The 288,358-nt window shown below is 43.7% G+C and overlaps 2 protein-coding genes across 5 annotated transcripts; one reads left to right on the plus strand and one right to left on the minus strand.

The window, feature by feature from the left end:
- Nucleotides 1–33,146: 33,146 nt before the first annotated feature.
- SUSD4 (sushi domain containing 4) lies at nucleotides 33,147–192,136 on the minus strand. 4 transcript variants are annotated; one of them, XM_033196206.1, is made up of 9 exons: nucleotides 191,888–192,132; nucleotides 191,104–191,283; nucleotides 101,495–101,707; nucleotides 80,451–80,624; nucleotides 76,544–76,732; nucleotides 41,495–41,692; nucleotides 39,904–40,048; nucleotides 35,586–35,968; nucleotides 33,147–34,537 (listed from the first exon to the last, which is right to left on the minus strand). In XM_033196206.1, exons 2-9 carry the CDS (start codon nucleotides 191,246–191,248, stop codon nucleotides 34,509–34,511), a joined length of 1,476 nt encoding a protein of 491 aa, XP_033052097.1. In that variant the 5' UTR covers nucleotides 191,249–191,283; nucleotides 191,888–192,132; the 3' UTR covers nucleotides 33,147–34,508. The 4 variants fall into 4 exon arrangements, with proteins under 4 accessions (XP_033052097.1, XP_033052099.1, XP_033052098.1 ...); XM_033196208.1 differs by having other exon boundaries at nucleotides 41,495–41,686; nucleotides 191,888–192,131; XM_033196207.1 differs by having other exon boundaries at nucleotides 191,670–191,889.
- Nucleotides 192,137–216,306: 24,170 nt separating this feature from the next.
- Nucleotides 216,307–218,398, plus strand: CCDC185 (coiled-coil domain containing 185). Its single transcript, XM_033198367.1, has one exon. It carries the CDS (start codon nucleotides 216,404–216,406, stop codon nucleotides 218,273–218,275), a length of 1,872 nt encoding a protein of 623 aa, XP_033054258.1. The 5' UTR covers nucleotides 216,307–216,403; the 3' UTR covers nucleotides 218,276–218,398.
- The last annotated feature ends 69,960 nt before the right edge of the window (nucleotides 218,399–288,358 follow it).

Consider the following 288,358-nt stretch of genomic DNA (forward strand, 5'->3'; position numbering starts at 1 on the left):
GCTGGTGCAGGTGGGGGCTGGTGCAGGTGGGGGTGGTGCAGGTGGGGGTGGTGCAGGGGGGGTGGTGCAGTGGGGGTGGTGCAGGTGGGGGTTGGTACGGGGGGGCTGGTGCAGGTGGGGACTGGTGCAGGTGGGGGCTGGTGCAGGTGGGGGTGGTGCAGGTGGGGGTGGTGCAGGTGGGGGTTGGTACGGGGGGCTGGTGCAGGTGGGGACTGGTGCAGGTGGGGGCTGGTGCAGGTGGGGGTGGTGCAGGTGGGGGTGGTGCAGGTGGGGGTTGGTACGGGGGGGCTGGTGCAGGTGGGGGCTGGTGCAGGTGGGGGTGGTGCAGGTGGGGGTGGTGCAGGTGAGGGTTGGTGCGGGGGGAGGCTGGTGCAGGTGGGGGCTGTTGCAGGTGGGAGCTGGTGCAGGTGGGGGCTGGTGCAGGTGGGGGTTGATGCATGTTGGGGGGCCGGTGAGGGGTGGTGTAGGTGGATGCTGGTGCAGGTGGAGGCTGATACAGGTGGACACTGTGATGGTTAGGGGCTGGTGCAGGTGGGGGCTGGTGCAGGTGGACCTGCCAACTGGGACTAGGTGTCAGCCACAGCCAAGCGAGGGGGAAGGGCAAGAGCTGTCCTTGCCCTTGTCCTTGGCTGGGAGCTGGGATGCCAATTTGCAGGTGAGTCAGAAACCCCTAGACCAAACGTTTGATTGTGTGCATCACCTTTGTGTCACCTTTCAGTGCTGGACTTGTGTTCCCTGGAGACAGGGCCATGATCCTCTCTCTCCATGTGTCAAATCAGACAATGGACACTGAAACACTGCACTGGGGCCTGAGGAGGAGGAAGAGGAACAGGATAAGGGGACACCCACCTCTCTCTGCCCAGGACAACTCAGGTGTGCCTCCTAGCAGCTGTGAAAACACTAAAGGATTTGCAAGGTTCCCACTTATGTGGGTTTCGGACTCATTTCCACAGCTCTACCTATGAGTAAGAGAATCTATTTCGCAACATGACATCATGGGACAGCAAGAGTGACAGCTGCAGAGGTGCCAGAAGTTGTCCCATCTCTGTCTCATTGTGCTCTGGCTTTCTCTGGCCTCTCCTTTCTAACCTACCAACGCTGTCCAGCTGGGATGTAGGCCTGGTTCATAAGTCCCCTCCGCTATACTCCACCTTTGCCTCAGGTCTCTCATCCCTTTGGCTTCCGCCCGCCACCCACCCGGATTAGAAGCCTACCGTGGGGGTTGTTTCTTGGCTGCTGAGCTCTCAGCAGGGCCCCTGTGGTCAGCAAATGCGTGATGTGGGAGTGTAGATGACACACCCTGGTTGGGCTTTTCCATGACAAAGTGGCATTGGGTATTTCTAAAATGACCCTAGTTTTCTATTGTTTTAAGTTTTCTAACCACAAAAATTTTGTGAGTTTCTCACCGTGGCAGATCAAATAGAAATATGATTCATGCTTCACAATTTAGGTAGCCAATATCATAGATATTTGGTAGTTCTATTATGTATCTGACAGGTACATATATTTTTTTCCTGTAAGAGATTGTTCCGTGTAAATAGATAGAAACTACTTAAATACAATAAAGTCTGTTTATTACAGACCAAGAGCAAACAGTTTTCTACATGGAAAAATGCTGAAGTCATTTCTATTAATTCAAGAATACAATAAAGTCTGTTTATTACAGACCAAGAGCAAACAGCTTACTACATGGAAAAATGCTGAAGTCATTTCTATTAATTCAAGAATAAGACAGAGTGCCTGCTGTCATCACTATTGACTACACAGCATTGGTGGGTTTAACTAATAACAATAAGACAAAAATGAATTGATTGGAATAAGCATTGGAAATGAAGACAGAAATGTCTTTATTTGCAGATGATTGAGAGTATACCTAGGCAACCTATAGAGCTTAATAAAATATTAAAATTATTAAGGGAATTTAGTAAGGTAGATAGGCAGATAAATATATAAATATAAAGCTTTGATCTATGGTAGCAATAAACATTTGAGAAGGGAAATGAAAAAAATAGCCCATTCATAATAACAGCAGGCACTATACAATTCCTAAGGACGCATTTAACAAGAAAAGGTAAACTATTTACAGAAGTAAAATGATAAAATTGTATTGAAGGACATTTTAAAAAACCCTCAGCAAATGGATATATACAAGCCATGTTTCTGGTGGAAAGATTTAACATAAAAAAATTGCCAGTTCTTAAAAAACTAATAAATTAAATTTAAGACATTACTATATAAATTTAATGCAATTGCAGTTAGAATTTTACTTCTATGAACTGGATAAAGTAATTTTAGATTCTATGTAGATAAAATAATTGTAAAGTAAATGTAAAATAACTGTACATTTCAAATGTTCAGAGAAAAGTAGGGAAGAAAACGCAAATGCGTGGGGACCAGTTCTAGCAGACAATAAAACTCAGACTCAAGCAACCAACACCAAAACAGTATGTTGCTGGCACTGGATCTGGCCAATGCATTAAGGAAACAGATCTGAGAGCCCAGAAATAGATGAGTAGAGAAATCTAAAATATGGTGGTGGCATTTTCAGTCAGAGAAAAAGGGTGGTTCCATCAATTGTTCAGGTACAAATGTTTATCCAACTTAAGAAAAGCAAAGAGATTCTACTTTAACCATATGTAGAAACAAATTCTAGGTGAATTAAATATTTAAGTGTCAAAATAAGACATTAGGATAGAATTTAGGGGCCTATTTCTATAATCATAGAGGGAGGAGCTCTTTCTTTCTTTATTTTCTTTTCTTTCTTTTTTTTTTTTTTTTTTTTTCTTTTTCAGATAGAGTTTCACTCTTGTTGCCCAGGCTAGAGTGTAATAGCAGGATTTTGGCTCACCGCAACGTCTGCCTCCCGGGTTCAAGTGATTCTTGTTCCTCAGCCTCCCGAGTAGCTGGGATTACAGGCAACCGCCACCATGCCTGGCTAATTTTGTATTTTTAGTAGAGGCAGGGTTTCTCCATGTTGGTCAGGCTGGTCTTGAACTCCCGACCACTAGTGATCCGCCTGCCTCGGCCTCCCAAAGTGCTACGATTATAGACATGAGCCACCACTGTGCCCACCCCAGACTGGGTGACTTATAAAGAAAATAAGAGTGTTTTTTTGGCTCACAGAGGCTGGAAAACCCAAGAGCATGGCACTGGCATCTGGTGAGGGCTTTCTTGCTGCAGCATCTCATGGTGGAAGGACAAGTGAGCATGCCAGACAGAGAGAGAATGGAGGCTAAACTTAGACTTTTTATCAGGAATCCACTCCCATGATAACTAACCTGCTCCCACAATAATGGCCTGAATGCATTCATTAGAATGGTGTCCCTGTGATTTACTCACCTCTTAAAGGCTCCCTATCTTAATACTGTTACAATATCAATTAAATCTCAACAGAGCTTAGCAGAGGTCAAACATTCAAACTCTAACAGTGACATTATGTGAGGCTCATTCCTAAAAGGCAATACACCTACTGCTTGGTTCTCTTGGGACACCTGGTCTTGGAATGCAGCCACCATGCTGTGAGGAAGCCCAAGCCTCCTGGAGAGGTCATGTGTGGCTCTTCTGACTGAACTGACAACCAGATTGGTTATGGAAACTTCTGAGTTGGCTCCAGCCCCAGTTAACCTCGATTGTGTAAGAACCACCTAGCTGAACCCATTCAACCACCAGAACTGTGAGAGGTGATAATAAAAATATTGCTCATGTTTTAAGCCACCGTGTTTTGGGATGATTTGTAAACAGCAATAGATAACCGGTGCCACAATTTTGGCAGCAGAGCACTAAGACAAAAACCCTGTTATAAGCTTCTGCTCTGATAATTCAACCCCTACCACTTTCCTGGGTGATCAGTCATTTGTTCAACTTGCACTGGGTGAGCATTCACCTCTTGCCAGGCTCTGTGTCACACTGAGGGCCCAGTGAGGGGTGAACAAACAGACTTGGTGCTGGCATTCAGAGAAGTGACATCTGTTACTGGGGAGACCCTCATTCTCCTTATCACATGGGGTGAAGGGGATCTGGTCCCACCTGGCTTCTTCCCTCTCCCTTTCCCTGCAGCCAGTCTGGGCCTGGCAGTGTCCTAGCACCTGTCACTCCCGTGACTGAATTCTGGACATTATTATTGGCTTTCTGTGAGAACTGAAGAAGGGGCCCTTGAGGGATAAGATCAGATGAGCAGGCTTGAACCAAAAGGGAGACAAAGCCTCCCCAAACTGAGAGGCAGGATGGAGTACAGGGAGACGTCCAGAAAGCAGGAACCTAATCTAGAACAGGGAGATTTGAAAGACAGGAGGAGGGTCTGTGCTGGTGGTTGGCATTGTTGGGGTGCCAAGGGGGTCACTCAGGGTGGTGCCTCTCATGTGGCCTTTGGTTCCTTCTCCAGAGAAGCTCATAGGCAAGGAGGCTGGGTCATGTTTCAGGGTTGTTAAAAATACAGCAGTAACTCACTGAGGGCCACCTTCTATGGGGTTGGCCTGGGGAGCTGTAAGGTATAAAGGGAAACCTCTTCCCCAGGTGCAAGGACCTGCTCCTGGCAGTTGATGGAGGAGCTGTGGGAGTGGTGATTGGCTGCTGTGAGGAGGCCTAGGAAGTGAGCTGTCACCTCACCACCCCAGGGGACGGGGTGGGCTTGCAAGGGTGGGAGGGTCTCAGGTTCATTGCTGGGGCTTGGAGTCTATGAGGCATGGAGGGATGTAGTAGTCAGGCAGAGCTGCCATAATAAAGCACCAGAAACAGGGTGGCTTACACAACAGAAATGTATTGTCTCATAGTTCTGCAGACCAGAAGTCCAAGGTCAAGGGGTCAGCAGGGTTGTTCCTCCTGAGGGTTAGAAGGGAGAATCTGCTCCAGGCCTCTCCCCTGGTTTCTGGTGGTTGCCAGCAATCTTTGCCATTTCTTGGTTTGTAAAAGCATCACCTGATTTCTGCCTTGGTCTTCAGGTGATGTTCTCCCTGTCTGCATGTTTGTGTCTAAATTTCCCCTTTTTATAAGGACATCAGACATATTGGATTAGGGCTCACCTTTCTCCAGTATTACTGCATCTTAACTTGATTACTTCTGTGAAGATCTCTTCCCCAAGTGAAGTCACATTCTGAGGTACTGGTTAGGACTCCAGTGTATGGCTTTTGGAGGGACACAATCCACCCCATAACAGGAGATGATAATTTCAACCAGGCACCTAGTTCTACACTTGACTTCTTTATCTCAGGTAATGTGCTCAACAACTCTGTGATAAAAATACTATATATTTTTTTCTAATTATTTATTATAAAATTTTAAAAACATACAGCAAAAATGAAAGAATTTTACAGCGAGCACCCTTCCCATATGCCCACTAGCTACTTTCTGCTATTGACATTTTACCGTATTTGCTTTGTCACATAATCTATCCATCTATTCATCCTCAGTCCACCCATTAATCCACCTTATTTTCTGGTGCATTTCAGAGTAAATTGCAAACATCAATATGTTTTTCCCTAAATTCAGCAGTCAATCATTAACTAGAGTTCAATATTTTCCTTACAGATTTTTCTTTTGAGGTACAATGAAATGCTCAAATCTTAAGTATACATTTATTGACTTTTAAGAAAAGCAAACAGCTGTGTAATCCAAATGCCTAACAAGATATAGAACATGACCATCACCACGGAAATTTCCCTTGTGTCCTTTCTCGATCTCTGCCTCCACCCCGCAGAGGCACCACCACTCTGATTTTTCCACTGTAGCTTAGTTTTGCCTGTTCTAGAACTTCATAAAAAATGGAATCATATGCAATACACTTGTTCATTTAAGGCTTCTTCCACTGAGCGGTCATGTTGTCAAGCTTCATCCATGTTGAATGAATGTCGCGTCGGGTATCTGTAATTCATTCCTTCCTATTGCTGAGCAGTATCTCATTATATGGACGTGCCACACTTCTCCCGATGAGCCTCTGGGCTGTTTTCAGCTCTCAGCTACTAGGAATAATAATGTATTTACATCTCCATTCTAGGGATAAGGAAGTGATGCTCAGGAAGTTTAAGTGGCTTGTTGAAGGTCATAGGTCATGAGGGGCAGAACCAAGATTTGAACTCAGCCAGATCTGTCAGATGCCAGAGCCTAAAGCATTTTCTTTTTAATTCCTCTGTGATATGTCTGATTTCCCTGGTGTGGGGTGGCTTGGGAAGTATCGGATACCGTGGGATGTGTATTTTACCTTCAGCTGACTGATTTGCATTACAATCAGGCAGTCTGCAGAGTGGCTTTGAGTCCCTGCTTCACCATTTACCAGCCGTGTGACCCTGGGCACATGACTAAACTTGCTTCTGTCTCTGCTTCCTAATCTGTAAAACGGGTAGATAATAGCATACATAGGGTTGTTGTGAGCATTAAATAATGAATTAATATATGAAAGCCCAGTGACTGTGCCAGGTGTATGGTAAGTGCCATATGAATGTGAGATATTTGACAATTATCTCTTGAGCACTATCTCCAGGCCACATCCACGTGGTAGGTATACAAGGATGATGAAGACATTGTATTGGGCCCCCCTTGTCCACACCTCCCAACCCCTGGATAGATCCTTCTTTTCCTGTGGCCATTGGTGAGGCCATCAGATTCCAGCAGGTGTACCTGTCAGCATCTTGCCTTGTCATGCCCTCCTCTCTATGAGGAACTGCCATATCCTTCTCTACCGCGGCTGCACCACTTTACATCCTAGCAACAGTGCTCAGGGGTTCCTGTCTCCATGTGCTTGCCAACATGTCTCCCTCCCTCTCTCCCTTCCTTCCTTCTTGCCTCCCTCCCTCCCTTTCTCCCTCCCTCCCTCCTTCCCTCTTTTCTTTTTCTTTCTTTCTTTCTTTCTTTCTTTCTTTCTTTCTTCCTTCCTTCTTCCTTCCTTCCTTCTTCCTTCCTTCCTTCTTCCTTCCTTCCTTCTTCCTTCCTTCCTTCTTCCTTCCTTCCTTCCTCCTTCCTTCCTTCCTCCTTCCTTCCTTCCTTCCTTCCTTCCTTCCTTCCTTCCTTCCTTCCTTCCTTCTTTCCTTCCTTCCTTCTTCGTCTCCTCTCCTCTCCTCTCCTCTCTCTCTCCTCTCCTCTCCTCTCCATCTGCTGAACAGTATCTCATTGTATGGACGTGCCACACTTCTCCTGATGAGGCTCTGAGCTGTTTTCAGCTCTCGGCTGTCATTCTTTCTTAATATTAAATTTTTAGCTATGGAAAACAGTATGGCTATTTCTCAAAAAATTAAAAATAAAGTTGCCATATGATCCAGTAATACCTCTTCTGGGTGTATATCCAAAAGAATTGAAAGCAGGGTCTTGATATACTTGTACACCATGTTTATAGCAGCATTATTCACAATGGCCAAAAGCTGGAAGCAACCCAAGTGTCCATTGATGGATGACTAAATAAGCAAAATGTGGTCTATCCATATAAAGGAATATTATTTGACCGTAAAAGGCAAGGACATTATGACACAAACTACAACTTACGTCAAGCTGCAACTTGCTGGATGAAACTTGAGGACAGTATGCTAAGTGAAATTAGCTAGACACAAAAAGACAAGCACCATATGCTTCCATTTCTTCGAGGTATGTGGAATAGTCAAAGTCATAGGGACAGGAAGTAGAATATGGTGGTTACTAGGGACTAGGGGTAGCAGGTAATGGGGAAATATGGTTTCATGGGTATAGGGTTTCACTTTTACCAGATGAACAGTTCTGGAAATGGATGGTGGTGGTGGTTGTACAACAATGTGAGAGTACCTAATGCTGATGAAATATATACTTAAAAATGGTTAAGATGGTATTATGTTACAAAATGCATATCAAAATTTTAAAAAATTTAGAAAATTTTAAAATTGGAAAAAAATTGTCTGTGTGAATTGTTTCCTTGTCTACTATTGAAGTCAAAATAAAAAGAAGTAGACATGAACCAAAATAAAAATAGAGAGATTAATCTCTAAATACAGCATTTTATTTGGGAAGAAAGAATTGAAATTCATGGCATACACACAGACAGAGTGGTCTTCCGAAGACGGTACGCCTGAAGAACCAAGAGTAGTTTGGGGGTTTCATAAGAAAGGGAAACGTGACATGTGTTCTTGGGAGAAAGTTCACTGGTATTAGCAAAGCCCTGGGAACTGCAGGCTCTGACTGGTGCGCCATGAAGGTGGGCAAAAGCCATGAAGGTAGTCCCTGAGTTGCAGCAAGTTAGCTCAGCAGCTATGTATACAACTGGCCTCAGGTTACAACCAGCAGCTTCAGCAGCCAGACTTGTAGAGGTGTACATTCTTGGAGCAATGTTATGTGTCCTGAGTGCTTTCCCCTACTGGTTGTTTCTCCTCCTCCTCCTCCTCCTCCTCCTCCTCCTCTTCCTCCTCCTCCTCCCTCTTCCTCTTCTTCTTTTTTTTTTTTTTTTTTTTTGACAGAGTCTTGCTGTCACCCAGGCTGGAGTGCAATGGTGCGATCTTGGCTCACTGCAGCCTCTACTTCCAGATTCAAGTGATTCTCCTGCCTCAGCCTCTCAAGTAGCTGGGACTACAGGCATGTGCCGGCACACCTGGCTAATTTTTGTATTTTTAGTAGAGATAGGGTTTCACCATGTTGGCCAGGCTGGTCTTGAACTCCTGGCCTCAAGTGATTTGCCTGCCTCAGCCTCCCAAAGAGCTTGGATTACAGGTGTGAGCCACGGTGCCCAGCCTCCCCTCCACCCCGGATTTCTTGACTGTTTTAGTTGGGTATGACAAGAATGATCCACTTTCTGTGATCAGCTTTCGCACTGCTGACACCCGGTTGCTGATCTAAATGACGCTCTCACTGTGCAAAAGGTTAGGCAGCAGCCAGGAGATATTTCTGGGCAAGAGAGAACATCATATAGCCCACTTCACCTGTCGGTCTGGATGGCCCTGCAGGAGGAGGAATGTGTGTGTCTTCCCAGGCCCTTCCTGGTAGCCGGTGAGAAGAGGACCCGCCTAGACAGGAAAGTGTAGCCCTGCCTTTCCAGGATAGGCAGGAAGTTCAGGCCACCTTTCTTTACTCCTTCTTTTCACCTGCTTGCTGTGTACTCCCTGGCTCAACACTCAATAGCCCATCCTTTTCATGTCTGTCAGGGGAGAAGCAGAAAGGCTCAACTACGTGGGCCTAAGTCACGCGGGCTCCGGAGATCCTGGATGACTGGTGCAGACTCCTCACTCAAAGCAGAGTGGGAAGGTAACCCCTTTCTGGAGAGGACAGACAGATCTTGGAATTGTTTGACGTGGTTATGTGATATCTGACTCAGTCTCCAGTGAGTCCCCAGATGGAAATTGAGTCTGGGGACTCAGGAAATTGTCACCATCTATGACAATTTCCACAAGTGTCTTGTTATTTGTAATAGATCCCTGGAAGCACACAATTACTTATTCATTCAAAGAGCATAAATGGGACCCCACAAGTATAGATCTGGTGGAAACTGACCTGGTGTTGCCTTCCAGCAGCTTCCAGTCCAGAGGAGGAAACCAACATGGGACAAGCAGTGACACACAGCAGGGAGGGCTCCAGGGACAGAGGGCAGGAGAGACATTTAGTGATGCATAAATTGAGACCTGAAGATTAAACAAAGTTGGCGAGGCAAACGGGGAAGTGGGGCAAAAGGATTCCAGGCAGAGGGACAGCATGTGCAATGCCTAGGGGTCTCCAGGGCAGGGAGCATTTGAGGAGCCCAGAGAGAGATGTAGAGTTTGGGCGGAGTGTGGAGTGTGAGGGAGGAGGGGTGAGAGCTGGGCCTGGCTGGGGAGGGCCTGTTGTGTGAAGTTCGGTGTGTTCCTTGGGTGACAGGAAGGCCCTGCAGGGTCTGAGGTAAGGCTGCTATGCAACTGGCTTGGACGTTCCATCCAGTGAGGGGACGCAGCCACAGCTGGTTGGCATTTGGCAGGTTGGCAGCCTGGGTTCTCAGTATCACCTAACGGGCAGCTGTCCAGCCTTGCTGCCTCCCTGTGCTGGCTCGCTTCCCTGTCCAGCCAGTCTGGGGAGGAAGAGGCTGTTTGAATTGCTTCATCATCCAGGGGCCTCTGAGCCCAGAGCCATATGGTGACCTCAGCACCTGCTGTATGGAAGCATGTGGAATTCCAAGGGATTCTGACTTAGCTGACATCTGATTGCTTTGAGCAAGTCCACCTGGAGCAGCATCTCTGTGACCTGGTGTGGCAAAGTGTTCCCCAGGACCGTGTTCCTTTATGCTTTTGACTAAGACCCAGGGCTGATGAGAACATGAGGTCAGTGTAATTATGCTGGAGTCACTACGCAGCCCACCGTCCTCCCCGACGTATACACCCAAGGTCCGGTCCACCTCAGAAGGTGGGCATGGCTGCCATGCTCTAAGGACTAAGAGGTTCTGCTTCTGTAAACAGCAGATGGTCCTTTGATGGGACTTGCAGACATGGCTTAGAGAGGGGAGAGCTGAGGCCAGGAGAGGCAACAGAGCTCATCTGTCTACTCCAGTGGTTCCCAGATGTCACTCATTTACCATGCTCACATCTTTGAATATGCTATTTTGCTGATTTTTTTCTTTACTTGATTCACTTAAAATTGTTTGAGATGATGGATATGTTAATAACACTGATCTGATCGCTATATATTATATGGATCAAAACATCATCATGTACCCCATAAAATGTGTACAGTTGTGTGTCAATTTTAAAAATGCTAAATTAAATGTACTAATTTAAAAAAGACATTGTATTATTATATGCAATGAAAAATATTTTCACTTTTCATCAATGGAAGTAAAAAAATAAAGCCTAAATATTAAGGTTGCCCACATACCTCATAACATTATCTCATGTTCCACCAGCAGGAAGCCCACTTTGGGCTTTTGTTTGGATCCAAGAGCACTTGGGTGAAGCCCCTGACACTCCATGGGGGAACCAGAGCCACACCCACATTCCCATACACAGCAGGGCTGATGCTGCCCTGAAGCTGCAGGAGTCCATGGTTGTGGCCTGGGGTGGTGGGCCCTACAGAGGGCAGCCAACCAGCAGGTGAACTGGTCTGGGAAGACATCCAGGGAGTGGGGCTCCAGCGGCACCTAAGGACAGTGGGGTTATGCAGAGCTGAGAATATGCCTTGCTGAGGTGGGAACTGAGGGGCCTGGTGCCAGGGGGACTGGTGGGCATCTGGAGAAGCTGGCAAAAGGGCCACAAGGAACAAGGGACCTGGGAACCCTGGGGTCTGACCTTGGTCCCAGGGGATGGAAAGTCTAGGATGGGTTTGAGTTTGGTGTGTTTGCCTCTTGGAAGGATGATTCTGATGAGGGGATGGGGATCAAGGGAGATGATCACTCTAGTGCAGATCCAGCTGAGGGCCGACAGGGTGAAGATGGGGGTCACAGGACCCGCCATGAGTAAGTGGTCCAAGAGGGAGAGATGCTAGATCTCCTGGCTCCCATCCAGGCAGCAGGGCTGTGAGAGGCCACTCATGAAAGCAGAGATGAGAAGGGCAGGGTGCAGGGGAGCCCTTTATGCGGGCAGTGCCTGCAGGAAAAAGTTACACTGCAATTTCAGAAACTTCATAGAAATGACCTCTCCCATACCAGATACAATGACAAGCTGTGGCTCTTCCTCTGTGGCCTTCTGCACTACAGGATGCTCCTCTACCTATCTCTGCCTCTGCCAGGTGACCCCCTGCTTCCTTTCCACCCTCTGAGCACTCTCTCCCGGCCCGTGGATTGGATGCTCTTCCTCAGGGTTCAGCGCCGCTGTCTGCTCCTCTCAATCCCCACACCATGGCTGGGTCCTCCAGCCCTTCATCAGACCGAGATTTGCTCACCGATGACACGCTCTAAGGGCTAAGTGACTCCAGTTTTCCATGCAGCAGATGGTCTACTTATGGGCCATGGAGATGGAGAGGGTGGGAAATGGAGAGTGTGGGGGATGGAGAGAGTGGAGATGGAGAGTGTGGGAGATGGAGAGTGTGGGAGATGGAGAGGGTGGGGGATGGAAAGGGTGGGGGATGGAAAGGGTGGGGGATGGAGAGGGTGGGAGATGGAGAGGGTGGGAAATGGAAACGGTGGGAGATGGAGAGGGCGGGGGATGGAGAGGGTGGGAGATGGAGAGGGTGGGAGATGGAGAGGGTGGGGGATGGAGAGGAGTGGGAGATGGAGAGGGTGGGGAATGGAGAGGGCGGGGGATGGAGAGGGTGGAGATGAAGAGGTGGGAGATGGAGAGGGTGGGGGATGGAGAGGGTGGGAGATGGAGAGGCGGGGGATGGAGAGGGTGGGAGATGGAAAGGGCAGGGGATGGAGACAGTGGGGATGCAGAGGGCAGGGGATGGAGAGGGCGGGAGATGGAGAGGGCGGGAGATGGAGAGGGTGGGGGATGGAGAGGGTGCGGGATGGAGAGGGTGCGGGATGGAGAGAGTGGGAGATGGAGAGGGTGGGAGATGGAGAGGGTCCCATGTCCATCTCCAGCCTGTCTTGCTCTTGTGCTTCACACCCATGGCCTCTTCTTATTCTCATTGCTAAGACTTTCAGGTTCTTCAAACTCAAAATGCAAAGTGGCCACCCCAAGACTTGCTGCTCACAATCACCGTGACTGATGCCCACCACCTACTGCTCCAGCCATGCACTGGGAAAAACTCTTGGCCTGCTCCTCCGTGCCCCAAGACGTCAAGCAAAACAGCCCATCAGTGCTGCCTGAAGATTATCTTTTCAGTCCAGTCCCTTTCCCACGTGCCTTGCCCAGCCACAATGCCTCTCAGCACAGATCCCTCGAGGCTCCCCTTCCCCAGTCTTGCTTCATGCCACACTGTACATTGGGGGAACTCCCAAAACCCTCCCATGGTTCTGTGCTGCCCTAAAGATGAAGCCCATCCTCCTCAACATGGCCACAAGGCCCCCAGCAGGCAGCAGAAGGCTTGGGGACCCTGTTGGAGCCTCCCAGGGTACACCGTTTGTCCCCTATCATCATGCATGGTGTATGGCTGCATTTGCCCTGTGCTTGTCTCCTCTGCTCTCTAAGTGATCTAAGGGCTGTCCTTGTCACTCTTGTTCACTCCAAATCCCTGGATCTCTCACAATGCCTGGCACACCAAAAATATTGTCAAATAAATACATGATCAAGGAGAGCTAACACAGGAGCCCTCTGCATCACCTCCTGTGCCCTGGTGCCAGGTGGGCGTGACATGCCTTCCTGTAGGCGCCTTTGGAACCCAGCCTGAGTTCAGCTTTATAAGGAAGATAGGACAGCCCAGACCTGACAGAGATGGGTCTAGAATCAGGAAAAGTTGAATTCAAGTACAGCAGGGTGGGCTTGACCCAGTCACAGGACCTCCAGTGACATGGGATCATTGGATTTTGCAAGATAGTGAATGTCAGGGAGTCCCACAGTGGCACCATGAGGAGTCAACCCACAGTTAATTCCTCCTCTCACTTTCTCTTTCTCAGCTCTTTGCAGACATAGCATCTTGTTCACACTGTTAAAATACTGCACTTTCGGCCGGGTGAGATGGCTCATGCCCGTAATCCCAACACTGTGGGAGGCTGAGGCAGGTGGATCACTTGAGGTCAGGAGATTGAGACCAGCCTGGCCAACATGGTGAAAGCCCATCTCTACTAAAAATACAAAAATTAAATAATAAATTAAAAATAAATAAAATACTGCACTTTCAAAATGGTTTGCTTTGACCATTTTACCAATGAGGAAACTAGCTTACATGGGAGGGCTGGAGGCAAACCTTTTTTTTTTTTGCCAACATCCAAGTGGGATGCCTCCTCCCAGAGCAACCCTGGATTTTCCCTCAGGCCATGGGAGGACCCATTGTGATGGGCACTGGGCTGGTCCTACACTATGCCTGGCCACCCCAGCTCAGCGGACACGTGACTCTTTCTCCATGCTCATCCTTCATGTTTCTTCATCATCACCCAGAGCTCCCAGACCTAACAGCTTGCTGCTAGTGGCACGCAGGTGTTCAGAGGCTCAGAAATTATACTTTGAGCTACTTTGGCCATGTTATGTTCCTTGTGCTCCTATGGACCACACACTGAAGGAAGTAGAAGCAGAGAATGTCAGAGCCAGAGGGACCCTAGGAGCCATCAGTGTTCACTCCTCTTCTCTCCTGATGGAGAAACTGAGGCCCAGATATCTGAACCAGGGTGGGAGTCTTTTCCTGACTCCCCCTCCCTTGCTCTTCCTGCACCCGGGCTGCCTTCCCGGCTCCTTTATGAAGCACCAGACTGCCCTGGCCTGTGGGGTTGGGGAGAAGGAAAATCAATAGAGACAATAATGGGCCAGGCTCTTTCTGACCTCTGAGGAGTCCAGCAGGAGAGGGCTGTGTCTCTCCCTCCAGCCAAATCAGCATTCAGAGGGAACTTGGCAGGGAATCAGCCTCCCAGCCATGCCGCCTGAGTCATGAAGCATGGTGCTGCCTTGGTGATCATGCTTGAGAACAGGGATTGACCAGCATGTTGAGCAGGTGTGCAGGTGGTGAGGTGGGGGCCAGGGTACCTGTCTGTCCACTGTGAGACTGCCAGGTTGCAGGCCGCCCCTGGGGTGGTGGGGGCTCTTTCTCCTGCCAGGTTCTACCTCTTCACCATATACCACCTCCCCTTGCTTTTTCCCTCCTCCTCCAGCTTTGCCCTCTCTCCTCCCCCTCTGATCCCTCACTGTCCTTTCCTACTGCTCCCAGCCTGGGCTGTCCAGGTCATATGGAATTGCATTTAGGAGCCGCTGTCCTTTGGGGATTCCTCTGATACTCTTCATTGAGCATCTGCTCCTTTCTCCTGGGCGCAGGTTGTGCACTGGCCTTTGCCTCCTCCACTGTCTGAATGAGGAGCTCCAGGTGCGGCAGGCTGTACTCCATTCCCCAGCACCATGGGGGGTTCTCCGAGTCCCTGGGCAGAGGCAGGGATGGGGAGGGGAGGGTGATGGGGAGCCTTCAGGAGTTGAAGCTAACGGAAGGAGTAGGAGTAGGGCAATGTGGTGATTTGGGAGGGAAGTGGGCCAGATGGGACTGTGGCCAGGCCCTGGCCAGCGGGTAGGTGTAAAGAATGGAGGCCCTGGGTAATGCAGCTCCTGGGCAGAGTGGGTACTCTGTGCTTGTGCGTGGGGGGAGGAGTGGGAGGCAGACTCCCACAGGTGGTCAGAAGCCAGGGTCCTGGCTCAGGGCTCTGTCCATTTCCACCAGCTCTGGGCTCCCCAGGGCTGGCTCCATGGTGCAGATCTGCCTAACCGTCCTATAGCGCCTTATCAGCCCCTTGCCTGGGAGAGGGAGGAGAGAGCTTGGTCAGTTTGTTCATGCTGCTGTTGGCATTTCCGGAGCAAGCTTTGCAGGTGTCTGTGTCCCCTGGAGTCAGTTCACTGACTCCGCTGTCTCTGCTGAGGGAGAGTAGAGAGCCACGCGGTGCAACCTCAGCACTAACTGTGGCCCCATGCCCAGTTCAGTCTGGCTCTGGAAGCTTTCTCTCTGGGGTATGTCTCACCACACTGAGCACACAGCAGGCCTGGCAGGCAGGTGCTGCTCCCAGTGAGCTGGTGCAAGGCGCCTTCTGAGGGCAGAGTGAGCTCATGCCCTGAAACATCTGCAGAGAGGGAGTTAGGGGTCCTTACTCTAGGGGCTGTTTCAGCTGGAAGTTATCCAGTCTCATCAAACTTGCTCATCCAGTAGGCCTGGGAGAGTGAGGGAGGTGAGGCTGCGGGTCGGGGAGAGGAGTGAGAGAGGACTTAGGACCAGAGAGGGAGAAACTTGCATTTCATGACAGACCCAGGCCCGGAAACCAGGCCTCCTGGCCTCACCAGAGAATGCCCTTTGTCTAGTAAATAAACAAACTAGGTAAATACTGGCAACAGCTAACTGAGCACCTGGTGCCCTTGAGGCCATCGTGGGGGCCCAGAGGAGCCCAGGCTGAAAGGGGAGAGTGGGGACGGCACTAGCAAAGGCCAGAGGGACAGGTCAGGCCATGGAGAAAATGCAGCATGTTGATTTTATTACCCTCTCTCTTCCTTTTTTTTTAAAAAATGAATGTATTATTCAGGCCCGTGGCATATTTACAGACCTACCCCGAAGTTGTTAGGAGAGTTGAAGGAGATAATGGAATGAAAATGCTGTGAAAATGTGATAGACTCTACAAATGTTAGTCCTTATTATCACCTTATTATCAGGCTTATTATCCTCACACCTGGGTATTATTGAGGCTGATAAAATGACAGCACTGGAAGGGATCCCACAGGTCACCCAGACCATCCGCTGCCTCTCAGCCAGGGTTGGGTGGGGTGAGAACAGCATCTTGGAGGGAGGTCCTCTTTAAGAAAAAGAGCGAAAACTACAAGCAACATTAATACAGAAACGAAGATTTATTCAGAATGAGAAATCACAACAAATTATACATTTCAAAAAGCTGAAAGTTGATATATAGACATCACAAAAACCCAGAAAAGAATAAAAATATATTTTATAAACAATTATTGATCCTCTGCTGGCACTCATCTACAATATTTTTACCTTGCATGTTTTGGCTGTATGTTCTCTGATTTCTTCACAGGACAATAATTTTGTGTTATCATTTTCTATAGGGAGAAGAAAAGGTAATTCCGTCTTTCTTGTAAACATGGTTGGTCCAAGTTTGGTTTTTCATCCTCAGTAGTTTGAAAACGTGCATCTTTTGGCTTCTTTGCTTGGCGTTGGTAATGTCACACCTCAGCCATTCTCTGTCCAGCTGTGTGAGCTCCTGATCAGCCTCCCAGGCCTTTGTCCCTCAATTCCCCCTCAGCCGCAGCAGCTCAGTCACAGCCTTGCCCACATGGGCACCTGCCCCTTGCCTGCCTCTGCTGCTCCAGTCCTGGGGTAGGGGATAGAGTGACCTCTGAGTGGGACGCTGAGCAGGGTCTTATTGGCTCTTTCTTCCCGGAGTTGAAGTGTGTGGAGCTTTGGTGAGTGAGGCCCCCCAGAAACACGTGGGAGACCTGCCATTGAAAGTGGGGTGTACCTGTAGTCCAGGACCCTGCTGGGGAGTGGTGTGTCATCTTTGCTGGGGCAATATGCCCTGCTGAGGCCACTGTGGCCTCCCAGCCAGCTCTCAAGTATAATGCATTCAGGCACAGAAAGGCCAGTTTTGGGTGTAGGGCCATGAGGTGTGGGCTCTGGTGGCCTCATGGTCAGTCCCCCTCTGGTCCTGGGTTAGCATTTCCCAGAGGGGCCTGGGATGCCCTGTAAAAAGAGGCTCCCTGGTTGTCTTAGTTCAGGCTACAAAGTACCTTAGACTGGGTGGCTTATAAACAACAGTCATTGATTTCTCATAGCTTTGGCGGCTGGAAGTCTGAGCTGGAATGCCAGCACCATTGAGTTCTGGTGAGGGCCCTCTTCTGGGCTGTAGACAGCCAACTTCTTCTATCCTTGCATGGTGGAAAGAGGGCAACAGAGCTCTCCGGTCTCTCTTAAAACGTTGGTAATCCCATTCACAAGGGCTCCACCCTCATGACCTAATCACCTCCCAGAGGCCTCACCGCCTAATGCCCTCATTTTGGGGATTAAATCTCAACATATAAATTGGGTAGTGGGGGACGCGATACATTCAGTCCATAACATGTGGGAGACCCTATATTACCATTACCATGTTAAATGCTCTGAGAAGCCCTTCGGTAAAGAAACCTGATTGGGTGAATGAAACTTTCCCCCAAAGTTTCCCACAGAACCCTTCTTTCATCCAACATGTATTAATATCTCGCATTTAAGAAAACACTGTCACAAAGAGACTTCCTGAGAGAGAAGTAAGGGTAATGAAGGTCCCAGACCCCACAGGAGACCCCACAACTGGTTTCCTCCTCGGGATATAAGACGTTTTTGTGGCACATCTTTCTCAGTGATGTTACATTCAACTCGGGCTAGAAGGAGCCTGACACTCACTGGACACGGGCTTGAATTGGATTTAATTTAACATAACCAGGCCGGGCATGGTGGTTCACGCCTGTAATCTCAGCACTTTAGGAGGCCAAGGTGGGCGGATTGCTTGAGCTCAAGAGTTCAAGACCAGCCTGGGCAATACAGTGAGACCCCATGTCAATTAGAAGAAAAAAAAAAAGAAGAAGAAGAAGAAGGCCAGGCACGGTGGCTCATGCCTGTAATTCCAGCACTTTGGGAGGCTGAGGTGGGCGGATCATGAGGTCAAGAGACGGAGACCATCCTGGCCAGCATGGTGAAACTCTGTCTCTACTAAAAATATGAAAATTACTTGGGCGCGGTGGTACACGCCTGTAGTTCCAGCTACTCGGGAGGCTGAGGCAGGAGAACTGCTTGAACCCAGGAGGTGGTAGTTGTAGTGAGCCGGGATCGCGCCACTGCACTGCAGCCTGATGACAGAGCGAGACTCTGTCAAAAAAAAAAAAAAAAAAAATGAAAATAATTTAACATAACTTTTCAAGTTAGTTAAAGAAAACCTAGCTAGGCCCTACTAGGAGTGGAGGGAGCTTGGGTAAACTGGGGCAAGAGGGGCATCCAAGCATGGAGGACAGGGATACTGTTCAGAGTTTAGAAAAACTGAAGACAGAAAATCAGAACTTGGGCTGGGTGAGGTGGCTCACACTTGTAATCTCAGCACTTTGGGAGACTGAGGTGGGCATATCACTTGAGGCCAAGAGTTCAAGACCAGCCTAGCCAACATGGCAAAACCTCATCTCTACTAAAAAATACAAAATGAGCTGGGCACGGTGGTGCATACCTGTAATCCCCACTACTTGGGAGGCTGAGGTGGGAGAACTGGTTGAACCCAGGAGGCCGAGGTTGCAACGAGCCGAGATTGCACCACTGCACTCCAGTCTGGGTGATGAAGGGAGACTCTGTCTCAAAAAAAAAAAAAAAAAAAAAATTAGAAATCACTACCTAAAAATCAACTGCTTCAAGCACAGGGCAGTCCATACAGCCTCAGACTTACCACTGAGAATCCGGACAAGCCATGCTTTGAGTGGCTGAGCTCCAGTCATAAAGACTAGGCCTTCCCAGAGGAAAGATGTGCAGGTATAGGAGACACACACAAGTTAACCTGTAGCTTTGGGGGTGAAAGGCCCTCTAGGGATTTATATGTGGATAACAGGAGAGGGGAAAGGAAGGACTGGTGCAGAATTCATGAAAAGCCGCTTGACCCGGTATGAGAAATGGATGATGTGATGGACATCAAGCAGACACCACAGGTCGTTATTTTAGCTCTCTGGAATCTTGTAGAAAGCATTATTCAGCTCCTGACTTCCCTTAAGAATAACAATTACCCATGGTACATTTGCACCTTTGGAAAGATCTGAACAAAATGGGCCTAATAAATGGCAGGTGGATAAAGTTGGTACATAGGGAACAGGTTAAAAAGTTCTAAAAAGCCTCCTGCTTCCAGCAGAGATAGCCATAGTTCATATAAATGGCCATCAGAAAGGAAACACTGTAGAAGCTGTAGGGAACAGGCTTGCAGATAAAGCTGCTAAGCAAGGCTCTATGAAGGAAGAAGTTAAACTGTTTAGCCTAAACCCAGGTATCCCTAAGGTGGCATTATAACCTCAGTTTTCTAAGGAGGAGGAGGAAAAACTGGGCAAAATAGGGGCCACTCAAACTAAGGATGGGAGGTGGATGCTCCCTGATGGGAGAGAAATAATAAGCAAACCCATAAGAGAATCAATGTCTATACTGTATAAGGAAGTCACTGGGATCCCCAGACCATATGTGATGCAATACTCAAGAATTAGGGGTGTATAGGGATTTATACCCCTGCTAAACAAGTGTGTGGGGGTTGTGTAAACTGCCAGAGAATGAACAAACTGGTAGTTAAAAAACAGACTACCGGGCCGGGAGCGGTGGCTCAAGCCTGTAATCCCAGCACTTTGGGAGGCCAAGACGGGCGGATCACGAGGTCAGGAGATCGAGACCGTCCTGGCTAACACGGTGAAACCCTGTCTCTACTAAAAAAATGCAAAAAACTAGCCGGGTGAGGTGGCGGGCGCCTGTAGTCCCAGCTACTTGGGAGGCTGAGGCAGGAGACTGGCGTAAACACGGGAGGTGGAGCTTGCATTGAGCTGAGATCCGGCCACTGCACTCCAGCCTGGGTGACAGAGCGAGACTCTGTCTCAAAAAAAAAAAAAAAAAAAGCCCAAAAAAAAAAAAAAAAAACCCAGACTACGGAAGAAGACCTCCTGGGTTAAGGCCATTTCAAAGCATTCCCATATTTAGGCAGGACTACTAACCTTCCTATTGTGGAAATCAAGAACCAATTTTTAAGAAATTATGTACTGGCCATATCCTCCACCCTGTCATCCCTTAAGTTAAAAGAACTTCTAACTCAAACCCTGCCTCTTAAGTTCACAGCTCACCACTTCCAGCCTGGCATCTCGGTGCTAATTAAGACTTGGAAAGAAGACCAGCTCCACCCAAGCTGGGAAGGCTCCTGTCAAGTGCTCCTGATCACTAAGACAGCCATAGGAACAGCTGAATGGGGGTAAACACATGACACTCGGTCAAAACACTGATAAAAGAACTCCCAGATGGAAGGGGAAAGGGTAGATGGGAAGTGTATAAATCACCTAAGGAACGCTTAAAGCTAACTCTAAGGAAAACCTAGAAGGGAGCTATAAGCTGGCGCCATCATTGGGGGCGAAAATGTTTAGGATTAATCCTAACACAAGGGGTAAAAGGAGACCTAAAAATTAAATAGGGCCCAGTACTAGGGGTGAAAAATAGGGAATATCCAATCAAACTAATAGTCAACATGATTAGAACCTCCACCCCTAAGACCAGACAATAAAGTTCAATGCCTGCCAAATCTTACATTGAGGGAATTTAGGAAACCAAAGGCAGCTGTCACAAGCAAACAAATATCTATGTCTTGAAACAGGTCACTATTAGGGAAAGCCCTGTGCTAGCTGGAGTGAGGTCTGATGGACCACCCAGTGTCAAAGCTGGGTAAGTCATTCTTCTAAATACAAACTCTTAAAAAATAAAATACATTTGTATAAGGGCCCTACACCACCTAACTGTAGAAAATTAAAATGTGATCCTATATTAATTACCATAAACAATCCAGCTACTCTAGACCAGGAATTTTAGAGGTATGGATTAGGAATAAATATCTCAGGAAGGGATCCCATGGGATGACTAGCTTTTAGGCTAGTCACCAACTCCACTCCAAGCCCACTCACGATTACTATAACCCCCTATCACACTACTTCCTTTAATTCACCAAACAATAACTCTAAAAAAGTAAAAATAATTAAGGTGATTAACTTAAGGCAAACTTCAGAAATTAAGACTGGATATGGGATGTAAATGCCTGGGTCGAATGGGTCAAATTTTCGGTACTAGCTCTCAATAAAGGTGACTGTTATGCATGCTCTGCTGGGCAGCTTCAGGCACAGGTAGTTCCGTTTCCACTTGGAAGGGATACCAGTCCCAAAGGAATGCGTTGTATGTTGGCTCTATACCAGGACAGGGATGCATGGGGTAATAAGATCTACAAAAGTCTATCACTGCTCTTTCCTGCATTGTGGAGGTCAGTTCCTAAAGCAATCCCTTCGTTCTCCATAGGAAATATAAACCACTCCTCTTGTCTCTCTAGGCAGGTGCAGAGTTCAACTCGCAACTTGTACCCACATTCTAAACGTTACTGGTAAGTCAAACAAAGGCAACTACGTGGCTCTTCATATACCCCTGCTAATGTCTGGTGGTATTGTGGGAAAAGGAACCTCTGCGACCTGTTACTGTCCAACTGAAGTGAGACTTGTGCCTTAGTTTAACTGGTCATTCCATTCACCTTGGCATTCCATAAAATTCCCAAAAATCCACATGGCCACCAAAGTTGGAGAGATCTAATAAATTCCTTTAATCCCAACATTTATATTAACTCAATAAGAGCCACTAAAGGAGTACCTAATGAATTTCAGGACTAAAGGACACAAAAATAAATGTGGAAATGGGACCAGTAGAGGTAAAAAGAAAAAGAGGAGGGAATTGAAGGAAATAATGTATACAGCCGTCCATTTCCAAAACAAAGTGCCTTAAATGGGCTTAGGATAGCAAACTACAAAAGAAACTGAATATACTAGGTCCCTGCTTGAATAGCTAATGCCTGCTTGTCAGCCTCCCCTTCCCCCTACCACCCCACTTAGTTGCCGTCACCGGAACCAAAATAGTTTGGTCTAAAATAAAAGTTTACTAGTCTGCAAAATAGCTCACTTTGTCTGTTCTTATCAGTCTGCCCAGCTACTTAGGTCATAAATCAAATACTTGAAGAGCCCCTGAGCTAACTAGGATTGCAATGCATTGTGGGCTGCAACAAAATGTAGCAAGACAACCCTAAAGAAAACACCTAAAGCCCCTGCCTAACAATCGATAGGTGGCATCTGTCCGGGAAAATTGCAACCCTATAGTACTCAGCCTATGAAGAACGGCGGGGAAGGACCTGCAAGCTAGGGGATAAATTGCTTGTTAAAACTGTGCTGGGTGTGCCTGCGTGCCAAACACACAGTCTTGCAAAGCTGTCATTAAAAGTCTCACTTTGCTGTTCTCTGGGTCTCTAAGTCCATTCTTTCGGTTTGAACAGTTAAGTTTGTTTCTCATCGTTTGAATGCTTATTTTTGTACTAAATGTTGTATTAATCTTATGTTTGCTGCCTTATTTAATTCTCACAACAAACCTACAAAGCAGTGGTATTCTTTCCATTTCATGGATGAAGAAACTGAGGTTTGCAGAGGTTAAGCAACTAATGCAAGCCAAATGGGTAGTGGATGATGGAGTGGGCTGTGAATTCAGGTTTTCTTGTATCACCTGACCACAGGCTAAATGACAAGGGCTGCTCTGGGGCCAACGACAGCTCATAAGACCCAGAACCCATGCACACCTGTCAGGGCAGAGAAATTGAGTCTGTTTGGAAGCCAACTTAAGCCTTAGGAATATAGCCTTTAGAGCAAACGGTTTTAACCCAGGTCAGCAGATGGAATTCATGGGGTCTATGAACTTGGATGAGAAACACTTCCGCGTCATTTTCACTAACCTTTCACTGAATTTAGCACCTCCCTCACCTATCACATAGGCAATAAATCAGTGTTGGCCAGACCTGTAACTTTGCCATTGAAAGAAACTACAGATATCTGCATTTCACATTACAGTGTTTACCAGTATCTCAAAATACAGTTTATGCAATTTGTCATGACTTTGCATTTATAATGGTTATTAGACCTGCCGTAGACTTTGTTATTTGTTACTCATAATATACATATATATATAATTACATTATGTATTAGTTTTCAAAAGTGTTTTGATAACTGTGGTTTAACAGAATTCATTGGTTTTATTTTATGCACTTAAAAATATTCTTCTAGGAAAGCCTCCATACACCCCACCAGACTGTCAGGGGACTCCAGGTACAGAACAGTTTCGATGCCCTGACTCAGCAAGAGTGGCTGAGCCAAATCCTGACTGTATCATTTACCAGCTGGAGGACATTAAGTTCTATAGCCTCGTGGGATGTCTCTCCTAAATCAGGGTTCCTCAGCCTTGGCCCTGTTCATGTTAGGGCTGCATAGTTCTTCGCTGGGGATGGTATGGGGGTGGTTGGGGCTAGCCTGTGCACTGTGCGATGTGTGATATTCCTGGCCTTGACCCACAAGATGCAATAGCACCCCATCCCCCAGTTGTGACAACCCAAAATGTCTCCCCCAGATGTTGTCACATGCCCCTGTGGGCAAGACGGCCCAGCTGAGAACTGCTGTGCTAGATGTGCAATGTGATATTCGAGGATTCTTGGGAGTTCACTGGGATCATGCCTCCACGCCTGAGTGCTCAATGAGGTGCTCTATCCTGTTTTTGTTAGGACAGCAGATTTCAGTAAGGTCAGGGTCAAGAGGGACTGGTCTCTCAGCCTGAGAGTCCACAAGAAAGTCCCTCTGGAGTGCTGGCAGCCCGCACCATGGCGATTCCAACTGGGAGTCCAGGGGAGCCCAGTCCTGGAGAGCTGACGATGGGATGGAGAAGAACAGTGACTCATGGGTGCCTATGGGTGCCCCAGATCTGAAAGATAGAGAGCAGGGGCTAACCCCAGACAGGCAGGCGTGTGTGTAAGATGCCTTCTCCAACCTCAGGGGACTCTTGGTTCTTTCAGAGCCAGAAGAACGAGGATGGTAGGGCCGCAGGCTGCCCTAAAGGATGGTGCAGTGCTGCAGGAGATGAAGAGAAAGGGGCATGTTTAAATTCCTTTGGAGTACTGAAGGGGAAGTAACAGAATGGTGAGAGCAGCTCCTGGTTTTGAGTGGTGACACCATGCCAGATGCCATTCTAAGCAGTCTATGTCATCATGGTACTTAATTCTTACAGCTAACTAGGAGGTAGATGCTGTCAATGTCCTCATTTGGCAAGGCTCTGAGGCTTAAATGTCCACTGTCTTGCCTGACTTTGCTTCTGTAAATGACAGAACTGAAATTTAAGCCCAGGTGTGTCTAATTTCAGTGCCCATGAGTTAAACCAGTAGGTAGCACTGCCCAAGTGCCATTCCAGATACCCAGAAAACCCAAAGCTGATATTACTAAACAAAGGTTAGGGGCCCGGGAGAAACTACGGAGGTCAGAGCACTCTTAAGAGACTGGAGGGGCTCATCTGGGACAGTGACAAAAATGGAGGAGAAGGTGGGCCTTCTGTGGACCTCCTGTGACCTATGGACTTGTGAATTTCTTGTCTTGTGAATTCCGTACTGATGTTAGACAAGCATCTGGATCAATTACTAAACCTATGTCTCATCAGCCCTTAGATGCCAAATGCATGGTTGATAAGAACATTGTAATTTTTTGACTTTTTAGTAATAGCCATTCTGACTGGTGTGAGATTGTTCTGTATTTTTATTCTAAACAAATATTCTTTTTATAACAACAACAAAAGAATCACTGTAAGATCATAAGTTAACAAAGAACAAATCATGCCAGACCAACTTTGTTCTTCTTTATGGCTCTGCTCTCCTGATGGTTTGGGTGGGAGGTAGGGGTGGAGGGGAATCTGCAGATGGCTTTCCATAGAGCATCTGCTCCCAGCTCTCGTGATATCCGTGAGGATAGGTTTGGAAACATGAGCTAGACAATACCAGGGCAGGCTGCTTTCTGGTGGGTTAAAGACCTGTGCTCCAAGGGAACTGATTAGCCAATATGGGCTTAGAGGAATTCTCAGTGGCAAACCAGAGATGATTCAACAATCAGAATGAAAAATGTCACCGTGACATACTTGTGGAGAAAAGCAAACAGCACGAAGCAAGTAGATTTTCACTATATCTGAGATACCAGGGAGGGGAGCCAGTGTTACAAAATTGTCTGGATTTAATGATGATGGTAATAGCTAACACCTTTAAGTATGTACTCTGTGCCAGGTGTGGTTCTAAGCACTTTACACAAATTAGTTCCTTTAGCACCTCCCAACAACCCTACGAAGTAGGTTATATTATTTTCCACATTTTACAGTTGAGGAAACTGAAGCAGAGAATGATTTCATAGCTACCAGATGCCTGAGATTTAGAGTCCCATTTAGTTCTGAGATTGTATTGAAAGGTGGGGAAAGAGTGGCTTGGATGTGCACACAAAGAAGATAGTCACGATGTGCCAAGGGGCTCAGCTGTCCCTTTCTCTGGGAGATTTTCTCTACCTTCCAGGTGGAGTTAGCGGCCTCTCCTGTGTACTCGCAAGGCACCCCGTACATGGCGCTGTCCCTGCCCCTCCCTGAGGTCTATAATTTCCTATGTGCATGTCTGCCTCCCCTTTAGATTCATTTCATCTACATGGGACCCTCAGCTTTGAGCAGAGTGGCAATGCTGGGGTTTCCATAAGTGTTGGTAAGGGGATTGAAATGAATGTAAAGATTGTAGAGTATGAAGAAAAGATAGAAGGCCCTGGAGTCAGGGGGCATGTGTGCGTGACAAAATCTCCACCAAACGCCACAGGAGATGGGAGGATAGAAGGAAGAAGTTGTCATCCCCTGGAACATGGTATTGAGGGAACCTGTGGGATGGTCTTTCCCCAAGTCCTCGATGGCCTCGGGGGGAGAGACCATGGTATAGACCCACTGGCCTCTTATAAGTTTCTCCAGCCGCACAAGCCAAGAAGCCTATGAAGTCTACGGAGTTTCAAGTTCTGCACACTGGGTCGCTCTCCTTTCCCTTTTACAGTAAAGAGATCAAGAAGACAAGGAGGAAATGTAAACATATATTGGAAAGTATGTGGTATATTGACTAAAGTCAGTAGTTTACATTAGGTTTGGCTCTTGACTTTAGTTAATATTATATACCACATGTTGGTTAGTCAATTGTAACAGTTGTACCACACTAATGCAAGATGTTAAATTAAAAAAAGGTGTGTGTGTGTGTGAGCCAGAGAGAGAAAGTGAAAGGCAGAGACAGATGAGGTGTATGGGATCTCTATTTTTTTGAGCAATTGTTCCATAAACCTAAAATTGTTCTAAAAAGTAAAATATATTAATACAGAGATCTCTGTGATCGCACCTAGAGCATACCCAGGAAATGCTGCTGATGCACTCACAGGAATTGGAGAACTATACAGAGAAGGGCGCCCTCCTCAGTCCTTGGGGTAGACAGACGTAGAAACAGGCTCAGCCAACATCAAATGTAACGTGTTCACTTTCTTTCCACTTCCCTCCAATAAGTATGCAGTAGGTGAACATGCGCCACAGAATGGGAAATGCTACACAATTATTAAACACTTGTGGGCTAAATCAATCGAAGAGATTTATTTGGGCTTTTAGTTGCTTCAAGTCATTCTACTCAAGTGGACTCCAGGAGGGGTAGCCTTAGCACCTGCTTCTTCTGGCCAAGGACTAAATGGATTGGGGTCCTGAGCACAGTCACAGGAGGCCAGAATGGCTGTAACTGGTGTCTCTTGTCCTGATCAGAGGGTGAGGGCAGCTTCAGAGTTTCTAGAGTGTGGACCCCATCCTAAGGGGGCACTGGGATAGGGCTGCTCCTGAGCTGGGAGAAGGCAGTTGCTGAGGGGTAGAGGAGAAGGAGTGAGCAGCTGCTAAGAGAGCTGGCAGGAGTGGAGCTGGGTGATGTTTGACTCTGGATTACAAAAATTTTTTAAGCAAGCAAAGAGAATTTCCACCCTGCCAGAGCTGGGAGACCTTTGAGACCATCTCTTCCATCCTCTCACTCCATAGCTGAGAAAACGGGGCCTGGAGGGATCCCCCAGGGACCCAGTGGCAGTCCCATGCTAGGCTGGGCTGTCCCTGACTCCTAGGCTCATGCTTTGCAGACTGAATGGGCCTGCAAAACAGCTCTCAAGCCTGAGCAATTCTCCCATCTCACCCAAGTAACTCCTGCCTTGAGCCTTTTAATGGCTTCTCATTCTGAGAGGAACCACTTACCTCCCCTCCCATGGTATCTCAGGCCTTGACAGGCTGTCCTCATCTCTCCAGTCCCATCTCTCTCCCCTTCTACCTACCTCCCCACCCCCACCCAGCCTCCTCTCCATCCCCAATCCCGAGGCCCTGGAAGCACTGAACACCCCTATGTTTCCCACCCACCCAGCTGTCCTTTGTCTCTGGGACAGGATGTGTGCTCCTCCACCCCCAGTTGGTCTCCCACTCTGCCTGCTACCAGCAGGGCTGCCATTTCCAGGACAGCCTTCCCTGAAAGTCCAGGTCTAGGTCAAGTGTCCTGTAGTCCCTCGATTGTAGCTGTCGGCCTACCAGCCCTTATTTCCCACTGGGTCAGAGAACACAGATAGAGCCTGGCGCAGAGGAGGTGCTTCATAAATATTTATTGACTGAAACAGGGTCTATAAATACTTCTTATAGGCTACAAGCAGAAAGTATTAGTCTCAATTCCCTCAGTCTCCCTCTCATCGCCTTCCCCCACCTCTCTATGCATCTGCTGGGGTTAGGTTCCTTTTCCCCATGGCCCTGGAGAACCAGTGGGACAGGGCACCAGGGGCAGCCACAGTGGCTCTGAACACGTGGATGGGATGAGGCTCTAAGTACGGCAGGTTCATGGCTCCTATTCAGGTAGCTGGACTACTTCCTTGGCCATTTAAAACAAGGCATGACTGGTTTTTATCCCTGTGTGGAGATGGTACAAAGGCTGCTACAGCAGCTGAGCACGGCTGGTGGATGCACACACACTCTGCATTAAGTTTTATGCTTTCAACACCACCACGCTCAGTGTCTGCCCTCCCTGACAAGTGACTGCTGCTCTCCGGGGCTCTGCTCTGCCTGCCAGACCAGTCATCTTTACTGTGGTCTTTCCCCTTTATTGCCTTGGGAATGTATGGGCATTACTTTTTATGCTTTAAATCTAAAACAGATGATAAAATTAGGGAAGCAGGTTAGTGTTAATCTACAGGGTTGCCTGTGGAAATAATCTGAGTCCTTCAGAGTCATTGAGGGGATTTCTGAGGTTGTCCTCCCCTCCCTGAGCAAAACTTTCTGTAGCATGCAGAGAATGGTTGTGGTTGGAAGGAGGTCAAATGCCCCATGAGCCAAGGAGTGAAAAATTCCCTTTGCATGGCAAACTCAGCACATAGAAGCCAGGGATGGGCTCTAGGAAGAGGAACCCAGAGGAATGGGGGTCGCACATGTCAGTCTGTCTGCTTTGGGCAGACCCAAATAAGCTTCACCTGCAAACACATTCGAGGGGGAAGGAACCAAGGCAGGCCACAGGTGACTGGTATGCATATGGAGTTCATCACCCACATAAACGCTCCCACCCTCTCACACGGGGCAGCGGCTGTCGTTTATCAAATGCCCGCTTTGCACTGGGTGCTTGACTTACATTAGCTGTCATCTTTGCCACAGCCCAGTGAGGAAGGCAGAAGTAAACTTTCTCTAATTTCTACATGAAGACATTGAGATACACAGCCAGCTGGTAGCAGAGGTAAGTTTTGAAGCCAGGCAATGAGCCCATTCTAAAGCCCACGCTCTCTCATGATTTTGCACTGCCTCTGCAGGAACTCCTAGAGATTAGGACCATATTAGGGGAGGGGGATGGGGTCTGCCTGCCGGGCACAGAGAGAACAAAGAAGTTGGAGAGGTACCTGGAGCTGGCAGGGCTGTAGCCCACCAGCCTTTGCATTTGACAGTCCTAGGCCTGCTGTGCGGCCAGGGGCAAACACTTCTGCAGGGACAGGACAGGCAGCTTTGTCTGTGCGCCAGCTGCTGGGTAGGGTGTAATTAGGTGGGAAAGGCTCTAAATGTTCCAATGGGCAAATCACAACCTTGCAATTAAAAAAAGCTACGTGGAAGTGGAGTGTGAAGGCGCCTTGTGACTTCTGCTGTGCTTGTCATGGGGAGCAAGTCAGCCAGAAAACTGCTGCTCTGCAGTTCCCTGGATCCAACACTGAGCTGAACCTCTCAGGCTGACTTGATGGCACACCCTTGGCTTTGCCACTGCACCCACTTGAACGCACCGCTGAGGGGCAGCCTTCTTGCCCTTTCCCAAAGTAGACAGCACCGTGCTGGGCATGGTTCTCTCACAACACACTGATAAAGCACAATACACAATACAGCCCCACCTGTTCCAAACCTCCTCATTCCTGAGCGCTGTAAGAGAGGCTGGCTCTGTTCAGTAGTATCCAGGAGGCCTCTGGGGATTTTTAAAAGAAAAGAAAACTGGGATCATGACAAGCTTGAAATATCACGAGGATTTTTTCCTGCCATGTAAGTGCACTATAATGAGAAAAAACAACCACTGTAAACAATATTTGTGGGTGAGACTCTGATGTGACTCCAAAGTAGATGGATCTAGGGCAGAGGCCCAGTGACTTGATTAGACACTGTCTGATGCTGCAAGCAAGCAGGCTCTGCCTTCCTATCAGCCTCTGTTTTAGGACAATGCGGACACTAATATCTTGATGTATGTGGCACCAGTGTGCTGTAGTTTGGATGTTGGTCCTCTCTGAGTCTCATATTGAAATGTGATCCCCAATGTTGGAAATGGGGCCTAATGGGAGGTGTTTGGGTCACAGGGTGGATCCCTCATAAATGGCCTGCTGCCAGTCTTGCAATGAGTGAGTTCTTGCTCTGTTAGTTCCCATGAAAGCTGTTTTTTTTTTTTTTTTTTTTTTTTGAGAAGGAGTTTCACTCTTATTGCCCAGGCTGGAGTGCAATGGCACAATCTCAGCTCGCTGCAACTTCCACCTCCCGGGTTCATGCGATTCTCCTGCCTCAGCCTCCTGAATAGCTGGGATTACAGGCATGCATCACCACGCCCTACTAATTTTGTATTTTTAGTAGAGATGGGTTTCTCCATGTTGGTCAGGCGGGTCTCAAACTCCCGACATCAGGTGATCCGCTGGTCTCGGCCTCCCAAAGTGTTGGGATTACAGGCATGAGCCATTGTGCCTGGCCAAGAGCTCGTTGTTAAAAAGAACCTGGCACCTCCCTCCCTCTCTCTTGCCTCCCCTCACCATGTAATCTGTGCACATGCAGGCTCCCCTTCACCTTCCGCCATGAGTGGAAGCAGCCTGAGGCCCTCACCAGATGCAGATGCCAGTACCATGCTTCCTATACAGCCTACAGAAACTTGAGACAAATAAACGTCTTTTCTTTATAAATTACCCAGCCTCAGATGTTTCTTTATAGTAACACAAAAGGACAAAGATAGAAAACTGGTGCCGAGGAGTAGGGCATCGCTATAAAGATACCTGAAAATGTAGAAGCGGCTTTGGAACTTCACCCAGTTATGGGTGAAGGCTGGAAGAGTTTGGAGGGCTCAGAAGAAGAGAAAAAGACAAGAGAAAGTTTGAAATTTCTTAAGGATTGGTTAAGTTGTTGTGACCAAAATGCTATTAGAAATATAGGCAGTAAAGGCCATACTGACAAGGTTTCAGATGGAAATGAGGAACTATTGGGAACTGGAGCAAAGGCCAGCATTGTCATAAATTGGCAAATAACTTGGCTGCCTTGTGTCCATGCCCTAGGGCTTTGTGGAAGGCTGAATTTGAGTGATGAAGTGGCTGGGCACGGTGGCTCACACCTGTAATCCCAGCACTTTGGGAGGCTGAGGTGGGCAGCTCATGAGGTCAGGAGTTCCAGACCAGCCTGGTCAACATGGTGAAACTCTGTCTCTACCAAAAATACAAAAATTAGCCAGGCATGGTGGTGCACACACCTGTAATACCAGCTACTTAGGAGGCTGAGAATCACTTGAACCCAGGAGGTGGAGGTTACAGTGGTCCGAGATCACACAGTGAGCCTGGGCAATAGAGTAAGACTCTGTCTGAGGGAAAAAAAAGAGTGATGACCTAGGGTATCTGGCAGAAGAAATTTCTAAGCAGCAAAGCATTCAACAAGTGACATGGCTGCTTTTAACAGTTTATGGTCAGGTATAAGAGCAAAGGAATGACCTAAAGTTGAAATTTGTAGTTAAAAGAGAAGCAGAGCATTAAAACTTGAAAAGTTTACAGCCTGGCTATGGTAGAAAAGGAAAGAGTATTTTCAGGAAAATAATCCAAGGCTAGAGAGATTAGCAAGGAGAAAGGGAGCTGGGGGCTAACAGTCAAAACAATTGGAAAAAAGGCCCCAAATGCATTCAGAAATCTTCAAGGCTGCCCCTCCCATCACAGGCCCAGGGGCCTAGGAGGACAGAATGGTTTCAGGGGACAGGGCCCTGATGTTGCTGCCCTTCACCACCTTGGGTTGCTTCTCCCTGCATCTCTGCATTCTGGCTCTAGCCAGGGCTCAAAAGATCCCTGGTACTGCTTGGTTCTACTATAGAGATAGAAGCAGTAATCCTTGGCAGCCTCCATGTGGTGCTAAATCTGCAACTGCACAGAATGCAAGAGGGGTGGAGGCTTGGCACCTTCCTCCTAGCTTTCAGAGGGTTTTGGAAAACGTGGGTGCCCAGGAAGAAACCCTCCTCAGGGGCAGAACCCCTGCAGGGAGACTCTGCTAGAGCAGTGCCTAGTGGAGCTGTGGAATGAGGCTGCCATGGATACCTCAGAATTACAGAGCCACCAGCAGCATGCAACCTCAGGCTGGAAAAGCTGCAGGCACTAGACTCCAATCTGCAAAAATGGCCACATGGGTTGTGCCCAGCAAAGCCATGGGGTCAGTGCTACCTGAAGCCTTGAGAGCTCACCCCTCATCTAGGATGCTGGACATGGAGTCAAGGGAGATTATTTTGGACCTTTAAGATTTAGTGTCTGCCTTGCTGAGTTTTGAACTTCTGTGAGTCCTCTTACCCCTTTGTTTTGGCTGATTTCTCCCTTTTGGAACGGGGATGTTTACCCAGTGTCTGTCCCACTATTGTATCTTGGAAGTAAACAACTTGATTTTGATTTTATAGGCTCACAGCTATAAGGAAGTTCTCTTGAGTCTCAGGTGAGATTATGGACTTCTGAGTTGATGCTGGAACAAGTTAAGACTTGGGGGATGAATGATTGTATTTTGCACTGAGAAAATCACGTGAGATTTGGAAGCCTAGGGGGTAGAATTCTATAGTTTGGTTTGTTTGATCCCTCCAAATCTCATGTTGAAATTTGATCCCTAGTGTTGAAACTGAGGCCTAATGGGAGGTGTTTGGGTCATGGGAAGGATCCCTCATGAATGGTTTGGTGCCAGCCTTGCAGTAATGAGTGAATTCTTGCTCTATTAGTTCCCACAAGAGCTGGCTGTTAAAAAAAAGCCTGGCCCCCTCCCCTTTCTCTGGCCTCCTCCTGCCATGTGATCTCTGTACATGCCAACTCTCTCTTTCCTTTCTGCCATGAGTGCAAGCACCCTGAAGCCTTCATCAGAAGCAGATGCTGGTGCCATGCTTCCTATACAGCCTGCAGAGCTGTGAGCCAAATACACCTTTTTTCTTTATGCATTACCCAGCCTCAGATATTCTTTATAGCAACACAAGTGGACTAAGACACTGTAGTACCTGTCTCCCTAAGTGCTGTGTGCTGGAGAGGCATCCCTGTGCTTGGTCTGCCAGTCAGGCAGCTTGATGTTGCTGCTGTCTACTTTGTAGGGGAGACTATCAGAGATAGCCCCTCATGCCTCTTCTGAATCGCCTGGTAGAAAATGAGGCACTTGCCCAGTGGTCTCTAAGACAACCTCTATTTAGATGGTGAGCACTGTCTGTGTGTTATCTCCTTCCATCTCTTGTTCTTAATCTTACACTGAATCCCATCATCCATGATCACTGTCACCACCCTGCCCCTGCCCACCCGACTCTACTGCACTATTAAAGTCACACTTCAAACTGTCATTTTCTTTTTAATTTTTAATCAGTCTGTGTCAAGAAGAAACAGGACTTGATCAAGCTTCCAGCCCTCACCACTCTATCAGCATAGCAATTTTATGGATCAGAGTTTTGTTTACATTTGTCTAAAACCAAGAGAAGGAAAGGAATCAACTCCACAGATCAGCATGTATTTGAAGAGACACTTCAGGACACTTTGGGAAATTTTTTAATCAATCAGTTTCTTAGGAACAACACCCAGTGGGCACCATGAGACCCTCAAAGTAGGAATGCAGGAATGATAGGCAGGTGAGGCGGCTGAGCTATCTGGGCTGGGAGGCCAGCCTTCTGGAATCTTAGGACAAATAAAAGGGGGAAAATCCAACCTCACACTTCTTTTGAAGGTGAGATATTTTTACAGAAACAATTTCTGTTTTGGAAAATAAATGTATGGTTGAATTTGGGGCTGGGGGGAACAATGACAATTGTCAACTAGAGAGAGGCTCATGATTCTGAGATAAATGTTAAGTCTTTTCAAAATGCTGAAACAAAACATTACCTTGGTTACTGTCTCCATCATGAGATGTATTTAAATACATTCTGACCATGTGTAAAACCTCCCAGATTTACCCAATGCCATGGATCCATGTGCCACTCATGAATACAAACACTGATGATATGTTACCAGAAGACAGCACAGAGCTCACGAGCTCTACTTTGTGAAAAAATTTCCAGAAAGCAGAGTCTGCCCATCTTTTTTCTTTCCTTTCTCACTGGAACTGCCACATCCTGCTTTCATCGTGCTTCGAGTAGAGTTGTCTGGATGAAGGAAGATTCTCCAAATGTCACACAAGGACCTTTCCTTTGGGAGCCGGCCCCTTGCTGAGGGTGCAGGAGGCTCTGCTGTTCCTCCAGCAGCTCAACACAAACTTTATGCAGAGGCTGGCCCATCCAAATTTGGAGTCCAGAGCCAGTTGGAAGCAGGTTTTAGAAGCAAATTTACATAATGTGACATGCTTTCAAGGGGGCAGGGAGGACTTGTCAGCCAATGGGATGCGTGATGATTCGGTGGGATGTGCGTGGAATTGTCTCATGTTCCACAGCACGATACACATTTAACACCTCCATCCAAGACCGTGCAAGGGCTTCTCCGCTGCCCCTGGTTCCCCATGGGTCTTGGCGAATCCTCAAATCTCATTTAAAAGCACTGCCATTGCAGTTTGTCAGCCTCACTGTGGAGCCTGAGATGCACAATGTGAATTGCGGTCCCCACGTAGGTAAGTTAGACATTTTGCCCCCAAGCTCTATCCTTCTGTGACCTCACTCCAAGATACAAGGTCCTTTCCCCAAAGGAGCAAGAAAGTCATCTGGATCCTGCCCCATATTAGGGATCTTCTTCCATTAGAGGAATCTCTGTAAAAGAAGAGACGGTTATTCGCTTAACATAACCAGAAAACACCATGACAATCTGGAATTATATGCCTCATTAAAATATCTACAGTTTCTCAAATCAGTGAGGAGAAGAAAATGTTAAGTTTCACATACCAGTTAATAACCAAATAAATCAACCTCCTATACAACATCTTTCTGTAACAATTGTTTTTTGCCAGAAAACAATTATGATCTTATTTCCAGTTCATAAAAAATAAAATGTTAGATTTTAACCATAGGCCCTAATGGTCCTACAAGCCAGAAAGTTGCAAATTCAAGTATAGAAAGGCAGTGTGGTTTACAGAAAAGGAACACTGTGGTGGCCCAGGAGACCTCTGTTTCCATGTTGTTACTGCCATTTACTCTCAATATAAGCCAGATTAGTGCTCTCATTTGCAAAGTGGCACTGGGGCTCCCCTTCTGTAGGAAACAGAGACCTAATCAATCTGACACATTTTCCCTATTTTACCATGAATCCACCCTTCCTTATGACAGGTACACATACATCTTTTACTTCACATCTGGTAAAAATAACTTCTATGCGCACAGAACTCTGGGGCTAGAACACACTGCTGGGCCCTAGTGCGTGCCTCTGGATCCTTCTTCCTGGCATGCATGTGCCATCCTGTCCCTAAACCCCACTTCCAGAAGTCCTACCTAATTAAGGAATAAAGAAGAAAAACATTCCGGATCATAAGGACACTACAAAAACAAAGCACCGGCCACTGTTGCCTTTCTACTCTGGATGGCTCACTGCCTTTTGGTGCCTCTTGAAATTTCCATTAATGGGCTCATTACTTGCAAGATGATGATCATTACTTGCAAGATGATGATCATTCCTTACAATAATTGGCCTTGCCCAAGGCCTCTACATGTAGAGAGAGCATGAAGCAATTTAGCTGAGTGAGAGGGAAACAGATTGATTCGACTCTGTGCTGGAGGGTGGAGCGTGCGGAGCAAGGAGCTGGCTTGAAGATGCTGGTGCGGAGGTGTTTGCAGGTGTGGCTTGGGCCTTGGGGCAAGCACTTACCATCTGCAATATCGATGCCTGGACTGGTGGATGCCACCTCCTCCACCGTGCTGGCAATTGTGTCAGGGTTGTCTGAAGAAGGATGGGTGCTCTCTTGGCACCTGGGAGGTGAATACAGACTCTGGAGCAGCTCAGAAGAGCCTGAGACGCTGTCACAGGCTTCTGACTCCCCTGGGCCTGTGTCCATGTCCCCTGAGCCGGGGTATGCCGGGGGGCTCTGGTCGTCCACGGGTAAGGGGCAGCCCTGGCCTACAGAGGCCAGGTACCCGGGGCCTAAGGCACTCAAGCCACCACTCACAGCCTCGTCATAGGACGGGAGCATGACAGGCACGCCATCTACCACCACAAAGTCAGGGTCACTGCTGGAACTCCGAGGAGGCCCCCTGTGTAAAGGAAAGAAGTGCCAACATGTCAAAGCCATGCCACCCTGGGGATGAGGCCACCCACGCTCCTTCCTGCACTCGGGGTCTCAGGGCCCACGATGGGCAGCAGAGCCTGGTATGGAGGATAATACGGAAGAACCAGCCTCCTTTCAGGGGCTCCTCCGGAAGATGATGCTGCCATCCCGGCTGCCGATGCTCCGGAGAGAGGAGGTTTGCTTTTTGTCACTCTCATGTCCTCCTATCTCCTCATGGTTTTCCCTTGCTCCTCTGACCTGTGGGCTTTGGCCTTCTGGCCATAAGCTCATGGGGCAGGGGACAACATAACCCTTTCTAACAGAGCATCCCAGCGCCCCTCTGCAGTGTCCTGTAGGATGGGATTGAAAGTGGGATAGCACTGTTAAAAGTATAGAAAATAGGCCAGGTGTGATGACTCACACCTGCAATCCCAGAACTTTGGGAGGTTTTGCTTGAGCCCAGGAGTTTGAGACCAGCCTGGGCAACATAGTGAAACCCTGTTTACACAAAAAATAAAAATGTTAGCCATGTGTGGTGGCACGTGCCTGTAGCCCCAGCTATTCAGGAGGCTAAGGCAGGAGGATCCCTGGAGCCAAGGAGTTTGAGGCTGCAGTGAGCCATGATCGCACCACTGCACTCCAGCCTGGGTAACAGAACGAGACCTTATCTCTTAAAAAACAAACAAACAAACAAACAAACAAACAAACAAACAACTGTAACTGTGGACTCTGAGTGCCCAGAGGGACTAGCTGGCCCTATGGTCATCATGTTTCTTTGTTGTTTTCTGCTACAGTAAAAAAATCACTACATCTTAGTCTAGATAGAAAAAAACAAACAAACAAAAAACTCAGGAAAGAAGGAAAAAAAAGGAAAGCTGTAAGCACCATGTCACTACCCTGTTCGAGCTGCACAGGCTCACCTCCACCTCCTTCCTCCCACCACTCATCTAAGCAAGGCCTGGGCTGCTGCTGTGAGGGCTCCAGGAGCCGCGGTAAATCGAGTCTGCGTGTCTGCAGGGCTCCCTCGCGTGGGCGCGCACGCAGCTCCTGGCCTGCTCCCTTTGCTTCTCAGCACTCTGCACATTCAACACTGTCTGATTGGAGCCTGGGGCATCTGACGTCACAGCCTGGGCTCCGTGTGATCCCCACACTCTGCTCCTGGCCTCAAGAGGAACCCAGGGTGGCTAAGAAGTAGCCAATGGAACTTGGTTTCTTTCTTTTTTTTTTTTTTTTTGAGATGGAGTCTTGCTCTGTCACCCAGGCTGGAGTGCAATGGCACGATCTCGGCTCATTGAAACCTCCGCCTCCCGGGCTCATGCGATTCTCCTGCCTCAGCCTCCTGAGTAGCTGGGATTACAGGCATGCACCACCGCCCCCAGCTAATTTTTGTATTTTTAGGACAGACAAGGTTTCACCATGTTGGCTAGGCTGGTTTCGAACTCCTGACCTCAGGTGATCCATCCACCTGCCTCGGACTCCCAGAGTGCTAGGATTATAGACATGAGACACCGTGCCCAGCTGGAACTTGGTTTCTTATTGTCTCTGCTGGGAACTGGTGCTGAGGGAGGAGGCCAAAGGTAAAATATCAGGAAGAGAAGACCCAGTTGGGTGGGCAGACCCTGAATCTCTGAGTGCTGGCGGCAGGGGCTCTAAACCCAAGAAAATGAAATGTCTGGGGGTGGAGGGGAAGCAAAGGCTGTGTGTCTCTCTAATGCTCAAGTCCACTGACTTTTTGAAACATCTTGCAAAGGCTTGGAGATTATGGTGGTGGACTCCTTGTCCCAAAGCTCTTAAAAGCTGCCCAGAGAGGGCAGGAGAACACCAAGACCATGCTCTTCAGGGGGTAGAAGGCAGGAGGCGGGAGGAAAGGAGGAGCTTGCTCCGAGCCAGACTGCTCTCCCTCCAAAGCCACCACTAGTTACTGCATCCTTGACAATGATGCTCCCTTCCTCTCCGGCCACTTCGCTGTCTTGTGCTGGCCTCCTTCTCACTTGGGACTCCCTGCCTCCTCACTGTCCCTGGCACCTCCATGTTGTCTAGGCCCGGGTGAACAGACGCCTCTCTTCTCCATTCCTCACCCTAACATTCCATACCCAGGCTACAGCTCCCACAATCTGGCAGCTTCCCCTCCACATGTCCCCACCATGCAACTTAGCTCTCATACACCCCTCATCAACATCCCTGCAGGCTCTACTCTTGTGGAACCTGGAGAAAAAAAGTCCATTCTTGGTTTGCCCTTGAGATTCTGGTCACGTATTTGGATTCATGTCATGTATTTGAAGCCAACCTTCCCAAAACAACTCAAGAATAATATAAGACAAAAGACTCAAGGGCTGAAGAACATCATGTGAAAGGGTTTTCAGAACATTTAAAAAATAATCTTAATACCTAGTGGATATCCTGGAAACTTTTCTTCCAACAATATGGAGAAAAATAGCTCTGAGGGCCCTTTTAAAGTACTCGAATGCACTATCAATCACAGCCCTGTGGGTTGGCTTTCTCTTTGTAATCCTTAGGCCTTCTTGAGATACTGTAATTGCTCAATGACAGAATACGGTCCCTTGATGAATATATAACAACGTGGAAGACAGAGAGTGGATGGCAGGTTGGAGAGGAAGGAAGGTTTCAGCATCATAGCAAGAGCTTGCTGTGGCACCAGGATGGCACTAACACACCTCTGGGCCTGGGGAGGGATGCAGGTGACACCCACATCTAGCACACATTTGTGGCTAGGGAGAGCGGGATGTGCCTGTGAGGTTGTGACCATGGGGAGTACCTACTGCCAGGCAGGGAGGAACTGCTATGTGAGGAAGGCCGCCCTGTGGGGTGTGAGGTTAAGGGCGAAGGTGGGCAGGTGCTGTCTCCAGCAGCAATGCCCGCTTCCTTCACTCCTCTCACAGCTGGAAGGTGTGAGAGACACACTGCATTTTCCTGGAAGGAAGAGAGAAGTGGTTAATTCCAGGAGCCTTCTCCTCCATGAGCAATAGTCCCTTTTTCAGGTACATATGACTCTGGGGACTAGGTTGTCCCTGTGGGCAAAAAAACAAATGCCCTTTTCTGAAGCATTAGGTTCTAAAATGAGAAGACTCTGACATGGCCACAGAAGGCAAGGAAAAGACAGCTTGTATCAGTAGCCCCTGGCTAGTGTTCTGCGGTGTTTTGCTGTCCTTACCTCCTCTTCTTAATGCTCATAAACTTATCCTTTTGCTTTCCAAACTACTTCTCCCTCCAGGAACGATGACTGGCCAGCAGTAGTGCTGGGGGGCTCTTCTTTGTTCCTAAGGGTGCTGGTGCAGTTCTCGTTGGTGATGACGACTTGAGGCTGAAGATACCAACCCGAGCTGATTGGTGCAGCTGAGAAGGATGGAGAAGTGCCTTCCACATGTCCCACTTCAGGGGTTCAGATCAGACTTCATGGAAGACTCTCACTAGCCCTTTCCTGATTCTCCCTGGAATCAGGAAAGTCTTTTTTCCTTCCTGAGGCTTCTCAATGCCTAACACCTTTGTTCACACACCTCTGACCTGTGTCCCAGTCAGCTGTGTGCACATCTTACCCTCCCTATGAACTGAGCTGCGTGGTGCCTCACTCCAGGGCCACATGCAGGGTGACCATGGTGGGAATGGTGCCCCTGGGTGGAGCAGTCCACAGCCTGCAGTCCTAACTCTGTGATCCCATTGCTTGCTCCCCATGATGCCCACCTGCGAATGGTCAACTGCAAGAAGGAGGGGGAGAGGTAGGAAAGAAAGAGGAAAATGAGGTCTGTCTCCAGCTTGGTGCTCAAAACATCCCAGAACATGGTTTTTGCTCTCCCCTGTTTCCCTTAGGAGCTCCAACTTTTCACTCATCACATTCTCTCTGCTGCTAAGGATGGCTGCATTGAGTCAGACCTCGAGCCACAGCTGCCAAGACGTGAAACTGACCTGGGGGGAAAGTGGGCCTTGAACTTGGTCTGGAACATCCTGGCCAGGATGACGAGCAGCAGCACCAGCAGCACACTGGTTGCTGTGAACGCCACAATCTTCCACGTGGTCAGGAGGGTCTCGTGGGTGCTGGGCCATGTTTGCTCTGCGTGAGGGAGAAGAAAGCTGTATGTGAGGCTCCCAGACCATGAGAGGTGCCAAGGTTCCCCGTGGGCTCATTTGCTGGATTTATTTGGCACAAGAGATGTACGCAAGGTGCCTCTGATCCCCAGGGCTCCCCGGAGATACCATGTGCCCCTGCAGCTCATGGAAATTGCATCAGGATCCACCCAACACTAAAAACCTGTCTCCGGCATGGGCTCTGCCAGGTTGCAGACCTGCATGCTCACATTCTAGTCCCAGACGCAGGCCTGGCACAGGCTCAAATAATGCATCTGCCTCTTGAGAACAAAGGTGGGCATCCCTCTTGCCTGGAGAAGTTGCTCCGAAATGGACCAAGGGCTGGGGGAGTGGGAAGCTGGGCTCTTTGTGAGTGTTCTGGGATATGCTGTGGGATTGGGTAAAGCAAGAAACAGAGGGTAAAGAGGACCCTTGTTCCACAGTTCTGACGCCCTGCCAGCTGTCTGCCAGGTCAGGGGCAGCAGGAGCAGACCCTTCCAGAAGAGACTCTTATCCTTTGGGCACAGTCCACCCTGTCTCTTAGACGCTTCCCTGCCTTGTCATGCCCACCCTCTTAGACACTCTCTCTGCACTTCTCCCCTCGCTGGCTCACAGGATCATGTGTGCGCCTCCAGAGACCCGGCATTAACAAGCACTTCCTTGTGTCCAGGGGAGATGCATGCAGTCATCAGCACTGCTCAGGGCAGCATCTCCAGCCTGGAAAGGGCTGGGGAGAGTGGGAAGGAGACAGTGGGTGTATGCTGGTGCCCCAATCTCTATCCTGTGGTCACTACCCGGGTGCACTGAGGCCAGTGGGGAAGGTGGTTTGCAAGTAAGTCATTTGCTCTTAACTATGAAGCCCTGAAGCTTGCAAATGGCCTATAGTTTTATAAGTGAGATCAGGTGTCACCCACAGTATTATTTGTATTCTGATATGCGTCCTTGAATGGAAGAGAAAGGTAAAGTTATTCATCGCTTCGGTCCAGGGCAATGCATGTAATTCTGGTCACACCGATAGGCCTGTGTCCTTACCAGTGGAAAGGGATAAGGCTGGGAGAAAAAAGAGTGCAGAGGCTGGAGGTCCTTCCATGGATGCTAGGGGTCTAGGGACCCTGTTCAGAGGGTCAGCATTTTAACCTGGGAATGGCAGGTTAATACTCCTGACCCTCTGAACAGGGTCCCTAGACCCCTGGCCTCCATGGAAGGACCTCCAGCAGACAGGTTAATACTCTTGCCCCTCTGAACAGGGCCTATAAGCATCTGGCACAGAGCCCAACAGCAGACCCATCGACCCGCAATGATATGTTTCGATATCCTGTTCCTGACACTGGGCATGGGAGGAGAGATACAGCTTGGTACATAGCCACCGCCCACTATGTGCAGATGGTCCAAGGAGGGTCCATATCATCAAGGGCGAGACCTTCAGACTTACCTGATTTGATGCAGTAGACTTGATAGGAAGGAAACCACTCTCCGTACTGGCAGGTGATATACTTGTAGTCACTGGTGAGGCTGTAGCCAGGATCACAGTAAAACTCCACCACGGTTCCGTGGTTGTAGCGTTCACAAGGCCGTGGATGGCAGACGAAATCTCCGTGACTCACCATTGGAGGTAATGGACAAACTTGGGCAGTAGGGGAGAATAAGAGTTTCAGTATCACATGCTCACCTTTGTCTGAAGCCCTTAAGACAAAGAATGGCCTAGGAGAACTCAGTTAAAGATGTGCTTATGGATTAATCACGAGGCTACTGAGTTGTACTAGAGATGATCTCTTTTTTAGTATTTCATGGAAGGTGGAATGGAAGCCTGCTGTAATATTCTGAGCACGTGCTTTTGTGACAAGGCATTGTGAAGTACATCATAAAAGAGAGGTTCGTTTTACAATGCAAAGAGTATGCCTATTCAATAGAGAGTATTAAGCTACTCTATTAATAATGCATGCTATTATGTGCCAGATAACCTAGTAAATAAAATTAAGATATTTCTGGACAAAATCTTTACTGAAAGGCATAGTTATCCCAAGCCTGTTTCTGTGACGACAGTAGTAATTTGGGTCTATTAAAATCCAGGGCAGTGTCCCTAACCTGATCCCCTATAGCCCTGCTGAGGCTTGGCCAATGACGAACATGGAGCAATTCTTCTAGCTCTGCCTGCAGAGTCAGGGCACAGCCTCCATGGTAACCAGAGTTAAGTGCTTTAGGCATGAGGCTTGGTTCTGCCAGCACACCACACTGCATGACCTTAAGCAGATCCCTTAACCTCTCTGAGCCTTGATTTTTCTCCTCTGTCAAATGGAAGCTTATTCTATCCTAGGATGATGCCTTAGGGTTCTGACTCGAATATTCCATCATGTTAGGGGAAGAAAAAGTTGTTTTTAGTGTCCTATCTTGGTACTGCATTCTAGGTTGCAAGGTAAGAATGGTTCCATCTCTGTCACCAGAAAGACGGCTTCAGTGGGAGTTCGGTGCCTTTTATGCCACAAGGAGCTCTTTCTTGGATGAGGACACAGAAATAAACAGTGCTGCCACTTAAACATTCTTAAAAAAACAGTCAAACCACAGATTCTACCAATGCCAGCTTCAAACCCACACTCATGGAAACCAGTAAGAACTTTGGCCAAAAACAAACAAACAAACAAACAAACAAACGAACAAACAAAAAACCAACCAAAACCAAAAAGAGTTAACTTTTGATTCCCTTCCTTGGGGTAACCAAACACCCTGGCCAGTACAGAACAGGCACTGCCCACCATACAGGCTAGAATTGGTGCCCTCTCCACACTAGCCACTGAAACTACTTATGGCAGCACTGGGTGCCCACTGAGGCTGGATAACAAGATGGCCCTCCCTGCAGAGCAGGCCACCTTGCTGGGGGTGTCCCGAGGTGTGTGAAGCAGGGTCAGAGGCACACTACAGGCACTCTCTCTAGTCCTGCAAACAAAACACTGCAGTGTAGATCTTGTTGGTTCTTTCAGAGAGGGGGAAACAGAAACTCACAGAAGCAACTAGAGTAGTGAGTAGAAGTCCAGGCATGCTCTAGACAGACCTAGGTCTGAATTCCAGCTGAACTACTCACCAGCTGAGTGACCCTAAACCAATCCCTGCTCATTTTGAGCTTCAGGGTCCTCAGCTGTACAAGAGTCTCTGAGGGCTATTTTGAGAAATGCTGGTGAGGGCTTAGATCAGGGCTGACAAACTGTGATTATTCAGGGAAAACCAGGACTCGAGTATCTAAAGAGATGGAATTTAACGAGGTGATGGCAAAGTGGAGAAGCCAGCAGGAACACCCTGAGATTAGTAAGAGTAGGAAGACACTACTACTCCTGGGCTGGTGGGATGACGGGGTCTCGTTGCTGGGGTCCCTAGTGGAAGGTGGAACCATGGAGGTCTATCACGTGGGAACTGGAGCCCGGGGATACTCAGACCCTGTTGGAGATGCCCCCAGGGTAGGAACAGTGAGGGAGAAGTAGCCTGGTTCTCCACCTGCCCACCCTCCAGGCTCCCTCTGGACAAAGCCAGTGGGGAGCCAGGTGACAAGGGGATCTGGGAAACAGGGTCTGTGGCGGACAGCCTGTCTAGATCTGGTGCAGTGCAGGGAAGGTCCAGGGGAGATCTGAGGCTGGCAGGCCCAGGGTGTGCTCAGTAAATGGTGACTGTCAGGTGGCTGCTGTGCAGATCCCACAGGTGGAACTGGCAGAGATAGGCTTTGAACTCTAACTCTGAGGCCCAGGAGCTTTCTGCTGCCCTGCCCCAGGGTATCTCCTGGGCTGGCAAATGCAGTCACATAACCACTTGCATTTCCACAAACAGGAGCTCTTTTCAAATTTGCTACCACCAGGGTGCTCTGGGAGCATCCCCAGGAAATAAAGCAGAAGGAAGCAAAGGGAAGGACAGCTGATGAGGAAGAGGGAGAGAGAAAAAGGCACTGGCCGTGTTGTTGAACTGGTTCTGGGAGATCCAGAGATGTGGCAGTAAGGGCTCTTCTCTCCTCAGAGGCCCTCCTCCATGCTGCTTCTCCTCTACTCAATTATTGGGAGAACACAAGGAAGGTGTCTCTAGTGGCCCCAGGACTGCCTGGGGACCCCCTTCCCTGCACTGCTGAAGGGTTCCCCAGCACTGCTGTACGCTCAGGCGCGGCATCTTCTCTGGCACAGGAGCCCCTTTCTGTGGTCAAGGGTGTGGCAAGTGTCCACTGACAGATGAATGGATAAAGAAAATATGGGCAATATACACCATAGAATATTATTCAGCCTTAAAAAAGAAGGAAATCCTGCCATTTAGGACACAATGGATAAACCTGGAGGACATTCTGCTAAGTGAAATGAACCAAGCACAGAAAGACAGATACTGCACGATTTCACTTATACGTGAAATCTAAAAAAGTTGAATACATAAAAACGGGGAGCAGAATAGTGGTTACCAGGGTCGGGGAGGTGGAGGAAATCAGAAGATGTAGGTCAAAGGGTAAAAGGGTGCAGTTCCATAGGATGAAGTCCAGAGCTCTGATGTATAGTATCCAGACTCCAGTTAATAATACTGTATTATACACTGGAAATTCACTAACAGAGTAGATTTCAGGAAATGGATTATGTTAACTTACTTGACTGAATTAATCATTTCACTCTGTAGATGTATCTCAAAACATCATGTTGTACACCTTAAATATCTAACATTTTTATGAAAGAGAAAAAGGTACACAGAGCAGGAAGGCACTTCTCCTCAAAGGCTCTCTAAACAAGCCCCTGTGGGCCACTGTAGGATTAGAAAATTACCAAAACTGTTCTCAAAGCACAGAAAACGTCATGAAAGAGCCCACATAAATGTATGCAAGTTTGTTATCAGCAGCATTTTTTTCTCACTGGGCCTAAAGGATGAACGACTGTTCAAATCACTGCATTCACTCCAAGGCAAATGGTCCCATGGTGTGCTCAAGAATTTCTGTACCATACAGATCAACCATTTGATCAATCATTTAATGAGCAAAGGCAGGCAGCACAGAGTGGCATACAGGGGCGTGGGCGTGGAGTTACCCAAATTTGTGTTCAAACCTCAGCTCTACCACTGATGAGCTTCAGGGTGTTAGGCAGCTTGTTTGACTTCGTGGGGTCTTAGCTTTCCCGTCTGTCTAATGAGTGAAACAATTCCCAACTCCTCCAGTTGTTGCGAGGATTTGAAGATGTATGAAAACCGCATAACACAAATGCCAGGGACACAGTAGGCACTGAAGAAATAATAGCTATTAGTATCACTGGTCCAAACTTGCTGGGGTTCCCATGCTGCCCTTCCCATACTGAGGCACTACCAGGCTCTTTATGCAATTAGGATACCTGGGATTGCACCAGGGAGGCCCCAAACATTCAGAGAATGTGAACGCATCTCATCACCACATTTTCTCAGAGGCCAGATAAAAACCATCCATTGTAGAGACTTTAACTCTGAGACTGTCATAATCGGCTGGTAATGGAGATGCATTTCCCCTCCAAGTAGAAACATTTATTTTCACACCTTGTAATGTTTATAATGACTGCACCCGGCAGACCATTAGCTTTGTTGTAAAGGAAACTCCCGTGTGGTGTGGTGAGGGTAGAGGGTGGGAGTGTTTCTTTTAACTTGGAAGGAAACAACAACAAAAGTATTATTAATTATAAACTTTAGGGAGGTTTATTTTAAAATCCCAATATAAAAATACCCATGGCTTAGGGGACTTCCACCTCTCATCCAACGCAGCCTCTCACTATGGGGCTCAACTGAGTTCTGAGTTCTGCTACCACCTCCTCTCCACACCTTCCCTAACAGACAGACAGTTCCACACAGACAGACAGATAGATGGACGGACACACTCCCACACCCAGAGGCCTCAGACACGTGGCAAACAGCCCCGTGAACAACGGCCACGTGGCTGGCATTTCAAATAACCTGTGTGTTCCTAGAAATTCCAGTGAGTAAAAGTGGACCGGGCCATGGCACTTTTTCTGTTCTTATCTTAGAACTCCTTTAGGCTCAGCCTGTGACTCACATCCCGTCAGTTGCTAGTTCTAAGGAAAATACACCCGGGGAAAACCTGTGGGTGGCATGAAAAAAGATCCTTCTGCAACTCCATTTTTCTTAATGTTTCTTACTTTAGACATTATTAGCAACAGTTAGGGCTTTTGTGAGGCTTGGAATCTGGACATTCAGTTACAGGCAGAATCCAAGCAAGGCTCTGCAGACACTCAGCCAGAAACGGATGATTCCTGTCCCAGTGTGGTCTCTGCTCCTTGTTTCATGACAGAGGGTAACGGCTCTTTTCAGACGAGGTGGAAAACTCCTACCTACACAAATGGCAGCAGAGTCCAGTTTTTCCCATATTTAGTCTCCTACAGAACTTCCCAGAGGTGGGCTAGATGGGGGAGGCAGGACCAAAGGATGGGGTGCTGAGGCATGGGACCTGAAGTCTTCCCTGTGTTGGCCAAGAATGGCCTGAGCTAGGCTGGATGGAGCTGCTATAAGACTGCAATTTCCCCAGATAAGCCTTCCCTCCGGTCCAGCCTCCTCTCAATTTAGTGTCCTTTCCTCACCCTCCCTCTGGCTATTTCCTCCTATGCAGATTTAATTCCAACACAAACACCAGCCACTTTGGGAAGCCTTCCCTGAGCGCACAGGCAGTGATCTTGGAGTTTCCGGGCATTTTGTGCATTTTACATGCCTAATACTTGTACAGATCCATAAACTCTTTGAGAACAGGGGCCGTGTCTCTAGAGTTTTTCTAACTCCTGTAGCATCCAGCATGATTCTTGATAAACATTTGCTATTTGAGTGAATGGAAATGTCAAAGTTTTCACAATAAACCAGAGGCGGTTCCCTGTCTGCTTCTCTCCTGTTGTCAATGAGCTGCAATTTTCATGCTGTGTCTGGTCTCATTTTTCAGTGGGGAAAAAAAGGTGAGACATGATAATAGTTTTTTCATAGCCTCATAGCTTCATCCGACGGACACCACACGCAAGAATCTGTGTACATTTTAGGGATGTCTTAGTGATGTGAAATAGACCTTTGCCAGTCCCACCTCTGAGATACACACTAAAATAAAGAGGTCAACGTTTCTAACACCTTCAAAACAATGCCAGTTGGTTCTTCCCTTGATGTACTAACAGGTGTGCAGATGATGGTGAAATACGGTATACGATAAAAATGGAATGTTTAATTCAAACGTCCTTTATTGCAGGAGAACAACATTTAGAACAGAGATGTGGTGGTGCTAGTTGAGGAACAGGTAGGTGCTGGGGTGGGAGAGGACTTTAACACAGGGCAAAAATAAAGCATAGCAGCTGCCAACCTGATGTGTGGGAAATAAAGGACAGGGAAAAGATGTTCAGGTCTTCCTCCTGAAAAAAAGAAGTGTAAATATGAAAACATAAGAAGACGATTTCTCCTGATTGATTGAAAAAAAAAAAAAAACCTTACAGCCCTTTTCTTTCTAAAAAAATAAAGACTTTATTTTTAAGAGCAGTTTTAGGTTCACAGCAATATTGAGCAGAAGGTACAGAAAGTTCCCGTATACTCCCTGCTCCCACGCAAGTACAGCCTTCCTCATTATCCACATCTCCACCAGAGTTGTGCATTTGTTACTGCTGATGAACCTACATTGACACATCATTATCACTTAGAGTCCAGAGTTTACATCAGGGTTCACTCTTGGTGTCATACATTCTATGGGTTTGGATAAATGTGTAGTGACATGTATCCACCATTCAAGTATCATGCAAAGTAGTTTCACTGGCCCCCTCCCCTTCTCCGCCGCAAATCCTCTGTGCTCTGCCTGTTCGTTGCCCCACCCACCCCCAAACCCTGGCAATCACTGATCGTTTTGCTGTCATCACAGTTTTGCCTTTTCCAAAATGTCATATAGTTGAATAAGACAGTATATAGGCTTTTCAGATTGGTATCTTTCACTTAGTAATACGCATTTAAAGTTCCTTCATATCTTTTCATGGTTTGAATGTTAATTTCTTTTTAGTGCTAAATAATATTCCATTGTCTGGATGTACCATAGTTGATTTATCCATTCACCTACTGAAGGACATCTTGGTTGCTTGTAAGGTTTGGCAATTATGAATAAAGCTGCTATAATGTTTGTGTGCAGGTTTTGCTGTGGACATAAGTTTTCAGTTTCTTTGGGTAAATATCAAGGAGAAAGATTGCTGGATCATACAAGAGTATGTTTCATTTTGTAAGAAGCCACCAAACTGTCTTCCAAAGTGGTTATATCCCTTTGCATTCCTGCCAGCAACAAATGACAGTTCCTGTTGCTCCACATCCTCTTTAGCATTTGGTTTGTAAGTGTTCCAGATTTTGGTCATTTTAATAGGTAAGTAGTGATCTCTCTTGTTTAATTTGCATTTCCTGATGACATATGGACATGAAGCATCTTTTCATATGCTGTTTGTCATCTGTATATCTTCTATGGTGCTAAGGTCTTTGGAACATTTTAAAATCAGGTTGTTTGTGTTCTTGTAGACTTTTAATAGTTCTTTGTATATTTCGGATAACAGTCCTTTATCAGATGTGCCTTTTGCAAATATTTTCTACAAGTGTGTGGCTTGTCTTCTCATTCTGTTAACATTGTCTTTTGCAGAACAGAAGTTGTTAATTTTGATGAAGTCCAACTTATCAATTATTTCTTTCACACATCATGCTATTGGTGTTGTATCTAAAAAGACATCGCCATACACAAGGTCATCTGGATTTTCTTCCATGTTATACTCTAAGAGTTTTACAGTTTTGCATTTTACATTTAGGTATATGAGCTATTTTGAGTTAATTTTATGGAAGAGTGTAAGGTCTGTGTCTAGCTTTTTTTTTTTTTTTTGTATATGGATGCCCAATAGTTCCAGCATTATTTGTTGAAAAGTCTATCTTGTTCCATTATATTGCCTTTGATCCTGTGCCAAATATCAGTTGACTATATTTATGTAAGTCTACTTCTGGGCTCTCTATTCTGTTCCATTGATCTATTTGTCGATTATTTCACTGATACCACACTGTCTTGATTACTGTAGCATTATGGTATGTCTTGAGGTCAGGCAATGTCAGTCCTCCCACTTTGTTCTCCTTCAATATTGTGCTGGCTATTCTCAGTTTTTTGCTTCCCCATATAAACTTTAGAATTAGTTTGATAATACCAAAAAATAACTTGCTGGAATTTTGATTAGGAGTACATTGAATCTATAGAGCAAGTTGGGAAGAATGAACATTTGGGCAATATTGAGCATTCCTATCCATGAACATGGACTATCTCTCCATTTATTTAGTTCTTTGATTTCTTTCATAAGAGTTTTGTAGATTTCCTCATATAGATCTTGTACATATTTTGTTAGATTTGTGTCTAAGCATTTCATTTTAGGGGCAGCTAATGTAAATGGTATTGTGTTTTTAATTTCAAATTCCACTTGTTCATTGCTAGTATATAGGAATGTGATTAATCTTTGTATACTAACCTTGTATCCTGCAACCTTGCTATAATTGTTTATTAGTTATTGGAGGGTTTTTTGATTAATTATTTTGGATTTCTTACATAGATGATCATGTCACCTGTGAAAAAGATAGTTTTACTTCTTTCTTTTCAATCTGCATACCTTTAATTTCCTTTTCTTGACTTATTGCATTAACTGGAACTTCCAGTATGATATTGAAAAGGAGTGGTGAGAGAGAACATCCTTGCCTTGTCCCTGATCTTATGGGAAAGCTTCTAGTTTTTCTTCATTAAGTATGGTGTTAGCTGTAGGTTTTTTGTAGATATGCTTTATACAGTTGAGGATGTTGCCCTTTATTTCTAGTTTACTGACAGTTTTTTAAAAATCATAAATTGGTTTGGGATTTTGTCAAATGCCTTTTCTGTATCTATTGAAATGATTTTTCTTTTTTAGTCAGTTGTTGTGACGAATTGCATTAATTGATTTTTAAATGCTGAACCAGCCTTGCATATCTGGGATAAATTCCACTTGGTCATGGTGTATAATCTTTTAATACTTTATTGGATTGGATTTGCTAACATTTTGTTGAGGATTTTTGCATCTATGTTCATGAAAGATATTGATCTGCAGTTTTCTTTTCTTGTAATGCCTTTGTCTGGTTTTGGTATTAGAGTAATGCTGGCCTCACAGAATGAGTCAGGAAGTATTCCTTCTGCTTCTATCCTCCAAAAGAGATTATAGAGAATTGGTATAATGTCTTCCTTATATGTTTGGTAGAATTCACCAGCAAATACATCTAGGCCTAGTGCTTTCTGTTGGGAAAAGTTATTAATTATTGATTCAACTTTTAAAATAGATATAGGCCTATTCAGATTGTCTATTTCTTCTTGTGTGAGTTTTGGCAGATTATGTCTTTCAAGGACTTGGCCCATTTCATCTAGGTTATCAAATATGTGAGCATACAGTTGTTCACAGCATTCCTTTATTATCCTTCTAATGACCATGAGATCTGTAGTGATGTCCACTCTTTCATTTCTGATGTTAGTAATTTATGTTCTTTCTCTTTTTACTTAGTTAGCCTGGTTAGCAGTTTATTGATTTTATTAATCTTTTCAAATAACCTGCTTTTGGTTTTGTTGATTCTCTCTATTGAGTTCCTGTTTTCAACTTCATTGATTCCTGCTCTAATTCTTATTTCTTTTCTTCTGCTTACTTTGTATCTAATTTCTCTTCTTTTACTAGTTTCCTAAGGTAAAAAGTTAGATTATTCATTTTAGATCTTTCTTCTTTTCTAACATACGCATTCAATGCTAGAAATTTTCATTTAGGCACTACTTTCACTGCATCCCACAAATGTTGATAAGTTGTGTTTTCATTTCATTTAGTTGAAAACATTTTTAAAATTTCTCCTGAGATTTCTTCTTTGACTCATGTTATTCAGAAGTACACTGTTTGCATTTTGAGATTTTCCTATCATCTTTCTGGTGTTGATTCCTGTTTAATTCTACTGTGGTCTACAAGCAGACATTGTATTATTTCCATTCTTTTAAATTTGTTAAGGTATGTTTTATGCTTAGAATGTGGGCTATCTTGGTGAGTGTTCCATATGGACTTAGAAGAATGTGTTTTCTGCTGTTGTTAACTGAAGTAGTCTATGCATGTCAATTACTGTTTGATGATTGATGGTGCTGAAATCAATTATATCCTTACTGATTTTCTGCCTGCTGGATATGTCCATTTCCAATAAAGGTGTGTTAATCTCTAATAGTGGATTTATCTATTTCTCCCTGCAGTTCTATCAATTTTTGCCTCATGTAGTTGGATGCTCTGTTAAATGCATACACATTAAAGATTGTTAGGTATTCTTGGGGAATTGACCCCTTTGTTTTTATGTAATGCTCTTCTTTATCATTGATAACTTTCCTTGCTATAAAATCTGTTCTGTTTGGAATAAATATACAGTAGTTACTCTTCCTTTCTTCTAATTACTGTTAGCAGGGTACATTTTTTCCATATACTTTCTTTTATTTTATATTAATTTGTCTTCATATTTAAAATGGGTTTCTTGTAAAAAACAGACAGTTGGATCATTTTAAAAAATCGACTCTGACGATCTCTGTCTTTTAATTGGTGCATTTAGATCATTGACATTCAAAGTTGTTATTGATATAGTTGAGTTATCTACCATATTTTTTATTGTTTTTTGTTTGGTGCCTTTGTTCTTTGTTGCTATTGTTATCTTCCACTTTTTCTTCCACTTCCAGCATTTCTTTTTGGTTTTCATTGAGCATTTTATCTGATTACATTTTCTCTCCTGTCTTAGCATATCAGTTATACTTCTTTTTTAACTTTTTTTAGTGGTTACCTTAGAGTTTGCAATTAACATTTACAATGAATCCAAGTCCACTTTCAAATATCACAATGCCACTTTGCAGGTAGTATGAGTACCTTATAATTACAAAATGATCCTAATTTGTCCTCTTTTCCATCCCTTGTATCATTGCTGTCATTCATGTCACTTATATACAAGCATAAATATGTGTGTGTGTGTGTGTGTGTGTAATATACCTAAGTATATGTAATCAAGTACATTGTTACTATTGTTTTGATATTATTATTTTGAATAAACTGTTATCTACTAGATCAATCAAGAAAAAGAAAAGTTTTAATTTAACTTCACTCATTCCTTCTTCAGTATTCTTCCTTTCTTTACGTAGACTCAACTTTCTGACCTATATTACTTTCTTTATCTCTAAAGAACTTCTTTTAACATTTCTTGCAAGGCCTACTGGCAACAAACTTTCTACATTTTTGTTGGCCTAAGAAAGTCTTCCTTTCTCATTCGCTTCTGAACATTCATTTTTGCGGGGTATAGAATTCTAGGTTGGTGCGTTTTTTTCTCTCAACACTTTAAATGTTTCATTCCTCTCTTTTCTTGCTTGCATAGTTTCTGAGAAGAAGTCAGATATAATTCTTATCTTTGTTCCTCTATAAGTAAGGTGTTTTTCCTTTGGCTTCTTTAGAATTTTTTATTTTTGAGTTTTCTGTAGTTTGAAAATGATATTTCTGGTTGCAGTTTAGTTTTTTTTGTTTGTTTGTTTTGCACGTATCCTGTCTGGTTTTCAGAGCTTTCTTGATTTGTGGTTTGGTGTCTGACATCAATTTGAGGAAATCCTCAGTCATTATTGTTTCACCTATTTCTTTCTTTTCTTTCTCTCTTTCTGGCATCCCCATTACACATATTTTTCACCTTTGGTAGTTGTCCCACCGTCCTTGGATATTCTGTTCTTTTCTTTTTTTTTTTTTTTCAGTCTTTGTTCTCTTTGCTTTTCAGTTTGGGAGGATTCTACTAACATATCCTCAAGCTCAGAGATTCTTCACTCAGCCATGTCCAGTCTACTAATAAGCCCATCAAAGGCATTCTTTGTTTCCATTACAGTGTTTTTTATATCTAGCATTTCTTTTTGACTCTTTCTTAGGATTTCCATCTTTCTGTTTACATTGCCCATTTTTTCGTACATGCTGAATATTTCCTCCATTAGAGCCCTTAGCATATTAATTATAGTTGTTTTAAATCCACTGGTTGCTAACCCCAACATTCCTGTCATGTCTGCTTCTGATGCTTTCTCTGTCTCTTCAAATTGTGTTTTTTGCCTTTTAATATCTCTTGTAGTTTCTTCTTGATAACTGGACAAGGTGTAGCAGGTAAAGGGGACTGCTGTAAGGAGGCTTTTGGTAATGTGGTGGTGCCATGCAGGGGAAGGAGAAGCACTCTGTAGTCATAAGAGTGGGTCTCAGTCTTTCAGTGAGCCAGAGCCTCTGCACTGTGAGCTTCACAAGTGCTTCTCAGTTTTGTTTTGTTTCCCTTCACTGCCTTAGGTGGTACAGGATGGCTAGAGGGGGCAGGAGTTGGGTATTCCCTTCCTCCAGGTCAATTAGGCTCTGATAACACCGCAGCAGTTTTAGCTGCGGTTAGCAAGTTTCTCTGGGGGACAGACCATGTTAAGAACAGACTGCTCCAGCGTAACTCAAAATGGCTCGTTCTCCTCCCCCTGCCAGAAGCACAAGGGGATTTCTGTGTGAGAAAAATGTTTACTGTGAGAACCTGGTAGAGCTCCTGGAGGTAAAACTCACATAGTATGGGAAGCCCCCATGACTGGGTCCCCCTAGAGCTTTTACCTCTAGAGTTGGCCACACTGAGGCTGCAACAATTCATCAATCTTACACCTTCACCAATCACTGTCTAGTTTCCCTTGGTGGTTTTCACCTGTGAATCTCTGCTCAGGTAAGCCGTGACTCTCTGTACTTTTCTGTCTCTCCATACTGAGAGCAGCAGTTTGCTCTGTGACCTTACTTCTCCTATGGATCCCTGAAGAGTTCTTGATTTTTCAGTCTGTTCAGTTTTTTACTCATTGTCAGGACAGACTGGTGACTTCCAAACTCCTTAACATGCAGAACCAGAAACTGAAACTCCCCCCAAAGGCTTTTCAAGGGGTTACTGAAGTTTTTAGACCAGCGTTCGTTGTGGACAAGCAGTCCTCTCTGGACGGGGCCTGAGTCAATCTCTGACTTAGGAGCTAAGTGCTTGCCTGGCTGCTCTGTGTCTGAGCAGCGATTGAGAAGTAACTGCCATCCACTATCAAAGAAAGGAATGCCTTTCAGAGTCCTGGAAATTTGTTCCTTAGTCTTCTTGGGGAAGACAATCCTACCACCTCCCTTTTACAGGGGCCTGGGAAGCTAGTAATAATTAGAGTATGTATGTATGTATGTATGTATGAGACAGGACCTGCTCTGTCACTCAGGCTGGAACACAGTGGCATGACCACGGCTCACTGCAGCCTCAACCTCCTGGGCTCAAGTGATCCTCCCAGCTCAGCCTCCCAAGTAGCTGGGATTACAAGCATACACCATTATGCCCAGCTAATGTTTGTATTTTTTGTAGAGACAGGGTTTCACCATGATGCTCAGCCTGGTCTTAAACTCCTAGACTCAAGAGATCCACCCACCTTGGCCTCCCAAAGTACTGGGATTACAGGCATGAGCCACTGAATCCAGCCAAAATTAGACTTCTTTCTTTATTTTATTTATTTATTTATTTATTGAGACGGAGTCTTGCTCATCGCCCAGGCTGGAGTGCAGTGGCACGATCTCGGCTCACTGCAAGTTCCACCTCCCAGGTTCACACCATTCTCCTGTCTCAGCCTCCCGAGTAGCTGGGACCACAGGCGCCTGCCACCATGCCTGGCTAATTTTTTGTATTTTTAGCAGAGACGGGGTTTCACGGTGTTAGCCAGGACAGTATCAATCTCCTGACATCATGATCCACCCGCCTCGGCCTCCCAAAATGCTGGGATTACAGGCATGAGTCACCGCGTCCAGCCAACTTCTTTCTTAATATTACATAGCATCTCAATGAACCCAGAAAAAGTAAGCATAAGGGTTTTAGCCTGCAGAACTTCTCTGGTGGTGTGGTGGCATTCGGGCCAGACACTCATTTCTTGTGTGGGACTGTCCGGTGTCCAGCATGCTGTGGGGGTTTAACAACACCTCTGTCTGCCCAGGAAATAACAGCAGCATCTCCAAGCCATTGGAACAACCCCAAATCCTCTACTGCCCCACCCTTGCTACGCTCCCAATGTCCCTGGAATCACCCCTTGAAATTTCTACTTGTTCCTCACTTTCATCCCTGGCCCAGGCCCATCCCTGTCCACCTGGCAGGATGCCTGGTAGTGACTGGGAGGCAGATGAGTCAGGGTTTGAAGCCCAGCTCTGCCACTCATTGGCTGAATAATCACAGGCATGTTAGTTACCCCCTTTCATTCAGTGTCCCCATCTGTCTGATGAAGAAAATAATACCCACTCACTAGAGCTGTTGTGAGGGCTGCATGAGCTAAGGGCCTGAGCCAGTGGCTTGCTAAGGGAGGCTCACATCAGGTACCAATATTGGTTTGTTTTCTGGGAGGGGTACCCATGACCCCGACCCTGCCACATGGTGAAGCTGCTGGAAAGTGTGGGGAAAAGAAAGCATCTTCCAGTTGTCTGAGTCCCCAAATTCCTCACATCCCATTTTTAGCCTAGGCAAAAGTGTCTGACCCTGCTGCTTCTCTGTCTCAATAGAGATGCGACCGAAGGCAGATCCTCTCCTCGTCCCATGGTGTGGTCCAATTAAGTGTGTGAGCTAGAAAAGTGTCCCCCTGGCCAGATGCTCCCCATCATGGGCAGCCTGGTGACGGTGGCCACAGGGAACCCTGCAACGGGCTCCTCCCTGGAGCATAATGGCCAGCTCTGTGACCATTCCCACATGGAGACGCCACAGGATCTTCTCAGGGAGACAGAAGGTGCCTCGCTCCAAGGAGGCCTGCGAGGCACATCAGCCCCACGGGTTTAAGGAAGCAGGGCTGGGCAGCCTGCCTTGCCCTGGATGACCCTGGCTGGCTTCTTCTGGGAGGTGAACTACACCATCCTTTGGAGAGATGGGGCTTCCTGGGGACAGAGTCACCCAGCCTCCCTGTGCCCTGGCAGGGGACTCAGAGCCACTTTTTCCCACTGAAGTCACCCTTCTATCTGTCCAGCTCTGATTTTTTTCTGCAGGTGACTCCTGGCCCCTTTTGGTGAGTGCTGTTCACAACACTGAAGGTGGGTGGCTCAGAGGGCCCACAGGGCCAGGCGGCAAAGGCCACCTTGTGATTTGGGGGTGTCAGCCGCAGAAGCCCATGCTGTTGCCACTACCAGCATGTGGCTGGAGCATTGTCATTTGCTTACAGGCAAATAAATCTCAAACACTTCTCTCCTGTCTTTAGGTACATCCAGGCCTCCATCGACACTGTCTGAGCTCAGGGAAGGGCAACTAATCCTATTGCCCAAAGCACAATGAAGCTAGAAAGCAAGGCCGAAGCACTAAGAAGAAAGAAAGAAAGAATTCCTCCATCATCTCTTCCTGCTTTGCGTTATCAGCACTATGGCACCTCCTCCAGCATAGATAAGGGAGACTGTTATGCTTGGACAATTTGCATTTTGGACTTTCTGAAATAAGATCCTCTTTATTCATTTATCTAAGTATAGTAATTATGTTCTTTCACTCGTTTTAAAATTCACTTATTTAACAAATATTTTTTGGACAACCACGGATACTACCTCAGTCCCATCCTCAGATGACAAATAACTAAACACATAGATATTTACGTGGCTGGATAGGCCTTCTCCTCTATCTGCTGAGAAAAACATTAATAGCACAATCTCACACACACAGGAGTTGGGATGGAGCTCTTGGGCACCACATCTCCCACCGGGGTTTGGAAGGCACCTGGACCAAAAGGAGGTAGATGTTCTTTTATGCACAGTAAGATCCAAAGTATATGCTGCTACTAGCAGATTAGATAACCAGGAGTCAGTAGGTTTAAAACTCTAAAGTCCAGCCCACCTTGCTTCCTCTGCAGTGGAGATGGGCCAGAGAGAACAGCTGCCATGTGCACCCCATGTGGGAGTCTCCAGGCACAAGAGGAGGCCAGGAAAAGGGCCCGGGCCTCGGGAAGGTGAGAGGTGAGACTTCAAGGGGCCAGTGCAGCTGGGGAGCAATGGAAAAGAGAAAATAAACAGGAAGAAGGAGAGTCTGTGGGTGGAACAGTCTCTATCAAGAGAGGGCAGGTCACGTGGGGATGTCTCATGGTCTTGGTCCCTCAATGTAGATAATGCAGGGACCCTGCTGAGTCTCCAACCCCACCCTGATGCTACAGATTGGATTCTACCACTGAGAACTGGTGACTAAAATCTGCTTGAGTCTTGGTATAGACTTGGGTGTTGTTTTCTGATGGAGGGTGGTACGGAATTGCTCTTTCCCCACAATCATAGACAGGTGCCCAAAGTACCTTCAACAGGGAATATGGGTGGTCAGAGAGGTAGAAGCCAAGCAACAGACTGATTTCAAGATAAGAAACTGCTCACGTTACATCTAATCACAAATTCTCTGTGCCACACTGCAGACCAATAGGAGGTCCAGAAGAGAGACTAACAGCATTAGGTGTGTGTGCAAGACTCTGCTTTAGATGAGCTGTCCAGGAAAGCCCCTAAATAGATGACTTTTAAACTGAAATCTAGAACAGCCCTATTCACAGTGGGGTCCATAGACCACTGGTGCACCCTACTGGTACACCAACTGTTAGCTACAAATCCATGACAAATAAATAGAGAAATCAATTTGACTTTTTCACAACATTCATGTGTTTTCAATTTCTATTTTGATAGATATTTTCAATAACTAAATTGCATTTAAATAATGCAATTTGACTACAGTTGAATCTGATACTTAAAAATGGGACTTGTATTATGTGTTTGTCTTTTTATTTTATCTAGAATCTGTTTTTATTGTGTATTATTGGTCTGCAATGTATTGGAAAACAATAACCAAACCACTGGTCCCTTCACTACAGAGATGAGAGATCCTCATCCAATCATAAATGCATACAGGAATGCACGATGCATAAAGACTAGGAAGGACTTGGTCCAGGAAGTGCTGGAGGAGGACATGCCTGGCAGAGGGGATGGCACATGTGAAGGTGGGCTGGAGGCACTGAAGAGAGGCCTGGATGGTGGCTGAGTGTGCAGGAGACGGAGGGCTGCACAGCATGAGGGAGGGGAGGCAGGCACACACAGTGTGTGTGCAGCTGCATGGCACCACAGCAAGCAGTCGGGATTTTATCATAGTGTGAAGGGACACTGCAAAGAGTGGGGACTAGTATATTTTTTAAAAGCTAGCTGGGTGGAAAACAGGCTGTTGGAGAGCGGGGATAGACATGGCAGGACTGCCAGGATACAGCTGCCATGCCTGGAGAGATGATGGTGGCCCAGACCAGGACAGTGACAGCCAATGTGGTGGGAAGAAGAGTGACTCAAATGTCCTTCCTCTGTTTCTACAACAGGGCTTGGTGATTAGAGGGCTAGGAGAAAAAGAATCAAGGATAACTCCCCGATTTCTGACCTGGCTCAATTGTGGTACTACTGACTATGCTAGGTTTCTGTTGGGTTTATTTGTTTCATGGCAAGGGACTGGTACAGAGCTTGGTTTTGCACTGGTCGCGCTTGAGCTTCCAGTGGGAAAGTCATCCAGGTCAGTTAGGCAGCCAGAGAAAGAGTCTGGGATAAATGCAGAACTCAGAAATCATGAGCATAGAAATAATCTTTACAGCCATGGGACTGCATGCACTCACATGTGGGAGAGGGCAGACCCAGTCCAAACGCTGAGACACCCTACAGGGATGAAAGAGATGGCAGAGGAGACTGGGGTGCATCACAGAAGCCGCGAGGGAAGACTGTCTCAAGGAAGAGGGAGCGGATCCTCACAAGCTGAGAAGGATGGAAAATGAAGAGTGACCATTGGATTTGGCCATAGGGGAGTCAGTAGAGACCCTAAGAAAAGCAGCTTTGATAGAGTGGTAGAGGGGAAGCCATTCTGCAGTGAGTTGGAGAGTAAAACAGGAGGGCAACCTTAGGTGACTCTTTAGAGAAGTTTGCTGCAGGGAAGTGGTAAAGCAGAGGCCAGAGGGCCCAGGGAGAGCTCCGCCCCCACCCCAGAGCTCTTGATCTTGTTAAGATGTTGGCAGGAGTGGTTCAATACAGGGTACAAGTTGGTAATCCAGGCAGGAGAGCAGTCTTTCAGGAGGAGAAAGATGTGATCTTCCACATGAGTGGAAGGAGGGGCTGGCCTTTGACAGGCGTAGGAGGGGCTGGAGGGAAGCATGAGTGCTGGACACAGGTCCCAGCAGATCGGTGGCCAGGGTGGTGGAGACATGAATAAGCTGCCCTCTCCCCTTTTCCGAATGAAGTGTGAGGCAAGGCCACCGCTCAGAAGTGGGAGGGAGGCTGAGTTGAGAACTGTGTATCACTTATCACAGTCCTTAACCCATGTATATGTTTCACTGCATGTAAAATAATAAAATGAGGCTTAAAACCAGTCTGTGTGCTTTCTAACTATCCATACAAATAATTCCAGGGCAGGGGTCGGGGGAAGGCAGATGAATGTAGAATATTTTAACCTACTAAATGGATATTTAGAATGTACAATGAATGAATACTAATGTAGTATTGTAGAATATTTTAACCTACTAAACCCTTCTGCGCCACTGAACCCAGGTGCTTTGACTGAGTATTTTCATTCTTACTTCTTCCGAAGGTCCATACAGCCCCCTGGGTGTTCTTCATGTAGGAAAGACTTGCCCCGTTAGTCTGTGCATTCACATCTACCCCACACAGCTGGCAAAGAGGCTGCTGGCTGCTCACCATAATCCATGTTCCACGTGCACCCAGCTGGCCCATGTTGCCCACTGTCCCTTGTTTCTCTAAGTTCTAGCCAATGGAATATGAGGAGAAATGATAACTACTACTTTCAGGCTTGATCCATAAAGCCCTTCCATGCTTCCGCCTGCCTAGAATGGAGATGATCCCTCCTAGGGGACCTCAGAAGCCCACCTTGAAGCCAGCAGAGCTTCCACTGTCCCCTGAATGACTGGGTGAAGAGGCACTGGTGGATCAATATTCACTCAATGCCACTACGTGAAAATAAACTTCCATTTTGTGAGCCATCACCCCTTTTTGGTAACCTTCTTACAGTGGCAGTCTACCATATACAGTTGGTATAAGGAAGAAATAACAGATGTGAATCTGCTTTGTGAAACAGCAAAACATGCACGCTCCAGATGTTTGTTGCTATTATTACTGCCACACTCACCTCCTTCTGCCATGTTAGTGCTGCATTTGAAGAGTGTAATAATGACTTAAGCCACTGCTTCCTCAACCCTGGCTGCACAGAATCACCTGGGGAGCTTTGCCTAATTGGTCTGGAGTGGGTCCTGGGCTTGGATAGGTCTTAAAGCCCCAGGGTGATTCTGACGGGTAGACAAAGTTGAGAAGCACTGCCCCCACAGTTGCAATGGTCAGGGGACGTCCTCCATCCCCTACGTGCTGAGGATGGATGGTGGAGCCAGTTTGCAAATTAAATTGTCATGGTATCTGGTCTGGGTCTTCACCTTTCATGGGACTCTTGCTCTATGAATTGCAGTCCAGGGACTGTCCATTTTGGGATCAGCTAAGTGCTTATTAGAAATTGGTACTCTCTAGCAACACCTACTGAATCAGAAACTTTGTTTCAGCAAGATTCCCAGGTGATTCACATGCACAGTGCAGTTTGGGAAGTGCTGTTCCAGATCATGAGGAAACTCTGTAGCTGAGCTCAGTAGTAAAGCTGACTCTTCATGCTACAGTCTCAAGTCTCAAGTTGGCCTTGAAGAGCGTGGAGAAGTGGCAGGAAAGCCAGTGATCCTGTATACTGAGTGCAAAGGCATTGTCTCAAGACAGCCCAGCATGTTGTCTATGCGGCTCTGAGAGGTAACAGGAGGACAGGGACTCTGCTCCCATATTGTACAGAACCACCCAACCTCTCCCTTCAGGAGTTCTGCTGAATTCTAATCATCAAAACTGTCATTGCACCAGCCGTTTCCAGTCCGACCTGAACTTGGATAATGATTCCAGGAAGTTGCACGGAATCCTCCGTACCAAAGTCCTGGCCGTCTCCAAGGCTACGTCTGAAACTTTGCTTTTAGCTCAGGGAAAATCAATAAACATTATACAGCACATTACATTTTCCACTTTTGTTCTGTTGTACAACACAGAAGGCCAATACATGTGTCTACTGAAGGAAGCCAATGATGATGAGGCTAGGGCTTTGCTTGTTTCTGAGCAGGATGGAGCATGGTGTTTACCCGTTCAGAGATGTGCTGACAGATCAATAGTACCCAGCAGTGCTGAGGGAGGGGCTCTCACCTGCTTTCCATCTCTGAGTCACTACATTAGGATGTCCCTGAAGGAATACAAAATGCATGTGATGACAACTGTGAAACTTCAGTGAAAAAAAAAAATAGCTTCACATAAGAAATCTGAAGCGTGCCTGGTTTCGAAGCCACAAGGAAGCCACAGAGGAGCACACAGGTGAGGGAGCAGGTGTAAACCCGTGATTTCTTCTGGCAGCAGCGGGGAATGGCTGGTGCCAAAATCAAAAGCTGACACATGTTTCTGTGTTCTGACGAGGTTGCTTGCTTTCTTTGCATTAATGGGAGCCCCGATGGCTACACTAAGGTCAGTCTTCACCACCACAAGGTGAAAATAAATCACAAGACATCCGTGGCGTCAGAGTGTTTTGATGTCTGTGAACCTTTCCAATACATGATCCCCCTACAGTCAGGACTCCTAAAGGTAATTGGGGCAACTGAATTTTTTGTAAGGGAAGGAAATCAGGGGAACAAGATTAAAATGGAGTGTGTGTCCCACCATGTAACCTAGGAAGCCCACCGGTAAGGGAGCATTTAGAGTGGATCATTTCTGACCCTCTCTGCAATCAGCAAACCCTTCTATTATCAGAGATGACACTGAAGTTAAATGTACATCCACAAACTGGACCAAAGTGCCACACAGACACACATACATTCATGTATTCAATTTTCTGAGCCTCCAGTTTTCCTCCTATAGATTTTTAGGAAAATCCTTAGTGTCTTCTCATTCTTGTCTATTAGCAAGTCCTAATAGATGAGGAAATACATAATTGAGTAGTGCGTTAAGAAGAGTAGGAAGCAATTGGTCATGCTTTGTTCCTAGCTGTGCTTGAGTGTATGTGTGTATGCACTTATGGGTTCTATATTATAGTTAGTTCTATAAGTTCTATATTATCCATAGAAAATAGCCACATTTTCCACTAGCAAAGGTAATTCTAAGGTTTACATGATAGAATTTTATCAGTATTTCTTAGTGTTCTGCAAAAAACAAAAAATGCATGCTATTCTGTGAAATGCACCATGCTTTTCTGACATCTGAACAAATTTAAGAAACACTGGCTTAGAAGACATGGACAGTGAAAAGAGAGGAAGAAAGGGAAAAGTCAGCTAGGAGAACAGAATAGGAGAAAGTGTGAGGGTGAGAACGTGAGAAAGGACAGGCTAAGAAAACATAAGAAAATCAGTGGATTAATGAGAGACTCTAGAGAGGCAGCTTTGCACTGCCTCTAGTGCAAAGGTGCAAGAGTGCAAAGGTGCACCTTCCTGGGTTTAAATCCTGGCTCAAACACTTAGTGGCCATGACCTTGGGCATTTTACTTTTTCATCTTATTTTCATTTTCATTCATTTTATTTTCATGTTCTTTCTGAGCTTAGGTTTCCATCATCTGTCAACAGAAATAGTAATATCTACATTGCAGGAAATTTATAAGAATTAGAAATAATACCTGTAAATCAGCAAGCACAAAGTGCCTGGCACAAAAGTAAATGCTCAATAAAAAGAGACAGCTATTACTAGCTACATTACGGGCCAGTGAGATGAAATGCGAGCAGTAACGACATTTCACAAGAACCTACTGTGAGGCAACATATGCACACTATTTTACTCAATCCTAACAACAATTTTGCAGAGCAGGTGTTACTATTGCCTCATGTGCAAAGATAAGGGAATTGAGGCTGAGAAAGGTGAAGTTATTTGCCCAAGGTCATCTAGTAAACTAATAGCGAGCTGGGACTGGACCTTATGTGCTGCTGACTCCAAAGCTGCCATCTCTCACTGAGTCATGCCATGGGGTTTTAAGTGAGCACAGGAGAAAGGGAGCATAGTGCCTCCCAAGAGCCAAGTGGAAGAGCAATGATTTCATTATCTGCTAAGACATGTATTATGCACAATGGGATTAGAGTTCGGAAAAGCCTGAGGCCTCCAGAGGTAGAGGAAAAGAGAGCTGGAGGAACCCTGACAGATACAGGGAAGCCTCTGTTTGGCTCAGCTGGTATAAGCAAGGTGCGGCGTACTGGGCGAGAGGTAAGGTTAGCTCAGGAAAGGGCTGTGGGCAGGCCAAAGGATGCTGGCCAACTGGGGTTTGGGAAGATTCAAAGATAGTCCTTTAAACCTGGGAGCAAGAGCTAGAAGGAAGATGGAAGGGAGTTTGCTTCTTCCAAAGCTAAGGCAGGGAGAGCATTTGCAGTGGATCAAATTGGGTACCCCCCAGATTCTTATGTTGAAATCCTGGTACCTGTGAATGTAGGCTTATTTGGAAATAGGGTAACTGCAGATGTAATTAAATTAAGACGAGGTTACATTATAGTAGGGAGGGCCCTTAATCCAATATGACTGTTAGGTTATTCTGTTAATTGTGTTGCTATAATACCCAAGACTGGGTAATTTATAAAGAAAAGAAGTGTAATTGGCTCATGGTTCTGCAGGCTGTAGCAGCATGGCTCTATCATCTGTTTTTGGCACAGGCTTCAGGAAGCTTATAATCATGGCGGAAGGCAAAGACGAACAGGCGTGTCACATGGCAAGAGTGCGTTCCAGACATGGGGGGGAATGCCACATGATTTTAAACAACCAGATTTCATGTGAACTCAGAGCGAGAACTCACTCATCACCAAGGGGATGGCACTAAGCCCTTCATGAGGGATCCACCCCCATGATCCAGTCACCTCTCACCAGGCCACACCTCCAACTCCAGAATCAAATTTCAACATGAGATGTGGAGGAAACAACATCCAAAACATATCAACTTGTGTCCTTATAAGAAGAAGAGGCGAGACACACGGCCATGTGAAGACACAGATGGCAGGGGAGAACTCCATGTGATGACTGAGGCAGAGGCTGGAGTGAAGTGGTGACAAGCCACTGAATGCCAAGGAATAAGGCAGCAGCAGACACCAGACTGGGGATCCTTATGCTCCGGGGACAGTAGAGTCCCCCACAGCTAACCCCAAGGGCCACAGAGTCTTTAAAAATGTCAAGTAGAATGGTAGGCAAAGGTCCCTCTCACATGCTGTTTTAGTCATGGTTGGCTATAGAATTCTTGGCTTCCCAGCTTCCTACAAATGAACTTTTCTTCCCAATTCAAAATAATTTCCATCAGAATAATATACTTATAGTATGAAAATACAGACTGACGTAAGCACAGGTGTTTACTTGCGATAGCTTGAACTAAGGACTAGTTTTAAAATCTGAATTTCAATATAATTGGCTTTTAAAAAATTTTATTTTTTATTTTAACTCCAGTCATGCTTCCCCTTTTTAAGGCCTGGACCAGTGAAATCCCTTCCCAGGAATGGAGAAGACGGGGTTAGAAAATACATTAGGGGCCAGGTGCAGAGGTTCATGCCTGTAATTCCAGCACTTTGGGAGGCCAAGGCGGGTGGATCGCCTGAGGTCAGGAATTTGAGACCAGCCTGGCCAACATGGTAAAAAACCCCATCTGTATTAAAAATACAAAATTAGCCAGGTATGGCAGTGCAGCCTGTAGTACCAGCTACTTGGGAGGCTGAGACAGGAGAATCACTTGAACCCGGGAGGCGGAGGTTACAGTGAGCTGAGATCACACCACTGCACTCCAGCCTGGGTGAGACAAAGAGTGAGGCTCCATTTCCAAAAAAAAGAAAAAAAAAAAAGAAAAAGAAAATGCATTAGGTTCTCATCCACCAAAGAACAAACCAGCCAGAATGTAAACAAAGTCCCAGACTTTTCTTCAGAAGCCACAAAAGATGTGCCATGGATGAAGGCACTGTCCTCTCTGCACACTCTAACTTTAGAGGAATGTGGGCACAGTTTAGAGTCCGGCATTATCTTTTTATAGAACCTAAGCCAAAAACAACAAAAACTTCCTTCAGTACAAAAAAAGAAAATGATGGTGAACATAGGCATGATGGTTACCATTTCTATGAAAAAAAATGAATGACATGAGACAAAAAGATGGGAATAGAAAGGTATGACTATCTTACCCACCCATCACTCCAAATGTCTAATTAATTTGGGAGAAAAGGCAGGGAATTACGGCAATGGTTTATGAAGGAAAGTGGAGATGGGGGTGGGAGCTGGGGTGGAGAAGGAAGAAAGGGAATGACTCCAAACAACCCGCCGAATATTGCCGAGTGACTCCCAGCCTGAAAAAGGCCCCTGAAGTGACTGAAGGGATTTATTACCTTCTGTGTTCCACCTGATTGAAGAGGTTTTATTACTATGAAATACAAGTCATCTTACTTCCCAGAGAGGAAAGAAAGAAAGAAATCCTGCCTGGAGCAGGAATGGAGAAGGTACTCTAGAGTTTAAGGACAAACACTGAGAATCTCCCATTTGTACCGGTCATCTATTTTCTGAGCATAATGAGGTCATGCTCGTGGCACAAGCTAGAGGCTCATACCCCTGGTCACAGCTTTGCTGTTGCTTAGCTCTGCACTTCCTTCAGTGAACTGACATTTAAGCATCACAAAATAAAAACCTCAGCTTGCACGTCTGTGGGTGTGCAAAAATAGGAGGCGATTACAGGGCAAAGGAGGATTATATTTTGGTGAGAACTGTGAACCCAGTGAAAGAAAGGGACATGTTCCCCATCCCCTGCTCCAAACAGGGAAGCCTTCCAGGCTCATGCAGGCCCCGGAACAGGCTACCTGCCCAGGTGAGAACCAAGGGATGGGGGCTTGGGTGCAGTTGGGCTTGAGCCTGGTGAGATCCCATCTCTGAATGGTGGGGAGAGGGGATTATCTGAGTCCTCCCTTGGGTGTTCTCTTCATTTCTTGATTTTGCGGGAGAAGTAGTTCAAATGAATGAAGCTTTCAGCTTTCTTTCCCCTTTGGTGGGAGAAGAATCACCTCTCTTCTTCCTTTGACTTCAGTCTAGATCTCTGCACTTACAAGAGATTAAAAAAAAGAGAGAGAGAGAATTTAAGGAGTCCAGGAGAGACAAAGGGTTAATGGTTGTGTTTCCACCAAGGCTAAAAGGAAAGCAGGGTGCTGAGGCAGGAGACTGCCAAGGGGCTTAAGCTAGTGAACAGCAGATTCGGAGAGAGAGGATGAGGACCATCGATCATGTTGGGAATCAGAAAATGCAAGAGAAAAACAGCCTAAAAAGTAACAGCAGGAATGCCTGAGAACTTGGATCTACTTGAAGAAAAGGAATAATGTCTCTTGGTTTTCTTAAGACAAAAAGATCAGTGTTTCTGGATTTGATATATATAAAAAAAAGAATAACGAAGCTTCTTATGCCATGGCACAATCTGTCTTGAGTACAAGAGAGATGTGTGACCAAGAAGAGAAAGAAGCTACAGTGGCAATTGCTTATTGTAAAAGAAGAAGAGAAAATTAAGCACAGTGATCCTTGAGAATGCTGTATGGCATGCAAGCAGCTATTTTCCGGTAATCACTCTGCTGTAATATACGAACAGTACATAGAAACGATATTAGAATAATTTACTATTGCTGGTGAACAACAAATTAACAGGATTGCTTGCTATTTTGCATTTCCCTCTAGTAAAACACCCACCAGGGTCACAGGCAAGGTGATGGTAATACAAACAGCACCAGACACAGGGATTTTCACCACCAGGGAACAAAATGGCAAAAGGGGATGGTATGTACTAACGTATGTGCCCAGGTTGCAGAATTCATTTTCAGTTCACAAAGGGACCTCTGTTTCAGACAGGGAGAAACACATGAGGGAAAGGGCCTGAGATTTTCTCTTTCCTAGGCCCAGGGAACGCACATTTATCTTCAAAGAGAACTGAAGATTCTTTTGTTTTTGAGAATAAGATCTAAAAATCCCAGAAGACTTTGACTGATGTAAGCCGGATTCCTAATTAGGATTATAAATTAGCCATCTACTTACATCCATGAAGGCTGGGAGTCTAAAGAGATGGGCGGTGGGAGGTTTGTGTGACCCAAGCCATTGCTCTGGTCTCAAGTTCCTAAGGAGGCAGAACCTGATGTATGATTTTCATATTTCATGCCAGCAAACTCTTCCTTCAAACAAATCTTGAGTGAGAACATAATATGTAAATATATAAAACAGAGCCACTGGGGCTGGGGGAGCCTGGATCAAAGTTACCTGGGGCTTCCCAGGGAACTCCCAGGGCCTTAGAGCCTTATATTCCAGAACCCCTGGCCAAGCATTACCTAACCTTGTATTAGCTAGAGGAGGTGAGGGAAGGGCAGAGCCTAGGACAAGCAGATAAATCAGAAGCCCCCCTCTACTGTCCCATGGAAAGAAGTCCCCCTGCTATATCAAGTAAAAAAGGCATTTGCTGCCCTTTTCTTCCTTTTTTGCCAATTACACTTTATGCTGGGTCCAGCTGCTGGCAGGATCACGGATAAGTCTGCAGGGAGCTTGAGGGCCCAGGAGAGGCTAATCGAGACCACGCCTCTGGCCAGCGGGTTTATTCAGAACCGTGGGAGGCTGAGTGGGTATTCAGTGTCCAGGTGGTCACTGCTATTATCATTTACAGAGAGATGCACAAGACTTGAACCTCTAATAGCAATGGCCACTTGGCACACTGTACAACCCTGGTTGGCACCAGAGCCTTACCTGGGAAGGAGGGAGGGAGGGAAGGAAGAAAGGAAAATTCCCCCATCGCTCACCATTGTATACAGTGTAGCTTGGGGCAGATCACATGGTATTTCCCTCTCCCTCCTCCAAAACCTTTTACATGATAAAAATTCAGGTTCCTGAGAACACGAATGGAAAAGAAGTCATCAGTGGGTGGCTGTGCAGATTACTCAGGCGGCCGGGCTGGTCTCTCCCACGGAAGGCAGTGCAGCACAGGAGAAAGCACAGCCCAGGAGTCAGGTCAGGGCTGGTTTAGAACCTGGGCTCTGCAGCCTACTCCCTAAGGCCAGGGGGGTGTGACCAGGCCTGCTTCCTATCTGAAAAGAGAGGACAGTAATCCTGGAGTTGTCTAGAGGCCGACTAAAGATAGCAGGTGAAGCGCCTGCTACCAAGATGACCCTCAACACACATCTCTTCCTTTCCTGCCACTCCCCTCCTGCAGATGGCTCCAGGCTCACAGGCTGACTATATAAACGTGAGTTTCAGGGAAACTCTGTTAGCCAGCGTCGGGGGGAGAAGCTTTCCTAGAGCCTCTCCCCTTCATTTTCCCACCTGCCTTCCAGAGCCAGCCAGGGACAGGGCAGCCTCTCTGGGAACAGTGTGAGTTCTGGTTAAGAGCAGAATCAAAGAATGTGACCACCAGGAAGGAGCTTCTACGATCAACCCTTCCAACGCCTTTCCATTCTATCTGAGGAAATGGACACAGCTAGGATTAGAACCCAGATCAAAATTGCCAGCAGGTAGTCTGGGTCTTAAAAGGGCTAGAAGAGTAGTGTCAGTAGAAGGTGTAGGCTCAGGAGGCACAGGGGCCAGGTTGCTGTGGACAGAGTGACCTTGGGGAAGGAGCAGCAGAGCTGTCTGGACCTCAGTTTCCTCATGTATAGGCTAGCGCCACACTTGCTTCTCATGACTGTTGTTAGAGAAGAGATCGTCAAATAAACTACCCGCAGGGTGCTTGGCATAGAGTAGGCATCCAAAAATGTCAAATTAATCAAAAGAAGTTTTAGTTATAACAGTTGCAATTTGTAGAATATAAAGCATGTGCCAGGGCTAGGAGTGCAGGGAGGAACAAGGCGCTTTCTGCCCTGGAGTCAGCTGTTCACAGGAGGAAGAAATTTGAAATATTATTTCTCCCTGTTCAAGGATGTAGATGAGGGGCTGGGTGCAGTGGTTCATGCCTGTAGTCCCAGCACACTGGGAGGCCGAGGTGGGAGGTTTGCTTGAGGCCAGGAGTTTGAGACCAGCCTGGGCAACAAAGTGAGACCAAGTCTCTACAAAAACATTTTTACAATTAAAAAAAAAAAAAAAGAAAAACCATAGGAAAGGAAGGGAGTGAAGATCAAGTGGCATGGGCCTTCCCTACTCAAGGCAGCCTGATGGTGCCAGAGCCCAGGGTGGATGTGGGACCTTGACTGGTTCTCCCAGGCTACCACTGTGGCCAAGCCCGCCACTCTCTGGCACTTTCCATTCATCTCTACGAGGATACACTGGGGTATGGCAGGTTGGCTTAGGAGAAAGGGAAATTGGTGATGTCTAAGCTCTGTATCCTATGACCAGTAATTCAAAATCAGTGGCATGAAACCCCAATATGACTTTTCTTCTGTCATTTCCCATGTGCTATTTCAAATCCAATACAGAATAGTTTCAAGTTCATCAAAGGATGGACCCAAGCCCACACTTTCTTATTGTGGATCACCAGGCAGGGAGCTGAGAGACCCTGCATCTCCCCCACTTGCTTGGGGACAGGTGGCAGGAGGAAGATAGGAACTCCATAGGGAGAACAGAGTGTCCCTGACTCGGGTCTGGGGAAGTGACCAAGGTGACACTGGGCCTCATCACGAACAGTAATTGACAACCTTATTGGGAACGGTGTGGACTCCTCTTTATGTCTGAAGTTTCCATTAGTAAAATGGGAGCAGCCTGTCCCAGGGTGGGCCCTCATCACATCCCCTTTGAGTGTCCCCTGCAGCCTTCCTCCAGGAGCAGGGTAGGCTCTGTCATCCAAGGAGGCCCAGATTCTCTGCTGTGTCTTTCCTGTTCCCTACACAGGATTCACTTTGAAGTTCTGAGGCACTTCTGAGTGAAGGCTGGATTCCTGGAGGGAGAAATCACTTCAGGCGCTTCTTATACCAGGCGCCTCTTGTACCTGAACGTGTTTTGACTCAGGAACAAAGTACACTGCAAATGTAGCTTGAGAGCTGGGGAGCCCTCCACATCCAAGCTGGCTTTGAGTTTTGATCCCAAATTGGAACCTTTCAAGTCATTTCACATTTGACCAAACAAGGTTCTTCAGTTTCTTATTTTTCCTCCTTTTCTTACAAAAGGATACAGAGCTAAAAGGACTCCTGGGCATTTGTAGGTTCTTAGGAAATCACACTGCCGCATTCCCTGTGATTGAATTGGACGCTGTCTGACGAAAACTCCATCTCTGTCTATGTGGGCTCTGAGATGAATGGGGCTGGGGGGAATCACTTGGGGCATTCTGGATTTGGGGACTGGGCAGATTTGAAAACCCAACCTTTCAGATGTTTGGCTTCCAATGGGGTCAGGTTTACTTGCTCCTGGGAGAAATGCCAGACACGAGGCTGAAAATGTCTTTTGAAAATGTCAGCATCAGGGAAGCCACCGCCCAAGTCATTACAAATGAAACCTTAGGTACCTGCAGATCCTAGAGTGATTTATTCCCCTATTTGGGGAAAAGCAAACAAACAAGCAGACAAGACTCCCTGGGGTCTCTGGGACCATGCTCACTGCTTTCTCTGAAAACCTGGCTGCCTTCTGAAAGCAGACCAGGCATCATGTCTCAGAGCCAACCCCACACAGCAAAGAGTGACTCAGCAGCCTGACCCTCCCAGTTCTTTCGAAACCATGGAGACCTTGCTTTAGAACTCCTTCTAGGTGGCCTTCAGTGTAGGTAACAATCTTCTCTACCACGGGAGGCCCTGGATAACTTACAAATGGAATATTTAGAACTTAGCTCTGCCTGGGTGGAGAGTGCAATTTCAGGGATAGCAACACATGCTCTGTGAGCCCCAGGGGGGCAGAGACTTTGCACAACTCGTTTGCCACTGTTTTCACTGGATCTTGCAAAATACTCAGCATATAGGCATAAAAATGTTGACTGAATGAATCCACACACCTCAGAGGCACTTATGTGAAATGGTATATACCACTGATTTTGGTTTCTTTCTTTTTAAACTCTAATATCCCTAAATGTTTGATTGGTCCTTTCTAAATTTGATTCCATCTTTTTATCTAGAGAGTTGTTGAAGGGAGGACTTCTGGATAAAGGATCCAGGATCCTAAGTCCTCTAATTTAGCACTTAGAGAAACAGGAGTCTTTAAGTGGGTGGCAGCTACAATTAAGGACCCCAAATTCTAAGTTTTTGCTTCCATCATCTGTTCTTCTGACCCTTGCCATCATCTGTTCTTCTGACCCTTGCTATCATCTGTTCTTCTGACCCTTGCCATCATCTGTTCTTCTGACCCTTGCAACCTGCCTCAAAGAGGCATAGTGCTGTGGTCTCTGCTGTTGAAAGAGCTGCCCCCAGAGATTTCTATAACTGGATACCTGGCACCTCCGTGCTGTTTCCAGGCTGTTTGAAAACCTGAATGTGAAGAGAATGTTCCAGATACTAACGGGTTGTGGGTGGTCCTATCCCCTGTAGAAAAGAGCCCTTTCTTGCAACCGCTTATAACCAGCAGCCCTCACAACCCCAAGCACACAGTGTCCAGGGGATTTTGGGCAGTTAGTGACTCTTCTTCCTAGACTTCCCGTGTGTGTCTGCGTCCGTCCCTGCAACTATGTGCTACATGGTTGGTTCACTTACTTATTGTTATGCTCCTCAATATCCTTCCGTATTCCCACCCTTCAAACCACTGGGTTAGAGCCTCTCACACATGCTAGGGCAGGCTGCGTCTACACCAGTGAGCTCCGCCATGCTTCAAGATGCACAATCCTTCCCTAGGAGTGAGACGTTCAGACCTTTCTCTTTCCCCAAGGCTCAAGTGGAGACAGAAAAGACAGAAACATGCTATTATTTGGTCTCTGGGGAAAATTTAAAAAAATGCCATAAATCCCTGGGTAGAAAATTTCATTTTACAACTGTGATATCACCCCCTGAAACTGCCCTTTCCAAATGCAGAAGCCCCCGCGTGCCCCTTGGTAAAAGTAGCTGTGTGTGTACGTGGCTGCCATCTGTAACGATATTATTCTCTAGGAAACGGACTTAGTCATCTTCTTCTCCCTCTAGACTGTAAACTCTTCAAAGTAAGGAATTATGTCCTTTCCTTTCTTTGTAATTCCCCAGTGCCCAATTTGGTGTTGCTCTGAGCCTAGCAGGTGTTCAACAATCACTGGTGACAACACAAACTGAGTTCTTAGCACTTAACAATGAGAAATTCCCCACATTTATTGTCAGAGCTTTTTTGCTTTTTAAAGATTTCTTGCATTCAGTATGTGTATGTCTGTGCATGCACATGAAAGAGAAAGACGGAGGTGAGGGCCTCAGGGAGGAAGAGAACCCGAGAGTGGAAAGCACTAAGATACACACAGACGAGGCAAAGCGCACAGGCCCACAGCAAGACGGGGCCCACAGGGGCACACAGGGACACACAAAGCTCCTTCCAGCTCCAATTTTATACAGTCATTGATTTTAAAACATTATGGCCATCATTCTGGTTCAACGCTTTGAAATCTTGTGTGTTTTATCTGACAACACAGCAATAGGAACCCATATATACTCCAGAATCTTCCCACTATCCATGAGTGCAATACCGCAGGCCTTAAAACATGCAACCCACACCTTCGTACTGGGCTTCGGAACTCTTGCCACCTTTGGTGAGGCTGCCAAAGTGTTTCCTTCCAAATTATCAACTTCTTCATGAAGCCAGGTATCAACTATGAGACTGTTGACATGTGAGTGTGACAGGTGTCACTCAAACACTGACCCTCACAAAGTGCTCTCCACTCCTCTAGGGAGAGGAGGTGCCGTGTGGCAGAGAGCACACACCAACAGTTGGAGGGTCGGGACAAGTCATGGCATTCTCCAAGGGGTCATCTCCTCATCTGTAAAAGGAGGCCAACAACATTTGCCTGGCTCACTGGTTGCAGGGGGATTCCATGGCCATGTGGGAGACTAACAGGCACTGTGGGGCAGCAGCAGTAAGAGCCTGTGGCTATCCAGGGGGCAGCAGAGCCTCCCCCTGCTGCTGGGATTTCTCAGAGATGGTAACAAAACTAGAAAGACAAATTCTTTCCTATGCAATAAATATTGTAATTTTTTGCTTTAAGAAAATGCCTATAAAAGTATCAAATTGCTTTCCCCCTGTTAGATTGTAATCAGAACATGTTAAATAGACAGTGTACCTTGGTGATTAAGAACATGAGCTTTGAAGTGACAAAGATCCATGCTACAGTCCCAGCTCCCCCTCTTCCTAGCTGTGTGACTTTGGGCAAGTTACTGAACCTTTAGAAGGCTGGGTTTACTCAGCGGCTAAAGAGGGTTAGTAGTACCTGCTTCCAAATGGCATTAAGAGGATTAAAGGAGACACTGTGTTAAACACTTTGAGTAGTAGCCTGACACCTATGTAGTAAGCTCTCAAAATTAATGGTGGCCGTTTTTATTGTTCAGTATTTTCTCTTGGTATCTGAGAGTCATCTTATATAGACACAGCTAAGAATATGCAAGTAACCAAAATAGCACGTGAACAACCAAAATTGTGTGACAATGTACATGTCTAAAAGCCTGGACACCATATTCACAGAGAGTCATGCTAGATTCTCTCTTATTTATTGTGACTTTATATAAAACTCTAAGTGCATTAATAACAATGGACAAGTGATTGACCACATACTACGGGCTGGGCGCTTCATTAAATGGGTAGATTTATTATCTCACTGACTCTTCCCAGTCCCACAAGGCAAGTGGGACTCATCACCCCCATTTTACAGAGGAAGAAATGGAGGCTTAGAGAGGCTATGTGACGTGCCCCAGGTGAAGTGATTAAGTAGGATGCCAGGATGTGAAGCCAGCCCATCCGAAGTCAGCCTGCACTGGTAATTGATATGCTATGCTCCCTCCATGATGAGCCTGGTGAACCTTTCTCCTGGCTTAGAGCGGGTTAGAAAAGAAATTGGGGGTGAGGGACAGCTGCAGCGACAGGTACCCTGAGTGTGACAGGCACACTGACAGCTGATGGATTGATAGTGAAAGAGGAATGGGAATGGGACAGAAAACTCAAACAGAAAGACTTCCACAGCAGAACTGTCCACACCATTACTGCAGGGGTCAGAGAGTTCTAATATATTCAAAAGCCCCTTAGACATCATAATTCCACAGCCCAGTGCAATAATTTTCACTGTGTCATCAAGAAAAATCAAATTGTGCAAATCGTGTGCTTAGGAAGACAGAAAGATGAGGAGTTAAAAGTGTGGGTGATCTACGAAAAGGGTCAATCCCCTTGTGACAGTTCATCTATGTTCAATACCCTATGACAATATTGCATAAGTAAGGCAACGTCTTTTAAAAAGATGATACACAATTAAAGTGAGAATGAGAGAAATGCCAACCTCCAGGTACATCTGGATAACTTTCTCATGAATCCTTACCTATTAGTTTAACCCACTGCTTAATTTAACCCAGTTGCTATCAAGTCTTGAAAAAAATAATCCTTTAGTCTCCTCTGTGCCTCTCAGTTTAGAATCACCGCTTTGTACCTTTAGCCAGTGTTGCATTGAAAGCGCTCACCAACAAATGCCATCAGACAATTTAAAGGGATGTCTATTGAAAATGGAGATGTAAACCTTATTAAAAAAACAAAAACTCTAGGGAAAAAAGGCACTAAGTGGCCTTCCTGGCACAGGCAGCTGTCAGCCAGGGTTTTCCCATCTATCCATAGTGGAAGATGGCAGAGGAAAGGGGACATGTTAGACCAGAAGACTCATTTTCAAACCGAAGCCATTCTCAGCGCCCTGTTTATAACCTTAGATTTTGTTTTATGCCTATCCAATCATATTCTCTAGGCTCCATAAAGACTGCTTTTCAAACCCCAAAATAAAGCTTATCAGAACCTGACTGCTTGGAACACATTTAAACCAAATTTGAAAAGATTTGAAAACAAGCATTTCAAATTGATAAAATCATAATGACGGTACCTTTAAAGGGCCCTCTCTGTCTGGTTATCTGAGCTGGGAGAAGCCTCCAGAACTAGGGAAGAGCCCCTTCCATCAGAGGTCCACAGCCTACCAGCAGCATCCAGACAACAGGAAGGCTATTCCCACTGGAAGCAAAAGGGATGACCTTGTCCCTTGAGGCTAGGGTGACCAGATTTAGGAAACAAAATTCAAGACACTCAGTTATAAATATATTTGAATTTCAGATAAGCAAAGAATAATTTTTATACTAAGTATGTCCCATGTAATATTTGTGACATGCTCATATTAAAACATTATTTGTTTATCTGAAATTCAAATTTACCTGTGTATCCTACATTTTATCTGGCATCTCTAGGCTAGGCTCCAATTCCCTGGGGGATTTGGGATGGGTGGGAAGTGGAGTGAGGGGAGTTCTAATGACCAGTCTCAGACTATGACAAAACCAATGGGAAGGGCTGGCCTTCTCGCTCCTTTCCCTCCTTCCCCCACCCTTCTCCAAAGAGATTCCATGGCTCCAGCCAACCCCACTCCACATCCCTAGAGAGGCCGTCTCTGATCCTTCTGAGCAATAGTCATCCTCCATGACACACATCCTGCCCTGACTTCCTCCCAGACAAAGGTGCACACTTGTAGAGATGCTGTAAACTTGTAAGAACTCATTTGCTTCCATATTCCATTGTTTTGCTTTGTTTCCCAAACAAGGCTGCAAATAGGCTTTGAAGGGGCTCCTGATTTGAGGTTTCTTCACTTTTTTTCTTTCCCCATATAGACCCCTCCTACCCACTATACTCAGATGCCAAGAAACACATTGGTGTTTGTTCTCCTCAGGCATACTTTCAAGATCTGAGTTAAAGCAAGAGTTGAACCAGCATATCCAATTTGCCTAGCAGAAATGTTTATGGACTTTTCCCCTACAGACACTGCCTTGACTCTGCCAATGGAAGCCCCGTTCTCCTTACTACTTCATACTACTGATTAGTGGTCTTTAGTGAATCACAATCTATAGTCAAACAGATTTAACAAAAACAGAGAGGAAAAAAGCTCTTGCTTTCAGGCATCCAAGGGTGTGCTTGCAGCAAAACATTTACAGCTAAGCTATAAAGTGCATGGAAATATGGAAGAAACATCGACACAACAATAAAATGAGGGTGAGGTTAATGACATGATACAATCTGTTTTCATCTGGTGTAGAGGTGTAGAGAAAATTAATTTTTGAAGGCATTTCATTTCACTTTGCAATATTTTGTAATTTAACCTTTGATGCTCACAACTTTTTCTTTTATCTGCTCTCCTCTTTAAGCCTAAGGATGAGGGAAGCAAGTTTTATGTCTAATTGTAAGTATGGCTTCATGGCAGCTGATCTCTGCTCTGGACAAAGGTGAGAAAGATGTACACAGAGAAGAAAAGTTATTGCTGATCATAATTCGCAGCTCTTCCTCCTATCGATCTTCTTCCTCACTGTAATAATACAAAATACAACTTCCGAAAGAATAAGATGTGTTACCTTCCAGAGCAAGGCACCGGGGTGGGTTGGACGACCAGATGAGGTTGTGTAAGCACTCAAGATACGCAGATCCATCGAGTTTAAATCCGGGAAAGCAGCGATAGGAGATCACAGTCCCCACTGGGAAGGAGGTCTGGAACTCGGAGATGTTCACATAGCCATTAGTAGAGGCTAGAGGTCTCAGGCAGCCTGTGCAAGGTGAAAGAAAATGGGGAAGATTCCACTCTGTCATCTCTGTACATCGAAAAGTCACACCGAACGCTGGAACTTTTTAGGATTCCCCCACTGTTAAAATGGCACCACCTCTGAAGAATGAAGCACCTTGGTCTCAAATACTCAGGTTCCTTATTCTAATTATCATGTAGGTATTTGCTCTGCTATTTGCAAATGGCACCGAGAGGGTCAGAGGAGTAGCTAAGATGGATGGAGGGAAGGTGGTGAGTGTCTGACTGTGGGTTGTACACCCTCAGGCCGCGTGCTCTGGCTCTGACTGCATTTCAGCATCACCTGAGAAGCTTTTACAAAACACCAGTGCCCGGGCCCCATGCCCAGGCTCTGAGGAGAGCCTGGGGATCATTATCTTTTTTTAAAGCTCCCCACGTAACCCTGATGTGCTGGCCAGGTTGAGAACCACCGAGGTGCTATAAGAGGAAAGAGACACAGACACCACCAATAGTTTCAGTGGTGGTGAGAGCAGCTTGGGAAGCTTAGGTTCCAAACTCAATTCCACTAGAGTGGATTTGGGTACAGAAATATGCCTGAGATGGTGGCCTTAAATTTCTGAAAATCCAGTTGTGTTTTATATAAAATAGATGAGGAATCCCACAGTGTAGTAGTTCTCAAACTCAAGAATGATCCAGAGGGCTTGTTAGACACAGGCTGCTGGGCCCACCTGCAGAGCTTCTGTTTCAGCAGGTCTGGGGCAGAGGGAGCCTGACAACTGCACTGCCAACATCCAGGCACTGCTACTGCTGCTGCTGCTGCCACTGCCAGTCTCGGGGCCACACTCAGAACCACTGCTGTCCTGAGTCTGTGCATCGAGCATGGCATGCTGTGTGCAATCAGCGTGCAAGTGGGACCTGGATCCCACACTCCTTCTGTGGAACACTAAGCAGCCTGTTTGCCCTGAAGTCTGTGCAGCCCAGCAGAACACTCCTGATGGCAGAGAATTCTATTGTGTGTGGCATCCCCTGTGATCAGGGCATTTCTCATTGCTTCAGCAATTTCACTGGAGGAAATAATGACACTGTAGAGCTGGTGTTCATCCAGGAGAGAACTAATTGTGTGTGAAGTAAATAATGTATAATGAAAATACACACTTTCCCTTCCAAGTCACCAGATACAGATTGTATGTGTCCCATGCACAGCAGCAGATGACTGAACCCTTCTCCTAAGCTGACTTTGTTGGACATTGCAAGTATCTTGAAGGGATCTCTCAGCAGATTGCTTTGGTTGAAACCCCAGTATATGGCGTCTGTGCATCAGAGCAGGTGAGGGTGAGGCGGGTGCAGAATTTGAGGCACTCACTGTCGGGGTTGGGCAGTGCTAATCCTGCACTGCTGTGTCCTGGGGCCATGGGGCTCTGCAGACCAAGGAGATCATAGCTTTGAACTGGCCAACATTTGGGATGCACCATACCCTAAAAGGTATGCAGCTCAGCCATCTTTGTAGACAGTCCCATAACCTTAGATTATTATTGCTTTTTTGAGCTGAAAACTGACAATGTTCATAGTAAAAGTGAAGTGTATGTGTGTTTATGTGGTGGGGAGGAAGTTGGGGATCAGGAATAAACAGACTCAATAATTGAGGAAAAAAAGAGAAGCACATTAACGTGAACAAGTGAGCACCTTAGAACCCTCAAGTGTAGTTCAAATGAGTTGGCACAAATGATTGTGCTCGCTCTTCTTCCTAGGAAGGAATTGTAGTTCTAAACTACCCACACAGATAGCTGGTTTCTCTCAAATAAAAACTAACTCTGACTCAGAGTGGGGTTATAATTCGTGCAGTTAATCAGAGGAGAAGGAAAGATATGCTCACTCTTGGTTAGAGACAGCCTGTCCTAAATATAACAGTCGAAAACTGGCTTCAACTCAATAGTTCAATGTAATTTCCATTTGCACTTCTAGATAATAGCGAGAGGCCTCCTCAGGCTTTAGCTCCTGGATCTATAGGTGCAAATAAAAGTTAGAGAATGAAATGTCACTCTTAGGGCCAATTATATTCCCCCTGGGGGCTCAGAGGGGTGTCAGGCTGTCCAAAGCAACCTTAGTTCCTCATTTCCTATGGTGTGCCAGGCAAGCAGCCAGTGAGCAACACTGGAGCAGTGGCAGCTCCAGCAGGCAGGACCTATCTTTCTGTGCAGCAAGGCATGGGGTACACTAGAGGGTAGGGCACAGGCCAGGGCACCCACCACCATCTGTGGGACAGAGGCCTCTGAGGAGGAGGGAGAGGTGGGCAGGGCTTGCATCGTTTGAAGAAGCATACCTCTTCAGGGTAACTGACTGGGTCTGTTGTTGCAGACCTAAAAAACTATGTCTTGACTGGGATTTGAGGAAGGGGAGGTGGAGTGGGGCAACAGTGGCCAGAAAGAGCAATAGGAAAGCCTGGGTCTAAAGCCTCAAAATGACACTTTGAGAGGCACACTAACACAGGGTATTTCTTTTTTTAATCACTGGGGAAAAAATAACTCCTAAAGGAGTATCCTGTATTTAAGTGACAGAAAAGGAAACAGAAAGGATGGGAGAGCAAAAGGTTATGTGGAAAACAGGAAGGGAAGAAGTGGCTGCAGTCTGGAGTGGTTTTCCTGGCCATCACTCTGATCGTGTCGGAGGAATGAAACGGATCAGCAGGTAATAAAGTTTGTTTGAATAAGTAGCCCAACTTAACAGCCAGCTGCTTGTTTTGTAGACATCTGAAAATGTAAATAAATCATGTCTCCTTTAAAAATGCAGCAGAGAACATGCTCAGCAACACCGGCAGTTCCTGGGAGAGACCAGGGGAGTGTGATGGTCTGGGCTGCTTTCGTCCTTCTGATGCTCAAGCCTCTCTTCCTTCAAGGGGTCATGACTCTTAAGCTCTCATGTAAGGAAACTATTTATTTCCAAGAACAGGGCACCCAAAGCAATATCAGAGTCTGCCAGCTGTGATTTCCAAGCACAAAGTTAACATTCATCTCAGCTTGAGCACGCCGGTGCTTTTGGAGCAAATGAGATTGCTCTCCTTCTCCCTCAAATTATGAATTATGCATTGCCTTCTTGGTTCTTTGGTCAAAGTCACACGTCAAAAAATAAAATCAGAATTACTCTGAACTTGAGGGCTCATTTTCACAAACAGGGCCCTCTATGATGGCCCAGGCAAATTTAAAAAATGCAAAGGAATAAATATTCACCAGGTTGTTTGGATGAAATTTGAATTTGATAATTTTTCTGCTCTTCATACATTATATATATATAAAAACACTATTAAGAGAAAACAGCCTCTGTTTAAGATTGGCTTTAACTATATTTTCACGACTGTTGACATAAGTATAAATGCTCTGTTATTTCCATTAAATATATAATAGTTCCTCATTGTGTTAGCAGCCCAGTTACAAGTCTCCTGATTCTTAAACTACTTTTGATATTTTGGAGTAAAGGAGACATCCAACATTCCAAGGAACAAGGTGTTTCCTGTTTATCCTTTAAAACTGGGTGTATGGAGCTGAGCAAGCTACAAGGAGTGGTGATGGAGAGTCTAAGAACAGAGCTTTGGCAATTGTAGTAAAGATGCAACTGGATCCATGTGGGTAGATGGCTTTGTTTATTTCCCCCATCATTGCTATCACTTTATTAGATAAACATGTACACAGTCTACAATACAGTCCAAAAGAAGAACAGTCCAGCTGAGAACTGGAGCATCAGTTCTGTACCTTGACAGATGGGCAGATTATTCCACGTTCCATCATCGCGACATAATGAAAACATATTGTATAAGTCGGGGTACCGGATCTTGAATCCTTCATGACAAGTGATGATTAGCTTCTCTCCATGTCTATACGTCTTGTTATGAATCTCAGCATCTTCAATTTGAGGGATACGGCAATCTGCAATTTTGTAAAAGGTACACATTATTTTTGGAATTTTAAAACGGTTGTGGTTCACAGCTTCACGAGAAAGCTCTTATTTTCAGACTTGGTCTCAACCTACACAGCAATCTGATAAAAGGTACCTCATTTGTCACTGGGCTCAGGTGCCAATGACAAGCAGAAGAGCTGGCTTCATGGGAGTCATGAGAAGGTGGCTCAGAAAGAGGGACCCAGGGCGTGGGAATCCAACCACAAAAAGAACTTTACTTCCTGCCTGTGACACTTCAAACCGTACAGCTGATCTTATGAACAATTTTGGAAATAAGTGAAGAAAGAGAAGTGTTGAGGATTAGCCGGAACTATCTGGTTACATACTTACTGTGTTTGTGAACAGAACAGAACATAGTGTGGCCTGATGGGCTACTCTCACAGCTGCCCAGCCATGCCACCTCTGTCTATGGGTCCTGGCCCTGAGCCTGATAAGAAAATGTGCTTTGCAAAACAGCACAGGGTTTGAGCTGCAGCTGTGCTTGCCATTAGCATTTCCTGTCCACCTTATCTGTTTTAAAAGAGATAACAAATAGAGCAGCACATGCTATTGCCAATCTCACAAAGGCTCAAGAGCAAGCCACTATACTGCCTCCTAAAAATGGAGTAAGAGCTAAAGGTACGTGTACAGGAGGAGAAGGGGCAAGACTGGGGGCTGGGGGCTGGGGGAGGAGAACGCCAGTGGAGGAATGAGGAGCCCATGCCATGCAGCAGATGATAAAAAGATCAAATAAAACGAACAAGTGATCACTACCCACTTCCGACTGCAGCTACTTCCAGTTTACTGTCCAGGCCACTCCACCCCTTGCTGCCTAGTTGGGATTCCACTTCCACCCTAAACACTGCCTAAGTCATCCCATCTGGTTTAAGGCACATTGATCGTGATGTATCTCTCTCCATCTCTTATGAGCACCTCTGTTTAATGTTTCTGGTTTTATATGCATACGTGTTTGTGAGCATGACCTACAGATGGGTTATGTTCCAAATGTGTTGATTCTTAACTTTTTAAAACAAGGCAAAAACCAAGAACAGCATTTTGTGCATCACAGAAATTTCCTCCAGAAATTTCTCAATTCTTTAAAAGATTGTAGGTCTCTTATCCATTCCCCAAATCCTATGAAATCCACAATATGGCCAGAACAGTACTAACAGGAACCCTCACCTTTAAGTTGCTCTAAGCTTTGAACTGTCAGATCTGAGGCACTGGGCCCTGGGAGCCCTGATGTGAGTGGAAGAGAAGGGAAAAGCTGTGGCTAGTGGGTGAGTGGGTGGCTCTGGTGGCTGGGAACTTTGGTGGCTTGAAAAAGGGAGCTACAAGGTGGGGTTGGGGCTGGGTTTACTGGGAGAAATGGGAAGTATGACACAACAGACTTCAGAAAATAGGATGTCAATGATGGGAAAGACTCAGGCAGACAGGGGCTTCCAAGTTAGGGGAGAGCCTGGCAGCTACGGATGCAGGGGTGGTGACTGTTCACTGCCTGCATGGGTCACCTGAAGTCAAATGCTTGTAAGTCCAGGTCTGCCCTTATCTCAGCCTTTGTTACCACCATTAGCTTGAGAGCAGGGACTGTGTTGCTCACTTCCTCTGACCCTCCTGCCATGCTTCTGACCTGTGCACACGCCTGGTGAAAGAGTGCTGAAAGGAGCTGTCTGAACCTCTGCCCAAGCTCGCTGTGAGTGCACAGCCCTCTGAAGCCCGGCTAACAGGCTTGGGGCACAGCCCTGCAGCTCAGCCTTCCCTTAGGACACCTGTCATCAGGTCTTCTCTTTGTCCATGATTTCAACAAAGAGAGTCTGGGCTGAAGAACTGTGTTCTGGTTTTGGTTTTACCTTTCATATTTGTGTTTCAGGCCATGAAAAGGGGTTTTCTTTTTCTTTTTAAGATGGAGTCTCACTCTGTCACCCAGGCTGGAGTGCAGTGGCACAATCTCGGCTCACTGCAACCTCCACCTCCCAGGGTTCCAGCGATTATTCTGCCTCAGCCTCCCAAGCACCTGGGACTACAGGTGCATGCCACCACGCCCAGCTAATTTTGTATTTTTAGTAGAGACGGAGTTTCACCATATTGGCCAGGATGTTCTGGGACACCTGACCTCATGATCTGCCTGCCTTGCATCCCAAAGTGCTGGGATTACAGGCGTGAGCCACCACGCCCAGCCTGAAAAGGGGTTTTCTAACTTCATGTTTAACCAACAGTTTTCCTGCTAGTGTAGTTGAATTTCCCCTGAATCATCCCCAGTCCCAGAATAATCCTAACTGGGGTCACAAGATCACTGACAACTCTTTGCACACTACTGCTGCCTTCTTTAATAGAAAATGTGAATTATGTTTTTTCAATGGCACTGTACAAAAATTATTCACAGCAAATAAAAACACATTTATGAAGGCATCCGTCTGTAAAATCTTGGCTGTAAATAGGTACTGCGGCAGTAATTTACACATCTAAACAACTATTTTCATGATTGATTTAAAACTTGTTCAACAATTAGCTGGTACATTCAGGAGGTGGCCAGCTATAGAGAATACAGTCAACGGATAGAAGTGTTCCGTTGGGCATTATGGACACATGGACATTGGCTGGCTGGGAGCAGAAGCACCCAAGCCTTGTTTCTAAGAGTGATTTATCATAGTGTTGTTATTGTAGGATGCTTTCAGCTTCTAGTTAGAGCTAAAGTTTCCCCAAACATGGCATGGGGACTATTGCAGAATATAAGACACAGGGTTAGAGGGAATTCACATCCTCCCGAATCCCAGTGATGATGTGCCCTGCTGAAAGAAGAGTCACCATAGGGAGTGATGCCAGGCCAATTTACTATGTGGGAGGAGCCACATATCAACTAGGGAGTAAGAAGTAGGGTTCAAATCCCAGCAAGGGGAAGAGGCCAGGAGGGGCAGTGCCCTAGGAATGAGTACAAAACAAACACAGATCAGCTGTATCAAAAAACTTAACCTTGACAGAGAAAACATTATCCAGAGCCTTTTTTATTTCTTTACCCACAAAGTCTGGCATCTGATCCTTCCCCTGAAGGAGGGTGAAGTAGGAAGAAGAAGGAATCCAGAAAAAAGTATGTGTCCAGTGAATTCTCTGTGGTAGTGAAAAACCATGGACCTTCTTTCTATAGAAAAAAAGAATCTAGGATCTTTAGTATCTGACAGTAAATGTCTAATATCCGTCAATTCTGAAGTCTCAAGCAGAAATAACACAATTTTCTATAGTATAAACTAATCTAGTCAATAGAAAGAATTTTGAAGGCAAATGGCTCACGCCTGTAATCCCAACACTTTGGGAGGCCAGGGCGGGTGGATCACCTGAGGTTAGGAGTTTGAGACCAGCCTGGCCAACATGGTGAAACCCCATCTCCACTAAAAATACAAAACTTAGCCAGGTGTGGTGGTACATGCCTGTAATCCCAGCTACTTGGGAGGCTGAGGCAGGAGAATCGCTTGAACCTGGGAGGTGGAGGTTGCAGTGAGCCAAGATCACACCACTGCACTCTATAAAAATATTTATCAATATCTGGTTCTGTCCTATTGAATCTGGTCAACAATTAGAACTTATGTATATGAGGCATAAATAGGCCTTTCAGGGTGTAACTTGAGGGATATCAAAGCCTTCCATTCTGGAAATCATCTTTCACCAGCCCAATACTGTCATTATTTCTATATCCTGCTTCCCATAACAATGGGAATGGGAATTCAATATAGTGAATAAATAAAAGAAGGAGTAAAAGATCCTAAGGCAGCATTGCATATTTATACCCAAGTACAAATTAATTTATCAGATTAGTTAGCAGAGAACAGTGCCTAAGGGATGGAGCAGAAATAGTAACAGTAAAGAAATTTTAAAGAAAATGTGCCATACATAGGATTTACTACTCTTTAAAAGTTAGTTATACTTGAAAATGAATCCAATTCCTTCAACATACCAAGTTTTGACATTAATACTCCCCCAAAACTGTTCCCAGGAACATGAATACATAATACACACTCAAGAGATTCACAATCCACAGAGTAGATTAAAGGCCTGGAAGATCTTACTGTAAAGAATTCTACTTAATTTTGCTTAAACCAGCATTTGTCAAGCTTGTTTATTCATCCAGCTGTTCATTCATCCATTTTGTGAATTACAGAGTACTCACTCTAGGTTCAGGGTGTCCTGGGTGCTGGGGATAAAGAGTCAAGGGCCTTACTCTTAAGAGCACTTGCATGGAAAAAGACTGCAAATGGGCAAATTAACAGTTAAAGGTGCAAGAGAGTAGCAGGCAACACTCACTGCCACGATGAACACACAGCAAGGTGACATAATAGGGACTGACTCAGGGACTCTTTTAATTTGGGTAGACAGGAAAGGGGCCCCTGAGGAAATGACATTTATTAAGCTGAGATCTGAATGACAAGAATAATTCAATTATGTGTGGCTCTTGGAAAAGAACACGTTAGGCAGTGGGAACGCTAGTGCAAAGGCCAGGAAAGAGCTGTGTCCTTAAAAACACTAAAGAAGACCTGCATATTTGGAATATAGTGACCAAGAAGGGGAAGGACAGTCCAGATCATGCGAGACCTTGTAGACTAGGGCAGATAATTATTTTAGTGTGATAGGGGGTTACTGGGGTTTGTTAAGCATGGGCCAAGGCATGATCTGATTTATACCCTCAAAGGATTTGCCATATGTACAGTAAAGGATTAACTTACCCAAGGAGAGGTTTAGGCATGTGCCCTCAGCTCCTGAGAGGTAACCTTTAGCCCCTGGAATGTCTGGCCTGAGATGAGTGTCTTTGTTTGCCTGGAGGCCCTGGGCCACGCTAGACAGATTACGCCAACAGTATGCCGTATGGCAGGGGCCTTGGCCATGCCATGTGGTCCATGCTAACATGTGATTTAAGCTTTGGGCCATGGACCACACAGTATCAGCTCAACTTCTGGAGGAACAGGGAACTAAGATCAGCCACGCTGTGGTCAACCATGCCCACGTGACTAAGCCCTGATTAAAACTCTGGACACTAAAGCTTGGTGAGTTTCCCTGGTTGTCAACACTGCGTGTATATTGTCATACACTGTTGCTGGAAAAAAGAGGTGCTGTCCATATAGCCCCACTGGAAGAGAACAACTGAAAGCTCCTGTTTGGTGACTCCTGGACCCTGCCCTATGCACCTCTTCCCTTGGCAGATTTAATCTAAGTCCTTTCATTGTAAAAAGCCTTAGCCACAAGTAGAATTAGTTTTCCCGAGTTCTGTGAGTCTGAGTTCCTGAGTCCTAATGAATTTTTGAACCTGATGGTGGTCTTGGGGAGCCCAGACTTATAGCTGGTATCAGAAGTGTGGGTGATCTTGGAGACTCTGAACTTAGTACCATAGAATGCTTTTTTCACTTACTATCCACTAACATCCCTCAGGAGCACTGTTCAATATCAGTGCCGTTCCACACTTCTGCTGTTCTAAAGAACTGTCATTCCAGCACAGCTCAGAGAACACTGTCGCAACCACCACAGTTTACTCAGGATCAGGCTGAAGAAGCTGAATGAAACCAACTGAGACAAATGATTTGACCATCAGCAATTAACAAAAGGCAGAGAAAATGAAGGGCAAGAATGGATGCTCTTCAGAGATGACTGGAGAGAGAGAATGCTTCATAGAATAGGAGGCACTACCATGTGGGATAGTTTTGCTTTGGGAGCAGGGCTGGTCCAGGTTGTTTCTTTTATATTTAAAGCATATTGACTCTCTGAAACCTGAAGAAGCATTGGAACCAGACACTCAAGACCTTGTGGCTTGCAGCTGAAGGTAGTTAGGCCCTGGTTTAAACCCACTGAGAAAAAGCCCCATGAAAGACACTTGGTCAAAGAAAAGTTATTATAATAAGCATGCTTCTTGTACTTAATGACTTTGTCTGGTGCATAGATTGGAATATTTTATTTATTTGTGGTTGACAAAGGCAACTAGTAGATTTGTATTTTATTATTTAAAGCATTCATTTCTATATTTAACACATTGAGGGCAATTATTTGTGGGTTCTTAGCTGTTTACTTGGAGGGACTGAGACTGCTACACATTCTTCTAAGCACACGTGGAACATTTACAAAAAATGACCATACCTGGGCAATAAAGAAAGTCTCAAAAAAATTTCAAAAGAATGAAATTATAGAGCTTTTTTTTTTCTGGTCACAATGAAATTAAGATAGAAATGAATAATTAGAAAATCTCCATATGTTGGGAAACTGAGTAATACCTTTCTAAACAACCTATGAGTCCAAAAATAAATAATAAAAATGGAAAATATGTTGAACTGAGTAACAATACTACATACTGAAATATAGGCTATGCAGATAAAACTATAACTATATTTCCCTATAAGCATAAATGTACATATTAGAAAAAGATAAATATCTAAAAATCAAGAGTATATTGCAGTTGCTTAGGTCCACTTTGGAAATCACATTGTTCAAGTTTTCTAGATTCTTATCTCATTTTTTAAATTTTTCCTGCTTGTTCTATAAATTTCTAAGAGAGGAGGGGTTAAAGTTCTCACTGTGATTATGGATTTGTCCTTAAAGTTTATTAACTTTTGCTTTATATATTTTGAAGTATATTATTAGATGTGTACAAATTTAGAATTATTATTAAGTATCAAAAATCAAGAATCCTGATAGAAAGTTAGAGAAAGGACAATTAAACTCAAAGAAAACACATGGAAATAAATCACAAAAACAACAGTGAGCATTAATGAAACAGAGAAGAAACATAGATAATACAGGATCAACAAAACCAAAAGTTGGTTCTTTGAAATACAAAAAAAAATTGATAAATCACTGGTGAAACTGATCAAGAAACAAAGAGAGATAAGCACACATAACCACGTAAGAATAAAAAAAGGACACCATTACAAATCCCATATTTAAAAAAATGAGAGAATGTTACAAAAACTTTGCACCAAGAAATAAGAAAATTTAAATGGAGTTAAATTCCTAAAACAAATAAACAAACAAAAACTGTATAATTTACCAACATGGACACAAGAAGAAACAAAATAGTTACACTCCTATAAAATGTTAAATAAACCAAATTCAAAATGAAAAGCCTTCCCACAAAGAAAACTCCAGGTCTAGGAGGCTTCTGAATGAATTTTACTAAATACTTAAGGAAGAAATAGCACCAGTCTGATACAAACACTTTCAGTGTTCTCTTCTGAAGGACAACATCAATTTATTTTATGAGTGCAGCCTAACCTTGATTGTAAAGCCTGACAAGAACATTACAAAGAAAGAAAAATTTAGGCCAATCCATCTTAACATAGAAGCAAAACTTAAAATATTCACAAACAAAATCCTGCAACAAATAAAAAAGAAAATACATCACAAGTTGGATTTATTTCAAGAATGCTAAATTGGGTTAACGTTTGAGAACCAATATGACTTGCTACATTAACAGAATAAAAAAAGTATCTTAATAGATATGAAAAAGTATTTGATAAAATTTAACATTCATTCATATTTTAAAAAATCATAATGAGCTAGAAATTGAAGAAAACACCCTTAACATAACAAAGAATGTATTTTTAAAGACTGTAACAAAAATATTGAAAGCATTCCATTTGAAATTGAAAAGAAGACTACGAAGTTCATTCTTCCTGCTTGCATCCAGCATCACACTGGAGTTCTTAACCAAAGCAGAAGTGTAATGAAAGGGAACATAAGGTATCACGATCAGAAAGAAATTAAACTTGTATTATTCACACATCACATGAATGGGTATGGAGTAAAACCCAAAAGAATTTACACAGATAAACAGTAAAATAGTTTAGCATGTATGAATTTCTACATGTTAATTTAAAAACAAAATTTAAAATATTTATCAATGACATAAACAAATTTGAATTCCTAGGACATAAATCTAACAAAAGACATGTAAGACATTTGTTCAGAAAACTGGAAACATTATTGAGAAAAACTGTAAAGCCCTAAATAAATGGGGGAATATTCCATGTTCCCTGATTGAAAAACTCCATATTGTAAAGGCATTATTTCCCCTAATTCGGCCGTAAACTTGGTAAGTTATATTTAAAATTCAGATTTGTTTTGACAATTGACATGCTAATTCTAAAATTTATATGGAAATACAAAAGGCCAAGAAGAACCAAGACAGTCTGGAAGAAAACTTGCTCCACCAGAATTCAAGACTTATGATAAAGCTACAGTAATTAAAATGGTATGGAACTGATGCAAAGATAGATAAAGACCAATGGACGAGAACAGAGTCCTGAAAGAGGAAATCTGTCTTATGACTGAGAGCAGTGGGAGAAGACAGACTTTTTAATAAATGGTGCTAGATTATATTATACACACAAATCAAGTCCAGACGGACTGCAGATCTGAACGTGAAAGTCATAATAATGATGTTCTGAGAAGATTGTATAGGAGAATGCCTTCATGAGGTCAGTATTGGAAAACATTGTTTAAAGAAGACAATAAAAAGACCAACATAGAGAAAAAGATTAATAAATTCGACTACATTAAAATTAAGGTCTTCTGCCCAATCAAAGACACTGAAGATGCAAGTAAAAACATAAAATCAGAAGATCAGCACCTGTCACCAACAAAGGATCTGTATCCAGTGTAGGTAAAAACTCCTAAAAATCAATAAGGAAAAGACAGATAACAGATAAGTGGGCAAGTGAATTAAACAGGCACTTCAGAAGAAAGAGAGAGAGAGTAACAAGCTGGCCAAAAAACACAAAAAGATGCTCAACCTCATTATTCACCACGGAAATGTGCATTAAAACCAGGAGATACTACTACATACTTACCAGATGGCTAAAATATTGATAATACCAAGTGTTGGCAAGCAGTGTATTCTGCTGGTGAGGGTAAATTGGTACAACCACTTTGGAAAGAGGATAGTAGCTATTAACAAGGAACAAATGCATCTCCTACGCCTCAGCAAATCCACTCTTAGATGAATAGCCAATAGAAATGTGAGTGTGTATTCACCAAGAGGTGTGTTCAAACATGCTCATAACAGCATTATTTGTAACAAAAGCCAATTGAAAAAAAAACACAAATTTCCATTAACATCAGATTGTTCCAATTATGGTATATTCATGTAATAGAAAACAATGCAGCAATGAAAATGATAAAATCAGTTACATGCATTAACATGCATAGATTTCATAAATGTCAAGTAATCCTTCCTCTATAATTTCATGTATATAAACTCAAAAATAAGGCAAAAGCACATTAAACTTAAAATAGTATCATGTTTAGAAACACATGCTTCTGGGCTAAGTAATTATCATAGGAAGTGACTCTTGCTACTCTCTCCCTCTGAGAGGGAGAAGAGGCAGTGATCCAGTGGGGGCTTCTGGGGTACTAGCAATGTCCTATGTCTTCACCTGAATAATAGTGACAGTGGTGTTGCTTTGTGACAGTTCATTGGACTGTTCAGTGCTGTGTACACTTCTATATGTGTTTTATTTCATACATTTTTTAAAAGTTAAAACAACAATAAAATTTATCGAGAAAGAAGAACAAGGACATCACTGCCTATGTAGCTGTCTTTCCACCTCATCTGGAGCCTCTGGGCCTGGCAAGTAGAGAGTGCTGAACAGAATTTTGGGGAATGAACGACTAAACACATTGGGGGAGGTGCTGAAATTCTCAAAAGCATAAAACCTCAAATATTTGCCAGAAAATTTTCAGAAGACAATTTGACCTCTGAATGTAGGTTATGTAGGTTGTTGGAGAAACTGGGTTTGATTCAGAGTTTTGTCCTAGAAGGCAAATCTAACCTGATTTCTTGCTTTTCTCTTAATAAACCCAATTTTAATTATTTTATCTTTAAAGAAACTTTAAGGTCACTTTCCACCTTCTGGAAAGTTCAACAACAAGGAAGTGACAGAAAGCACTTGGAGGCCAGAGGTGAACTCACAAGAAAAATAAAAGAAGGTAGTCAAATGCCCTTCTCACGGGCTGATGACTTCCAGAGGTTCTACCCCACGTCTTCATGCTCTGCTCATAGAGTGCACATGGTAAGCATCTCAAGGAATCCTCTAGGCTCGACAACATGAGAATCACCTGGAAATGCCTGTAAATTCTGATTCTTTGTTGCATATAAGCATCTGAGCTTGGGGCCTGGAAATGTGCCTTTTTTTATGGCTCCCCGCCCCTCCCCTGGCAATTACCATGAAGTCAAACACTGAGAACCACCATGTGCTGGGATATGCAAAGTCAGTCTGGGTGACCGAATAGACTGAAGAATAGCAATCAAAACTCAAAGGCTGGCTCGGAATTTAACAAGCCCTGGCCCATCTCTTAGCAGCTGTCTCCGACAAATGTAATAAAGAACAGAATCTAATCCGAGCAAGCTGGGACACCAAGGCACATCGAGGCCTCACACTCTTGCAGACCCAGCATGGGGTTCCATGGAGATCTGAATCAGTAAATAGGACTCACAAGATGCTGCCTGGAAGCCTCAGTCGGCCCCCAAACTGCTCAAAGACTGGTATGAGAGAAGATGAATTTCATCTGCAGTGGGTTTGGAAGGACCCCAGTGGGGGTAGGTCTGCATTTTTCATAAGTAGCCAACATAATTCTGGATAGTTTTAGTTGCAAGCTTGTGAAAAACTGCTTTCTGGGGAAATCCCCCGTCAGTTTGGTGTTCAAGGTTGCTAACAGTCACTGCATGACCTTCCTACAGGATCTGACAAGGATCTGTGTATGTGCTGATGATGCTGTTGTTCTCCATTTGCCTGACAATTCTGGGATTCCGAGCAACTTCTTACCTCCACAGCCCTTGTACAGAAAGGGTGAGGTCTCAGCATTCATGTATGCAAGACTGCCTGAGGCAGCTGGTTCAGGAGTAACACTGCCAAGATTTGGACATTCCTTCTGTACTTATTGGGGGCTTGGTTGCACAGGCTTGAAAACCCTTGTCTGTGGCGGTCAACCTGTCATCTTGCAACCATGATAACTGGTCATTTCTGTCACTTATATTTGTGGGATCTGTCTTGACCTGACTTGATATTATTTCCTATGGATTTTTTTTCGCTTTCAAGTCTGGCCACATTTAAGTTAAATAAATCTTTTAGAAAACAAAAACTAAACTCGCATGGAAGTCACAAGGGAGTGAGTACAGGAGAGCAGTGACTTCTGTTAACAGCAGCATAAATAAGAAATGACAGTGGTCCTGGGGACAGGTAGAAGCATCCCTCTGCTCCTTCCCTTCTTAGGAGGTGGAAAATGAGGACAGAGTATCTTGGGGGAAGACATGCAAATAGTTGCCCTTGTGGGCATAGGCTGTCGTTTCTGATAATTCACATCTAAGGCAACAAGAAAGAAATTTTAGATGATAGAGAATGCACATGAGGAAAAAAAATTCTAAATAAAATATTTTTAAAGCATCTATCTGTTTTGATGAAGCCTCTGGAGCTGGAAGACAGCTCACTTAATATATGAGTAACTGCAAAACATGAGTATGACCACCCCACTTTTGAAAAAAGTCTGCACCCCACAGTTTCAATGAATAAAGGAGTTATCTGCCAATTTTACTGCCAGCTTTAGCTTATGAGTCGAGCTGAATCTTTTAACTAAAAATTTATAATGTAATAATAATACTTAAATGCATATTGCACCTTTTCCCCAGGAAGCTCAAAGAAACTTCCTAACATCAAATTATTCATCTTTTATAGCAATCCTGGTCAGGTCTATGGGAGCCAAAATATTTTAGCGAGTACTTAAAAATAATGCTTGATGAATGAATGATTTTTTTTTTCCTTTTTGCACTCTGCAAGAAACCGAGACAAAGAAGGGTTAAGCATGGAAACAGTGCAAACTGGAGCTGTGGCAGGAACAGCTCCTCCTTCCATGCTCTATGCCACCATTAGCCACAATCAGGTAACCAGGGAGCCTGGGACAAAAAGCACAGTTGGAAGGGATACCTGGTTGCACACTGAAATTACCTTGGATCCCTTGAAAAGAGATCCCTGGTTGTGCCCAGGCACCAGTTGAAATACCTATGCCTGGGCTCCCACTACCCAGAACAACTAAAATAGGGTCACTTGAAGTGGATCTCAGGCACTTTTATTTTTAAAGGTTCTGCAAGTGATCCTGACAGACAGCCCGGGTTGCAGACCACTAGGATACAGAAAGAGCACTGGACAAGGACTCAAGACACTGGTCCAGTTCCCAGCTTTCCTGCTGTGTGACTTCTATAAGTCACTAAAGCTCTTATAGGCTTCAGTGTCTCCATTTGGAAAATGACAACACTGACATTTCTGATTCTAAGAATTAATCATCTCTAAGGATCTTTGTTGAACACTAGAGAAAATTATGTTATTCTCCCTTCTTACAAAGCAGTATCAGACGATATCCCTGAATCAGTGAGTCTCAAACATTTTTATGTGTAAGAATCAGCTGGGAGAGTTTTTTTAAATGCAGATTCCTTGGCCCCACCCTTAGCATTCTAATGCAGGAGGTCTGAATATGTACTTTTCCTAAGTTCTGATGCAGATAGTCCTTTACACATACTTTAAGAACCAGTCCCTTGCATGAACAGATTCTCACCAAGTGTGTTGGTAATGAGATCCCTCCCTAATGGGGTATGGGCCTGGGGCCATTATAATGTGTCACCTGCCTTCCCTCCCTTCCCCTCACCTGGGAAAAATCATGTTTGGTCAGGTAAGATGATCATACCGGAAAGAAAACTCAAATTTGAATCCCAACTCTGTCACTACCAAGGAGACTATGGGAAATTCACCCTCTCAGAGCCTTCACTTTCTCATCTGTAAAATAAGGTTGTAGAACCTACTTTGCAGGGTTGCTGTAGTAATTACAGAAGATGATGTATATAGAGCATAAGCATGTTTATCGCAGCACTATTCACAATAGCCAAGATATGGAATCAACCTAGGTATTCAACAGTAGATGAATGGATAAAGAAAATGTGGTACATAAATGCCATGGAATACTATTCATCCATAAAAAAGGATAAAATTTTGTCATTCACGGCAACATGGATGGAACTGGGGGACATTATTTTAAGGCTTATTTTAATAAGCCAGGAATAGAAAGTTAAATACTGCATGTTCTCACTCATATGTGGAAGCTAACACAGATTGATCTCATACAAGTAAAAAATAGAAAAGAGGATATTAGAGGCTGGGAAGGATAGGGGAAAGGGTGGGAGAGATTTCTTAAAGAATATAAAGTCACAGCCAGATAGGAGGAATAAGTTCTAGAGTTCTATACCTCTGTAGAATAACTATGGTCAACAATAACGTATTACATAGTTTCAAATCACAAGGAGGAAGATATTGAATGTTCCCAACACAAGGAAATAATAAATATTCGTGATGATGGACATGTGAATTGCCCTGATCTGACCATTACATGTATATGTATTAAAACATCACTATGTATGCCATAAATATGTATAATTATATGTCAATTAAAAAAATAAAATTAAAAATAAAACATAGGTACCTAATCCGTATGATAGACATCTCCTTAAAACACTGCAGTCTCGCCGGGGAAAGGAAAACAAGGGCAACATGCAGACCAGGAAAAGGGATACATGTTGGGGTGGGCAGGAACACCAAGGGAGGCTTTGCCTTCAGTGACTGGGGATGGGGCCAGGTTCTGGACAGATGTCTACGGATGTTCCTCCCTCTCCTTCAACTGCTGCCTCTCTGAATCCCTGTCCATCTTTGTCAGCATCACCAAAATACATGACTTTGGACAGGCAACTCAATTCACAATGCCTCATAGAGAACTCAGATTCAACTGTACTGACAGTATTAATCGTGGCCAAAGCAATTATAAGGTATGCACTAAACCAATCAGAAATGTGGAAGGAAAGAGTACCCATTTGCTTTCCTTGTGTGTAAATGATTAACAATGGAACCCAAATGTCAGCAAAAGCAGTAAAAGGCCAGAAAACATGGTTCACATACACCATGAAATACTATGCAGCCATAAAAAAGAACAAGATCATGTTCTTTGCTGCAGTATGGATGGAGCTGGAGGCCATTATCCCAAGCAAACTAACACAGGAACAGAAAAACAAATACCTCATGTTCTCACTTACAAGTGAGCGCTAAACAATAACATGTGGACACAAAGTGGGGAATAACACACACCAGGAATTACTTGAGGGTGAAGAGTGGGAGAGAGGAGAGGATCAAAAACTACCTATGGGGTACTAGGCTTGTTATGTAACAAAATAATCTGTATACCAAACCTCCAAGATACACAATTTATCTACATAACAAACCTGCACAGGTATCCTTGAACCTAAAATAAAAGTTAAAAACAAAAAGTCTGAAGAAAAAAATCAGCTGAAGGAACTCAGTGTGAATATCCATGGGCAAAGGCCCACCTGGGAGAAGATGGGACTACAGGTACACACCACCATGCCCAGCTAATTTTTTCTATTTTCAGTAGAGACAGGGTTTTGCCATGTTGGCCAGGCTGGTCTAGAACTTCTGGCTTCAAGTTGATCCACCTGCCTTGGCCTCCCAAAGCGCTGGGATTATAGGCATGAGCCACTGCAGCCGGCCTGAGAAATGCAAATCTTAACCGGACCACCTGTCTAAAGGTTGTGGGGAGCATCAGGCAAAGACAGAGGCAATGGGCTCCAACACACTCATGGCCAAGTGACTAAAGAAGACAGGCAAGGAAAGTGGAGCTGCCATTGGGCCTCCCTTTCATGGATGGGAATTGCCTGCTTGGATACGCAGGTAATAAATAATAACATTGAGCAAGTGCCTGGGGCTGGCCATCAAATGTAGACTGTCTCAAGCGTGTCATTTGTGCCTACATCTCCCTTTCAGATCAAGGAACCTCTCCCTAGGGAAGCACTGCAAGGTTGGATGAGCTTGTTCTTTGCGTTGTTAGGTGAATCTCACGAAGACAAGCCATGTTTCCCTCCACTCCATGGCCACATCTTGAAGCCTTACTCTTCTGGTTGTGTAGGTTGGATCCAGGATTTCGAGCCAGAGCCTGTGGCTACATTGGTGGGTGTCTGCTCTCAGAACAAGGAAAACCATCCCAGGGATGGGCTTGACTTACGGAGGTACCTTTTTTTGTTTGTTTTTGTTTTTGAGGCAGAGTCTTGTTCTGTAGCTCAGGCTGGAGTACAGTGGCACAATATCGGTTCACTGTAACCTCTGCCTCCTGGGTTCAAGCAATTCTCATGCCTTGGCCTCTCAGAGTAGCTGGGATCATGGGCGTGAGCCACCATACCTGGTTAATTTTTGTATTTTTAGTAAAGACGAGGTTTCACCATGTTGGCCAGGCTGGTCTCGAACTCCTGGCCTCCAGTGATGCACCCGCCTCAGCCTGTCAAAGAGTTGAGATTACAGGCGTGAGCCACTGCACCCAGCCCAGAGGTAGCTTTTGAAGGTACATTAAATGTGCAGTTTCAACAATCCTTCTGCTTGACCCCTCTGCTCCTCTCCCACTCAAAGGAATTGACTGGCCAACTACAGAGGAAGAATTTCCTGAGAAAGTCTTCTGTTTAGGCAGTTCATTTTAAAAGCAACTGCTGCTCTGTGGAGGCCCCATAAGTTCTCTTATGGACCTTATGCTGGGATTAAGAGCCCTGCAGTGGTTTTAAGGTATTCTGGGAATCTATTTGTTTAAGACTCTCACTTAAACAAGCTGTCTGACAGACCTATGGGACTCCAGCTTTATGAAAATACTTTATTTGCTTAATATGGATTTATCTGAAGTTTACTTAAAACCAAGTGACCAATGCAACCAGTGACTATTCTCAAAACTGCTCAAGGAAAATGGTTAGATAAAAAGAGGAAGGGTCTTCTTCCACCTTACAGAGAAAAGCTCTATTAAAAAGTCCTTCAACATTAAAATCTCATTTCATAAAAATTTAAGTCTGCAGCAGGCTCCAGTTTAGTCTCCAAAAGCACATTCCCCCTGCAAAGAGGAAACTCAAAGAAGAAAAGAGAGTTGTCTTTCTGCACAAGGAACATGTTGTCTATACCCAAAGGTGTTCAAGGAACACCCTGAATCTACCAAGGTGCTGAAGCCCTGCTAGAGGGATTTGGCTTTAAAAACGTCATAACCGCCTGATATGGTTTGGCTCTGTGTACCCACCCAAATTTCATCTAGAATTGTAATCCCCATGTGTTGAGGGAGAGACCTGGTGGGAGGTGATGGGATCAAGGGAGCAGTTTCCCCCACGCTGTTCTCATACTAATGAGGGAGTGTTCATGAGATCTGATGGTTTTAAAAGCGGGGGTTTTCCCTGTGTGCTCTCTCTCTCCTGCCACCATGTAAGACGTGCTTTGCTTCCCCTTTGCCTTCTGCCATGAGTGTAAGTTTTCTGAGGCCTCCCCAGCCATGAAGAACTGTGAGTCAATTAAACCTCTTTTCTTGATGAATTACCCAGTCTCAGGTAGTATCTTTATAGCAGTGTGAAAATGGACTAATACACCACCCTTCCCAGGAACTGAATCCTAAGGGAAGAGGAATTTGGGTGCTGTTCAACATTATCTCATAGCCTACATAAGACTCTCACCCAAACCAAGAGCGGAGTGCAATCAGTTACTTGGTTCTCTATTTAGGAAACAAAACCAAAAACTCCTATCTAGCCAGTATAGCCAATGCCATAAGGGCTGAGATGAACTCTGTAGCCCAAAAGATGGTTAAATAAGGAAATATTTTCATCAATGATGACAGCGGATTTTGGCAAGACATAGGTTGATTCTTCTCTCCTTTCTCTCATATAGTAGTTGTTCACAATATAAATGAATCCTGAATTGATTCCATTTTAGTCTCTTTAAGATGTTTACTTTTTAAATGTGCTAATTATTTATGATGTACAAACCGAAGTTCATCACCACACAAAGTCTGACAGCTACTCCCTGCAGCAAGGGCTTCAGTGAGGATGCAGCATTTTTATTTATTTATTTATTTATTTATTTTTTTGAGACAGAGTCTCGCTCTGCCCCCAGGCTGGAGTGCAGTGGCCGGATCTCAGCTCACTGCAAGCTCCGCCTCCCGGGTTCCCGCCATTCTCCTGCCTCAGCCTCCCGAGTAGCTGGGACTACAGGCGCCTGCCACCTCGCCCAGCTAATTTTTTTGTATTTTTAGTAGAGACGGGGTTTCACCGTGTTAGCCAGGATGGTTTCGATCTCCTGACCTCGTGATTCGCCCGTCTCGGCCTCCCAAAGTGCTGGGATTACAGGCTTGAGCCACCGCGCCCGGCCGGATGCAGCATTTTTTATCTCCTGAGGATGTATGTGTTGAGTAAGTGCTTGTAAAGTGAATTCAGGAAAGGCAATCTTGCTTCACCTCTGTCTTTTCTTATGAAATGTAGGAAAGGGGTATGTTTACTCTGGAAAAGTATCCCCAAGTAGACATAATTGAGTTGGTTTTGGAAAGGAAGCGGCCCAAATGGTGGCCAGCACCCTGGCCTTTAGTCACTGTACTTACTAGGTCAGCAGCCCTGTGCCCACAGGGTGTATTTTCAGTCCTTTGCCAATTCTAGGGTCTCCTCTCCACCATATATGTCACCTCCTCTGTTCCCTGGGCCATAGACATTTTCAACCATGCTTGGGGTCATGCAGGCTCCAGTCTTGCAGAAGCAGCTTGAAGAAGCACAGACATCTCTCAGGTTGGAGACTTTGGGGGCCATAAAGTGAATTCATTCAGTTCTGTAAATTCAGACCTCTATAAATTGAGTTCACTTGGAAGAAGCAATTTGAATTGGAAGGAGGAGGCCATGTGAAAAGGGGGGTATGGCTGTACATGTAGCAAGATGAGGTGGGAATAAAAGAGAGGGATCTGTGCGCACCCAAGAGAACAGTTGCCCAATACCACCTTGCTTCTCTAGAGCACTTTACTGTCATAAAGCATTTTAATGGATATGAACTTAGTTTTTAAAAAATCTGCATCTCAGACAGGACTGACCCATGGCATGAAAGGAGTCCAGGTAACAGTGACAAGCCCAGGGGCTGCAAAAGGTCTTTCCCTAAATTGTCATTTAACTCTGGGAAGGCTCCTACCTTATTTGAGACTCAGTTTCTCTATAGGTCAAATAAAAACTAAATTGGAATGAGGGCTTGAATTATATGATTTCTCTGAGTTCCTTCAACTCCAAACCTGGATGATGTCATTTGTTGTAACAAGGTGCTCTTGTGTAACAGATTAGAGTGGGGCTGTTGTGTCATAAAGAAGCTTAGACTCAACCTTGTAGAGGAAAAACAATGCTGGTTTGGGATTAACTCTAGCCAGACTGCTTACTCATCAACTGTGTGACCTTAACAAAGTGAGTGAGCCTCTCTGAGCCTCAGTTTCCTAATCAGGAAACAATAAGACTCATTTGTAGAATTGTTGTGCATGAAACAATTGCGAATCTGAAAATTCACAAAAATGAAATAGTGAATCTGAAAGCACTTTTAAACTTTAATGACCTATAACAATGTGATAAATTATTATTGTTACTATTATTACCACCATTCCAGAAATTCACTAGCCTTCTAAGAATTACTTGGCAAGGATAACAAATGAATTCAGCAGCCCTTACTATTTGCCCAGAATAAATCCTGAGCAGGGAGCATGGCAATTTACAAAGCAGTAAAAAGACATTCTGAAAGTTTAGCTTTTTCACTGCTATGTGCCATCAGTGGTATAGACTTCTAGGTCTCCCTCCAGCCCCCCTATAAACCACATAGAATAAAGAAAGCCTAGAGTGTTAACAATCATGACTTTCTCTACCATCAGGGCAACACAAACAATCTCTTTATACAGATCTTTCAAAGACCAACAAAATTACCATTCAAATTAAAAATAAATACACCATTGTACTTAGAAAGGCAGTATCTGCTCTTCCAAACTTCCAAAAATGATTGGAGCACATCATGACTGGAATCCAAGGACCTGAATTGTCCTTTGGACACACGTGGTCTTATTTGCGGTAGCCTAATAAAAAAGCTAACTCCCTGCTGCCGTGCCTATGTAGAAGACCCTCCCTGCACATCTGGGGCTGAGTGTTAAGAACTATAAATGAATTCCATTAAATAAGTAGAGAAAAAAAGAAAAAAGAATGATACATGCAGACCAGTACAACAGAAGCCCCCTACTCTAAGGTGATTTCTCACTCCCTTTCTTAGAATGACTATATAGTACCTAGTTATGTATAGGGTTGGAAAGAAGCTTAACAGAGACCTTCATCTCTGGGCAATATTTAAGAAGCCTATTTTGGTTTTCTCTGTTCTCTGATGTTCCTAAGCTTGACTGTTTTTAAAGCACTGGGTAACGTAGGCCATAGGTGTTGGCAGGGAAGTCTATATATATATATATATATATATATGTGTGTGTGTGTGTATATATATATATATATGTGTGTGTGTGTGTGTGTGTATATATATATATGAACCAAGTAAACTTTAAATAGAATCTCAGGGAAACCACAGCTTGCACAGGCTGCATGAAAGAGGAAAAAATGAACTTATTTTTAAAAACTTGAAGTCTTTATTATATTTATTATGGCTTTTTCTTATACCTTGAAAATAAAAGCAAAGATAGCAAGTAGTTTAAGGGCAAGACACCATCTTATCCATCCTTTACAATTTCCAGAAGGAGGAGCAAAATAGGCACTTATAAAATGCTTATCATGGCTGGGTGCCATGGCTCATGCCTGTAATCCCAGCACTTTGGGAAGCGAGGCAGGTGGATTGCATGAGCTCAGGAGTTTGAGACTAACCTGGGCAACATGGTGAAACCTCATCTCTACAAAAAATACAAAAATTAGCTGGGCATGGTGGCGCATGCCTGTAGTCCCAACTACTTGGGAGACTGAGGTGGGAGGATCATTTGAGCCCGGTGGAAGTTGCAGTGAGCCGAGATCGTGCCACTGCACTCTAGCTTGGATGACAGAGGGAGACCCTATCTCAAAAAAAAAAAAAAAGTTATTAAATTATTTTAAAAGTTTCATAAAGGAAATATACACTAAATCATGACAATAGTTTCCATATTATTATAAAAACTCCATTCCAAAACAAAATCAGTGTTAAAAGAAACTGAAACTAATTTCTAATGAACTCAGTGAAATATAAGTTCTGTGCTACATGGAAATTTGGGACCAGAATTAATTCTTGATTCATGCCTATTCCAACTTTAGCCCTGCTGGTCTTCTGAGATTTTTCATCAACAATTTGACATTCTAATTAGTTAAACTCCATGCATTTTTTAAAAGTCTGAATGTATCTACATAAAGTAAAAACAAAAAAAAGTATATAAAGTTGTTTCAACCAACAGATGTGGAGTAATTGCCAGAAGTAAATGAATATCTTGTCACTACCAATTCATTTAGGGATAATTGCTAGAAATAAATGTCTACCTTGTCAATCTGTCACTGCTTGTCACAGTTCCTTCTTTTCCTAAATGAATCACATCTAACACAGAACTGATAAGTAGTAATTGATTTAATCCTCTGAGCAACGCACATCTTCTGTATGACTAAATACAGTTTTTGCACAGTATATTTACTGCACATTTTATTGAGTAACATGAAAATGAGTGCTGAGTTGGCAGCCTAATAATAAATACCCCTAATGTTATCTGAGTTGCTCTCTTGCGTTGACAAAAATGGTGATAAATTAGATTGTAATTGAGATAGAGGAAAAAAGAGTATTACTTCTAATGCAGAGATAAATTAACCCTCTATCTCAGCCCTCATTACACACTGCTGCTTTCTGGTCAGCATGCAGATGCAGCCCTGCATCAGAGAGAAGAGCCCAGGGTATTGAGCTGTCACACAGCCCGGCACCCCTGTGGCCGTGCAACTTGAGCCAGGTAAGCGGCTTCCGTGGAGAGGTAGGCACTTTACCTGCTTGCACACAGATGGACTTATCACTTGGGATCCAGCCTAGGGTTCCATTAAAATACTTCATACACAGTCTCTTTGTAGCGCCTTTCAGCTTGAATCCGTCTTGGCAGTGAAATCGCGTTACAGAGCCTTCAAAGAAAACCCCTCCACTGGGGGTCCTGAAGCCATTCTCGGGAACGCCGGGGTCAGCACACACTTGAAGGTCATCGAACCCTACATCAACAAAGAGAGGAAAAGATGCCTGTGAATATGTTCTCCCAATGCCAAGGGCCTTCCTACATAAATGGCAGACCCTGCATGATGTTATACGCCTTGGACACTCCAGTTACCCCACCAACAAAGCCAAGGCCATTTTAGTGCACATTCCACTCTGCTGAGCTCTTTGCTCAGAAAAGCACTGAGTAGAGTTTTCTGTTCAATGGCCAAGTTAGCCTTTCAAGGAAGTTACAGTAGGAGGGAGAAGGAAACAGACAAAAAGGATTTCACATGACAAGTGCCATAAAAGATGTACAAAATGCTGAAGAGAGTTGAGGAGGGAAAAGTGGGTGGGAGAGATTCAAGGAGATGGCATCTGAGCCTGGCCTTGAGGAAGGGGTGAAATTTCAAGACAGAACTCTATGCAGGGAGGCATGGGTCGTTTTCTAATGGTGGAAATGGCATGAACAACGAATGGTTGGGGACTGGAAGATGGCAGGGTGTGTTTAGGGAGCAACAAGTGGAATGTAGTTATAACCCAGGGTATATGGTAGGGGTGGCTGGGAATGCCCTTCCTCTTTCTCTTACCCCTACCGCTATCTGCCAGGGGAACACTCACTCCTCAAGACCTATTCAAGTTTCTCCTCCACCCGGCTGCCTTTATTAATTCCACTCTTCGCCTGCCTCATCCCTACTTTGTTCCACTGCTGTAGCGTGAACACAGCTCTGTGCTGAATTACCTGCAGAACAGCTGCCTCTCATCCCAGGCTGTAAGTCCTCCAAGAACAAGTCCTGTGACTCCATCCTGACATCCCCAGAATCTACCACAGTGTCCTCTCTATTCAGTGCTCCATACGAGTTTGCTGAATGAATAAATGAGGTTGGAGGACAGCAGCTTGAGGGACTGACTGAAAGAAAGAGAGCCCAGAAGCTCAGGCAGGAGAGCAAGCAAGGGTATGGGTAAGGGGTGATGGGCTGAGAGCAGTGGAGACACAAGGAGGATGCTGGTGTCTGGGACACCTGGGTTCTAGGCTCCCCTTGTCAACTGACTAGATGTTGGAGTGAGGAGGAGACTCAGGAAATTTTGTGCCCCGACAGCTGAGATGAATGCAGATAAGCAAACATGGATGTCATGAGCCATGGCTAGGGCCAAGGAAAAGGGAGGGTCTGCTGTGTGCATAATGCTCCTAATGTGTCCTCACTCTAAATGCTCCAAACTTGGGACACTTGGGTTCCAGGCCCCCCTTTTCAACTGACCAGATGTTGGGCTGAGTGAGGGATCTAAGAGATTTTGTGCCCAGATAGCTTAGATGAAGGCAGATCCCTGAAATAAACACAGATGTCATGAGCCACAGCGCGGGCCAGCGATAAAGGAGGGTCTGCTGTGTGCATAATGCTCTAACCATGTCCTCAAAGGGAGGAATGCAAACTCCAGAACAAGAAACTCCTGAGCCCTACAGAGGCATTCTACTCCATTCTCTTAGTCACAAAATCAATAGACAAATCCTTACCGAATGGGTACCAAGAACAAATATGCATAACTCTATGTAGATGGGGATTGGTGCGCCCATCCATCCCCACCCCCAGCACAGCCTGCTAGTGCCAGGTCAGGCTGGACACCATCAAGATGTAATGAGGAAGTCTCAGCCCAGACCTTGGAGACAGTAAGTATCACTGGGGCTCTTGCAAGGTTTACCTGGTTTCCAGGTGATGCCCAGATATCGAACTCATAAGATACCTGGTTTTCTCTAACATACTGCGCTTGCAAAAGTTCCTCAGCTGCAGGTGAATTCCCCCACCCCAGCTTTTATGTGCTTGTAGGATTCACTGGCTTCCCTCCCCACCTGACTTATGATGCTAGACCCTCTACCAGTGTTGCTGTGCTGAAAGCCACACAGCACAGGAGGCATGGCACTGGCAGGATGCCCAGAAGTCATTGTTACAGTGCTCACTTTGTGCAGAGGTGACAAAGAATTGGGGGGAGGGAAAAGCCATTTGAAGGCAGGCAGAAGGAGGGCACAGCATCCACATCTGACACTTGTACTTATTAAGTAGGATCAGGTCTGATATTTTACCAAACTGATGATGCTTTTACAAAGGAGACAGCACCCAGCCTTCTCAGCCCTCCTGCTGCCGCTCTGTTGGGACTGAATACCCCAGTAGCACAAGTTGTGCTGTAGCCCAGCAGAGGGGTATTTGAAAGTCATTAAATGATGGCTGCATGTTTTTAATTTGGGGGAAAGTATTCTAGATTATCAAGTGGTTCCTAAATGATGGATGTCAATCATTTCCTTCCATCTGGAAGGAAGGGCAATCTCATGCCCATTTTATTGCTGCTAGTTTTTCTACCTCAGTACCATCATGAATACTGAAACATGTATTTATGAATATCATGAATATTGAAATACATATTCATGATGGTACTGAGCCAGGGGTTTCAGGCTCCCCTTATCAACTGACTAGATGTTGGGGGGAGGGAGAGGTCTAAGACATTTTGTGCCCAGATAGCTGGGATGAAGGCAGATAAGCAAACATGGATGTCATGGGCTATAGCTAGGGCCTGCTGTGTACATATATTGAAACGTATATTCGTGATGCTATTGAGGTGGAAAAATTAGCAGCAGTGGAATTCATGGTATTATATAGTTTAGAAGGCCTAGAAGCACAGCTATCCAGAGCCCTGAAACCTGGGTAATCTGGACGTTTCTGGCTGTCCATAGGTGAAAGTCATTCTCTCTCATACTAAGTCAAATAGAACCAGTGTCAGCTCTCGTAATATTGGGGTGGGGCACATGTATCAGTCAATGGGTGGCAACAGAAGGACAAGATGAGTGTGCCATAACAGAGGATGGGAACTTCTGCAAGCATTGAGTGGGATCCTTGTGAAGAGTAGCCAGAAGGGAAGAAGGGTGCTGTGGGTACAGGTTGGAAGGTATGGAGGTGGGAAGCTGCCCAGCACCTGTCAGGAAAGAGGTGGTTCTGCCAGCTGGGGACAGGGTGCCTGCTAGGGGTAGGGCTGTGGGGATAAAGGAAGGGAAAGAGATGGAGGCAGACTGTGGAAGCTCTGTGTTAGCTCAGTGTTTGGATTCGATGTGGGAGAGAGGGGCACCGGGGTCAAGACTGAGAGTTTTGAGCAGGGAAGTGATTAGGATCAGATTCGCATTTTAGAATGATCTCTCTGGTGCCCATGTGAAGGACTGATGGCTACAGACCAGGAAAAGGGTGGGAAGATAATTTGAAATGGCTTCCAGGACACCAGCTGCACCTCAGGGTCATTGGGCAGCTTTATCAAAGGCAGTTTGATCAATTGAGCCTGGCTCTCTCTGCATGGGGTGGGGTGAGGTTACTCTTGGACAGCCAGTCTAGCACTTGTCTGAGGGCAGACATTTGAGAACTGTGGAATTTCAAGGCTCCTGCAGTACTCCAGGTGAGTCAGAAACAAGGCAGAGACAGTGGAACCGAGAGGATTACAGAGACATTAAGGACACAGAGTCACAAAACCTGGTGACCTCCTGGATAGGGGAGTGACAGTGGGAGTGAGACAGGAGAGAGGCATCCAGGATACCTTCCTGGTTTTGGCATCAATGTCAGGGTAGACAGTGGTGCCATGTGCTCAGATTAACAGAACAAGATGAAGAGTGGGCCCAGGGAGAAGGGGGAAGAGTTCAGTGTGGAGTGTGGTGAGTCTGAGTTCTTGAGGATGCCAGGTATAGATATCTAGCCATCAGCTGGAGCATGAGCCAGAAGTTCTGCATGCCCTGTGCTGTGCATCCACGTACAGGTAGCAGTCCAAGGCATGGGTGGGCATGCCCTCCTGGAACTAGCATAATGTAGAGGGAGGAGCAGCTGAGGACACACAAATAAGGGATACCCAGAAAGGACGATATAGTTTGGCTGTGTCCCCACCCAAATCTCATCTTGAACTGTAGTTCTCATAATCCCCACATGTGATGGGAGGGACCAGGTAGGAAGTAATTGAATTATGGGGTGGTTACCTCCATGCTGTTCTTGTGATAGTGAGTGAGTTCTCATGAGATCTGATGGTTTTATAAGGGACTTTCCCCTCCTTGCTCTGCATTTCTTCTTCCCGCCGCCATGTGAAGAAGGACGCATTTGCTTTCCCTTCTGCCATGGTTGTGAGTTTCCTGAGGCCACCCTGGTCCTGTGGAACTATGAATCAATGAAACCTCTTTCCTTTATAATTTATCAAGTCTCAGGTACGTCCTTATAGCAGTGTGAGAACGGACTAATATAAAGGGCATGGAAAATCCAGGACAATCAAGAAGAAAGACCTAACCAGTGTTCCCAAAGCAAGGAAAACAGTTTCAGGAAGGAAGAAATGGACAGCCACATCAATGTGACCCATTGGTCAACTAAGTAAAGATCTGAAAGCATCCACTAACTGAAGACAGAGAACACTGGGACCACTGCCCAGGCAGCTGCAGGGACAGGAAAGGACTCTCCAACATGTGGAGAGGGAATGGTGACACAGTATGTAGGAAATGCTCTTTCAGGATGCTTACTGTGAACAGAAGAACATAGGGAGGCAGCTGTTCATGGACTAGGGCCAAGGGAGAGTTTTTATTATTGTTGTATTAAAATTTTAACATGAAAGAGATCTGAATGTGTCTCTACACAGCAGGAAGTAAAACACTGTAAAATAAAAGGCTGTGGATGAAGACAAGTGAGGGGGAGGCAGGTGGGGTAAGTTGTCCCCACCTGAATGTGGGCTGGAAGGTGACCCAGGCCCTGAATAAAGGGCTTGTCTCCCACTGAAGTAGGAAGGGAAGTCATGCCAGAACCTCTACCAAGGGAAAGTTTTCCCAATAATGTACTCATCATCCAGGACACAGCTGAAATAGTGTCTCTTCCAGAGAGCCTTCCAAGCTCCCCTGCAGAGTCTGAATAGGAGGCCTCTCTTCTCATCAACGCACCCTGGGCTCACCTCTCTCAGTGTTCCTCACTCTGACCATCATCACTGCTCTACTTAGTGGTCTCCCCCACTGGGCTGTGAACTCCTGGGGGGAAAGAGTACATCTTAGTCTTCACCTCCTCAGCATCTGGCATGTTTGTATGGTATAAAGCAGACATTCTACAAGTGTTGCTAATGAAGGATAAAGCCAGGGATGGATGGATGGATGGATGGATGGATGGATGGACAGATGGATGAATGAGTGGATACATGGGTGAATGGATAGATGGATAGATGAATGGTTGGCTGGTTGGCTAGGTGAATGGATAAATGGGTAGATGAATAGATGGATAAATGGATGGATGGGTGAATGGGTGGATATACGGGTGGATAAATGGGTGGATGGATGGATGAATAGATGAATGGCTGTCTGGATGGGTGAATAGATAAATGGATAGATAGATGAATGGATGCATCACTAGATGGACGGATGGACGAGTGGATGGATGGATGTGTTGGACTGGATGGGTGGATAAACAGATAGATGAATGGATGGATGGATGGATGGATGGATGGATGGATGGGGCCTCATGCCAACTACCCTGTTGGACCCATCTGGAACCACCTCCACCCACCAAACAGTAACACCAATGGCACTGACAGTCCCAGGAGCTTATGATTTCCACAGACAAGGGAGATGTGAAATGCCCTCCTATAGCACAGACACACTCTCTCCTAACACCCTTTCACCTTTCTCTCTTCTCCCAACCTGAGTAGACTATATTCCTTAATTACTTTTTATAAACTTCTCCCAATCCACAGCTCCAAACACTTTAGGCCTCTTCCTCCCTCTCCAGTATGGGGGCCCAGAGGTGGGTCTATGTGAGGGATTTGACTGAGACATCTAAGTTCCCCAACACACACTTTTTGACCAGTCACCCTCTGCTAACAAACAAGGCATGCTGAAAGCTGCCTTGTTTGTTAACAGCTTTCAGCATGCCTTTCAGCATACAGACTCCTCAGCTGGTCGTATCCCCCACTCTTTGCCATAAAGCTGTCCTCTCTCAGAGAAGAACAGACAATTCAAGGGAGAACCGAAGATCCATCCCTGAATCCATCAGAAAAATGACTCCTACACTGATAAATAAATGATGAGAGTTTCATGGAAGTTACAACGTGACAGCTGCACAATTTCCTCATGAATTTAATTCTGTACTCTTTCTGTGCTTATTCCTTTCCCTTTAAAAGAACATTCCCATGCACTTCCTCTGTTTTCAAGTAAGCATAGTTAACCTCTGACTGTTTCTGTTCCTGACAGCACTGAGGATCAGGAGTGCTGCCGGCCAAGGGCTCCAACCGTTGGCACAGAACAGGGAATTAAGAATAAGTGGGGAAAAGAGAGCCATCAGAAGATAAGATGGTACAAGAAGAAAATATTCTTCATCTTGGTCAACTAATTCCATTGAGCAAGATAGTAATTTTCTAGGGCCTGCCAGAGCTTCAAATTCTACTTTTCAAATTATCCCCTAGCAGATCAATTCCCAGCCTGGGTCATTTTTCTGAAGAGCTGTTCTGACAGTGTCCTTCCATAATGACGATGATCAGCCCCCTCAAATAACATATCCATTAAGGAGTGGGCTGGTGTAGGTGTTAGGGAAGCAGAGTGGAAAATCATTTGTATGCAGGCCCATTCAAATCATCTTATCCTAGGAACCAGTATTCTCAAAGTCCCAACCTATTTCCTTCCTATTCTTCATATTCTGCTCACGCATGAGAACTAAGTAGTCACAGTTTGGAGAAGAGGAAAGAGTTCACAGAATGATTCCAATATGTTTGTTTTTGAGGGGAGTGGGAGGAGAAGAAAACATTCCATTTTAATCAGCCCTCAGAAGTGGCATCCTTTAGCAGTTCTTCCTAAATTTAATTCAGAGTGGAGCACTTATATATATAAGAGATAGGCTTTGTGATGGTTCATTTTATGTGTCAGTTTGACTGGGCCACAGGATGCCCAGACATTAGTCAAACATGATTCTGGATGTATGTGTGAGGGTGTTTCTAGATGAGATGAATATTTGAATTGGTAGACGGAGATAGGCAGATTATCCTCCCTAAGGTGGGTGGGCCTCATCCAATTTGTCCAACGCCTCAATAGAACAAATGGCTGAGTAAGGGAGAATTCTCTTCTCTCTGCCTGACTGTCTTCAAGGACATGGATCTTCTTCTGTCTTTGGACTGGAGCTCAGACAGGAACTTACATCATTGGCTCTCCTGGGTCTCAGGCCTTTGGACTTAAGCTGGAACTATACTACTGGCTCTCCTGGGTCTCCAAGGAGACATCTATCTGTCCTCCTACTGGTTCTGTTTCTCTGGAGAACCCAAACTCATACAGTTTCCCTAAAATACTAGAGTACTCTACAAATGTGAATGACACATATGCTGAATGTCCCTCCACCTAGAGGATGCTCTCTCTCTCTGGATCCCTGAGTACCGGTAAGCAGTCATCTAGTGGGGAAAGCACCTGGGTCCTGGGGTCAGAGCAGCCCAGGGGCAGGGTCCTGGCCTGCAGTACTCCCTGGGGCTGACATACCCTCTCCATTACTGGCATCATGTCACTGGCACCCATTTTCCTGCCCAGAATTTGTGACCTCTGGAACAAATCAGGGGCAGTATTGTAATTTGGACTCTGCTTTTCAATGAAGGCTGAAATCCCCTCTTTCTTTTCTCCTAACCAGAAACTGTGTGAATAACAGGGATTGAGAGTGCCCCTCTCTTCTCACGCAAAGAAACCCTCAGTTTCTTTATAAGATCTTGACACTTCTGGTTGGATTACTTTTGAGCCTGCTGAAACCCACCACCTTTACTGTGAGCAACATAAGAAGTCTTTAAAAATAATCATAAAAATGAAAGAGGTGTGAAAAGCAATCTTTTGGGTTATTATAACTGAAAAGTCATATTCTAGAGAGAAAGAGTGTATCAAATGTAGCCAAATCAATTTAGAACTAAGGCTGGGTTTCCATTTCTCTGTAAACTGCTATATGAGGCTTTGGAGGAAGAAACAGGATATACACACAAAAATTGATTTTGTATGCACTGACTTAGTGAGAACAGGACTAGCGAAAAAGGGCATCCCTGTGAAAGTTTAAACAGACGGGCTTGCAAATGCTCACTGGAATCAAGACCAACCCCAAAGCGTGCCCATCCCCATCCCGCAATAGCACTATCAGTCTCACACAGTTGCCATTAAAGCCACTCTAGAGGTCATCTAGTTTGACCCCCCAGAAGAGGACACTGAGGCTGTGAACAACATAAGAAGTCTTTTAAAAGAATCATAAAAATGAAAGGTGTGAAAAGCAATCTTTTGGGTTATTCTAACTGAAAAATCACTCTAACAGCTAAGCATGGGGCTGGGACTAAACTCTGAGGCTTCTGACTTGCAGTCCAATGTTCTTGCTGCTAACAATGTTGTCTCTACTTAGCCTTTTCCTATCATATCTCAGTTTGTGAATGACTCAGATCTTCATGATATTATATAAACTCTTTAGGGAAAGAACAGTTTAAAATGTTTTTGAGTCTTTGTATCTATTAAAACAGGGCTGAGCAAATAGCAATGCTGTAATATTTAATGATTCTATACAATACAATCCTCATGTTTCCCCCAAAGCCTACACCTCCTAGCACACAGTCTCAGTGTGATGGGGCCCGGGATCCTGACTTGTCACTTAAAACATCCCAGAATCTACGCAATCAGTTCTCAAACATCTGTTGACCACAGCATGGTCTGTACCATATTCCTGGGGATGAATGCTGTTCTTGGGGAGAACACAACCTAAGTCAGATATTGGTTTCATGAAATAGAGTTAGTTCTAGAGACTGGAGTACATATTGCCCCCAGCAGTAAAATAAAGAGAGAAGGACGTGATAAACTTGAAGAAGTCCCTTCTTGACCCACTTAAGGGCTTTCCCCTCCTTACTTCTAAACATTCTCATCTAGCTTCCCATAGACTAAGATCTGCCTTTTTCTCATCACCAGCAAAGCAGGTAAACCACCCAACTGGCAAAATATCTCTGTGCATCAATAACCCTTTATGCTGAGGAAGGAATCTTTCTGTCCCATGAGAGGAAAAACTTCAAAAAATCCTGCCTATTTTTAAAGACAAAGTTTAGTCATCTGGGCATGTTAGTAAAGGACACAAACTAAAATGAATCGTGTCGGCTCTGGAGGATCTATTGATGAGGGGCCTTTTAACCATCTCCTTACTGCCAACACACACCTCACCTTACACCACCTTGAGTTTCCCATCACCTCAAAATCCCTTGCTCTTAGAATGACCTGATATGGTTTGGCTCCATGTGGCCACCCAAATCTCATGTTGAACTATAATCCCCAGTGTTGGAGGTGGGGCCTGGTGGGAGGTGATTGGAACATAGGGGTGGTTTCTAATGGTTTAGCACCATCCCCCAGTGCTATCTCCTGATAGAGTTCTCACAAGTTGTTTAAAAGTGTGTGGCACCTTCCCCTTTGCTTTCTCTTCCTGCTGCTCCAGCCATGTAAGATGCACCTGCTTCCCCTTTGCCTTCCACCATGACTGTAAGTTTCCTGAGGCCTACCCAGAAGCAGAAGCCTGTACAGCCTGCAGAACTATGAGCACAATTAAACCTCTTTTCTTTATAAATTACCCAGTCTCAAGTATGTCTTTATAGCAGTGTGAGAATGGACTAATATAGACCTTAACTCATAAATGAACATGTCCAATGATAGCCTGACTTATTCAGAGTAAGACAAATGCCCAGCAACTATTTGAGCTAATATTGTATCTAGACCAAGGCATCAGCAATGACAAGAAGACGAGGAAAAGAGGCAACAACAAGGAAATCATATTAGGCAAAACCTATTAAACAAATAAACCAAGTCTCTAACACTAATGTTTCAAAACACAGTGCTCCTGGCTGTTAGTGGTCTGACAACACAGAACTGTCTGGCATGCCAGAAATTTCCAGCCAGTTTGCAGTCAACTGTACTTCAGGCTGGTCCATGCTCTTGCCACCAATGTCCATCCTGACATTGCTTCCAGGTGTGTGTCTGTACCAACAATAGATGGAAGACTCCTCCTGAGCCTGAGTCTAGAGAAGTTCTACATGTTCTGGAGATTCACCCTAACCAAGGTCAGGCTCAAACATTCTGAGGGCCCCCTGCCCCAATGATAGGTAGCTCAGGGGCTGTCAAACATTTTCCAGAAAATGTTAGAAAGACTGACTAACTCAGACCCCAGGGCTGCCTGGGAATACCTCAACTGTCAAAGAGATGGAGCAGAAGAAAACCACATCCAAACTAACCTGCCTCTGAAGGAGACGCTCGTGTGGCCCAGGAGAATAAGAGAATGTCCCAGAACCAGCAGGCACTAAAAACAGCAGGAGATACAGACACACTGTGAAAATTACAACTAACATCAATAAGGAAATGCGATTGCTTTATAAAAATTCATCGCTTTGCTTAAGTCTAGTAGTTTCAGATCAGCCTCCGCAACATAACAAGACCACATCTCTAAATAAATAAATAAATAAAATTAAAATTATCTGGGCGTGGTGGTATGCTCCCATAGTCCTAGCTACTCAGGAGGCTGAAGTGGGAAGACCACTTGAGCCCAGGAGTTCGAGGCTATCATGAGCTATGGCCTGATTTTGCCACTACACCCCAGCCTGGGCAACAGAGCAAGATCCTATCTCAAAAACATTGATAACACATATGTCCATAACAAGATCATTATTTAGTGTTCCTTGACAGCTGTTCCAGTCTAAACAATCTCTGTTTGGGAAAACTTCGGCTCTTGGTTTTTAAAAAGAAAAGGGAAGGAGACAAAAGAATTTTAAAAAATAGAGATGAAGAAAGAAAAATTATAATCTGTTTATATATTCACTCCATCAACAAACAGTGCTGGGCACTGGGGGAAGGAGCAGAGAGGCATTCATTGAACCAACAATGGGAACCTGAGGCTTCCAAAGAGTGAGCTTACATCTAGGACATTCAATAGTTTTTTATCTGCAAACTGTGACCTTATAGTAGTATTGAGGGATCTGGCCAGCAGCCCGCAATGCAATGGGGCTCTTTCCTTGTTCCCAGGTGGATCGGCAGGTCGAGAAATAACAGACACACACAAGTTAGTGAAAGCTGGGTCCAGGGGGGTCACCTCCTTCTGGTCCCACAGTACTGCCAATGCACGGGATATACCAGCATTTATTATTAAGTTTAGTGAGAGTGGGGGTAGGTTAGTGAGGGATTTAGGGTCGTTTGATTATGAGGTGAGATGGTCACATGGGGATGAAGTAATTCTTTAACATAACATCTGTATGCAGAAGTACAGTATACGGAGATAGGGATTTACAATATAGTGTGTGCATCAGTAATTTCTAACAGAGCCTTAAAACAGAAACACCGTCTTTCCATAACCTATTATTAGCAAGATATTTTAATCAGCAGTAACAGTTGCAGCAAAGGCTGGTTACAAACAATCCACAGTAATAGGACATGAAGCTAGACAACCAGTTAGACCAGAAATTCTCAGAAGGGAGTATGTCTTAACCCTAAAGAGGCCTAGAAGAGCTGTGGCAAGATGAGGGCGTTTATAGCCTTAGCTTATCCATATGAACAGGTGCCCCTCATGTATCCATTTATAGGCTCTCCACAAGGGTCACATTCCATTCCCAGAGCTATGAACATCTGCTTTTCTGGGATAGGAATCCTGATGACGTGAAACTTCCCTGACTGCAGGTCCATTCATAGGCTCTCTGCAAGGGGAAGCACATCATGATGTTCCTGGGCACCCATGGGTCTAAGCAAGAGCAAAACCCAAGCACCAAATGGGAACACCAAGGATTCTAAGATTTATGGGGGAAAGAGCTTGGAGCAAAAAAAGAGGCTGAAGACAAATTTTCTAATAAGAGACAATACAAAAAATTCAACAAAGAAATCAACGGTTCCCAAAATTGTCTTGTTTGTGAATTTAGTGCTATGTCATTCCTTAATTCAGTGTATTGTCAGTTACATATTTAAGATTTGGGAGGGGAAGTTGATTACTGTTACCATTTATTAGGCTAAATAGATTTTTCACTGCAAAAGCAGTGCCCCTTGGGAAATACAACAAAAGAAAACCAGAAAGCAAGACTGGGCTAGTTAGTATAGTGATACTTCTGCCATATAGCACGATATACTATTTATTATAGCAAATTTATACCAACAAGGCATATGCAAACCTAGTTTTCTGAAGACATGGGAATGAGTTGGGGGATGCAGAATTCATCTATGTGGGCTGAAGGCTTAGTATCCGGATTCTATTACACAGAAACCACATTGAACACTGCACTCATGATTGTAAACACAGTTGCAACTCTGAATATTTGGATGCTAATCAAATTAGGTAACTCTTGCCTAGAAATAGTGAGAATGCTTTAATGTTTCAAGAAATATTCAGAGATGAATATAAAGTCGGCTATGTCTGAACAAGTAAACGTCACAAAAATAAGTCTTAATAGCATAATTTAGACTTGATTAAAATGGATAAAGACCACAGATGTGGAAGTCATTGCAGTCCCCATTTGATGCCAGAACTGATATTTTCCCCCTCTTGATTTAATTCGCTTTGATTACCCAATTATTCCTAAATCCTTTCACTCAGTTTCAGCTCCAATAAAACTGATAACAATGCTAACTCATAATGTGATTTGCACTCCAGTCTCATGAAACTGCTCTATAAAAGCATGCCCAGCAACATCACAAAATTCTTCCAGATTGTGGTATTACATCATGGGAAAACAGAATAAACCTTCATCTATTCAAAATCAAGCAAGCACAGAAAACCACTCATCAGGAAGATCTGAGGATTCACTTCATCAACAGGAAGATGGCAGCAGGAAAGTCTTGCATTTGTAAGTTTTAAGATTATCAATTGTCAAAACATTTGAAGAAGGCATGCATAATTTTTTTTGGGATAGGGTCTCACTCTGTCACCCAGGCTGGAGTGCAGTGGCACAATCTCAGCTTACTGCAGCCTCCACCTCCTAGGCTCAAGCTATCCTCACACCTCATCCTCTTGAGTAGCTGGGACTACAGGTGTATGCCACCATGCCTGGATATTTTTTTATATTTTTGGTAGAGACAGAATTTTGTCATATTGCCCAGGCTGGTCTTGAACTCCTGAGCTCCAGCGATCCGCCCATCTTGGCCTCCCAAAGTGCTGGGATTACAGGCATAAGCCAACAGATAATTTTTTTAACTGATTAATATGGTCAAAGATGTGGCTCTTTTCTAAAGCACATCCTTATTGAGTACAATGAAAGCTGCCTGTCTAGCTAGCCCTGTGATACTAGACAAGTAACTTGATCTTTCTGGGTGTTAATATCTTATCACTAAATGAAGCATATGGATGAGTTTTTTTGGGGGTTCCATTCTACTTCTAAATTCTACAGTTTATAGTCTTTTCTTTTTAAACTTATTTTAATTATTTTTATTTTATTTTTATAGAGACAGGATCTCAACATGTTGTCCAGGCTGGCCTCTAACTCCAGAAGGTGGCTCCCTCCTTGGCCTCCCAAAGTGCTGGGATTACAGGCATGAGCCACCACATCCAGCCAGCCTCTTCTTGACAAAAATTGGTAAAAACCTCCCAAAGCACAAGCACTTAGACGGAAGCAGCCCAGAAGACAATGCATGGGGCAATCTCAACATGCCTACGGCTATTTGTTTTGTTTTGTTTTTTTTTATGAAATCAAATTTCATTTCTTTTCTGTGAGCAACAGCTTTAGTGCAATACTAAAATATGTTTTCCACATGGATACAATTTCACAGTTTACAATGGGTTTTACATACACAATCTCATTTCATCCATGCAACAACCCCATGGTATCAATGACAGTTTGATAGGATTAGTTCTCACAGTTGCTTTATGAAAATCCAACTGTTAATCCCAGCACTTTGGGAGGCCGAGACAGGCGGATCATGAGGTCAGGAGATCGAGACCATCCTGGCTAACCCGGTGAAACCCCGTCTCTACTAAAAAATACAAAAAAACTAGCCGGGCGAGGTGGCGGGCGCCTGTAGTCCCAGCTACTCGGGAGGCTGAGGCAGGAGAATGGCGTAAACCCGGGAGGTGGAGCTTGCAGTGAGCCAAGATCCGGTCACTGCACTCCAGCCTGGGCGACAGAGCGAGACTCCGTCTCAAAAAAAAAAAAAAGAAAAAAGAAAAGAAAATCCAACTGTTAATAGTAACAACTTTCAAACACTCTTTTTTTAGTGATACTGAATACTCCCTCCTCTACATAGCTCATTCGTAAACTAGAGTCCAGATTGCATGTGAGGTTTTCAATCTCTATGCAGATTCTCAAGTGCCACTGGGACTTTTGTGGGGGGACTGGAGATGGGGAGGAAGAACAAGACACTATGTGAAATGGAAGATACTATGGGAAATAGAAAGCACTGGCTGACTTCAGAGGGTGTGTGCAAGAAGACTGTTCTTTCATTACCCGGCTTATCTGCAGTGCTGGTGACAGGTGAACCTCAGTACACGCTTAGTCAAGTAACAAGATTAGGGCTCTGGGTTTTGTTGTTGTTGTCGTTACTTTGTTTGTTTTAAAGATTAGCTTGAGGAAAATCTTGCTTCTATCACCTTTATAAATTTATCATAAAAAACTTTCCCAGATGTTCTGGTAGCCACCAGTTCTGTTCTTTCCCCCCATGCTGTCCTTGGACAACAGCAGCTACTTATTGATCAGTTATTGGGATCAGATACCAATAAAGCAGATAAAGCAGATCCTTTATCTGAATATAGTGGGATAACTTACTTAAATAGTAATATATTTTAAATACAAAGTGTTTTCATCTTTTTTTCAAGGCTATTTAAATCAAATGGGATTTTTATAAGAAACTTCTGAAAACTATGTGATATGGTTTGGATCTGTATCCCCACCCAAGTCTCATGTTGAACTGTAATCTTCGGTGTTGGAGGTGGCGCCTGGTGGGAGGTGATTGGATCGTGGGGTTGGATTTCTCATGAATGGTTCAGCACATCCCCTTAGTGCTGTTCTTGTGATAGTGAGTGAGTTCTCTTGAGATCTGGTTGTTTTAAAGTGTATGGCACCTCCCCCGCCCTCTCGTTCCTGCTCCTACCCTGCGAGACACCTGCTCCCCAACTTCACCTTCCACCATGATTGTAAGTTCCCTGGGGCTTCCCCAGAAGCCCAGAAGATGCTAGCATCATGTTTCCTATACAGCCTGCAGACCTGTAAGCTAATAAAACCTCTTTCCTTATAAATTACCCAGTCTCAGGTATTTCTTTATAATAATGTGAGAATGGCCTAATACATTAAGAAATAATATATAAGCATATATAAGCTGAAAGTGTTCAGGAATAATTAAATTACAGAATGTTATTGCTGGATAAAAATCTTTTTTTTATTTTTTTTTTTTTTTTATTTTTTTTTTTTTTATTTTTTATTATACTTTAAGTTCTAGGGTACATGTGCATAACGTTTATATCATGTATAACTCCCCAATGCAATCCCTCCCTCCTCCCCCCTCCCCATGATAGGCCCCAGTGTGTGATGTTCCCCTTCCCGAGTCCAAGTGATCTCATTGTTCAGTTCCCACCTATGAGTGAGAACATGCGGTGTTTGGTTTTCTCTTCTTGTGATAGTTTGCTAAGAATGATGGTTTCCAGCTGCATCCATGTCCCTACAAAGGACGCAAACTCATCCTTTTTGATGGCTGCATAGTATTCCATGGTGTATATGTGCCACATTTTCTTAATCCAGTCTGTCACAGATGGACATTTGGGTTGATTCCAAGTCTTTGCTATTGTGAATAGTGCCGCAATAAACATACGTGTGCATGTGTCTTTGTAGTAGAGTAATTTATAATCCTTTGGGTATATACCCAGTAGTGGGATGGCTGGGTCATATGGTACATCTAGTTCTAGATCCTTGAGGAATCGCCATACTGTTTTCCATAATGGTTGAACTAGTTTACAATCCCACCAACAGTGTAAAAGTGTTCCTATTTCTCCACATCCTCTCCAACATCTATTGTTTCCTGACTTCTTAATGATTGCCATTCTAACTGGTGTGAGATGGTATCTCATTGTGGTTTTGATTTGCATTTCTCTGATGGCGAGTGATGATGAGCATTTTTTCATGTGTCTGTTGGCTGTATGGATGTCTTCTTTTGAGAAATGTCTGTTCATATCCTTTCCCCACTTTTTGATGGGGTTGTTTGTTTTTTTCTTGTATATTTGTTTGAGTTCTTTGTAGATTCTGGATATTAGCCCTTTGTCAGATGAGTAGGTTGCAAAAATTTTCTCCCATTCTGTAGGTTGCCTGTTCACTCTGATGGTAGTTTCTTTTGCTGTGCAAAAGCTCTTTAGTTTAATGAGATCCCATTTGTCAATTTTGGCTTTTGCTGCCGTTGCTTTTGGTGTTTTAGACATGAAGTCCTTGCCCATGCCTATGTCCTGAATGGTACTACCTAGATTTTCTTCTAGGGTTTTTATGGTATTAGGTCTAACATTTAAGTCTCTAATCCATCTTGAATTAATTTTCGTATAAGGGGTAAGGAAAGGATCCAGTTTCAGCTTTCTACTTGTGGCTAGCCAATTTTCCCAGCACCATTTATTAAATAGGGAATCCTTTCCCCATTTCTTGTTTTTGTCAGGTTTGTCAAAGATCAGATGGCTGTAGATGTGTGGTATTATTTCTGAGGACTCTGTTCTGTTCCACTGGTCTATTTCTCTGTTGTGGTACCAGTACCATGCTGTTTTGGTTACTGTAGCCTTGTAGTATAGTTTGAAGTCAGGTAGCGTGACGCCTCCAGCTTTGTCCTTTTGACCTAGGATTGTCTTGGCAATGCGGGCTCTTTTTTGGTTCCATATGAACTTTAAAGCAGTTTTTTCCAATTCTGTGAAGAAACTCATTGGTAGCTTGATGGGGATGGCATTGAATCTATAAATAACCTTGGGCAGTATGGCCATTTTCACGATATTGATTCTTCCTATCCATGAGCATGGTATGTTCTTCCATTTGTTTGTGTCCTCTTTGATTTCACTGAGCAGTGGTTTGTAGTTCTCCTTGAAGAGGTCCTTTACATCCCTTGTAAGCTGGATTCCTAGGTATTTTATTCTCTTTGAAGCAATTGTGAATGGAAGTTCATTCCTGACTTGGCTCTCTGCTTGTCTGTTACTGGTGTATAAGAATGCTTGTGATTTTTGCACATTAATTTTGTATCCTGAGACTTTGCTGAAGTTGCTTATCAGCTTAAGGAGATTTTGGGCTGAGACGATGGGTTTTTCTAAATATACAATCATGTCATCTGCAAACAGGGACAATTTGACTTCTTCTTTTCCTAACTGGATACCCTTGATTTCTTTCTCTTGCCTGATTGCCCTAGCCAGAACTTCCAACACTATGTTGAATAGGAGTGGTGAGAGAGGGCATCCCTGTCTTGTGCCAGTTTTCAAAGGGAATTTTTCCAGTTTTTGCCCATTCAGTATGATATTAGCTGTGGGTTTGTCGTAAATAGCTCTTATTATTTTGAGGTACGTTCCATCAATACCGAATTTATTGAGCGTTTTTAGCATAAAGGGCTGTTGAATTTTGTCAAAAGCCTTTTCTGCATCTATTGAGATAATCATGTGGTTCTTGTCTTTGGTTCTGTTTATATGCTGGATTACATTTATTGATTTGCGAATGTTGAACCAGCCTTGCATCTCAGGGATGAAGCCCACTTGATCATGGTGGATAAGCTTTTTGATGTGCTGCTGAATCCGGTTTGCCAGTATTTTATTGAGAATTTTTGCATCGATGTTCATCAGGGATATTGGTCTAAAATTCTCTTTTTTTGTTGTGTCTCTGCCAGGCTTTGGTATCAGGATGATGTTGGCCTCATAAAATGAGTTAGGGAGGATTCCCTCTTTTTCTATTGATTGGAATAGTTTCAGAAGGAATGGTACCAGCTCCTCCTTGTACCTCTGGTAGAATTCAGCTGTGAATCCATCTGGTCCTGGACTTTTTTTCGTGGGTAGGCTATTAATTGTTGCCTCAATTTCAGAGCCTGTTATTGGTCTATTCAGGGATTCAACTTCTTCCTGGTTCAGTCTTGGGAGAGTGTAAGTGTCCAGGAAATTATCCATTTCTTCTAGATTTTCTAGTCGATTTGCGTAGAGGCATTTATAGTATTCTCTGATGGTTGTTTGTATTTCTGTGGGGTTGGTGGTGATATCCCCTTTATCATTTTTTATTGCGTCTATTTGATTCCTCTCTCTTTTCTTCTTTATTAGTCTTGCTAGCGGTCTGTCAATTTTGTTGATCTTTTCAAAAAACCAACTCCTGGATTCATTGATTTTTTGGAGGGTTTTTTGTGACTCTATCTCCTTCAGTTCTGCTCTGATCTTAGTTATTTCTTGCCTTCTGCTAGCTTTTGAATGTGTTTGCTCTTGCCTCTCTAGTTCTTTTAATTGTGATGTTAAAGTGTCAATTTTAGATCTTTCCTGCTTTCTCTTGTGGGCATTTAGTGCTATAAATTTCCCTCTACACACTGCTTTAAATGTGTCCCAGAGATTCTGGTATGTTGTATCTTTGTTCTCATTGGTTTCAAAGAACATCTTTATTTCTGCTTTCATTTCGTTATGTACCCAGTAGTCATTCAGGAGCAGGTTATTCAGTTTCCATGTAGATGAGCGGTTTTGATTGAGTTTCTTAGTCCTGAGTTCTAGTTTGATTGCACTGTGGTCTGAGAGACAGTTTGTTATAATTTCTGTTCTTGTACATTTGCTGAGGAGTGCTTTACTTCCAATTATGTGGTCAATTTTGGAATAAGTGCGATGTGGTGCTGAGAAGAATGTATATTCTGTTGATTTGGGGTGGAGAGTTCTATAGATGTCTATTAGGTCCGCTTGGTGCAGAGATGAGTTCAATTCCTGGATATCCTTGTTAACTTTCTGTCTCGTTGATCTGTCTAATGTTGACAGTGGAGTGTTGAAATCTCCCATTATTATTGTATGGGATCCACGGCTCTCCCCAAAGCTGTCAGACAGAGTCGTTCGCCTCTGCACCGCCCCCGCTGCTTTCCCTATTGGACCTCAGCTGTGGGCTGTCCCCAGAGGTGGAGTCTACAGAGACAGGCAGGTTTCCTTGAGCTGCTGTGAGCTCCACCCAGTTCGAGCTTCCCAGCGGCTTTGTTTACCTACTTAAGCCTCAGCAATGGCGGGCGCCCCTCCCCCAGCCTCGCTGCTGCCTTGCGGATAGATCGCCGCAGACGGCTGTGTTAGCAGTGAGGGAGGCTCCGTGGGCGTGGGACCCTCCCGGCCAGGTGTGGGATATATTCTCCTGGTGTGCCTGTTTCCTTAAAGCGCAGTATTGGGGTGGGAGTTACGCGATTTTCCAGGTGTTATGTGTCTCAGTTCCCCTGGCTAGGAAAACGGATTTCCTTCCCCCTTGCGCTTCCAGGTGAGGCGATGCCTCGCCCTGCTTCAGCTCACGCTGGTCAGGCTGCAGCAGCTGACCAGCACCGATTGTCCGGCACTCCCTAGAGAGATGACCCCAGTACCTCAGTTGAAAATGCAGAAATCACCGGTCTTCTGTGTTACTCGCGCTGGGAGTTGGAGACTGGAGCTGTTCCTATTCGGCCATCTTGCTCCGCCCCTCTGGATAAAAATCTTAGAATTTACTTAAATAACTTCCCTCATTTTATAGTTGAGAAATTTGAGACCAAAAAATGTAAACAACTGTGCCAGCTCCCACAGCTCTGAGAAGAGGGACTAGAACCTGGGAGCCAGATCCCTAATCTGGGTTTCCTTCTATTCTGAGGGCAGCAAAACAATCCTCTGAGGTGGGCCTACAATACTTTGTCCCCTACTGGAATGGCATCTTGACCTGATGGCACATGTACTTCAGGCCACTACCAAAAGTTATCTCCCAGAAAATCACAAAGACCATGAAATATAAAGAATTCCCTCTAAACAAGGATGAAACATAAAGGATTTACTTATAAGGATGACTATATGAACTCGTCCAAAAAGACTTGTATAGAGTATGTCATTCTCTGACTATAAAAAATTGGGGAAACATTATTCTTCTGATGTAGAAAGAGAGTTGTTGTTTTTCTCCCTCTTCTAATCAACCATCTCCAAGCTTAACAGGATAAGACACAAAACAAAAACAAAAACACCTTGCTGTAACAAACCATAGGGATTCAAAGTAATATTATAGAGGTAGCATAATTAAATATAAAGAGGTAACCCAGTACACACCCCAACTATCTTGGAGATATCTGCACACCACTACACATGGATCAGCCTCCTTCTTTTGAATGGCTGAGGATAAAAGGAATGCACTTACACCTTCACTCTGCTGTCTACCTATTCATTATTGGTTATCTTTGCTAGCAGAAGAAAGCTTCTCGTGGGAGAAGCAGAATAGAGGACAGAGACCCTGGAGAGCTTCTCCAGGGATAAGAGGGGAGCAACAGGACCTCTCTAGGTTCTACTCGCAGATCATAGCACCAGGCTTGAAGTGGTGCTCAGGACTGGGGAGGGGCTATCATGAGTAGGACTGAGTGCCTAAGGGGCAACCTGAGCCCTCTCAGAACAGGAGTGTCCAAGATGCTGGCTGCATCATATTTAATTTAGAGAAATACAGGACAGTAACATTTCTTATCTCATTCTCCACACTAAGCATCAATCCTGGTGTGTAAGTTTGGTGTGAACAGGTATGAATCCTGGTGGCAGCTATTCCAGAATGCCTGAGGCCTGGATGAAAGGAATTCCTGAGGACAAGATGCATTCTACCAAAAGACTAGTCTTTTTGAATAACATCCCGACATATATTCGACTAGCAGAGACTTTTCTGATCCTATTTTACCACTCATAAATCATGGATAATTTGGTTTCTCCTGTGTGACCTCTGTGCTTAGAGAGTTCCACATCAACTCCACTGGAGTTGTGTCTCTGAATTCTAACATTTGGTTTACTCAAGAACTCCAGCACCGTGGCTGGACAGGACCAGGTTGTGCCTGGGACTGACAGGTGGGCTTCACTGATGGCCCATTGGTGATAAGTTGGACCTGGACACTTTCAGGTGCAGGCCTGAAAGGGCTGCTCATTTTATCTCTTACTGAGTCCCATGGTCCTGGAGCGCCATTTCTCTCCCTAAGCTGGACAGCCCTAGGACAGTGCCTTTAACCAGACAGAGAGGTCAGTGACCTGGATGCTGCTCTGCATGCAAGAACCAGCCTCTGAACCCAGTGCTGTGATTCTTATATAAGCACAGCTGTGATGCTATGACCTTGGGCTGCAGTAATGATGTGGGCCCCCTGCTATCCCTCCACTGGAAAGGCTTTTATAAAATCTCATAGCACCCCGATTCCCAAGCAGGGTCAGACTTTCTCAGGAGCACCTCTTCATGAGGCACCTGAGCCAAAACAATTGCTAACCATCTATTCAGAAACCACTGAAACTATATTTTTGAAGATTCGCTAATTATTAGTGTTAATGATTACGGGACAATTCCCCATATACATGTTAACAAAACAACAACAACAAAAGAAACACAATGCAAAAGTGTATATAGCATGATTCTTTTTTGAGTGAATACACAAAAACGATGTGTGCACATGGAAAAAAATGAAAAGAAATATACCTAAATATTAACCATGCTATTTAAGATTGAATGTTGATGGGTGATTTTTCTATTTTTCCTTACACATTTCTGTTTCTTCCAATTTTCTACAATGAACATTCATAATCAAGAAAAAAATACTATTTTAAAAAATGAACTCTAATGGCACGGAATGTTAAATTGAGGGTGGGTCAGAAATGGCCCACATGGCCCTCTACAGACACAGTCTCAAAGATTCAAAACAAAGCAGTGAGGTGCCTCTAGAGGCATGTGGCACAGAGGACTAGCTGTGTTTTGGTGGGTATTAAATTCCACAGAGGTGCCTGCAAATAACATAATGTCCCTTTAGTGGCCCCCCTAAATCATCTCCCTGCCTGAGGAGTGGTGCTCACTCTGAGTTGCCCAAGACTCTGAAGGTCTGCAGTGCTGACATGTAGAATGTGTGGGTGTGCTTTATAGCTCTCCTTCCCAAGAGGGTAGCCTGCATGCTGCAAATAAATGGTGCTCACACTAGGCAGGTACCATGAGACAAGGAGAGAAATAACACAGATGGATGCTGTGGAAAAAGCAGCCGTCTGTTCAGGATTGATAATGAATCGTTATATCCTATCTGAAGCTACTTAATTTCTGAAACACTGTTCTATAAATATGCTGTCAATGGAGTTAGTCGGTTTGTAAAGAAAGGAAGTGAATCAGAAATGGGTTGATGAAATACCACCAGTTCCCAAATTAAATATGTTTCTCTCTGGTTTTAGCCTAAACACTACCTGGAAGATAAAAGGAAATGCTACATATGACATTAGTGCTTTCCAGGCAGCCTGTGCTGCTGCTAAACAGCTTTGCTTCCAAAATAATGATAATAATACTAATAATGATAATCAGTCACTAAAGGACATGGAGGCACTGGCCCTTTTTATCTGCAGATTTCTACCCTAATTTATGGTTTAAGTGGCATGTTACAGTAGTGATGGAGGTAGACGGTGTTTGTGAATAGTCAAATATGGGAATCAACTCATGTAAGATGAGTGCAAGGAACAAATTGCAAACAGATTCTTGTTTATTCAGAAATAGGCTCAGATTTTTTGTTGTTTGTTTTTCTTACAAAACATTATAAATCCTCAAACCTCTACAACATAGAAGCAAATAAGTCTTCCTTTCTCTAGTGTCGAAATGCAAGCTGTACTATCATTATAGGGCAGAAAACAAAACAGAAAAATCTGCACTGAGAACTTAGGCGCAACAGGGGCTTGCATTGTATCTGTCTGTGTTCTTTCATTCCTGAGAGCAGTGTAGAACTTTACGCTCTAGGATTCAGCTGTTTGCTGATTTGCTCTAAACTCAATTCATTTTCTAATTTCATCTCTTTGATGTTATTCCAGTGAGAAGCCTGCAGGTAGTACCTCCACTAGGAAGGTATTATTAATTAGCAGCCAACAGGGTGAGCAGAAATCACGTGCTCCATTTGTACAGCTAATGGTTCGGTTCATGAATGGTTCTCAAAATATTTTACACCAGCCAATCTGAAAAAAACATATGACTCTGGTTAAATTTAAGGATTCTTGGATCCTGCAGGCCCAGATATTCATACCTTGAGCAGCCATGCAAATGAGAGCATCATCATTTCAAAGTTCAATAGGAAGAAAATGAAGCAGCTGCTATTTAATTTTTTATGGAGCCTACAATTTGTCTCATTAGTGGGCAAATAGGATAGGCTAGGAACTAAAAGCTGTCTAGGCCTCAACTCCGCAGGACAGAAAAAAGTGATCTGTATCAAATCACTCAACTGGGCTCTCTGGGGATAGGGTTAGACTGGCTGGTGCTGGGGAAAGGGGGCCTGGCTCTAAATCCTGGCTGCTAGGCAGGTTCCATCACCTCACTGATACATGACCTTTGGCAAATTAGAGAAGCTTCCAGAGCCTCATGACCACATCTAAAAACAGAGGAATTTGGAATTAGCCTGTCCATCTCTCAGAGCTGTGGAGCACCTGGGAGGGAAGAATCCCTGGTGCTTTGAAAACTCCAAAAGGCTGTTCAAATGCAATTTGAGAATGGCCTGGATACCTGGATTGTTAAACTGAGGCCCAAGGGCAGCAGATTTGACTGTAATTATGGAGGTACAGCCGTGAGGTTGGGCTCCCTCATTCCGAATTCAAGGAAAATCCCTACATTTTCCTCTCTCTCTACTGACAGTGTCACCCATCAGCCAGGGAGGCAGGTGAGGAAAGGGAGGCTGAAAGCCATTATGTTTCCCAGGCCATTTCCAGCGTAGGAACACAGTGATGTTACCTGGTAACAAGTTGTGGCAACTTGCTGAGAGAAGTCAAGACACCAAGCAGAGCAAGTCTGGGGAAACAGGCAAGGGGAAAAGAGTAAATATAGCTCCACTATGTAACAAAGAATTTGGATGGCCTTGTCCCTGCTTCCTGAGCTTTGTCCAACCCTTGGAATTTCCTTATAGAAGTATCTTATTATTCATGGTGAGCCTTGATAGTTTATGCTCACAAGGCGACTGATGGCAATCTCCAGATAGTTTATGCTACAGAGGTGACTCAGGATGGGGGCTGGCCATCCATGTGATTAGAGGGTTGGGGCTTTGAGTCATGTGATATCAGCCTGACCTCTGTCAAGGAGAGGGGGCACGCGGATTGAGTCCAATCACGTGGCTGATGACTTAATCAATCATGCCTATATAATGGAGGCTTGGTAGAAACTCTGGACACCAAAGCTTGGGTGAGTCTAGTGATATACGTGGATGTACCAGCAGGGTGATGCATTCTGAGGACACGAAAGATTTGCATGTGGGACCCTCCCAGACCTTACCCTATGTGTGCCTTCTTTGGGCTGGTTCTGATTTGTATCCTTTATATCCTATATATCCTTTATCTTCCTGAGTTCTGCCAGTTGTTCTAGTAAATTATCAAACCTGAGGGGGTAGTAGTGTCAGAGGCATTTGAACTAGGGTGACTCCATCTTGAATAGGAGCTGAGTAAATAAGGCTGAGACCTACTGGACTATTCCCAGAAGGTTACACATTCTAAGTTACCGGATAAGAAAGGAGATCAGCACAAGGTAAGGTCACAAAACCTTGCTGATAAAAGGATGCTGTAAAGAAGCTGATCAAAACCCACCAAAACCAAGATGGCCATGAAGGTGACCTCTGGTCATCCTCACTGCTCATTATTACACACTAATTATAAGACATTAATTAGCATGCTAAAAGACACTCCTGCCAGCGCCATGGCAACTTACAAATGCCATGGCAACATCAGCAAGTTACCCTATATGGTCTAAAAAGGGGAGGAACCCTCAGTTCCAGGAACTGCCCACCTCTTTCCGGGAAAACTCACAAATAATCCACCCCTTATTTAGCATATAATTGAGAAATAACCATAAAAAATAGCAAAACAGCAGCCCTCAGAACTGCTCTGCCTATGGAGTAGCCATTCTTTATTCCTTTACTTTCTTAATAAACTTGCTCTCACTTTACTGTATGGATTTGCCTCGAATTCTTTCTTGCTTAACATCCAAGAACCCTCTCTTGGGGTCCAGATCAGTAACAGCTTTACTATCATTTAGTTTTGTAACTTTACGCCTGTTACTAAACCTTTTCATCTCCCCAAACTCACTCTGGCAAAAGGGGAAAACAATACCTGACCCATGGAGTAATGAGGACTGAATGAAACACCACACCAAGTCCTGGATAAACATTCAGTGAGCAGAAATCTGACCTCAGCGGGGTGGGTGGAGCAGAGCTGAAAGTTACGTAGATCTACAACTTGCATCACATCTAAGACTCAGGGTAGGGTGCTCGTTGGTGAGCAGTGATGATGCCATGACCCACAGACCAAGGGAGACATGAGTGGGACAGAAAGATTTCAAAAATAGGAAGATGAGCTGAAAATGCTCCATGATAGGGTTTGGCTGTGTCCCCACCCAAATTTCATCTTGGATTGTAGCTCCCATAATTCCCACGTTGTGGGAGGGACCTGGTGGGAGGTCACTGAATCATGGGGGCGGGTCTTTCCCGTGCTATTCTCATGATAGTGAATAAGAGATCTCAAGAGAGATCTGATGGTTTATAAAGGGAGTTTCCCTGAACAAGCTCTCTTCTCCTGTCTGCCACCATGTGAGATGTCCCTTTCACCTTCTGCCATGATTGTGAGGCCTCCCCAGCCACGTGGCACTGTGAGTCCATTAAATGTCTTTCTTTTGTAAATTGCCCAGTCTCAGGTATGTCTTTAACAGAAGCATGAAAATGAACTAATACACTCCAGAAATCTTATCTGAGAGCGTTTGATGAGTTCTCTACCTGCCGAGAACTTTCTCTCCTAGAACAAAGGTTGTTTCTTTCAGGCTCTGCCTCAGATGGGAAGAGGAGGCTGAGGGAGTGGAACTCTGAGACCACCACTTAATTTATGTTTTCTATACTAGAGTTCTATAACCACCTTTGCAAAATGATGACAGTAGAATAAATCTGTCATGGCTGACCCCATCTTGCTTCTAGCCTTACAGACTGGCTGTCTTTGCTCATTCCCGGGTGTAAGCCAAGCTACGTTTGGAAGACATTTAGTTTATAGTTTAAATGATAGCGGGTCGTCCCCCAAAGCTCAACTGCCTTTGCAGAGCTAATGAAGGGCCATCAGGTTAGGAGGATGTTAGAAGGTTGAATTCTGCTAAGGTGTAGACATAAACCATTACCAGCAATTATTCTGGAGGTCAGAAGATACGCAACTTCTCTAATTACTCCTGCAGATAATGTCACTATTGCAGAACCTAAGATTGGCGTTTTGAGATGTTTTTTCAGGTTTTTGCATTTCTGACTACCAATGGCTCCACCTGGACCTGCAGACTCCACCAACTGGTCCTGTGGCCCCACCCACAGGTGGACTCCCTGGCCCGCCAAACTATCCTTGAAAAACCCTAGCATCTGCATTTTCAGAGAGATTGATTTGAGTAATAACTCCATCTTCCATGTAGCACAGCTGGCCTTCTGTCTATTAAACGCTTTCTTTATTGCATTACCATAGTCTGATTTTGTCTATGCAGGGGGCAGGAAGAATCCATCAGATGGCTACAATTCCAGGTAAAATTCATCTGAAAAAAAAATTTTCTGCTATTTCTCTTTTAAGTTGGTCTCAGAGAACAAATCTGATTACTACGGCAGCTGCTCCTCAGTACCTGAGGCTGAGTTTCAAGAATTAAACATTAAAGTTAAAGTGACAAGCCCTTGGGAGGAAGAGACTGCTGATTAGAAGTCTTGATTGCAAGGGAAGGGGATGCTAGACGTATACAGTCTGTCTTAAAAGCCTACACTTACAATGGCAGGTTTTCAAAAGGTCAAAGAAAAACAGTGCTGATTCTATAGTGTGACTCTAGAAGAAAAGAGGACGCACAAGTGTTGAGAAGCTCTGCCACCCAGGGAAAGTGGCTCAGATGTAAGACCTGCGTACGAAGCCTGCAAGGAAGGGCACCAAGGTGACCAAGGATGCAGAGAGGTGCAGCAGGGGCTTGCAAGGAGAATAACAGGGCAGAAGAGAGGCTGCAACCCAAAATGACTTGGAAAAATCTTAAGCACCCAAAAAATGTAGTGGGATGGGGATGGAGAGAAACTTCACTGGTGCATTTATCCAGAAATCAGTCCCCGGCACAAGGCCAGCCACTTCTGGGGAGAAGTGAGGGAGCATATCTCTCCTTTTTATAGCATTCTGATGGGGGTGCCGAAATAATACTGCCTTGCTGCATCCCATGGCTTGCAGGGTTATCGCTAGGAATGGCTCATTCAGTCTTCAAGCTCCTCCCCACTCTCCTCCACACTCCTGGCCACATGGGAACCTGGAAGAAGGAGGTTGGAGCAAAGCCAGGACAGACACCAGGCAGGACTGGACGTCTCTCCTCACCCCTGACAACTGCCCCTGGAGAAGCCCGTCAACCTGCCTCCTCCTTCTCTGAAGATGAGTCTGTGCCAGAATGCTGCCCCATTCAAAAGGACTTCTTCCAGGTGTAGGATGGAACTACTAGGTCAGAACCATGCCCAGTGGAGGGCAAAAGGCAGGCTGAGCTGGGGCTCACATTCACACACCCATTTTATAACCAAGGAGTCAGAGGCTCAGAGAAGTCGAGTAACTTGCCCAAGGTCCCTGAGTTAGTAGGTCACAGGGCAGGATCCAAATGCAGGTCTGTCTGGCCCCCTCTGCCTCCCTATACAACCATCCCTAGAGGCTGTAGGATCTGGTTGGCCAAAGAAGGCAAGCGAGGGTGTTTGAGGCAGGGAGATGCACCTAGGAGAGGAGGGGGGCCTTGGAGACGACAATGAGACGGGCAGCACGGACCTTGTAAAGGCATTATCAACCAGAGGTTAGGCTGATGGAAGTGTCAGAGGTATGTGAACCAGAGCAACTCCATCTTGAATAGGAGCTGGATAAAATGAGGCTGAAATCTACTGGGCTGCATTCCCAGATAGTTAAGGCATTGTAAGCCACAGGATGAGACAAGAGGTCAGCACAAGATATAGGTCACAAAGACCTTGCTGATAAAACAGGTGGCAGTAAAGAAGCTGGCCAAAACCCACCAAAACCAAGATGACGACGAGACTGGCCTCTGGTCGTCCTCACTGCTACACTCCGACCAGCGCCATGACAGTTTACAAATGCCATGGCAACATCAGAAAGTTATCCTATATGGTCTTAAAAGGGGAAGCATGAATAATCCACCCCTTGTTTAGCATAAAATCAAGAAATAACCATAAAAATGGGCAACCAGCCCCTCTGGGCTGCTCTGTCTATGGAGTAGCCATTCTTTTTTCCTCTTGCTTTCACTTTATGGACTACTCTCCCTGAATTCTTTCTTGCATGAGACCCAAGAACCCTCTCTTGGGGTCTGGATTGGGACCCCTTTCCTGTAACAGACGAAGGCCGTCAGGTCAAGCAGCAGAGTCTTTGGATGTTCTTGTATCTCCACCTGGTCCTGGAAGTACTTTGTTTTGAAATTGCATTTAGTCTTTCAGAAAGTCCTCAAGAAACTTGGGTAAATGGTCTTTGCCAACAGTTCATATTTCTCCTTTACTCCCAAAAGGAAATTTACTATTATATTTGTTATTATTATTAAACTCAAATCAATGTCTCTCATGAGGCCAGGAAGCCCATTTGCCCCAGATTTGCTGCCCTGAGTTGCTCTGACTTCACTGGGAGCTTGTCAATGCTTGCCCTTCTTAATGTAAGATGAACGAGCCCAGCAGGCTCTGCCCCTCTCAGCAGGCTGGGTTAATAACCTGCTCACAATACACCCCCTTAATCCACTCCTGGGTCACCTGCATCTACCCAAAGCATACACTGAAAATTCACCAACACACCAACATCAGACAACAGGAAACACAAGACAGACTGGTTTTCACAGGTAGGAGGGAATACAGCTGCTCTTTCAATAGATCAGCTTCTTTTCTAGGGGCATGTTTCTTCTTGCTGAATTTTAATCCATGGTTTCTTTATGTCTGTCAATGAAATAAAAAGTTTCACACTGTCACTTCCAACTAACAAAGAAAGTAAAGCTTAGGAGCATGCTCCCCCTCCCTTACCTTTTTCATGGCACAAGTATTGGTGGGAGGGGTGGATGGTGGAAAAGGCAAGGGCTTGAAGCCAATTACATCTGGGTTCAAATCCAGCCGTATCACTTATTAGGAAGGTGGTCTTGACTAAACAAGTTACTTTCCTCCTATGACTTCATTTTCTATTCAGCGAAGCCAGGTGAACACCCACTGCATTGTGATGAGGATTAAAAGAAGTGCTCCTAAGAGCTAGCACAATGCCTAATGCAGGGATACCTCCTAAGCCCTCCCGAAGCTTCCCTTTGTTCTTGCTCATCCAGGAGAGATTTCTTTGTTAAATGATTTCTTCTGGGAGTTACACTTTTGTCCTTTAAAAAAAAAGTAGGTGAATGTAGAAAAAGCAATTTTATCTTCTCTCTCTCTGTCCCCAACATCTCAATAAATATCGCACCTCTAAAAGAGACAGCAGTGCCTCATGCGGTATCTGCCCTGTTCTGTTTGTAATGTGACGACATCATCAGGGGAGGGAAGGTGGGAATGGAGTGGTCTTTAAGAAGCACAGTGCCTATGAGCTGAAATGCACTCAGCATGTAGAACAAGATCAGGACACCAGGCGCTCCCTCTGGGCCCGAGCTGGCTGCTCTCCTTCCACACAGGCATACCCTGGGTGGTTGTGTCCCTCTGCTTCTCAGGGTGTTGCACAGAGGCCCCTAAGGACATCTGGCTAAACACAAGTAGCAGGAATGCGGGCAATGGGTTTGTCTGCTAATATCAACATCTTCCTTGAGTGGAAGAAAGCAAGGGGGCAGGAGACACACAGAAAGGGTTCCTACAAAAGAAAATAAAGGAAGCTGTGGGATCCAGTACCCTGTAGCTCACACAGGGAGAGTGACACCTCTCTTTAGTCTGAGACTCTCAGAGCGCTACTGTTACAAAAGTATGTTTTCTTGCTCAATGCCCTGAGTTCGGGAAGAGCTGTCCCAGGACAGTGCCTCATCTCCACAAGCCCCAAGATGAGGACCTGGCTCCACTAACAACTCTGTCATTCATAAATTTGCCCCGATCCTTTTTGAAACCAGTCAAATTGCACCTGGACTTCTGTGTGAAGTGGTATTTCCTTTAATTTTTTTCTAGATTTACTTCTTCCAAGTTTCAAAGGTACTAACCTCATTCTAATAGCCTCTCATTCCACATGTGGCATGATCTTCTCAATTTTGATCCTGACCTCTCTCATGCCTCACCTGTCCAGACTAAAGAGTTCGAGTGTTTGCAGGTGTCTTTTCAGTGACAGCCCGCTTCTCATCTGATCATCTCATCTACTCCACAAGACGTGTCCACTCTCTGAAAGAAACGCTGACACTGCACAGCTAGTGAAAAGCAGAGACAGGCCTGCTCCAGGCTCAGGTACCGGCCCCGAGGGCTCCTTCCTGCTTTTCTTCAGCATTTTGGGAGGTAGGACACGGCAAAGACAGATGCAGTGACCTGCATGCAATCCTGACTCAGTCCATTTCTAGCTGTGTGACTTAGGGCAAGTCAATAAACCTCTTTAGGTCTCAGTTTTCTCATCTATAAAATGGAGATAAGAAACTACTTACTGGCCAGGGCTGTTATGAGGTTTAAAGGAGATATTCTACGTAGCTCACGGAGAACTCTGCCTGGCACATGGTAAGTAATCAGCACCTGTTATTATCTTTACCATTATCCAGTGCCCTTAATCTCTTCTGGGGAGAATTTGCTGACTTCTCTGGGCAGCATGTGTTTCTTACTTTGCCTCTTTCTAATGCCATGTTTCTACCACTAGCCTAGAACTTACCTTGTTGCTGGAATCACGTGTTTGTTGATTCAATGAAACCAGGTATTCTAAACCTTTTTGAACCATGGCTGCCTTTGGCAATCTGGTAAAGCACATGGATTCTTTCAAAATAATGTTTTTAAATGCATAAAATAAAAAGCATAGTATTATGAAGGAAACTGATTATACTGAAATATAGTTATCAAAATATTTTTTAAACAGATCTGTGATATGGCAGTATGTGTGCTTCTTTATTAAAACATCAAATAACAATGTTTACTTTGGGTCTAATATGGGTAGAATATCCCTTATCTAAAACTCCTGGGACCAGAAGTGTTTCAGACTTCAAATGTTTTCAGGTTTTGGAATATTTGCCATATAGTTACCAACTGAGCATCCCAAAACCCAAAATCCAAAATCCAAAACGCTCCAATGAGCATTTCCTTTGAGCATCAGGTCAGCACTCAAAAAGTTTTGGATTTCAGAGCATTTTGGATTTAGGATTTCCAGACTGGAGATACTTAGCCTGTAATAACACTAATTGATAATATAAATGAGATTGTGAGATATTTATAACAACTGTAGGTGATACGAAAATATCCGTGACTCCTAGAGGTGACAAAGTCACAAGTGCTGCTCAGGTTACTCTGGTCAATTTCCTATTTCCAGAAGAAAAGGAAATGTTAAACTTCGATTAGAGATTAGTAAAATTAAAAGGTAAATTGTTTTCTCATCTAAGCTCACAGACCTCTTGAATTCTGTTGAGAATCTTGATGTAGACTGTGAGTTTCTAAGCATTCATGTCCTATTTATCCAACTTCAGTGTCAAGCATAGAGCATGCTACACAGGAAAGACCTAACACATCGATTTTTTAATTAATGAATTTACGACACTGTGCCAGGTGCTACAAAACAGACAAGGCTCCTGCCCTCTAGAAGCTAAAATCTGTACACAAATAATTGTGATATAAGATAAGAGGTGGCAAATGCCATGATGTAGGAGATGAGAAGGGTAGACAGCCCCAGGATGTGTGTGCGTGTATGGTGAGTGTGTGGCATGTGCATGTGTGTCTGTTGACATGTAGGTACATGTGTGTGTGTGCATATGCATGTGAGGTGGGGAGTAGAAGACTGCACTGGAAATGGTGCAGTCACCAAATTATCGTGCAAGTATTTGTCATGAATCTATCCCCTTGACTAGGGTAAGCTTTTGGTGGACAGAAACTATATTTTATTTATGCTTAGGGTAAGCTTTTCGTGGACAGAGACTATATTTTATTTATGCTTAGGCAACAGGCATGGTATTTTGAAAATATTAAACTGATACGTTTTTCATTCCCTTACAATCATGCTCCCTGTAGCCTTTACACAATTACAGCTAAGACTTCCCCAAGGAAGAAGAGCAGAGCACCGAGGAGGGCCACAGAGGAAAGCAGGATATGATGGAGAAAGGGTGGCACCTGCCTCCACAGGCAGAGGAAGTAGACGGCCCTTCTGGTTTCGCCTTTAGGTAGAGACTGAAGGAAGAGAGAAAGGAGGAGCTGAAGAGCAGTGCTGGGGAGCGTGTTCCTGCTCCTCCTCTCCTAGGGGCTGATCTCACAATGAGGGAGGATGAAGGGAGTGAGGGAGAGTGACAAAAAGGAAGGAGGAAGGAAGAGAGGGTGGAAGGAAGGAGGAAAAGAAGGAAGGGAGAGAGGGAGGGATGGAGGGAAACAAGAAAAGAAGGAGAGAAAAAAGGAAGACGAGAGGTTAAGCGAAGAAGCTAAAATCTGTTTTCTGCATCCCTTTGAGACTATGGGTGCATGAAACCACCATGCAACTGCCTCCACATCAACATGAGATGTCCCCAGTAGACAGAAAATGGTGCTGTGTAGAGTTCTGATCAACAGGGACCCCAGAGAACACTCACAGGAATTACTTGCTTCCACGTGGCATGAAAGGATCCAATGAGAGACATGTAATGGAGCTGAGGACTGAGGGCAGGGGGTCCAGCCATGAAGCTGCCATGGAGAGAGGGATGGGGGCTTCATAGCTAAATGGCAGGGTAGACCACCCAGGCCAGGGACAGGATGCAGGATGGGGCCGAGACTCAGAGGATACAGACCAATCTGCCGGTGACTGTGCCAAGAGACCTCAAGACTGAGAGTCACAGCAGCTGTGAACTCCAGCCCTGAGTGCCAGCAGGATACATGATGACAAAAGGGCAAGGACTCAGGAGAAGCACTCAACATCAGCATGCCCTGGCCCACTGCTATGAGGACATCGAGGCTTCCTCTACTCCAGATGCCATTTAAGGAAGAAGGCAAAGGGAGAACATCTGAGAAGCAGAAACAACCCAGATAGAAAGTCTGAACCTGGAATTAACCTGCCCAAATATTTACCAAAAAGAGACCTTAACTGAAGCAGCTAATTTAGCTTACAGGAAATACATTGAAGGGGTCTTTCACCATCTGTGGATGTGAGGCTTCATTGTCACATGAAAGCCACAGGAAGTAAAGAGCACATCTATTTCTTATCTTTACTTTTTGGCACATCCAACTGAGCGCAATGCATAAGTTTCAACTTTCCTCCATCCCTCCACATCCCATTGTAATTCCAGTACATAGTATGGCATCAGGCACACAGTGGGCATGCAGTAAATGCTTATGAAGATGAGCTCAGCCTAGGTACACAGGAAGCAATGACAAGTGACAGCTAACAGAGGGTCACAAAGAGAAAGGAAAACAAAACACAGAATCCAAGACATAAGGGCTGTGACAAAGGCAGAGTTTCTTGGGGCCATTGGGTGTATGGGCAAATGGCTGCTGAGACTGCCATCCATTGGCTGACAGAATCACCTCATAGTGACTGTTCACAATCAAGACCCAAGACATCAAGATTTCCATATTTAAGAAGGTAGGAAAATACATATTTACAAAGATTCCCATCCAAAATGGTTATTTTTAAAAAGGTATCTTAAAGGCTTAAAACATAGCTGATAATAATATTAATTTCCATGGAACCTACCACTCCTCCAAAGATGCTGGATCAATAAGACACAAACGCACTTTACTTCTCCTCTCTCAAGATCAGTCCAGAAACGCAGTTATCTCGCTTTCCAGGATCTATTTCCATGTGACCCTTCATGGATACCCAGCTCTATCCAGTAGGGCAGCAAACTTTCTTTAGAGGGACCTGCAGACTTCCTTTAGATGGACGAGATACCACCTACAACAGCACTTGGGAGGGTAAAGGCTGAACCAGGTCCCTTCATGAACAAGGAAAGAGGAGGCAATGGACACTCATGGGTAGAAGCAGCAGGCAGAGCCTAACTCTAACTGCATGTGCTGTTCTCACTATCAGGGTCTTTATTTGTAAATACGTACTCACATTCCCCCCACCTCCTCCCTAATATCAATGCACTGTACTCCAGGAAGGGGTACTTTACTTGTGTTTGTCTCTGATACCCACTCCACAAAGGAGTTGAGATGGGCCTATGACTCTTCTGCCTTCATTTTGCCAAGTGGGGAAGAAACCAAGGCATTTAGAAATTCTTATGATTTGGTTATGTCATATCCAGCCAGGACTGGAATGAAAGCCAGTTCTCATTACGTAGCTTGGCATCAGTATCCCTTCTCTCCTGTCTTCCCCAGAAGAAAAGAAAATCTTTCCAATGTGCTGAGGTCTTTATTTAAACAAAGAGCAAATAAAAAATAACCCCAAGCAAATTAAAAAATAAAAAATTCCAAATAATACCATCATTTTTTTCCCATGAGCCATGAGATGAAATTCAGAAAAGACATGATTCTAACAGAAATATATCAAGAGTGATAGGGAGATTAATTTTGGAAGTTATGGTAATTCTACCAAATTCCAAGGAAAGAAAATTCATAATTCATACCAAGTTTCATCAACACACACAACGTTCTGTAAACCAGGTTTAATTCATCCTATGGTTTCACTCATTCACCACAAAGAACAAGAGAAAATGACTTTCCCTAGAGACAGCAATTAGGCAAGAGAAAGAAAGGGCATCTAAACTGGAAAAGAGAAAGTCAAACTATCCCCATTTGCAGATGATATGATCATATATCTAGAAAACCCTAAAGACTCTTCCAAAAGACTTCTAGATTTGATAAACAAATTCAGTAAAGTCGCAAGTTACAAAATCAATGTACAAAAATCAGTAGCACTGCTATACACCAACAATGACCAAGCCAAGAATCAAATCAAGAACTCAATCCTTTTTACAACAGCTGCAAACAACAACAAAACCTACAAATATACTTAACCAAGGAGGTGAAAGATCTCTCCAAGGAGAACTATAAAACACTGCTGAAAGAAATCATAGATAACGTAAACAAATAGAAACATATCCCATATTCATGGATGGGAGGAATCAATACTGTGAAAATGACTACACTGCCTAAAGCAATCAACAGATTCTATGCAATTCCCACCAAAATACCAAAATCATTTTTAACAGAATTGGAAAAAACAACCCTAAAATTCATATAGTACCAAATAAAGAGTCCATATAGCCAAAACAATCCTAGCATAAAGAACAAATCTGGAGGCATAACATTACCGGACTTCAAATAATACTACAGGGGTGTAGTTACCAAAACAGCATGGTACTGGTATAAAAATAGGCACATAGACCAATGGAACAGAATAGAGAACCTGGAAATAAAGCCAAATACGTACAGCTAACTGATCTTCAACAACAAAAACATAAACTGGGGAATGGACACCATATTTAGTAAATGATGCTGGAAAAACTGGCAAGCCACATGTGGAAAAATGAAACTGGACACTTACCTCTTACCTTATACAAAAACCAACGCAAGATGGATTAAAGATTTAAAGACCTGAAATCATAAAAATTCTAGAAAACAACACGGGAAAAACTTTTCTACACATCAGCCTACGCAAAGAATTCATGACTAAGACCCCAAAAGCAAATGCAACAAAAACAAAATTAAATAAATGAGACTTAATTAAACTAAAGAGCTTCTGTACAGCAAAAGAAATAATAACCAGGGTAAACAGACAACCCACAGAATGAAAGAAAATATTTGTAAACTATGCATCTGACAAAGGACTAGTAGCTAGAATCTACAAGAAACTCAAACAAATCCACAAGAAAAAAACAAATAATCCTATTAAAAAGTGGGTAAAGGACACGAATAGATATTTCTCAAAAGAAGATATACAATGGTCAACAAACATGAAAAAATGCTAAACATCACCAATCATCAGGGAAATGCAAATTAAAATCACAATGAGATACCACCTTACTCCAGCAAGAATGGCCATTACTAAAAAGTCAAAAAACAATTGATGTTGGTGTGGATGTGGGGAAAAGGTAATGACATACTGCTGGTGAAAATGCAAATTAGTACAATCTCTATAGAAAACAGTATGGAGGGCCGGGCGCGGTGGCTCAAGCCTGTAATCCCAGCACTTTGGGAGGCCGAGACGGGCGGATCACGAGGTCAGGAGATCGAGACCATCCTGGCTAACACGGTGAAACCCCGTCTCTACTAAAAAATACAGAAAACTAGCCGGGCGAGGTGGCGGGCGCCTGTAGTCCCAGCTACTCAGGAGGCTGAGGCAGGAGAATGGCGTAAACCGGGAGGCGGAGCTTGCAGTGAGCTGAGATCCGGCCACTGCACTCCAGCCTGGGCGACAGAGCGAAACTCCGTCTCAACAAAAAAAAAAAAAAAAAAGAAAAGAAAACAGTATGGAGATGTCTTAAAGAGCTAAAAGTAGATCTACCACTCGATCTAGCAATCCCACTACTGGGCATCTACCCAAAGAAAAAGGAGTCATTATATGAAAAAGACACTTGTACATGTATGTTTATAGTGGCACAATTCACAATTGCAAAAATATGGAACCAACCTACGTGTCCACTGATTAGATAAAGAAAATGTTGCAATATACACCATGGAATACTACTCCACCATAAAAAGGAACAAAATAATGTCTGCAGCAACTTGGATGGCGCTGGAGGCCATTATTCTAACTGAAGTAACACAGCAGTGGAAGACCAAAAACAGTATGTTCTCACTTATAAGTAGGAACTAAGCTATGAGTACTCAAAGGCATACATTGACATAATGGACTTTGGAGACTCAGAAGGGTGAGATTGGGAGTAGGGAAAAGGGATAAAAAACTACATATTAGGTACAATGTACACGACTCAGCTGATGGGTGCACTAAAATAACAGAATTCACCACTATAAAACTCATCATGCAACAAAAGACCTACTTGTAACAAAAAAGCTATTGAAATAAAAATGTTTAAAAAACAGAGAAAATGACCTTCCTATTATATGACTCAAACCTGACTGTGTGACCCTACCATGCTTGGGGCCACAAGGCTGAAGGAGCTGCTGGAGAAAGGCCCTAGATTCTGTGGACTCCATGGTTCTGATAACCCAGCAAAGGGCACATGGCCACTTCCGGCCCATAGGGAGCCTTCAAGCATTTAGAAAAAGGCAGACACAATTCCAGGTCAGGGCCTGGGAATGGCCCAGGCATAATGAGTAAAGCCTCTCCTTACCTGGCACCTTGGGGCCAGGTGCCAACTGCATAACCCTATCACAGGCAGTTGTCACCTGTCTCAGAAATTCGCTAAGAGGTTGCATTTACGTACAAAATCTCCTTGGTCAAACCCTCTAATCATCTGGAAAGCAGCAGTGCGCAGAAAATATATCTTCTTGAGGGATGATGTCTTGTTTGGCTCTGATCCCCAAGAAAGAGTACAGTAGGGAGACGAGAGTTCCCAACACCTGTCTCCAATCTCTTTAGCCACAAAGGCAACCTTTTCTTCCATACTCAAGAGTGGAGAAAGAGCACTACAGGGGTAATGTCACCTGTCATTCCTAATTAGTGTTCTCTAAAAAAAAAAAAAAGTTTAAAAAAGATTATTGGCATTTTTCAACTCTGTTACTAGGCATAATAATCACAATATCAAGATGTCCAAGTGTGACTATTAGTAACAACATCTTACATTTGTTGGACTTGTGTTTTATAAAGGGCTCTCCAGTATAGCGTCTCACTTAATCCTTCCTATTGGGTCCTTAAAGCCTCTACTTTAAAGATAAGGAAGCTGGGGCTCTGAGATGTTAAGTGGCTTGCTTAAGGTCTCACAGTAGGTGGCAGAGCCAGGACTAAGCCCCACCAGTTCCCTTCCTCCTCTCTGGCCATCCAATACTCAGGGCAGGTTTGCCTGAATTGCTCTGAAGAGAGAATACACCTATTCTGTTCCTGAGAAGTTCCCGATTCCTCTGGTGAGACTTACCAGTGACTTCTCCCTGTCAAAAGGTACCTCTGTGTTTATTTTTCCACCTGACTGCACACACCATTCAAGGACACAGTATTACCATCCAGGTGAAGAAAGACAATGCTCACTGTTGCCTCTGTTGCTCATCAAGCACCTCCGAAACCTCTCATTATTTCCCCAAGTTCTGATTTTAGGAGTGTCTGCAAAGCTCGCTAGCTTGTGTCGACCTGATTCAGCCAGTTCTACCAGACCCATGTGTCAGCCACTACAGCTCAGGGGCAGGCTCTGCTTCCTTGGCTGGTAGACCAGCAGGCACCTCAGAATCCGTCAGGGTTTCTGCCACTAAGGGTCAAATTTGGTTCCCTGGTGGAGGCAAGTCCTGGCTGTATCTGCCCCTACCATGACTCCACAAACTTTAATTTTGGCCTGGAGTTTTATGACCATTAGCACCATCCGCCATCCACAAGATTTCCAAATCTCTCTGTCACTGGACAGCTTAGGGCCAAGAAAGCAAAAATTATTCACTGTGTTCAGTCCTGCCCAATGACTTACAGTTGTGCAAAGCTGATGACCCCGTCCTAAGACTCGGATGTCCTAGTGCCTCCCTCCACCAGCATCTTCCCTTCCTCTCCAGCTCCCTGAACTCTCTGTGGGTAACTCACACTTCAATTTACAGCTTTATCAATGGGCATAGAGAAGAGGGAGAATGGGGGTTTTGAAGTCCAGTATTGTATTTATCATCATGGAGAAGGCTGAAACTCACATGCAGACAAAATATGGGATTATCAATGGCCTTAATTTTTACTCAAGTTGTCCTATTCTTGATCAATAATGAACAAGGATATATATAGCTGTAGGTTGTCTGCTCTGACTTGATACTTTATCATCTCATTTCAGAAACACTTTTGCCTGAAATTGCCCTGCCTTCCCCCATATGTGCACCTTCTAAGTGCAAGCCCAATGTCCCTTTTCCCAAAGTTCTAACTTTCCCTCCTCTAGCTTTTCCCAGCATTACACCTACATATTCCTTTTTGCTTTCTCTATTTTATAGTCATTTGTGTTCTGTGTTCATCTCTTCCTCTAAGCTCCTGAAAGGCACACACTCCTGATTTGGCTCCGCATCCCTAAAGTTCTCACTTCTGGGCCTTTCACAGGCATGGAGCTCAGTGAAAGATAATTTAGTGAATGGACAGATGGACAGAACAATGGATGGATGAACATATGGACAGATGGATGGATGAATGACAGCACTGGAGTTCAGTGAAAATGATTTAGTGAATGGACAGATGAACAGAAGGATGGATGGATGAACAGATAGATGAATAGATAAATGAATGGATGGATGGATGGATGGATGGATGGCTGAATGGCAGTATAGATGAATGGATGGATGAACAGATGGACAGATGGATGGATAAAAGGATGAATAGATGAACAAATGGAAAGACGGATGAATGGACAGACGAATGTATGGATGGACAGGTGGATGAATGGCAGTATAGATGGATTGATGACAGGTGGATAGATGGAAGGAGGGAAGAAGGGACATTCCCTCATGCATGCTACTACAACCTCCTCTCCTTTTGTATTTCTTTGGAAAAGCAACTCACATTCATTCTCATTATCACATTCATTTGATTCCTAAGCACGTTCTCAGCTGGGGAGGTTTTGCGATTTCTCTACTGCCACCACTAAATTAAAAGCACACTGGCATATTGTAGCAAGGGAAAGCTATAAAAGGTCCAAAACTTGAAGGGCTAGATTTCCAGCTAAACCACAATACACATATCACTGTTCTCACTCATATTTAGGAAATAAAAGTTTTCTGTTTGGAAAATTCCCCAGGCCTTCCTTCTCTCACCTGCTTAATATGCCTTCCAAGTTCTGCTGGAATATCTTTATTCTTCCCTAAAACTCTCATTGCCTACTTTCATCACATTTTAAGTCATAAGTAAGGAGATTCAGAAAACAACAAACGAGAAAATAAAGTCCACACGAAGAAAAATCAAATAGGTTAGTCGATGGCGAAAGGAATATCTGCCAATAACAACATCATTTGTCTTAGTTACTGCTTTTAACTTGCTCTCTCTCATGGCATTAATAGAAATAAAACTGCATGTCTCCAGCCTCATGCAGCTAATGTACAGTTAGCACCCCAGGCAACAGGAGCCACAGAGTTCAAGTACAGTGGAGACGAATTCAAGTAAACAGATTGTAGACACAATTGATTGCAGCATTTAGTGCCATGGCACTATTCACCATAGCTGGTGGGTTTCATGTAAAAACAAGGGAGTCCCATGGTGAGACAGCCCCACGTAGCCAGCTAGGGCCTCCACATCACAGAAATATTCACCCATCAGAACTAGAAGATGGAAGATGGCAGAGAGAAGGGAACAGAATGAGGAGTGCTGTCAAATGGTGATTTGGGACATCTGTCCTAATAAAAATGCCTTGTACTTACAAACTCCTTTTGCTGCACCCTCCCTGCCCCGCTCAAACTGTCGTAATCACTGGCAGAGGTACACTAGCTGTCTCATGGGTGAGGGCATTTCTCCATAGCAGGCCTACCAAGCCCTTCAGTGCATGCACTCAAAGGTCACCTACTAAACTTGTTTGTTTATATTTTAACAGCAGATTCCTACTATTTTCACTGATGGAATTAGCAATCATAACTGCTCAGGGTGGTGATGACTGCTAAGAATCAGAAAAGTAATAATCACAACTTAGATTCAATTTGGGGGCACTTTGGAGTTCACAAGGTGTTTTCACATTCCAGCATCACAGAGAGACCTGCTCCTTAGCACAGAACATTGCCCTGGGCCACTGAGGTTACAACTGCAAGCCTTTCCTTTTTTCTTTATTCTTCTCATTCCCAGCCAGCTGTGAAACCTTGTGTGCCAACAAAGCTCTATCATTTCCAGCAAAAACACAGCTGAACCTGTGTCCCCATGTGGTTGGGGTTGAGCACAACTAAAAGGGCCTCCAAAAGCCAAAGGCAAGCACAGCCTGGCAATCATAGACTTTCCACTCCACCTACTTAAAAGCCCTCGGTTGATCTCCAAGGCCTTTGATGCTATCTGCATAAATCAGAAAAGGAGGTGTTCAGGGCCTGAGACTTTTAAACAGCAACTTGCCTGACAAACTCACACATTTTTCAAGGCCTCAACTCACAGGACCTTTTGTCCCCTTCCTAACCAGAAGAGAGTGACTCCATCTGACCAAGCTGTCTGCTCCCAAAAGCAGGACTCAAGGCTGCGCCCCAGCCTGGTGGTGTCAACTCAGAGATGCTAAGGAAGACGTGTGTTCTCCTCTGCCTCCCCTAGAAATCACCCTGCAAACCCACTGAAGGCCAATGATGAAATGTCCAGGTTGCATTGGAAACAACAGCAAGAGAAAACTTTAATCCTAAAGGGATGGTTTGAAATCCCAGTTTCCCATCCTCCACACCATCCTGACCTCTCACCTGTGTTCTGCTTCATGAAATCCCAAGGTGGCATTTCTGGAGGGCTTTCTTGAACCCGTGTAGAGAAAGCTGAGTGATGGGGCACAGTGTGAGCCTGGTTACAAAGCCCCCTATCCTCCAGTTGCCGATTTCTAGTCCTCTTGGGCAAATGCCAATTGCTAAGTGAAACAGCACTCAGGGTGGTTTGTCAGGAACGCTCTGTGTAGCCATAAAATACCTAAGATGTGGTTCATAAAATATTTGGAGGGTGCTATTAGGAAGCATGGCTAGGCTACCTCAAAGCAACTTGTTTTATACATGCTCATATACACACATATCTACAGAAAATATCATAGTGTATGTATAAATGGCATATCTATATTCAGACACAGTACCTGAATTTCCAAAAAGCATCAAAAGGATTAAATTGCATTGGTGAGGTCTCTTACAAAAATTGGATATTTACCGCTGCTGGTATCTGTAACAATTTTCAGGCACTAGCATTACCTAACACCAGCTTTCCTAGTTCATTGCACAGAGATATATAAAGTTTCTTAGGATCTGTCCATTTAAACTAGAAGTCATTAGTTATTTTTAATGCTGTAATTTGGATTCAACATTTAAAAAATACATCTCAGGCACTGAAACATGGCCTGACGACACTGTAGCAAGTAATTCTGCAATTCTCAGTGACTGGGGGTAGCTGTGGGGAAACAGGCACCTCCTCGGACAAGTGTCTCCTTCAGGGCATGTGTCACAGGGAAATTGAACCAGGGGTAAAATTCCTGCTGAGGCTTGGAGGTCTAAGGCTTGCTCCTTCTCTGTCCTGCCCCTGTCCTTTATGCCTCCCTCCAGCTAAGGGGGTACTGGGGAGGATGGGGACCATCCTGGGAGTGGCTTGCAATGGCCATCTTTCCATCTTCTGCCATGTTCTTTCTGGCGGAAGAAATGGCCACCTGCTCCTGACACTCTGCGTGGACGCTGCTGTAACTGCACACCACACCCTCCTCTCCCACACAGTTGTCCTGGGGAAATCATGTCAGCACCACGTGCAAGACCCTCAGACCCTCTTGGCCAAACTCTTTCCTTAGGCTTCTCCATACACAGCCCAGCATGGCCTTTCTTCCTAAAAGAAACCCGCCCACCCCAGGCACTGACTGTAACCTCTCCTGTTACAGTGATGACATAATGGTGCACACACCCACAGGTGCACACCCTCCTTCCTGAGAGGCAGTGCCGGGAGCAGGGGGTGCAGCTTAGATCTACGTGCACTTCAATCCACACTCCACCACTCACTACTCTGCATGGGAAGTTACTCAACCTCTCTCTGGCTACATTTCCACACCTGCAAATTGGGGCTTTCAGCACCTCCTGAGAGCAACAGTGAGGATTCTATGAGATTATACACAAACCACCAAGAAGAGTGCCTAGTCCTATTACTCAATTAAAAAAATTTTCTGAAACAAATTAAAACTAGGACTTCCCGTTGAACATGGTAGATTGAACATGTGATCATTTTCCTCTTCAAAGCTCCACTGACATAAGAAGAAATAATTAAATGGTATAAACCCCCAACAACACAAAAAGTAGGAGAAGCGACAATGCAAAAGATGTCTCTGCTTCTTTAGAAAATGGGAAGTGGATAAGGGAGTGAGCAGAACAGAGAAAGGTTAACTAGGGGGCACCCTTGCCGAGCCATGGAGTCCCAGAAAGGCTGGGGAATTGGAAGCACCAGGTTCTATAGAAGTGGGAAGGGGTGCAGGGCTGAAAGCAGAGGGACTGGCTGAAATATATAAAGAGGTCATTCCATCCCAGGTCCTCTCTCCTGGCTGAGGCCTCCAGATGACCACCTCTTCCCCACTACAGCATGAGAGGAAAGGTTCACTCTGTGGAAGCCTCAGACTCAGAGAAAATGAAATGCCTTAGAGAAAAGCCCTATAGATGTGGACATTAGGGAACCACCTCCCACATTTCCCTACCTACTATCCCCAGTAAAATGGCCAAATCCCAGCCCAGTCAATTTTCAGGATTGCCCAGGAATAGACAGGACCCAACCATGAACACAGAGCTTCTCTGCTTGTCTCAGTCTTAACTGTAATGATCAAGGAAGCCGCCAATTTGAAAGGCAAACCATGAGAAGATACAAAACAATATAGAAAGAAAATACTATAATTAATATCCTCAGAGATACAAGAGAATATAATGCATCTATGAAACAAGAACAGAATGCTGTTTTAAAAAGAAACAGAGGAATAGGTCCTTATAATTAAAATATGGTAGCTGAAAACATTCAACAGAAAAAACCTGGAAGAAAAGTTAGAGAAATTCCTCAGAAAAGACAGCAGAAAAGCACAGAGAGGAGCAAGATGGCCGAATAGGAACAGCTCCAGTCTCCAACTCCCAGCGCGAGCGACACAGAACACCGGTGATTTCTGCATTTTCAACTGAGGTACTGGGGACATCTCACTGGGGAGTGTCGGACAAGTGGTGCTGGTCAGCTGCTGCAGCCCGACCAGCGAGAGCTGAAGCAGGGCAAGGCATCGCCTCACCTGGGAAGCGCAAGGGGGAAGGGAATCCCTTTTCCTAGCCAGGGGAACTGAGACACACAACACCTGGAAAATCGGGTAATTCCCGCCCAAATACTGCGCTTTAAGCAAACGGGCACACCAGGAGATTATACCCACACCTGGCCGAGAGGGTCCACGGCCACGGAGCCTCCCTCATTGCTAGCACAGCAGTCTGCGATCTAACCGTAAGGCAACAGCGAGGCTGGGGGAGGGGCGCCCACCATTGCTGAGGCTTAAGTAGGTAATCAAACCCCTGGGAAGCTCCAACTGGGTGGAGCACACAGCAGTTCAAGGAAACCTGCCTGTCTCTGTAGACTCCACCTCTGGGGACAGGGCACAGATAAAAAACAAAAGGGGAAGCAGCAGAGGCCTGTGCAGACGGGAACGACTCTCTCTGACAGCTTTGAAGAGAGCAGTGGATCTCCCAACATGGAGGTTGAGATCTGAGAACTGACAGACTGCCTGCTCAAGTGGGTCCCTGACCCCTGAGTAGCCTAACTGGGAGACATCCCCCACTAGGGGCAGTCTGACACCCCATACCTCACAGGGTGCAGTACACCCCTGAGAGGAAGCTTCCAAAGTAAGAATCAGACAGGTACACTCGCTGTTCAGCAATATTCTATCTTCTGCAACCTCTGCTGCTGATACCCAGGCAAACAGGGTCTGGAGTGGACCTCAAGCAATCTCCAACAGACCTACAGCTGAGGGTCCTGACTAGTAGAAGGAAAACTATCAAACAGGAAGAACACCTATACCAAAACCCCATCAGTAGGTCACCATCATCAAAGACCAGAGGCAGATAAAACCACAAAGATGGGGAAGAAGCAGGGCAGAAAAGCTGGAAATTCAAGAAATCAGAGCGCATCTCCCCCTGCAAAGGAGCGCAGCTCATCACCAGCAATGGATCAAAGCTGGTCAGAGAATGACTTTGATGAGATGAGAGAAGAAGGCTTCAGTCCATCAAACTTCTCAGAGCTAAAGGAGGAATTATGTACCCAGCGCAAAGAAACTAAATATGTTGAAAAAAGAGTGGAAGAATTGACAGCCAGACTAATTAATGCAGAGAAGGTCATAAATGAAATGACAGAGATGAAAACCATGACACGAGAAATACGTGACAAATGCACAAGCTTCAGTAACCGACTCGATCAACTGGAAGAAAGAGTATCAGCGATTGAGGATCAAATGAATGAAATGAAGCGAGAAGAGAAACCAAAAGAAAAAGAAGAAAAAGAAATGAACAAAGCCTGCAAGAAGTATGGGATTATGTAAAAAGACCAAATCTACGTCTGATTGGGGTGCCTGAAAGTGAGGGGGAAAATGGAACCAAGTTGGAAAACACTCTTCAGGATATCATCCAGGAGAACTTCCCCAACCTAGTAGGGCAGGCCAACATTCAATTTCAGGAAATACAGAGAATACCACAAAGATACTCCTTGAGAAGAGCAACTCCAAGACACATAATTGCCAGATTCACCAAAGTTGAAATGAAGGAAAAAATCTTAAGGGCAGCCAGAGAGAAAGGTCGGGTTACCCACAAAGGGAAGCCCATCAGATTAACAGCAGACCTCTCGGCAGAAACTCTCCAAGCCAGAAGAGAGTGGGGACCAATATTCAATGTTCTTAAAGAAAATAATTTTAAACCCAGAATTTCATATCCAGCCAAACTAACTTTCATAAGTGAAGGAGAAATAAAATCCTTTACAGATAAGCAAATGCTTAGAGATTTTGTCACCACCAGGCCTGCCTTACAAGAGACCCTGAAGGAAGCCTAAACATGGAAAGGAACAACCGGTACCAGCCATTGCAAAAACATGCCAAAATGTAAAGACCATCGAGGCTAGGAAGAAACTACATCAACTAACGAGCAAAATAACCAGTTGATATTATAATGGCAGGATCAAGTTCACACATAACAATATTAACCTTAAATGTCATGGACTAAATGCTCCAATTAAAAGACACAGACTGGCAAACTGGATAAAGAGTCAAGACCCATCAGTCTGCTGTATTCAGGAGACCCATCTCACATGCAGAGACATACATAGGCTCAAAATAAAGGGATGGAGGAAGATCTACCAAGCAAATGGAGAACAAAAAAAAGCAGGGGTTGCAATCCTAGTCTCTGATAAAATTGACTTTAAACCATCAAAGATCAAAAGAGACAAAGAAGGCCATTACATAATGGTAAAGGGATCAATTCAGCAGGAAGAGCTAACTATCCTAAATATATATGCACCCAATACAGGAGCACCCAGATTCATAAAGCAAGTCCTTAGAGACTTACAAAGAGACTTAGACTCCCATACAATAATAATGGGAGACTTCAACACTCCACTGTCAACATTAGACAGATCAACGAGACAGAAAGTTAACAAGGATATCCAGGAATTGAACTCATCTCTGCACCAAGCGGACCTAATAGACATCTATAGAACTCTCCACCCCAAATCAACAGAATATACATTCTTCTCAGCACCACATCACACTTATTCCAAAATTGACCACATAATTGGAAGTAAAGCACTCCTTAGCAAATGTAAAAGAACAGAAAGGATAACAAACTGTCTCTCAGACCACAGTGCAATCAAACTAGAACTCAGGACTAAGAAACTCAATCCAAACCGCTCAACTACATGGAAACTGAACAACCTGCTCCTGAATGACTACTGGGTATATAACGAAATGAAGGCAGAAATAAAGATGTTCTTTGAAACCAATGAGAACAAAGATACAACATACCAGAATTTATAGCACTAAATGCTCACAAGAGAAAGCAGGAAAGATCTAAAATTGACACTCTAACATCACAATTAAAAGAACTAGAGAGGCAAGAGCAAACACATCAAAAGCTAGCAGAAGGCAAGAAATAACTAAGATCAGAGCAGAACTGAAGGGGATAGAGACACAAAAAACCCTCCAAAAAATCAATGAATCCAGGAGTTGGTTTTTGAAAAGATCAACAAAATTGACAGAGCTAGCAAGACTAATAAAGAAGAAAAGAGAGAAGAATCAAATAGACGCAATAAAAAATGATAAAGGGGATATCACCACTGACACCAGAGAAATACAAACTACCATCAGAGAATACTATAAACACCTCTACGCAAATCAACTAGAAAATCTAGAAGAAATGGATAATTTCCTGGACACTTACACTCTCCCAAGACTAAACCAGGACGAAGTGAATCCCTGAATACACCAATAGCAGGCTCTGAAATTGAGGCAATAATTAATAGCCTACCCACCAACAAAACTCCAGGACCAGATGGATTCACAGCTGAATTCTACCAGAGGTACAAGGAGGAGCTGGTACCATTCCTTCTGAAACTCCAATCAATTGAAAAAGAGGGAATCCTCCCTAACTCATTTTATGAGGCCAACATCATCCTGATACCAAAGCCTGGCAGAGACACAACAAAAAAAGAGAATTTTAGACCAATATCCCTGATGAACATCGATGCAAAAATCCTCAATAAAATACTGGCAAAACGGATTCAGCAGCACATCAAAAAGCTTATCCACCATGATCAAGTGGGCTTCATCCCTGGGATGCAAGGCTGGTTCAACATTCGCAAATCAATAAACGTAATCCAGCATATAAACAGAACCAAAGACAAGAACCACATGATTATCTCAATAGATGCAGAAAAGGCTTTTGACAAAATTCAACAGCCCTTCATGCTAAAAATGCTCAATAAATTTGGTATTGATGGAACGTACCTCAAAATAATAAGGGCTATTTATGACAAACCCACAGCCAATATCATACTGAATGGGCAAAAACTGGAAAAATTCCCTTTGAAAACTGGCACAAGACAGGGATGCCCTCTCTCACCACTCCTATTCAACATAGTGTTGGAAGTTCTGGCTAGGGCAATCAGGCAAGAGAAAGAAATCAAGGGTATCCAGTTAGGAAAAGAAGAAGTCAAATTGTCCCTGTTTGCAGATGACATGATTGTATATTTAGAAAACCCCATTGTCTCAGCCCAAAATCTCCTTAAGCTGATAAGCAACTTCAGCAAAGTCTCAGGATACAAAATTAATGTGCAAAAATCACAAGCATTCTTATACACCAGTAACAGACAAACAGAGAGCCAAATCATGAATGAACTTCCATTCACAATTGCTTCAAAGAGAATCAAATACCTAGGAATCCAACTTACAGGGATGTAAAGGATCTCTTCAAGGAGAACTACAAACCACTGCTCAGTGAAATAAAAGAGGACACAAACAAATGGAAGAACATACCATGCTCATGGATAGGAAGAATCAATATCGTGAAAATGGCCATACTGCCCAAGGTTATTTATAGATTCAATGCCATCCCCATCAAGCTACAATGAGTTTCTTCACAGAATTGGAAAAAACTGCTTTAAAGTTCATAAGGACCAAAAAGGAGCCCGCATTGCCAAGACAATCCTAAGTCAAAAGGACAGAGCTGGAGGCATCACGCTACCTGACTTCAAACTATACTACAAGGCTACAGTAACCAAAACAGCATGGTACTGGTACCAAAACAGAGATACAGACCAATGGAACAGAACAGAGTCCTCAGAAATAATACCACACATCTACAGCCATCTGATCTTTGACAAACTGAGAGAAACAAGAAATGGGGAAAGGATTCCCTATTTAATAAATGGTGCTGGGAAAATTGGCTAGCCATAAGTAGAAAGCTGAAACTGGATCCTTTCCTTACTCCTTATACAAAAATTAATTCAAGATGGATTAGAGACTTAAATGTTAGACCTAATACCATAAAAACCCTAGAAGAAAACCTAGGTAGTACCATTCAGGACATAGGCATGGGCAAGGACTTCATGTCTAAAACACCAAAAGCAACGGCAGCAAAAGCCAAAATTGACAAATGGGATCTAATTAAACTAAAGAGCTTCTGCACAGCAAAAGAAACTACCATCAGAGTGAACAGGCAATACAGAATGGGAGAAAATTTTTGCAATCTACTCATCTGACAAAGGGCTAATATCCAGAATCTACAAAGAACTCAAACAAAATTACAAGAAAAAAACAAACAACCCCATCAAAAAGTGGGCAAGGATATGAACAGACATTTCTCAAAAGAAGACATTCATACAGCCAACAGACACATGAAAAAATGCTCATCATCACTGGCCATCAGAGAGATGCAAATCAAAACCACAATGAGATACCATCTCACACCAGTTAGAATGGCAATCATTAAAAAGTCAGGAAACAACAGGTGCTGGAGAGGATGTGGAGAAATAGGAACACTTTTACACTGTTGGTGGGATTGTAAACTAGTTCAACCATTATGGAAAACAGTATGGCGATTCCTCAAGGATCCAGAACTAGATGGACCATATGACCCAGCCATCCCACTACTGGGTATATACCAAAGGATTATAAATCATGCTGCTATAAAGACACATGCACACGCATGTTTATTGCGGCACTATTCACAATAGCAAAGACTTGGAATCAACCCAAATGTCCATCAGTGACAGACTGGATTAAGAAAATGTGGCACATATACACCATGGAATACTATGCAGCCATAAAAAAGGATGAGTTTGCGTCCTTTGTAGGGACATGGATGCAGCTGGAAACCATCATTCTTAGCAAACTATCACAAGAACAGAAAATCAAACACCGCATGTTGTCACTCATAGGTGGGAACTGAACAATGACATCACTTGGACTTGGGAAGGGGAACATCACACATTGGGGCCTATCATGGGGAGCGGGGAGTGGGGAGGGATTGCATTGGGAGTTATACCTGATATAAATGACGAATTGATGGGTGCTGACGAGTTGATGGGTGCAGCACACCAACATGGCGCAAGTATACATATGTAACAAACCTGCACGTTATGCACATGTACCCTAGAACTTAAAGTATAAAAAAAAAGCAGAAGGAAAAAAAAAGAAAAGCACAGAGAAAGAAAACTGGAGAGAAAAGATAAGAACATTTAAGGATCAGGAAAGGAGTTCTAGCCTCCTACTTATAGAAAATCCAGAAAGAAAAGAGAAAAATGAAGAGAAGGACATCATCAAAGAATATTTTTTAAATTCGCAGATATCAAAGGCATGAGTCTCCAAACTGACAAAGCTATAATAAATGAAGAGACCCCATACCATCTACCTTATTGGGGAATTTCAGAGAACCAAAGATAAAGAGAAAATCTGGGGAGAGACCCGGTCACATATAAAAGACTAGATTCAGGGTGATATCATACTTCTTATTAGCAAAACCAGAAGCTGGAAGGCTACAGAGTAATACCTTCAAAATTACGAGGGAAATGATCTTTTTTAAATTTTTTTATTTCCATAGGTTTTTGAAGAACAGGTAGTATTTGGTTACATGAGTAAGTTCTTTAGTGGTGATTTGTGAGATTTTGGTGCACCCATCACCCAAGCAGTATACACTGAACCCAACTTGTAGTCTTTTATCCCTTCACCCCCTTCCTACTCTTTCCCCTTGAGTCCCTAAAGTCCTACCCTTTCCCCCTGAGTCCCCAATGTCTCTTGTGTCATTCTAATGCCTTTGCATCCTCATAGCTTAGCTCCCACCTATGAGTGAGAACATACAATACTTGGTTTTCCATTCTTGAGTTACCTCACTTAGAATTATAGTCTCAATCCCATCCACGTTGCTGCAAATGCCATTAATTCACTCCTTTTTATGGCTGACTAGTACTCAATCATATATATATACCACAGTTTATTATCCACTTGTTGACTGATGGGCATTTGGATTGGTTCCACATTTTTGCAATTGTGAATGTGCTGCTATAAACATGTGTGTGCAAGTATATTTTTTGTATAATGACTTCTTTTCCTCTGGGTAGATACCCAGTAGTGGGATTGCTGGATCAAATGGTAGTTCTACTTTTAGTTCTTTAAGGAATCTCCACACTGTTTTCCATAGTGGTTGTACTAGTTTACATTCCCACCAGCAGTGTAGAAGTGTTCTGAGGGAAATGATTTTTAACCTAAAATGCTATGCTTTGCCAAGTTATCAGTTCAGTGCAAACAAAAGGCATTTTGAACAGCCAAATCTCAAAATATTTACCCCATATCTCCTTTTCAGTCAATTTTCAGCAATATCCAGGAATAGACAAGACCCATCCATGAATGCAGAGCTTCTCTTCTTGTCTCAGTCTTAACAATGATGGTCAAGGAAGCCCCCAATTTGAAAGGCAAACCATGAAGAAATATAAAACAATACAGCAAGAACAAACAATCATTAATATCCTCAGAGATACAAGAAGGCTAGTAAAAGATGTGCTCCATTGATTTAGGACATAATCCAAGCAATGAGAAGACACAGATTCAGAAAACAGGGAATCCAACACGGAGTAGTCAAGCATCAAGATAACGAGGCAGCAAACTTAGAGAAGAGTCAGTCCCAACTGAGACGGTGATTGGACGGCTCTGAGAAGAATGTCTGCAGGGAAAATGGAGATTTGCTAGATTACTGGTTGCATTTGACAAATAGAAAATGGTGTTAAGAAAAATTTTGAATTCTTTGGTCAATTTAGGGAAGAATTCATTATACTGCAGAAAGAAAATATTGCAAAGCAACAACACAGTGATTGTTAACTCCTGAAAGAACAAAAAGTTGTTTAAAAACAAAAAAAGAAAGTGTCATTATAGTAGACTTTTTGGCCCAGCAGTGAAAAGTATGTACAAAGCCAAGATGTAAATAATGAGTATCATTTTTTTTTTTTTTGAGACTGAGTTTCGCTCTTGTTGCCCAGGCTGGAGTGCAGTGGCACGATCTTGGCTCAACGCAACCTCTGCCTCCTGGGATCAAGCGATTCTCCTGCCTTAGCCTTCCTGAGTAGCTGGGATTACAGGCATGCACCACCACACCTGGCTAATTTTGTATTTTTAGTATAGACGGGGTTTCTCCATGTTGGTCAGGCTGGTCTCGAACTCCTGACCTCAGATGATCTGCCCGCCTCGGCCTCCCAAAGTGCTGGGATTACAGGCATGAGCCACTGCGCCCGACCAATAATGACTATCATTTTAAACAACAATTGGGAGACAACTACCTTGAGAGAAAGAAGAATGGGAAATGGAGAAGGAAACTGATGTCATCACCCATATTAAGAAATCAATAGGTAATAGCTAAAATTTTTAGTATCTAAATTTTATAAAGCAAGAAATATCAGTATAAGCAATTATCAAGAAATGTGAAGGTAGCCGCAAGACCAGTCAGAAGTATTGGAAGTGGCTGCCTCTGAGGCGTGACTAGCACTCAGGACTGGAAGGGCAGCATAAAGACTGCTCTTTCTCTTCTGAAATCTTTGCCCAGAGGTCATGGTGTCTCTGCTTAGTAGAATTCATGCCTGTGTCTTATTTAACAGGTTAAGAATTTTGGTAAATTCCTCTATGGACTTGTATGAACTGGTTTCATTTATGCAGTAGTATCTGGGTGACTGTAACAGAGTTTTAGTCCTTTTTTTTTTCTTTTTTTAACGGACTTAACAAAATTCACAACGCTGATGTTCCAAGTGTGCCTGGAACCAAATCAAATGCTAATTCTATCTCACTGAGTCCTATCACAGCATCTGGCACATTAGAGGTGTTCAAAGAGTATTTGGTGAAATGTGATGATTATGCTACACTCGTGACTCTAGCCCACCTTGAACAGCCCAGAAACTCTCCCTTGAAGTGCATGGAAACTGCTGAGAGCTGGCCACTAAGATGGTGGGAAAGGACACCACCACCAGCCTTCCCACAGGAAGTACTTTGTAAGTACTCTTCATGCTTTGTCATTAACTTGTTTTCTCCTACTGCACGCTGGATAAGGGTAGGAGCTGTATCTCTCATAGTCACCATAATTTGTTCAGTTCTCAAATATAGCAGAATGCATGAATGAATGACATTTTGTAGAGATCAAGTATTAGCTGAATAAATTAATGAATGCCACTTTACAGAGTTCAAATGTTAGTAGAATGCACGAAGAAACGAATGCCACCTTGCAGAGCTCAAATGTCAGTAGAATGTGTCAAGGAATGAATGACGTCTTACATTGCTCAAATGTCAGTTGAATGCATGAAGGAATGAATGTCACCTTACAGGGCTCAAATGTTAGGACAATGCATGAATGAATGAATGAATGAATGAATGGATGACACTTTATAGAGCCTATCCACAGACTGTGTTGAGTGGATGAAACTTCAGGTGTCTAAATGTAGCTTGAGGTGTGAGGGAGAAATATATCTAAGTAATGAACTCCTATAAATAGGGGTGGGGAGGTAATGGAAGTTCTTGCTGCAACTGGGTGTTAATAGCTCTACTGCAACCTAACATCATGGGAGTAAGCCATCTGTTCAAAAGGTGGCAATTAGGACACCGCAGCCTGGAAGCCCAGACTCCAGTGCCTGCTTCTGTGAGCTGTGTACCAAATCGTCAGGATACATTGTCCCCTCCCTTGCTTGTGTCCACTGCATAGTCACCGACTACATGGTCAGTTTACAGAGCCATCCCTCAGTGTGGCTTTTGTTCTCAAGAGGAAGGGCGGTTGTTTTTAGTACAAACAGAGGCAGAAACAAGGGAGACTTAGAGGGAGAAAACGAGGCCAAAGCACACCAAACTCCTTAAGAAAGACAAGAGGAGCCCCTCAGAGTCTGACGACTGGAGGCCACCCAGCCCTCTGGGCAGAGCCTCTTTCTCAAGCAAGGCTCAATCTATTCTACTCAAGGTCTCTGGACTCCTAGGGAATAATTGAGCTATTTTTTATTTCTTTAAAAAGGTAAATGGAAATAGTACATTTATCCAGGACAGATCTGCACAGGCTAATGTAAAAATTCAGGTTTCTTTGATTGGATTGGAAACACAGTGCACTGAAAAAACATCCCCCGTGTTGAACACAGTGATATTTATGTAAACGTACATGTTTCACCAAAAATAGAGACACAAATTAACCATTGCTTCATAAAGGCAGTCAGGCTGTTTTAAAACAGAAGGTCAGTGGACTGGAAATAATACAAGGGACCCCGAGGAGTGAGGCCATGAGCTGCTGTTCTCAGCCGAATTTCTGGGTCCTCTGCTTTGTCATCAGATCCACCAGGACTGCACAAGTACCCAGGGAACTTTCAGTCATTTAGAACAACTGAAAAAATCAGAGGAACAAAATGGGGGAAATGGCTGACTGAGGCAGGAGAGAGGCAGTGTGCGGGTCACAGAGGGCTTTGTGTGACATGCTTTGGAGTTTCTATCTCCCCCTGCATCAAGGGGCACTTAGCAGTAAAAGGATGCAATCAAATGTGTGTTTTGGAACAACTCTATTCACCACAAGAAGGATGAGCTGGAAGAGAGCAATGCCAGGGGCAGATAACTCACCAGGAAGCTTTTCCAGTGGGCCAGGAGTGGCTGGAAGAGAAGCTGGATAAGAGCATCGGGAGAAGGGATAATGCATTTATGGGAGGAAACTGCCAGGACAGGCTGCGCATGCAGCTGCAGGGTGGCTCCACGCCTCTGATTTGTAGGATGAGGAAGATCTTAATGCCCTTCACTGTGATGGGGAACTTGGAGGGAGAGGCAATTTGAGGGAAGAATATAACTCCGTTTTAGACAAGCTGAGGTATGTGGAGAACAACTCAAGAGATGTCCAGTAAGCACTTACATCTATGTCCTCATCAGAGCCAGGAAAAAATCTGAGCAGGAGAACTACATCCAGTTCCAGGTGGTAATTCAAATCACAAAGGGAGATGAGGTCACGTGGGAAGACTGTGTGATGAGATGGGAAGAGGCCAAGACAGAAGTCCGGGGAGAGCGTAGGAGGAAAAGCAAAGACCAGCAAGGACTGGTTAGAGGAAGAAAAAGCAGAAGGGAGTAATATCCTGACAGTCACAGGAGGAAACTGTTTCAAGAAAACAAAGTAGCCAAGTGCTACAAAGAGGCTGAGAAAGAGGAGAACTACAAGACCCATTGTGTACATGGGTTGGTGTTTGCATGTCTCTGAAGGTGACATTTACCAGGATAATCTCAGAGGAACGATGGGGGTGGAACCATATTGCTGTGGGCTGAAGAGTGAGTCGGAGATGAGGAAAGAGACTAAATGTGGACTATTATCTCTAGGAGCTCAGCTGTGGAGGGAGGAAAATGTCAGGGCAGGGGCAAGATCAAAGGAAAGTTCATTTGAGAGGGGAGAGGTTGTATACATTTGCCTGCAGAGCAGGAGTCAGCAGGGAGAGCGGGGAGGGACAGGACAGAGGGACCCATCCCTCCAACCCGCCATCTCCCTTCTCACCTGCCATGCTCCCAAAGGTCTAATCCCTCCCCCTGCCACGTCCCTGTCGGAGCTGGTGTGAGACTGAGGGAGTCACTGTAGCAGGGTTAGCAAACCTAGCGAGTCACCCATCAGAATCTCACACCTTTTAAAGGCATGATTTCTGTGATCCTCCCAGATCTACCTTCTCAGTGTCTATAGGGGCAAGGCCAAGGAATCATCTTTGCAGAAGTTCTCTGGAGATTTCTGAGGCATTTAGACACCACTAACGTAACAAGCTTCATGTGTACACACCTAAAGCCCCATAGGAAGCAGAAGGCTGGGCCCCTGCTCCCCCAGGACTGGCCGGGCCTGAGGCCTGCCCACTTTTCCCCTTACACACACAGCTGTTTCCAGCAGTCTGAAAGGCAGACACTAATTTGCCAAGTTGAAGAAAAGGGGGCTCTCATTCCACTGGCTCCGCCCTGACAGAACCACGACACGCAACTCCTTATCTCCTTAAAGCCGTCTCCTTTACCCCACAGGCCAGGAAGAATTGTGGGGAATCGAGCCCTGGAAGCAGCTGCTCCAATCGCATTCCCTGACTATGACCATACGCAGCCAAATCCTGCAGAAGCATTGTGGCTGGTGCCATGGGCTTTAGTCTAGGTCCAGCACCCTGAAAAAAGCAGACCACCACCCAGAAGTTGAACACCCCACTGGCTGAGAACTAGGGAAGCTCATGTGTGCCCATCACTTCTTTGCTCAGACAGCTCAGCTCTTGTGAAATTGGTCCCATCTCCTGGAACAGACAAGAATTCAGGCAGTGGCTTGTCCATCCTTCTGAGGGGACAGAGGGCACAGATGGGCATCTGACAGATACAAAGGGATGCACTGACCCATTGAGGCCTCTGCTGGGGGTGCGGAGCTGGGCCAGCACTCCGTGCCGCAGCTGCGATGAAAAATGCGTCACCTTTGTGTTAGAGAAGAGACAGAAAAATTGTCCTGGAGAAGGGAAGGCTTTGAGAGCAGTGTGTCGCGGTCAAAGGTAAGGAAGGAGCTGTCAACATGCAGTCCTTTCCATCCCCACTAATCCAAAGGCAGCTTCTGTCCGCAGTCATGATATTCAGCCTGCTTTGACGGCTGGGGAGCTGGGTTTAGAGGCTCTGGGCAAAAGATCCAGGTAGAGGTCAGGTGAGCTCTTCCCCACAGGAGGGGAAATGTGTCCCTTCTCAGCCCTGTGACCTAGTTAGACAGGTAGTCAGAGAGAGAGAACACATGCAAACAGGCCCTCACTGATAGAGAGTATGTCAAAGGCTGCTGAACTCCCCGGAGGAACATCTCTTAAATCTCTATTGTTTCAGAAATCTAGTAAGTGCTTAGCTGAAACTGACCTCTAGAAAAAGACACACTTGACCTCATCCACCTAATTCCCTGTGTGTTACACATATTCGTTTAATGCGGTTTGCATGTTATGTGCCAATTGTTCTAATAGAATAAAAGCAACCTTGATTGCTAAAATATACATGTTTGATATGGAAAGTCCTAAAGCTTTCTTCCTCCTCTCGAAACAGATACTGTAATAACCTGGTGTTCTTTGGGGAGGTGTTTTTCTTTTTCTTTGTGTTGCTGCTGTTGTAAATTTTTTATAAAGCCCAAAGGTAACAAGAACTGTGATGGTGCTGGGCCTGCCTGGTACTCCTGTCATTGGGCGCCCATCTGTCCCCTACTATAACATGGAAACCCGAAATGCAGAACCAGATGCCTGTCTGGGTACTTGGCAGGCCACAGGCACTGCTGCAATTAGCAAGCTGGATCATGATTCAGCATCTGACGCGCGCAGCCTCCACCAGAGCATAGCGGACAGCTTAAAAATAGCAAAGCCACGGCTGCATCTCTCTAGCCCAGGCTCCACACGAGGCAGGGCAGCTGCCGCCAGCAGAGCCTGGAAAGGGTCCCACCTCCCACCCACCCCCTCTCTGTCCTCCCGAGATCCACCTTCCAGGTGTGAAGGCTGAGTGGGAAGCAGAAGGAGCCGGCTCTCATCAAGTGCCCCTACTCAGAACACCGGATGCAGAAATGCCTCCAGATCCACTGACAGGGCACCCACGTGTTCTCGGGTTCAGGTCTTGTTTTAAATATACAAATGGAGGGACAATCAGCATGGCTCCCCTATGCCCCAGGCACCAAAACAACTGCACATGCAGCTACACCCACGAAGGGTGTTCCCAACTCTCCCTTCCCAGTTAGTGACCAGTGGTGAGGGTGAGTGAGTGTGTCACCCAGCCTCAAGAAGGGAATGGAAAGAGGCGGACTTTGTGCTCGGAGAGGCTTGGGTACAAACCCATTTCACCCGTCTGCCAACAGGGATCACCACGCCTCCTGCTCGCCTATCACCACCCCGTCTTCGCCAAGTTAAGTAACTTCTCGGGGCTTCAGAGTCTGGCATGAAACAGAGCTAATGATTGCCCATTTGCTGGTCATGTTGAGTGTAAATGAGGCAACACACAAAGCACTGAGGAGGGTGCCCAGCCTAGACAAGCCTCCAAAAATAAACATCCCTCGCCTTTCCTACTTCCTTCCTAGTCATGGCTGAGGTCTGCCCTGGTGGACCACAGCCACAGTGAAACCAGGGGTGGGAGGATGGGCGGGGCCTGGGTACCCAAGATAGAGAACCGCAAAGGGCCCTCAGTGTCTTACTGTTTGTCTAGTGTTCACTGAGGTCATGTTCTCTGGGTCAGTGATATTTTCTAGATGAAACTGCAGTGTCCTCAGGGCTGATGTTGTCTTTAAAAATGTTCTTTCTACTGAGAACCCAAAAGGAGATTTAAAATAATAGAGAGGGTTGCCATTTTTCTGAGACTACTGTTATTGAATAGATGTCCTTTCTCCCCAAATTAATCTACAAAATTAACAAAATGATTCCACAATTTATCTGGAAGAGTGATTTCATAGGACTAGCTGAGAACATTTTGAAAATGAAGAGTAATGAGTGGGGATTTGCTCTATCCGACTTTAAAAGGTACAAGTAGTAAAATAGTGTGGTTCTGGCACAGGAAGAGACATCAAATCAATGGAATATAACAGAAGGCCAAGAAACAGACCCAAATATCTATACAATGTTAGTATATTATGAGGGTGTTATTTCAAAACATTGGGAAAAGGATAGACTATTCAATAAATACTGTCGGTACAACTGGCTGACCATTTGGATAAAAATTAACAATATCCTTACATCTCCCAGGACACAAATTGACTAAATGTTTAAGTATAACAAATAAAATATGAAAAACACAGATGGCTATTTAAACAACCTTGGGTTGGCAAAAACTTTCTAAGCATAATACCAAGTGGCAGAAACCAGAGAAAAAAGTTGACTGCATTATCATCCATGCAATTAAAGGCCAGTAAAAACTGCAAGAATGATCATTGTTGATATGTGAAAGGTCAAACATTTGAAAAGAGTTTTTACAAATTAATAAGAAAAAGATTAAAAACATTAGCAGAAAAACGGACAAAGAACATGAATGGAATTCAAAACAATAAACACAAATAGCCAATTAAAAAGAGGAAGGCTCTCTACACTCCAGGCACACTGGCCTTCTTTCAGGTTCTTGAACATTCTATGCTACCTCCCAACAGAGGACCTATGTGCTGGCTGTTCCCTCCACTGAGAACACACTCTCCCTTGATCTTCACCTGGTTCAAATCTACCACCTCTCCATGCAAAGCTAACTTTCACAGGAAGCCTTCCTTGAGCACCTCACCTAGCTGGACCAAGTGAGCTTCTCCATCTTCTCCCTTATAAGCTCTTTCAACACTAAGTCGCTTTCCTTCATGGCACTTTTTACAGCTTGCACTTATTTTTGTGATTATTGGATTATCTCCCCCACTGGACAAACTGCCTCTGTTTTTGCTGACCAGTGCATGTGCAGCATGATGGTGAAATAAATTATAGGGTATGCACAAAATAGAATACAATACAGTGAGTTACAATGATGCCCTAAAAGATTTATTTTTAAAAGATTAATAAAAATATTATGATATATTGTTAAGTAATAAAAGTAGGTTACAAAACAATGTCTATATACTATTTGGGGGGAGAATGAAGATACATAGAAAAGAGACACACATCACTTTTCTAACAGAGGGTTAGTGTGACATTTACTTTGTTAATGTTGCTCATCCGTATTTCCTAAAAAATTCAACAATGAATACACATACTTCTGCATATATATAACTGCTTTTAGTAAAGGAAAAAGATTAAAACTAGCTATGGTTTCCCTCTGTAAACCGTGGAGTCCCTGTGCAACTGCTATAGGAACCACAGTGGGTTCCCTTTCCTTGTCTTCTCCCTGACCCTTCTCTACCCTTCCAGCTTTATTTCCACCACCCATAGAGTAAGAGAACATGGCCCAGATCTAAACCAACGTGTCAACCTCTGTTGAGCCACCTCCAAGTCCCAAGTTAGCCATTTTCAGGAAATAAAAACTAAATGTATGAGCACACAGCACTTTAGGAAATCCTGAGATTTCCACTAAATAGCTAGATTCCCAAAAACAGTTAAAATGGAATGTGAGTCATAATTTTTCAGGAATCTGTCTATGCTTAGCCTTCAGAACTGTCTTCTCAATAAATATATGTAGACAGCCTGACCACCTAAGAAAATGGAGCAAGGGCATTTGCAGGTTTTAATACTGCACAGCAAAGATCATTCTGACAGTATTTCAAAGAGATGGGTGATATGATGTGTTTGGCATACATGGTGTACAAGATAAGCAAGACCTAGAGAGGCAACATTGTCAGCTGCTAGGGATAGAGTGGAAATGGCAACAGGCTTCTCAGGTGAGTGTCTCACACAAAAATAAATTTCGTGAGTGTTCGATTACCCCCACCCGCCTGGTGCAGTGAACATGGTAAGGCTGTGCTGATGCTGCACTCTCCTGGGGGCCTCCTTTCCTGAGATTAACACTGGTCTGCTTATTTGTAGCTAAGGGAAGAGCCACTTTGCACTTAATGCACTGAAGGAATTGCTCAAGGATTGCTCACCCCCGAGAAAGGCTTAGCCTTGAAGGGCTGCCAAGGACAATGTTCACTTTCCTTATCAGCGTGGATTCAGTAGGTTCAGTCTGGTCAGAGTGAGACTCAAACTTCAAGCCCAGAAAAACTCTCCAACACTTCCCATGTTTTCCACACTCTGCAGCCCTCATTTAATCGGGATGGACATTTCCCACTGGGGATTGAGTGTGCTCTTCCTAAATCCAAGCAGGCCTCCCTAACACGTGTACATGTGGAGGGCAGGCAGATTGCTTTCTTGGGCCCATCTGGACAATTTTCCTGAGTTCAGAACATTTAGCACTCCTTACGTTCAAGGCTAGGAATTTGGAAACTAAAAGAAAAACAGATTCTGCAGAAATAATCAAAACTTCCTCTCTGGCCTCTCCTCACTTTCATTTATAACTTATCTACCCTTCTCTTACCCTCTCCTTCTCTATAGCTCATTGCTCTTACTTAAGAGAAAACTAAAGTTAATATGAATAATTTGTTATTAAGTCTACATATACACCATTCCTGTCACACACTGTAAAGAAAATAGGTAACTGGACATTGTGGTAACACCAGTGAGGATAACTTACACTGAAGTGGTGCTCACAAACCAACAATGAAAATGCTGTCCCCAAAGTCACTCGTGAGCTGAGAACACGAGGTGGTCTTTCATTCTCATGGATCCCCCCAACCCCTTCTGAGGTCCACACCGCTGACCCCCTCTCAGAAACCGTCACATCCCTGGCTTCGGTAATGCTGTATCTTGGCTCCCCACCAATCTCTGTGAATATTCTCTTGGTATCTTGTGAGGAAACTGAGGCAAAGAGAGGTTCAACGACATGTCCAAGATCATGTGCTTATTAAGAGATGCAGCCAGGATCCAGATCCAGCCCCTGACACTCCCTCTGATCATGTGCTTATTTAAGAGATGGAGGCAGAGTTCAGATCCAGGCTCTGCCGCTCCCTCTCCCGCATCCCTCAGGGGGATCCCTCACAGTCCCTGTGTCCCTCAGTCCTCTCCCAGGACCACTACTGAACACTGATTATAATTACCGCTGCCCATAAGACAGTTCCTACATCACATTTATAATGCCAAAGTCTGGCTTTCTATCACTTATTCTCAAATGCCTGCTGGACATTCCACCTGCATGTCAAAATTTAAATATCTTAAGACCAAATTCATCAACTTTCTAAAATAAGCTTTTCTTCCTGAAATCTCCATTGCAGTTAATGACTCCAGGCTTCTCTCCCATGCCTACACTAGAAACCTCTGGCCACAACATCTTCCTTGGTCTGCCCTCTGCCCTCCAGAATTCAGTCTTTGAAACATGCACCCTGGCTTTCTCTGCTGCCAGTACCTCCTCCGGGCCTTCAGCACCTCTCACCTGGAGCTCCTCCTCCTGGCTACCAGCTTCCATGTCTCCTCTCAGCCTCCCCTGCATACTGCAGCCGCCAGGCCAATCACCCTAGGGCAGGGTTGCTCAGCCTCAGCCCTATGGACACTTGAGGCTGATCACTCTTTGTTGTAGAGGCCGTCCTACGCATTATAAGATGTTTCACAGCATCCCTGGGCTCCACCCTCTAGATACCAGTAGCACACACCCTCTATTCCATCCGCTTACCCCAGTTATGACAACCAAAATTGTCTCCAGACATTGCCAAATGTCCCCTGGGGGACAAAAATCACCTCGTTTGAGAACCAAAACCCTAAAGTATGACTTAAACATGTTCCTCCATTCAGAAACTCTCAGTGACTCATCAATGGCCTCCTGAGGAATCGATAAGAATAAAATAGTTTTCAAAGATTAGGAAATTCATTTTCCTATTTATGATTCCCTTTCTCTTGAGGTTCTGGGCTTAACCACATTTGGGCTAGGGTTCCAGGTGTACAGGAGAAAGAAGGTCTAAGAGGAAAAGCAGATGGCATTAGCTGGCAAATCCATCCATGGTCTTACATTCCAGGCTCCCATGTCTGAGTGCCCCCAAGCCTGGAAGCAGTGAGGCAAGAAGAGGTGAATATCTGGGCAGGCCCCAGGGCCAGACGGCTTGCATTTGGGACCCAGTCCCACCACTTCTAATTCTAGGACCCTCAACCTATCCTTTAGCCTGTCTCTGCCCCAGTTTCCTCCTATGAAAATAGGAATGAAAATGGTACCTAATTCATAGAGTTGTTGTGAGGCTCAGTGACTTAATATATGTAAAAAACCTCAAAAGTGCCTGGCATGAAGCAAGTAATTGATAAATGCTACCCATTCATATTATTAATATTGCTACTACATTTCCTGCTATATTGCCAGTCTGTCTCCAAAACATGCTCTTGGTCCACGCCAAAGTCAGTCCTTCCTTGGCCATGAACCTACCTTATGCTTGCCCCAGCAAGGCCTATGTTCATGTTTTCTGCTAAAATCCTCTGCGGTTCACTTCCTCCTGTTGAAATTGCACACATATTTTTTTTTCATTCAACAAATGTTTATTAAGCTCCTACTTTTTTTGTTTTGTTTTGTTTTCTGTGTGGATGTTATTTTTCTTTGTAAAAAAATGTTTTGTAATTTTTGTGGGTACTTAGCAGGTATATATATTTATGGGGTACATGAGATGTTTTGATACATGCATGCAATAAACAATAATCACATAATGGAAAATAGGGTATCCATCCCTTCAAGCATTTATCCTTGGTGTTATAAACCATCCAATTACACTCTTTTAGTTATTTTAAAATATACAATTAAATTATTTTTGACTATAGTCACCCTGTTGTGCTATAAAATACTAGGTCTCATTCATTCTTTCCAATAATAAATTTTGTTTGTACCCATTAACCATCCCCACTTCCCTCCCACCCCACCTCCACTCCCCTCCCACCCCACCTCTACTCTCCTTCCCAGTGCACATGTCTTTCAAGGCCTAACTTAAATGTCATCTCTGTCACAAACTCTCCCCTCTTCAAACAAGTGAGAACAATCTTTCCTGTTCCTGAACCCCACAACCCTCTGATTATGTGCCCAACATCTTACGTCATGATTGTAGGTGACAGAATCACTTCCCAACTAAATAAATCCCAGCCCCTATGGTAGAAGCCCTATTTGGGGATCAGTAGATCCCCTACAGAACCTGGCACAGAATGCCTTAGATTAATTATTTCATGCATGCATTTAAGTGAGAATTACTAAGTACTTCCAAAGTACTTAGTAACTTAATGCTCAAATGCATGCATGAAATAATTAATCTAAGACGCTATTTTACAATATTGTGATTTCTTGCCTGAGACAAGCATTTTAAGGCATATGAATATTGAACTTCTGCTGGACTAAGCCACATATTCTTGCTAACCTATATATGTAACAGAAAAGTTTTCAAACTTTCCCACTTGTTAAAGGTCTGAAACATGACAAATACCATTTCTCCACTTTTTAAAAGTATATAAGTGTTGCATTAATATTCTCACATAAATCATTAACTGCTTCATCCTGCTTTTGCTTCTGAGTTGGCTTTGATGATTTCACCATAGTAAGGCATCGTAAAACCTCACAGTTTATGAACATGAATGTGAGGTTTTGAGCATGAAGGTCCCTCGTTATGTCTGTTCCTACAAGACAGTCTGGCTCAGGAAAAACAGTTCACACTATACAGTGTGCATGAAACAATGGGCTCCTGGCCACCAGGGAACCCCAGAAAACGGCCTGAGAGTTTGGGCCTCTGTCCTCTGGAGATAACAGAAACAGCTGTCAACAATGTTCTGGACAACATCAGAAAGGAACCTGTCACTCTGGCCTTGGGCCTGCCCACATGTCTGGGCAGCTGTTTGCCAGCACTCCTCAGCCAAGCCGCAGGGGAACTGTAGAGCCCCAGCTGAGGGAGACTGAGACATACAGAAAAAATGAGGTGACAGAGGACAGGGAGTGACCTTCCTAAGGAGGTAAGTCTGAAGGACTAAAGCTTACTGAAACTCCACAAAAAAGTACCAGGCGTACCTGAGTGTTCCCTATAACCAGGGGACGCCATCTGAAGCCAGAAGAAAGGCAAATGCATTTGAGGGAATTGAAAGAAGTACTTAGTGGATCATACATATATGAAATACATTCACCAAGCAGCGACATGGGGGTGGGGAGGAGGCTATTCAAGAAGGGTTTATCCAATGAGATCTCATCTTACCCCAGTCAGAATGGCTATAATGAAAAAGATTTTAAACAATCATAACAGATGTTAGCAAAGATGTGGAGAAAAGAGAACTCATACACTGTTGGTGGAATTGTAAATCAGTACAAACTCTATGGAAAACAGTATGGAGATTTCTCAAAGAACTAAAGGTAGAACTACCATTTGGATCCAGCAATCCCACTACTGGGTATCTACTCAAAGGAAAAGAAATCATTACATTAAAAAGACACGTGTACTTGTATGTTTATGGCAGTACTATTCACAATAGCAAAGATGTGGAATCAACCTAAGTGCCCATAACTGAATGACTCGACAAAGAAAATGTGGTATATATACACAGCAGAATACTACTCAGCCATAAAAAAGAAGAAAACCACGTATTTTGCAGCAGCTTGGATGAAACTGAAAGCCAGGCACAGAAAGACAAATATTACATGTTCTCATTCAGAAGTGGTTGCCAAAAAAGGTGTACACATGGACCTGGAGCGTGGAATAACAGACTCTGGAGACTCAGAAAGGTGAGGGGGTGGGAAGGGGGTGCATGAGGAGAAATTACATAATGGGGTCAACGTACATTATTTGGGCGATGGAAACCCTAAAAGCCCTGACTTGACCACTCTGCATGCATCAAAATTGTACTTGTACCCCATACATTTATACAAATAAGTAAATAAGGGTTTCCATGAATTTAGGGAGAACAAGATTCATAGGCAGTAAGAATAATACAAGCATGTTGGCTAGCATTCACTGAGCTTGTGTTCTCAGTCATACCTATTGTAAGAACTTTTCCTTGTATTATCTCATTTAATCCACATAACCCTCAAGAGGTGGATCCTGTTGTGATGATTCCCAGTTGTCTGGAGGAAAGCAAATGACGTTACAGAGAAGCCCCATCTGAGAGAACATACTGGGGTCCCCGTCCCAGCTCTGCCACTAACCAGCTGTGAAACCAGCACCTCACTCTACTTTCTGGGCCTTTGTTTCCTCATCAGTAAATAAGGCAACCTCTATGGCCCCTTCAGCTCTTACATGACAAACCCCAAGCCCAGACTGAGTGGACTACAGATCTAAACAACAGGAACATTCATTACACTTCTAATATTCAAACAGAAAAAAAAAAAAACTTTGTTCATATGCAATTAAACCATCCATTTAGAACACTAGAAGCAGTAGCATAATCACAGTTCTAAAGTCCATAATGCTTCAATATGTCATAACAACATGCTGAATTACAGAGATAACAGACAAAAGCGTCATTTTTGCCTATTTATTGGAATATTTCTCATTCTGCCCATATTTTCAGTGGGAAAAAATAAATATGATTTTTTTCCACTCATAATTTTCTATAACTCAGGCTTTTGAATCTTGCCTATCATTCATCTCTGACTCTCCTGTCCTGCCTAGCACAGTGCCTTGCATATAACAGACTCCACATATATTTGCTAATCAGTCTACCTGTTCTATATCTATTTATTCTTATGCCATGTAGACAGAAGCCACTTTGTAACAAGTTTCCAAGCCAGTTGTGGCAGGAAACTTTTCTAAATTGTAGGATCCTTTCAATTACCTTGGTGGGTGAAGGGTTAAGTTAAAGGGACAGCTCTAACGCCTACCAGTCCAAATAGAGTTGCTGGCCAGCACTGCCCACTTTTTCTCTTTAGGCCTTCCTAGTATATACTACCAACCCTAGCCTAAAGGTACGTAAGCCCAAAACCTCAATCTCTTGAAAACTGTTTCCTTCTCTTTGTGATCTGTATTAACAGTTTAGGTACAGACTTACTCTAAGCAGTTTGTTCTAAGCTTGTGATTTTTTTTAAAAGCTTGTTGGGTTAATGAACCCATCTGAGATTCTGCTGAAAGCTACAAACCCACTTCAGAGAAATGCACATACAAGTCTTCATACATGTTCAGATGTGGTGCTGGGGGACGGTTCAGAGACCTCCAGGAGCTGGTCCATGGGCAAGAAGCTAAGAAGTTCTGGGAGGTGCTAAGCAGAGAGGGGCAAGCAAAGAGACTGAGACCACAATAGACGCAGCCACCATGCTCTCTGCCAGGGAGCACGAGACTCCTTCTCTAACAAAAAGGCCTGCAGGTCTCATAACATGGGCCTGTTAGAACAGCACCAGCACCAAACCTGGACTCATGAATCATTCAGAGGTTTTAACTTTAAATATCAGAAAAAGAAAAAAGAACAAAGAAAATGTTTTGAGTAGGAGGGAAGAAAATGTCCCTTAAAAGATAAATTCAAAATGACTTAAAAAAATATATGTGATGGTCTCCAATTACGATGGATATTAACTCATCAGTTCTCTGCAGGATAGCTCCCCATAATAATTCAATATTTACCTGACCTAAACCAGGGTGGGCTCAACGGATGGCCTGGGGCGCCACTTGCAATTGATTTTTAGTGGCTAGCAGCTGTAATTGAATAATGTGAGTGTCTAGCAGTAGTTTGATTAGATTAGAGCAAATGTTATGGCCCTGTAATTTGGGAAATTCTGCAAATTTGAGTTTCCAGATCATCTCTGGACTCCATCATCAGTGCCCACATGAATAGCAGACACTTAGGAAATGTTTGATGAATGACTTAATGAAATGCATGAATAGGTAAGCTAATGGTTTGTAGCCCCTGTCACCTTCACCATATACAAACACTGGCAGTTTCATGTGGCTACACCTTTGCTCATGTTCTTTCCCCCTTCTTCACCTAATTGCCACTTCCTTCAGAACTGAGCTCCAGCATCATCTCCTCCTGGAAGCCTTTCCAGATTTCCCCTAGCTGGGATAAGAGCTCTGGGTTCCTTACAGTACCTTTTCATCAGCATTAACATTTGTCTTCCTTTGGTATCTGCTAAGAGCTGAATTGTGTCCCTCTAAATTCACACATTGAGGCCTTAACCCCCAATATGACTCTATTTGGAGACAGAGGTAATTTAAGAGGTAATTAAGGTTAAACGAAGTCATAAGGTGGGGCCCTAATCCAACACGGCCAGAGAGCACTCTCCCGTCCCCACTCCTGCACCCACACCAAGGAAAGGCCATGTGAAAACACAGCAAGAAGGCAGCTGTCTACAAGCCAGGAGGAGAGCCTTCACCAGAACCCAGGCCTGCTGGCACCTTGATCCTGAACTTCCAGCCTCCAGAACAGTGACAAAATTAATTTCCACTGTTTAAGTCATCCAACATGGTATTTTGTTAAGGTAGCCCAAGCTGACGGAGACAGTATCCCACATAGGCTCGAGCTCCTAAGGGCCGGGACTGTACTGTGTTCTTATTTCTAGTCTTAGCACCTAAGGCAGCTCTTGAACATAGTTAAGTGCTCAATAAATTATTCTTGAACAAATGTAAGAGTGGATGAAGATAAGAAGCCGGAAAGACTTCCTCCCTTTTCCACCCTTAGGACTGACTGCAAAGCCATGTTTGGACCTTCATCACTGTCAGTGAAAACCTCAATACTCCAGGTGCTGTCACTCCCAAGAGAGGGGCAATACGCAAGTCAAGGCCAGACATCAACCCTCTCACTGTCCTCCCTGCCCATCACTGCAGCTGTTGTTGCTGCATGACTCAGATGTCAGAAGCAAAGAGGAAAGGAGAGAGCGTTCAGAAATAATAAAACCCTTGGCTCATCGATGTCCTTTATTCACACAGTAGCAGGTCTTAGCTGTTCAACTTGGCTGTGGAGTCCTTCAACCCTTAATCGAGCTATGAGTACTCAACTGGGATTATGGACGTATGCTGTGGTTTGAGAGATAAACAAGAGGAAAAGTATAGTACCTGCCCTCCAGGAATCTGTAATGTGGCTGGAGAGGTCTGACATTAGGGCTTGCTCTCAGTCCTTCCCACATTTGTAAGTTGGTAGACAAAGGTTTACTGAGTATCTAGAACACGCAGGCCACAGTCAGGTGAAAAAAAGATGAATCGGCTGTGAATCCTAGCTTTAAGAACCTTTTATAACTAAAAATATAACAATAACAATGAAGATACCAATATTTATTGAAATCTTACTACATAATACGCATTCTTCTGTATGTTTCTATAGATTTAACTTTAATTCCCACAACAGTTTTGTAACATGGGCACTATTATCCCCCATCTTACAGAAGAAGAAATGAAGGCAGAGGCAATTAAGCTGCTTACCCCATATATAAAGCCACCAAAGCAGTAGAGCAGGGATTCCAATCTACCCAGGATTGCCACATGGTGATAGGGCCCTTCTTTCCCTCATCTCTAGAATGATACAGCTGCACTATGTGCAAAATGTTCATATGTTGGTGAAAGGATATGAGGGGGCACAACATCGAAAGTAGGGGCACAGTCAGGTGGGAGCAGGTGGGTCCAGGGGCAGCTTGCTCAGCCAGGTGCCCTCAGTCCCCACTCTGTCCAGGAAGACCCTGAGGGGAGCAAGAGGCTCCTTGCAAATCCCAGCCCAGACCATCTCCTGGGCTCTCTCCAGCACCCCACACCATGATTCTAGTGCTCTGGGAGTTCTGAGAACACAGAGATTTCCTGGAGCTGGGGAGGAAGCCAAGGACCATCTGAGAGTCTCAGGAGGTTCTGGCAGTGAGATGGAAGCTGACAGAGGGGTGCCCAGACGCAGGAACAGTTGTGGAAAGGCCAGCTGGAGGAGAGGGCGCAGAGGCTTAGGGTAGAGTCAATGAATGGGGTCAGCAGGGCTGACATGAAGGTTGCTCCATCCTTGCTTTCCCAAGTCCACGCATCATCCTGGGTGCATTCACTCATGTGAACATATGGCCATCTTACTCTTCAACCTTATGAAAGTGTGTGTAACTTAATCCAGTAATGGTACTGAAAGAATAGTTTCAATGTAAACTGAAGGTCCAGGAAGCAATGGGGTGGTACAGTCTTTTGCATTTCCATGGACGTTAGCTCAGACTACATCACCGAGAACATGACCCAGTTTAGCAACAACATCAACACAGCAGGCACCATGAGAAAATGCCAAGTATTAGAAGACCAAGGCACATAGGCAGCAAGATGCACACAAACCATGTAGCAAAGTGAAGGTAGAGGCCAGTAGCCAACTCTGCTTTTGATTAAAGCCCCTGTTAACCACACTGCATGGAGGAAACTGAGAAACAGCAATTTTAATAGCAGCAATGACAGAGTAACAGGAGTCTACCCCTGAGTGTGGCTGCAGTATTCCACCCAAGACGCAAAGGCAACTGCTACAGAGATAGGGTAGGTTCACTCCCAGCTTTAGATACTCTGTGTGTTTGAAGAGCTCCCAAAGAACTGCGTCTTCCTTCATCTGGAGATGACAAGGGGCAAGAGCTCTCTGTGTGCTCATTTCCATGTAAATGAAAACTTCAGCAGCAGATTTTCAGTAAAGCCACTCTCGAGGGGATAGATAAATGCCCTTCTACCTCCTTAAACCATACAAGACCCTCCCTGATTAATTCAAAGCCCATTGCACAGACTGCACTTTAAGGAGTACTTCCCCAAATCAGGCCCTGGCATTCCAGGGGCCCACGTGTGGCAAAGATCTAGGAAGGTCTGGGGCCAAGAAGAGGCTGCAGCAAGGGACTCTCAGCAGGCTACCAGGTTGCTCTCCTGAAGGGCTTTGCGGCTGGACTGCAGAGGATTTCCAGGCATTCTCGCAAAGGACTAGGAATCCCAAGATCTCCAGCCCACAGACACCCAGAAGCAGCATCCTACCTGCAAAGCTATAAAGAGAATTCCCAAGAGTTAGAGATAGCAGGCAGCTGGAGGTGAGAGGAGGCAGTCAACAACAAGGATAGGCACTTAGTGAGTCACTGGATTTAAATGCAACTGCCGGTTCACCCCACTGTCCTACCTGAGCCCATGGGGGCGAACTCACCATGCCCACACACTTCCAGCCACAGAAATAGCATGCTGGATAAGGGGGAGGCAGAGTGAGGTATGCATGGAACATCTCTCTCCCTCATGGACCTCTGGAGCATCTATAACAAATCATTTGCCTGCTTCACATGTTTAATTTCTTTTTCCTGAAGCTTCTGTGAGCACACAAAAGAAGCCGACTGGGCTTGGGCCAACAGCTATTGAGAAGTTCCTCTCAACGCCACAAGGACCTTCTCCATCTCCAGACGTCACCATTCACTGAACATGCCAGCAGCAGGCACTGAGAACAGACTGGCACATCCCATTTTGCAGCAAAACAGCTCCTCCAGCTGCCTGACATCATGTCCACACACAATGAGCTTCCACGGGGGTCAGGACCTGCACGTGGGAAGGCATTTACATGCTGTGTAGAGCATTCCTTACCCTCCCTTTGTACTCAGGGAGGCAAAAGACAACAATAGCCCTAGGTGCAGTGGAGAGATGTCTCCCTCCAGATGCGCAATAATTACTGTTTTGTATTTATCAAATGCCTCTGACACTGCCTCCTGTATACCAGCACACCCTATGTCCCTGTGAAGTCCAGAGGAACAAGCCTTATGGCCCCTGATTTACAGATAAAGAAACCAATGCGTGGCAAGGTTAAGGGACTTGCTTCAGAGACGACAGAGCTGGTCACAGGGGATGGGGTGACAGAGAGATCACTCTCTAACAATTGAATATTTTGAAGATGAGCTGACAGCCAGAGAAGACTGAATCTTTGAAAAACTCAAGGACATGGCTGCCAAAAAACTTGTGCAGGGAGAATCTATATCCGGAACGCTGAGCATATTTTTAAAAATCCCAGTGCCCCAGGACAGAGGTAGGGGCAGCAGCAGGGATGACGCCCCGTGGCCACCATCACTGCAGTATTCAGGCGACAGACCCCTCTGCTCAATATTCCCAGGAAGGGAAACACTCAAAGCCACTCATGGCCACACTGACCCTGCTGTACTCCTCCTCTTAGCTTTGTCCTCCCATTGAAAGCTAGAAAGCTACTCGGGAGGCTGAGGCAGGAAAATTGCTTGAGATGGGGAGGCAGAAGCTGCAGCGAGCCGAGATTGTGGCACTGCACTCCAGCCTGGGCAACAAGACTGAAACTCTGTCTCAAGAATAAAAAAAGGAAGAAAAAGAAAAGGTTCTGGCTCTTCTGCAGCTGAGCCTTGGACAGTTCTGTGTGGATTCTCCACGCACTCATCATAGGCTAGGGGGACAAAACAAAGCACTGCCCTCAGGAAATTTATATTCTAGTTTGGGCTACTTAGGAGACTCGCATTGACCTAGGAGGGTCAACTGACCTATGCGAAGGGTCGCATTAAGCTAGAACCCTTCTGGCTCTGTCAACTTTCTGTCCAGTTAATATGGGCATCCAGAATTCAGATTACTTAAACAGTAACCAAATAATATACAAATAAGTCGCCTGCCCCCAAATAAGAGGCGCAATCAATTGCCAGAATAAAGTGTTGTTGATTTCTTACAAATTCTTTTTTTTTTAATTTATAATAACATAGTTTTAATTGTATTTCGTGACTGATTTTTTTTTTATTATACTTTATAAGTTCTAGGGTACATGTGCATAACATGCAGGTTTGTTACATATGTATACTTGTGCCATGTTGGTGTGCTGCACCCATCAACTCGTCAGCATCCATCAATTCATTATTTATATCATGTATAACTCCCCCCTCCCCCCTCCCCATGAGAGGCCCCAGTGTGTGATGTTCCCCTTCCCGAGTCCAAGTGATCTCATTGTTCAATTCCCACCTATGAGTGAGAACATGCGGTGTTTGGTTTTCAGTTCTTGTGACAGTTTGATAAGAATGATGGTTTCCAGCTGCATCCATGTCCCTACAAAGGACGCAAACTCATCCTTTTTTATGGCTGCATAATATTCCATGGTGTATATGTGCCACATTTTCTTAATCCAGTCTGTCACTGATGGACATTTGGGTTGATTCCAAGTCTTTGCTATTGTGAATAGTGCCGCAATAAACATGCGTGTGTATGTGTCTTTGAAGTAGAATAATTTATAATCCTTTGGGTATATACCCAGTAGTGGGATGGCTGGGTCATATGGTACATCTAGTTCTAGATCCTTGAGGAATCGCCATACTGTTTTCCATAATGGTTGAACTAGTTTACAATCCCACCAACAGTGTAAAAGTGTTCCTATTTCTCCACATCCTCTCCAGCACCTGTTGTTTCCTGACTTTTTAACAACTACCGTTCTAACTGGTGTGAGATGGTATCTCATTGTGGTTTTGATTTGCATCTCTCTGATGGCCAGTGATGATGAGCATTTTTTCATGTGTCTGTTGGCTGTATGAATGTCTTCTTTTGAGAAATGTCTGTTCATATCCTTTGCCCACTTTTTGATGGGGTTGTTTGTTTTTTTCTTGTAAATTAGTTTGAGTTCTTTGTAGATTCTGGATATTAGCCCTTTGTCAGATGAGTAGATTGCAAAAATTTTCTCCCATTCTGTAGGTTGCCTGTTCACTCTGATGGTAGTTTCTTTTGCTGTGCAGAAGCTCTTTAGTTTAATTAGATCCCATTTGTCAATTTTGGCTTTTGCTGCTGTTGCTTTTGGTGTTTTAGACATGAAGTCCTTGCCCATGCCTATGTCCTGAATGGTACTACCTAGGTTTTCTTCTAGGGTTTTTATGGTATTAGGTCTAACATTTAAGTCTCTAATCCATCTTGAATTAATTTTTGTATAAGGAGTAAGGAAAGGATCCAGTTTCAGCTTTCTACTTATGGCTAGCCAATTTTCCCAGCACCATTTATTAAATAGGGAATCCTTTCCCCATTTCTTGTTTCTCTCAGGTTTGTCAAAGATCAGATGGCTGTAGATGTGTGGTATTATTTCTGAGGACTCTGTTCTGTTCCATTGGTCTATATCTCTGTTTTGGTACCAGTACCATGCTGTTTTGGTTACTGTAGCCTTGTAGTATAGTTTGAAGTCAGGTAGCGTGATGCCTCCAGCTCTGTCCTTTTGACTTAGGATTGTCTTGGCAATGCGGGCTCCTTTTTGGTTCCTTATGAACTTTAAAGCAGTTTTTTCCAATTCTGTGAAGAAACTCATTAGTAGCTTGATGGGGATGGCATTGAATCTATAAATTACCTTGGGCAGTATGGCCATTTTCATGATATTGATTCTTCCTATCCATGAGCATGGTATGTTCTTCCATTGGTTTGTGTCCTCTTTATTTCACTGAGCAGTGGTTTGTAGTTCTCCTTGAAGAGATCCTTTACATCCCTTGTAAGTTGGATTCCTAGGTATTTGATTCTCTTTGAAGCAATTGTGAATGGAAGTTCATTCATGATTTGGCTCTCTGTTTGTCTGTTACTGGTGTATAAGAATGCTTGTGATTTTTGCACATTAATTTTGTATCCTGAGACTTTGCTGAAGTTGCTTATCAGCTTAAGGAGATTTTGGGCTGAGACAATGGGGTTTTCTAAATATACAATCATGTCATCTGCAAATAGGGACAATTTGACTTCTTCTTTTCCTAACTGAATACCCTTGATTTCTTTCTCTTGCCTGATTGCCCTAGCCAGAACTTCCAACACTATGTTGAATAGGAGTGGTGAGAGAGGGCATCCCTGTCTTGTGCCAGTTTTCAAAGGGAATTTTTCCAGTTTTTGCCCATTCAGTATGATATTGGCTGTGGGTTTGTCATAAATAGCTCTTATTATTTTAAGGTACGTTCCATCAATACCGAACTTATTGAGCATTTTTAGAATGAAGGGCTGTTGAATTTTGTCAAAAGCCTTTTCTGCATCTATTGAGATAATCATGTGGTTCTTGTCTTTGGTTCTGTTTATATGCTGGATTACGTTTATTGATTTGCAAATGTTGAACCAGCCTTGCATTCCAGGGATGAAGCCCACTTAATCATGGTGGATAAGCTTTTTGATGTGCTGCTGAATCCGGTTTGCCAGTATTTTATTGAGGATTTTTGCATCGATGTTCATCAGGGATATTGGTCTAATATCCCTGTTTGTTGTGTCTCTGCCAGGCTTTGGTATCAGGATGATGTTGGCCTCATAAAATGAGGTAGGGAGGATTCCCTCTTTTTCTATTGATTGGAATAGTTTCAGAAGGAATGGTACCAGCTCCTCCTTGTACCTCTGGTAGAATTCAGCTGTGAATCCATCTGGTCCTGGAGTTTTGTTGGTGGGTAGGCTATTAATTATTGCCTCAATTTCAGAGCCTGCTATTGGTGTATTCAGGGATTCAACTTCGTCCTGGGTTAGTCTTGGGAGAGTGTAAGTGTCCAGGAAATTATCCATTTCTTCTAGATTTTCTAGTTGATTTGCGTAGAGGTGTTTATAGTATTCTCTGATGGTAGTTTGTATTTCTGTGGGGTCAGTGGTGATATCCCCTTTATCATTTTTTATTGCGTCTATTTGATTCTTCTCTCTTTTCTTCTTTATTAGTCTTGCTAGCAGTCTGTCAATTTTGTTGATCTTTTCAAAAAACCAACTCCTGGATTCATTGATTTTTTGGAGGGTTTTTTGTGTCTCTATCCCCTTCAGTTCTGCTCTGATCTTAGTTATTTCTTGCCTTCTGCTAGCTTTTGAATGTGTTTGCTCTTGCCTCTCTAGTTCTTTTAATTGTGATGTTAGAGTGTCAATTTTAGATCTTTCCTGCTTTCTCTTGTGAGCATTTAGTGCTATAAATTTCCCTCTACACACTGCTTTAAATGTATCCCAGAGATTCTGGTATGTTGTATCTTTGTTCTCATTGGTTTCAAAGAACATCTTTATTTCTGCCTTCATTTCGTTATGTACCCAGTAGTCATTCAGGAGCAGGTTGTTCAGTTTCCATGTAGTTGAGCGGTTTGGATTGAGTTTCTTAGTCCTGAGTTCTAGTTTGATTGCACTGTGGTCTGAGAGACAGTTTGTTATCCTTTCTGTTCTTTTACATTTGCTAAGGAGTGCTTTACTTCCAATTATGTGGTCAATTTTGGAATAAGTGTGATGTGGTGCTGAGAAGAATGTATATTCTGTTGATTTGGGGTGGAGAGTTCTATAGATGTCTATTAGGTCCGCTTGGTGCAGAGATGAGTTCAATTCCTGGATATCCTTGTTAACTTTCTGTCTCGTTGATCTGTCTAATGTGGACAGTGGAGTGTTGAAGTCTCCCATTATTATTGTATGGGAGTCTAAGTCTCTTTGTAAGTCTCTAAGGACTTGCTTTATGAATCTGGGTGCTCCTGTATTGGGTGCATATATATTTAGGATAGTTAGCTCTTCCTGCTGAATTGATCCCTTTACCATTATGTAATGGCCTTCTTTGTCTCTTTTGATCTCTGATGGTTTAAAGTCTGTTTTATCAGAGACTAGGATTGCAACCCCTGCTTTTTTTTGTTCTCCATTTGCTTGGTAGATCTTCCTCCATCCCTTTATTTTGAGCCTATGCATGTCTCTGCACGTGAGATGGGTCTCCTGAATACAGCAGACTGATGGGTCTTGACTCTTTATCCAGTTTGCCAGTCTGTGTCTTTTAATTGGAGCATTTAGTCCATTGACATTTAAGGTTAATATTGTTATGTGTGAACTTGATCCTGCCATTATAATATCAACTGGTTATTTTGCTCGTTAGTTGATGTAGTTTCTTCCTAGCCTCGATGGTCTTTACATTTTGGCATGTTTTTGCAATGGCTGGTACCGGTTGTTCCTTTCCATGTTTAGTGCTTCCTTCAGGGTCTCTTGTAAGGCAGGCCTGGTGGTGACAAAATCTCTAAGCATTTGCTTATCTGTAAAGGATTTTATTTCTCCTTCACTTATGAAAGTTAGTTTGGCTGGATATGAAATTCTGGGTTTAAAATTCTTTTCTTTAAGAACGTTGAATATTGATTGGCCCCCACTCTCTTCTGGCTTGTAGAGTTTCTGCCGAGAGATCTCCTGTTAGTCTGACGGGCTACCCTTTGTGGGTAACCCGACCTTTCTCTCTGGCTGCCCTTAAGATTTTTTCCTTCATTTCAACTTTGGTGAATCTGGCAATTATGTGTCTTGGAGTTGCTCTTCTCGAGGAGTATCTTTGTGGTATTCTCTGTATTTCCTGAATTTGAATGTTGGCCTGCCCTACTAGGTTGGGGAAGTTCTCCTGGATGATATCCTGAAGAGTGTTTTCCAACTTGGTTCCATTTTCCCCCTCACTTTCAGGCACCCCAGTCAGACGTAGATTTGGTCTTTTTACATAATCCCATACTTCTTGCAGGCTTTGTTCATTTCTTTTTCTTCTTTTTTCTTTTGGTTTCTCTTCTTGCTTCATTTCATTCATTTGATCCTCAATCGCTGATACTCTTTCTTCCAGTTGATCGAGTCGGTTACTGAAGCTTGTGCATTTGTCACGTATTTCTTGTGTCATGGTTTTCATCTCTGTCATTTCGTTTATGACCTTCTCTGCATTAATTAGTCTGGCTGTCAATTCTTCCATTCTTTTTTCAAGAGTTTTAGTTTCTTTTCACTGGGTACGTAATTCCTCCTTTAGCTCTGAGAAGTTTGATGGACTGAAGCCTTCTTCTCTCATCTCGTCAAAGTCATTCTCTGACCAGCTTTGATCCGTTGCTGGCGATGAGCTGTGCTCCTTTGCAGGGGGAGATGCGCTCTTATTTTTTGAATTTCCAGCTTTTCTGCCCTGCTTTTTCCCCATCTTTGTGGTTTTATCTGTCTCTGGTCTTTGATGATGGTGACGTACTGATGGGGTTTTGGTATATGTGTCCTTCCTGTTTGATAGTTTTCCTTCTGACAGTCAGGACCCTCAGCTGTAGGTCTGTTGGAGATTGCTTGAGGTCCACTCCAGACCCTGTTTGCCTGGGTATCAGCAGCAGAGGTTGCGGAAGATATAATATTGCTGAACAGCGAGTGTACCTGTCTGATTCTTACTTTGGAAGCTTCCTCTCAGGGGTGTACTCCACCCTGTGAGGTGTGGGGTGTCAGACCGCCCCTGGTGGGGGATGTCTCCCAGTTAGGCTACTCAGGGGTCAGGGACCCACTTGAGCAGGCAGTCTGTCCCTTCTCAGATCTCAACCTCTGTGTTGGGAGATCCACTGCTCTCTTCAAAGCTGTCAGACAGAGTCGTTTGCGTCTGCAGAGGTTCTGCTGCTTTGTTGTTGTTGTTTTTTATCTGTGCCCTGTCCCCAGAGGTGGAGTCTACAGAGACAGGCAGGTTTCCTTGAGCTGTTGTGAGCTCCACCCAGTTCGAGCTTCCCAGCGGCTTTGTTTACCTACTTAAGCCTCAGCAATGGTGGGCACCCCTCCCCCAGCCTCACTGCTGCCGTTTCGGTTAGATCGCAGTCTGCTGTGTTAGCAATGAGGGAGGCTCCGTGGGCATCGGACCCTCCCAGCCAGGTGTGGGATATATTCTCCTGGTGTGCCCGTTTGCTTAAAGCGCAGTATTGGGGTGGGAGTTACCCGATTTTCCAGGTGTTGTGTGTCTCAGTTCCCCTGGCTAGGAAAAGGGATTCCCTTCTCCCTTGCACTTCCCAGGTGAGGGGATGCCTCGCCCTGCTTTAGCTCTCGCTGGTCGGGCTGTAGCAGCTGACCAGCACCGATTGTCCGGCATTCCCTAGTGAGATGACCCCCGTACCTCAGTTGAAAATGCAGAAATCACCAGTCTTCTGTGTCGCTCACGCTGGGAGTTGGAGACTGGAGCTGTTCCTATCCGGCCATCTTGCTCCACCTCCCACAAATTCTTATTATGACCAATGCTGATGGTCAGCATAACTCCTCAGCCTCCTTACTGGCTTCTCTTGACACTTAAAATGTGTCCCCTGGGCTTCATCTTCAAATTCTCCTATCTGCTCATTCTACCCTCACTTCCTGTGAAACCCAGCTCCCCCTGCAGCTCTAGCGACCCTCTCAATGTAGATGACAAACAAATTTTCATTATCAGTCCCAATCCCTCTCCTGAACACCAAACTGAGTTTTCAGCTGTTTGACAGATGGTGCCCAAATGGATGTCCTGCAGGTGACACAAGCTTCCTCATCCAGAATGAACTCATTAGCTTTCCCTCCGAATGACCACTGCTGGAGCTCTGCTAGTGGCTCCTCCTGCTCCTCCATCCTCATGTCCAGCCTCAGTGAATTCTCCCTCTCTGTGTCTTTTACCTCCATTTATTGTTCTCCAGTGAAAGCTCTCATCACGTCCCTTCTAGGTCAATGTGAGAGTTTCCTAAGTAGCCCACACTGGAATATAAATCTCCTGAGGGCAGCGCTTTGTTTTGTTCCCCCAGTGTATCCTCCACCTGTTCACTAATAGATGCACAATAAACACTCAATGAGCAAAGGTCTCTCTACTTCTTTTCCACTCCCACATTGTTAAAGCATTATTTTCTAAAACAAAGATCAGATCACTCCATGCCCCTGAAGACATATCTTGTAGGCTCCCAGCTGCTATTGTATAAAGTTCAAATTCCTAACCACTGTAGTTAGCTGGGCATGTGAGGCCAACCTGCTTTTCTGGCCTCTTCTCTTCTCAATCTATTGGCCCTTTACTGAAGCTGCCTTGAGCTACTCCTTGTCTCCAGTAACATTATTTCTCATTCAAATCTCTGCTGTCCCAATCCTCTCTCCTGAAAAATATCACCTTCTGACACCTTCTGTGCCTGGAAAATTATTTTATTGTTCAAAGCTTAGCTCAAATGACATATTCCTTGGTAAGCCTTCCCCTACTCCTCCCTCTCCCCAGAGTCTCTGAAATAAACCTCCACCATAGGACCTACTATACCAAATCATGACAGTTAGTCCTATAGGACTATTAAGGCCAACAATCACTTCATCTATTCCATGGGTCTACTTTGGCCTGTGCCATTGGGTATTGGGATACATTGTTATGCTATACCCCTTCAGGACAAAGGAAGCTCTTGGTAGGGCTAACTCCAGCACAGTGAATGTAGCAAGAGTGCATTACCAGTTCGTTGGTGGTGATGTTGGTATCTCAAATAGTTATGATACTTCCCTCAATGATGCCCCTGATTCTCACAACCATGGAAGGCAGATGGTCCAAGTATTGTTGTCTTTTCACAGATAATGAAACTGAGGCAGTAATTAGGTTACTGTCACTCAGCCAGTTGGTGACAACAGCATGGAAAACTGGCCCTATGTGTTTTCTACAAGACCCTATACTTCTTCAAGTCTTTGCCTCAAAAAAACTTAAGTCATTATTAAAAGCAAATGATTATGCTTGTAATCCCAGCACTTTGGGAGGCCAAGGTGGTTGGACTACTTGTGGTCAGGAGTTCACCTGGCCAACATGGTGAAACCCTGTCTCTCCCCAAAAACTAAAAAAGTAGCCAGGTGTTATGGCACACACCTGTAATCCCAGATGCTTGGGAGGCTGAGGCAGGAGAATTGCTTGAACCCAGGAGGCAGAGGTTGCAGTGAGCCAAGATTGCACCATTGCACTCCAGCCTGGGCAACAGAGCAAGACTCTGCCTCAAAAAAAAAAAAAAAAAAAAAAAAAAGCAAATGAGCACCTCCCATCTACAAAACAATGCTGTAAACAGAAGGATGATAAAGAAAAAAAAAAAAAAAAAGCCTAGTCCACCACTTAACAGTTAAGGGGAATAATCTGGGCAAGACTTTTAAATGTCATAGAGCAATTCAGACCATATTGTTCTAAATCAGAGGAACTGTATATTTCTAAAATATTACACCCCCTTTTTGTGTAAGTATAATTTAAACACTTAGGCCGGGCGCAGTGGGTCATGCCTATAATCCCAGCACTTTGGGAGGCCAAGGCAGCCAGATCACAAGGTCAGGAGATCGAGACCATCCTGGCTAACACGGTGAAACCCCGTATCTACTAAAAATACAAAAAATTAGCCGGGAGTGGTGGTGGGCACCTGTAGTCCCAGCTACTCAGAGGCTGAGGCAGGAGAATGGCGTGAACCCGGGAGGCGGAGCTTGCAGTGAGCCGAGATCACGCCACTGCACTCCAGCCTGGGCGACAAAGCGAGACTCTGTCTCAAAAAATAAATAAATAAATAAACAAATAAATAATAATAATAATTTAAACACTGAGGTAGCCTTCATCAGCCACCGAGTATATGCTGTCATGCTATAACCAAAATGTACAGACAAGCCCCCCAACACACACACAAAACGTTAACTGAAAATGCATCCTTGGGTTGGATTCTAACATTGACACTCAGAGTTGGTTAACAGTGGTAGCTTAAAAGGACTGTTGAGAGCCTTTCACAAGATTAATTCTAAACCTATTACATTTTTACAAAACAAGCAGATCCTATTGTTTCTTGCCTGGAGAAAATCAGAATCTAGGTTTAAGTATTTAGGGAAGTCTGAAGCATTCTTCTACGTATTGAGAATCTGAATTTGAAACTAGTTAGAACGGCAACAATGCTGTGGATACAAAGATGTTAAAGAATCCACCATAAGAATGTATTTTTTGTTTTGTTTTTGAGACAAACTCTTACTCTGTCCCCTAGGCTGGAGGGCAGTGGCTTGATTTCAGCTCACTGCACTTCTGCTGGAACTACAAACATGTGCCACCACACTCAGCTATTTTGTTGTTTGGTATTTTTTTCAGATGGAGTCTTGCTCTGTCACCCAGGCTGGTGTTCAGTGTCACGATCTCGGCTCACTGTAACCCCCACCTCCTGGGTTCAAGCAATTCTTCTGTTTCAGCCTCCCGGGTAGCTGGGATTACAGGTACATGCCACCATGCCCAGTTAATTTTTGTATTTTTAGTAGAGATAGGGTTTTGCCACATTGGTCAGGCTGATCTCAAACTCCTGACCTCAAATGATCCACCCACCTCAGCCTCCCAAAGTGCTGGGATAACAGATGTGAGCCACCGCACCGTGCCCATTTTCTTTCTTTCTTAAAAAGAATCTCTCTCTTACTGATTCACCCAATTCAACCACATGTCTTTTATAAATGCAATCAGACCCCAAAAATAAGGTCTTTTTATATTGTGTTACTCTGAGAAAAAAACGAATATAATGCATGAGTGATCCTCCTTGCTCATCTCCACTTCCACGCTGGTAATTCTGGGAGACAAAAGTCACAAATTTCCAATAGAAACATGAGATAACCAGGCTACACCCTCACTTGCAAAGAACGTCACCCTTACTCATCCTCTCTTGAAAACTCAATGGATTGGGATGATAATGAAATGATCACTGATCAGGTTTACCAGGTTCTGCAATTCTTCTTACTCCTAAGAACCAAAATCTATTCCTGGAGACTGGGTGTGCACTCTTGGGTACACAGATAGGGTCATGCTTCTGTCTGCCTGCAGGCCCCGACCTGCTGTCGCCTGCACATGCCTCTGTTACACAGGGGAGGTTCATCTATAATGGCACTCCCAAACTTACTGTCCTTTCCAAATAATATCAAGAATTATTTTGACTTCTCTGATGTTCCCAGTTTACCTTAAGATTAATAAAGCAATTACAATACTCTCAATTAAGAAGCTATTTGAGCAACTCACTTAATTTTATTATTTCTATTTTTTTTTCTTGAGTGGATAGTTTTCTTCTCTCTTAGGGCAGTACAGCATCCTTCTTCTGAGAAAAGAAGAAATGTTGGGCCAAATTCTTTCCTAAAACACAGCATCTTAAGCTCATACCATCTAACATGACTTTCTGAGTAAGTGACTCTCAGATCTCACAAACTATCAAACGTTATTTTCACTTCAAATTTAACCTTTTAGGGGGAACTTTTACACACATTCACAAACCTCAGATTACTTTTTCTTTTTTTTCAGTGACAGGGTCTTGCTCTGTTGCCCAGACTGGAGTGTCCTGGCACGATCATAGCTCGCTGCAGCCTCAAATTCCTGGGCTCAAGTGATTCTCCCACTTCATCCTCCCAAAGTGCTGGGATTACAGGCATGAGCCACTGCGCCTGGCCAGATTTTGTTTTTTGTTTACCTTTTGACATATACTAACTAGATTTTCATCTACATCATACAGTTGAAAAGATAAGTTCAAAGTCTGGACCAAAATGACGAAGAGGAAACAAAGAGGAAAGTCTTGACCAATAGAAGATATCATTCCTAATCAGGCTTTGTCTGATATCCGTGGAACCCTGGGACAGCAACCTCACTGAGGACGTCTCTTGAAATTTAACAAACAACAACAAAAAAAGGCAGAAATCAAAAAAGAGAGAGAGAGAAATACTCAAAATCTCTTCCTTATCTTACTAGGTTGTTAAGAAAATTAAAGGTGGCGATGCAACTAAAAACATCTTGCAAACTGTATACTTGTCAAGTGCTTATCCAAATTACATGAAAAAGAACCACTCTTAGGAAGGCTCTCACTAAGGTAGCAACAGAGCGCAGAGAACCATCAGAAGGGAATGGTGATGGCAGTGACAGTCACTAGCAGAAGGCCCCAGAAACCAGCCACTTGTTTACTCACCTTTGGCAGAGCAGGTAAGGGTCAGGCACAACCCATTCTGACTACCTTCTTCCAACAGGCACAAAAGGACAGGCACATGGGTTTCTGTCCTCTTACTATTCACCATTCAGAGCCCAAGATTCAGGCACTCTGGCCTTCACTTTGTCTTGAGTTGTGGGATTTTCTTGTTGTTGTTGCTGTTAATGATTTGTTTACATGTTTTCTGCTTTTTGCTCACAACACAAAAGATTTCCCTTCTCTCAGGGCAGGGGGTGTTCCAAAATATTTGATAACTCAGCTTAAAGAAAAATGTTTGAGTCAAATACAATATGAAGAAAAATGCATTTATGGATTGGGATTTCCAAGCCCTGGCATGCTAAAAGAAAGATTATCATTAAAAGAAATCTGGGTCACCATGCCCCACTTGTAAGCTAGGTGATCTTGGACAAGTTGCTTAATCTTTCCATGCCTTCTTTTCTTCTTCTATATAATAAGGACAAATAACAAAATCTACTTTATACAGTTGTGAGGAATTAAATGAGTTACTATACACGAAGTGTGGAAAACTGAGTTGGTATGTAATAAGCACTCTTCAATTATTATTGAAGTATTATTAACAATTTGGAAACTTTTATCAATCACCCAAATGTTGGCCAATTTAAAATTGTGTCCCTTTTCCCAATCTCCCATGGTTAACAATAGTTGAACAGCTCATTCTTATGAGAATGGACCAATAAATCAATAAAATATATAACAATATACATCTATCCATCAGTCCTAGATACTGTGATTGGTTTTGGTGAAGGAGGACCATATTTGTATACAAATTTGAAAGCCTATCCTTTTGCCCCTTTCTTTCCCTCAATTCAGAGGCAATGATCCCAATGATCTATTTAGACATACTGTTACTATGTGTGGTTATTTCAATTGTCAAACGGCAAATAAACTTTCAAAGCAGGGCAACGATAAAGAGGAGCAGTCTGCAAAATCACTTTTCTCATCAGAATCAATAGAAAACACTAACATGAAATTTTAAATCAAATTTAAAATATGTGTGAAAAAATAATTTTATGCATGCTTTTTGCATTTAAACTTTTGAGAAAACATCAACTCTTACTTGTATGTTTTCTCAGGAGCAAGAACTGTATCCCCTTAACTGTGTATCCCCAGGATATACAATAGACACTGGAAAAAGATGGATGGGTGGGTGGGAAAAAGAGAGCCAGCTTTACCCAGATTTTAGAATCCATCAAATTCCTGTAATCGCAGAATCGAATATTAGTGATATGAAAGGAACTGAGTCAAGGGGAAGTCACACCACTTGACCAAAGCTAGGTGGCAATTTAAGGACAGATGCTGAACTTGAGTTCTATCCATCCTATAAAGAATGCACTTTGGGAGGCCGAGACGGGTGGATCGCGAGGTCAGGAGATCGAGACCATCCTGGCTAACACGGCGAAACCCCGTCTCTACTAAAAAATACAAAAAACTAGCCGGGCGAGTTGGCGGGCGCCTGTAGTCCCAGCTACTCGGGAGGCTGAGGCAGGAGAATGGCGTAAACCCGGGAGGCGGAGCTTGCAGTGAGCTGAGATCCGGCCACTGCACTCCAGCCTGGGCGACTGCGAGACTCCGTCTTAAAAAAAAAAAAAAAAAATGGATGCAGAGCTCTTGCTTATACCACAGCTTCCCATCTAAAGGTAAGCCTCCTTGGTCTTTTGCAAGCTTTGGAAATATGTCTCTGAAACCAGGAACAGAATAATTCAGGTGCTTTTCTTCACGTATCTAATCAGTACTTACTGGAGACAGGTCTCCACCTACATTCTTCATTACATTCAAAAATTAAAGAACCACTGATTCTCTGACTTGGCTCTTCAGGCCTCTGAGACAAGAGATTTGCTACTTGTTATACGAAATCCTTCTGCCTCCAAAAGCTTTCAGATTTCACCCACTGGATAAATCAAGAGTTTCCATGCTGCTTATATTAAGGTAGCCTTTTGTTGAAGAAACATACGTTAGAGTTAGAGGAGCTGGGACTTTGTGTACAGATTAAGTGCAGTTCGAAATTGTGAATTCTAGATGTAGCATTGAATGAAAAGCTTTCAGTCTACCATGTAAGAAAGTGTTTCTCAATAAAACCAAGGGACTTAACATCTACAAATCAGTAAGTCAGTCAGAAAGCATCTGTTTCTACCTGCTGGCACACAGCACAGCACTTATAGTGACATGAACCAAATGACGACTCCAGGAGCTCAATTTAGCTGCACTAGGACCATGACTTGGGTATGCAGAAAGGGCAGCTAGACTGGGGGTTTGCATGAGTCAGAGACCTAGAAACAGAGAAAGGAAGACAAGCCAAGCTCAGATGATATTTTGCTCCTGCTCTCCACCCTTCAGTGGGTTCCCCACTGCCTGCTGTGACTTTCAGAACCCCTCTTAGAGCTTCTAGGACTTTTACAATAAGGTTCTAACCTATTTTTCCTTCTACCCTACTGATTCCTTGCAGGTATACTATATTCTAGATTAAACAGACTATTTTCTGCTCCCTGAAGAGTCCAATCACATAACCACCTCCACACCTTTGCACGAGCTATCCCTCCACCTGAGATGCATCCTCCCTCCCCACCATCCTATCCTAAGTGCCACCTCTTCTCTAGAGCCTTTCCTGATTTTCCTTCCAACCTCACAGACTACCATTAATTGGATGTGGCCCCAGCTATCATGAAACTTTTGCACTTTTGTAAAAAGTAACTCACTCATGGTAATTATTTTCTTAATGGTATGGCAGTAATTTGGGAGTCTTTTTTCTTGCTCTCAATCAAAATTAGCTGAACATCTACCGTGTGTCAGATGTTGGGCTAGGTGCCTGAGACACAAAAATGAATAAAGTCGAGGTTCTTGCCCTCAGTGGGCTTGTGGTCTAGTATACAAGACAATATTATGATAGAGAGTTGCAGCTAGTGCAATGGAAACCCAGGTAGGGAAGAACTTACTGACTAAGGAAATATGAGAGAGGTTATGGCATTTAAAAGTTGGGGATAGAGAGAAATTGGAGAAAATTTGCTCACTTAGGGAAAAAATGAGTAAGAGAGAGTTCTAGGTAAAAATAACATTTATGCAATAGTGCTTGGCTCAGGACAGGGGATAGGCACTCAATGTTTATTGAATGAATAAAGCAAAGGTCTCCAAAATTATGGCATTGTCTCAGCCCCCTCCTCCCTACTATTACTTATATTTACTAAGTGCCTACATGTTTTCCATCCTTCACACCAACCCCATAAATTAGGCACCATCATCCTCATTTTATAGATGAGGAAGCTAAGGCTCCCAAGTCCTGAGACCCCAAAGCTATCAAGTGGCAGAGCCTGATTGAGTTATTTATTATATAGAAACATGCTAAAGTTATATAAGTTATTTATAATATAGAGTTATTTATAGTATAGAAATATAGCTAAAGTATTGAGTTATTTATAATATAGAAACGTGCTAAAGAATTCACCTTAAAGGAGTCACTTGTTGAACAAACTCTTGGCTCTCTTCCTTGAAGCCTGGGGGTGAGGGGTACTCTGGGCATCCTTCAAAGCCCAGCAGATCTCTGGTCAAGTGTACTGGGGCAGAAAGGAGAGAAATGGCTGAAGCCATGCTCCATGCAGATTCCACGCATGGCAGGATCCTATATGTCCCCACCAACCTAATATGAGTTCTTGCACAGCATTTGGTCTCAGTGGCCCCAAATGAGGGCCCTCTTCCTTAATGACAAAAGACAACCTGAAGAGAGTCACTCAAACATCACCTCAGGACAAGTCAGGCTTATAAAAGCTTCCCTAGGGTTCAAAGATCTGAATTGGAGCTCTGGCATTCTAAGACAAAGCATTTCATTTTTGACGGAGTTCTTGTTCCTACTTTTCTCTTTCTAATCATTTTCTCAATTTCTGCCTTTCTAGCTCAGGCTTTTTCTTCAATACTTGTACTGGGCACACGCTTTTTTTTTTTTCTCCTAGCTGAGATGATTATATCTTGCCATTGTGGTGTTCCTTTTCCATTGAAAGCAATCAAAAATGAAAATCCACATTTCAGAACAGTGTCTATTAAATATATACCATTTTGTGTATGAAAAAAAGCACTCTCTGAGGGCTGATTTTCAGCTCTGTGTATCACCTGAAGATTAGATATTGGGTGAGACTTCTGCTCCTCACAGGCCATTTGCATTTAGTAATTGAGAATGATGGCAGAAAGTCTGGAGTAGAAGCAACTTATTTTAAGGAATGCCTTGGTCTCAAGCATTGCTAATCAAAGTGTGGTCCTTGGATCAGTGGTAACTGCTTCACCTGGGAGCTTATTAGAAATGCAGAATCTCAGGCCCCACTTCGGACCAAATGAATCAGAATCTGCCTTTTAACAAGATCCCAGGTGATTTGTATGCACATTAAAGTTTTAGAAGCACAGGTCTACAGCTAAGGTGTATTTGCTTTTATTGCCTTACTGGAGCCTCCATGTGCATTTCTTTCCTAAGAAAAAAAATCTCTGTATAGTAAACTCCATAGGACATCCCCCACCACCCTTGCCTGCCCAAAAGGTTTATTCACAGAGGAACTGTGAAGTGATAAATATTCTTCCAGAAATCACACTCTCAGCCTGAAGGAGTTCAAAGTGAAACGAAGCTGATGGCTAGCTTCCTGCAGCGTATGAGTGCCTAAAAGAAAGAGCTCTGAGACTGACAGGTGACAGGAAACCCTTACTCCTATCCTCTTCTCCAAGGCTCTGGATATTTTTGCCTGGCATGATCCCCCACCCCACCCCCCGCCCCGCCGCAGGAAGGCAGGGAAAAAAGACATGCTATAGGAACCTTAGAGGTAACTGTCATAAGACCGAGGTGGCCATGACGTACACTGAGCTCTGAAATGTTGAGGAGGATGCTCTGTAAACACGACCGAGCAGAACCAAGAGCACAAAACAAATCTCGGCTGTGCTCAGACCTCACCCATCCAATAACAATAGTCAAGACAAATGTAAATGAACCTTGATTCACTAGTCTGTCATCTACAGAAGATAAATGGACCAAGAAGATGGAAAATCATCTGGACCTGGTTTGAGAGAATGAAAGCTAGAACTGGGAGGCAAAAGCAGAGAGGAGGGGAGGAAATGATCCAGATTCACCCAATACTGTTCTGCCCGTCTATTCTCACTCATCTGTAAAGCAGAGCTGGTGTCCACGGCAGATCAGAGGCTGTGACCAGAGCCCTGGCAGGCCACACAGGTGCTGGCCTGGCCTCACACTTGACCTTTTCCTCCATGAAGAGGAAGCCTACCTCAGAGAAATCTCTATGAAAACTATAAGCACCCAAAAAGTTATTCCTTCTTAAAACAAATATACAAAAATGAAAATAAAAACCAATGTCCACCCAAAGCAAGTGTTTTCTCACTAATTTTGATACATATGCATATTGCAATAAACACCTTTATACTCTGGGCATCTTTCAGATGTCTAAGTTGGAATGCCTGGGTTATTGATTACTCTATGTTAAAGCCCAACATGTTACACCTCTCCTCCACTTTTACTAATTTTTCACTCATTTTTTTTTCCATTTTCACCTTGGAATTCTCTGAAACAGCAATATTTTAAAACGCTAAAATGGTTTATTTATAGCAATCAATACTTGCTTTTCAACCGATTATAATTTATTTATATATTAACAGTATCTCAGCTCCTTTTAATGTCTATATCAACAAGCTCTAGAGAACGTTTGCAATGGACAGTAATGATGGACAGCAATGAGCAGTGGAGGCAGGGAGACTAGGCTCTGAAATTCAGACAGGAACTCCATCTGTCTTCCTCTACCACAACCAAAAGATACCCCTCCCCCAGAACCAAATATGTTATAGATTAGCCGCCCACGGAGGCTGAGGCTATCAATTTTATTTCAGCTAACTTCTACTTCCTAGAAAAGCGATTCACTTTATTCCCCGAAATCAGACCTCGAAGACCAAAGCAAACTGTCAGAGGCACACCTGAAAGAACACCTCTGCACCCTCTCCCCGCCCCCAACATACACAGACACGCTGCACATGCAGGGAAAGGGAAAGTTAACTTTCAAATAAACCTGCCCCTCAGCCAGTCTGACCACGTTTCCAGACCCTTCACATTCTCAAAGGTGGTTCTTACAACTCTTGCTTAAATCCAGAGGCTGAAATCTGACTTCTATCTGCTGAAGGCATTGACAAGGGTCAGAGGTCCACAAATACATCACTCCCCCGCCCCCACTTTCTTGGCCAAAGTGGTAATAATGGGCCAGGCTTTATTGTCTTTCCTTGGGAGAAGCCAGGCCCGGGGGCTGGTGGGAAGCTCCAGACAGAATGTGGGTGTGTAAATCTGTGCGGGCTCCACAGGGGAATTTTCAGGAACTCCAGCGGTTTCGGAGAAGGACGGCCATAGGCTGGGACGCAGGCACCCTCGCGTTGTCAGATCCTCCTGAAGTCTTGGGTGTATGGGGGAGGGGTGCAAGGCTGTCCTGGCAGCTAAGCTCTCTCTCCCCTCTGGGCCATCCCTAGGCCCTCCCAACACAGCTGGGTCACTCACCGCCCGTTAGCTGTGCAGGGCCGAAGCACAGCGCCAGCTGAAACCACAGGATCACGGCCAAGAGTCTCTGGGGGGACTGAGGTTGCTGCTGCTGCTGCTGCTCTAGAAATCCATCTCCAATGCTCGGGTTCATTCCATGATACATCTTTCATCCACAGAGGGCATCCAGCTTGCAAGGGTCTGCAACCAGAAGCGGAACACGACAATAAGCCAGTCTGTCCGGGCTTGGGGGGCACGCTCTCCCTCCTCCGCTCTGGGACCCGGCGCCTCGGCTTCCCAGGCTCCATCCTGGTTCCTCCCCCGCGCGGCCCCCGCCCCCTTTCCCACGGCGAGGTCCCCCGCCTTCCCCCGAGCCGGGTGCACTGAGTAACAGCCGCCGTGGGATGCTGCGCGTGCTGGGGGATGGAGGACAGGAGGGAGGGCAGGGGTTAGCGCACATTGGCTCCGCGCCGGTCCCCGGGATTCAGCAGCTGTGCCCACCACAGGAAAGTCTAAAGCCTCCCCGCGTCTCGGGGCCGAGAGGACACTTTTCCCTGGGCCTATACATTTCACTCTGGGAATCTAACAATGTGGCACCGTCTCCCCCAGCTACTTCTCTGGTTTTCCTCAGGATTGGGATGGATCCTACTGCCCCAGTCCCCACTGAGATTTCAATGCGCTGTCAAAAAAAAAAAAAAAAAAAAGAATTTCTCCCTTGGGGAGCAGCACCAGGCACCAACTCCCCCTCCCCGGCCTGCGAGCGCCTCTCCGGGACGGAAGCCCCTTTCGGGGCTTTCGGTCTTACCTGTGGGTCTCATGCATGCAGCTTCCTTCCCTCCTCCGCCTCCTCCCCCCGCCAGTCTAACCCGCATCTGTGCGCGACCTCTGTTGCCGCCGCTGCGCGAGCGAACGAGACGGAAGCTTCGGCGGCGGCGCCCGGCTCCAGCTCCCCCGCCCGCGCGCTCCCTCCCCAGGCGCCCCCGAGAGGGCGGGTGCGGGGGGAGGAAGGGAGCCCGGCCGCGCGCCCCCGCGGAGGCGCCCGCGCGCCCGCTACCTGAACTAGCGAGCGCGCGGCGGCGGCGGCGCGGAGAGAGGGAGGGGGCGGGGACGGGGTGAGGTAGGGGGCGGGGACGGGGCGAAGGGTGCGCGGGCGCGCGAGCACGCGCCTCTGCCAAACCAGCAGGCGCCGCGCCGGGGCCGGCGACCGGCGAGGGCGGGGACGGGTAAGGGGCCGCCGCCGCGACCAATGGGAAGCCCGCGCGCCTGCACCTGTCCGGGCGCGAGGCGCCGGCTGCCGCTCTCGCACAAGCACGCAGTTGGGTCACCCCTTCCCCGGCGCTGGACTGCGGTCCCTGCCCCGGCTGCGCGCCAGCTCAGGTGCCCGCCCCGGCCTCCGCGCTGCCTCTGGTGCCCCTAGCCCGCGGCGTGGCTTGGCGCGGGAGAGCGCTCCGCCCTAGAACCGCCGCCGCGGCGGTGGCTCCAGACCCAGGACGAGTGCGCAGCCGGCCGCTCCCATCCCCAGAACGCTCGCCACGGACTCGGTTAACTTGAGCACCGCCAGTTGCTCAAGTCTCTTAATTTCCAGCTGTAACCCCTCCCCGCTCCCACCTCCGCCGAGGCTCTGCGCGTCCCCGGGGAGACCGAAGGACGACCTGCGGCAGCTGAGAGACACTCTCCCGCTCCCCCGCACCCTTGGTATTTTCCCTCTGCCAGCCACAGAGTGAGGCTGGCAGAGTGAGGACCCCTGTCCGGTCTTGGAGATGAGCGGGCCCCTCGGAGCCTCTGCCTGGGGGGCGCTCCCCTGGGCGGGGAGGCGGGGGTGGCGGGTGATCGGTGACACGCAGGTTGGGTATCTGGAGGAGGGGAGGCTTCCGGGGTCTCAGATCGGAAGCCAAGGGGTCGGTGGTAATTGCCCTCCCAGCCCCAAGTGGAGAGAGTTGGCCTGGTCGGTCCCCTCTCTCTGCGCCGATTCTTTTGTCGGAGCTCAGCCCGCAGTGGTTGCAGCTCTCACTCCGTGCCGGCTCTGACCGCCCGCGGTCGGTTTCAAGATAGGGAAGCCCACATTCCAGCCGCAGTGATTAAGAGGTGTCAGGTAATGAGGTGGCGTCCACCCGCCGCACTTTAGAACCAGTGACACTCCATGACTCTGTAGCAATTTATGGATATGAAAACTATGTGCCTGATACAGCTACCAAATCATCCCTTGCTTCTGTCGACTTTCCCAAAATCTCACATACTGATGGTAGTTGCGAAATTACAGCTTTTACTGTGTCAACTCTCACTGGGAGTAATTTTAACACATTCTTTCAGGATAGATTAGCTTTTAGTAGATAAGTCAAGCTCCGTTATTTTGTTTTTTGTTTTTGCGTGTGTGTGAACTTGAGATGGCAGCTTTACACAAAATAAAGAAGATTTTGACTAGCACAAGTCCAGTTTTGGTACAGCTTGTACTTTGGGACCCCAAAATATTAGTAGGGGACCTTCCACCTTCCCAAGGTCCTGTGACTGTCCTCTACAGTTTGAATATTTATTCCATTTTTCTTTCTTAGTAAATTTTCTTAATCTTTTAAAATATCCACCAAATCAATGACGGTCAGAAATATTTGTTGACCATGCACATGTTCTTAACAATTGTAAGAGGTATATCCAAGAGCTGTTGAAATCTATTCTTTGGCTGGAGTACAATCTATTTTTACAGAGAATGTTGGGACTGAAAGGAACATTCAAGTTTATCTGATCCAAACATGGGATCTATGCTTGAGTCTCCTCTCTGACATTTCTAATAAGTGGTCATTCAGCCTCATTGAATACTTATCAAGTTAACCTGTTTATATTTGCCAGCAGGTCTCTTAGAAAAGTCTTTCTTATATTGAACTGAAATCTACTTCCCTGAAACCTTTACCCACTGATTTTGGCTCTCCCCTGTGGGCCCACGCAGCTAAATAGAATTCCTCTTTTTTTTTATTTTTTTATTTTTTTATTTTTATTATACTTTAAGTTCTAGGGTACACGTGCATAACGTGCAGGTTTGTTACATATGTATACTTGTGCCATGTTGGTGTGCTGCACCCATCAACTCGTCAGCACCCATCAATTCATCATTTATATCATGTATAACTCCCCAATGCAATCTCTCCCCCCTCCCCCCTCCCCATGATAGGCCCCAGTGTGTGATGTTCCCCTTCCCGAGTCCAAGTGATGTCATTGTTCAGTTCCCACCTATGAGTGAGAACATGCGGTGTTTGGTTTTCTCTTCTTGTGATAGTTTGCTAAGAATGATGGTTTCCAGCTGCATCCATGTCCCTGCAAAGGACGCAAACTCATCCTTTTTTATGGCTGCATAGTATTCCATGGTGTATATGTGCCACATTTTCTTAATCCAGTCTGTCACAGATGGACATTTGGGTTGATTCCAAGTCTTTGCTATTGTGAATAGTGCCGCAATAAACATACGTGTGCATGTGTCTTTGTAGTAGAATAATTTATAATCCTTTGGGTATATACCCAGTAGTGGGATGGCTGGGTCATATGGTACATCTAGTTCTAGATCCTTGAGGAATCGCCATACTGTTTTCCATAATGGTTGAACTAGTTTACAATCCCACCAACAGTGTAAAAGTGTTCCTATTTCTCCACATCCTCTCCAACACCTGTTGTTTCCTGACTTTGTAACAACTACCGTTCTAACTGGTGTGAGATGGTATCTCATTGTGGTTTTGATTTGCATTTCTCTGATGGTGAGTGATGATGAGCATTTTTTCATGTGTCTGTTGGCTGTATGAATGTCTTCTTTTGAGAAATGTCTGTTCATATCCTTTGCCCACTTTTTGATGGGGTTGTTTGTTTTTTTCTTGTATATTTGTTTGAGTTCTTTGTAGATTCTGGATATTAGCCCTTTGTCAGATGAGTAGATTGCAAAAATTTTCTCCCATTCTGTAGGTTGCCTGTTCACTCTGATGGTAGTTTCTTTTGCTGTGCAGAAGCTCTTTAGTTTAATTAGATCCCATTTGTCAATTTTGGCTTTTGCTGCTGTTGCTTTTGGTGTTTTAGACATGAAGTCCTTGCCCATGCCTATGTCCTGAATGGTACTACCTAGATTTTCTTCTAGGGTTTTTATGGTATTAGGTCTAACATTTAAGTCTCTAATCCATCTTGAATTAATCTTTGTATAAGGAGTAAGGAAAGGATCCAGTTTCAGCTTTCTACTTATGGCTAGCCAATTTTCCCAGCACCATTTATTAAATAGGGAATCCTTTCCCCATTTCTTGTTTTTCTCAGGTTTGTCAAAGATCAGAATTCCTCTTTCTTAAGAGAGCATCTCATGGCTTTGGAGATGGCTTCGTGTTCCCTTGAGTCTTCTCTTCTCTGGGTCACGCATAGCCATTTCGTTCAGTGCAGCAATTCCCAGACTTTTCACCAGCCTGTGGCCTTTCTCTGACCCAGTTTCTCAATGATCATCCACCCCCAACAATCAAAGTTTGTTTCCAGAAAGAGGCCCTACTTTCCTTCTGTGGGTTCTGACCAGTAGAGGCCAGTATTGTTGCTTTCTGTATTTTAAACAACTTGCTTCTATTAATTCAACTGAAGAAGACAAGCATTTGGAGGGCAACTACAGCATAACTTATTGTTATTAGTATTACATATGTTATTATTATTAATCATTTTCTACATTATCCCATGTATTATTTTTGTAGGGCTGCCAAAACAAAATACCACAGGCTGGGTGGCGTAAACAACAGACATTTATTTTCTGACAGTCCTGGAGGCTGGAGGTCCAAGATCAAGGTGCCAGCAGGGTTTGTTCCTTCTGAGGTCCCTGTACATTGCTTGCAGATTACCATCTTCTCCGTGTGTGATCACATGGTCTTTCCTCTGTTGTGTCTGTGTCCTCTTCTCCTCTTTTTATAAAGGCACCAGTCACATTCGATTAGGGAACACCCTAACGACCCCATTCTAACTTCATTGCCCTTTTAAAGACCCTGTCTCCATGTATGTTCATGCTCTGAAGTACTGGGGGTTAGGGATTCAACCTATAAATTTTGGGGGGGACACAATTGAACCTGTAACATCCCACAACAAAAATACAGTATATTTTTTAAAGTGTAAAATATAAAACAAAAACATACTCATCATGGGTGAGGATGGTGAAGACAAAGGAGGTCAATCCATTTTTTTGGAGACCATCCAGCCAATGAAAGCCTCAGATTTGAAGTTAAGACAGTTCAGGCCGGGCGCGGTGGCTCACGCCTGTAATCCCAGCACTTTGGGAGGCCGAGGCGGGCGGATCACAAGGTCAGGAGATTGAGACCATCCTGGCTAACACGGTGAAACCCCGTCTCTACTAAAAATACAAGAAAGTTAGCTGGGCATGTTAGCCTGCGCCTGTAGTCCCAGCTACTCGGGAGGCTGAGGCAGGAGAATGGCGTGAACCCGGGAGGTGGAGCTTACAGTGAGCCGAGATGGGGCCACTGCACTCCAGCCTGGGTGACAGAGCAAAGACTCCGTCTCAAAAAAAAAAGACAGTTCAACTTCTTCCTAATAGTTTTTCTGCCATTCCACAGCTATTTCTATGAATACCTTCTACCTAAGGGAGTTTACAAAATGACTCATCTTGAATTTATTTTGTTATATATTTTTCTGAAGAAGAGGAAGGAAATGAGGGTAGATGGAATGTAGAAGAGAATATGGTTTACTTCCTATTAAGTGGGAGCAGGTACGGAAACCTGACTTTATCTCTCTTCCTCTCTCAACTCCAGAACCAATACCAGTGGGGACAAAAACTAAAGCAAAACCTCAGAGTCCTCCTCCCAAAGACAGGAGAGCACCGGGGGCTTTTTTTCTTAGAGACTCTGCCCCTCCTCTGATTACATGCCTTCTCTCTACCCTCCATGCATGAAGTTCCCCACTGTTTTCACTCTTCTTTCCTCGTGGTATATATTATGATTTCACTTTTGGTGGCCAATAATAGTTCACTTTATATATATTTGTTGAGCACTTACTATGAACTGGATACTCTTCTAGATGCTGGGAGTTCAACAGTGAACAAAGACAAAAACCCCTGCCTTCAGCTTTGTGCAGTAGCAGTATCATAGCCAATGAAGTTTATCTGAGGTGATTATTGCTAATTGAAAAAAACCCTGCCTTCCAGGAACTATTCTAGTTAAGGAAGACAGATGAGAAGAAAAGAAGGAAAACATTTTCTATGCTAGATGGTGTTAAGCGCTAAGCAGAATAATAAATTTGGGAAGAGGTAGAAGAAAAATGTAGGTTACAGTATGGGCTAAGTTGTAACAAAGTGTTCCAAATATATAGTAAATTAAATGGAAGTTTATTTCTCACATATGTAAATTTCTTACCATTGGAGGTACGGGGCATGGTAAAATGTCTGGGGCATGTCTGCTCCAGAGTCATTCAGGGACCTAGGTTCCTTCTCTCATTACTCTGTTGTTCCCTGAGGTCTTCATTTGCATCATTGAAGCTGGATCATTGGCATTTCTGGGGTCTGGCCCAAAGGAAAGCCATTGGGGAGTGGTTGGAGAGAAAGAAAAGAAAAGTATAAGGTAACAATTTTCTTTCAGGCAAATGAGGAAGAAGTTACACAAATTAGTTCTCTCACATATCATTACTGAGAACCTAGTCACATGGCCATACCTAGCTGCAAGGGAAGTTGGGAAATGTAGTCTTTATTGGACAGCCTGGAGACCAGAAAGAAGAGAAGGGATTGGAGGGGACATGGGAAACTGGCAGTCTATGGCACCTTATGTATGAAGATAGAGATGGTGACTTAATTTTTCTTAGTCAATATTCAAAGGAAAATAAATCATTCGCACCAATCTCTTACTGACATTGAAAACCAAACTGGAGCCAGTTGTTCTTCTCTTCTGGCTTTCCTCAATCCTGCACACCCAGGAATACACACAATCAACCACAAACCCTTTAATGAGCCCAGAACATGCCAGAACATGAGCCTAGCATGGTACCAAATGCTGTATTTGGGTGTAAATCTAGAATTTTCAAAGCATCTGATTCACCCATTGCCTCTGCCTTGGAGAGACTACACACTCAGCAAGGAGACTACACACTCAGCTTCAGGGGCTGGAGTGTGGAACAGGATAAATAAGCTCATTCAGTCACACTCCCATCCATTCTTCCTTCCATTCGAAGTGCACTTACTGTGTACCCAGCATATTTCAGTCATTGTGCCAGGTATGGAGAATACAAAAACAAAAACACAATCCTTACCTTTAACAAGTTTATAATCTATGGGGAGAGTTGAAAGACAAACCTGCAATTATACAGTCATGGGGTAATTGCTGTAATTGGAAAGTACTTAGAGAAGGTGGTAGGAAAGGGGTCCTGGAGGTGAACTCATATGTCATATGAGGGTGTCTGTGTGTGTGTGTGTGTGTGTCAGAAATGAAGGGGAAAGGATATACAGTGGGTTTTCTAGGCAGAAGGAATAGCTTGTGCAAAGGTCAGGAGGGAGGGGTTGGGGACAGAGACCAAGGTTAGAATTTAGAATGCAAGTTGGAAAATGCCAAGAGATAAAACTTCTGAGAAGCACTTGGACCTTATCAAGAAGGGCTTAGAAAGCCATACAGAAAAGTGTAGCTTGTGTCTGCAGACCAAGGGAGAAGACCATGGAGGGGTGGGAAGAAACTGGAGAGGTGAACCAGAAAGGAACTATTGCCCATTGGCCCATAGATACGTGAAAGGTGCTCAATATCATTAATTAATTGGGGAATGCCAATTAAGACAAGAGACACAGTTTTCACCCATCAGATGGATTACAAATACTATGTTTGATAATATCAGGTGTTTGGTGATAATGCAGGGAAAAGGGAGTTCCAATATTCTGCTGTTAGGAGTATAAATTTCTGTGTATTGACTACGTCTTTTATTTTCTGTATTTTGATGCTTTGACGTTTGGGACGTTGGTGACCCTCAAGGGGCTGCCCTTCCCAGAACTAGACAATTCCTAGAGATGGTAGACTACACCCACTCCCACCCTCCTCTGTGAGCTGTCACACTCAGGACCACTATTCTCTGGCCCTTATCACCCCAGGTCCAGGTACCAGACAACTAGGCACAGCCCCTATGCCCCAGAGTCCACTGAAGCCATTCAAACTAGTCCGCTGAAGCCATTCAAACTAGCCCATCTTAAATCTGTTTACACTGCCTCACCTATTCCTTCCCATGAAAGTACAATAAAGGCTCTTGTCCATGTTCCCCACCACACTCTCACTCCTTCTGCCTCTAGACCTACCTGGTGCTTCCCCATGTGGCCCTGCATGGTGTACCATACCCCTGCCTCTAGACATCTCTGACTCTAAAAACTTTTTCCTTCCTGACAGTCATTTCTATGTCTGTGTGTCTTAACATACCTAATTAAAACAAATCCCAGGCACTTTTAGAACAGGCCACCACTAGCAAGGAGGGGAGGCTGGGCGCGGTGGCTCACGCCTGTAATCCCAGCACTTTGGGAGGCCAAGGCGGGTGGATCACAAGGTCAAGAGATCAAGACCATCCTGGCCAACATAGTGAAACCCCATCTCTACTAAAAATACAAAAATTAGCTGGGTGTGGCAGCACACGCCTGTAGTCCCAGCTACCCAGGAAGCTGAGGCAGGAGAATTGCTTGAACCCAGGAGGCAGGGGTTGCAGTGAGCCGAGATCGTACCACTGCACTCCAGCCTGGCAAAAGGGTGAGAATCCATCTCAAAAAAAAAAAAAAAGAAAGAAAAGAAAGAGGAGAAAGTGATCCTGCAATTGCACTGTTCAGCATCTACCCCTAAAGAAACCCTGATGCATTCACTTGGATACTTCGTCTACTAAACAGAGATGGTGCCAGTACTTACTTCACACAACCGTTGAGGGGAATGGCATTATTCCTGAAGAGCACTTAGCACATAGTAAGTGCTCAGGAAAGTAGATCCAAAGATATTCACTGCAGGCATTTTACTAAAAGTGGAAAATTGGAAATAAGCTGAATGATGGAATGACTAAATTGTGGTCTAGTCATACTAAGGAACACTATGTAGCCATTAGGAATAAATTAGATTTCCACCTAAGAACAGGAGAGCTCTGTGAAACATTGTTGCTGAGCAAAAGAAGCAAATTGTAGAACACAATGTACAGCAAGATACAATTTATGGAAAGGCAATACCATAGATTTTCTATGGATTTATATGAACACAAAAGAAAAAAGTGAAATGATTCACCGCAGTGGGGTTACATCCAGGTTAGCGTGAGCAGATTGAATTGTTTGGGAAGGGTGGTCAAAAATACTTTAGTTTTATTGCTATGACTTTTATTATTTCAGGAGTGGTGAGGAGATTATGTAATACTAGGGTAATTAGGAACTAATTTGAAATTCACAGGATGAGAGAAAAAAGATAAACAAAGAGGTTAGAAAGTGAGAATGAACTTGGGGCTTAATGAGATAGAGTTAACTTTGAGAATACCATGAAAAATAGAAATAATAAGATCTGTCTCATAAGGAGTTCTTTGACTGAAGGCTTTCCCTTGGACGAGGAAGGGAGGGATGTGCAATAATGTTAACTGCTAAACTCCTTTGCCATTTTGTTAAAGATCAACCTTGAGCTCCCCTCCAGAGCTTCCCCTCCTCATAGGAGGTGGGATAAGAGCCCCCTCTGTCCCTCCCTGGAAGTTTCCTCATCCCACACTGTATCCTTAGCTGCGAGTTGGCTGATTTCCTGTGATAATTAGGGTGGGTTAAACTGCTATAACAGATAAGGCAAAACATGTAATGATTCCAATGTAATAGAAGTTTCTTTGTCTCTCATAGGACAGTCCAGGGTGATGAGGGAGGGGCACAAATTGGGGAGTTGAGGATGAGTGGAGTTGGGGCATGGCAGTCCTTCAGGAACCCAGGCAGAAAGCAACTTTGTTCCAGTCAACACATGGTTTCCAAGAGTTTCTGGTCTTTGCCATTTCAGCTGTTTTATAAGATTTAAAGATGGCTGGACACACCACAGTGGCATTTGGATAGATGAAAGGTAGAATTATTTGTTACTTACAGCTCCAAACAAGAAAAGACTGCCACACAGGGCCACACAGAGACTGCGCCAGGACTGTTTGGGCCAGTTTATGTACGGCAAGTGGAATGGGGTTAGCTAGGTTTTTAGACTCCCTGTGAACTGTCTGATTTGAGTAATTTGAGTAATTTCAGGGAGCTGTGAAGCATAGTGGTTACCTCTGGTTGTCTGGTACTCAGGGCAATCAGGGCAGTGGCCCCATATGAGTGCCCAAAAAGGGAATTGGTTGAGTGATTGGGGTTGTGGACTCAATCAGCTAATCAAGAAGCAGAACTGACCAGCCTTAAGCCAGGGCCTCAAAACTTGGGTCAAGACAATATTATATTTATATAATATATAAATATATATGTGTACATATAATATATGTTATCTGTATTACAGTATACATATTTATATGTGTGTTACATATATTACACTATATATAATTATCTATTATATAATGTGTAATATATTGCATAATATATAATTATGTATATTATATAACTATTCTATAATATGCGATATAATATAATTAATTATATATAATTATAAAATTATATAATCAATTATAATTAATATAAAATATATAATTAAAATATAACATAATATATAATTTTGTATGTTATACATTATATAATTTTACATAAAATTAAAATTATATATTTTATATAATTATAATGTGATATATAATAATGTATTATATATAATATAAAATATATATTATACCTTATATAATACAATATATATTATACATAAATATTTATATAATTAGATATAATACATACCATTATATATAATGTATTATATGCATATAATTATTTTTCTTACATCAGCCCATGGGTAGAAAGGATAAGGCATATATGGGCCAGGCCCCAAAGTGGCCCACATCTATTCTGCCCTCATTCCATTGACCATAATGAGGTCACATGGCCAGCTAGTCACATGGTCTCACATAAGTGCAAAATGACCTGGGAAGTGTAGTCTCAAAGGGACAACTGTTCCTAAGGTTGAAAGGAAGTTCAGATTTCAATGGGCAACTAGCTGACTCTACCAAAGGGCTATAAATTAATCTACACTCATAATTTATTTGCTTTTTTTTTTCTTGCTTTGTTCGTATTTGTTTCAGCTGCTTACATGGTAAGCTCCTTTAGGGCAAGGACTATGATGTTCTCTTGCTTTTGATGCTTTCCCCAGCAATTAATTCTGTATCCAGTGGGGTTCTTAATGGATAAGCTTCTCATTAAACAAGCCCCAAGTAATTTCAATATGCAAAGGTAACTGCCACTTCAGAGTCGGTGTAAATGTCTGATACTTAGAATATGATTTCAGCTAGTTAAATTTATATCATTGGGGTAAAAAAACAACAACAGAAATATTCTCTCAGCCTTTCACTTTTTTATTTAATCCTGAATTAGATAAAATACTTCCAATAACTTTAAGCTTTGGACTCTGTATAGCAATATTTGGTTCTTGGATTAAATTAAACAAATATTGCTAATGAGATGTTTCAACAGCATCACCACCTATTGTCATGTTTTCCATTTCAGTTGACTACCAGGTAAAGGTAAATCAGTGCTTTCAAAAATACTTTCAGTAGTTAATTACATTTTAAAATGTTATTTTCCTGAACTTTTTCTTTCATCTCATTTTCTATCACACTGCCTTCATTTTCTACCATACTGCCCTTTTTTTTTTTTTTTTTTTTGGTTTCTTAAAGACTCTTACCTTTAAAACCACTGTCATGGACATTTTCTTCAGGAGGGTTAATACTTAATGACGCCAAGAAAAGGGGTGAGAAGAAAACAAACCTCAGCTATGAAATCACTTACTCGACTTTCATCCAGAATTTATTGAGTGCCTAAAATATGCTGAACATAATGCAAATCCATAAAAATGCAAATAGACATCATCTCAGCCTTAGAGCTCATAGTCATAACCCAGGCCTATGTTTCTTTTATATATATTTTTAAAATTCAGGCACCTATTCATTCAACAAATATGTATTGAGTTCTACTATGTGCCAGGCACTGCTTTGCATGCTAGAAATATGCAACTAAACAAAGCAAATATTCCTGTCTTCCTGGAGCTTATATACAAGTGGAGAGAGATAGGCAATAATTTATCTCCACTCCCTACATCTCCAATCCAGAAGTGATTTTTTTAACCTGTGAAGTTCTTTGATATTTTAGCATCTTTCCTTTGGCAACTGCTACTATCTAGAAGATGTATCCAAATTGAAAAAGAACAAGGACTGGATCTTAATCTTTATATCTACCACTATGGCTAGGACAGGGTTAATAAATGCTCATTGGCTCAATGAATGAATGAATTTGTCTTTTCACAAAAGCGTAACCAGTGTAGACAAAGCAAATGAAGACTCACAGGATGCTGAATGGGCTTTTTAAATTTCCATTATCTGAAGGTATACTAGTCCATTTTCATACTGCTATGAAGAAATACCCAAGACTGGGTAATTTATAAAGAAAAATCCGTCTAATGGACTTACAGTTCCACATGACTGGGGAGGCCTCACAATCATGGTGGAAGGCAAAGGAAGAGCAAGGCATGTCTTACATGGAGGCAGGCAAGAGGGCCTGTGCAGGGGAACTACCCTTTATAAAACCGCAAGGTCTCATGAGACTTATTTTCTTTTTCTTTTCATTTTTTTTTTTTTTGAGACAGAGTTTTGCTCTTGTCGCCCAGGCTGGAGTGCAATGGTGTGATCTTGGCTCACTGCAACCTCCGCCTCCCAGGTTCAAGCGATTCTCCTTTCTCCTGCCTCGGCCTCCTGAGTAGGGGGATTACAGGCGCCCACCATCACACCTGGCTAATTTTTATATTTTTAGTAGAGGCGGGATTTCACCAGATTTGCCAGGCTGGTCTCAAACTCCTGACCTCAGGTGATCCGCCCGCCTCAGCCTCCCAAAGTGCTGGGATTACAGACGTGAGCCACTGCACCTGGCCAAGACTTATTTTCTATCATGAAAACAGCATAGGAAAACCCGCCTCCATGATTCAATTATCTCTCACTGATGACACTTGGGGATTATGGGAGCAACAATTCAAGATGAGATTTGGGTGGGGACACAGAACCAAACAATATCAGAAGGCAACAAAGTAGCCAGAAGCCAGATGGGATTTGCTTCCACACCCCTACCCTGCCTTCTCCCTGCCTGGTTTTGGGGGCTGGGATGGAAGGGCACAGGAGCAGACTACATCTACCATTGTAGATTGCATTGCAAGTAAATTTTGCAATGGGCTTTATATCATGACTTTTTATTCTCAAGGGAGAATTTTAATTATATAGTTAACATAACAGTATGAGAAAAATCTGGAAAACTTCAAGGCATGCATGGGACATTGTGGACAACCCTTTGTGCCTAGGGAGCATGTGTATTTAGGGGTGGATTGCAAGGTGGTTGTTAGACATACAGATGGAACTTCTTATTGGGGTCACACCAAAAACATTGAACTTTATCAAAAGACAGTGGGAAGCCATCAAGTGATTTTTTTTAAGTTCCAGGGTACATAGGCAAGTTTGCTGCACCTATCAACCCATCACCTAGTTATTAAGCCCAGCATGCATTAGCTATTTTTCCTAATGCTCTCCCTTCCCCAGCACCCCACCCCTGACAGGCCCCAGTGTGTGTTATTCCCTTCCCTGTGTCCATGTGTTCTCATTGTTCAGCTCCCATGTATAAGTGAGAACATGTGGTGTTTGGTTTTCGTTCCTGTGTGAGTTTGCTGAGGATAATGGCTTCCAGCTCCATCCATGCCCCTGCAAAGGATATGATCTTGTTCCTCTTTATAGCCACATAGTATTCCATGATGTATATGTATCACATAGATGCTGGTGAGGCTGCAGATAAATAGGAATGCTATTAGTTCAACCAGTGTGGAAGATGGTGTGGCGATTCCTCAAAGATCTAGAACCAGAAATACCATTTGACCTAGCAATCTCATTACTGGGTGTAAACCCAAAGCAATATAAATCATTCTATTACAAAGACACATGCACGCGTATGTTCATTGCAGCACTATTCACAATAGCAACATGGAATTAACCCAAATGCCCATTAATGATAGACTGCATCAAAGGATTTTGAGTGAGGAAGTATCATGATCAGTTGAACCAGATACTAGTCTTTTAGGAAGCATGAAGTCTGGATGGGAAAAGAATAGGACAAGGAGACAATGAGGAAGCTTCCCAACCATCCAGGTAAGGGATAATGAGGTATGAACAAGAGCAATAGCAGCAGCCAAGGGAGGTTCTGAAGAGGGGCAATGGTAAGATCTCAGGGACCCCTATGTATTGAGGGTGAGGGAAAAAGATAATGCAAAGATGACATCAAGACTTAGAGTCTAAGAGACTGAGCTATAAACCTGCTAACAAAAGCAGGGAATACAAACGAAAAGGAGATTTTGTGAGGATGGTTATGAATTCAGTGTTGGAAATGTTGGGTTTGAGTTGCCAGAAAAAAGTCCATATGGAGATACCCAGTAAGCGGTTGGAAACTCAGTCTCATGAGCTTTGTAGAGGGCTCCAAGGAGGAGAAGCAGGTCCCTGAGCTGCTCCAAGGCTGTCGGCTAAAGCCACAGAATAGATGCACTTGCATAAGGAGTGCACGATGAAAAGGGAGGAGGCCCTGGAGAGAACTTTTGGGACCTGTACTATAGGAGAAAGAAGAAATGGAGTGAGGGAGGGAGGGAGAACAGTCAGTGAAAACAAAAAAAGGTCAGTGGGTCTTAGACTGTAGAGAGTAGAAAAAGTACCCAGAAATGTTAATGCCGACTGTAAGGCCATCCTGAGGCTGTCTCGGGGAAACAGATTCAGTAGGCCTGGAATGGGGTCTAGGGACATGCAACTTAAAGTACATGCCTGCTTCCTTTTCTATTGATGTAATTACCCCCAAATTCAGCATCTTAAAAAACAAGGAAACATTTTTGATCTCATGGTTTCTATAAATCAGGAATCTGGCTCCAGGCCTCTGGCGAGGTTGCAGTCAAGTAGTCGGCTGGGCTGCACTGATCTAAAGACTTAACTTGGGTAAAGGATCTGAACGAAGATGAGTGTCCTCATAACATGGCATCTGGCTCCCCAGGAGCAAATGATCCATGAAAGTAAGGCAGAGACCACAAGATCTTTTACGACAAAGCCTCATAAGTCACACTTGTCATGTCTGCAAAATCCTATTGTTTACATAGATGAGTTGAATTCAGTGTGGGAGGAGAGGTCACAAGGGTGACAGGAGACACAATCAGGAGGCCCACCTTGAAGAATAAACATGTTCTTTACACCTCTAGACTGATTTTGATACCAATGGCTCTTGGAGGGCTGGGTGCTGTGGCTCACACCTGTAATCCCAGCAGGTGATTGTGAGGCCAAGGCAGTAGGATGGCTTGAGCTCAGGAGTTTGAGGCCAACCTGGGAAACAGTGAGACCCTGTCTCTACAAACATTTTAAAAGTTAGCTGGGTGTGTTGGCATGTGCCTGTAGTCCAAGCTACTCAGGAGGCTGAGGCAGGAGGATTGCTTGAGCCTGGGAGGTCAAGGCTACAGTAAGTCATAATCCAACCACTGCACTCCAGTCTGGGCAACAAAGTGAGACTCTTTTTAAAAAAAAAGAACCCAAATGACCCTTGGAGAAACACTGGGATGGAGAGAAGAAAAAGTAAGCAAAGTAAGTCAAGGAAGGAAAGAAATTCAGTCGAATAGAAGATGGACCTCAGTGCCAAACAGGACCAAGAAATCAAGATGAGACTGAGAAGAGACCACTGGATTTGGCCTCTAGAACATAGTCTTGACCTTCTAAACTCTAAAACAACACTTCTAGAGAAACACAACTTTTTTAGAAAATGCAACCTATGGTAAGAAATACATTTTACTTCAACACCTGGTACATAGTTCACCCATAGATAGAAACAAACATTTCATGACTTCATATCTACCTCTACTACATGAGAAGCACTCATATTTCTTATTGTACTATAAAGTATGTCTTTTTAAAAAATGCTAGCCAAAGTCCACTAAATTGATGTTGTTGATTGTTAATGCATCCTGAGCTGAAGTTTGAAAAAACAATGTGAACATGTCTAAATAACAAAGATGATGATGATGATGACAAGTACAAGAAGCACATTTTGAGCGTTTATGCTAGGAGTATACACTATCTGTTAAATGTAATGGCACGAATTATCTCATTCATGACAACCCTATACTTCAGTACTACTATCACAACTTTAGATGAAAAAGTTGAAGACTTAAAGAACTTAAGTAAATTGCCCAAGGTCATATGATTCAGAGATCAAAACTATAATTTATTTTAATCTAAGCAATATGACTTCAGAGCTCACATTTTAGAACTCTGCTGTCCAATATGGAGGGCACCAGCCACACATGCCTCTTTTAATTTTAATAAGTTAGAATCAAATAAAATTAAAAGTCTGTTTCCTCAGTCATGTCAGTCACATTTCATGTGCTCAGCAACTTCCTGTGGGCTCCATATTGGATAGCACAGATGCAGAGCATTTCCCTTATCTCAGAAAGTTCTGTTGGACAGCGCTGCCTGGAGAGCTAAACTATAAGGGTCATGGGAGATGGAAGTCACCTGAGCATAGTTGTAAGGAGAGAGAGAAAAGAAGGAAGAGGAGTCAAAATAGGGGATGCAGGAGGCAGCAAGGGCCTAGGGAAGATGGAGGGACAGAATCAGAGTAGGGGGAATGGGCTTTGGCAAGAGACAGGGTCAATTTACACCCTGTGTCAGAAAGAAGGAGACAATGGATGAAGACCCAGCGGAAGGGGAAGTTGAGGAAGTTTGCTTTGATGACCTTGAACTTGTTTAAAATGTAGGGGCTGAGAACAGGAGCAAAGAGTGAGTGCGCAAAGGTGTGGTCAGGGGCTTGAGTCAGATAGAAAAGATTAGAAATCATCCCTGCACTAGGGGCACATATACAAATAGAGGCACTGATACCTACCACTGACTGGCTTAGCAGTGTTAGACACTGGTAATTTTTATTTATTTTTTCTTTATTTTTTTTTTTTTTTTGAGACAGAGTCTCATTCTGTCACTTAGGCTGGAGTGCAGTGGTGCAATCTCTGCTCACTGCAACCTCTGCCTCCCGGGTTCAAGCAACTCTCCTGCCTCAGCCTCCCGAATAGCTGGGATTACAGGTGCCTGCCACCATGCCCCTAGGTAATTTTTGTATTTTTAGTAGAGATGGGGTTTCAGCATGTTGGCCAAGCTGGTCTCGAACTTCTGACCTCAAGTGATCCTCCCACCTCGGCCTCCCAAAGTGCTAGGATTACAGGCGTGAGCCACTGCACCCAACGTTTAGACACTGAATTTTTCTTTCTTTCTTTTTTTTTTTTTTTGAGGCAGAATCTCACTCTGTCACCCAGGCTGGAGTACAGTGGTGCAATCTCGGCTCACTGCAACCTCTGCCTCCTGGGTTCAAATGATTCTCCTACCTCAGCCTCCAGAGTACCTGGGACTACAGGCATGTGCCACCACACCCGGCTAATTTTTTGTGTTTTTAGTAGAGACAGGGTTTCACCGTGTTAGCCAAGATGGTCTCAATCTCCTGACCTCGTGATCCACGTGCCTTGGCCTCCCAAAGTGCTGGGATTACAGGCATGAGCCACTGTGAATTTTTAGTGCAGTCAATCATTTATTTCATTCATTCAACAAATATTTATCAAGTTCCTGGGTGGGAGTGAAAAAAGCAGGTGAGATCCTTTCTCCCGTGGAACTTACTGGAGGATGACTTGGTTAATCAAATCTTCACAGAACTCTCAAGTGTAGGCCTACAATGAACACACCCACCAAGGCGAGAAGCTGCTACTCTAAAGGAGCTGTGAGAGTGTATAGTAGAGGATTTAATCTGTTCAGAGATGGCTTTCCCTGAACCAAGACTTCAAGAAGGAACCTCATTCCATGCAAAGGGGAGAACAGTTAATGACTCTCCCCAGAGGTATGGCCGAGCAGAGACCCAGGTAGGTGGCTGAAGGTGCTTTCAAAAGGTTCTTGTGGACAGAAGTGGTTGCTGAATGCACAGACAGGGCCACCCACAGTTGCTGAATTCTACTCCAGCCCCATGTGTGGGTGGCTTTGAGTGAAAAGAACACTATGAGTTGCCCACTGAAAATTCTTTCATAGTATAATAAACCTGGTCGATGCAGAGGTTGGAATTTAAGTGGGCTGAGGGTGCCCTGCCTTACCTAACATCAGCCAAGGATTCACAGTGCACAGCATATTACAATACATGCACAGTCAGCAGTCACGGCAAACCATCCATCACCAGACTTCTATTGCAGTGCTATATTCCCTTACTTCTAGCTTTCTGAAAAACAAATTTCATTTAAGGTTGAAAACTTCATGCTCAGTTTTAGCAAAAACAGAAAAAATTTTTTAAAGTGGAACTTTAAAAGTTTCACACTTTTTTTTAAAGTTTCAACAAAACACATTTTTTAAAAAAATGAAATTATTCAATGTAATGCCTATGTGATGCTGAGGATTAAAGAACTCCAAATTGGATACGTTATTAAGTGAGACTCTTTCCTCAAGTTTCCACTGGGTCAATGTCTTCCTATGTTTTAACACTACAAACTATTTGTAATAACATTTCAAAAATCAGCAACTTTATCACACCGTTTTGTGTTTCTGTGTCAGTGTTAAGTGATCCAGTAACTGCAGCTCAGTCCTGTTATTTCCCTGTGGAATTGAACTCACTGTCAACTCTAAGCATACTTATTTCGAGTTCTTCCCTTCTTCATAAGAATTGGTTAATTATCATCTCCTGCTTTTAATTGCATGACAGTTACAAATGTGAAAAACATTAAAATCCTAAGATGCAGCAAAACTAGAAGTACTTAAAATACTCTTCTGCTCTCCAGGCTACACGTGATTTTCTCTGGCTGTAATTATTCAGTCCTAGCACAGAAGGCCATCCGGTGTGAGGTTGAGGTGAGGGACCGGGGTCCGATCCTAACTCCACTGCTGACTAATTTTGTGATCTTGAGCAGTTCTTTCTTAGAAAGAACAGTTGGCTCAGAAAGAACAGTTCCTACTTCGCATAGTTGTGGTAGGGTTTGCACATAAAGCACTTCAAGCAGTGCTCTAACACCCGCTCAATATGTATCTGCCATCATTTTTATACATGTAACCTCTCATACACATGGAATATTTGCATTGTGGGTAAGTGATTGTTTCCATGGTAACAACTTTCCTATTTCTAGGCCCTTATCCCACTATTTTATTTTTTTAAAAAAGAAGTTTATAGGCTACAATTTTCACTCTTAGCGCTACATTAGCACGAGTTTTTCATTTCTTGCCCTGGGTGTTTGCATACTTTTTTTTGTTTTGTTTTTACAGTTTTGCGGGCCTGCTATTTTTAATGAGTCCCAATCTCATAGGCTCATGTAGAGAGTGGTCCTGTACTGTATTCTCAGATACTGTTACTTAGGGGAATGTTTTCCTGTGTAGTGAGGAAAAAGTGGAGGTGGGCATAAAATAACAGAAATCCTGTGAAATTGTACTGCAAAATTGATTTTTGAAAATTAATAATTGCTGGGTGAGGTAGCTCATGCTTGTAATCCAAGCACTTTGGGAGGCTGAAGCAGGTGGATCACTTGAGCCTGGGAGTTTGAGAGCAACCTGGACAACATGGTGAAACCCCATCTCTACAAAAAATACAACAATTAGCTGGGCATCATGCTGCATGCCTGTAGTCCTAGCTACTCAAGAGGTTGAGGTGGGAGGATCACTTGAGCCTGGGAGGTTGAAGCTGCAGTGAGCTGAGATCACACCACTGCACTCCCACCTGGTGACAGAGTGAGACTCTGTCTAAAAAAAGGAGTGGGGAGAGAGAGAGAGAAAGAAAATGGGCCAGACACGGTGGCTCATGCCTGTAATCCCAGCACTTTGGAAGGTCAAGGTGGGCAGATCACATGAGGTCAGGAGTTTGAGACCAGCCTGGCCAACATGATGAAAACCCATCTCTACTAAAAATACAAAAATTACCTGGGCATGGTGATGCACACCTATAGTCCCAGCTTCTTGGGAGGCTGAGGCAGGAGAATCACTTGAACCCGGGAGGCGGAGGTTGCAGTGGGCCAAGATTGCGCCACTGCACTCCCGCCTGGGCGACAGAGTGAGACTGTCTCAAAAACAAAACAAAAAGGAAATTAATAATTTACCCTATCATCCAGCCATTAAGGAAAACAAAAACTTTCCACATAAATATTATCCTGTTAGTAAAGGTGGTTTCAAAGCAATACATTTATACAGAATAAAAATTACCTAAATGTTAACAGCAACAAGAAATATGGAATTAATTTCAATAATACATTTAATCTAGTCTAATGCGTTCAAAATACTATCATCTCAACATGTAACCAATATAAAATAAGTATTGAGATACTTTACATTTTTTCATACTGCTTTTGAGATCCAGTGTGTATTTTATACTTACAGCACACATCAATTCAAATTATTCATGCTCAAGGGCACATCTCATGTGTGAGTATGGGCTGCCATATTAGACAGAGTAGCTACAGCTTTTTTCTCCCATTTGTCCCATCCAAGAATTAGACGCTCTGCTAAGAGATCAAATTTGAAGTCACCACGACAACTAACAATCTGTTCTGAGGAAGGGCATGGAACGCATTTCAATTCCACAGATGAATTTGAATTGTGGGGTCAGAGCACATGTTGCCATGTTTTCTAAGTCTCCAACAAATTAGGAGGCCCAGGTCTTCATTTGGCAGAAGGCTCACATTCTAAGGCATCCAGCGAAATACATTTAGGATTTTTTTTTCTGCCAAATAAAAATGATTGTTCTTAGTATCCAGGGAATGCTTGGCAGTGTAGCATTTGCAAAACATCTCTTTCATCTACCCCAGGAAGGAGCTGACTGTAGCTTCCAGCCTGGGATCCTCTGAGGGGTCTCCTTAAGATGCTACAGATTCAGGTGAGGAAGATTTTCTTGGCTCTGACAATGTACCAAGGCTTGGAGCTTCCCCACCAGGCCCCTCAAAGGAAAGGATTTCTCTTTCGAGTTTTGGTGGTTTACTCCAGACATTCTATTTGCTGTTCTGTGTGGGGTTCACTTGTTATTACAACTTCTTTTACCAAATTTCCAAGATTGTTGTCTTCAAGATCACCTAGACTGGAGATCTGCTATCACTGCCACTTGGGTTAGAAACTCTCCTTCTCAATATCAAAGCATCCCAATGACAGGAACCCTCAAACTCTGACCTGTTCCTCCAATCCATCCTTTCCTGTCCCTGGCTATTGCCCTGGTTTACATTTCCTTCTTGCCCACCCAGACTGCTGAACCAGCCTACTAATTGATGATGCACACTGCTGCCAGGATGAGCTTTCTAAAATCTAGATCCCATTGGGTTACTTTCCTGGTTTCAAGACTTTTCTTGACTCCTTGCTGTGATCTATACAGTGGATTTCAACTCTCATAAAAAAGGATTGAAACAGGAGAACCCCAAATTTTTTCAGTGAAGTGTTACAAGGAGCCCCAAGATATAAAACAGATAAAGTCTAAGCTGCCCTGGGTAAAGCAAGGACAAAGGCCTCAGAGCCTGCCCTAAAGTCCTCCAGCCCTGCCCCTCTGGGCCCAATGCAGCTCTGGGGGAATCTTGGAGCGCTTCTGGACACAGCTGGGATGCTGCAGCCCAGTGGGAGGACGTCTATGCTTCCTGGCTTGGCATAGCAGGCACTACAGAATCTGGCCCAGCCCACCTTTCTGGCTTCATCACCTGCCACTTCACTCGCACACACTGCCCATGCCTCTGCTACACAAATCACACATGACCCCAATGTGCCAGGCATTTGAGGCTCCACACTGCAGCCCAAGCAGCTTCCTCGGCCTGGTGTCTTCCTGCGCATTCCTGTCTCGACAATCCTAATTGTCCTTCCAGGTTTCACCCCAGTATCATCCTGTATGGAGCCCTCTCTTATAAACAATTCGGACAGAGCACACCCCCACTCTCCCCTGGGAACTCTGTTAAGGTGAACTATTTAACCACGTACAACATCTGCTACCTAGAACTGTTTCTCTTAGCAACATCATCTTTTTAATCCTGGCCCAGATTATCAATAAATTTGTGTGACATTACGAAGTGAAGACTCTGTCCTTTATTCCATTGTCAGCAGAGGTGAGTGAGCCATACACAATTCCCTGAGGAATCCTGAGAACCTTCAGAGGAAGCAAGAAGTCAAAGAGCCCCAAACTGGAAATCTGAGCCCTTGGGTTCTCATTCTGGCTCCATTCCAAACTAAGTCTTTAAATTCAGCTCTACGCTGCCATGGTTTTAGTGCTCTTGGCATAATGATAATGATTATTCTAATGGCTAATATTTATAAGGCAGCTACCACATGCAGACAGACACTGCTGTAAGCGTTTTTCATGGATTAACTCATTTTTGCTTTACAGAACAAAGGCTGAAGCATTTACTAGATTGAACCCTTTCTCCAGCTGCATTTGGGACTGAAAGAGACTTTACAGGGATGAGGAAACCAAGACATAGGTGAAATGACTGCTCAGGTGACTCAGCTGGTAGCAGAACTGGCTGGTGGCAGGTCTCCTGGTTTTCAGGTGGGTATACTTTCACCCACATAACACTGCTCTGTGGGAGTAGCCTGTGTATTGACCAGAGCCACACCTGTTCCTGCAAAATGTTTTACAAAGCTTCAACAGAGAGATATGACACTCAGCTATCAGTACAACTCAATACATGTAAAAATATTTCCTAACTTCAAAAGTTAAATGATTCCATTCAAATTTGGTTTACTTTTGAAATTACCATCTAGTAAGGGCTATATTCACATAAAATAATTTATTTAACAGGATATAAATGGTGCCAATAAAATCTAGGGTAGAAAACTTCTTATTCCCAGCTATAGACATGCTGGTGAGATCCTAACCAGGCAGAGTGGCTCCTTCCACTGTAGTTAAGGTTGCTACCACATGGCTTCAAGGACATGGTGTGTCCATGACCTTCTGCTGTACATCAGATCATAATTTTCCTAAAAGCATGGCTCAATTTATAGTGCATTCCCCGAGAGGCAGGCAGCACGCTATCATGGAAAGAGAAGTAAATCTGAAGTCAAAACTCCTGCCATTGACCAAGTGACTCTGGGGAAATCAGTTAATATGGCCAAGTCTTAGATTTGTCCAGTGGAAAATATTATCAAGGCTATTGGTCCTTCCTAGCTGGGGTTGCTGTGATGCTTCAAGGAGACGTGAATGAAGAGGATTGGTGTGGGTAAATATTCATTTTTCTTCTTTAAGGAATGGTCATACTTGGAGAATGCTATCCAGAACTGTTTCCTCATTGCAACCCTGCCTTAGTCTCTTCCGGATGCTATTAACAAAATACCACAGATCTGGTGACATATAAATGAATGAAATTTATTTCTCACCATTTTGAAGGCTAAGAAGCCCAAGATCAAGACATCAGATTTGGTGTCTGGTGAGGATCCTCTCCCTGGTTCAGAGATGGCCATCTTTCCACTGTGTCCTCACATGACAGAAGGGATGAGGGAGTTCTCTGGGACTCCTTTTATAAGGGCACTAATCCCACTGATGAGGGCTCCACCTGTATGACCTAATCACCTCCCAAAGGTCCCACCTCCTAAAACCATCACCTTAAGCGTTAGAATTTTAACTTATGAATTTGGGGGAAATACAAACCTTCAGACCATAGCAACCCCAGAGAAGGGAAGTGACTTAGCCAGGATCCACAGTATGGTGTGAACATGACAGAGCTTGGAGTCACCCCTTTCTAGCACTCTATCCTTTACTTAAACTATTTTAAGATTACATTAATTGCATTATTTCCTTAAGCTAGAAATCTGCAGAAATATTTGTAAATTCATATATTACTTTAAGTCTTAACACTTTGTTTTTGAGACAAAGTCTCACTCTATTGCCCAGACTGGGGTGCAGTGACATAATCATGGCTCACTGCAGCCTCAAATTCCTGGACTCAAGCAATCCTTCCACCTCAGCCTCCAGAATAGCTGGAGGCTATTATTGCACACACATGTTTAGCTAATATTTAAAATGTTTATATAGAGGCAGAGTCTCTCTATGTTGCCCAGACTGGTCTAAGTCCAGGGCTCAAGGGATCCTCCTGCCTTGCCTTCCCCACATGCTAGGATTACAGGCATGAGCCACCACCCAACCCAATTCTTAAAACTTTTAACTGACGCTTAGCATGGCACCAAAATGATATTTATTGAATGTATTCTGGTGCCAACCTCTGGATGCGTCATTTCGTCTGACCCTCACAACAGTCCTGCAACGCTGGTATGATGAGGCCCGGCTTCCCACTCCATCTTGCTGGAACTGGAGGTCGTGGAAACTTAAGGAATTTGCCCAAGAGCCCATGAGTGAAGAGTGGTAGAGGAGATTCAAATTCTTTTTCTCTACCAGATCCAGTGCTTTTCCCATTAGCCAAGGGTGCCTCAACAAGGAACAAGAATCCCACAAAATTCGAGGAAAAGGGGGAAAAACGTGATTTCAACATGGTGTTCACTGATGCTATTTCAGAAGTGTGCACGCAGCATTCATATTTTGACAAAAGCAGTAATTACCATATTAGAAAATAGAGTCGTCTTCTTCCTTTTCTAAAAATCTTTAAAAGTTAACATTAAAGCATACTTTGGGCTTGCTAATTTAAAACGGCAAATGGATGGTGTCGCGTATTAATGTGCGTCCACAGCCGCTCTATTTGACCACGTTGCGGAGGTACACACGTGCAGGACGGTGATTCTGAAGCTGAGGGTATCTCCTCCCTGAAACTTTACCTCGGCCCTTCTCCCCACCCCTTTTATTCTGAGGGTGACGCCTTCACCCGGGCTCTCTTAAAATCCTGCTGTTTGTGAGCAAATGTGAGTTCAAATTTCTCCCTGAAACACTGGTGGGGGGTCACTATGCACCCTCATCTTTAAATGTCATCCTGATTTCCTACATATTCCCTCCTCCAACCTGCAACCCCCTTCTCCCCCACCCGACCACCACCACCACCCCCATCCCCAGCCTCCTGTCCTTCCCATTCCAGGTGCTCCGGGTGCTAGCAAAGCTGGGGTGGGCGGCGCCGGGCAAGGGCTGAAGACTGCGGGGACCCAGCTGCCAGGCGCATTGTGAAGTGGCGGGAGCGTCACAGGCGATCCCGACTTCGGGACCGGGGGGCGGGGCGGGTGTCTGCAGCGTCCTCTGGAGGTCTCAGACCCCTTGCGCAGACTCTGCGCGTGCCCAGAGGGAGGGATGGCAGACTTCAGCCACTTCTCCCAGCCGCCCTACCGGGACCTCTGGGAACCCCCGCGGCCCGGCGGAGACCGAGAGTCCACGCAGCGGCTGGGCGGGCAGAGGTCCGGAGCCGACTCCCCAGCGTGCTCCCGGGCCGAGACTACGGGTGCGGAGAGCCAAGCTGGGGCGTGCTGGCTGCACCCGCACTGTTCGTTCACGCCGCGGCCTCACAGGCGCGGGTGCTCAGACTCACCGCGGGGCAGCCGAAGCCTGAGCGATGTGGCCCGCAGGCCCCTGGATCGCTCCAGGAAGCACGGGCTCCGCAGCAGGCGCCTGGAAGATGCCTGGGGAGAGACAGGAACCAAGCCCCGCCCGGCTTGGCAGCCGCAGACCCAGCTGCCACCCCAGCGGCCGCAGCCATGCCCGCATTACCCACTGGCCCAGGGAGACTCGCCCCCGCCTTACTCCGGAGGAGCTGGCACTCCCCTGAGTGGCACATTCAGGGTAGAAAAGGCACAGGGTGGAGACCAGTGGGCAGTGCCGCTCGGCAGACATCTAGGTCGCTGGTCCCCTTCATCAGTTCCCTCGGAGCGGTCTTCTGTGCCCTCGCAAAAGTTCAGGAGGCACTCAGCCTGCGTGTGCGCCCAAAAGAGAGACAGCAGCGACCAGGTTGAGTCATTAGCCAGCCGGGACTCCCAGCCCTCGGCCTCTAGCAAAGAGATGCGGCGCCCCCACACCCAGGTCCTGAAGAGCAAGCTGGAAGAGGCAGTGGTGTCCTCCCAGGACCAGCAGATTGTGGCCCTCGTGTTGACCCGTCTCAAGAAGGCCCAGAGGATGCGGGAGCTGCAGCAGCAGGCGGCTGAGGTCTGGGAGGAGCTGAAGCGCTCGGATCAGAAGGTCCAGATGACCCTGGAGCGGGAACGCCGGCTGCTGCTGCAGCAGAGCCAGGAGCAGTGGCAGGAGAAGGAGCAGCGCAAGACCCTCCAAAGCCCTGAGCAGCGCTGCCGGCGGCGGGACAGCCAGAGGAAGAACATGCCCATGGGGGAAAGCCGGTGGAAGGAGCAAACAGAGGACCAGGAAAGCCCGCGCCAGGAGAAGCTGGAGAAGGCGCGCGCCCAGGCAGAGCACCGAAAGCAGTGCCAGGTGCGGCGCCTGCGGGAGCAGGAGAAGATGCTACGGAACCTCCGAGAGCAACACACCCTGCAGCTACAGAGGAGGCTGGTGGAGGCCTGTCGCAAGAGGCATCTGCATGCCGTGGAGGGACAGAAGAAGGTCCAGGACACCAACCTGAGCTCTCTCATCAATTACCAGGCCCGGAAGGTCCTCATGGACTGCCAGGCCAAGGCTGAGGAGCTCCTTAGGCAGCTGTCCCTGGAACAAAGTTTCCAGCGGTCCCAAGAGATACACCAGGGCCGGATGAAGGAGCGGCACCGCGAGCTGAGGGAGAAGGCCCAGAAGGAGGAAGAGCAGTTGCAGCAGGCCAGGTGGCGTGCAGGGGAGTCAGAGGAGCAGAGGAAGATGCGCAAAAGGATTCTGGTGGAGCTGGCAGATGAGAAGATCCGACAGGCCAGGAATCACGTGCACAAGACCACTAGGGACAAGGTGCAGCACCTCCGGGAGCTCAGCCACCTGAGGGAGAAAAACCACCACATCCTGAAACTGAAAGCCGAGAAGGAGGAAAAGTGCCACATTGACGGCATCAAGGAGGCCATTAAGAAAAAGGAGCAGAGGGTGCGGCACATTACCCAAGGGAAAGACCCAAACTTCCAGGAGTTCCAGAAGCTCCCTCAGGCCTCCAGGAGAGAGGAGAGAGCGCCTCCCAACAGCTGCCTTGATCAGATAGTACTAGAGGCCCAGCTCCGTGCCTGTCAGCAGAACAGGGATTACTGAGAACCAAGGACGCCTGACTTACAGCGCCAGCCAGAAGGAGATGTGGCAATGTGATTCCTTTTGTAATCTGATTATAATTGAACATTGATTTTTATAAAAGCATATAAAATAGCTGCAAGTTCCTCTCATGAACTGGTTTATTGATTCACTTGGATAGTTTAGAGGGTCGGGGAGAAAATTTTGGGAATTTCTATGAAAATGACTTGGCTTTGTGAATTTCGATTTGAATACAAAATATTCATTTAGCTCTCAAGTAATCTGAGAAACACACAACAGGCACATTTTGGAGACACCAGAGAAAAACCTATAATTAGGGATACAGTTCTGTGACATGTCTTAAGTCTTTTCCTGTCCCAGAACTTATGAAAGGGTGAAGTATAAAGTATCCATCATAAGAAATCTCCAAGACAAAAAGAAATTTTAAAAAGGGTGAAGTGGGAGGATTCCTGTGAACGAGTAGATTTGGGAACCCTGCATACTATATCTTCTCTTGGGAGTTCATAATGCACTTTAAAATTTTAAAGACATGCAGTAAAGAAACTTAATGTTTAATGCCCCCCACCCCTTTTTTTTCTCAGATAATTTTATGGAATTGATGTTCTGTGAAACATTTTTGAAAATGGCAGTCTATAGTTCTTATCTGATTATGAACTTCTTTGGCCTTCCCTCCCTGTATTGATAGGAAGTATTTATAATTCCATCAGCACTATTTCTTGACTGTTCCACCACAGCCACGCCATCTGATATAGTTTGGCTGTGTCCCCACCCAAATCTCATCTTGAGCTATATAGCTCCCATAATTCCCACGTGTTGTAGGAGAGGCCTTGGGAGATAATTGAATCATGGGGGTGGGGGTTTCCCCCATACTGTTCTGATGATAGTGAATAAGTCTAAAGAGATCTGATTGTTTCAATAGGGGAAACCCTTTTCACTTGATTCTCATTCTCTCTTGTCTTTCACCTTCCACCATGATTGTAAGGCCTCCCTAGCCACATGGAATGAGTCCATTAAATCTCTTTTTCTGTATAAATTACCCACTCTTGGGTATGTGTTTATCAGCAGCGTGAAAACAGACTAATACATCTTCTAAGAGCTCATTGGAATCTATTTGGTCTGCTTCTTTTTTTGGTCAGTCCTATCCAGTCTTACAGAATAAAATTCTACTGGAATCCTTCTCTTCTCCTCTATTTCTCCTCTGTCTCTTTTGAAGGAGGTATGTGATGTCATTCTGTCTACCCACATTGTGTCTAATTAACCTAACCAGGCCCTGAGTCAATGACTAAGCATGACTCAGTAATATGACATTTTAAAAATAAGGAGCCAAAAGTTAAATAGAAATTAACCCATCATATCTCAGAGTCTTTATTGAACTCTCTAAATGTTTTCTTTAAAAAGCCCCTAGTGTCACATTAGAGACAGAGAGAGAGAGAGAGAGAAATAGAATAAGCTCCATTGGGAGATTTATATCTTATTAGTAATTCTAAAACAACATTAAAGGTAACCTGACAAAGGATTTTGTGCAAAGGTCAGTTTGAGGTCCACTTTCTTGGCTCTTATCATGGAAACCAGGCCCTCTTCCCCATTCCATTTTCTTCCCTTGCCCCAGATCACTTCTGCCTGGTATCCCCAAAGAGGCCTACGGTAGGACCCTTATTCTTCTCCTCAAAAATGTTCAGGGATAGCTGCCTTGCTCAAAATGGAAGGGCTCACATATCGTCCCTAGTTTCCAACCTTATTCTCTTACCCTTGCCCAAGTTAATCCTCTGTTCAAGCCAAATGCCATGTGCAACCCAAGTATTCAAGAGTAATGCTTAAGACATTTCAGACAGACTTTGTTATGAATCCTAGCTCTTCCTCTTGATACAGTTGTGTGAAGCTGGAGAAGTTACCTTTTTGAGCCTGTTTTCTTGTTTGTAAAATGGAAAATAATTCGCACTTCAAAGGCAGGTTGCAAAGGACGATTAAAAACTACTCCACGTAAAGTGTTCGGCGCAGTGCCCAGAACCTGATACATACCCTGTAGTTAAACACTGTGGGGTGTTTTGGTTAATAACCCTGACCTTGCACCTGTGTCAGTTCCATTCTCCCTACTTTGGTGCCTTTTCTCCAGCTACCCCCTTCCACCATATCCATGCCTGGGTTTTCTCCGCTTAGTTCACATTCTATCTCTTCCCTGGCTGTGCCATCTTGACATCACTCTTCACTGACAAACTGCATGGCCCATGGAGTACTTAGCAGTTACCGCTTGTATGGCATACCTATTTTGCAATCCACATCTTGGCTTCCTAACTAACCTACATGCTACTTGAAGCCAGGATCAGTGTCTTAGACTTCTTTATACTGTACTTAACATGGTGTTCAATACATAGTCAAAATAAAGGCCATAAAACAGGATGTTTTGACTTCACCTCTATAACCCATGCGTTTTTCCCGAATGTTCTTTGCTTTTTGCTCCAAGAAATAAATACAGACTTGTATTTTTTCCAATTCATTCTGAATATTACTGGTAGAACTAATCTATACAAAATGAATTTAACAGAAATGGAGTAGACTTACTTTTTCTTATTTTTCCCTTAAGTACAACCAAAAGCCCTCAACATCATATATAAAACAAACATGAGAACACTGAAAGGTGGAGAGATGACAGACCAGCTAGGGACCTCAGGACCCAAGGAGCCACACAGTGGTAAATTTCCTGGGCTTTTTTTTTTTTTTTTTTGCCTCATATATCCCAGACCAGGAGCCAAAGAAAGGAATAACCCCAAGATACCAAGTGCAGACAAAAAAGCCCCAACACAAATCAGCTCTTTCCAGTCAAAGGACCAACAAAGGGCAGTCTAACAAGAAAAATAATTCAGACAATAACCACTTTACTCCAACAAACTCCACCCTTACCCATGCCAGCAAAGACTGAGGGAGGAACCTAGACTTTTACCCTCACAAACTGAAACAAGGAGTTCCCTCTTCCTGCCCTAGCAATGCCAGCAGAGACCACAGGGGAGCCCAGACTTTCAACCACTGCCTCCCCAGGCATCTCTCCACACCTCCACGCTAGATGGTGTCAAAGGAAGATGAGTGGAATTAGGACTTCTATCAGCATCCAGCAGGAACAAGGTTGAATACCCCTTTTTTGGCCCCCAACCCCTGCCACCCTGTAAAGGCCACATAGGAAGAAGTAATGAGGCATTCCTACACCCCCCAGCCAGGGAGGTATCGGTAGAGGCCTGAAGGGAAGCCAAGACTCCCACCCCCACCAGCAGTAATAAAAGTACACACACACACACCTCAGGTGACAATGGAAGTTGAGTAGGGGCCTGGATTTCTGTCCCCAGCTGGTAGCAATAAGGCAGTGGTCCCCTTTCTCTTCTGGAGTGGTGTCAAAGGAAGCCAGATAAAACAGAAGGTTTAAATAAGTTCTAGTCTTATAATACTCAAGATGTCTAGGTTTCAACTGAGAATCACGCTTTATACCAAGAATCAAGGATACTTCAAACTGAATGAAAAGATAATCAATAGATGCCAACATGAGAACAAATGTTAGACTTACCTTAAAAAGAATTTAAAGCCACCATAATAAAAATGTCTCAACAAGCAATTGTGAACACATTGAAACAAACAAAAAAGAAAATTTCTGCAAATAGATAGAAAGTCTCAGCAAATAAAAAAGAAGTATAAAGAACACTGAAATGAAAATTTTAGAACTGGCAAATACAATAACAAAAATCAAAAGCTCAGTGGATGGACTCAACAACTGAATAAAGGAAAAAAGGAGAGAATCCATGAACTGGAAGACAGAACAATAAAAGTTACCCAAACAGAGAAACAAAATGTATTGGGAAAATAATGAGTAGAGTCTTATGGGCCTATGTGACTATAACAAAAGATCTAACATTCATGGTATGGGAATCCAGGAGAAAGGTACAATAAGGAGAAGGCTGGAAAAGTACTCAAGGAAACAATGGCTGAAAACTTTTCAAATGTGATAAAGTATGAAATGATAAACCCATAGAAATCCATAAGATACAACATAAACTTCTAAAACTAAAGACAAAGAAATTATTGATCAAGAGAGTGAGAAAATAAGCCATAAACTGAGAGAATATTTGCAAAAGAGTGATTATATTAAAATTAAATAAAGTGAGGGGCGGAGCAAGATGGCCGAATAGGAACAGCTCCAGTCTCCAACTCCCAGCGCGAGTAACACAGAAGACCGGTGATTTCTGCATTTTCAACTGAGGTACTGGGGTCATCTCTCTAGGGAGTGCCGGACAATCGGTGCTGGTCAGCTGCTGCAGCCTGACCAGCGTGAGCTGAAGCAGGGCGAGGCATCGCCTCACCTGGAAGCGCAAGGGGGAAGGAAATCCGTTTTCCTAGCCAGGGGAACTGAGACACATAACACCTGGAAAATCGCGTAACTCCCACCCCAATACTGCGCTTTAAGGAAACAGGCACACCAGGAGAATATATCCCACACCTGGCCGGAGGGTCCCACGCCCACGGAGCCTCCCTCACTGCTAACACAGCAGTCTGCAGCGATCTATCCGCAAGGTAGCAGCGAGGCTGGGGGAGGGGCGCCCGCCATTGCTGAGGCTTAAGTAGGTAAACAAAGCCGCTGGGAAGCTCGAACTGGGTGGAGCTCACAGCAGCTCAAGGAAACCTGCCTGTCTCTGTAGACTCCACCTCTGGGGACAGCCCACAGCTGAGGTCCAATAGGGAAAGCAGCGGGGGCGGTGCAGAGGCGAACGACTCTGTCTGACAGCTTTGGGGAGAGCCGTGGATCTCCCAATGCGGAGGTTGAGATCCGAGAACGGACAGACTGCCTGCTCAGGTGGGTCCCTGACCCCTGAGTAGCCTAGCTGGGAGACATCCCCCACTAGGGGCAGTCTGACACCCCACACCTCACAGGGTGGAGTCATCCCTGAGAGGAAACTTCCAAAGGAAGAATCAGACAGGTACACTCGCTGCTCAGCAATATTCTATCTTTGGCAACCTCTGCTGCTGATACCCAGGCAAACAGGGTCTGGAGTGGACCTCAAGCAATCTCCAACAGACCAACAGACAGTCCTTCTGACTGTCAGACGGAAAACTATCAAACAGGAAGGACACCTATACCAAAACCCCATCAGTACGTCACCATCATCAAAGACCAGAGACAGATAAAACCACAAAGATGGGGAAAAAGCAGGGCAGAAAAGCTGGAAATTCAAAAAATAAGAGCGCATCTCCCCCTGCAAAGGAGCGCAGCCCATCGCCAGCAACGGATCAAAGCTGGTCAGAGAATGACTTTGACGAGATGAGAGAAGAAGGCTTCAGTCCATCAAACTTCTCAGAGCTAAAGGAGGAATTACGTACCCAGCGCAAAGAAACTAAAAATCTTGAAAAAAAAGTGGAAGAATTGACAGCTAGACTAATTAATGCAGAGAAGATCATAAACGAAATGACAGAGATGAAAACCATGACACGAGAAATACGTGACAAATGCACAAGCTTCAGTAACCGACTCGATCAACTGGAAGAAAGAGTATCAGCGATTGAGGATCAAATGAATGAAATGAAGCGAGAAGAGAAACCAAAAGAAAAAAGAAGAAAAAGAAATGAACAAAGCCTGCAAGAAGTATGGGATTATGTAAAAAGACCAAATCTACGTCTGATTGGGGTGCCTGAAAGTGAGGGGGAAAATGGAACCAAGTTGGAAAACACTCTTCAGGATATCATCCAGGAGAACTTCCCCAACCTAGTAGGGCAGGCCAACATTCAAATTCAGGAAATACAGAGAACGCCACAAAGATACTCCTCCAGAAGAGCAACTCCAAGACACATAATTGCCAGATTCACCAAAGTTGAAATGAAGGAAAAAATCTTAAGGGCAGCCAGAGAGAAAGGTCGGGTTACCCACAAAGGGAAGCCCATCAGACTAACAGCAGATCTCTCGGCAGAAACTCTACAAGCCAGAAGAGAGTGGGGGCCAATATTCAACGTTCTTAAAGAAAAGAATTTTCAACCCAGAATTTCATATCCAGCCAAACTAAGTTTCATCAGTGAAGGAGAAATAAAATCCTTTACAGATAAGCAAATGCTTAGAGATTTTGTCACCACCAGGCCTGCCTTACAAGAGACCCTGAAGGAAGCCCTAAACATGGAAAGGAACAACCGGTACCAGCCATTGCAAAAACATGCCAAAATGTAAAGACCATCGAGGCTAGGAAGAAACTGCATCAACTAATGAGCAAAATAACCAGTTAATATCATAATGACAGGATCAAGTTCACACATAACAATATTAACCTTAAATGTAAATGGACTAAATGCTCCAATTAAAAGACACAGACTGGCAAACTGGATAAAGAGTCAAGACCCATCAGTCTGCTGTATTCAGGAGACCCATCTCACATGCAGAGACATACATAGGCTCAAAATAAAGGGATGGAGAAAGATCTACCAAGCAAATGGAGAACAAAAAAAAGCAGGGGTTGCAATCCTAGTCTCTGATAAAACAGACTTTAAACCATCAAAGATCAAAAGAGACAAAGAAGGCCATTACATAATGGTAAAGGGATCAATTCAACAGGAAGAGCTAACTCTCCTAAATATATATGCACCCAATACAGGAGCACCCAGATTCATAAAGCAAGTCCTTAGAGACCTACAAAGAGACTTAGACTCCCATACAATAATAATGGGAGATTTCAACACTCCACTGTCAACATTAGACAGATCAACGAGACAGAAAGTTAACAAGGATATCCAGGAATTGAACTCATCTCTGCACCAAGCGGACCTAATAGACATCTATAGAACTCTCCACCCCAAATCAACAGAATATACATTCTTCTCAGCACCACATCGCACTTATTCCAAAATTGACCACATAATGGAAGTAAAGCACTCCTCAGCAAATGTACAAGAACAGAAATTATAACAAACTGTCTCTCAGACCACAGTGCAATCAAACTAGAACTCAGGACTAAGAAACTCAATCAAAACCGCTCAACTACATGGAAACTGAACAACCTGCTCCTGAATGACTACTGGGTACATAACGAAATGAAAGCAGAAATAAAGATGTTCTTTGAAACCAATGAGAACAAAGATACAACATACCAGAATCTCTGGGACACATTTAAAGCAGTGTGTAGAGGGAAATTTATAGCACTAAATGCCCACAAGAGAAAGCAGGAAAGATCTAAAATTGACACTTTAACATCACAATTAAAAGAACTAGAGAGGCAAGAGCAAACACATTCAAAAGCTAGCAGAAGGCAAGAAATAACTAAGATCAGAGCAGAACTGAAGGAGATAGAGTCACAAAAAACCCTCCAAAAAATCAATGAATCCAGGAGTTGGTTTTTTGAAAAGATCAACAAAATTGACAGACCGCTAGCAAGACTAATAAAGAAGAAAAGAGAGAGGAATCAAATAGACGCAATAAAAAATGATAAAGGGGATATCACCACCGACCCCACAGAAATACAAACAACCATCAGAGAATACTATAAATGCCTCTACGCAAATCGACTAGAAAATCTAGAAGAAATGGATAATTTCCTGGACACTTACACTCTCCCAAGACTGAACCAGGAAGAAGTTGAATCCCTGAATAGACCAATAACAGGCTCTGAAATTGAGGCAACAATTAATAGCCTACCCACGAAAAAAAGTCCAGGACCAGATGGATTCACAGCTGAATTCTACCAGAGGTACAAGGAGGAGCTGGTACCATTCCTTCTGAAACTATTCCAATCAATAGAAAAAGAGGGAATCCTCCCTACCTCATTTTATGAGGCCAACATCATCCTGATACCAAAGCCTGGCAGAGACACAACAAAAAAAGAGAATTTTAGACCAATATCCCTGATGAACATCGATGCAAAAATCTCAATAAAATACTGGCAAACCGGATTCAGCAGCACATCAAAAAGCTTATCCACCATGATCAAGTGGGCTTCATCCCTGGGATGCAAGGCTGGTTCAACATTTGCAAATCAATAAACGTAATCCAGCATATAAACAGAACCAAAGACAAGAACCACATGATTATCTCAATAGATGCAGAAAAGGCTTTTGACAAAATTCAACAGCCCTTTATGCTAAAAACGCTCAATAAATTCGGTATTGATGGAACGTACCTCAAAATAATAAGAGCTATTTATGACAAACCCACAGCTAATATCATACTGAATGGGCAAAAACTGGAAAAATTCCCTTTGAAAACTGGCACAAGACAGGGATGCCCTCTCTCACCACTCCTATTCAACATAGTGTTGGAAGTTCTGGCTAGGGCAATCAGGCAAGAGAAAGAAATCAAGGGTATCCAGTTAGGAAAAGAAGAAGTCAAATTGTCCCTGTTTGCAGATGACATGATTGTATATTTAGAAAAACCCATCGTCTCAGCCCAAAATCTCCTTAAGCTGATAAGCAACTTCAGCAAAGTCTCAGGATACAAAATTAATGTGCAAAAATCACAAGCATTCTTATACACCAGTAACAGACAAGCAGAGAGCCAAATCAGGAATGAACTTCCATTCACAATTGCTTCAAAGAGAATAAAATACCTAGGAATCCAGCTTACAAGGGATGTAAGGACCTCTTCAAGGAGAACTACAACCACTGCTCAGTGAAATCAAAGAGGACACAAACAAATGGAAGAACATACCATGCTCATGGATAGGAAGAATCAATATCGTGAAAATGGCCATACTGCCCAAGGTTATTTATAGATTCAATGCCATCCCCATCAAGCTACCAATGAGTTTCTTCACAGAATTGGAAAAAACTGCTTTAAAGTTCATATGGAACCAAAAAAGAGCCCGCATTGCCAAGACAATCCTAAGTCAAAAGGACAAAGCTGGAGGCGTCACGCTACCTGACTTCAAACTATACTACAAGGCTACAGTAACCAAAACAGCATGGTACTGGTACCACAACAGAGAAATAGACCAGTGGAACAGAACAGAGTCCTCAGAAATAATACCACACATCTACAGCCATCTGATCTTTGACAAACCTGACAAAAACAAGAAATGGGGAAAGGATTCCCTATTTAATAAATGGTGCTGGGAAAATTGGCTAGCCACAAGTAGAAAGCTGAAACTGGATCCTTTCCTTACCCCTTATACGAAAATTAATTCAAGATGGATTAGAGACTTAAATGTTAGACCTAATACCATAAAAACCCTAGAAGAAAATCTAGGTAGTACCATTCAGGACATAGGCATGGGCAAGGACTTCATGTCTAAAACACCAAAAGCAACGGCAGCAAAAGCCAAAATTGACATATGGGATCTCATTAAACTAAAGAGCTTTTGCACAGCAAAAGAAACTACCATCAGAGTGAACAGGCAACCTACAGAATGGGAGAAAATTTTTGCAACCTACTCATCTGACAAAGGGCTAATATCCAGAATCTACAAAGAACTCAAACAAATATACAAGAAAAAAACAAACAACCCCATCAAAAAGTGGGGAAAGGATATGAACAGACATTTCTCAAAAGAAGACATCCATACAGCCAACAGACACATGAAAAAATGCTCGTCATCACTCGCCATCAGAGAAATGCAAATCAAAACCACAATGAGATACCATCTCACACCAGTTAGAATGGCAATCATTAAGAAGTCAGGAAACAATAGATGTTGGAGAGGATGTGGAGAAATAGGAACACTTTTACACTGTTGGTGGGATTGTAAACTAGTTCAACCATTATGGAAAACAGTATGGCGATTCCTCAAGGATCTAGAACTAGATGTACCATATGACCCAGCCATCCCACTACTGGGTATATACCCAAAGGATTATAAATTACTCTACTACAAAGACACATGCACACGTATGTTTATTGCGGCACTATTCACAATAGCAAAGACTTGGAATCAACCCAAATGTCCATCTGTGACAGACTGGATTAAGAAAATGTGGCACATATACACCATGGAATACTATGCAGCCATCAAAAGGATGAGTTTGCGTCCTTTGTAGGGACATGGATGCAGCTGGAAACCATCATTCTTAGCAAACTATCACAAGAAGAGAAACCAAACACCGCATGTTCTCACTCATAGGTGGGAACTGAACAATGAGATCACTTGGACTCGGGAAGGGGAACATCACACACTGGGGCCTATCATGGGGAGGGGGGAGGAGGGAGGGATTGCATTGGGGAGTTATACATGATATAAACGTTATGCACATGTACCCTAGAACTTAAAGTATAATAAAAAATAAAAAATAAAAAAATTAAAAAAATAAAATAAAATAAAATAAAATTAAATAAAGTATACTTCAGAGCAAAGAAAACTACCAGAAACAGACAGGAATATTGTAAATGTATAATAGGGTCAATCCACCAAGAAGACATAGCAATTCTAGACGTGTATCCAACAACAGAGCTACAAAACATGTGAAGCAAAAACTAATAGAACTGTAGCTGGGCACGCTGGCATGTGCCTGTGGTTCCAGCTACTCAGGAGGCTGACGTGGGAGGATCACTTGAGTCTGAGAGGCAGAGATCACAAAGTGAGGCAAGATCATGCCACTGCAATCCAGCCTGGGTGGCAGAGTGAGACCCCATCTCAAAAAAAATTAAATCAATAAAAGAAAAAATAACTAATAGAACTGGAAATACAAGTAGATAAATCCACAATTATAGCTGAAGATTTCAATAAGCAGAAAATCACCAAGGATGCAGAAGAATACAAAACCACTATCAACTAACAAGATCTAATCAACATTTACAGAAGACTCAAGCAACAGTAGAATATGCATTTTTTTCCAGGCCATGGAACATATACAAAGATAGAACATATCCTGGGCCATGAAACAAGCTCAACACATTTTTAAAAACTGAAATCATACAAAATGTGTTCTCCAATCACAATAGAATCAAAATTATAAATAAATAACAAAAGAAGAAAACATCTAGTGCTTGGAAATTAAACACTTCTAAATAATCCATAAATCAAACTGGAAGTCTCAAGGAAAATAAAAAATTCACATTGAACCGAATGAAAAATAAAATGTCAAATTCATGAGACACAACTAAAGCAGTGTTGTGAGGGAAATTTATAGCATTAAGTGCGTACTTTAGAAAAGAGGAAAGGTCTCAAAGCAATCAAGGTTCTTCCACTTAAGAACCTTGAGCAAAATAAACCCAAGGCAAGCAGAAGAAAGAAAATAATAAAGAGCAGAAAACAAAGCAAAAATAAAAAACAATAGAGAAAATTGGTGAAACAAAGATCCGGTTCTTTGAAAATTTCAATAAAATTGACAACCCTCTAGAAAAACTGAAGAAGAAAAAAAGGATGACACAAATTACCAATACAATGAGCAAAACAGGTATATCACTAACGACCCTGCAGACATCAAAAGGATAATAAGGAAATACCATGAACAACTTTACACACATAAATTTGACAACTTATGTGAATGGACCAAACACAAATTACCACAACTCACCCAATATGAAATAGATCATTGAATATTCCCACAACTATTAATAAAATTAAATTCACAATTTAAAAACTCCCTCCAAAAATCTCTAGCCCAAGAGCACTTTCCAATTCATTTCAGGAAGCTAGTATTACCCTAATTCCAAGCCAGGCAAAGAATGAATGAAATAAACAAAAACTACAAATTAATGTCCTTCATGAATATAAACATGAAATCCCTAATAAAACATTAGCAAATTGCATTCAACAATATACAAAAAGAATTATATGCCACAATCAAGTGGAGTTGATTCCAAGAATTCAATTTAGATTCCAAATTCAATATTCTAAAATCAATCATCATATTAATAAGCCACGATATTAACAAGCTAAAAAAGAAAAATCACATGAACATATCAATTGATGCAGAAAAAGCATATGATAAAACTCAGCACCCATTCATGGATAATACTTTCAGAAAAGTAAGAATAGAAGGAAACTTTCTCAGCTTGATAAAGAGTATCTACAAAAGAAAAAAAGAAAAGAAAAGAAAAAGAGAACAAAACAAACACCTGCAGCAAACATCATACCTAATAGTGAAAGCCTGAATGCTTTCCCCGAAAAATTATAAACAAGGCAAGGACTTTGATACTCACCACTCTTGTTCAACATAGGGCTGGAAGGCAAGAAAAGGAAATAAAACCCATACATATTAATAAGAAAGAAATAAAACTACCTCATTTGCAAATAATAGGATGGCTTATGTAGAAAATGTTAAGGCAGCTACATAAACCTTCTAGAATGAATGAGTTCAGCAAGGTAGAAAGATACAAGATCAACATTTAAAAAATCAATAGTATTTATATATATTATCAATGAACATATGTTGCCAAAATTTTGAAATACAATACCATTTGCAATCACTAAAAAAAAGAAATACCTAGATGTAAACCTAAGAATATATATATATATATATATATATGTCTTGTCTGCTGAAAATGATAAAATGCTGCTGAAAGAAATAAAAGACCTTAATAAATGGAGAAACACACTGTTCGTAGATCAGAAGACTACGTATAGAAGATCAACATAATAAACATGTCAGTTTCCCCCAAACTAACACACAGATTTATTGCAATTTCTATCAAAATCCCAGCCAGATTTTTATAAATATAGAAGATTCTTCTAAAATATATCTGAAAAAGCAAAGGAACTAGAATAGTTAAAACAATTTTGAAAAAGAAAAGTGGGAGGAATTTTATGACTTTTTCTATAGCTACCATAATCAAGACTGTGTGGTACTGGTAAAGGGACACATACATCAGAGGAACATAAAAGAGAAACCAGAAATAGACCCATGTAAATGTGTCTGATTAATTTTCAACAAAGATGCAAAAGCAATTTGATGGAGAGAGATAACCTGTTCAACAAATGATGCTGGAACAAGTGGATATCTCTGAGGTGGGGGGAAGCACAGGGGAAGTCTCATATCTTATACAAAAATGAACTCAAAATGGATCATGGACTTACATGTAAATTGTAGTACCACAAAACTTTTAGAAAAAAATACAATAACATCTTCAGGATCCAGAGTTAGGCAAAAAGTTCTTAAACTTGACACGGAAAGTTCAATCGACTTAAAAAAAACCTGATAAATCGGACGTTATGAGAATTAAAAATGTTTACTCCGTGAAAGACTCTGTTAAAAGGATAAAATGACAAGCTGCAGTGTGGGAAAATGCAAATGAAAACCACAGTGTAATATCACTATTCACCTGTCAGAATGGCTAAAATAAGAAATAGTGACAACACCAATTGCTGACAAGAATGCAGAGAAACTGGATCACTCATGCATTGCTGATGAGAATGTAAAGTGGTACAGCCACTCTGGGAAACAGTGTAGCAGTTTCTCATACAACCCAGTGATAGGACTTGTGAGCATTATCCCAGAGAAATTAAGACTTACATTCTCACAAAAACCTGTACGTAAATATATGTAACAGCTTTATTTGTAATAGCCAAAAACAGGGTTAAACTAGGTGTCCTTCAATTGCTGAAGGTTAAACAAACTGTAGTACATCCAGACCATGGAATACCACTCAGCAATAAAAAGACACCAACTTTTTTTTTTTTTTTTTTGACAGAGTTTCGCTCTTGTTGCCAAGGCTGGAGTGCAATGGTGCGGGCTCGGCTCACTGCAACCTCTGCCTCCCGGGTTCAAGCAATTCTCCTGCCTCAGCCTCCCAAGTAGCTGGGATTACAAACTCCCACCACCATGCCAGGCTAATTTTTGTATTTTTAGTAGAGATGGGGTTTTGCTGTGTTTGCCAGGCTGGTCTCGAACTCCTGACCTCAGGTGATCCGCCCACCTCGGCCTCCCAAAGTGCTGGGATTACAGGTGTGAGCCACCACACCTGGCCCCAAATACTGATTCATCCAATAGCTTAGATAAATCTCCAGAGAATTATGCTGAGGAAAAAAAAAAAAGTCAATCCCAAAAGTTACATAATGTGTGATTCTAGTTATATAGTTATATAGCATTATTGAAATAACAAAATTGCAGAGAACAGATTAGTGGGTTTCAGGGATTATAAATGAGTGGAAATGGAGGAAAGTGGGTGTGGTTATAAAATCAAAACATGAGGGATCCTTCAGGTGTTGGAAATGTTTTGCATCTTAACTTTATCAACATCAATATCTTAGATGTGACATTGTATTGTAGTTTACAAGATGCTATCATTGGGAGAAACCAGGTTAACAGGCATGTAGGATCTCTGTATTATTTCCTAAAACTGCATGTGAAACCATAATTATCTCAAAATAAAAAGTTTATGAAAACCAAATAAAACTGACATTACTAAAACTGCACATTGTATATTGCTTGGGGAAAATGGCAAAAAGAAATAACATTTTGTTGTCAACAATAACAACCTCAAAAGTTGACACCAGAAAAACTAGGTTTGGTAGAAATTTATTAGCACAAAGTAAACTCAGTGATGGCTAAAACTGCAAATAGTAACATTTGTGATACACTAAAATTGAATGATGGAACCAAAGTTTTTATAACACTTTCATATGCGGAATTCAACCTGGGAAAGTTGAACCTGGAAGAAATAATTGCCACAAAGGAAAGCCCACAATGACAGAGGCTATAATTGGTCACATTTGATATTGCCAAAAACACTAATAAAGACGTGCAATTGATCTTAACCCAAAGAAGTTTTTGTAAATTGAAAACAAAAATTAAAAAATTGGAAGCAGAGACTATACCATTAAAAAAACTGATCACAGAATTGAATTGGCTTAAAAGGATTTGTGGTTGAAAAATATTCTATCAATGCTCAATGAAAATGTAATAGCCTTGGTTTTCTGACTTAAACATTTGTATTTAAGTACATATCAGATCAAAGCTACGAGATCAAAACATCCTACCCTCTTATAGCCAAACCTTATCAAAGGTCTCCTATATGCCAGGCACTTGACACATACTAGGCTCTTTTACATTCGTTTATCTCCTTTAATTTCATAACCTCTCTGTGGCATACATATTACAGTATTTCACAGATAAGGAACTAAGGCTTAGCAGTGAGGTTGAGCAAGATTTCTGATATGCTCCTGCTAGTAAATGACAGAGCTGGAATTTGAGCCTCAGGTTTTTCTGACTCCCATTGCAGTCTTCATACATTATGTGGCCTTTCAACCATTAAAAGGAAGTAGGACACAATGGTTAAAACACAAGCTCTGAAGCCACACTGCTCACGTTAAAATCCAAGATTCATTCCTTAACTAATCAGTCACTTTGCGCAAGGTTCTTAACCCGTCCATGCATCAGTTTCTTTTTCCAACTAAAGCACAGAAAGTGCTGTATATAACTCACAGGGTTGTGATGATTAAACGAATTAATACATGTAAGGAATTTAGAACAGTGCCTAACACATGATAAGAATTCCATGTTGGTTTTTATTATGTAATTTTTTCTTGAGTCTAGTGCCGGACACAAATTTTTATTTTAAAAAATCTGAATTGCAAGTGCACTCAGAATTTGGGAGGAATGAATGGCAAATTAACCTAACTCTTGTCAAATATTAAAATATATATTTTGTTTTATGGTAGAAATTTCAAGACTGACAGTTATCTTGGCTGCATTTAAACTTACAGACCTCAGAATTTTCAAAGAAGTTACTTGAGGCAGGGCACGGTGGCTTAAGCCTGTAATCCCAGCACTTTGGGAGGCCGAGACGGGTGGATCACGAGGTCAGGAGGTGGAGACTATCCTGGCTAACACGGTGAAACACCATCTCTACTAAAAAATACAAAAAAACTAGCCGGGCGAGGTGGCGGGCGCCTGTAGTGCCGGCTACTCGGGAGGCTGAGGCAGGAGAATGGGGAGAATGGCGTAAAACCGGGAGGCGGAGCTTGCAGTGAGCTGAGATCTGGCCACTGCACTCCAGCCTGGGCGACAGAGCGAGACTCCATCTCAAAAAAAAAAAAAAAAAAAAAGAAGAAGTTACTTGAATTAGCCGAGCATGGTGGCACATGCCTGTAATCCCAGCTACTTAGGGGGCTGAGGCAGTAGAATTGCTTGAACCCGGGAGGTGGGGTTGTGGTGAGCCGAGATCGCACCACTGCACTCCAGCCTGGGTCACAGAGCAAGACTCTGTCTCAAAAAAATAAATAAATAAAATAACAAAAAATAACAAAAAGAAGTTACTTGTGACGTTAGGGGATGTAGGTACTTCTCCCCTGACTGTATAACTGAATTACTCTACATTGGAACAGCCTTTGTTAATGTTCTCCCTCCATCCTAATCCTATAAAGCAGCAGTTCTGCACTGGTTGGGGGGAAATGCTGACCCAACTGAGTGTTCTCAGGCATTAATCCTTCCTTCCTAGGTCTGGAATGTCATTAAAATTATCTGGAGCTGCATTCTTCTCCTTTTTGTATATCTTACATAATCCAAGGGTCTTTCAATAATAGGCTTTTAAAAATTATTTTTGAAACATCAAACACTTGCCAATTGATCTTGCCTTTTTCAGAAGTCAGAAAGTTCTGGGTATTTTCCAATTCTATGTCTAGTTATAACTAGACCCATTTCCCTTCTAATAGCACTTGAAACCAGAATAGTTCTGTTTCCAGCTAATTTTCCTGTGCTTCAGAAGGAGTTATTGTTTCACTTTGATGTTGCAGATGTTCTAACTCAAAGGAACAAGGAAGTCAGATTCACTGGCAAATTTATATTTTTATGGTTTAAGTAGAAGTGAGCTAATTCTCAAAAAAGAGGGAGCCACTCCAAAAGATTCTAAGTCTTATTTTCTGCATTGGCCTAATTGTCACTTGCATTGTGTGGATGATGGCACTTGCTAAAAGTCATATCTCTTTTACCGACTTGAAGGTGGCAAAGGGGCAGAAGGTTTAGGTCCCAATTGTTGCACAGTAAGGAAGCCCTCCTGTAGCCCTCCGAATGTATGTACTGTCAGTGACTAACCCTCCTTCTTTATAATCATTTTAAAAATATCTTCCTTACAGTCTCAGCTCAGAAATAGACCCACGTGTTAATCAAGGCTAAAGATGGACACTCTCCATGTGGCATGGAAGATGGCCACCAAAAACCTCAGGCTTACGTGCATCCCATTTGCAATGCAAGAAGACAGACTTCTTTGCCTCTGATATGGAGAATTCCAGAAGAAGACTTGAACGGGGCAAGCTTTGGTCACAAGCCCTTCCCTTGTACCTGTGTCCATTATAGTATTATAACTTATAGCATTATACTTGGTCTAGTGTGCAAATTGGGTCATGGGGACTGTTACCAGAATGGGGTAGAATTGGCAAGGATGTTATTGGACAGCTTTGTACACACAAGAGAGCATGAGAACAATCATAAGATGAGATGTAGGAAACTATGTGCCACAAACAATAACTAACATTTATTTGGGGTGGCTTTAATGGCAATGAAATGTTTCCATGTTTCCTTGGATTTTCATACTCCCTCTCCATTTAATGCAAAAACAGGCCCAAACCTCTACTTCCCACAGTGTGAGGGATTCGCTGTCTTGAGGGCCCTCCTGCTTTCAAACAGCTATCTGCTTCCTAAAATATAATTTATTGGCATTGCTAGGATTTTGGAAGTAAGGGAAACTTCCACAGGGACTTCACACACACACACACACACACACACACACAATCTGTACACATAAAGGCAGAATTCCTTCTCTGAGGACAAACAACAATATAGCAAAAAGGATAAGCTCACTCTGAGATTCCCAGTTTAGACTAGAGACCCTGAAAGGAGATGACGTTTGTCCAGGGTAATTGTGTCCCTGGCTCCTGACAGAAGCAAACACAAATCCACTCTTGAGGCAAGCATCCTCAATTTAAGCTCTCAAGTTTTCCACAGATTAAGATGAGTCAAATATGAGTTCACAAAGATCATTCACACAAATAAACAAATTGTAATGAGTGATAACCAACAGAAATAAAAAATTAAAACCCATGCAGACTTTAAATATTAGAATTATCGGCCGGGCGCGGTGGCTCAAGCCTGTAATCCCAGCACTTTGGGAGGCCGAGACGGGCGGATCACGAGGTCAGGAGATCGAGACCATCCTGGCTGACACGGTAAAACCTCGTCTCTACTAAAAAAATACAAAAAAAACTAGCCAGGTGAGGTGGCGGGCGCCTGTAGTCCCAGCTACTTGGGAGGCTGAGGCAGGAGAATGGCGTAAATCCGGGAGGCGGAGCTTGCAGTGAGCTGAGATCCGGCCACTGCACTCCAGCCCGGGCGACAGAGCGAGACTCCGCCTCAAAAAAAAAAAAAAAAGAATTATCAGAATCAGAAGAGAGAAAAACCACATATAAATTGTTTAAGAAAAAATATAATCATAAAAATGGGCAAGCAGAAGGGAATGGCATATATGACTATTCATATTTGAAAAAGAAATATAACTCTTGGAAACAAAAAATATAATTTTTTTTTTTTTTTTTGCTATTTCAAAAACCACAAAGGGTGGCAGTAAATAGCATACTAAACACAGCTGAAGAGAGAATTAGAGAACTTGAAGATAGGTCCATAGAAATTTCCCAGAATACAGCACAGAAAAACAATATATAAAATGTGAAAGAGATGTTAAGAGATGCAGAAGATAAAATAAGAAGTTTCAGCAGCAAATCAGGGTCCAGTAGGAAGGAATAGAGAAAAGGAGAGAGAGAACAAATTAAAAGATTTCTTTCTAGAACTGATGAAAAACGAGTACATTGACACAGTAAGCATCATGACAGTCTCTAGAAAATACAAAGACAGTAAATCCAACTGGAGGCACATTGAAAGTAGCATGCTGAACACCAAAAACAAACAGAATCTCTTAAAGGCATTTTAAAAAGAAAATGTATCACCTACAAAGGAATGATGGTTAGACTGGCAGCAGCTTTCTCAACAGCAAAAACCAAAGCCAAGAGACAGTGAAATAATACCTTCTAAGTGCCAAGAGAAAATAACATCCTAGAATTGTCCACCCAGCAAAAATATCTTCACTCATGAGAGTAAAATAAAAACATTTCAGAAAAACAGAAACAGAATTTACTACTAGCAGACCCAAACCAAAGAAACATTTATAAAATGCACTCTGGAAAGAAAAAAAAAATGATCCTGCAAAATAAATAAATAAATAAATAAATATTAGCAAACATTGTCTATAAAAATGATATCTAATTTCCACATCTAATTTATGGAACTACAAATGTTTAAAGGACAAAATCAAAATACAAACAATAGAATGAAAGTTGGAAGAAGAAATAAGGTTGAGTGGCCTCTACTCACATATAAGTGGGAGCTAAGCTATGGGTATGCAGAGGCGTTCAGAATGGTATTATGGACACAGAAGACTCAAAAGTGAGGAGGGTGGGTGAGGCATGAGAGATAAAAAATTACTCACTGAGTACAATGTACACTACTTGAGTGACAGGCACACTAAAACCCCAGACATCACTACTATACAATTCATCCATGTAACCAAAAACCTCTTGTACCCCTAAAGCAGTTGAAATAAAAAAAGAAAAAGAAATTATTAAATGGCTTGATAGGAGGGTTGAGATTCTAATGTTAGAGTTTAGTAGATTTGCATGGTAAAATTTCGAGGGAAACCACAAAATAACAGAAATAGAATATAGCATAACTTCCAGACAAGTAGAAGAAAAAATGGAATAAGAAAGCAACCAAAATTCAAAGTTTTAATAGTCAAGAAGAAGAAAATGGGCATAGTAAAAATGGAATAAATAAGATGCAAAAAGTAACAAATAGACAAAGGAATACAGATGCATCAGTCACCACAATGAATGAAAAAGACTAAATTCATCACATAATAGACCAATATTGTCACACTAGATATTTTTAAAATTCAGTTATGCTATTCACAAAGGACACATTTAAACATAAGGAAAAGGAAATGTTGGAAGTAAAATATACATGAAACAAATATGACCAAAAGAAAGCTTTCTGCTGTCAGGGAATAAAGACCCTAATAGAGAAAGCGCTATATAGACAGAGAGGACCATTGTATAATAACAAAATGATTGATCTGGAAGATGAAGCAATTCTAGAAAATCTTACATATATGTAAAGCAAAATCAATAGAACACATAGAGGAATTAAACTCATCATCAGAGTGAAAGATGTTCAAAGACACCTCTTTTATTTATTGATAAACAAAAAAGTCAAAATATAAAAAATCGGCAAGCTCGGTTTATTGGACATATGTAAAGTCCATATAACAATGAAATATTTGCCAGGTGCGGTGGCTCACGCCTATAATCTCAGCACTTTGGGAGGCTGAGGCAGGTGGATCACCTGACATCGGGAGTTCAAGACCAGCCTGACCAACATGGAGAAACCCCGTCTCTACTAAAAATACAAAATTAGCCAGGCATGGTGGCGCATGCCTGTAATCCCAGCTACTCAGGAGGCTGAGGCAGGAGAATTGCTTGAACCTGGGAGGCGGAGGTTGCGGTGAGCCAAGATTATGCCATTGCACTCCAGCCTGGGCAAAAAGAGCAAAACCCCGTCTCAAAAAAAAAAAAAAAAATGAAATATTTACAAAAATTGACCATGGGATAGGCCATAAGAGAAGTATCAAGATTTTCAAATATTCAATATCCTATAGATATAGTTATCTAATGACAATGCAGTTAAATTGGAACTCAAAAACATAAGGTTAGAATTTTAAAATCTCATTTTAAAATGCTCTGTGGATTAAAACATCATTAATAGAAATTTTAAAGTATTTAGAACAGGACAATAATAAAAATACCATATACCAAGGCGTATGGCATGCAGCAAAAAAGTTAATACAAGAGAAATGTAGAGACTCAAATGCTTATTAACATAAGAGAAGAAAAGCTAAAAATTAATGAGCTAAGCAACCGACTTAAGAAATTAGAAAAAGAACAACAGAATACATACAAGAAAGTAAAAGAAAGATAACTATAAATACAGGCATTCATAAAATAGAAAGCAAAGGTATGACAAAGTTGATTAACAAAACCAAAAATTGGTTCTTTGGAAACACAAATAAAATGACTAAACTTCTAACAGGATTGTTAGATAGCTATGGTTTTTAATCAGTGTTATCAATATTATTCTTCATGGGGCTCTCTATTAAGAATCTAGTGGCTTGTAGCTGGGCATGGTGGCTTATGCCTATAGTCTCAGCACTTTGGGAGGCTGAGACTGCTTGAGCCCAGGAGTTCAAAACGAGTTTGGGCACATGTTTACCTATGTAACAAACCTGCACATCTTGCACATGTACCCTTGAACTTAAAGTTGAAAAAAAGATTTTTTAAAAAATTAGCTGTGTGTGGTGGCTCATGGCTGTAATCTCAGCTACTCAGAAGGCTGAGGCAGGAGGATTGTTTGAGCTTGTGAGGTCGTGGCTGCAGTGAGCTATGTTTGCCCCACTGCATTCCAGCCTGGGTGACAGAGTGAGGCCTTCGGGGGGGGGGGGGGAGAGAGAGAGAGAGAGAGAAGGAAGGAAGGAAGGAGGAAGGAAAGAAGGAGGGAGGGAGGGGGGGGGAGGGAGGGAGGGAAGGAAGGAAGGAAGAGAGAAAGAAAGAAAAGAAAAGAAAAGAAAGAAAGGAAAAAAAGAAAAGAAAAGAAAGAGAGAGAAAGGAAGGAAGAAAGAAAGAGAAAAAAGGAAGGAAGGAAGGAAGGAAGGAGAAAAAAGAGATTCACAATGTTAAAAATAAAAAGAGGGATATACAGAGAGATCCAGCAGAGACTATAAAGATAATAGTGTACTATTAAAAACTATATCCCAAAAAATGCATAAAGAAGCAGAAGCTTAGAAGAAACACATATTCTTTTAAAAATAACCAACTGAAAAAAAAATCGAAGTCCAAATAACTCATAACCATTAAAACAAGTGAATTGATTGTCTAATTTTCCCACAAAGAGAATTACTGGGCACAGCTGATTTTACTGGTAAGTTCTACCAACCATTCACAGAGTATATCATCTAATCTTATGCAAACTCTTTGAGAATACAGTGGCTCACACCTGTAATCCCAGCACTTTGGGAGGCCGAGACAAGTAGATTGCTTGAGCTCAGGAACTTGAGACCAGCCTGGGCAACATAGTGAGACTGTCTCTACAAAAAATACACAAATTAGCCAGGCGTAATGGTAGGCACCTGTAATCTTAGCTACTCAGAAGGCTGAGGTGGGAAGATTGCTTGGGCCCAGGCAGCAGAGGTTGCAACGAGCCGAGATTACTCCCACTGCACTCCAGCCTGGGCGACAGAGCCAGAACCTGTCCCCCACCCGAAAAAAAAGTTAAAAAAAAGAAAAAGAACGCTCCCCAACTTTTTATATGAGTGCCCTGTACTTTGATACAAAAACTCAAAAAATCCAGCAAAGAAAAGTGATAGGAAAACTTCATTCATGAATATACAGGCAATAATCCTACACAAATATCAGCAAAATGCATCCTGTAGTTTATGAAAAAAAAATACTGTACATCAGGACTAAGCCGGGGTTATTCCAAGAATATAAAGCTTAACTTCAGGAAAACTGTAATTATCATTCACCACATTAGCATATTAAAAGAATGAAACAATATTGTTTTTCAATAGATGGAGAAAACATATCTGACAAAATTCAAAATATCTATTCATTTATTTTTAATTAACTATCTCAGATTAAAAAGAGATTTCCCTAATCTGATAAAGGGAATCTACCAAAAACCTACAGTAAACATTATTTTTAATGATAAAACAGCGAAGGCTTTTAAAATCAGGAAGGAAAAGAAAGGAGGCCAGGTGCGGTGGCTCATGCCTGTGATCCCAGCACTTTGGGAGGCCCAGGTGGGTGGATCACTTGAGACTAGGGCTTCGAGACTAGACTGGACAAAAAGGTGAAACCCCCTCTTTACTAAAAATACAAAAAAAGTACCCGTGCTTCCTGGCATGCACCTGTAGTCCCAGCTATTCAGGAGGCTGAGGCAAGAGAATCACTTGAACCTGGGATACGGAGGTTGCAGTGAGCTGTGATTCCACCACGGCACTCCAGCCTGGACGAGAGAGCAAGACTCTGTCAGAAAAAAAAAAAAAAGAGAAAGGAAGAAAGGAAGGAAGGGAGGGAGGGAGGCAGAGAGAGAGAGAGAGGGAAGGAAGGAAGGAAAGAAAGAAGGAGGGAAGGAAGGAAGGAAGGAAGGAAGGAAGGAAGGAAGGAAGGAAGGAGGAAGGAAGGAAGGAAGGAAGGAAGGAAGGAAAGAGAGAGAGACAGGGGGAGGGAGGAAATAAAAGGTATAATGTTTGGGAAGGAGAAAAAACCCTTAAAACCTCATTCACAGATGATATGATTTCTACATAGGTGATGTGATTTTATCTACAATCTTAAAAGTTTATATGTTATATTCATAAAAGCACTTTTTGTGATAGCCAAGAACTGGAAACCATGCAATGTCCATCAATGGTAGAATGGATAAATAAATTGAGACATAGTCACACACTGAAATTCTATACAGCAAAGAGCATGGTCGACAACCATATTCCATCACGTGGGTGAATCTCACAAATTTCATGTTGAGTGAAAGATGCCAGCCACAAAAGATCACCCACTGTGTGAGTTCATTTATATAAAGTACAAACAGGCATAACTAATCTCTGCATGGAAATCAGGTTAGTGGTTACCCTTGGATGAGGGACTAGCGGACAGAAGTGGCACAGGAATGTGGTGTGCAGTAAGTATGGAATTTGGAGTCAAGCAGTGTTTGGTTTAAATATTAGCTCTGCTGTTTACCAATTGACCGACCTTTCACAAGGGACGTCACCAATGGGGGACTCAGTTTTCTCAACTAGAAAATGAATGTAGCAATGCTGCTCAGCTCACCGGATTGGTGTGAAGTGAATAAGATAGCATATGTGAAACATTCGGCTCAGAAAGTTCTGAAAAATGGCAGCTATTGTTGTTATCAGTTTTATTATTCCTCATGGTCCTCTCCATTAAGAATCTAGTGACTTGTAGCCATGAACAGTGGCTCACACCTATAATCCCAGCGCTTTAGGAAGCCAAGGTGGGTGGATCACTTGAGCTCAGGAATTTGAGACCAGCTTGGCCAATACAGTAAAACCCCATCTCTACAAAAAATACAAAAATTAGCTGGGTATGGTGGTGTGTGCCTGTAGTCTTGGCTACTCAGGAGGCTGAGTTGGGAGGATCACCTGAGCCAGGGAGGTTGAGGCTGCAGTGAGATATGATCACACCATTACTTTCCAACCTGGGCAACAGAATGAAACCCTCTCTCTCAAAAAAAAAAAAAAAATCTAGTGACTTGTGAGTAGAAAACAAAGGTAACAAATAAAGAGTAACTCAGCAGATGGCTTTACATTTCAATATATTTCCTCCAAAGATGCTTTGGGAACACTCCACACCCCAGACATGGCTCGTTCAGCATGCACTGATATTGTCTTGTCATTGAAACTCCTGCCAAGGTCACAGGCACCAGTGCCAAATGGCAAGTTCAGCACGGGGAGGGGCAGAGGCTTCCAGAGACGTTAAGTCAACTGCTGACTTTACTCTGTTTCCTGCAAATCTGAGAACCAGCACAAGTGACCTTTCATTCTTATCTTTATAGTAAGAGCTGCTTGAGTCTAGGGCATTCTGGTTTGGAGCTGAAAGAGGCTGTGGAATGCCTTCTCAGTCCATTAGGGACTAGTCAGACAGCCTCCTGAGCCCACCCTCACCCCTGCCCACTGGGGACACAGGCATTTCTCATGAAAAGAATGTAGCACCTGCTTCCCCCAACCCCTGTCAGATTTCCTGTTTTTTTCTAAAAGCTTCCAAAATAGATTTTGGATTGTAGCGTTTTCCTCCAACATTTCTGCAAAGTGTTTCCTGAATAATTATTTGTGCTTAGTGTTTGAAAAATAATCTTGCTCAAAGAGAAGAAATATAATGAATCTATTTGATATAATCTACATTAATGGGAGCAGCCCCAAGCAAAGGAGATAAAGAGGCAACACGAGGAGGATCAACATTTGGGCTCTTGGAAGGGAGCCCTGAGAAACATCATCAGCCAGACTTTAGTGATCAGTGCTCACTGAGCCTTCCTCATTAGACAGGGCAACTGGAGAGCACAACCAATATACACACAGGTGCATGTGGACACACACACAAGGGACATAGGAATGAGCAATTAGTCCAAGCCTCCTACCAATGTGACTTCTGCTTCACCCCTACATGAATTTAAGTAGTGTGGAAAGTAGGAAATGCTCCTGTAGTTCAGGAAATAAAGCAAGAAAGGAGCTTCCAGCAAGGTGCACTGGGCAGGACAGCCACCCAAAGCCCAAAATAGAAATAGCGCCTCATCAACCCCGAAGAAAAGGCATCCTACTCCCTGCCCAGGCTGAAGAAGACACCATCCAGAACATTAATCCTGACACACTTTAGTACATCCAGAGTTTTGCAGCAGAAAAAGTCCTGGTAGAAGTAATTTTTGCACATTGAACAAAAAAGAATACGCTTTGAAACAGATGGGATCGAAGATAATAGATGTGAAGGTGCTCCGGAAAGTTAAAGGGGTTACACAAAGGTAAGAGATCATTGTTATTAGTGTTGTGTTTGCTTCGAAGATGCTGGAGTATTTCTTCTCAATCGATGATCTTGATATTACAAGGGCCAATTCTGTCAGGACAAGGAGAGCATTGAGCCTGGAGTCAGAAGGGTCAGAGTCCAGCGCAGCTGTACCGCTGATGAACCACCAACCACCAGCAAGCCCCTCAACTCTGTGACCTTGCGATGCCATCTCTGTAAATGGGGCCTAATCATAGGGCTGATGGAACGTCACAGAGATGAAAGCGTCCAGTACTCAGGAGGCACTTAAAGCAGCTACTGTTTACTGAGTTCTGTTTACTTTGCTCTAAACACCATGCCAGCACTGTGTCTCCATTCTCTCACTAATCTTCACAAGAAACTACCAGGTAAGAACTGCTGTTTTCCAGTTACAAGGAAGACACAGAAGTGCCAAGAGGTCAGGCAGACTGCCCTAAGTGACAGGATTTCAGAGCCCAACACAAACCCAGTGATTCCAGTCCCGGGCTCTGTTCACTCGCTACCATGTTTTCCTCAATATTGGTTGAATCCCGAGTAGGTTATCCATCCTTTGACGGCAGGTACTGTTTGTTCTTCCTGAACCCTCATCGCAGAGCATCTGCTCCCGTGCTGGCTGCCAATACAATTTACTGAAATTGAAATGTTACAGCTCTGTGAGAAGGGCCCTGCTGGCCAGGTCAGGGCTCTCTGACAGCTGTTTGGTGAGCTCCACGTGACTCCCCGATCCAGGTGGGATGACTTCTGCGTGAGGGGGCCTGGGAGGCCCTCACATATACAACTTCCAGGGGTGACAGATCAGCTCACTGTGCCCATCACTGACCTGTAAAGAGGGAACCACCTCTGGTACACTCTAGGTGGCCAGACAAGTGTCTGAGATACTGGGGCACTATCCAGCCCTGCTACAGGAGTGCAGTTTTAGCTTATCTCAAAGTGTCAAGAAAATAACTTCAGAAGTAACATTTGAGAGCATGGCTAGCCTGCTTTGTAAATCTTGGCATGTTTTCGAAAGCTTGATGTAAAGACTGTATTATATAAAACACTGTACCACTAGCAACTTCCAGGCAAAAATGGCTAAAGCATAAACAATGAAAAATGCACCCAGCATTTCAAATTAAGGCTTCTGAATGTCATATCTCTTCATTCTTTTTTATTATTATTATACTTTAAGTTCTAGGGTACATGTGCATAACATGCAGGTTTGTTACATATGTATACTTGTGCATGTTGGTGTGCTGCACCCATCAACTCGTCAGCACCCATCAATTCATCATTATATCATGTGTACTCCCAATGCAATCCCTCCCCTCTCCCCCTCCCCATGGTAGGCCCCGATGTGTGATGTTCCCCTTCCCGAGTCCAAGTGATCTCATTGTTCAGTTCCCACCTATGAGTGAGAACATGCGGTGTTTGGTTTTCTGTTCTTGTGATAGTTTGCTAGAATGATGGTTTCCAGATGCATCCATGTCCCTACAAAGGATGCAAACTCATCCTTTTTTATGGCTGCATATATTCCATGGTGTATATGTGCCACATTTTCTTAATCCAGTCTGTCACAGATGGACATTTGGGTTGATTCCAAGTCTTTGCTATTGTGAATAGTGCCACAATAAACATACGTGTGCATGTGTCTTTATAGCAGCATGATTTATAATCCTTTGGGTATATACCCAGTAGTGGGATGGCTGGGTCAATGGTACATCTAGTTCTAGATCCTTGAGGAATCGCCATACTGTTTTCCATAATGGTTGAACTAGTTTACAATCCCACCAACAGTGTAAAAGTGTTCCTATTTCTCCACATTCTCTCCAGCACCTGTTGTTTCCTGACTTTTTAATGATTGCCATTCTAACTGGTGTGAGATGGTATCTCATTGTGGTTTTGATTTGCATCTCTCTGATGGCCAGTGATGATGAGCATTTTTTCATGTGTCTGTTGCCTATATGAATGTCTTCTTTTGAGAAATGTCTGTTCATATCCTTTGCCCACTTTTTGATGGGGTTGCTTGTTTTTTTCTTGTAAATTTGTTTGAGTTCTTTGTAGATTCTGGATATTAGCCCTTTGTCAGATGAGTAGATTGCAAAAATTTTCTCCCATTCTGTAGGTTGCCTGTTCACTCTGATGGTAGTTTCTTTTGCTGTGCAGAAGCTCTTTAGTTTAATTAGATCCCATTTGTCAATTTTGGCTTTTGCTGCTGTTGCTTTTGGTGTTTTAGACATGAAGTCCTTGCCCATGCCTATGTCCTGAATGGTACTACCTAGGTTTTCTTCTAGGGTTTTTATGGTATTAGGTCTAACATTTAAGTCTCTAATCCATCTTGAATTAATTTTCGTATAAGGAGTAAGGAATGGATCCAGTTTCAGCTTTCTACTTATGGCTAGCCAATTTCCCAGCACCATTTATTAAATAGGGAATCCTTTCCCCATTTCTTGTTTCTCTCAGGTTTGTCAAAGATCAGATGGCTGTAGATGTGTGGTATTATTTCTGAGGACTCTGTTCTGTTCCATTTCTATATCTCTGTTTTGGTACCAGTACCATGCTGTTTTGGTTACTGTAGCCTTGTAGTATAGTTTGAAGTCAGGCAGCGTGATGCCTCCAGCTTTATTCTTTTGGCTTAGGATTGTCTTGGCAATGCGGGCTCTTTTTTGGTTCCATATGAACTTTAAAGCAGTTTTTTCCAATTCTGTGAAGAAACTCATTGGTAGCTTGATGGGGATGGCATTGAATCTATAAATTACCTTGGGCAGTATGGCCATTTTCACGATATTGATTCTTCCTATCCATGAGCATGGTATGTTCTTCCATTTGTTTGTGTCCTCTTTTATTTCGCTGAGCAGTGTTTGTAGTTCTCCTTGAAGAGGTCCTTTACATCCCTTGTAAGTTGGATTCCTAGGTATTTGATTCTCTTTGAAGCAATGTGAATGGAAGTTCATTCATGATTTGGCTCTCTGTTTGTCTGTTACTGGTGTATAAGAATGCTTGTGATTTTTGCACATTAATTTGTATCCTGAGACTTTGCTGAAGTTGCTTATCAGCTTAAGGAGATTTTGGGCTGAGACAATGAGTTTTTCTAAATATACAATCATGTCATCTGCAAACAGGGACAATTTGACTTCTTCTTTTCCTAACTGGATACCCTTGATTTCTTCTCTTGCCTGATTGCCCTAGCCAGAACTTCCAACACTATGTTGAATAGGAGTGGTGAGAGAGGGCATCCCTGTCTTGTGCCAGTTTTCAAAGGGAATTTTTCCAGTTTTGCCCATTCAGTATGATATTGGCTGTGGGTTTGTCATAAATAGCTCTTATTATTTTGAGGTACGTTACATCAATACCAAATTTATTGAGCGTTTTTAGCATGAAGGGCTGTTGAATTTTGTCAAAGCCTTTTCTGCATCTATTGAATAATCATGTGGTTCTTGTCTTTGGTTCTGTTTATATGCTGGATTACGTTTATTGATTTGCGAATGTTGAACCAGCCTTGCATCCCAGGATGAAGCCCACTTGATCATGGTGGATAGCTTTTTGATGTGCTGCTGAATCCGGTTTGCCAGTATTTTATTGAGGATTTTTGCATCGATGTTCATCAGGGATATTGGTCTAAAATTCTCTTTTTTTTTTTGTGTCTCTGCCAGGCTTTGTAACAGGATGATGTTGGCCTCATAAAATGAGTTAGGGAGGATTCCCTCTTTTTCTATTGATTGGAATAGTTTCAGAAGGAATGGTCAGCTCCTCCTTGTACCTCTGGTAGAATTCAGCTGTGAATCCATCTGGTCCTGGACTTTTTTTGGTGGGTAGGCTATTAATTGTTGCCTCAATTTCAGAGCCTGCTATTGGTCTATTCAGGGATTCAACTTTTTCCTGGTTAGTCTTGGAGAGTGTAAGTGTCCAGGAAATTTTCCATTTCTTCTAGATTTTCTAGTTGATTTGTGTAGAGGTGTTTATAGTATTCTCTGATGGTAGTTTGTATTTCTGTGGGGTCTGTGGCATATCCCCTTTATCATTTTTTATTGCATCTATTTGATTCTTCTCTCTTTTCTTCTTTATTAGTCTTGCTAGCGGTCTGTCAATTTTGTTGATTTTTCCAAAAACCAACCCTGGATTCATTGATTTTTGGAGGGTTTTTTGTGTCTCTATCTCCTTCAGTTCTGCTCTGATCTTAGTTTTTCTTGCCTTCTGCTAGCTTTTGAATGTGTTTGCTCTTGCTTCTCCAGTTCTTTTAATTGTGATGTTAGAGTGTCAATTTTAGATCTTTCCAGCTTTCTCTTGTGGGCATTTAGTGCTATAAATTTCCCTCTACACACTGCTTTAAATGTATCCCAGAGATTCTGGTATGTTGTATCTTTGTTCTCATTGGTTTCAAAGAACATCTTTATTTCTGCCTTCATTTCGTTGTGTACCCAGTAGTCATTCAGGAGCAGGTTGTTCAGTTTCCATGTAGTTGAGCGGTTTTGATTGAGTTTCTTAGTCCTGAGTTCTAGTTTGATTGCACGGTGGTCTGAGAGACAGTTTGTTATACTTTCTGTTCTTTTACATTTGCTAAGAAGTGCTTTACATCCAATTATGTGGTCAATTTTGGAATAAGTGTGATGTGGTGCTGAGAAGAATGTATATTCTGTTGATTTGGGGTGGAGAGTTCTATAGATGTCTATTAGGTCCGCTTGGTGCAGAGATGAGTTCAATTCCTGGATATCCTTGTTAACTTTCTGTCTCATTGATCTGTCTAATGTTGACAGTGGAGTGTTGAAGTCTCTCATTATTATTGTATGGGAGTCTAAGTCTCTTTGTAAGTCTCTAAGGACTTGTTTTATGAATTTGGGTGCTCCTGTATTGGGTGCATATATATTTAGGATAGTTAGCTCTTCCTGTTGAATGATCCCCTTACCATTATGTAATGGCCTTCTTTGTCTCTTTTGATCTTTGATGGTTTAAAGTCTGTTTTATCAGAGACTAGGATTGCAACCCCTGCTTTTTTTTGTTCTCCATTTGCTTGGTAGATCTTCCTCCATCCCTTTATTTGTATGTCTCTGCATGTGAGATGGGTCTCCTGAATACAGCAGACTGATGGGTCTTGACTCTTTATCCAGTTTACCAGTCTGTGTCTTTTAATTGGAGCATTTAGTCCATTAACATTTAAGGTTAATATTGTTATGTGTGAACTTGATCCTGCCATTATGATATTAACTGGTTATTTTGCTCCTTAGTTGATGCAGTTCTTCCTAGCCTCGATGGTCATTACATTTTGGCATGTTTTTGCAATGGCTGGTACCCGGTTGTTCCTTTCCATGTTTAGTGCTTCCTTCAGGGTCTCTTGTAAGGCAGGCCTGGTGGTGACAAAATCTCTAAGCATTTGCTTATCTGTAAAGGATTTTATTTCTCCTTCACTTATGAAACTTAGTTTGGCTGGATATGAAATTCTGGGTTGAAAATTCTTTTCTTTAAGAACGTTGAATATTGGCCCCTACTCTCTTCTGGCTTGTAGAGTTTCTGCCGAGAGGTCTGCTGTTAGTCTGATGGGCTTCCCTTTGTGGGTAACCCGACCTTTCTCTCTGGCTGCCCTTAAGATTTTTTCCTTCATTTCAACTTTGGTGAATCTGGCAATTATGTGTCTTGGAGTTGCTCTTCTGGAGGAGTATCTTTGTGGTGTTCTCTGTATTTCCTGAATTTGAATGTTGGCCTGCCCTACTAGGTTGGGGAAGTTCTCCTGGATGATATCCTGAGAGTGTTTTCAACTTGGTTCCATTTCCTCCCTCACTTTCAGGCACCCCAATCAGACGTAGATTTGGTCTTTTTTCATAATCCATACTTCTTGCAGGCTTTGTTCATTTCTTTTTCTTCTTTTTTCTTTTTTTTCTCTTCTCGCTTCATTTCATTCATTTGATCCTCAATCGCTGATACTTTCTTCCAGTTGATCGAGTTGGTTACTGAAGCTTGTGGATTTGTCACGTATTTCTCGTGTCATGGTTTTCATCTCTGTCATTTCATTTATTGCCTTCTCTGCATTAATTATTCTAGCTATCAATTCTTCCACTCTTTTTTCAAGATTTTTAGTTTCTTTGTGCTGGGTACGTAATTCCTCCTTTAGCTCTGAGAAGTTTGATGGACTGAAGCCTTCTTCTCTCATCTCGTCAAAGTCATTCTCTGACCAGCTTTGATCCGTTGCTGGAGATGGGCTGCGCTCCTTTGCAGGGGGAGATGCGCTCTGATTTCTTGAATTTCCAGCTTTTCTGCCCTGCTTCTTCCCCATCTTCATGGTTTTATCTGCCTCTGGTCTTTGATGATGGTGATGTACTGATGGGGTTTTGGTATAGGTGTTCTTCCTGTTTGATAGTTTTCCTTCTACTAGTCAGGACCCTCAGCTGTAGGTCTGTTGGAGATTGCTTGAGGTCCACTCCAGACCCTGTTTGCCTGGGTATCAGCAGCAGAGGTTGCAGAAGATAGAATATTGCTGAACAGCAAGTGTACCATTCTTACTTTGGAAGCTTCCTCTCAGGGGTGTACTCCACCCTGTGAGGTGTGGGGTGTCAGACTGCCCCTAGTGGGGGATGTCTCCCAGTTAGGCTACTCAGGGGTCAGGGACCCACTTGAGCAGGCAGTCTGTCCCTTCTCAGATCTCAACCTCTGTGTTGAGAGATCCACTGCTCTCTTCAAAGCTGTCAGACAGAGTCGTTCGCGTCTGCACAGGCCTCTGCTGCTTCCCCTTTTGTTGTTTAGCTGTGCCCTGTCCCCAGAGGTGGACTGTACAGAGACAGGCAGGTTTCCTTGAGCTGCTGTGAGCTCCACCCAGTTGGGGCTTCCCAGCGGCTTTGTTTACCTACTTAAGCCTCAGCAATGGCGGGCACCCCTCCCCCAGCCTCGCTGCTGCCGTTTCGGTTAGATCGCAGACTGCTGTGTTAGCAATGAGGGAGGCTCCGTGGGCGTGGGACCCTCCCGGCCAGGTGTGGGTATAATCTCCTGCTGTGCCCGTTTGCTTAAAGCACAGTATTGGGGTGGGAATTACCCGATTTTCCAGGTGTTGTGTGTCTCAGTTCCCCTGGCTAGGAAAAGGGATTTCCTTCCCCCTTGCACTTCCCAGGTGAGGCGATGCCTCGCCCTGCTTCAGCTCTCGCTGGTCGGGCTGCAGCAGCTGACCAGCACCAATTGTCCGGCACTCCCCAGTGAGATGACCCCAGGACCTCAGTTGAAAATGCAGAAATCACCAGTCTTCTGTGTCACTCGTGCTGGGAGTTGGAGACTGGAGCTGTTCCTATTCGGCCATCTTGCTCCGCCCCCCTCTTCATTCTTAAAGACAGGTGCACTGGGCTTGATTTGATGTGATACCGAAATACAATGGAACTGTAATTTAGGGAGCTCAAGTTATGTCTGAATCAATGATAAATTAATACTATTGTTAATTTTCTTTTGGATACCTTCTTCACATGCCAGAGATAATAATGTTCTGGTCTTCAATTAAATGAAAGATGGGATTAAATAATTCCCTGGGGAGCTAACTGGTAGATTTGGTGAAGCCGCTTTTCTCATGCAACCACATAGCCTCATGCTCTCTTCCTTGGGTATTTTCTTTGACACAAGTCTTTTTATGCATTTGTCACTCTATGCAAGAGCTTAGCTCAGAATTGCTTCCTTTGGGGTATATGTAGTACTGTAGGAGAAGGATTGTTGCTGTGCCATGCAAAATCCAAGGAAGGACCCATGAATGAGCAGGACACAACCAAATTGTGTTGACAAGCATGGGAGGCTGGCAGATGGTGCCACTTACCAACTTGGCACCATGCTCTGAATCAAACCCAAGCCCTGCCTCTATTTTGATTAGTTAAAATTTTCAAGGACTATTTGCCAGGTCAAAGCACAGTATGGATCAGAATTTATGTCCCATGGTGTCTCCAGCCTCTAGCATGAAACACCCCTCAACTTTAATTGGCTTTGGTCTCAGCCTGCTCACATGGGATCTTAGGCTCCTGCAAAGTTGCCCCTGGAAGTGCGCAGAGGAGGCCCCCATTTTCATGAACTGGATAGTGGGTGCAGCCATCATGATTGACATGTGGGCCATGTTCTGCCTCTCTCCTACTCCCATTCTCCTGAAAGTAAGAGTGGCTTTCATGGCTGGAGTGAGCCCTCAATGCCCCTGTTCCCCTGCACTACCACAGCCACTGGTTTCAGATGTTCTACAGTACAAGGTGCTGTGTTTCCAGAATAGGTATAATGAACATTGCTGTCCCCCACAGTGAGTCCTACTTTGTAATAGGGACACACATGCCTGCTGATCATATTCTTAGACTCCTAGTCTTTCATGCCAGACAGTGTCTTCAGCCTTCGCCTGCTGCCGTCTCAACCCTGCTCCTGGTCCAGAAACCCAACACAAATTTCCCTCAGCCACACTCAGGGCTCCAGTGCAATTCACATCTTGCAAAATGACTCCTCTCACCAGCCCACCAGCTCACCGGACAGGCCTGGACAAGTTTACTCTCACTGAGGGATTGAGGAAAAATGCTCACACCAGGATTAATTTTATGCTGACAGTTTTGTTTTTTAAATATGAGGGAATAAATTCATAAATAAATAAATGAATAAACAAGATAGCTTTTCCTTACAGTAGAAAGTCAACAAATAGATGTAAAAGGAATGATATATTAAAAAAAAAACAGCATTTGACAACCATCATCATTATCATACATTCAGGCCAGAACCATCAATGGATGCTAAAACTGATGAGTAAAATTTGAAGGAACATATATGTAATATCACAGTACCTTCCCACAAGATGTTTATTAATTACAAAGTAAGTTTGCAAAGTAAAATAACATTATTATTTTAGAAAGTAATATTACCGTGGAGAAACTTGGCTGATACTACCTGTCAACGAAAAGAGTCGAACTCGGTAAAATATTTGAAGAGATTTATTCTGAGCCAAATATGAGTTACCATGGCCCGTGACATGACCCTCAGGAGGTCCTGAGAACATGTGCCCAAGGTGGTCAGGGTCCAGCTTGGTTTTACATATTTTAGGGAGGCATGAGACATCAATCAAATACATTTAAGAAATACATTGGCTTGGTTCAGAAAGGCGGGACAACTCAAAGCCGGGGGCTTCCAGGCTATTGGTAAATTTAAACATTTTCTGGTTGGCAATCGGTTGAGTTTATCTGAAGACCTGGGATTAATGGAAAAGAATGTTCAGGTTAAGATAAAGGATTGTGGCAACCAAGTTTTACTGTGCAGAGGAAATCTCTCAGCAGACTCCAGAGACAGAGAGAGGAGGTTGTAAAATGTTTCTTTTCAGACCTAAAAGGGTGCCTGGCTCTTAGTTGATTATCTCCTGAATCAGGAAGGAAAGGAAGGAAAACAAAGGGTGGAGGGGATTCTCTATAGAATGTGAATTTTTCCCACAAGAGGCTTTGCAGGGCAATTTCAAGGCATGGCAAGGAGATATATTTTGGGGTTAAATATTTTCTTCCTTGTCTCATAATGTTATGCCAGAGTCAGATTGAAAAGCAAGTCACAATATACAGGGTCAAATAAAACCCATCTGATGAGAATCCATGGTTTGCAGGGCATGACTCCCTAGATCCCTTAGAGAGGAATTTGGGCAAGATAAAAAATCAGAGCTTAGTCCTCATACCTTAACCAAAGGATCAAAATTCACATTACTAGTAATGAGACAAGGGTTCAGCAGGTGCCTCCTGATAAGTCGCACCGAGAGGAACTCAACACCACTTCTACAGCACTGCATTGCCACCCAAAGCACACAACCCAAATGCAATCACAAGGAAACATTGGACAAACCCTAATTAAGGGACATTCTACAAAATAACTGGCTGGTACTATGAAGAAAAGTCAACATCATTGATATGAAGAGAGACTCAAGAACAGTTCCATATTAAAGGAGGCTAAAGAGATGTAACAATTGAATACATAGTCCAGGCTTTCTTTTGCTATAAAGGAAATTATCAGAAAAAACTGGTGAAATTTGAATAAGTCTATAGACTGGAAAATAACATTGCAGCAATCTTATCAGTTATTACATCAATAATCAATAGATATGGTGAGAGGGAAAAGGATAAGACAAATGTAGTAAAATGTTAGTATTTGAGGCATTTGAGTAAAATGTTTTCTACTATTTTTGTAACTTCTCTCTAAACTGAAAATTTATGTCAAAACTAAATTAAAAAAAATAATCTGGGCTATTCTTTGAGTTATCTAAAGACATGTATATATATTTCCAAACCAGAGTTGGGGGCTGGGAATGTTTGCTACTTTTCAAGCAATGGCCAAGTCTGGTCTTCTTGGACATGAGAACACTGCTGGCTTCTGAGACCTTTGTAAGCCACATCACCATGTGACCTGAATTTGAGCCAGTTCTAAACCTTTTCTGGTTGTTTCAAAATAGCTTAGGAAGAAATTGGTGATGATGGGGAATGGTGGCGAGGAGTGGCTGCATTTCTAAGAGAACACATGCCCTATACACCCCTGCCCAGTCACCCCATAGGATAGTCTTGGCTTCTGAGAGGGAGAAATCAGAAAGTCAAGGACCATGTGCTCCTGTCTCTAAGCCTGTTCAGTGATGGCTGAGCCAGAGACTCAAGCCTTAGGAGCTGACTTGTTATGGCCCTAAAAATAATTCAGAAGTAGCCCGAAGCTAGTGACTCATCTGACACCCTGAGGGCTCTCTTGCTGGCATTAGGAAACTCTGAGAAATCTAATTAAACTTTTATTCAACCCTCTCTCTGAGAGCACAGACTAGTGGAGAGGAAGTGACAATGGTCTGATTCAGCTTGGGTGTCTCCTGAAGGTGGGGGGACGGAGACAATCCCAGTGACAGAGCGTGGGCAGTGGGAAGACCCTGCAACGTGATCTCCCTGAGGCTGGATCCCAGGAAGAACAGGCTCCTTTTTCCACTTCATGTCAGGGGCCAAGTGTTCCATGTCCATACATTTTCTCTGAGCCTGCTTAGTTACTGGTGAATCAAATAAATAAAATCAAGACAATATTTAATATTCATTGAGTACTTATTGTGTGCCCATCACTGTGTTAACCACCCTAATAGACAATCTCATTTAATCCTATGCAGAAGGTCTTATTAGTCTCATTTTAGAGTCAAGGGTACTGAAGCTAAGAGAGGTAAAGCAATTTATCAAGCCTCCTTTGAGAGAGTGGAGGAGCAACTAAGTTTACCATTAAACAGGGAAGTCAAGTATAAATAACCACACGAAATATGAAATAGCAATGAAAGAACCATCTTAGAAAAGGCTGTCTTCATGGACTTTTCATCAATGACCTCATCCAATCTCAAGGCTCCAAACGTCTCCTCCATGAGGGGATTCTTAGATCTCTAGCTCTTGGCCCAGTCTCTCTCTTGAGCTACATAAACTCCTTATTTTTAGCTGTGGGCCTGACCTTTTCTCTAGGCAGCTCTGTCTGGATCTCACATTCAGCCTGGCCAAAACTGAGCTCCTGTCATTTTTCTTTTCTTCGCAAACGAACCCCACATTCGATGTTTCTATTTCTGGCCCAATGACACCATTCTCCTAAGGACTAAGGTTTGAAATCTTGAGTTTTTTCATTCCTGTTCCATTATATGCTGCCTAATATACTTTTTTTTTTATCCTTTTACTTCCTTCTCCATGCCTTCCCCATTCTACCACCACCCTACCCTACCCCACATGCCCGCCCGCACATCTATCTAAGGAAACTTGGGCTCTCTTAGTAGAGAAATACGATATAAATCCTTCCTTATCCATCCCTCAGGGCACATGCTACAAAACTGGCCCAGAATAATATTTTGAAAGTTGGTGAATCAGAGAACGAAAAGGTCAAATCCTGGACATTCACTTTGTGTAGATCTGATTTTTAATGGCTCATATGAATACTTTTATTTCCAAAAAAATGAGATGGAGGATACTCAGAGTTTTTAAAAATAGTATTTCCTTAGAATCTACCATGAGCTGAGCCTTGTGCTAGTATCTTTCACACACATTATCTAATTTAATTTTTATCAAAACTTTGCAAGATAGTAAAAAACTTGCTGTAGACAAGTTCAAAATCAAGGTCATTTTGAGAAGCTAAATAACATGCTGAACTCACACAGCTAGTAAGTTCACATCTCCTTAAGCAGTCTTTCCCTAAGTGATTTCCTCCAGATTTAAAACCCATCCATAAACTGCTCAGATTCAGATCTACAGCTCTGTGTTTCAGACTCCACAAAAGCACCTCCTCACATCTCCAATTAGAGGGCTGATCCACCCAGATGTCTTTACATGTCCAAAACATAAGCCTTGATTTTTCCCTCCTCACTGAAATAGGTCCTTCCTTCTCCCCATATTTCCCACCCAGTCAGTGGCATCATCATTGTTTGGGCCAAAAACCTAGAAGTCATCCTTGATTTGCCTCTTTCCTCCTTCATGAACACTTAGATAGTTTGGCAAGGCTTTTGGGCTCTATTTCCAAAGCAGGCCTTTTGTCCAAATACCTCTCTCCATCTCCACAGTCGAAACCCTAAACCAAGCCCCTGCTGTCTCTGGGCTAGTTGACTCCAGTGGTCTTCCAACCCTGCCTGCCTCCACTCCTGCTACCCACCTTCCTACTCCATAGCACATCCTCCCCACAGCAGTATGAGTGATCCGTTGACAGCAGAGATTAGGTCATCTCGCACTCCTGCTTAAAGCCCTCCCTGACGTCCCATCACCATGGCCTCCAAGGCCTGCTGAATTTCCTGCCTCATCTGCACCACTCCCTCCTCTGCCTTCCAACCCCTGGCAACTGCTGATCTTTTTGAAAGCTGATCAATCAGATCAATTTGCCTTTTCTAGAATGTCATAGAGTTGAAATCATGCAGTATGTAGCCTTTTCGGATTAGCTTATTTCACTTCAAAATATGCATTTAAGGGTCCTCCCTGTCCTTTCATGGCTTAATAGAAAGTTCCTAGGGATACATAGCTTTATTCCACCCTTTGCAGTCAGTTTGACCACAGGCAAGGTAAGTTAAGGTGGATGGTGGGGAATAAGCAGGGGTCTGAGGTCTGCTATAGTGCTCCACAGTCAGTCCCACCTTGAATGATCCAAGCTTCCATGGCAGGGTGGATATTGCGGCACGGATCCAAACCCCCGATTTCACCCTGCTGTAGATGCTACTGTCTGCCTTCTCAACAGGTATTCCCTTCTTCCTAAGATGCCAAATTTTATCCAAGGATAAAATTTATCTCCCCTCTTCAGCTTACCATGTCCTTTATGGAAGGCACATCCCCAGTCCCAAAGGTCCATACGAGTCTTAGCCAATCATAGTGGTCCCATTCCCCTTGCCTGTGTCTGGTTTAGGCATGACCAGGGCTTGCATCTCTGGCCAAGGACATATCATGGGAAATCTGTGGGGCTTCTGTGAAAGATCCCTTCACTTGCCCACAAAAAGACACAAGGAAGGACAGTTTCTCTTCTTCTGCAGAAATAGTGCGTCATTGTGTCTGGGTGTGACACATGGAACCAGGGCAGTCATCTTGACCTAAGAATAAAGCTCACCTGTGGAAGAGGGCAGAGCAGAAGAAAGAAAAGAAACTGGAACCTTGTTGGCATACTAAGACACTGAGTTAGCTAATCCCTGAAGCCCTACCTCAAGGCTTTTTTTTTTTTTTTTTAATGTGAGAAAATTCATTGTGCTTCTTGTCCAAACCACTCTGAGCTGAAGTTTCTGTTCTTACAGCCAAAAGCAGTCTCAAGGAGACATGCCCTGTTGAAGCTCCATCAATGCACTTCTTGGCTTAGCTTCAGCCTTGTATTAGTCAATCTCAAAAGGTGCTCCAAGTCAAATTGTTGCTGCCTTTAGCAACAAAGTGATCTGCATTTGGATTTCCTTGGTCTTGAACTGTTCTCACTACATGGAATCCTTCCAGATAGAGAAAGGCCATGTGCAATAAATAACAATTTTGACATATCTATTGCACTTTGCATTTTATAGAATTTTCCATCTTTCCTTCAATAAACAGTTCTTAAGCATCTACTATCCTCCAAGCACAGGTAAGAATGATGCAGTAAGTAATGAACAAAACAGACAAGGTCACTGTCTTTGTGAAGCTTATAAGGAAACAAGTACAAGATTGTGGTGAATGACAGGAAGGAAATAAATAGAACAAGGAAAGAGTAAATAAGGAACTGTGGTGTGGTGAATTCTTTAAATTAGATGGTCAGGGAAAGCCTCTCTGGGAAGGTAATTTGTATTTTTCTGCTATAATTAAACATTTTTTATTATTGCAAAGTATACATAACATAAAATGTGTCACTGTAACCATTTTTAAGCATACAGTTCAGTGCCATTAAGTACCTTCACTTTATTGAGCAACCATCGCCACCATTCATTTCCAGAACTTTTTCATCATCCCAAACCAAAAATCAGTAACTGAAAATCAATAAATATTAACTCCCCATTCCCCTTTCCTTCCTGACTCTGAAACCACAATTCTACTTTTTTTCTCTATGAATTTGACTGCTTTAGATATCTCATATAAGTGGAATTACACAGTGTTTGTCTTTTTGTCACTGGCTTCCTTCACTTAGCATAACATCCTCAGTGTTCATCCATGTTGTAGCATGCGTCAGAATTCCCTTCCTTTTTAAGGCAGAACAATATTCCATTGTATGTTTATACCACATTTTAAAACATCCAGTGTTTGTCAGTGGACACTTGGGTTTGGGGAAGTGACATGTGAAATGCGAGTTTAAAGGATGAGAAGACCCAGTCACAGGAACTGCTGAAAGGGGTGTTTCTTGGCAAATGGAACAGTGGTTTCTTGGCAGACGGAAAGATAAAGGCCTGGGCAACTCTTAAGCTTTCCTTAAGACCCAATGCCAATGCCAGCACATTACTTTTCAAAGTCTTCTCTCCCTTTCCTGAGCAGTTTGTCATTTTCTGTCTATGCTTCTAAGAAACTTTATCTATATTTATTCCATCGCATTGTTGTCTCCCCTACCAGGCTGTGGCTGTGTCTTAGCTGTTTTGTGTCGCTGTAACAGAATACCAGAGACTGGGTAATTTATAAGCAATAGAAATTAATTTGGCTTATGATTCTGGAGGCTGGGAAGTCCAAGAGCATGACACAACATTCCGTGAGGACCTTTGTGGTGCGTCATCCCGTGGCAGAAGGTGAAAGGGCAAGACAGTGTGAGAGCAAGGGAGCAGGACAGGGCTGAACTTGCTCTTATAATAAGCCCAGTCTCTTGATAACTAACCTACTCCATCAATAACAACATTCATCCATTCATGAGGGCTGTGCCCTCATGACCTAATCACCTCTTATTGAGTCCCACCTCCCAACACTGTTGCATTGAGGATTAAGTTTCCAACACATGAACTTTGGGAGATACATTCAAACCATAGCAAGTTCCATCACCCCTCCCCAACAAACCTTTTTCTAGCAGGTGCAAACAAACTACAAAACTGGTGAATTAGGGCTTCCAACAAACTGCAAAAATGATGGATTTGAGTTTTTCCTTACCCTTAGTCCCTTAAGGCAGAAGAGATCAGGAACAAGGTGAAATACCAAATGCAGGCAGCAAAGGAAAATAAGTAAAGGGTCTTCATCATCTGGTAGTTAAGCCCTGAATTTAGAACCATAGCTTCCAGGAGCTGGAAAGGATATTAAGGGATATTAGAGATCACCTAATACAATGCATTTGCTTGGTCCTGGGGTGAAATGTTTTATGCAAGCCCCCGGAATTTATATGATGGGTTGGAAGCAGAGAAGGTTCTCAACAGTCCTGAGAGGTGCTTAAAGTGAGTTTTCAAATGCCCCTTTATATCCTCCCAATGCCCCCCAATAGCTGGACCCCCTTATATTACTCCAGGATTGGATGCCAGGCTGATGGAACAAAGGGGTCCTTGCAGAGCCCCACAACTCATACCAGCAAGTGCTACAAACAGTCCCTGGGAGACATGATTTACTCTGGGCCTTTGCTGGGAGGGAGGGAGGAGAACAGTGGTAAACGCAACTGTCCCAGAGATGATGGATCCCAGAAAGTGGGGTAGAGCTGGGCTTTCTCTAAAGGACCCCTCTCTGTAAGCAGAAATGGGCTGAGAGAGGGTAGCTGGTGTTGCCGAGGCCTCTGGTGCATTCTGGTGGTAGGTGGGTGGACAGAATCCTGGAAATGACTTGTCATAGCCCACTCTTGACTCATCCAAATGGGCCTGAAATGCCAGGGCTGTGACTGTGCTTTGCATGAGCTTGCCCTCTGCAGCCCAAAATATCCTTCTCTGATTCTCTGCCATGAGTTGATTAACAGTCTCTCTTGGAATAATTCCCAGGCCCCTCAATCCTTTTCAGAATCTATTTTCTCACTTTACATGGGGCACCCTGTAAATGGGGACAGGATAATATAAAATAGTGCCAGTGCTGGATTCTCAGAAAACAGCTAGGTATTAAATCTGTACTTATTAAGCCCTCACATAGAAATAGGAAGACATTTGCCTTTAATTTATAGTTCATCCATCCAAAAATTATCCAGAACCTACAGTGTGCTCAGAACTAAGCATTTTGGAGGAAAAAGTATAGCATATATAGCCTGACATGATCCTGGCCCTTCACAGATTTATCAGCTTCCTTGAAATGACTAATATATGTGAAATAATGAGAAAAAAAACAATGCTATGGTATGTGGCCCTGACTCTTTGTGTATAACTAATGGGCTGCCATCCACCCCTGAGAGGGACTTCCTTTCTAAGGGATAGGGCTCCCCTGGAATATTTTTGCAGGTTAACTAGGCACTGTTCTTCCAAACATGGCATTCCTTCCAAATGCTCTAACATATTGTTCTATGAATACATTTCATCAACAAGTGACACTCTACAATCCTTAGTGCAAACACCAAGTATGGACACTGTATATAAACTCTGAGGACTGGGAGAACGTCTCAGTGACAGTTTATAACTTGACCCTGGAAAGCCAAGATGCCAATACCCCCACCAGATGCCAGCTTGGGCCACTTTCCCTCTTTCCTTTAAGACTTCCCAGTGTCCTGGTTCTGGGTTTCTCCAAACAATCGTGTGTTGTGGCTTCAGCAGGCATGATTGCCACTTGTTTCCTGGAGCTGGATCTTATAAACTTCACACCCTTGTCCTCTGTGTTACAGAGAATGTCCTTTGGGTTTGTCCATCTGAACTGCCATCTCTTTGCAATGGCCACATGCCATTTTCCTCTTCCTCTCTTTTTGTTCAAATCACAAGTTTTAGGGGAAAAAAAATTAGAAGCAATTCCTCTCTGAGAAATTCTACACTTGGTTAGTTCCTGCCCCATGTGATGGGATCAAGCCAAATCACCAGGTTTGTCCAAAATATTACAAGTGCAAAGGAACCCAAAAGAGGGAGAAGTCACTGTGGGATGGAATATGCTGAGAGGGAGGCATGGAGGAGGTATGAATGCTAATGGAAGGAATGAGGACCCCAGGAGGGTGAGGAACTGATGCAGACCTGCACAGGCTAGGTGGGGCCAGCTGAGGGTGACAGACTGGGCCAGAGGGGATGGGGTGACCAGAGGAGGTGAATAAAGTCCAGCAGTCCAGCAGTCCAGCAGTCCAGGAGGTGAATTAAAGTTCAGCAGCTAAGAGTGATAGAATGGTTAATTTTGTGTGTCAACTTGATTGGCCTAAGGGATGCCCAGACAGATGATAGACATTATTTCTAGGTCTTTCTGGGAGAGAACCAGTGTGCCTTGTAAAGGAGATTGCCCTCCCCAATGTGAATGGGCACCATCCCATCCATTGAGGGCCTGAATAGAGCAAATCGTGGAGGAAGGGCAAATTGTGTCTCCCTGTCCTTGAGCTGGGACATCTACCTTCTCCTGCCCCCAGACATCAAAGCTCTTGGTTCTGGGGCATTTGGACTCCAGGATTTATGCCAGCAACCCCATCCACACCCCTTCCCTTCCCTGGTTCTCAGGCCTTTGGCCTCAGACTCATTTACACCACCGGTTTTCCTGGGCCTTCAGTTTGCAAATGGCATTTGACTTCCATAATCGTGTGAACCAATTCCCATAATGTGTCTACTCTTATAGATAGCTATACATATCCTGTTGGCTGTGTTTCTCTGGAGAGCCCTGGCTAATACGAGTGAGCATCTACTATGTGCAGGCACTGAGCTGGGGCCTGAGAACACAGCGGGAGACAAGATGGACAAACCTCGCTGTCCACTATACCAAAATGTAATGGAGTATACATTCTGGTGGGCAGAGACATGTAATAAATAAAATAATAGGTAAACTGTACATTATTCAGAACCTGATAAGTGCTGTGGAGGAGAAAAAAGCAAGGAAGATGAAAGGGCAACCTTTTATCATATAAATATGATGTTTATATGTATAGAAATATTTATGGTTACATGAGAAATATAATGGTTATATTTCTCAGGCCAACTGAGAAAGTGGCATTTGAGCAAAGATTTGAAGGAGTTGACAGAGTGTGCTATCTGAAGACCCAAAGGAGGAATGATCCAGGCAGATGAACTAGCAAGGGCAAAGGCCCTGAGGTAAGAGCTAAATCTGCATATCTTCAGAAGCAAGAAGAGACTAGTTGATCAAGTTGATGAGGTAATGGGGAGACACTGTATATGGCCTGATAGGCCACTGAAAGGACTTTCTGTCTGGGTGTTGTGGCTCACCCCTATAATTCCAGGACTTTGGGAGGCTGATGGGGGCAGATCACATAAGGTCAGAAGTTTAAGACCAGTCTGGCCAATTGGTGAAACCCTGTCTCTAATAAAAATCCAAAAATTAGCCGGACGTGGTGGTGCATGCCTGTAATCCCAGCTACTTGGAAGGCTGAGGCAGGAGAATCACTTGAACCTGGGAGGCAGAGGTTGCAGTGAGCCAAGGTCACACCACTGCACTCCAGCCTGGGTGACAGCCTGGATGAGACTCCATCTCAAATAATAATAATAATAATAAAATAAAAAGAAAGGACCTTTTTTGCCTTTTACTCTGAGTGACATGAGGAGAGCTTCAGCAGTCTCTCTCTGGCTACTGGGCTGCCACTAGGGAGGCAGCAGGAAGTCAGGTCATGAGAGAATCTAAGTACCCAGGTAAATGAACATGATGGCAGGACCAGCAGGGTGGCTATGAAGTTGAGAAGTAGGGGAGGCTGAGCATGTTTTTAAGATGGTCTCAACAGGTTGACAGTTGCCTAGGATACAGCCTGGGATGTAAGAGAAAGAATGCACTCAAGGAAGACTCCAGCATTTTTGGCCTAAATAGCTGGAAGAAAGGAGGTTGCATTAAAGGAGGTGGTTGGATGGTGGGGTGGGGGGAGGACTTGGCAAGGAAAGTGGGGTTTCAAGTGTAAAGACTCTGGATTTTGCCCTGTAGGCAACAGGAAGGATTTAGACTCCTGAGCAGATGAATTCGTGTTTGTGATTGCATTAGCGTTGTAGAAAGGCAAATCTGGCCTTTATACAAGAGGGACTGTAGCAGAGAAAGATAATAGACAGAAAGACAAGCTTGGAAACTCTGTCTTAATCTAGACGTGAAGTGGTAGTCATGGGAATGGAAACTGGAAAAATCTAACTCTACTGCAAACGTGCAATGGAGTCACATTTGGGATTCAGTAAAAATACATTCAACCCTCCTATATCCCCCAGGAAGCCCTACGGCCTCCCTGGCATCTCTATGATTGCAAAGGCTTATGTGTGCACAGCCATTTCTCATGCCGTTTGTTTGAACTCATGCTCTCACTCTGTCTCACTTCTTGTTTGTTTGTTTGTTTGTTTGTGATGGAGTCTCATTCCATCACCCAGGCTGGAGTGCAGTGGCACAATCTTGGTTCACTGCAACCTCTGCCTCCTGGGTTCAAGTGATTCTCCCACCTCAGCCTCCCAAGTAGCTGAGATCACAGGTGCATACCACCACACTCAGCTAAGTTTTTTTTGTATTTTTTGGTAGAGATGGGGTTTCAGCATGTTGTTCAGGCTGTTCTCAAATTCTGACCTCAAGTGATCTTCCCACCTTGGCTTCCCAAAGTGCTGGGATTACAGGCGTGAGCCACTGCACCTGGCCTATTTCTTGGAGCTGGTTTCTTCTCTCTGACTCAAGTGGAACATATCCAGAAGTTGCCTTGGCCACTTCCACATGTCTACCACTGGCTACAACTGGGGCAAAAGTTTATCTTTAGTTGCAAAGGGGACTGGGATTTGCCATCTTTCTTCTGGGAAGTCCTGTGCCCAAATTTGGGAATTTCTTTTCTTCTTTTTTTTTTTTTCTTTAAATAGAGGAATAAGTGAAGTGGGGACTGGGGAATAAGGCCCCCTCCTTTCAGCTGTCTCACCTCTCAGGACTTTCACTCCCCAGCCTACTCCAGCCATACCCGGAGGGCCTTGTTTTCCAACCAGACACACCCTTTTAAAAAATAATAATAATAATTTTAATTAATTAATTAATTTAATTTATTTATTTTTTACTGCTTCTTGTGGAGCAGGGTTACCCTATAGGCAGTGTGCCCAGAGTATCCCAGACATACCCTTAAATTGAACTTCTAAACAATACTGTTCTCTCCCTGAGAAGGGCTCTATGCCAGCCTCTTAAAGTAATGCTTTTTCTTCCAACCCACAGAAGAATGACCATTTGAAGGAATGACTTTTTAATGACAGGACTTGGTGATGATGAAGAGAGAAAATTTTGATTTCTGTCTTTGGGAGCTGGAAAAATTGGAGCTGCACTATCAGAAATAATGTAATTAGGAAGGAAGAAAGAGTGTAAATAAAAATAGATGGCAGGGGTCGGGTGCAGTGGCTCACGCTTGTAATCCCAGCACTTTGGGGGGCTGAGATGGGAGGATCACTTGAGGCCAGGAGTTCAAGGCCAGCTTGATCAACAGAGCGAGATCCCATCTTTATTTTATATATAGAGAGATATATACATAAAATGTATATCATAAAATGTATATAAAATGAATAGATAGATAGATAGATAGATAGATAGATAGATAGATAGATAGATAGATAGTGGGGAGGTGTGACAGAGATGGGAAGAGAATATATTTTAGGAGGAAATGATTATGTGAGGTTTGGACATGATACATTAGAGGTAAGGGTGGGCATTAAGGTGAAAATGTACTCTAAGCTCTTGAAAACATAGAAAACATGTCTGGTTATAAAGTCAGGCTGAAGAATGGATATCATCTCTGTGTGCCTCAGTTTTCTCAAAGTCAGGATAGTAATAGAAGTTTCAAAAAATTAATTAATTAAAAAATTTTTTTTAGAGACAAGGTCTTGCTCTGTCACCCAAGCTGGAGTTCAGTGGTGCTATCATGGCTCACTGCAGCTTCAAACTCCTGGGCTCAAGGGATCCTCCTACCTCAGCCTCCCCAAAGGCTGGGACTACAGGTGTGGGCCACCACTTCTGACCTAATGGAACCTATTAAATGACACAAAGCACGTGTTAATGATGTAGACACACAGAATAGAAACAGCATATTAGAAACATATTAGAAATTGCAGCAGCCAAGACCACAGGGGATAAAGAAAGACATGCATGGGTACAAAGTGCAGGCAAGGGCAGAATTGGACCCTCAATGGCCACCAAAACACAGCGACTAGGTTGGAGGGAGCCACAGAGAGAGAAGGCTGGAAATCTGCTCAGGTCTGTGGGAGAGGGGAACCAACCAAGGTGGAACCCTGGGGCTCCCACCACAGCAACCTCATCTCTAAGGGTAGCAAGTCCCAAGAGAAGGTTAGATGTGCTGAGCACAGGCCCAGCTCATAAACAGGTCCTCTCTACACCTCTAACATTCTCGATTCTATGAGCAGGGTAATTTTGAGGGCTGGCCTGCTAATCTGAGAGAGACATGTGCTCTTGTGGGCGTTTCGGTGCCATTTTCATGTAAATGTGCCACAGGGAAGTACATTCAGAATTGATTGGTGCTTTCTGCCTACGTTGGTATCCCTAGCTCATTCCCTTCACAATTTTCTCATCACGTAGGGACTTAAGCAATACGGTGAAGCAACGTGGCCAAAGAGCCCTATTATTTGTTTTCCTCTCTTTGGTATTTTAGGGGTAATGACTAAGAATCTGTCATATTGTTTACAGTAAAATGCCACACATACAATCCCTTTGACATTCACATCTGGACTTAAATACCATGAAACACGCATGCCCTCCTTAAAGGATTGCTTCTCTGAAAGCATGTAATTCATCGTTATCTCTACATGACCAGGTGTAATTTGCGGGAGCGGAAGATTCATTTTCCTATTTAAAACAATGAAGGGGGTTGAGATCCTGATTTGTATCGTAGCTGCTTTAGGCTGCCAGCTCTAGATATTTTCATCTTTGATCTAGGCTGGTGTCTGTTTCAGAGCAAAAGCAGCCAGGAGCAGTCAGAAAGATAAGCACACACCAAGCGGGAACTTTTGCCAAGAGGGAAAATCTTATCTAACCCCAGTGGCACAAAGATGTGCTTGTCCCCTAGCCCAAATTGAGAAGAGTCTTGAGGTCAAGGAGGAAGGTGGAAATGGCCTGGAGGTCACACAGCCCTTGCCTCTGTCATAACAATGGGTCGTACTATCAAAGAGTTGTTTGGGATTGTGTTAGTCCAGGTCCTCTGGGAAGCAGATGGCAAGAGATTTACTGGGGCAAATGTCAGAAGTATAAAGAGGAAGAAGCAGGAGAAGGGAGGAAAGCCTTCAGACTGTGATGGCAGCCTGGGCCCTGCAGAGGAGAGAGAGAAGGAAGGATGATTGATTGGGCTGGAAGAGTTGTAGAAGTTAGTGCTGTTCTAAGAAAGATTGGACCAGGCCCATGAGGAATCTCCCAAATCAAAGTGGTTCCTCAAAGGAGGCCCCCATCCTGCAGGAATGGATCTGTTTTAGCACCTCCACCTTGCTCAGTCATTGACTGGGACCAGCCTGGGGGAAGCCTGGCCTCGGTGCCAGTACAGCGATGGGCCCAGCTGCGGCACCAGTCGGCCTCGCTCCATGCAGTGGAAGATCCAAGTGGCACATTCTCAGGCTGCCCCAAGGATGATTTGCAAGATGTCATGTCTAAAAAGCCTGATAAAGATCCTTGTGAAAATGTTCATGACTCAGTTACCAATAGCAGTGAATTCTACTCAAACTGACCACTGCTCATTTAAATGGTTCTGAAAGTCAAGGGACAAAAGTGGGGATCCTTACATGTGGGGACTGAGCAGAGAATGAATCTGGCTCTAGGTTTTGAGCTGTGTCCTGTCCTATGAACTGTTCTTATGACACCACTCCTGACACCAACTGGTTGGGATTTTACCAACTAATTCTCTGACTCTTCAGACACTAACTGGGTGTCCTACATTTCAATTCAGTTATGACACTAACCACCTGGAGTTAGTGCAGACCCCACAGGTTCTGGGGCTCAGTTCCACAAGACTGCCCTTCAACTTCAGGCAGCCACAAGTCCTGGGCCTCTCATACTCTTGACAAACTGGCTATAAAGTTGGGAGTTCCCATGACTCCCCCTCAGGTCCAATAATTTGCTAAAATGGCTCACAAAACTCAAGGAAACATTTTACTTACGTTATAAAGGATGTAGCTCAGGAACAGCCAACTGGAGCAGATGTGTAAGGGCAAGAGATGGGGATGGGGGTGCATTGAGCTTCCATGCCCACTCTGGTGCTCCACTCTCTCAGCACCTCTGTATGTTTACCAACCTGGAAGCTCTCGTAGCCCTATCATTTAGGGGTCTTTAGTGGAGGTTTCATCACATAGGCATGATTAATGAAAGCATTGGCCATTGATGATGAGCTCAATCTCCCAACCGCCCCCTTCCCAGGATGCTGGGGTTGTGGATGAGAGTTCCCACCCTCTAATTATGGCTTGGTCTTTCTGGTGACAAGCCCCCAGCCTGAAGCTATCAAGGGACCCAACAACAGTGGTCTCATTAGAACAAAAAAGACACTGTTATCATGCAGAAAATCCCAAGGGATTTAAGAGTTCTGGTGCCAGGAACCAGAGACAAAGAACAAAGTCATATTTTTTTATTATATCACACACACATACTGTCAGTGTGTCACTGAGTTTATTGTAGTAATAATAGTAATAATAATCACTACAACCTCTACAAAGGACAGAACTGGGTTCTCGTGCTTGCTAAGAGTGATGCTTACCATAAAAAGCCACAGCAGAATTTTCTTACTCTCATGTATAATTTCCAAACCCTTCCAAATGAGGATAACAGCCTGTGCCCAAGGCATCCTTTAATAAGAGAGGGACAGGGCAGCTGGTCAGGAGGGGAAGGAAGGCTCACTGGCCAGAGAGGCATATGGGAGAAGCTGACACAGTGTGCAAAACCAGCAACTGACAACCGAGGGACTCAAGGACCTCCATGACCTGCCCACCCTTCTGTCCCACACACTCTGTGGATAGCTTCCTCCAAGATTTCACCCAGGCAGCCTCCCACCTCTCCCCTACTACCCTAGGCCTGCCCTGGCTTTCTTTCTGAAGGAGCCTCTGATTGGGAGAGGACAGCTTAAGGTTTGCAGGTTTACTATATATTAATTTGACCAATTAATTGCTATTTAGCCTTTTGTATCTGCCAGGATCCTTTTAAACACAAACTGGTTAATTCTTACAGCTCTTTGGTTTTCCCTCTGGGCCTAGGCTCATGCTATGAACATATTAGATGCTCTGTGCATACTTATTGACCAGTTTGTTAATTCTATGAATGAATACTATCCAAAGAGCGGTAAGAGCCCTTGCAGCACAGTGATTGCATCACAGAACCCAGCGCTGGTTACAGATTGCCTTTATCTAGAAGGCTTCAGTTATGAAAATATTGTCTTCCAACTGGACCAGAAGGAACTTAAGGTCAGGAAGAAGTGCAGTTTGATCCACCGTCTTTTTTCCTGCAACTCTAGAAATCAAAAAGCTCTGAGAATGAATGTGGTTTTGTTCAAAGTTTGAGGTGAACTCCTTTGGCGGTAAAACATGACATGAACTATGTGAGACTATAGTCTTCGTTTATCCTTCTAGAATGAATATTCATACATTCCACTGCAAATATTAGTTTGTTGCTTGCAGAGTGCTGGCCCAGACCCCACTTGTGGCATTACGTAATATATAGTAGGGGAGCTGAATTACCTTTTGCTATGGTCTAAATGTCACCCAACATTCATGTGTTGAACTTAATTGCCAGTGTGACAATATGAAGAGATGGGGCCTTTAGGAGGTGATTAAGTGATGCGGGCAGAGCCCTGATAAAAAAAAAAAACTCGAGGGAATTAGCAAGCCCCTTTGCCCTTCAGGCTTTCCTCAAGTGAGGATACAGCAACAAGGCACCATCATGGAAGCAGAGACCCCTCAACAAGCATCCAACCTGCCTGCATCTTTCTCTTGGACATCCCAGCCTCCAGAACTGTAAGAAATAAATTCCTAGTCTTTATAAGTTACCCAGGCTGTGGTGTTTGTTATGGCAGCAGGAACAAACTAAGGTACCTTTCTAAATCTGAAAAATTCTGACTTAGAAACATGTCTGGCTCTAGGGATTTTGCATAAAAGTTTGTAGTCCTGAATTCTGCATCAATCAATATAGTCCCAGATGCAAGTAACTGATAGTTCCACTCAAATTGGCTTAAATAATAAAAAGAATGCATTGACTCACACAACTAAAAAGTCTAGAAATTGCGTGGCTTTCAGGCATGGTTTAATCCAGAGGTTCAAAGTTATTGAAGCCCTACATCCTCTGTCTCCGATATTCTTGTCTTTACCCTCCTTTGTCTTTTGGCTTTATCCTAGATTGTCTTTACAAATTGTAGCAAAAATGATTGCAGTAGTTCCACACCTTGCAGGGATGCCCCACGTGGCTCAGAGGAAGAAAGAACATCTTTGTCCTGGCACTCCAAGAAAAAGGTCCCATGGCCATACCTGAATGGCCACACTAGATGTGTTGGGGTGGGGTGGGGGGTAAATTGGGGTGATTAGCTTTGCCTAAGACAAGCATACTACTTCTAGGGCTAGGGCAAAATTAGTTGACCTGAAACCACATGGATCTCCAAACAAAAACCAGGAATGATAGGGAAGGGGAAGGACAAATGAATATTGTGGAGGTAACAACCACCTCATAGCCTTTTACTCTGTAGTCAACACACTCCTGAGCATATTAAAGACACTTAACGTAAACTGGCCTGTGTTCAACTCAAACCTGATCCCCAACAGTCAAAAAGGATTCTGTTTTCTTTATATTATTAGCTTCCTTTCTTTTCTTTCTTTCTTTCTTTCTTTCTTTCTTTCTTTCTTTCTTTTCTTTCTTTCTTTCTTTCTTCTTTCTTTCTTTCTTTCTTCTCTTCTTTCTTTCTTCTCTTTCTTTCTTTCTTTCCTTCTCTTCCTTCCTTCCTTCCTTTCTTTCTTTCTTTCTTTCTTTCTTTCTTTCTTTCTTTCTTTCTTTCCTTCCTTCCTTCCTTCCTTCCTTCCTTCCTTCAGACAGAGTCTTGCTCTGTCTTCATTCAGGCTGGAGTGCAATGCCACAATCATAGCTCACTGCAGCCTCCAACTCCTGGGCTCAAATAATCCTCCTGCCTCAGCCTCCCAAAGTGTTGGAATTACACGCATGAGCAACCGTGTCTGGCCTCTTTGTATCATTCGCTTTCTACTCTCCTTTATGATCCTATGCAGCTTCCCAGGTGCTTATCTTACAGTATTTATTTTATTTATTATATTCTACCTTGTATTAGTCATTTGTGTAAATATAATCTACCTTACTGAACTCTAAGCTCCTTTAGGTGGGGTCTAGCTTTAGGTGGGGTTCTAACTTGGTTCCGTGCTTAGTATATGTCTTGCAATGACAAACATTCAATGAGTGTTGGTTGAACCAAGTCTATTCCCCACCTCAGATCAAGGTATTAGCAATGTAAAGAACTCAGCAAAGCAGGGAGGGTGGGGTAGAGATGGATGGAGAGAGAATGATGCTGTCTTTACATGTTTTTCATTGGGAACCTACCGAAAAGCTCCATACATATTACACTAAGGCAAAGTGATTTGGGGAGCAAGAAACAGAAAACCTAGATTGAACTGCCTTGAATAATAAAGGTGACATATTAGTTCACAAACTGGAAACTTTTGAGCCAGGGCAAGCTTTGGACCCAGCAACTCAAGACTGTGAACATAAACCCAGTTATTTTCCGTTCTCCAAGACTAACTTCCTCATGGTCGCCAAATGGCTGCAAGCAGTTCCAGGCATCTCATTTACACACCACACTGTCTAGAATGCATGCACTGCTTGAATGAAAAGGTGGCCAGTGGAGGGGGAAGCCAGACAAAACTTATCTTTGGAAACAGGGATGGGTCAGCTTTTCCCTAAGAATTGCATGATGTGTTCGTTGCTAGTGCTGTCTTAACGAAGTACCACAACCTGGGTGGCTTAAACAACAGAAATTGATCGCCTTGTACTTCTGGAGGCTTGAAGTTCAAAATCAAGGTTTCCACAGGATTGGTTCCTTTTGAGGGCTGTGAGGGGAGGATCTGCTCCAGACCCCTCTCTCTCTGGCTTTTAGATGGTCATCTTCTCCCTGTGCCTCTTCACGGTGTCTTTTTTCTATGCATGACTGTCACTGTGTCCAAATTTTCCCTTCTATAAGGACATGAGTCATATTGGATTGGGGGCTTGCCCTACTCCAGTATGGCCTCACTGCAACTTAATTAGCTACATGTACAATGACCTTATTTCCAAATAAGGTATAGAGGTACCGAGGTTAGGTCTTCATTATACGAATGTGTTGGGGGTGGAGGGGAACATTTCAACTTCTAACACATGGGATGGAGGAGTGGATGGGCTAGCTAAATGAAAATCAGGATTCTGTTAGGGAGAAGAAACCAGGAAATGGGTTCTGGGTCAGCAATGGTAAAGGTCTCATAGTGAACTCTTTCTACAACAAAAAAGTAGAGATGAGGCTTTCAGGGACAGTGATTGTGGAAAATCATTTTCCCTCCCGCTAGCACATGGTAGATGATGGGTGAGATGACAATAAGCCCTAAGAGACGGATTCTTCCCTCACACTGTCTTCCACCTCTGTGGTTTTACTGGATAGTCTCTCTCTGGCAATCATGTGTTATTTAGCCCTAAGAAGCTCTGAGATGCTTTTGAACATTACCCAGTTAATCCACACAATGCCTGCTGGGATTTCTCTTAGAAAAGAGACTCTCAAGGAGATTTATGGCAGAAATGCCCAGAAATGAGAATCCTGAAGCCATCCCACAGTCCCAAGCATTTCTCTTGGCCCAGAATATTCAGCGTTAAAGAGTGAAGACCACATTTTCAGCTTTGGTAGTGTCTGGACGCCCTGGTGAGGAGAGATAGCCTCACTGTGGTGTCCGCAGGAATGTGGAAGTGAAGATGCCTCTCCGTACAGTGCAGACAGTTTATCTCATCTCAGGCAGGGCTCTATGGAGGAATGGGCTGGAAAAGAATGAAGGTCACAGGGGGACCTGGGCTATGCAGAGGTGCCTGGAACACTCAAAGGAATCCCTTTAACCTGGGAAAGAGAAAACGCTACCACTTTGGCGCCCAAGTTATGTAGAGCATCTTGTTCAGAAAAACTCAGTTAAGATCAAGTATGACACAGCCTTATTACTTTCTATTAAAAAGGCCAACATTAACTGTAAGGGGAAGTTATATGGGATACATGGTTCTTTTATATTGTTTTAGTTTCTAAGAGCTTCTTTGGGATATGACTGGCATACTATAAATTGCAAGAATTTGAAGTGTACAATTTGATAATTTGTGATGTATGTATACAACTGTGACAGCATCACCATTATCAAGATAATGAACATATGCATCACCACAAAAAGCCTCCTCCCACTCCTCTCCTACCATGCCCCATCCCTTTCCTTAGAAAACCACCATTCTCCTTTCTGTTGCTGTAGATTAGTTTGCTTTTTTGAGACTTCTATATAAACGGAATCTTACAGTATGTACCCTTGTTTTGGTCTGCATTTCTTCACTCAGTAATCATTGAGATTACTGAGTGAAGATCTACAGTGATCTAGATCTACAGTGCTGTGTGCATCAATGTTTATTCCTTTTCATTTTTGGGGAGCAGTCCATGATCTGCATATTCATTGACCACAATTTGTTTATCCAGTCACCTGTTGATGGATATTTGGATTGTTTTCCATTTCTGGCTATTTTATAAGTCAAGCTGCTGTGAACATTCATGGGAAAGTCTTTGGACCTGAGGCATGCATTCAGTGGTGGCACAGGCTCAGTGGGGCTGGTTTTACTTTCTGCATGTGGGTATGTGCAAGTAGTTCTGGCAAGATCCCTGTGCTCAGCAGAGACTGGCCTGCTGTGGCTGCCATCTCAGGCCATCGTTAGGGTCCTCGTCCTCTTCCGCAGGGCATCATCCCTGCCTTTTGCTTTGTTCTCCTTCCTTTCCCAGCCCCTACTGCTGCCGTAATTGGTGACTAGACTGGAACGTAGGGAAAATAGACTTCTGAAGAAGAAGTACTTTTAAGAGGATCTGGGAATTACTTTCTTTTTTTTTTGTAATTTAAATTTCTTTTTTTTTAATTTTTTTTATTATACTTTAAGTTCTAAAGTACATGTGCATAACGTGCAGGTTTGTTACATATGTATACTTGTGCCATGTTGGTGTGCTGCACCCATCAACTCATCAGCACCCATCAATTCGTCATTTATATCAGGTATAACTCCCAATGCAATCCCTCCCCCCTCCCCCCTCCCCATGATAGGCCCCAGTGTGTGATGTTCCCTTTCCCAAGTCCAAGTGATCTCATTGTTCAGTTCCCACCTATGAGTGAGAACATGCAGTGTTTGGTTTTCTGTTCTTGTGATAGTTTGCTAAGAATGATGGTTTCCAGCTGTCCATGTCCCTACAAAGGACGCAAACTCATCCTTTTTTATGGCTGCATAATATTCCATGGTGTATATGTGCCACATTTTCTTAATCCAGTCTGTCACTGATGGACATTTGGGTTGATTCCAAGTCTTTGCTATTGTGAATAGTGCCACAATAAACATAAGTGTGCATGTGTCTTTATAGCAGCATGATTTATAATCCTTTGGGTATATACCCAGTAGTGGGATGGCTGGGTCATATGGTACATCTAGTTCTAGATCCTTGAGGAATCGCCATACTGTTTTCCATAATGGTTGAACTAGTTTACAATCCCACCAACAGTGTAAAAGTGTTCCTATTTCTCCACATTCTCTCCAGCACCTGTTGTTTCCTGACTTTTAATGATTGCCATTCTAACTGGTGTGAGATGGTATCTCATTGTGGTTTTGATTTGCATTTCTCTGATGGCGAGTGATGAGCATTTTTTCATGTGTCTGTTGGCTGTATGAATGTCTTCTTTTGAGAAATGTCTGTTCATATCCTTTGCCCACTTTTTGATGGGGTTGTTTGTTTTTCTTGTAAATTTGTTTGAGTTCTTTGTAGATTCTGGATATTAGCCCTTTGTCAGATGAGTAGATTGCAAAAATTTTCTCCCATTCTGTAGATTGCCTGTTCACTCTGATGGTAGTTTCTTTTGCTGTGCAGAAGCTCTTTAGTTTAATTAGATCCCATTTGTCAATTTTGGCGTTTGCTGCCATTGCTTTTGGTGTTTTAGACATGAAGTCCTTGCCCATGCCTATGTCCTGAATGTACTACCTAGGTTTTCTTCTAGGTTTTTATGGTATTAGGTCTAACATTTAAGTCTCTAATACATCTTGAATTATAATTTTGTATAAGGAGTAAGGAAAGGATCCAGTTTCAGCTTTCTACTTACGGCTAGCCAATTTTCCCAGCACCATTTATTAAATAGGGAATCCTTTCCCCATTTCTTGTTTCTCTCAGGTTTGTCAAAGACCAGATGGTTGTAGATGTGTGGTATTATTTCTGAGGACTCTGTTCTGTTCCATTGGTCTGTATCTCTGTTTTGGAACCAGTACCATGCTGTTTTGGTTACTGTAGCCTTGTAGTATAGTTTCAAGTCAGGTAGTGTGATGCCTCCAGTTTGTTCTTTTGACTTAGGATTGTCTTGGCAATGTGGGCTCTTTTTTGGTTCCATATGAACTTTAAAGCCATTTTTTCCAATTCTGTGAAGAAACTCATTGGTAGCTTGATGGGGATGGCATTGAATCTATAAATTACCTTGGGCAGTATGGCCATTTTCACGATATTGATTCTTCCTATCCATGAGCATGGTATGTTCTTCCATTTGTTTGTGTCCTCTTTTATTTCACTGAGCAGTGGTTTGTAGTTCTCCTTGAAGAGGTCCTTTACATCCCTTGTAAGTTGGATTCCTAGGTATTGATTCTCTTTGAAGCAATTGTGAATGGAAGTTCATTCATGATTGGCTCTCTGTCTGTTACTGGTGTATAAGAATGCTTGTGATTTTTGCACATTAATTTTGTATCCTGAGACTTTGCTGAAGTTGCTTATCAGCTTAAGGAGATTTTGGGCTGAGACAATGGGGTTTTCTAAATATACAATCATGTCATCTGCAAACAGGGACAATTTGACTTCTTCTTTTCCTAACTGGATACCCTTGATTTCTTTCTCTTGCCTGATTGCCCTAGCCAGAACTTCCAACACTAGTTGAATAGGAGTGGTGAGAGAGGGCATCCCTGTCTTGTGCCAGTTTTCAAAGGGAATTTTTCCAGTTTTTGCCCATTCAGTGATATTGGCTGTGGGTTTGTCATAAATAGCTCTTATTATTTTGAGGTACGTTCCATAAATACTGAATTTATTGAGCGTTTTTAGCATGAAGGGCTGTTGAATTTTGTCAAAAAGCCTTTTCTGCATCTATTGAGATAATCATGTGGTTCTTGTTTTTGGTTCTGTTTATATGCTGGATTACGTTTATTGATTTGCAAATGTTGAACCAGCCTTGCATCTCAGGGATGAAGCCCACTTGATCATGGTGGATAAGCTTTTGGATGTGCTGCTGAATCCGGTTTGCCAGTATTTTATTGAGGATTTTTGCATCAATGTTCATCAGGGATATTGGTCTAAAATTCTCTCTTTTTGTTGTGTCTCTGCCAGGCTTTGGTATCAGGATGATGTTGGCCTCATAAAATGAGTTAGGGAGGATTCCCTCTTTTTCATTGATTGGAATAGTTTCAGAAGGAATGGTACCAGCTCCTTCTTGTACCTCTGGTAGAATACAGCTGTGAATCCATCTGGTCCTGGACTTTTTTTGGTGGGTAGGCTATTAATTATTGCCTCAATTTCAGAGCCTGCTATTGGTCTATTCAGGGATTCAACTTCTTCCTGGTTTAGTCTTGGAAGAGTGTAAGTGTCCAGGAAATTATCCATTTCTTCTAGATTTTCTAGTTGATTTGTGTAGAGGTGTTTATAGTATTCTCTGATGGTAGTTTGTATTTCTGTGGGGTCTGTGGTGATATCCCCTTTATCATTTTTTATTGCATCTATTTGATTCTTCTCTCTTTTCTTCTTTATTAGTCTTGCTAGCGGTCTGTCAATTTTGTTGATTTTTTCAAAAAACCAACTCCTGGATTCATTGATTTTTTGGAGGGTTTTTTGTGTCTCTATCCCCTTCTGTTCTGCTCTGATCTTAGTTATTTCTTGCCTTCTGCTAGCTTTTGAATGTGTTTGCTCTTGCTTCTCCAGTTCTTTTAATTGTGATGTTAGAGTGTCAATTTTAGATCTTTCCAGCTTTCTCTTGTGGGCATTTAGTGCTATAAATTTCCCTCTACACACTGCTTTAAATGTATCCCAGAGATTCTGGTATGTTGTATCTTTGTTCTCATTGGTTTCAAAGAACATCTTTATTTCTGCCTTCATTTCGTTGTGTACCCAGTAGTCATTCAGGAGCAGGTTGTTCAGTTTCCATGTAGTTGAGCGGTTTTGATTGAGTTTCTTAGTCCTGAGTTCTAGTTTGATTGCACAGTGGTCTGAGAGACAGTTTGTTATAATTTCTGTTCTTTTACATTTGCTAAGGAGTGCTTTACTTCCAATTATGTGGTCAATTTTGGAATAAGTGCAATCTGGTGCTGAGAAGAATGTATATTCTGTTGATTTGGGGTGGAGAGTTCTATAGATGTCTATTAGGTCCGCTTGGTGCAGAGATGAGTTCAATTCTGGATATCCTTGTTAACTTTCTGTCTCGTTGATCTGTCTAATGTTGACAGTGGAGTGTTGAAGTCTCCCATTATTATTGTATGGGAGTCTAAGTCTCTTTGTAAGTCTCTAAGGACTTGCTTTATGAATCTGGGTGCTCCTGTATTGGGTGCATATATATTAGGAGAGTTAGCTCTTCCTGTTGAATTGATCCCTTACCATTATGGAATGGCCTTCTTTGTCTCTTTTGATCTCTGATGGTTTAAAGTCTATTTTATCAGAGACTAGGATTGCAACCCCTGCTTTTTTTTGTTCTCCATTTGCTTGGTAGATCTTCCTCCATCCCTTTATTTTGAGCCTATGCATGTCTCTGCATGTGAGATGGGTCTCCTGAATACAGCAGACTGATGGTTCTTGACTCTTTATCCAGTTTGCCAGTCTGTGTCTTTTAATTGGAGCATTTAGTCCATTTACATTTAAGGTTAATATTCTTATGTGTGAACTTGATCCTGCCATTATGATATTAACTGGTTATTTTGCTCGTTAGTTGATGCAGTTTCTTCCTAGCCTCAATGGTCTTTACATTTGGCATGTTTTTGCAATGGCTGGTACCGGTTGTTCCTTTCCATGTTTAGGGCTTCCTTCAGGGTCTCTTGTAAGGCAGGCCTGGTGGTGACAAAATCTCTAAGCATTTGCTTATCTGTAAAGGATTTTATTTCTCCTTCACTTATGAAACTTAGTTTGGCTGGATGTGAAATTCTGGGTTTAAAATTCTTTTCTTTAAGAATGTTGAGGCCGGGCGCGGTGGCTCAAGCCTGTTATCCCAGCACTTTGGGAGGCCGAGACGGGCAGATCATGAGGTCAGGAGATCGAGACCATCCTGGGTAATACGGTGAAACCCTGTCTCTACTTAAAAATACAAAAAAGTAGCCGGGCGACGAGGCGGGCGCCTGTAGTCCCAGCTACTCGGGAGGCTGAGGCAGGAGAATGGCGTAAACCCGGGAGGCGGAGCTTGCAGTGAGCTGAGATCCGGCCACTGCACTCCAGCCTGGGTGGCAGAGCAAGACTCCGTCTCAAAAAAAAAAAAAAAAAGAATGTTGAATATTGGCCCCTACTCTCTTCTGGCTTGTAGAGTTTCTGCCAAGAGGTCTGCTGTTAGTCTGATGGGCTTCCCTTTGTGGGTAACCCGACCTTTCTCTCTGGCTGCCCTTAAGATTCTTTCCTTCATTTCAACTTTGGTGAATCTGGCAATTATGTGTCTTGGACTTGCTCTTCTGGAGGAGTATCTTTGTGGTGTTCTCTGTATTTCCTGAATTTGAATGTTGGCCTGCCCTACTAGGTTGGGGAAGTTCTCCTGGATGATATCCTGAAGAGTGTTTTCCAACTTGGTTCCATTTTCCCCCTCACTTTCAGGCACCCCAATCAGACGTAGATTTGGTCTTTTTACATAATCCCATACTTCTTGCAGGCTTTGTTCATTTCTTTTTCTTCTTTTTTCTTTTGGTTCTCTTCTCGCTTCATTTCATTTATTTGATCCTCAATCGCTGATACTCTTTCTTCCAGTTGATCGAGTCGGTTACTGAAGCTTGTGCATTTGTCACGTATTTCTCGTGTCATGGTTTTCATCTCTGTCATTTCGTTTATGACCATCTCTGCATTAATTAGTCTAGCTGTCAATTCTTCCACTCTTTTTTCAAGATTTTTAGTTTCTTTGCATTGGGTACGTAATTCCTCCTTTAGCTCTGAGAAGTTTGATGGACTGAAGCCTTCTTCTCTCATCTCGTCAAAGTCATTCTCTGACCAGCTTTGATCCATTGCTGGCAATGAGCTGCGCTCCTTTGCAGGGAGAGATGCGCTCTTATTTTTTGAATTTCCAGCTTTTCTGCCCTGCTTTCTCCCCATCTTTGTGGTTTTATCTGTCTCTGGTCTTTGATGATGGTGACGTACTGATGGGGTTTTGGTATCGGTGTTCTTCCTGTTTGATAGTTTTCCTTCTACTAGTCAGGACCCTCAGCTGTAGGTCTGTTGGAGATTGCTTGAGGTCCACTCCAGACCCTGTTTGCCTGGGTATCAGCAGCAGAGGTTGCAGAAGATAGAACATTGCTGAACAGCGAGTGTACCTGTCTGATTCTTACTTTTGAAGCTTCCTCTCAGGGGTGTACTCCACCCTATGAGGTGTGGGGTGTCAGGCTGCCCCTAGTGGGGGATGTCTCCCAGTTAGGCTACTCAGGGGTCAGGGACCCACTTGAGCAGGCAGTCTGTCCCGTCTCAGACCTCAACCTCCGTGTTGGGAGATCCACTGCTCTCTTCAAAGCTGTCAAACAGAGTCGTTTGCGTCTGCACAAGTTTCTGCTGCTTTTGTTGTTGTTGTTGTTTAGCTGTGCCCTGTCCCCAGAGGTGGAGTCTACAGAGACAGGCAGGTCTCCTTGAGCTGCTGTGAGCTCCACCCAGTTCGAGCTTCCCAGCGGCTTTGTTTACCTACTTAAGCCTCAGCAATGGCGGGCACCTCTCCCCCAGCCTGGCTGCTGCCTTGCGGTTAGGTGGCAGACTGCTGTGTTAGCAATGAGGGAGGCTCTGTGGGCATGGGACCCTCCCGGCCATGTGTGGGTATAATCTCCTGGTGTGCCCGTTTGCTTAAAGCGCAGTATTGGGGTGGAAGTTACCCAATTTTCCAGGTGTTGTGTGTCTCAGTTCCCCTGGCTAGGAAAAGGGATTTCCTTCCCCCTTGCGCTTCCCAGGTGAGGCGATGCCTCGCCCTGCTTCAGCTCTCGCTGGTCGGGCTGCAGCAGCTTACCAGCACTGATTGTCTGGCACTCCCTAGTGAGACGACCCCAGTACCTCAGTTCAAAATGCAGAAATCACCGTGTCGCTTGCGCTGGGAGTTGGAGACTGGAGCTGTTCCTATTTGGCCATCTTGCTCCACCCCCCGGGATTTACTTTCTTAAAATCAACTCTAAATCTTCCATTATCACCCAGCAAACCAGCTGGTATATGCAATGCCACACTTAGACCTATGCAACAGCAGCGACTGCTCTGGATCCTGTGACTAGAGTTTCCCTTCTTGCCCTCCTCTAATCACACCCACTTCACAGCACAAAGAGGCCAACTGATATGATTTTGCTGCATCTCCACCCAAATCTCATCTTGAATTGTAGTTTCCATAATCTCCACATGTTGTGAGAGGGACCTAGTGGGAGGTAATTGAATCATGGTGTGGTTACCCCCATGCTGCTGTTCTTGTGATGGTGAGTGAGTTCTTGCAAGGCTTGATGGTTTAATAAGGGGCTTTTCCTCCTTTTGCTTGGCACTCCCCTTCCTGCCGTCATGTGAAGAAGGATGTGTTTGCTTCCCTTTCCACCATGATCATAAGTTTCTAAGGCCTCCCCAGCCACATGGAACTGTGAGTCAATTAAACCTCTTTCCTTTATAAATTACCCAGTTTCTGCCAGTCCTTTATAGCAGTGAGAATGGCCTAATATACCACCCAAAGTCTGCACCATCATCACCCCACCCTGTCCACACTCTCCATGCTAGAGACCCAGAATTACTTGCCCAGGTGACTCCAGCCCACTTATAGGATGTCCATGGGCTGCTCTCCAGCTCTGAGCTGCCTGAAAAGTAGATGGCTATGGGCAGAGGGGATGGATGGAGCTTGCACGTGTCCATGAGTGCATCCTCATGAGTGTGCACACTCACATGTGGCTACACTAGCACAGACAGCCCTTTGCAGTGTGTGTTGGAGTAAGGAGTGAAAGAGACAGGGAGGGACCATGGCCAGGGTCTAGGGGACAGGAGCCAACTCTTCCCATGCTCATGGCACAGAACAAGAAGGAGTTCAAGAATTTTCAGTGTAAGCCTGGCTTACAGAATGTTGGGAAAGTCTATTTGTCAAGTGGGAGGCTACATCATATTTCCCTTCACAGTGCTTTGGCTTGATTCAGAACTTTATGTCTTTAGACATTTGATGCATGGGCCTCCACTTGTACTTTTGTACTTGTATTCTTGCCTTGCCCCCCATTAGGGATGGGCCGAGGTCCACCACCCTCCACCTGCATCACATAATTTTTATATTATATGCCAGCTTTTACTGCTTTCTTTTCCCCTCCTGAGTTATCCTTCATGTTTACTTTAACCTTTTTTCAATTGCATAAATATTGAGAAAAAGCATGACTTGGGTGGGGGAAAGGGGGAAACACATTTAGTATGATCTGCCCCAAGCCTGCACACCTGGAGGCCAGGTTCTGCTGTAACTTCAGAGTAAGGAGTTGATGTTTCTTGTCAAGATTATGGAAATCCAGGTAGACTCTTTGCTTTGAGGTCAGGCAGCTTGTTTTCCCACTAAAAACCTACCTTGACCACCACTGTGGAAGAGCGACTGCAAAAATGGCTCTAATTCTCTACTTCTCCACTCCTCCCATTGCAATATGACTTTGTGGCTCCTCTCCTCCTATTAAGAGAGGGGATGTGTCCCCTCTTGCCTCAGATCTAGGCTGTCTGTGTGACTCACTGTGATGAATAGAATGTGGCAGAAGGCACAGTGTGCCAGCCCCATGCACGGGCCTCCAGGGGTGTTCCTGCACATTTACTCTCTCTCAGACCCCCACTTCTGCCATGAAAATAAGGTTGAGCCAGACTGCTCCATGACAGGCCACGTGAGGCAGCCTGGACCATCCTGTCCAAGGCCACCAGCAGCCCATCCAGTGACTGCCCAGAGATGGATGAGCTCAGCTGAAATGAGCTAGGCTTGACCCAGGTCAGCAGAACCACCCATCCAACACATACTCAGGAATGTCAGAAAGTCAACAAACCCATATTTTATCAGTTACATGGTCTTTCATGAAGCTCCACTAACCTGCAAAGTGTTGTACAAAATAAGAAATGTTTTCATATAAGTTCAGAAAATTGGAAGTTAACCTGGTTAAACAAAGTTAAACCTGCTTTTTCCCTTCAAGACTTCTCAAACTTTTAATACAGAACTATCTAATCAGTATGCCTAAGCAATGCAGGCACAAGAAACTCCATCAGATCTATGTGCAAAATCATAGCCAAAAAAAAAAAAAAGGTTAAAGTCACTAATTAAGACCTAATATGTGCATTTCCTGAAATGTGGATTAAACTTCATGATAATTTAATTATTCCTCAACCTTGTCCTGTTGGGATGGATAAGTTATCAAAATGAATCAATGGCACTAAAAGCACAGGCAGGCAACAAAAGTGAAAACAGATAAATTAGATTACATCAAAAGTTAAAACTTCTGTGCATCAAAGGACACAACCAACAAAATGAAAAGACAACTTACAGAATGATAGGCAGTATTTGCAATACGTATTTGAAAAGGCAGTTAATATTCAAAATATATGAAGAATTCCTACAACTTAACAGCAACGAAAAACTGAATAACCCAATTTAAAAATGGACAAAAGACTTGAATAGACATTTCTCCAAAGGAGATACACAAATGGCCAAAAAGCACATGTAAAAATGCTCAACATCACTAATCACTAAGGAAATGCAAATCAAAGCCACAATGAGATTTCACCTCACAGCTGTTAGGATGGCTACAAAGGAGGAAGGGAGGAAGGAAGGAAGGAAGGAAGGAGGGAGGGAGGGAGGGAGGGAGGAAGGAAGGAAGGAAGGAAGGAAGGAAGGAAGGAAGGAAGGAAGGAAGGAAGAGAAAGGAAGGAAGGAAGGAAGGAAGGAAGGAAGGAAAGAGAGAAAGTAAGAAAGAAGATAGAGAAAGAGAAAAGGAAGAGAAAAGAGAAAGAAAGAAAAAAGAAGGAAGGAAGGAGGGAGGGAAGGAGGAGGGAGGAAGGAAGGAAGGAAGGAAGGGAGGAAGGAAGGAAGGAAGGAAGGAGAAAATAGCAAGTGTTGGCAAGGAAGGAAGGAAGGGGAAAATAGCAAGTGTTGGCAAGGATGTAGAGAAACTGGAACTCTTGTGCACTATTGGTGGTAACATAAGATGGTGTAGCCACTGTGGAAAACAGTATAGTGTTTGCTAAAACATTAAAAAACAAAACTATTATATAATCCAGCAATTCCACTTCTGGATATATAACAAAAAGTATTGAAATCTGGGACTCAAAGAGATATCTGTATACCCATGTTCAAAGCTGCATTTTTCACAATGGCCAAAAGTGGAAGGAAACCAAGTGTCCATCAACTAATAAGTGGATAAACAAAATATGGTGCGTACATACAATGGAATATTATTCAGCCCTAAAAAGGAAGGGACTCTGGTAATGCTACAACATGGATGAATCTTGAAGATGTTATGTTAAGTGAAATAAGATACAAAACAATACTGTATGATTCCATTTATATAGGATGTCTAGAGCAGTCAAAATTATAGAGGCAGCAGAAGGGTGATTGCCAGGGCCTGGGATGAAAATAGGGAGTTGTTGTTTAATGGGTATAGAGTTTCAGTTTGGGAAGATGAAAAAGTTCTGGAGATTGGTTGCACCACAATATGAATGTACTTAACAACACAGAATTGTAAAATTAAAAATTATTAAAGTGGTAAATTTTATGTTCTATATATTTAATCACAATTAAGAAGAAAACAAGAAAAAAACTCATGATGCCAAGCAAAGTATGTTAGCGTGTTATATCAAAACATCCACCTTAACCAGGAAAAAATAATAATGTTCTAAGTATCTTCAAGTGCAAAATAAGAAACAAGTAACTTTAAAAGATCAGTTGGTGATCAAACCAAACTCAAGGAGCTACCTATAAAGTCATGCAATTAATAATTAAAAGCCGAAATATCTCATATTATTCCATAATGGCTCATTTGACCCACCTGCCTGAATTGTCTGCCCTGCGTTGGGACCAATGAAACAAGGGAAACAGAAAAGGGGCCACTTTTAAATAATGCGATTAGTGAGCGCATCATGGCATTTTGGATGGCAAAGTAATGAATCAAAAGATTTCTGTTGCAGGTTGATATATCTACAAATATTAGTAATTGTGCTCAATAATTGCATTGGCTAAAAATCCCCGAAGAAAAAGGTTTGAAAGAAACTTATTTGTTTTGCAAAGGAGTACCAAAGCAAAGCACAGGTGATGAAATATTCAACGTGATAAATGGAAGCACTGAAACAAATATTATCAGAACCCTGCATAAATTTGTGCATGGATGATATAGCTACAATGACAGGGAGGTGTCAAGGTTGTACATCAAGAGTTCATTCTTAAAACCATGTGATGCAAATAATACATTTTTTTTCCACAGGGAAGTCCTCATATGAACAAGTTTGCCTATAGATTTGAATTTCATGTGAATGGTACTATAAAAATGGTGAGTCTAATGAAATCCAAGCTGCATAGTCCCATCAGTTTTCAGCTTTATCTAAATAAATGGTGTCATAACATCCATTTCGGATATTTCACAATGAAGTTAATTGGCTGGCCAGAGAAAGTATTGTGTCAGTAATATATGAATAAAAGAAATAATTGAAAATTGTTTTATAAATCATTCACACCATGCAGATATACTAAAGAATAGTTAATGACTTTTCTAAATGGCTTAACTGACAGTTTTGAGCATTTGATTGAAATTAATTAAAAATTACCAGAACTGCATGAAAACATATAAATGTGTATGACAAAGTTTATGCATTCAGAACAAAAATTTAACTTAGTAAAACTGAGGTTAATATGATTTACCTGTAATATTAATCAGGACTAACATATCAACTCTAAAAATGATTAGAGACCAATAGAGAAAAATATGTGCAGGCTTAGAGAAGTTTCATCATTATTTAGAAATACTCAATACAATCAGTTTGATTATATTCTAAATCCATAAATATTATCGTAAGATATTATATTTGTCAATAAAACAAAAGGTAGAGTTTCTGGTTTTAAAGAGTTATCTTACCCTTAAAATATAATTTAAAGAGATCAAATTATCTAAATTCCTACTAATGATGAGAGAGAAGTTTCTGCCAGTTGAAGAATAAGAGATAGTATTGTGTCATTTGCTATCATGCATGTGTGCAAATAAACTTTATTTCCAGTGCTGACTATTAAGATCTTGGTTAAGATTTATATGCATTCATTTCAAACATAAAACCTGATATTAAAAAGTAAAGTCTGTGAAAACAAGCTCAAGTTTATTAACTTTTTCAAATGTAATATATGTAAATATAAACCCCCTCCTGTTTACTCCAGTGAGTCACAGAAATAGAGTATCATCATTTTCCATGTGTGCAGGGATGCAAAAAAATGCTGGGAAACAGTGTTTTAATATATTGTGTGTACTGTGCGTATTCAAAAGGGTACTGCAGTATGTAGCTTTTCCCAAACTTGCTCATAGAACTTTTCTTGCTGGTAACAATGGTTAATGTCTTGTGTTGCACTGGTGTTTCATGGAACACAGCTTGGGAAAACTGATGCAATCTGAACTTGTAATTACACAGCTGTCCAGACAGGGAAAGTGTATTGCCCAAGGTCATGGGGCAACACATATCTCTGCTTTCAAGCCATTGCTCTCTTATACGACTTCCCCGAGGAGGCAATCTAAGTAGGATATGGAGAAACCCATCAAGTCCTTATTGGTTTTTTTCTTAATGATGAACTTTCATCATTTTAACTTTAGCTCCATAGCAACTAGAGTTGCATTTATCTTGCGGTTTCCTGCCATTTGTTTTGGAAGTCTGTTCCCCTTTTGTATTATTAAGCTTATTGTTAAGTCCCATGGCTGGTTTAGATTGTATACTTCCTTGTTTGTTCAGTCATTTGGCTAATTTGGCTCACTAGAGATAGTATTTTTCAAAGGTTTTCCTCTTCTTAAGTTCATCCAGAAATTGGAAATCTGAACAGCCATTACAGAGTTCCTCAGCCCTAAGATTCCACAATCCCTAGGTGTGAGGTGGGGATCAGGCATCAGAATTTTCAAGCTTCAAATCTTCAGTGCTGATCTTTAACTCTTTTCTTCTTATACTTTCCATAAGATTTTAAAGAGAAGCACATATTCCATCCCTTGGCCCTTGTCACATGTGTCTGGGAGATGGAGTGGTAACAGGAAGTCTAAAGGGAAGGTGAGGGCAGCAGAGCTGGGTTGGGGGAGGATCTGGGCTGAGATGGAGACACAGCCAAGTCTTCAACCTACCCCATAAGGAGCTCCAAAGATGGGACAGCCTTTGTACAGATCCCTAAGCCTTTGTACCTTTGCATCATCCAGTCACTGGATGCCAGTTGGGGCATGAACTTGGGTGAAGCAGCTTTCTTCTGTTGAGGGAAATTCTTAGCCCTCACGCACTAGCAGCTGCTGGGGGAATCAATCCTTCATTCTTGCTGGGGGCATGTGGATTTGGCAGTGCCACACAGCATCCACCATCCCTGGAGAATTTCTCTTGACCTTAGTCCAACAACCCATCTCCTAATCAAACAATTACTAGCAAATGTTTGGACCCCCATGCTACAGCTTGAGAAACCTAAGGCCTACCTTCCTCCCTAAGTGAAGGAAAGTATCACTACTGATGATGTTCAGTGTAGTCAAAATTCAGGACACCTGGAAAATCTGGATGTTTTGCGTGGCATAACTGATGTTTAGTTGACTGGTGCCATTTACTGAATCCGTTCCCCTGTCCCTTGCAATGTGCCCCCATGTATTTCTAGGAGATCCAGGGTTATTTCATTTGGGCTTAGGAATCTCCTCCGGCCTTTTCCTCTGGGAACTGCTGCATTCACCAGGCACAGCTGTTGCCACCTCCAGAGTACTACAGACCTCAGGGTATCAAAGTAGCTGGCTATGAGCCCTGGATCCCACTTCACAAAGCATGCTGCACTCTCTCCCTCTTTCAGGTTCGTCATCTAAGTACTAACGCTGTGCTGACCTGTGCCTCAGAGTCTATGTGATATGTCATGAAACAACTTTCAGTCTTTACTTCAGCTCTCCCTGCATGCTCCCTACTCTCCCAGCTCCACCATTGGACTCAGATTTCAGTCCTCAGGACTTGGCTGGGAGACAGGTCCAAGTGACAGTTGCTATTCTGTGCTTCAGAGCAGTGCAGTCTTTGGGTTTGAAGCCCAGCACTGCTACTTACTGGGTGTTCTCAGTCAAGTTACTGCAACTCTCTGAGTCTCAGTTTTCTTATCTGTTAAATGGAAACTTGATACTTTCTATCTCAGAGTGTTGGTGGGAGAATTTTTAAAATTAATATATGTAAAGCGCTTAGAACAGTGCAGCACAGAGAAAGCACTCAGTAATAGCACTTCTTTTCAGAATTGGCCTCCCTTCCAAGCACCAGGCCACCCTTGTCTAACTGGCTTCCCTGGAACTCCTGAGTGCCGTCAGCAGCTTTCTGACTGGCCAGCCTGACTATCTTGCTGAAATGGCCCCAGAGATGAGCACAGTGCAGTCCCAACAGGGACCCTGCACTTCATGGCACTTAAAGGACTTCTTTCACTCTGTTTAGGTGGTGGGACCCTCCGGAGCTGGGTCTCTGGCCACCCATTCACTCCCACCACACAGGCCTCTGTAGCATTAATTCTGCCCAGGCTGACCCCTTGGGAGAGCTCAGCAGACCTCAGCAGCATCTCTGACCTTGTGACACAGGAGCTCCACCCCAGCTCCATGGCCTCCCAGACAAATGAAAAGGCACCTGGAGCCCCAGGTAACTTGCATCTGTTTCTCTCTCCCAAGGCCACAGGACAGCAACACTACATCTCTCTTCTCAATCCCTCTTCCCGTTGCCTCATCATTGCTTGTGCAGTGCAGGGCATGTCCCTGGAGGCAGAGCAGGGAGCAGGTTTCCCACTTCCCTGGTACGTTCTCTGCTGGAGCCCATGGTTAGGAGCACCTGCTCTGAGAACCTGCTGAGACCTGCAATCCCCCTCACACACGAAGAGGCCTCTGTGGGCTATTCTCAACTGCCTGTCCTCTGACCAAATTTCAGTCCGGATTCTGTTCCTGGCTGACTTTGGCCAAGTCACTTTACTTCTCTGGACCTGGTTGGGTTACTTATCCCTGAAATGTAGGAGGTGAGTAAGATGATCTCATTGGCTTCCTCCAGCTCTAACAGTCATGAGTCTGTCACTGGGGAAGAGCAGCGAGTGGAGGTATAGGCATCAGAAGCATGAGTTCTAGTCCTGACTTTGCCACTCCCTCTCCATGTGGTTTTTAGCAATCCCTTTAAGCCTTAGTTTCCTCATCTTTGAAAAATAAATGAAGGTCCCAGCCTAATAACAATAATGCCAGTCCTTATTGAGACATGTGCTGAGTGCTTCACATACAATATTCAAATCATCCTCCAACAATCCTATGGTTTAGGTATTACTATCCCCACTGTACCAATAGGTAGTCTGAGCTGTCAGAGTTAAGCAACTTGTGCAAGGTTGCAGAGTTAGAAAGTGTGTCAAGTCAAAGTGCATAAGGAATCCAATCTAGGACCATCTGCCTGTGCTCTGAACCACTATACACTGCAGCCCCCAGGAGGTTTGACAAAGGCATCAACATCAAAGTATTTTGCACACTATTTGCTCATTATTTGTCTCTCTTTGCATTCACCCAAAAAGGATCCTAAATTTAAGCTACAATTCTTATTG

Source organism: Trachypithecus francoisi, unplaced genomic scaffold, assembly GCF_009764315.1.
Source record: "Trachypithecus francoisi isolate TF-2019V2 unplaced genomic scaffold, Tfra_2.0 Lachesis_group5, whole genome shotgun sequence".
Taxonomy (NCBI): Eukaryota; Metazoa; Chordata; class Mammalia; order Primates; family Cercopithecidae; genus Trachypithecus; species Trachypithecus francoisi.

Coding starts and splice junctions, on each gene's coding strand:
- SUSD4 (XM_033196206.1), bottom strand. CDS start 191,248: ATGTATCATGGAATGAACCCGAGCATTGGAGATGGATTTCTAGAGCAG. Junction 76,733..80,450: donor TAATCTGCCCATCTGTCAAG/GTACAGAACTGA, acceptor CACCTTGCACAG/GCTGCCTGAGACCTCTAGCC. Junction 34,538..35,585: donor AGGCATCGATATTGCAGATG/GTAAGTGCTTGC, acceptor CTTCTTTTACAG/AGATTCCTCTAATGGAAGAA.
- CCDC185 (XM_033198367.1), top strand. CDS start 216,404: ATGGCAGACTTCAGCCACTTCTCCCAGCCGCCCTACCGGGACCTCTGG.